The sequence below is a fragment of the Crinia signifera genome, chromosome 4, assembly GCF_055691185.1.
Source record: "Crinia signifera chromosome 4, ASM5569118v1, whole genome shotgun sequence".
Taxonomy (NCBI): Eukaryota; Metazoa; Chordata; class Amphibia; order Anura; family Myobatrachidae; genus Crinia; species Crinia signifera.
Window position 1 is genome coordinate 259,765,734 of NC_139220.1, and position 288,358 is coordinate 260,054,091.

Genomic DNA, 288,358 nt, shown 5'->3' on the forward strand with positions numbered 1-288,358 from the left:
GCAGTGTGAATGATTCACCCAACCATGCATTAGAACTTCTATGTTTCTGCAGAGAGCGTTCAGCATCAATCAAAATAGTGATACATTAAATAATGCTTTTCTCAGCAAAACAAGCATCTGTGTTTTATGCTTCCCAAAACTGGAATAAAACATACTAGCTCTCTGAGCACAATAAAGCTGGGTGGCCAGATTTACACGTATCGGAGTATAGAGCCGTGCAAATGATCTGCTTCCGCAACTGGCCAATTGGCAAGACACCGAACGAACCTTGAAGTTTTCTATTTTCATCATCTAGAGATGTGAGCACTGTTTGAATATGTGTGTACAGGTGGAGGTAGTATGGGAGAGTGTACACACCGGTAGATGCCCTGAGACTGTGAATAGCCAGGTTCTAGTGTGAAGGTTTATCATCAGAATCAGCTTTATTGGCCAGGTATACTTGGGTATACTAGGAATTTGTTTTGGGTTTGCTGTGCAGCAGCCAGGTGGGTAACAAGTAAACAGCATACAGTATCAACAATAAACAATATAAACAGGTGGGGGAACATGTACAGTCATACAGAAAGTTACTCAGAGGGGAAACCGTGTTAGATTATGTGCAAAGGGTTATGGCTTGACTAGACAGTGAGGTGTTCATGAGTTCTGGTGTCAACAGGTGAGCCGCTTGAGGGAAGAAACTTTTTAGGCTTCTGGTGGGAATAGACCTGTAGCGTCTGCCGGATGGCAGCAGGTTAAACAAGCCATGGCCAGGATGTAGTTGGTCCTTGACTATCTTCGTTGCCTGCTTTTTTGCTCTGGACAGGTACCGGTCTTTGGCAGAGGGAAGGTCTATCCCTATTATCCTCTCTGCACTTCTGACTACCTTTTGGAGTCTGCATTTGTCTTCCTTGCTGATGGAGCCCTACCAGACCAGTATTGAGGAGCACAGTACAGACTCCACAATCGCGGAGTAGAAGAGGAGCAGAAGCTTCTGTGGGATGTTGAATTTCCTCAGTTGCCTAAGGAAGAATAGCCTCTGCTGTGCTTTTCTAACAATAGTATCAGTGTTGGGCCCCAATTTAAGGTCCCGGGAGATTGTCGTTCCTAGAAACTTGAAGGAGTCCACAAGGGATACCACACTGTCAGCAATTGTTAGCGGAGGAACACCAACAGCCTTCTTCCTAATGTCCACTACCAACTCAACGGTTTTGAGTGGGTTGAGCTCTGGATGGTTGCTGCTGCACCACCTGGCCAATCGGTCCACTTCTTGGGCCTTATTCAGATTGCATCGGTACTGCGCGCATTCGCACGCAGTACCGATGTTGTGCGTCTGCGCAGGCGTGTTTCTGCCCATGTGCAGGCGCATGGTGCGTGCACCCACGGCGACCTTTCGGGTCGTCGGGTACACGCACCCATGGCAGCGAGGGGGGGGGGCGCGGAGATGGGCGGGGAGCGCCGGGATGCCCCATTACCATATGGGAACGCCCAGCGTTCCATGGGCGTTTCCATGAGAACACTGGGCGTTCTCATGCTAATGAGGCAGTGACGCGGGTGTGTGGGCCGGGTAGCTGACATCACCGGATGTCAGCTGCCCGCCCATATCACGCCAGCGTGCACGCATATATACGCAAGTCACTTATATATGCGTGCACGCTAAACATAATTCGATGGTCGGTGACCATCGAATGATGTGGGCGGACACCCCAGCAAAGCGAATGGATGTTTATGCAAAACATCCATTCGCTGCTGTGCGGGCGAAGCCGCACTTTGCTGGGGCGGCGGGGGGGCGTGCGTTTGCCGGGCGGGGTTTGGTGGACTCGCAAGGCTGAATAACCCCCCTTGTCTGTTGGCTGTTTGTCCCCGTCCTTGATAAGGCCAATGACGGTAGTGTCATTGGCGAATTTGATTATCTTTACTGATTGCGCCTCTGAGGTGCAGTCGTTGGTGTACAGGGAGAAGAGCAGGGGTGATAGTATACAGCCCTGAGGGGCTCCTGTGCTGATGGACCAGACTTGGGAGGTGAATTTTCCCGCTTTCACAACTTGTTTTCTATCAGTCAGAAAGTCCACAATCCAGGAACACGTAGCTTCAGGGACTCCTAGGTGGAGTAGTTTGGGGTGGAGGATGTTGGGGATGATTATGTTGAAAGCCGAGCTGAAGTCGACAAACAGGACCCTTGCATAGGTACCAGGCATATCCAGATGCTGCAGAATGTAGTGCAGGCCCAGGTTGACTGCGTCCTCAACGCATCGAATCGATCGGTAAGCGAACTGGAGGGGGTCTAGCTGGTGGCCAGTCACAGCTTTCAGGTGGTTCAGTACCAGGCGCTCGAATGTTTACATGATCACAGACGTCAGGGCTGTCGCCCGGTAGTCGTTCAGATTTGTAATAGTGGATTTCTTGGGGACCGGAACAATAGTGGAACTTTTGAGGCAGGAGGGAACCTTGCGTAGCTCCAGTGATTTGTTGAAGATCCTGGTGAGTATGGGGGCAAGTTGACCTGCGCATACTCTCAGTGCAGATGGTGACACTCCCTCAGGACCTGGTGCTTTCCTTGGTTTGGCCCTCTTGAACATCTCCTCCACCTCTACTTGGGTGACCTGGAGTTATTGAAGTAGCAATGTAGGTACAGCCTACAGCCGCCCTCACAGGTATGTGTACATAGACAGTTGTCTGTCTCATGTTGCTCTATAATAGCCACAATCCATGGTCAGTCTGCCTTCAGATGTTTGCGCCAGCGTGTGCGTATAGGTTTTTATGCGCATGTGCAGCCGCTGTGTGCCCACAGCGCAGAAGTCCGGACGGGGAGCATGATGGGGCAGCGGGTCAGTGAATTTGCCTATGGGAAAGCCCAGCATTCAGGGCCGGTGCAAAGCACCGGAGCGCCCCAGGCGAGTCGGGGTGGGGGCGCCCCGGTGCCGGGGGGAGGGAGGGGGGGGTGGTACCTGTGTAAAAAAAATTGCTGCCCCGGCGTCCCTGCAGTGCTGGGGCGGTCAGGGGTGTCCGTGCCGTAGGGGTACCTGCGGCGCCGTCATGTGTATAAAGCTAGCTGCGGCCGGCGGGGTCCCTGTAGTGAATAGCAAATAACTAGCGCTTCCCGCGCCGCTGCGCACATAGCGCTAGTTATTTGCTATTCACTACAGGGACCCCGCCGGCCGCAGCCAGCTTTATACACATGACGGCGCCGCAGGTACCCCTACGGCACGGACACCCCTGCCCGCCCCAGCACTGCAGGGATGCCGGGGCAGCAATTTTTTTACACAGTTCGATGGGGGTGAGGGGCGAACTGCCGCCCTCCAGGTGCCGGGGCCCTAGGCAAATGCCTAGAGCTGCCTAGTGGTGGTACCGGCCCTGCCAGCATTTCATGGGCGTTCTTAGGGTAATTTCCCGATGATCATACTGCAAATTACTATAACAATACAGACACTGGTGCTTAATGCTCCACGATGGACAGTATAAAAACTAAAAGCAGTAAAATGATGAAATATGGAACAGCCTTAAGCATCTTGTGTCTGAATGCTGGAAAAAGATGAGTTTTCTGGATGAACAGACCCTAATCAATACAAATATCCATGAGAATACAGATTTATATCCGCCTCTGTCTGGGTGTCTGCACAGTAAGATATTCCTCAGTCACAAGCAATGTCGTTTATTCTGTAATGGAAGCTCAACAACTTTCCAGTGATTAAACCCAAACTCCCATATCCCACATCTGTCTGCTTAGGAAGTCTGGTGATAGTCATTTCTTCTATGTGGTAAATGTTGAGGATTATGTATTTCTCACATATCGGCAGGGATTACCTGCTACTGGTATGTGAGCTTCCCTGCAGCAGATACACATGAGAGTCCTTGCGACAAGATCTTGCACATGCACAGTGGGGGTGGATGGAAGGTAAGAAACAGCCTGTTGCTGATGCACTGTGAGTCAAAACGAAGACATGGGGTTTTTCATGTTTTTTTTAGTCGGCACGTGCCGACAGGTGGAATTTTATGCCTTACCATCCACTACGGCATGGTGAAAGAATAAAATAGTGTAGCGAGGTACTGTGTCCAAAGCATGGTGAGGCGCACTGTCGACTGTGTTGACATTCGGGATTTAAAAACAGTGAAAAACCTTTGACCTTTCACTGTTGACCTAGTCCATGTCGGCCTAACGCATGTGTCGACCGAATGACCCTGTCGACCTTCAGGTATGTTGACCTTGATGCATGTCGACCTTCATTGGTTGACCCAGTAAATGTCTACATTCTCCTTGTCGACCCTATGACCCATACCCTCCTAATTCTCCTCCTAAATCTCAGCAGCTTGGTCATGTGACAAGAAGACGTATCTAATATATAGGTTATCTTATATTTAGAATTTTGACCAATAATAGTTATATTGTTCTTTTCAGTAATATAACCCCAGAATGCTTTAACATTCAAGCGCTGGAGGTGTCTCGTATCCACAGCCCTATCAGCAACACACCGCCCGCTTCTCCCAGCATCAGAACAATCCACTTCATTTACTGTTATTGTTTTAATAAACATGAGGCACTTTCGATCCGTGTTCCAATTTTCCCTGAAACTTTCAATGTTTCTGTTTCCTAGTCACATAATTAAAGGAAAAAACCGCTAATGACGTTAACTTTGTGCTGTGTTAATGACAGAGAGAACGGCGCCACAAATTGCTGCCATTAATAAGAAAAATAAAATATTTAAAAGGGAAGATCCATGAGAGTAATTTTAATAAACCAAAATGAGGAAAATGAATTCCTGGGCATTTGTGGCAATTTAACTCTCCGCTGAAATCTCACATATACATTGGCGCAATTATTTATTGTGTGTGTCTCATATTAAAAAACCACAACACACACAGTGGAAGCAACGCATTGAGCTGTATTTTAGTCTCACTTTGCGAGTATTTATACCACCGATTAGTCTGCTCTCCCTGCTGTCCTGGAGTATATTACACATTAATATGATATTATCCATCTCGCAGCACTGATGCTTCACTGTAGCCACACTATTTATACACACAACAGGTACCCGGTGTTCTGTTATTTACTTGCAGTCTCATGTTTATTAAGTAACCTCGCCATTTTCTCCTAGATCTCCACAAAGCCACTTCTGCACACACCACTGATGGCTCCCTCTTCTTGTTTACATACTTGTGGACTGTCCCCGATTAGAAGGTCAGTCCCTTTTTATAATTAGTTTAATACTGAGGAGCTGAACATAGTATTTTTATTTTCCTGTATGCCGTTCCCAGTAACTTTTTGTATTCTGCGTACTGTATACACTAGTTTTATCAAAGACAGATGCGGAAGTACCGTTCATGCAGCCGAGGCCCACTACTGCCACCCACTGCTGTGCGGCCAGGGGCGTAACTATAGCACCGCAGCCCCCGCCACCGCGGGGGGGGGGGCGCTGTGCATGTGGGGGCGCCAGGGGCTGCGGTGCTATAGTTAAACCCCCCCTCAATCCCCCGCAGACTTACCTATCGCGCTGGTCCCGGCGGCTCCGTTCTTCTGCTGAGGACCACCACAAAATGGCCGCCCCCATATAGCACACAGTTCTCTGAAACTGTCTGCTGTATGGGGGCGGCCATTTTCTGGTGGTCCTCAGCAGGTGAACGGAGCCGCCGGGACCAGCGCGATAGGTAAGGCTGTGGGGGATTGAGGGGGGGTTTGCATGGGCGGCGGGGTAGGGGTGCTCGGCGGGGCGGCGACGGGGGGGGCGCCCCCCCCTAACGGCGGGGGGGCGCCCAAAACGTAGCTACGCCACTGTGTGCGGCATATTATGAACTTGGGTTAAAGTGGAGAAGTGGGTCCTAAATTATGGGGGTTATTCTAGTTTACTCCATTCGCAGCCATGTGGGGAACTCAGTGGGGGGAGGGCGGCTGTACGAGTGGCGGGTGCCGTTAAAACCACACGCAGCGATGCAAAATTCACAGCGCTGAGTGTGAACTCGAATAAACTTGTATAAGTCTGCACCAGGCCAACCATTTGCAAGTTCCGCCATTGATCAAAGAAAAGTATGGAAAAGGAGGGGTTGGGACATAGGCAAAAGCAAGTGTGGGGGGGGAGGGTTGTCTGGTTGCCCGTAAACCCATGTCCTCTTGGCAAGTGCCTTAAATTTTGACAACTTTAGCACTGGTATATAATATGCTTCTTCTACCACATTTACTGTATGTGTGGATCTGAGCCCTCAAACATTGCAATGGGCCAGAGAGCAGCTGCCAGGAGGAAGAGACAGGAGCCTTACCATGAAGTGGGAGATTGTGAGCTTAGAAAGTGCAGTACTGTTTCTATTATGTTTTTGTATTTATTTATTATATGTTTAACCTTTTCCTGACCACTTATTTTATTTACATGTTTGAAAGAGCCTATACTATAGACCAGCTGTACTGTTAAATATTAATACTGCATTCTATACAGTATCCAGTGTATAAAAAGACCAATTTCCAGGACTGTTACCGTTCCCCAAGACTCACGCACTTACTCCAATGCCGTGCAGATTGGGAGATTTTGGATTAAATTTTTACGTTTACGTTTTAGGTGTGCCACTGGAACGGCCATGAAATGCTGGGTGTTCCCATATGCTAATCGGCCACTGCAGCGTCCTCCTCTCCCCCCCTCCCCCCTCCTGTGCTCTGCCTCAGCCATGGGTGCGTGCACCCAGTGAACAGTTTGCTTGCAAAGAGCAATCATCAGCCCCATGTGAACGCACGCGGGCCAACAAACGGACCTGAATAAGGTCCATAGGATAATATGCATAAACAAGCACTAATAAACCCACGCATACTTTGCTATTTTCCTGATTTAAGTGGGACTTGGGATGGATTATTGGGTCACAAAAAAGGTGGAATTTTGGTTCAAAAAGGTCATTTCTGTACAGAGATTTGTGAGATGTCATGAGAAGAGGGCGGAGCTCAGAGCAACCGTACATATGCATTCACCTTCCACATCTTTCGATGATGGAGAGATGTGGGATTCCATGTGACATGCAATAGGATATTTATGTACGCGCCTTATGTTCGAATGTACGCGCCTTGTGAACGGTGGGCCGGCGTACCACCATTTGCAAAGTCGGTATCTGGTTCACTTGCAAGGAAGCGATTTCGCATCTGAGCGAATGAACCAGAATAACCCCCCATGTGTACACAATTTTGCACAGACACAATACATAATTGAGGTGACAAGCAAAATACAATACATAGAATCGAGTTACTGCGATGACTAAAATGATCAGGGATCACAAATGTAGCTATATATGTCTTGCCGATCTAGAGAGTTTTTCATAGCTATCATATGATGTTGCCTCTCTCTCTCTCCAGGGACCTGTCTGTGGTGTGTGATGCTGCAGTCTCTGGCACTACAGGGGTTAGGCGGAGCAAGCGATGTACTTATAAAAATTACTGTATAAAGAGCGACTTTCATTGATGCAGTTGAGCGTCTGCTGTTTAATGGCCTTTGTTGAATAAAACTTTCCAAGATAACTAAAGATTTATGGGGATGTTTTCCTAACTGTATTTGTATCTTTTTTAATTAAATGCCATTTAACATAACATTAGATTAATTGGATAGAACAAAATGTTATTTCACTGTAGCTGAATTCATAAAAGGGGCTGCTTACAGAATGGTTTGGGGGCATGGAGGAAAGCGGCAGTAACTGTTTCAGTGCCAGCTCGCTCTGCATGCAACTACTCTCAGTGTGACAACAGTGAGAGCAGTTAGAGGGTGCTTGAATTGTAAGCTCCTTTGGTTAGTTGCTCGAAATCTGTTATGCCCCTTTCAGACCGCACTTTTAAAACGGTAAATTGCCGTTTTTTTACCGTTTTAAAACGGTAATGTGTGCGGTCTGAAAGGTCCAGTCCCACTTAACCGGTTAGAAAATGCAGTTTTTTCTAACCGGTTAAAATGCAGGGTCCTACCCGTTTCTGAACCGGTATTTTAGCCAAAAAATCGGCTCAGAAACGGTATTTAGGACCCAGCCAATGAGCTGGGTCCTAAATTCAGCACAGTGAATACTTAATGAGCGCTCATTAAGTATTCACAGCACTGGAGCCCCCCCCCGCGCGTGTCGACACCCCCTGCGCGCGTGTCGACGCCCCCCGCGCGTGTCGACGCCCCCCCGCGTGTCGAACCCCCCCCCCCCCCGCGCGTGTCGACGGCCCCCCCGTGTCGACTTACCCCGTGCCGGTATCTCCGTTGTGGTTCCCGGCACTGCAGCTCAGTATGCTCGGAAAGCACTTATGAAAAAAGTGTCTTTCAGAAAATGGCTGCCCCCATACGGAAGACAGTTTTTTTAAACTGGGTTTCCTATGGGGCAGCCATTTTCTGGAAGACACTTTTTTCATAAGTGCTTTCCGAGCATACTGAGCTGCAGTCCACAACGGAGGTACCGGCACGGGGTAAGTCGACACGGGGGGGGGGGGGGGGCGCCGACATGCGGGGGGGGGGGGGGGGGGGGTGGGGGGGCCGTCGACACGCGCGGGGGGCGTCGACACGCGCGGGGGGCGTCGACATGCGCGGGGGGGCGTCGACATGCGCTCGGTCGACACGCGAGGGGGGGGGGGGGAGCTGCACGGAGGGGAGTGCTGAAGGCTGCACTGGCTTTAACCCTGTATTTGGAAAGTTTCCAAAAACGGGTCTGCCAGTGTCAAAAAATCGGCACTTAAACGGTAATATACCGTTTAAGTGCTGCGGTCTGAAAGGGGTTTTATCTGGCAGACCCGTTTTTGGAAACGTTTCCAAATACAGGGTCAAAGCCAGTTATGCGGTCTGAAAGCAGCATTAAAGGCCTGGTTGCATACTTTTTAAGCATCAATTTTTTATGATGTGCATTTGTTATGACGTGCAATTTTTTTTATTACACACCTATCCACTCAGGCAGTGGCGTAAGTTCGTTCCAGTTGCCCGGAGGCAAGATATATATCGGTCCCCCCCCACACACACACATACGTACACACACAACCTTATAACCTTATATAAAATATATATATTCTAGATAGATTGATCGATCGATAGATAGATCATGTATATACAGTGGCGTAAGTTTGTCCCAGTTGCCCGGTGGCGTAAGTTTGTCCCAGAGAGAGAGAGAGAACACATATATATTTCAGAACTTAGCCACAGAAGCGATTTTAATGGCTTTCAATGAATGGTTTTAAACTGGCAGTGGAGGAGAGGTGCCCCCTTGATAGCAGGAGCCCGGCGGCAGATGACTCCATTGCCTCCCAGAGTTCTGCCTCTGTGTATATATATTTCAGAACTCAGCCACAGAAGCAATATCATTGGCTTTTAAATAACTGATTTAAACTTCTAGGGAGAGGTGCCCCTTTGGGAGCAGGAGCCCGGCGGCAGATGACTCCATTGCCTCCCAGAGTTCTGCCTCTGCACTCAGGGTTCATTAGATATGTGGGGGCAAGGGCGTAACTACCATAGGTGCAGCTGCTATGGGGCCCAGAGCTGAAGGGGGCCCATCTTACTGTATAAGTAATATGTTTTACATACATTTGTCATAATCAACTGCTAAATAGGGGGCCCTTAAAAACTTTTGCTATGGGGCCTACGAATATCTAGTTACGCCCCTGTGTGGGGGCTTAAAGTAGTGCACTATTGTTTCAGTCACTTGCGAGCAGGGCCCTCATACCTTTGACTGTCTGTAAATACCCAGTTTGTTTTATCACTGTCTCCTATTGTAAAGCGCGACGGAATCTGCTGCGCTATATAAGAAACTGTTATTAAATAAATAAATTCACTCATTTAGCCCTCAATGGTTAGTGTGTAATCTGGGGAAGAGTTTGGGTGAAATGGTCCAATTTCTCCACCGTCACATTTATTACCAGCATGAAAGATCTATGTAACATTGTCCGCTAACAGTAAATGAAGCATTTAATGCAACTGAATACAAATAAAGTACATTTTGGAGCAAGACGTTGGGTGACATGTTATAGAATGAGATTTTCTGACTTTTGTGATTTTTTTAGTAAAAAAACGTAAGGATTCGCACTTTTTCCGAAAATCGCACATGTAATACGATGCGAATTGCGGCAAAAATCTCGCTTTTTGCTATGAAATTCGCACATTTTGACCTGTTGATTTTTCTCAAACTTCAATTCGCATCCAGATGTTTTCCCATTATAAAGTACTAGTAAGCCCTCTCGAAGCAAAAGCTTTGAAAGCTCGTATGCTACCGTCTGTGTTTGTGGCATGTGTGAGTAAGAGATGTAGTTTCACTCTCTGCCAGCAGAAGGCAATGCTTCAGAGACTCACGGACACTAGACATATATACATATATATAGATGATACAACTCGCACATGTAATAGGGTGCAATTTTTGGTAAACGTTACCAAAAATCACAAAACAAATAGCGCAAGTTCAGTCTGGCAAGTTTGACAGAACCATGAACAGATCAGTGAGATCTGTGCATGGTTCTGTCTAAATAAACCTGAAAATGAATGAAAATAATTGGCGTGGGGTCCCCCCTGAGCATAACCAGTCCCGGGCTCATTAAACTGGTCCTGGTTTCAAAAATACAGGGGACAAAATGTGTTGGGGGGGGGGGGGGGTCCCCCATATTTAAGAAACCAGCACCAGGCTCTTTGATCGGCCCTGGTTCCAAAAATACGGGGGCCAAAAAACTGGACTCCCCCATATTTTAGAACCATGCGCACTGTGGCTGTTCAGTCATGGATGGGGTCAGTGGGGAAGTCAGAACCCCCCATTAAAGGGGTCCCCCATCCAGGATAGAAGCCTGGGGATTTCCCTAGTAACCCAGGGCGATGTAATGTAAAAAAACCATTGCATTTTACAGTAGAACTACAAGTCCCAGAAGGCCTCTCACGCTTCCTGGGACTTGGCGAACCGGGGCTGTTTATGCTCGAGGAGGGGGGGGGCACACCATTTTTGTTATATACAGAAAACCACACGTTACCATGTCTAAAAAATCGCATATATGCATTAATTCTCACTTTTTCATGATTAAAAATCACACAAAATCACATGTCATTGCATTTTTCTCACTGCAATTCACATTTCATTACATTTGAGATTAAAAAAAAAAACATTTGCTATTTCAAAAAACCTTACTAAAAATCTCATCCTATTACATGTCACCCGTTGTGTTTTCAATACTGTATATGCCACTGCTTGTTTTACTTAAGATCCATGCACACTGGGCGACTATACCCAGTGTGTATGGACAGCAATGATAGCGTTCATCGTTGCGGGGAAAGCCGCTCAGTGCATACACACTGAGCGGCTTTCCCCCTGCCCGGCCCCGCTGGAGGGGGGAGGACGGTGTTGCATAGCCGAGCGCTATGCAAAGCCGTCCTGAAAGCCACTCATCTGCTGGTAGGTTTTCCCGGCAATATTTTGGGAGCGCGCAGCAGCACTCACCGCTCATCGCCCGGCCATACACACTGGGCGGCTTTGAGCTGAAAGACACTCAAACCTGCTGTTTTGAGCGACTTTCAGCTCAAAGTCACCCAGTGTGTATGGGCCTTAAATGTGCTAATCTACACACAGAGAGAAGGCTGCAAATGTGTTGGTTGATCCAAAAGTTAGGGATAGGGTTTTGTTTGGATTCCGCACAAGGTTGCCCCCACTCGGGATGGGGGGGATCAAGAGAGATCCCTGCCCCCCGTGCTGGGGTTCGGCTTGAGTAGCCTGGAACCAACTAATAATGTGTGTCTAGGTACCTAATTGGGCGGACACTACATAGTTGGTGGTGCTCCCATGAGTCCGGATAAACAGTACAAAAAAAGGGGGAGAGAAAGGGGACTCTGTTTTTGGGGCACTCTTGTGATATGATGATTTGATAATAAAACTTCACTTTTATTTCTTTAGATTTAAAAAAAGAAGGCTATAATTCATGGATAAGGTAGCCGTAAGAATTCAATCTCCCTGCTGGCAGTGAGCTTTTTAAGATATATGCTATGCACTAGGGATTATGAACAAGGGTCCAAAAAATGGTCGGACCAATTAGAATTATTGATGTGTTACCTAGTAAGCCTTGCGGCAATGGTAACTAGGGCTCGTAAGAGGCAAATTATAAAGGTTTAGGAGGGGTTAATTCCCTTTATTTGTGGAGACTGCTCACACATTGAGCGTGGTTTCTATTTAGTACTAAGTTGAGTAGTACTTGTGTTGGCACCGCAGTGGTTTTTTAATGTGCAATTAAAGCGTTCCTAGTAAGGGTTTCGCACGATTCTGTTGGTGTGTAGTGTGCAGCTCTTAGATGGGTGCTATCCGGGAGTGCCTGGCTCCTTAGTGAGTTGAATTGTACGCTGCCCCTTGCTGGGCTAAAGTAGAGACCAGCATCATATTGGCCCCACCGTGAGAGTTTTAATTCCACTCACGCCACAGTGATAATTGACGCACCAAGGAACTTAACAGTTAATTAGTTAGTTAGTTAAGTTCCTTGGTGCGTCAATTATCACTGTGGCGTGAGTGGAATTAAAACTCTCACGGTGGGGCCAATATGATGCTGGTCTCTACTTTAGCCCAGCAAGGGGCAGCGTACAATTCAACTCACTAAGGAGCCAGGCACTCCCGGATAGCACCCATCTAAGAGCTGCACACTACACACCAACAGAATCGTGCGAAACCCTTACTAGGAACGCTTTAATTGCACATTAAAAAACCACTGCGGTGCCAACACAAGTACTACTCAACTTAGTACTAAATAGAAACCACGCTCAATGTGTGAGCAGTCTCCACAAATAAAGGGAATTAACCCCTCCTAAACCTTTATAATTTGCCTCTTACGAGCCCTAGTTACCATTGCCGCAAGGCTTACTAGGTAACACATCAATAATTCTAATTGGTCCGACCATTTTTTGGACCCTTGTTCATAATCCCTAGTGCATAGCATATATCTTAAAAAGCTCACTGCCAGCAGGGAGATTGAATTCTTACGGCTACCTTATCCATGAATTATAGCCTTCTTTTTTTAAATCTAAAGAAATAAAAGTGAAGTTTTATTATCAAATCACCATATCACAAGAGTGCCCCAAAAACAGAGTCCCCTTTCTCTCCCCCTTTTTTTGATCCAAAAGTTAGCCTATCAGTACAGCAAGAACTAGCGAGAGCACTGAGACATGAGGCACCAAGTACCTCAGACCACATGTCACATGCTGATATGGTCTACCCTACACTGACTAGTATTATTATCATAATAAAAAGACGCATATTTGCGTAATAAAGGAAATCAAACGAGTGATGCTAATTTGCATTCAAAGCATGCCGAGCGAGGTCCATAGGGTAATGTTGCATCAATAGAGAACAATCAGTTGCAATCACCTCGTGGCATAATAGCAATAAATTGTCCTGCACTGTGTTTATTTCTTTAACAAATCGTTATTTTAAAATTTTATTATATCAGCCGACTGATTTAGAGCATATTTACATACATTCAAAACCACAAAACAAGGTATATTTTGAAGAAATACACAGAAACTGGAGGATAATTATAATAATAATGATAATAATAATATAGTTTAATGAATAGAATGACTGTTAGTATTGTTTCCATAGACCACTTTGATCTTTACAAACATTGCGAATTAAACAATTTTCAATGATATATTTGCTCCAATGGCAAAATGGTTTTAAAATAAGATTTTTTTCTTAACTTCAAAGCATAAAAAGGGGGCGTACATATTAGGAAACAATGACACTTATTTACTGTGATGGAAATATTCTTGTTACTGTTATTTTACATTACATAAAAGAAGATATTGGCATGTATCTATAGATTGGAAGCTTGCGAGCAGGGCCCTCCTACCTCTTTGTCGGTTTGTTACTTCCCAGTTTGTTTATTCACTGTTTCCAATTGTAAAGTGCAACGGAATCTGCTGCGCTATATAAGATACTGTAAATAAATAATTAAATATTTCATAAAGTGTTCTTCATTTTATCATTAGAATATTCCTGTATATGCTAGACTAAACCTGATCAATTTCATATAGGCTTTTAATATCCACAGCCGTACTTGTCAGTATCAGCTACATTTAATTTAAATGAACCATACAAGTTTGTCCAAACATGGCCCATAAACACAAACAGCCTAAAAGTAATAGATCAAACATTGACTTCAATTCATTAAATGTTCTTATTAAAATGAAACGATGTTTATAATTTAAGCTAAACACGGCTATGAGTACTTGCTTTAGGTGCCCATACACGGTACAATTATTGTATACAATATCGCATCACATTGCATCGCATAGGTTTGGCAATGCAATGAGATGAGATCTAGAACAAAAAGTATGTGATCTAGAACATGAGATCATCGCACCCAACAATTGTACCGTGTATGGGCACCTTTACAGCTATCTGGATGTACGTTAGTTCTACCATCATATCATATTATATTTAGTGTATGCATGGAACCCCCAGCTTTTTTTGTGAACAAGTCACAGGCCAGGTGAAGTTTGATAGGGTAATTTCCAGGCTATGCAGTTTGGACAAAGTACAATTAGGGATAAATCCAATTAGGTGCCAGTCGGGTCCTGCAAGTGGTTCTATTGTGGAATTACATTTTCAATTTGATGACAGACTCATTTTGATTTTCTAGAAGGAGTTAACGTTAGTTGTGAGCACCCCCTGAGCGGATGAAGGATGGGGAAATATTTTTTTGCAAGGTAAAGATGTCGGGACACAATATAGAAACTCTGGTACACCCCTCCTATTCATGCACTTGGTGGGGGTTATATAACATAATTTGCCCTAAACAATTTATGGTGAATTTCTGAGATCCTTCAGAACGCTCAGCAAGATTGCTCAGCACACAGCGATGTGTCAGCGCTGTGTGCTGAGCGGTCTCTCAGGGCCAGTGTTCTCCGGTGAGAATACTGGGCCGACCAATTAATATGCAACATGCTGGATATTAATCGCTGGGCGATAGCGACGCACAGGGCCATGCATCCCTATCACTATGGCCGCTACACATGTAGAAGCATATACATGTGTAGGCTCCATTAGAAATGCCAAATCGACGCATCCAGGAAAAGATCTCTAGGGCCAAAAGTCAATATTTTACTTAGATTTTTAAACACACAATACAATGTGCAATTCTGAATGAACAATTCATCAGAAGCGAAGAACTTAAGCTTTACAATGATACCTCATTTATCAATTTTGCTGAGCAGCATGTGCTGGGCTGGGGAGAGAGGCTGCTGCAGCATCAGTTAGTTCTTCTCCCTCTCCCTGTGCCCAGACCTCTGCAACGGGAGACCCAGCCTGGGTAAAGAGCACACGCCCCCTCTCAGCACCACTGGTTCTGCTGGTTTAGTTGTCACTGTTTTGGGGGTTTAGGAATTTTCCCACCCATTTCATGCACTTCTCTCAGGTTGCATTTTGTAGATAAGTTGCGCAACCTTGCAATGACTACCACCAACTGGCATTTCTAATTGGATATTGCATTTCTCAGGTGCGCACTTGTTATGTATGTGAGTTTCATAGAACAAACTTGCTTTCAGCCAGCGTTAGCCCCTTAGGATACTCTGCTTTGAGTTGATCATTTTGCCCTTGTAAGGTCAGTTGAGAATATAATATACATTAATTCTAAATAAAGTCTTTAATGTGCCACCTATATGACAATTGAATACAACCAATAAGAAGAGGAAAGGAAATAAACCCGTCCTTGGGTTGATAAACATACAATACATACGTTATTATGTAACTAGATGTGGCTCTACAATGCCCATAAGATTAAATATATTACTGAAATTACTGAAACGAGCACAAGAAAAAAAGAAATCAGGACTAGTTAATCAGCCTACGGACCACAGCAGGTGTCAGCAATAGCAGCAAGCACATTGTAGGAAAGAAATGATCATCTCTAGTAGAACCCGCACATTTTCTCTTTTCTGAACTGCAAATGTTTATATGGGCCCGATTCAGCCTGAGTCGCAAACTGGCAATTTTCTGTAATTGTTCCTACATTTTGTATCAATGCACTGTGGATAATTAGGCTTAAACTGGCCCATAATAGTCTCCAGGCTATAGGGGAGAAGTACTAAGCGTTGGAGAGCAATGAAGTGGAGAGGGATAAAGTAACAGGCAATTGGCTACAAACATAGTGCAGTGTTTGAAAAATTACAGTTAGGATTTAATTGGAAGATATTTTATCTCTCTCCAAGTCTAAATTCATCTGCCCCTGAGTGTGAATTTTAGGGGCATTTGGCTATTTTTGGTTAATTCAGCCAGATCCTGTTTCCTATTATAACTATAGGAAATACAATCTGATTACTAAACGAAAGAAAAGAGAATTAAAGGCTTTCGAAGAGATTTTTCTGAAAATGACTCCAAAAGCCCTTTAATTCATTCAGGTACAAGATTCATAGCTCTGCCCCTCAGTTTGCTTCCCAAATAAGATCCAGTGATAATATTCATGCATCTAGGCATTACTGTTGCATTATTTCAATCATCCACTGGAGGGAGCTCTCATCTTTGCTATGGAATTGAAATATCCACAAAGTGTGACGTGGGATTAACAAAGTGACAGTTTTCCAAATCATATTGTGAAATGTATTGTGCAGTTCATCAAAGTAATAACCAGACTTAAAGCCACATTTATTTCATCTATTCCACAATGCAAAACTACACGGAAACAAAGACACAAATGTTCAAGTGGCAAGAGCTGTCAAGAACCGTTAACTTCAGTACTTATATGTTAGTTGGGCACCCACTAAGCTCTTTGCTTAGTTTCTTTCATTATCGTATGAAAAGTTACCATGTCTTTTAGGGGTCTATTTATTGAAATAAATTTTACTAAAATAATGTGGGAAAGGGTGTTTTGACTGCTCCAAACCCTTTAATCACCATTTTTATTTAATAATGGTAAATGCGATTTGACCAAATTACTTTAAAAAAAATCCCTATTTTATGTAATGAAGGCAAAAAACCTTCCTGATAAAGGTTAACAAAAAATACACGGTACTGTATACTGTATATATTATTCAACATGTTAGTACAAAATTTAAAACTGCATGGAATATAGTTTTTGGGGGGATATGTTTTGAATCTGATATAATAATAATAACTATTATTTTATTTATATAGCACTCTTTCTTCAATAGGCCTTAAGGCGCTTAACAGATGGAATTCATGTAATACAGTACAGAACAGTACAGTACAGTGATGTACAGAAAAGTTTTCCATAAAGAACACTTAAGGGAATGAAGGAAATGCTTGAGTAAACAGGAAAGTCTTGGGTCTGTTTTTTTAGAGGCCTTTCGAACTGTGCGGAGAACTGTGGCTAAAATCTCAACCCCCAAATTAATTACATGACATTGGCCTTGGTAATGTACAGCTTTGAAACTCAGTTAATCTTAAAATGATTGGTCATTTTATAGGCAGCCAGTGAAGGGAGTAGAGAATGAGGGGGACATTTACTAAGATGTGTATTCTACTCCACATGTGATGTTGCTATGGGCAACCAATCAGAACCTACTTCTTATTTATTTAGCACCCTAGAAGACTAGAAGATAGTAGACAGGATCTGATTGGTTGCACATACACATCTTAGTAAATTTCCTCCTGAGATTTATGTGGCTAGTTGGGATTTTTAGCAGTTGGGATTAAGTGTTTGATTCTGGCTATGTTCCTCGGAGGGAAGAATGAGGATTGATTTGATTGTGGCTGATATCTGATATTTAAGTGTCAAGGCACCATCCAGCACCACTCCAAGATTCCGCACATGATGAGAGTTTTGTAATTCTGTACCCCCAAGTGTCAGTCCAGTTGGGTGGCTATGCTGCAGTCTTGTCCTTTGATTTTGAGACCCTCTTATAAGGACCTCTGTTTTATCAGGATTCAGTCTCAGCCATCTGGCATTCATCCAATCCTGGAGCTCATCTAGACAGCTCAGCTAGACAGCCATTTAGGGATGCTATTGGGTTCTCAGTGCCCGGAGAAAAGGACAAGTACAGTTGTGTATCATCTGCATAGCAGTGGTAGATCAGGCCATGGTGCCTAATTATTTCACCCAGTGGCAGCATGTATACTACAAAAAGCATGATGGATAATATAGAACCTTGTAGGACACCATATCTCAGTGGCACGGATGAATATGAGTATATATTTCAGACTACACTCTCTATGACCTGCTAGTGGGGAATGATTTTAACCAGCTTAGTACTGTATCACCCAGCCCACATAATTTTTTCAGGCTCTCAATGATAAGCACATGGTCCACATTATCAAATGCTGCAGAGAGACCCACAAGGATTAAGATTGAACAGTCACCGCTGTCTCTTGCCATCAGAAGATCGTTAAGCACATATACAGGGCAGTTTTAGTGCTATGTCTTCTCCTGAATCCTGATTGGAATGGACAGTGGCGTAACAATAAATATTGCGCCCCCCCGCCGGGAAAAATTTAGCGCCCCCTTTACTCCCCCCCCCCAGTTAAAACACCCCCCTAGGGAGCGGGCAGGGGGACCCGTGCGGCGCAGATGTACCTGCAGCGCTGTCAAGAAGCTGCGGTGAAAAGATTCCCTTCGTCGCTGTGTACTCAGTTGGCGCCGCGTGACCGGGTCCCTGCAGTGTCTTGGAAATAAGAAGTCTGCCGGGCGGCGGCGCGGGAAGGGCTTCTGACTTTGAAACCAATGTCCGCACGCTGATTGGCTGAATCTCAGCCAATCAGCGTGCGGCCAGTGTTTTCGAAATCAGAAGCGCTTCCCGCGCCGCCGCCCGGCAGACTTCTTATTTCCAAGACACTGCAGGGACCCGGTCACGCGGCGCCAACTGAGTATACAGCGACGAAGGGAATCTTTTCACCGCAGCTTCTTGACACTTAGACAGCGCTGCAAGTACACCGGCACGGCCCCCCTTGCCTGCACCCCGCTGCACCCATAAGGAGGGGGGAGCTGGGGGCGTAACAATAGTGCTATAGTTACGCCACAGTCCCTCCCTCCAGTATTACAGATGCAGCAGGGAGGGAGTACACACTACACACCGGAATGTGATCCTGCCTCTCCGTGCGGGAGCCGGCGCCCACGCAGCCCCCGCTCCCCCAAGCAGTGGCGGGGGCTGCCTTACACAAGCTACGCCCCTGGGAATGGATCATACATATCATGATTTCCAGTTGATTTGCTACCACTTTTTCAATGACTTTTCCTAGAAAAGGATGGTTTGATAGCAGTCTGTAGTTGGTCATGCAGTCTGGATCTAAATTCGTTTTTTTTTTAAAGAAGATGTATATCCCTTTAGGGGTTGAGGAAAAATTCCTGTCTGCAAAGAGCATTGAACAATTTTTGCAAAGATGGGGACAATTTTATTCATGCACCCTATAAGGAGCTAGGGTCCAGATCTCAGGAAGTGGGACACAAAATATCCAGGCAATTTCAGCAATGTCCTTTACGTCCATTGGGTCAAAGCTGGTCCATGAGGATAGGTGGCTTACATTGTCAGGCTTGTTAGTTTGGCACTCATCTGACGGCACTGTGGAGATTCCAGCCCTGATGGCGGATATTTAATCTGAAAATAATTTTGCAAACTCATTACATCTTGCCTGGGAGAGTGTTTCATCAGGCTGCTGGCAAGCTGGCTTGCAAAGCATTTCCACTGTGTGGAAAAGTTGAGCAGGCCTATTGTTTTCTGCCATGATCTCAGTTGACAGGAACTCTGGTTTCTTACAGATAATTGTCCATTGATATTCCTCAATATGCTTTGTTAGTTTTATCTTGTCCTCCAAAAGGTTAGTCTTTTTTCATTGTCTTTCAATTCTACTCCCCCTTTTCTTGAGCTCTTTAAGACTGCTGTCAAACCAGGGAACTTGACGATGTGGTTTGAGACGTTGTAAACGCACTGGGGCTATAATATCAATTGCAGACGTCGTATTCCAATTATAGTTACAGACTAGGGAACAGGGATCTTCACAAACTCCCAATAATGCAGAGAGATCCAGATTTGTGGCAAGAGCCTGTAGAGTCATACCCCTCCTTGTACGATACCTGGTCAGCCCCATTGGCATAAATATATTTTGAGGGGTTGCAGTGGAGAACCAAAGGGAGTGGTGGTCTGACCACGTGAATGGGTTTATTTTTAGGTCAGTGACTTGTAATCCAATCTGAAAGACAAGATCTAGCGTGTGACCCCTTTTATGTGTGGCAGAAGTAATGATTTGTGTTAAGCCCATGCCATTCATTTTGCACAGGCATAAGAGCTCGTCATCAACACATGCATTGAAATCCCTGAGGATGAGCCATCTTTGAGGCTCCAGAACTAGACCAGCAACAGTGTCTGCAAGTTCTTGTAGAAATAACTTTCCATCTCCGGATGGTGGCCCTCAATCATGATCAGTGGCGCCGGAACGGGGGGGGGGCGAGGGGGCAGCTTGCCCCCCCCCCCCCCCCCAAAATTACTGAGGCGCTAAAGCAGGGCAGGCCTGTAAGTGTGGCGGTACGGGGTGGTACGGCGTACCGCTAAGATATATGTTGCCGGTACCCCGTACCGCCATAAAACACTAACCAGAAATGTGATCACTGCGCATGCGCAGGATCGCGTGATGACGTGCGTGTGCAGAGGACGGGTCACGGGGAGACGCCAAAGCCGCTGCAGCCCGCTCCTGACTGCGGCAGAGAGGACAGGAGACCACTGGTAATGGTAAGATGGCGGCCGCCATAGTGCAATTGTGTCTTGGGTATAAAGGGATCCTTGCGATCAGGAACCGGGTTGGGGGAGCGGGGGCGCTCGGTCTGGTGTCCCCACAGCTACGCACGTTTTTGGTGTGGAAGGAGCTGCTGGAGTTGGAGGAAATATCGCGACAAGATCCAGCAGCTGCGCCGGTGGGTGCATCCTCTTAAGCCCCCCCCCCCCCAGCAAATATTTGACTAGCTTTTATAGTTGACAGGCTGCAAAATAGTGTTGTTGTTGTTGTTGCTATGACCCCGCTCCCACTGTCTTGTTGTGACCTCCCCGCCCTGTCCCCACTCTCAATTAATGTGACCTCCCCCTCCCAAGTTCAACTGTCCTGCCCTATAATGTGACCTCTCTGCCCTCACTGACCTGTAATGTGACCTGCCCTGTCCCCCACTGTCTTCTGATGTGACGCGACTGTCCTGTAATGTGCCCCCCGCTGTCCTGTAATTTGACATGCCTTGTCTCTCACTCTCCTGTAATGTGCCCCTTGGAGTAAAATGATTCCTATTCGCAGCCTCTTAATATATTACTATTGATGAAAACATATTTCATTAACTATCAGGGGGTAACATATAGCAATTTAGGGGGCGCCAAAATGAGATTATATCTCCCCCCCCCCAACCTAAAAACGTTCCAGCGCCCCTGATCATGATGCATATTTGTAGTCTATATCTGATGTTTCGCATCTCTTTGGGTCCTTTAAAGCGTTATCGCTGCAATGTCTTGATGAAGCTCACTTTTATTTCTCTGGCTATGTTAACAAACTGGGTGGAAAACAATCCACAACAGCTTCATGAAAGGCTTCTACACAGCCAACAGGGCCATCCGAGAGCTACAAATATCGACCAAGAACCATTAATGAACTGAAGGCTAATATACGCCAAGAAATAATGATGTTCAAAACCAAATGAAAAAAAATTGTATTACACTTTTATTTACTAAAATTTTGAATAGTATTTACCATGCCTTTTATGTTAATCGTTAAAATCTGGGAGTTTTTTGCCCTATCCTGTAATTACCTTGACTCTCATTCATGTGTTTAAATTTCTGAACTAAATATTTTGAACACCAATGTAAGTAGTACCCACCCACGGTGACCCACCCACCCACCCCTCCTCCTCCCCAGTGCAACTACTAATGGGAGCTAATAATGATGATGAGTATTTGATAGAATGGGCACAACATAGTGGTGAACTGTCCCAATATTTTAACTTAACAGTTATTTAAATGTTTGCGGGGTAGTTCCTTTTTTGGGGGGACTGACCTGCTGTACCATCCACAGGCCACAGTGTCTCACAGTGGGTGGGTGGGGTCTTCATTCCAGGGCAGTGGGGAATAGACGCTGTGTACATGCACACAGTGACTATTCACGCAATTTGCAACATTTTTTTGGCCTCCTCCCCAAAGAGCTGTGAATTGCAGAATTTTCACACATGAAGGTAGTAGTAGTTGTGTGTGTCTGGGGGGGGGGGGGGGTTCTACAGATATGTGGGAGGCATGCTCACCATTCTGAGGGGCCAGGATGGGGACCCGATTTTTGGTAACCTCCTGCCCATTCCTGGTGGGTTGGCAAGTATGGGGCAGTACAGACGATGCAATGGTTAGCATTACTGCCTCACGGCACTGAGTTCTAACTGTGCAGAGTTTGTATATTCTCCCCGTACTTGCGTGGGTTTCCTCCGGGTACTCCGGTTTACTCCCACAATCCAAAAAATATACAGGTAGGTTAATTGGCTCCCAACAAAATTAACCCGTGTGTACATGTGGTAGGGAATATAGATTGTAAGCTCACTGGGCAGGGACTCATATGAATGTTCAAATATTCTCTGAAGCGCTGCAGAATATGTATGCACTATATAAGAAACTGGTAATAAATAATAAATAAAGTATGGCTGTATGGTACCGGCTTAGTGTGGATCGCAGGGATGACTGAGCCTCGGCGGGCGGGTCCCCTGTTACCTGTTTTCCATGCGTGGTATGTAGGGGGGACGCTGGCGATCTTCAGTCTGTATGGTGCATGTGGAGGTGAGGCCTGTCAGAATTCCTTTGTGGAGCAAGGTGATAAGGAGAGGCACATGTTTGCCGACCTGTCTTGTTTCCTCTCTGATCCTGTGGTGACCAGCGAATAAATCATTTGATGGTTAGCATCTTACGAATGGATTTGGACATATTTGCTCAACTGCGAAGTCTTCGCTAGCCATACACAGCCATTCACACAACCAGTGGCGTAACTATAGCACCGCGGCCCCCGCGGTCGCGGGGAGGGGGCGCTGTGCATATGGGGGCGCCGGGGGGGCTGCGGTGCTATAGTAATCCCCCCGCCCCCCATCCCCCGCATGCTTACCTGTCCGAACGTCCCGGCTCCCCTCCTGGCTTCAATCAATGCTATGGAGACGGACCACAATAACATGGCCGCCCCATAAAGCTGACTGTTCTCTGAAACTGTCTGCGGTATGGGGGCAGCCATTTTATCGTGGTCCGTCTGCATAGAATTTATTGAAGCCAGGAGGGGAGCCGGGACGCGCGGACAGGTAAGCATGCGGCAATGGGGGGAGGGGGCACAGGGGGCGGGGGGGCGGCCGGATGGGTGGGGAGGGGGGGGGCGCCCCCCATTAACGGCGGGGGGCGGCCCAAACAAAGCTACGCTGCTGCACACAACGTACACATTCATTTGCAAGTCTCGATTTCACTACAGTGGGAAGGCATCTACCTGATCGCTGGCAGCTGCACATTTTTGGCCATGCAATCAGGTCTAACTTACCCCCTTAGTTAATACATTTACAGCTTTTCACAGCTGCCAGCATTCAAGCTGTCTCCGATTAACCTTTTCACGCTTTTTGCCTGGCCTTTAATTTCCAGCAATTTACTGTAACAGGCCACCTTATACCGAAACATATACGAAATATCCAGCTGCAGCATTTATCTAGGCAATGGCAATATTGTACCACAGAGAGCCCATTAGTTTGCTGGTTTTCTCTATATTTACAATGATAACAAAGTATCCTTACAGGGGGTTCAGTTAAAATCCCGGCGGTCGGGATCCCGGCATTCAGAATCCCGACGCCGGAATCCCGACCGCCGAAATCCCGACACATTCTCCCTCCGGGGGTGTCTACGACACCCCCGGAGGGAGAAAAAATTATTGTGCCGAGCGTAGCGAGGCACCGGGCTCGCTGCGTGGCGAGCGCAGCGAGCCCGCAAGGGGGGGCGATCCACGTCCCCCCCTTGTCGGCATTTCGGCTGTCGGGATTCCGGCGTCGGGATTCTGAACGCCAGGATCCCGACCGCCGGGATTCAGTACTGAATCCCCTTACAGATATGCAACATTATAACTAGTCATGTATTCATGATATCATGTGACCTCCTCTCTAGCTCTCACTCCCTGAATCTCAATATCTCTCCAGAAGAGTGTGAGCCTCTTAAGGCACCCATATGCATGTCCGATTTGATCCGATTCTGATGGATTGGGATGATATATCAGATGAAATTTGGACAAAGTGGAGGTGTTTGACATCAGGTCCGATCCGATGCCCATTCCTGTGCGCATCGGATCCTGTATATCGGAATCAGATCACCAGCGGTACATCGCAGGTGCTTCTTAGCATCCGCAATGTTTCGCATCCGATTCCCCTTGTACTGACCAGCGAGTTTTTTTACATGCAATAAATCCGATTTATTGCATGTAAAAAAAACGGCACTATCAAATCACATGGAGCCCTCCCGGGGAGCAGGTGGGGAGCTCAAGAGAAAGCAGGTCGACTGTCCCTCAGACAAGTCGGACCTGCGTATGGGGGACATTATGCTCTCTTTAGCGATTTGATGCAATTGCAGATTGCTGACAGCGAAAGTCAGAGCATTTCCCACTACCTGGGTTAGTTGTCTTATTCTATGTAACTCTAACACTCACTCTCATTTGGCAATCTATGATGTCACTCCTGCAATGCCACAAGTAACAGGAAGGACATACGTGACCTCACCAAAAAGCAGAAGTGCATCTTAACCGCACTCAATAATTATCTAACCTGGCACTCTCATTTGTTATTAACCCCTCATATACCACCGTACATCACTGGAATGGCAAAATTTGTTCGATCTTGGAAGTCAAGAGGTGATAGGTCGGGTCAGTACTTGGGCAGGAGACTCTCAAGTAACACCCGGTGTGGTGGGCTCTGTTAGCATTCTGTATGTCATTTTATTAGAGACTAATAGGCCGTTCACACATTTGTCAAACCCAACTGTGGGCCTAATTCAGATTTAATTATTGAATGACCGCACATGAGCACGATATGCAGTGCGGGATCCCCCTGCAATTGAAGCCAGTGATGGCCGTTCACAAGATGATTGACAGCGGCAGCCATTTGTGATTTCTAGCAGTGCCCCGGAAAGCTCAGGTGGCGCCCAGCCGTTGGGAGGGAGGGCCACTGATGTCAGCAGCGACCTCCATCTCCCCTTGGCTATTGCTACGTATGCCCAGTAAGTCTAGACTTAGTGAGTGATTGTGAATGGATTTCCCCTGTGGGCAAGACATTGAATGCATTCGCAGCTGTACACGGGCATGGGGAATCTCTGGCAGGGTGGCATTTACCTAGCTCTTAAGATACTCTTCAGGTTTTATAATACACCTTCATAACCTATATTATGACTCATATTCCTTTTCGAACACCTAGAATGAATTTTTAAACCAATTCAAATGACATTCAGTAAATGTATATATTTTTTTTGCTACAACAAGCTCATCTGTATTTTAACAAAGGGATTCAAAGTTATGTTTTCATTATTATAAATAGATCATGAAACAAGAGTGCCTGTCAAAGCAATTTTGACTTGAAGTGCGTATTACTTTTTTAGCCAGAGATTTACTGCAATGAAATCAGCCCGATTGAAGCTGTAGTGAGTGCCAATAGATGATGGTAGACACGCCTGATTGGCAGTGTTAGACACACCCAATGGGTGGTGTTAGGCACACCCCTTTGATGGTGCACCCCCTAATAAAATGTGCTGTGCACGCCTCTGACTCCCATTAAACTGATAGTTACAACCCACAGGCACCTACCACCTGTCAATCACCTTGCGAATGGTTTGCAAATAGAAAAAGTAGTAGGACTTCATCTCTGGGCAGTGGCGTGCACACGTATTGCGGCCCATTTGCATGCGCAGTACATCAAATTGGCAGCTATGCGTTCAGGTCAGGTCAGGCCTGTGGTGCCTTTCACACTACCGGCGCATCCCTGGCCCACACTTATTGCCTGATTCAGACCTGATCGCACTGCATCGAAGTCGCACAGTGGACGTTATCGATACACTGCATATGCATATGGCAGATGGTAGGCATGCGCGAGGCCATCCTTCCATGAAGTCCTGCACCTTTTTCTATATGCACCCCACACGCAAGGTGATTGAGAGGAAGTAGGCATCTGGGGGCGGAAACGGCCGTTTAGTGGGAGTGCTAAGAAAAACCCCGGTGTTGGGAGTGTCAGGGAGAATGCTAGGCATGCCTGAGGGTTTTAGGGGAGAGTGTGTGATGTCAGACCCAGTCCGGATATGTATTTAACCATCACACTGCAGAGGAAATCCAGGGCTAGGATGCGTCTTGGACATATTTACACAGTTGTGAATAGATGTGTAGCTACACACACTCATTCGCAAAGCATGCACATTGATTCACAAGGTGGGATTTCACTCTAGCGGGGTGGTGGCTTATATGAGCGCTGCCCGCTGCAAATTCGCAGCCGTGTGATCTTAGTCTGCAGAGCTCTCCCTGCTCTGCATCCTGCAGGAGACTCAGTGGAGGCGGAGGTATGCGCTACTCATGGGGTGGAGCTTTGTGGGACTCTGTCTGGCAGAGGCAGAGCTATGGGGGACTAGATGGGCCAGAGCTATTGGAACTAGACTGGGTGGAGTTACGCAGGACTAGATGGTGCAAAGCTTATGGGAATTAGGCTGCTGCTGCCGCAGCTATGGTGAGAGGGAGAATACACACTGCTGCAGTACCAGGGCCGCCCAGCCAGTGTGTGTGGTTGTTAGGTAAGGTAAAAGTGTTTTGCTTGTGAACGTGTGTGTGTGTGTGTGTGTGTCAAGAGACCTTAGAGGAAGGTTAGGGTTCGGCTGCGGGGTGGGGGAAGGGGGATTAGGGTTAGGTGGCAGGGTACAGGGGTTAAGGATGGGCACTAGAGGAGATGGGCAGGATTAGTCTGTGGGGTAGGGTAAGGATGTGGGGAGCAAGGGTTAGGGAGTGCGCAAGTCTGATGGAGCGCAGGCTGCAAGGTGAGGAAGTGAGTCAGTGTGGTAAAGTGCAGGGTGAGTGATAGAGCACAGGCCACAGGGGGAGGGAGGGCATCAGTGTGATAGAGCACAGGCATAGGTGTGTTAGTGTGATACAGAGCAGGCCCCAGGGGATGGAGTGTATCAGTGTGATAGAGCACAGGGTGAGGAAGTGCATCAGTGTGATAGAGCGCAGGCCGCGGGTTGAATAACTGTGTGGTGTAATGTAAATTGGTACTATTGTGTGGCCATGCCCCTTCCACACTAAGCCACTCCCCTAAGTTTTTGCCACAGGCTTTCCGTGCGCATTGTCCATAGGGCATCAACTCCATTTCTGCCACAGAGCACCAAAATGTCTAGTTACAGCACTGTGTCTGCTTATTTCCATGGACAGGTTTCAATAATATTTCATTGAAAATGACTGTCTCTGACAATAAACCTGATCTTTTATTAGGTATTTTCAAATACTCATGACGGAGAACATTATTCTTTTCAATCAGTTTTGTAATGTGATAAACTGGTGTTAATACCATGCACCCTCCCTTGGGGCATGGTCAAGTAAATCCGTCAGCCTCCTGCTCTCTCAGGGACTCCAGGGACACCAGTGAGATCTATACACATGCAGGTTCCAATGTAAGTCCAGTTTGCTAAAACTTGTGTGATATTTTTGCAGATGTATTTGTAATCTGTTACTCTGAATTAGGCACATTGTTGCCTACTCAGTAAAGGGGAAGCCTGGTCGGCGAATGGGGTCATGGCCAGTGGGAAGATGAGCTGGGCGGGGGCGTGGTGACATGATAGTGTCATCATACAGTAGCTCCTCCTTCTGCTATGAAGTGTTGTAAAATCGGCATCATCACATCACCATTGTTCTGCCTACTTGTGCTCATAAGTGGGTGGCTGAGGTGGGGTTGCGGGGAGGAGGAGGGGGGGTCTAAGAAGATGCAGGAGACTTGCCTACATCTCCAGGGAGTGGGGAGGGCCATTCTATTTTCGGGACCCTCCTGGTCATTCTGGGTGGATAGGCAATGATGCTTTAAGGACATCTGGATGTTCTCCAGGCCAAAGCCTGCGACTTATGGATCGCATCGGGATCGAATCACACAGCAAGCCACCCGAGATGCATGCGATTTGGACGATATAGTCATTGCAGCCCTGTCTATCTGGGATTCAATTTGTGCTGCCATGGGAGCGTGCATCGGGATCACAAGGTAAAAAACCTGTGCAATATGCATGCAATTTGTACCCGTGTGTACACGACATTAGACCAGGGCCGGCGACAGGGGGGGGGGGGGGGGTCAAGGGGGACAAGTGTGACGGGCCCCAGTGATCTAAAGGGCCCCAGATCTTCCGTGCCCTGGCCCGGCCGCTGCCTGTACTAGCTGTCCTGTCAGTGACCCCCACAGCCCGGCTGTCTACTGTGTGCTGTCTGTGTGTGGCTCGCTGAGTCTGACTGACTCACTGTGCACCACTGCCGTCTACTGTGTGTGCGCCCCACCGCCTACAGACACTCGGTGCCGTCTACTCTGAGTTTGTGTGTGTGCACGGCCTGGGGCTACTCGTTGTCTGTACTGCGTGCAGGTGCACTGCCGTACCCGCCGCTAGTGCGGTGGCCTCAGTTTCCAGCTCCTGTACTATTACTGCGCATGCATGGCTCGTCTGTTCTGCGCTCTGCGAACGGCTTGTCCTGCCTGCTCGGCAAACAGGCCAGCAGCAGCCAGCAGGAAGCAGCAGCCAGGAGCCAGGCCAGCAGGATGGCGAATAAGAGAAATCCGTTCCTGAAAGCAGGATCTGGAGCCGCTTAAGGTAAGGTGAGGCGCTCAATGCAGTGACATCATTATTGTCATGTTATACAGTAGTATTAAATGAGTACCTTGTGCTTAATTGCTTTTAAGCAGCTCCAATGGGTTAAATACATTTATTGGTACATGCAGAAAAGGGTTGTGTGGGTTTGGGATTAGGTGAGGGGGGCTGCAGAAATATTAGTGTACAGGGCCCCAAGATTTCTGTTGCCGGCCCTGCATTAGACACACTAAACACACTAGACAAGAAAGTAAAATATATCTTTTACTTTTTCATGTAGTGAGTGTACACTCAACATGTTAATAAAGTGCGCTCCAGAACTGCGTGTTCAGTTCAGATGCAGGCGGACCACATTAACCAGGGCCATGCTGCAGCTGCCTGCAGCATGACCCCGATGCCCCCATCGTTGCTCTTTCCCCACTGGAACCCCGCCGAGTCCTCGCCACCACCAATATCACGGGGGACACACATCCCCTAAGAAATTTATTCTGGAGATTTCAACAATATATTCTATATTTCATATGTATATTTCAACGATATTTCGCCAAATAAAGTCTATAAATAATTATGATAATAATAATGTTACGAATGCTGGCAAACAAGGCAGCGTTCTTTGACTCGCAGTGTTCCGGGATAGAGAGTGTAATGCACAGTTTGTACTCAGGACTTGGCAGATTACTGATGTCAGTAAGGGGTAAGGCTTCTTATCTCATGTGAATATGAATCTTGTGGTAAAATCAGCCTCCCACATACAGAGAATGAACACTGCAGACTAGAGTTTGTTTCGTCAGGGAGATAAGGAAATAAACACAGAAATTTCAAACCTCCAGGAAAACCGACCTCCTCCTTGTCAGTTTCACAACCCAACGTTTAAACCTTTGCCCCTACCAGCAGCTCTCCCCCTAGCCCGCCACACACAGCTCAGCTTCAGCAACTATATATCAAATAGACCAATAAACAAATGTCATATCTGTTATAGCTATTATATGTATGGTACACATACATTTATTTTCCAGTTAACTTTATTACACCACTTTTACCTTATACGTCAGGACTGAACTGTATGTCAAGGATTAACCACTTGAGTGGTATCCCGGAAATTTTCTGGGCTCTACTGCGCTGCCACAGCAGGCTGTCCAAGAAAATTTCCAGGCATACCATTATTATTGGTGCCTGCAGCTGTGCACCACTGGTGCATCACCTGTCCAGGCACCCCCACCTCCCCCCCCAGTCGCTGCCCCTCACCACTCTGCTCCTGCGATCATATGCAGGAGCAGAGTGGGATGAGGTCTGCTGCTGTGCCGAGAAAAAGTGTGTGAGCGCTCGCCGCTTCCTGCTGGCGTCCCTGCCTGGACGCCAGCAGGCAGGGACGCCAGCAGGAAGCGGCGAGCGCTCACACACTTTTTCTCGGCACAGCAGCAGACCTCATCCCGGCTTCATTACCATACCGGCTGGGTCTTCCAGGTAACCACTGGTTTCGACCAGTGGACACTTTCTTACCTTACTGTACCTTATTGCAATTCAGCATAACGTTAATTTACATGCTCCCGCACTACTACACATAATGGGGCAGATGTATTAAGCCTGGAGAAGAGATAAACTGGAGATAAAGTGGAGATAACTTCGAAGAGTTAACGCAGCAGCCAATCAGCTGTGTTTGAAATATGACAGTTGGGATCTGATTGGCTGGTGCGTTATCTCCTTACACTTTATCTCCAGTTTATCTCTTCACCAGGCTTAATACATCTGCCCCAATATAACATTGCTGCACCTCATACTGCAGAAATCCCTGCCGCGCTGTGAGACATAACTGGTCCTGGAGAAAAAATCCTATGATTTAAAAATTAACCCCAAACACAACAGACCATAACCTGGTGCCAACTGGGGGATTAATGAGGATTTTCCAATAACCATAACCCATACTAAGACCAGTGACAGTCTCTACATCACCATCACATATTTTTGCTGCGCTTTTTTAGAAATCTATCCTGGTACAGGAACCTACTATTTATTTTAGAGCATACCTAATAAAGGGTAAATCTTAATTAATCTCACAAACCCTGATCTGTGATATAAGGGTGCCCCCACCCAGAGTTTTTCTTTTCTTCTCCTCCTCCCTTGGCATTGTTTCACGTCTATATATATATACAGTATATATATATAATATATATATGGTACTTGTTTCCTAGAACGGCCACAACGATTTAGATCGTTGTGGTCGTAAGATAAAAAATCGGATCGATCGCATCGCATGCGATTTGGTCGCATGCGATGCGACCGATCCGACCGACCGATTTTTCACCCGATTTTTTTTTTTTTTCACCTGATTATTTTCAATTGCCCCCCCAAATGTTACTAAGTGGGCTAGACCCCACGATAGACGTCAACCCGAAGCGTGGCGAGCGCAGCGAGCCCGCGAGGGGCGGCGGTGCGCGTCCTCCGACCTTTTCATTCCCCTACTATCCACTAGGGCGTGGAGTGAGAATAGAATAGTGTGGCGAGCGCAGCGAGCCACCGAGCCCGAAGCGTGGCGAGCGCAGCGAGCCCCGCGAGGGGACGCGTATAACTTCACAGGTATACGCGTCCCCTCGCGGGGCTCGCTGCGCTCGCCACGCTTCGGGCTCGGTGGCTCGCTGCGCTCGCCACACTATTCTATTCTCACTCCACGCCCTAGTGGATAGTAGGGGAATGAAAAGGTCGGAGGACGCGCACCGCCGCCCCTCGCGGGCTCGCTGCGCTCGCCACGCTTCGGGTTGACGTCTATCGTGGGGTCATGGCGGGCACATAAAAAATGTGAAATGGGTCATATTGGCCCATTTCACCTTTTTTAACATTTTTCCCTATGTGAGATGGACTTAATCAAGTCCATCTCATCTTGTGCCATTATAATGGCACAAGACCGACAAGATCCTCCCGATTTCAATGTTAAAAGATTTTTTAACATTGAAGTCTATGGAAAAATCGGGTCAATCGGTCGGTCGCATCGCGGCCGATTTTAATTGGTCGCGACCGACCGATTGACCCGATTTCTGTCAATCAAAGGGAAAAAAATGTAAAAAATCGGCCACATCGTGAGGATCGTGTCCCTTAATTAAGAGCCACGATCACTCACGATTGTGGCCGTTCTAGGAAACAAGTACCATATATATATATATATATACATACACACACACACATACATACATACATACATACATACATACATACAAACATACAGGGGCATCAACAGCAGTGTAGACCCCTGGGCATAGCAATGTATTGGGGCCCCTACCGATCCTCCAGCGGTAGGGGTGGGGGAAGCTTTGATGTCCCACGGGTCGTAGGGGGCATTATATCAACCGCTCAGCATGTAGGGCCTGGATCAGTAATTTCCACTAATTTCCCCATTACTGCACAGATGGTGGGAGATGGGGAGGGAGAAGGGGGCATTGGGCTGAATGAAGGGGCCCTGATATATAACTTCCTGGGTGGTAGAGGATGTTTAATATGCAGAGGAGGGGTTTATAGTGGAGTGGGCTTATTATTATTATTCATAATTTTCTGGTGGGAGGACAGCTTGCTTGACTGCAAATATCTCCAGTTTCCAGAAATAGATTTCTTAGATTTTAATGGAATAAAAACTAGAGAATCCCACCTACCAAACGGTATTGCGGACTAGGGAATCAGAGTTCAGTAGGCAGAGCAATCTGCCAACGAGTATATAATACTACATACCAGGTGTGTGGAGCTGGAGCAGTAACCAGCTGCTGGAAGGCTGATATCTCTGGTTCTGGGCACAGTAGAGACAAGCTCCTGGTGTCCATCAAAGGGGGAGAGGCCCAGCTTTTGGAAAATATCCTCAGAAAATCTCTAGGTCAGACAGAACCTGAAATATCTGACTGGGAATAGCAATTAACAGGCTTGGATGGGGACCACTGCTTTGAAGTCAGATATCTCCGGTTCCCAAGGGCCGATTTTAAAATTTCTTGTACCCATGGAAAGAGAGGACCAACAGCTTTCAGCCTAGGGCCCTTAGAATCCTGGAGGGTTTTCTGGGTACTCAGAAAACCCCCCTGCGTGCGCTACTGCCGAACATCCCCGACCCTGCCGCCTGTGGTCACTGCTATGACTGGCGGCAGGGGCAGCGGAAGAGGAGCTCCGGCGTTTGTACGGAGGTGAGGGGGGGGTGCCCGGTGGGTTGGAGGGAGGCTACGCACTGTTTTGTTTTTTTCTGGGGCAAGACATACCTGCCCTGGTAGCTTTGCCCTGACCCAGGAAAACCCACCACTCAAGGGATTAATAGTGGAAAGTTTGATTTGCTATTTACTCAAACTTCTGAAAATCAAAAGAGGGGACGTTGCCCATGGCAACCTATCAGATTCTGTTTATTAAGTAGAACAACTGCATCATTTTGTGAGGAAAAATCTAATTTTAAACACCTGATTTATGGCTGAATGTGTGGCCAACCATGTTATCATGATTATGGGCCTATTCTAATCTGGATGCCTGGGACTGTAGCCCCACCCACCACATATTTTTAACATGGCCCTGAGAAACCAATGGGCCTGAACCTGGAAGCAAAGTGATAGTTATAGCTTTAGCTATCATGGGATTAGCTGAAGCTATGCCCTGGCCACTGAAGGATGATCACTGCAAGTGAAAATACAAATTGTCCTATTGCGATTATAAGCATACTTGCCGAATACTTTGGGCATGATTCAGGCCTGTTCGCTAGGCTATCTTTGTTTGCAGCCTAGTGAACAGGTAAATGCCACCCGCCCGCCGCCCGACTGAACAGCCAACCCCACCGCCGCATGAATCCCCTCGGTAGCATGCAAGGGGATTGTGTTCCCTAACACCTCCCCTCAAGCACGGCCGAACAGCAGAGAAATTATATGCACACCATCTATCACCTTCTATACACTTCTGGCCACAGGTGGCCCCCCCCCCATTAGGCGTGTCAGCCCACTGGGCATCCTCCGTTGTGGGATCTATTGCCAATCCACCCCTATGCCCTCAGTTATGCCCCTTACAAACTACAAAAGACTACTAATTACTTTAAAATGACCTGCTCATTGCCAGTGGTCTCATGCTCATTGCCAGGGGTTTCATGCTCGTTGCCAGGGGTTTAATTCTCATACACTTTGTGTCCCCTTCTCCATGACATTTTAGTGCTTCTTAAACATAATGTCCCCACTAGTACCGCTTACATACATAATGCCCCAACTAGTGCATGTTACACATGTAATGCACCACCTAGTGCTGCTTACACACATAATGTCCCCACTAGTACCGCTTGCACAAATAATGCACACAGTACGACTCATGGCTCCTTGGCAGGCCTATTCCTCCTTCACCGTTGCTGCTACCGCTCCCACTGCCCATCTGTAGGGAGGAGATCGCGCTTCTTCTACCCTTTGCTAAGTCCGGGGGGCACTTCAAATATGGCGCTGGTTTGTGAGCCAATTGAAGTCGCAACCTCTTATTGGCCACCTTTGAAATGTAAAATATGCCGTCCTGGCATAGAAGCGCCCTGCGTAACATACATCACCGACTTTACTGTCCTCCCAGGAAGAAATCTGGATAGGAGTCACTTCAGTCCACTTCCAGAGTGGAACAGGGGAAAACTGACTTGTCCTAAGGCCAAGCCGCCCCCCCCCCCCCCCAGCACAAACCTGAGATTTGAAGGTCTTCCATAAGGGGTGGAGCCAAAAAATGTAAATTTGCCATTTAGTCCCGCCACACCCGCAAGGGCCAGTGCATTTCACACCATCATGCCCACTACACTAGTAGTGACAGGATGCAGTAGAGTCACCTATTCTACCAGAACTGTGGGGGAAATACCCCAAAAATCATGTGTCTCCCGCAGCTTCTAGGAGGGCAGGCAAGTATGCTTATGAGCAATACAGTCACTTCACAATTGCGTTAAAACTGAAGGATGTGATAAATTTGCCCCTAAATGATACACATCTGTAAAATGCATCCTGCAGTCACGTAATGTACCACAAGACTAGTGTGTTCTCTCATCTGACCCACTTACTGCCCATTCGTAAGTACATTCTGTACTTACATTCTGCAGCTGACCGGCTAACATAGACTTCTGCCCAGAAGTATTGCATGTGTAAAGAACAATAGATCTACATTATTAGTCTGATTTGGAATTTTAGATCCTTAATAGATCTTTAAAAATTCAAACCTATTATAATATTGTCGAGACAATGAAAAATTTTAAGAAACTACAAGAACCCAAACCTCAGGTTTATTAATAATTTCAATTAAAATAAAAAAAATTGAACAGGCAAACTCTGACTACTGATGGAAACCATATGTCATTATGGCAGGAGCTCAGCCTCTCCTGGGTACATTTTGCTCCTTCTGTGGAAACTTCTGGAAGATTACCAGAATCCTGCCTGAGGCCTGGTATCACATGACAGAAAAAGTACGGACAACTTAATTTCATACAAACCAGAGTCAATGAGGTTATGCTGAACCACCAAAAGTTCTAATGAATATTGTTATGGTAAAAATGCTCTGTGACTCCATAAACAACATTGTCTATGTAAGGATCAGGATATCTCATGCACTAATCTGAGACAAAATAGGCAATAAACAATAATAGCAAATAATAAAATAATTATGCAATTGAAATGTTGCATTATGAACAGTGCATACATTTGACAATGTAATGACTTTATTTCTTGCTATGAAAGAAACATGGGTCATAATAGAAACAATTTGTCTACTGTAAGATATGTAAATATATGTGAAAATTCTTTTTTTATATATAGTTTATTGCTATATAGGCATTTTTATTTATCAGCCAATTGCTCATTTATTTATATAGCCTATTGGGATGGTGGTCACAATAGGGGCACAGTGAAAGTGACTATTAAGCCATAGAGAGAGACTTAGGCGCTGACTCTGTGGGTTCTCCCACGACCCGAGCACCCACGGAAAACTACGAGTACCCACAGTCAGTCTCGGGAATTTGCAGATTTGTGTGTCATCTGTGTATCGCCCGCTGCCCGCTTGATCATCTAGGTTAGAAATTGCACCTCCTTGCAGACTTTTTGGTCCTAGTGCTGGGAATGTATGCAGCATTGGAGGCAGCAGAATACTACTCTCTCAATATTATTTTTATTTGTGTATATGTGTAAAACCTCTGATGTATAAGTGTGGTTGAACAAGGGGCCATAGTCAGGGCTGGATTAAGGAGGGGCTCAGGGGAGTCAGTACTCCTAGGCCCCCTGTGACTGGCATGTATTTAAAAAAGATATATTTAAAAAAAAATTGCTAAAGGTTTTGTGCATGGGAGTGGGGTAGTGCTGCAGCTTCACCTATCTGCCGATGTGACAATGATGAATGGTGCTGAGCATTGGGGGCTGAGGTGCAGTTCATTACTGGGAGTTGACTTTGCACAAGAGGTCAGAGGTTGAGAGGCTTGTGCTGAGCTTAGATTGGTGGAGCTCATCAAGTGCTTCTCAGGTTCGTGGAGGACAGCAGCAGTAGCCTCATTATGGGAGGTTTTTTTATATTTATGTTTTATTTGTAAATCACTTTGCAAAAAGGGACAGATAGTAATCTCGATACATTGATATGGTAATACAAGGTTACAAACAGAGATAGCATGGTAACATGGCATGTGTCGACATACAATATAACCTTTGTGTTGACCATAGTGTTGACATGGGTACAAAATAGTGTCAAGATCAACAGGTGGTTTATTATGTACTGTATACAAGAATTCAAAAATGGTCTAGTATCACATATTGCCACAAAAAAGGTTCTCTTTGGAACATTGCGGCCACTAGAGCCAAGTTGTCATGAAATCGGGGGATCACCCATCAACATTCTCAACAAACATTCTTCATTCAAAATATTCCGTACTTTGAAGAGATCTTTTGATCCTTTCCTGAATATCGGTAGGAAGGGTACAGATATAGCTTTCCCATGTTTCGAAGAAACCTTTGATTAATGGGTACTTATGTAGTATCTGGACGCCCGATTATCGCATCGCATCCGACCAAATCGCATGCGATGCGATGCGATGGACCCGATTTTCCATAGGAATCTATGGGAAAAAGGGTCCTTTTCATTTCCCCAATATCCAACTACACATGGAGTTGGATATAAACCGAGCCCGAAGCGTGGCGAGCGCAGCGAGCCCCGCGAGGTGACGCGGATTCGTTAAAAAGTATTCCACATCCCCTCGCGGGGCTCGCCACGCTTCGGGCTCGGTGGCTCGCTACGCTCGTCACAGGTTTATATCCTACTCCATGCGTAGTTGGATAGTGGGGAAATGAAAAGGACCCTTTTTCCCATAGAATCCTATGTTAAAATGGACTCAGTCCATTTTAACATTGTATCCTATGGAAAAATCGGGTCCATCGCATCTCTTTGCATGCGATTTGGTCGCATGCGATGTGATGCGATGGACCCGATTTTTTAATCGGGCGTCCAGATACTACATAAGTACCGATTAATGTATTATTATATAATGTGGTTTCCAACCAGTCCATAAAGAAGATATGTTCTAGTTTATTTTTAAACAACTCTATGGATGGGGGGTTTGGGCTTACCCAGGATTGTAGAATCGCCTTGCGAGCTGCCGCACTTATTGCTATTACTAATTTTTTACACTTCTTGGTTATTCTCTGGGATTCAGGTAGAATCCCAAATATTGTCCATTCCATCGTGTAAGGGAGGTAGTTCACCAGGTGTGTAGCAGTAAATAGTCTAATATGATTCCAGAATCTGTGGAGCATGGGGCATGTCCAAAAGCCGTGAATTAGATCTGCGTGCGGGGTAGAACATTTTGGGCTATGGGAGGGTTTTTAATCAGAGGCAGTGCTGAGCCTATGAGGCAGTGCTGAGCCTATGAGGCCTCCTACAGAGCAAGGTACAGAGAGACAAAAACAGGCTTTCCATGTGGTGTATATAATACCACCCCCCCCCCCTACACACACACACAGACTGCAGTTACCCATTGACTATTGATCCTTTAACCTGAGCCCCTTATGGGCACTTTTCCATTAGAGCTTTCAGATTATCAGACTGTTGTACAAGACATCTAATACCAGCAAGTTGGTACATGCTCTGCCACATAATTTTTCCCTATTCTTTCTTCATTGTTAACAACGACCACTCCCCCCACTTCCCCCCTGCCATCACTCACCTCGGAGCCAGCATTGACAAGTGTGTATGCACTGGACGATGCATCGGCAAGTGTGTATGGGGCTTAAGGAGGTGATAAACGAAGGAACGAGTAAAGAGAGATGCAAGGAAGAAGGATGGAAATAGAAACCTGGGGTTGAAAAAATTCCCCGGGAGTGGCATCCCTTGTGAAAAAGGAGGCTGAGAAGTGAGGAAAGAGGCTGCTAGGTGAGTAAAGATGCTGGGAAATAAGGGAGGAGGCTGGAAGGTGAGTGAGGAGGCTGGGAAATAAGGGAGAAGGCTGGAAGGTGAGGAAGGAGGTGAAGAAGGAGGCTGGGAGGTGAGGAAGAAAGACAAGATATGAAGAAGGAGACTGTGAGTTGAGGAAGGAGGTGAAGAAGGAGGCTGGGAGGTAAAGAAGGAGGCTTGGAGGTGAGGACGGAGGCTGGGAGGTGAGGAAGGAGGACGGGAGGTGAGGAAGGAGGACGAGATATGAGGAAGGAGTCTGTGAGGTGAGGGAGGAGGCTGGAAAGCAAGAAGGGAGTTTTGGAGGTGAGGAAGGTGGCTAGGAAGTAAGAAAGGAGTTTGAAAGATCGATACTGATGAGGAACAGAAATAGAGGAGAGGATTTGGGGTGAGGATGGCGCTAAGGCAGAAAGGGTTAGTGAGCGAAATCTTGCAGCAATTACAGTACATTTTTTTCCAATCAAAATATAAAAATTAAAAGGGCTTTAAATAGTCATATGGATCATTAAGTTAAAGAAAAAAACAGACAATTAAAAATGTGCTGCTGCTTATTGCTGAATAAACACACTTGGATATAGGCAGTGGGGGAGAGTTTCTGAAACCTTCAGCATCTCTTTTGTTGTCTGAATCCTGTAACCCTTTAATAAATGGAAATCTTTTGTCATTTGTTCTTTAGACAGCCTTGCAGATGTAGCAAATGAGGACTGTGGCAACTGATTGCATGGTGAATGTTTAAAGGCATACAATCCTAATAAAGCTACAAATACAATATTATTTATGTTGAACTTATTTATCAAAAGACAAATGTGCAATGTTCAGAAGACATATTGGTTGTCTGGCAGTGGATCCTCTCTCCGAGCGTCATGGCTGTGTAGGTGCATCTTTGCTGATTTTGTTTCACAAAGATCTCCATTATACCATCCTTCACTCATTTGTTGATCCTAATGGTCGTGATCTTTTACTTGGTGCTTGATGTAGAAATATGGGGTGCCTACTTCACACTGGTAAATATCTATGCACCTAACTGCTGATGAAGTGAAGAAGCGACACTAAGAGAAGCAGGCTCTGTGCTTGCTGAAGGCCATTAAGGTCATTGTGCCTGATTCAGACTTCTTCGCTAGGCTGTGTATATTTGCAGCCTAGCGAAGCGCCGGCCAGATAAACCCTCACCCTGCAGTCCACACCGCCCAAATACGCTCGTTAGCATGCGAGGGGATGTGTTCGAGACATCACGTGCTGACGTCATGTGATGTCAGCAACCCGAGCAGGCGTTGGCCCGCCTGTATACCCAGAGGAACGGCCAGTGTTTTCATGGGGATGCCCATAAAATGCTGGGCGTTCCCCCGCTCCAGACCCGTATCTGCCCTGCCCCCCCTCTGGAGAGAAATGCTCAGCATGTGTGAAACTCGCAGAAGTAGTTTGCTCTCTGGGTTTGCACAAGCACATAAACGTGCATACGCAAACCTCAAACTTTGGGGAAGGGGCCGAATCGGCCCCATTGTACCAACTTGGTATACGGATCAGTGATACCAGCTACAGAATATGAAGAACCCAGTTCCAACTGAAAACTATCCAGAGGAGTAGGAAATCTAACTAATCTATCAAAGGCTCGTCCTACTGCCACCGATTAATGACATGACCTATCTTTGAGGGGTACACCAAAAGTCCACCTCCTGCCACTATAGGGACCTGTGTAAATACCCCTTTACATTGAAAATTTAATATTTACTGTTCAATACTCAGTCATGGCCTGTCTGCAAGGGGTTTGCATCAGGGCTTGAAGTGGTCTTGGAGAGGTGGTGGAACTGCTTTCCCCTCAACAACCTCATTAAGAAGAGCCTAGACCAGTGCCAGGGAATTCATGCCCTACCTCCCATAAAGGGATAATGGTCCCACAAGGAAGGGATAATAGTAAATCCAATTAAAATTACAACACACTGTAGCACAATCATATACACATTACACCGCATGTAGGGCCCTTGCTTCATATAAAATCACACAGTATTGTGCCTTATACACGTACAGATGTAGCGGGATTCATCTTTGCAGGGGATGGCGATGGCGTCGCCATCCCCTGCCCCCGCCGCCATCTGTGTGTCGGAAGGGGACACGCGCGCACGAGGTGCGCGCGCGTCCCCTTCCGACGGTGCTGCCCTCGGTCGCCCGGTGCCCACACCGGGTGACCGCACCCCCCCGCAGCCTCCCCGGGTCCCCCCAGCCCCCCTCGAGCAGGAGGCGGACAGTATTGCGTCCGCCTCGCCGCTCGGCCGCCCGGATACTGAGACGCGCGTGCGTGGGGGACGCACGCGCGTCTCAGTCAGATGGAGCCGCCGTGTTGCTGGCGGATCGCCAGCAGCATGCTGCTGGCGATTCGCCAGCAAGAATAAGGCCCGCTCCATCTGTAATGTCCACATTTATGCTGCTTATACACTTCTGTCTCTGTCATCCAGCAGCTCTCTGTCCATGTCCCTCAGAAGCTTCATGCCCTTTGTCTCTTCAACAGCTTACCCACTTCTAAGTCCCTCCAGCCATCTCTCACCCTTCAGCAAGCACAGAGCCTGCTCCTCTTAGTGTCTCTTCTTCACTTTATCAGCAGTGATGGCATGAAATCACATACACCATGCCAGAAGAAGAAGCCGCTGGGGTAGGCTTTTCTGTTGGAGTAACTGTTCAGGGCTGTGGTAGAGGCAGAACTCAGTTTTCCCTACCATTAGAGATGGTGGAACTCCCGTTCCCCCTCACTTTAACCCCTGGTTCTCTCATGTTAGCATGGGTTACCACTAGGTACTACAGTTTTCCCCATGCTCCAAAATTATACTAGTAGGTTAATTGGCTTCTTAGTTTGCGTTTATATGATAGGGGAAATAGATTGTAAGGAGTGACATGGTTGTCCATTGTGGCTTTACCAGCACACCTTTGTATATCTAAGGAGGATTCAGCCTTTGCTCCTGGCTGGTACAATACATTGGGTGTCACGACTTTCATAATCCACAGTGTGTTAATTTGTGCTTTATATTTATAGTGACTGTCACTTCCTGCAACAACAGGAACTTTGGTGACAATCTCTTCTTGCCTCTTTGACACTTCCTGTCCAAGATGTGCCTACCACTCCCTATCTCTGAGAGAAGTAGCAGTAAATGGTATTTGAAGCTGGCTGGGCACAAGGGGAGCTGGGTACTCCAAGGGCAAACTATTTTAATAAGATGCCAGTTTTTGTTAGGGTCCTTTTTCAGTGTTTATTAAAAAATCTTATATTAAAATAAAGATTTAACTTTTAATTTAATTAACCCATGAGAAGGGTTTGAAAACTTTAGATCCATGTTATGATCCCTGAACTAAGAAACTTCCCTGTAATTTATCTTTGGCTGAACAGCTCCAGGCTGGGCTGCTTATACCAGACCTTCTCTAGAGGCCCATACACATTAGGATGATCCGACCGACGCAAATATTGTCGGTGGCGGGACCCGGCGGGGGGGACCAGCATCGGCAAGTGCAAATGCATACACACTTGCCAATGCCTCAAATGACAGTGGCAATGGCGGGGGGAGGGGAACAACGGTCATGCTGCAGCATGGCTATCGTTGACAATGTCCTCCCTTGTCCGACCATTGTTGGACAAGGGAGGGGGTAGTTAACGATGCACAGTGTACACACTGGACGCTATTGTTCACATTATCGTTCAGAAAGCCCTTTCTGAATGATATTGTGACCAATATCGTTTAGTGTGTATGGCCCTTCACTGTCGCCAATTAAATCCCCATTTTTGTTTCCACTAATTTAGGTTAGATATCTTTTCATCTCACAACCTACTTTTATGGTCCATACATGGTGCGATGTTCAACATTTTTAACTAGATATGATGCGATCTACTACAAAAATCCTGGCTGCACATACTTTTTTTGGCTTGCGATGTGAACTAGGCGTGTGTGGGTACCAGGACCAGATAACTCCGCTCTGCCTCAATAACAACTTATTGACAATTAAGACATAATGATAATGTATATTTTTGCTAGAAAGTGGGTGTAAAACATAGTTTTAAAATAACTTGCACCCTCTATACTTGTGCCCAAGATACAGTTCTGTGCCAGTAATAGCAGCAGACAAAGGCTTTAGTGTGGATGTAAATATTAATAGGCTACTCAGTTAGGGTTAATGAGCTGCAGCTTTATAAAATAGACACCTAATTACCAGTAATTGTAAAGGTAATATTTATATAATTGCATAAATGTAAGAAAAAAAAATATTTTGTTAAAAATTATGTTTTAATGACTCTCTCAGCATGTGGGAACTTCCATAATGCCGGATGCACCAGACAATGCGTTTATAACCCCTTATTGCCCAGGATGGAATGTTTTAATAAAGAGACAACAATATGTGATAATGCATCATCCAGTCTTGTAAAATGCAAAGAAGCTTTATTAGTGTTACATAATCTGTTTGTGTACAATGTTTGTAAAGTTTTAGTACAGTATGTATCTATTATACCTGTGACTGCTAACAGTACGACATCGCTATGTATCTGTAATGTACTTACTGTAAATGACAGTTACATTAGAAGGAAGAATGTATAAACTTACAGGCCTGAGGATATGCAGAATCTGTTGACATGTGTCTTTAGATAAACATGATTCCCAGTGATTCCCAAACTTTTTCCTGCAACGACGCCCTACAGTTTCAGAATTTCTTTAATGGCACACCGAGGTCAAAAAGTTTCATATTGAAAAATTCAGAATTAAGTAAATTGTGCTTATATGTCAGTCACCCATAGGCTTAGTTATGGGGTGAGGGATAGGATTTGCTTCTGTGTGTCCACATATTTAATGATTAAAAGATACCAGCACTGGTTTTGGCTGTTACATTGACTAATCAGAGGCACGCCAGCAAGTTTCCCAAGACACCCCAGCAAGTTTCTCAAGGCACCCCCGGGTGCCTAGGCACTCGGTTTAGGAACCACTGGTTAAGCCTATGAAGACGCAGACTGCTTCATGATAGGAAGACACTGATGACGAGTGTAGCTACAATAAAGCACATCATTATCACTCAGATGCAAATAATGAGATTTCATGCTGATGTTATTGTATTAGAATGCTTTATGTTTGCAGACTCCTTTACTTGTATGTGTAATCTTGAATCTTCAGTGACTGTCCCTAGGACCAGGGGAATGCTGGAGTACTGTGTGTTGAGAGTTAGCAATGTAATAAAGGAGTTCAGCAGTGATTCTCTGTCCTACTGATTGGAATTACAAACATATGAACGTAACAGGCTGGGGTCAGTTATTTTAATGAGCACCAACAATATTGGGTAATGTTGCAGCCAGACACATTAAAAAGGTTTTAAAAACAGGATTCACTGTATAACAGCGCACTAAAGATCTTCCGCTTAGTATCCACTAAGGAGCACCACTCCTATATCCAAATTTGCAAAGATATTCCAAAATGGTTACACTGTCCTGGGAACTGGTCCCTATATGCCTATAAAGGTATCTTTGCTCCAGCCTGCTTTCCATAATTCATTTATTTAGGACCCTACCAGGTTTTTATTTATGTCAATAATTTAGGATTCGATCCCCTAACAGGTAAACTGTATAAAACAATCAGCCAATCTGGAATCCTTTCTCCTCCATCCATTCCATTTTTACATTTGATGTGGAGCGCTGCATAAAGAAACCTTTATTGTGAACATAGGGGCCCACACTTGGGATATGCAGTTGCTGAGAGTGTGTCACGATCCGAGCTGTCAGACAGACTTTCTTACCGGCTAAGTGCCTCCGCAGGTTCAGCTTGCGGTCCAAGTGTCATCCCTGCCGGCGTCCTGTCTGCCGTGCGCCATCATTGCTGCCATCCTCCAGTCCTCTCAGCGCTGCTGAGTCCGCGGCTGCGCGGCGCACCGCTATCCTGACTCCCAGTGACAGTACCCAGTGCACGGCAATCCGTCTGTCCGCCGCCATTGCTCCCAGCCACAAGCATGGCGTGCACAAACACACTTTCCCGCCATAGCAGACATGGGGGCTGCCATGTTCTTCCCAGTCACATGTTTGCTCTGTCCAATCCTGAGGGTTCTGATCTCCCAGTCATACCTGCCCGGCCAATCCTGGCCACTCAGTGGGTATAAGTATGCTGGGAGCTCTTAGAACCTTTGCTAGTGCTTCAGTTGTCTCCAGTGTATGGTCAGCTGTCCTTGTCTCCGTGCAAGTGTATTTCCTGCTGGTGTTGTCTCTTCTATGCTGCAGTGTATTCCAGGCATTCCATCTCCTGTGAAGTCCAGGTTATTCCATCTCCTGTGATCCTGCTTCTACAGCCCAGCAATCAAGCCTAGCTCCGGGACTCTGGTCCTTCCGATGTTCCATCATCGCTCACCATCGATGTTCCGTCATCACCTGTAAAATCCGATACTCCGGATCTCCAGCTTCCAAGCTTCCGTCCGTCATTCCGGACCCACAGTTTCCATATCCGATACTCCAGATCCGATGTTCCACCATCGATACCATACCATCGTCATTCAGCTGTAAAGTATCGCTATCTGCATAGACTGTATCATATCTCCTGCATACTTTACTGCCTGTCTGTCTACAACCATCTGCTAAATAAAACCCGGTTGTATTTTATTACTGTTTATTGGCTTTGGGTGCACTGTCGCGCATTCCATGCGCAAGGGTCCTCTCCAACCTCCCCGGTTCAGGTACCGGTCCAGGTCCCCACCAGAGGTCTCAGTCTCGTCGACTCAGACCCCTGGTGTGACAGTAAGCACTAGCCAAATGGATCCAGCCGCAAACCAAGCATCACCATCCAGCCCTGTACAGCAACTGGCTGTTCGCTTGGATCAGCAAGAGGCTGCGCAGAGCCAAGTGATTCATTGTCTGCAAGATCTGTCTTCCCGGCTGGATAAACTACAGACCACTCTCAGTGCCCCTGAGCCTGTCAGTGAACTTCCAAGTCCAGTTCATCCTCCTGTAATGGCTGCTGCACCTCGCCTTCATCTGTCTGTCCCCACCAAGTATGATGGGAACCCCAAGACCTGCCGAGGTTTTCTCAATCAGTGTGAGATTCACTTTGAGCTGCAACCCAGCAACTTCCCTACTGAAAGGGTCAAGATCGCCTACATCATCTCCCTCCTGTGTGGAGCAGCGTTAGAATGGGCGTCCCCATTATGGGAAAGATCTGATGCCATCTTGTCTAACTACAAGGACTTTGTGTCAACATTCCGGCGCATCTTCGATGAGCCTAGGCGATCAGCATCTGCCTCCACTGCTCCGTCTCAGACAGGGATCCCGCTCCGTCGGGCAATATCTGGTCCAATTCCAGATTCTGGCGTCTGAACTCTCCTGGTGTGATGGGGCCTTATACGCAGCTTTCTGGCATAGTCTATCCGACCGTATTAAGGATGAACTCTCTACCAGAGACTTACCCTCAGGTCTAAGTGACCTTATATCGTTATGTATCAAAGTAGACCTACGCTTTCGAGAAAGGGCTGTAGAACGTCACAAGAGCGCTCCAGTTAAAGTGCCAACTCCTCCGCCTTCTTTACCTACTGCTCCAGCGGTCCATTCCAAAGAAGAACCAATGGAGATAAACCGCTTCCGTTTGTCTCCAGGAGAACGTCGACGTCGTCGGTTGGCACAGCTCTGTCTGTATTGTGCCGATCCTGCACATCAAATTTCTGCATGCCCAAAGCGTCAGGAAAACTCCTCTTCCTAGCCCGTCAAGGAGAGGGTAGGCTAGGAGTAATTAAGTCCTCTCCATCAGCAACCGATTGTGTACTTCCAGTTTCTCTACAAGTTGGTCAGCATTTAAAGACTGTCTCCGCACTTCTTGATTCCGGTGCCGCTGGCAACTTCGTCACTGCTGAACTGGTCCGCAAGTGGGGGTTGCCCACTGAAAGTCTTTCCAAGACTGTCTTCCTTACTGCTGTGGATGGCAGTAGGATTCCTGATGCGACAGTCTCCCGCAGAACTTTGCCACTTACAGTGAAAGTGGGAGTCCTGCACACTGAACTCTTGTCCTTCCTGGTTTTACCCCGAGCCACTCATGCTCTGGTTCTGGGTTTACCCTGGCTCCGTCTTCACAATCCTCGCCTTGATTGTAAGACATCCGAAATCCGTTCCTGGGATCCTTCCTGCTCCGGTACCTGTCTCCAAAATGTACTCCCAGCTCGTCATTCTTCAGCCGATGCAGCCGACCTTCCGCCTCTTCCCTACCAAGAGTACTCAGATGTATTCAGCAAGTCTGGCGCTGATATTCTACCTCCTCACAGACCGTGGGATTGCCCTATCGACCTTATCCCTGGCAAAGAACCACCAAGAGGTAGAACTTATCCCCTCTCTCTTCCAGAGACTCAGGCCATGACCGATTACATCAAGGAAAATCTGGCAAAGGGATTCATCCGTCCTTCGACTTCTCCTGCTGGCGCAGGATTCTTCTTCGTAAAGAAGAAGGATGGAGGCCTACGTCCCTGCATTGATTATCGCGGCCTCAATAACATCACAGTAAAGAACCGATATCCGTTGCCCCTCATCACCGAGCTGTTTGACCGTGTCAGCGGTGCAACCATCTTCACGAAACTCGACCTGAGGGGCGCATATAATCTTATCCGCATACGAGAGGGCGACGAGTGGAAGACGGCGTTTAATACCAGAGACGGCCACTATGAGTACCTCGTCATGCCCTTCGGGCTCAGCAATGCCCCAGCCGTGTTCCAGCACTATGTCAATGAGATTTTTCGGGACATTCTGTATCGACATGTAGTCGTATATCTCGATGACATTTTAATCTACGCCAATAACATCACAGAACATCGTTATTGGGTCAAAGAGGTTCTGTCCCGGCTGCGAGCTAATCATCTCTACTGCAAACTGGAGAAGTGTGTCTTCGAGGTGAAGTCTATACCCTTCCTAGGGTACATTGTCTCCGGTTCTGGTCTACAAATGGACTCAGGAAAACTGCAGGCCATCCAAGATTGGCCAATTCCCTCTTCGCTGAAAGGTATTCAACGTTTCCTGGGTTTTGCCAATTATTACAGAAAATTCATCCGTAACTTCTCTTCTATTGTGGCACCCATCACTGCCCTAACAAAAAAAGGGTCTAATCCAGCGAAGTGGCCGGCAGAAGCCATCGAAGCCTTCCATCTGTTGAAGCAGAGGTTCACTTCAGCTCCTGTCTTAAGACAGCCTGACACCACCTTGCCCTTTATTCTCGAGGTCGACGCCTCCTCCGTGGGTGTTGGGGCAGTCCTCTCGCAGAAAGCGCCCGATGGACGTCTTCATCCCTGTGGGTTTTACTCTCGTAAGTTCCTGCCTGCAGAGCGTAACTATGCCATCGGCGATCAAGAGCTTCTCGCCATCAAGTTGGCATTAGAAGAATGGAGATATCTTCTAGAGGGCGCTGTCCATGAGATCACAATTATCACAGACCATAAGAATCTTCTGTATCTCAAGTCTGCTCAATGTTTAAACCCCCGTCAAGCCAGATGGACACTTTTCTTTTCCAGGTTCCATTTCAAGCTGTCATTCTGTCCAGGGACACAAAACCGAAAAGCTGATGCCCTTTCCCGCTCATGGGAGCAAGATAGTGAGTCAAAGTCCACACATCAACATTTTATTATTGATCCAGTGGCCTTCTCCGCAACGGGAGTTTCAAATCTCACGCCCCCTACAGGGAAAAGATATGTAAAGCCAGCCCTAAGGAAGAAGTTGCTTTGTTGGGCGCATTCTTCAAAATTTGCTGGCCATGCAGGCATTCAGAAAACTTACGAGTTTATCACCAGGTCCTACTGGTGGCCGTCCCTCAAACAGGATGTACAGGACTTTGTCTCTTCTTGTGCCAAATGTGCTCAGCACAAGACCAGTCGTCAGTCTCCTCCTGGGCAATTGATGCCACTGTCAGTGCCACATCGTCCTTGGACGCATATATCTATGGACTTTGTAACTGATCTTCCAGAGTCTGACAAGTTCACCACCATCTGGGTGATTGTTGACCAGTTCACCAAGATGGCTCACTTCGTTCCCCTCACCGGTCTTCCGTCCGCTTCCAAGCTGTCCCAGCTCTCCATTAAAGAGATATTCAAGCTTCATGGGCTGCCTCTTGAAATTATCTCCGATAGAGGGGTCCAATTCGTAGCCAAATTCTGGCGAAGTCTGTGCTCCCTGCTTCAAATCAAGTTAAAGTTCTCCACAGCCTATCACCCTCAAACAAATGGCCAAACGGAGAGGGTGAATCAGGACCTTGAAGCATTTCTCCGCACATATGTCTCTTCTTCCCAAGATGACTGGGCTCAACTCCTTCCATGGGCAGAATTCTGCCATAATAACCAATATCATTCTTCATCAAATGTCACTCCATTTCTTGCCAACTATGGGTTTCATCCTCGAGTTCCTGACTTCACTCTGCAACCTGTGTCCTCTGTTCCAGCGGTCGACACGACCATCCGGCAATTCATCAAATCCTGGAAGCTCATTCGTTCTTCACTCCTGAAAGCTTCAAGCAGGTACAAAAAATTTGCCGACAGGAAACGCAGAGCTGTGCCAGCCCTCCATCCAGGAGATCGTGTCTGGTTGTCAACCAAGAATCTTCGATTGAGAGTGCCATCTATGAAGTTCGCTCCCCGATATATTGGTCCATTCCCAGTTGAGCGAGTCGTCAATCCTGTGGCTTACATGCTCAAGTTGCCGCCTTATTTGAAAGTGCCAGCTACATTCCACATTTCGCTGCTCAAGCCGCTGGTTCTGAATCGCTTTCATTCCAAGCTCCCCAAGGCTCCTAAGGTTTGCACCCAGCGTGGAACAGAATATGAGGTCAGTAAAATCTTGGACTCTCGCATCCGATATGGTCGTCTGCAATATCTGATCGATTGGAAGGGCTACGGCCCCGAAGAACGATCATGGACCAATGCCATCGATGTCCATGCTCCCAGACTCATCCGGGCTTTCCACTCCAAGTTTCCCCGCAAGCCTAAAAGGTGTCCTGGGGCCACCCTTAAAGGGGGGGGTGCTGTCACGATCCGAGCTGTCAGACAGACTTTCTTACCGGCTAAGTGCCTCCGCAGGTTCAGCTTGCGGTCCAAGTGTCATCCCTGCCGGCGTCCTGTCTGCCGTGCGCCATCATTGCTGCCATCCTCCAGTCCTCTCAGCGCTGCTGAGTCCGCAGCTGCGCGGCGCACCGCTATCCTGACTCCCAGTGACAGTACCCAGTGCACGGCAATCCGTCTGTCCGCCGCCATTGCTCCCAGCCACAAGCATAGCGTGCACAAACACACTTTCCCGCCATAGCAGACATGGGGGCTGCCATGTTCTTCCCAGTCACATGTTTGCTCTGTCCAATCCTGAGGGTTCTGATCTCCCAGTCATACCTGCCCGGCCAATCCTGGCCACTCAGTGGGTATAAGTATGCTGGGAGCTCTCAGAACCTTTGCTAGTGCTTCAGTTGTCTCCAGTGTATGGTCAGCTGTCCTTGTGTCCGTGCAAGTGTATTTCCTGCTGGTGTTGTCTCTTCTATGCTGCAGTGTATTCCAGGCATTCCATCTCCTGTGAAGTCCAGGTTATTCCATCTCCTGTGATCCTGCTTCTACAGCCCAGCAATCAAGCCTAGCTCCGGGACTCTGGTCCTTCCGATGTTCCATCATCGCTCACCATCGATGTTCCGTCATCACCTGTAAAATCCGATACTACGGATCTCCAGCTTCCAAGCTTCCGTCCGTCATTCCGGACCCACAGTTTCCATATCCGATACTCCGGATCCGATGTTCCACCATCGATACCATACCATCATCATTCAGCTGTAAAGTATCGCTATCTGCATAGACTGTATCATATCTCCTGCATACTTTACTGCCTGTCTGTCTACAACCATCTGCTAAATAAAACCCGGTTGTATTTTATTACTGACTGTTTATTGGCTTTGGGTGCACTGTCGCGCATTCCATGCGCAAGGGTCCTCTCCAACCTCCCCGGTTCAGGTACCGGTCCAGGTCCCCACCAGAGGTCTCAGTCTCGTCGACTCAGACCCCTGGTGTGACAGAGTGGATGTTACAATATCCATAGGATTTTTCTTTGTCTGGATCTTCACTGGGTTACCACTAACTATTTCCTGTGCACATTAAAAAGGTTAATGGGGCTGAAAGTAATAAAATGGAGGTTGTGGTGGTAGTTGTGGGGTAATAGGAAGGGGAGTTAAATGTGGGAAGAAAGGGAGTGTTTATGTTTTTAGGAAGAGCCAGATTGGTAATTGATCCACACTTTATGAAATTTATGATGACTTACAAATACGCAAAGTTATCAGAGGTTGGGTGTTGTAACAGGCTTAATCCAAATGTTATCACTATTATTATCCTTTATTTATATGTCGCCCAATTTCAGAGTACATAAACAAATAAGTAAAACAGTGATTTACATTTGAAGACAACAGAGGACAAGTACTGAACATGGTACATAACTATAGCTTCATCAGCAGAGAACACTGGAATACTTATTAGGGTGGCAGAAAACCACAGGATTTGGTGCCATTAAAGATGGTGTAAGTCAGGGACATGCAGTCATTAATGATTAACATAATAAAATAATACAAATAAAATATTTATGACACATATTCTGTCATAAGTATATGTATTATTTTAATAATTTATAAACCATTATTATAATGTTTTGACTTTTGGAGGCACCAAGAGTGGTGCCTCCCGCTGTCAATGTTAACAGGGGATGGGCAGGGGGCGGGGCAAAGCCTCAGTCTGTAAATTTCCATTAAAACAGCTGGAGAAGAAGCACCAATAGAAGTGCTTCAGTGACAGGGACTGCTTTCTGCATGAATATGAAGGCATTCCCCTGTTACTGAGACATATGTCATAGGGCATCATCTTGGAGAAGGACCCCTCTTCTGGGCTCATCACATATGCAGATTCATTTTTCACCAGACCTGCTGAAAGAGGCGCAACCACTTGCCACTAATAGTGCCAATTGCTCACCGGGGAGGGGTGGACGGTTTCCTCTGGCTCGGCTCAAGAGTCCTCCAATACTCTCTCTCTCTCTCTCTCTCTCTCTCTCTATAACAGGCAAGGCTGCAGAGAGGACAGGACAGATGCTTTTTAAGAATAGCATACTTTTCAGAGTGCCGGGCGCCTGTCACATTGTACCCTGACTACTAGCCCCTGCCAGAAGCCAAGATGCACGGCTGCATTGTGTATTTATGTGAGGCAAAGGTGAGATTCCTGGATGACATCTTCTCTTTGCCCTTTGGTGTCTGAAGACGTTCTCTCTAGAAAAAAGGGAGCAGCAGAGTGTCTGATGTAATAATACCCCATCATAGGGGTCCCTCACCCCCATACCATCAGAGGGATCCCTTATCCCCTTACTCCAGGCCATCATAGGAGTCCCCCACCCCCATACCATCAGAGTGGTCCCTCATTCACTTACCCCAGACCAACAGCGGGGTCCCTGTACCCCATACCCCAAAATACAACCTCCCTTCGACAAGGTGGGGCAGCTCCACCTAGCCAGTGCCTCACCAACCACTGACCTCACCGCACATCACTGGTGGGCCAATTCTCCAAGTGGACAAGAGGCATGTAGAAAAAGGCCTGATCGGGGGATCAGGATTTTTAGATATGTGTAATATCCACAACATCCCATAAGTGCTTGTGCCCACTAAAAGTACGGGCAGTACGGACGGTGTAATGGTTAGAATTACTGCCTCACAGCACTGAGGTCATTCCCACCATGGTTATATATGTGCGGAGTTTGTATATTCTCCCTGTGCTTGCGTGGGTTTCCTCCGGGTACTCCAGTTTCCTCCTACATACCAAAAATATACTGGTAGGCTAATTGGCTCCCCCAAAAAATTAACCCTAGAATGCCTGCGTGTGCGTGTAGTAGGCAATATAGATTGTAAGCTTCACTGTGGCAAGGACTGATGTGAATGTTCAACTATACTCTGTAAAGCGCTGTGGAATATGTGTGCGCTATATAAGAAACTGTTAATAAATAAATAATAAATTAAAAGAAGTAAAAGCATATTTTACTTTTGTCGTAGGGGTGCCGTGAAAAATACCAATGCTCCAGGGCGCTATGATTCAAAAAAGTTTGGGCAGAGAGCCCATTGGTGCAGAACTGTACCATAATTAAAATGTGAATATTAAATACAGTATAGCTGCCTTAGTTATATTGCGTTTATGGGTCTGTAAGTGTAACCTATATCTGTGTTGTATTATCGTTTGTTTTTTCCTTTCTTTTACATTTGTTTGTCTTCTTAATGTTATTTCCTCAATAATAGAAAATCATTGAAAAAAAAAGCCAACAGCACAGCTTTACTATAAATAAGTGACCAAGTACTTTATTCCTGCCCTGTTCCCCACTGAGTGACTCATATTCTTAGAGATAAAGTTTATTTAGGGTAGACTTGTAGCTATGTGCCTGGGCTTGTGAAATTACTACATCCCGAGGCTGGGAATATGAGAATTCATCATATAATTAATGTGTGCACTGAAGAGAGCGCTTGTACCCAATTCGCATACCGTTTCCGACAATACCACATGATTCTCATTATCAGACATATAGAACACAGAGGCATCCTCATTGGCTAGCAGCAGTGGTGTAAGTTCAGCCCAGTCACCCTGAGGCAAGTTGGAGTTTGGTGTCTGCTCACCCCCCTCCCCTAAAAAAATTGGAAAACAAATATGTGTGATTGTGTGTGTGACTTACAGAATTAAGTCACACATCATGTGGGAGAGTAGAACCTGCGGCGAGTGCAGCGTCGTGGCACAATGGGCTTCTTTGCACTCGCCCCCCTGTCGAAGTACCGGAGGTCGGGATTCCGATGGCGGTTTACTGGAATTCTGACGCGCGCCATCATACCACACCCGCCCGGTCCCTATAGAATGGGGACAAGTGATATCTAAGCTTGAAAAGTGGTAAAATGGAGGGTGATAAACCATCAATCAGCTCCTAACTGCCAGACTTTGTTTGAAAAATTACAGAAAGGAGCTGATTAGTTGGTTGTTTATAACCACCAACGTATCAGCTCTTTCCTGTCATTTTTCAAACACAGCCTGTGACATGGCAGTTAGGAGCTGATTGGCTGGTGTTGTATCACTCTCCATTTTATCACTTTTCAAGCTTAGTACATCTGGCCCTAAATCTCTTTATACTTATATGCCCTCTCTAATGATTTGGAAGCTGGCACCACTATCGTTCCTCAATGGGCCCTTCATACCCCAATCCAACACTGCATTCACCTGACACTTTCACATACATTGTAATCTTAGGAGCAAGACCCTCGGGAGCTGGATGACAGCCCGACATTTGGAATCCCAATGGTCATTATACTGACATCAGAAACCGGACAGTTCAAGTGTCCGACAGTCGGGATCCCGACTGGCAGGAGTTATTGTCCCTTGTGGGGGTCTTCAACCCCCCATAGAGGGAGAATATAACCTGTGGTGGGCCTGCAAGGGCTTCTTTTCGCTCGGCCCCCTGTTGGAGTCCCAGCAGTTGGGAGTCCGACGTCCATGGCTCTTAATTCCGTCCTGATAATTCTCTTACCTCTGTTAACATCTAGCCTCATTTTATTACTTTTTTTGTTAACAATTGTAAAGTGCAACACAATATACAGTAAAGGTTCTTATAAATAAATCTGGATAAATGAATAAATGTGTTGACTAGATGCATAGTTACCTACTTTTTGTGTCTCCCCATGAGAAGCCCGGAGAGGAGACTGTCAGTTGTACTTTGGGGGCGAGGACTTACCTGGATATCATCAAACCCATCACCAGTACAGCAAAAACCATGATTTGCGAGATTATTTTAGCCACCCACTAAGAGCCACAAATCACGATTATTGAACATAAGGGGAGATTCAGGGGGTCCGGCAGCATGCGGGAGGCTTGCCCAACTTGAAGGGGGTTGGAAGGGAGACTCAATTATCGGGAGCCTCCAGGCCATTCCGGGAGGGTCGGCAGGTATGCTAGATGATAAATGTCTGAGAAAGTGCTGTGCAAATGCAGGAGGAAGTGCTGCTGCCCCCTCACCTCCTCTGGTAGCAGACAACAGCTCATGCTGCGGGCACAGTCATGCCATCAGAGAAAACAATTCACCAATGCAATTTTATGTGGCACAAGATCAAGTAACAGTATCTTGCAGCAACAGGAAAAATGCGCCATGGTTGAATACTCATTACGTTTGTTGCACTTTGCCATTTCAGGTTGTTTGTGTCTAAACAAGAACGTGTGAAGGAGACACTCTCGGGTGAAATAAAGAGGTTAAAAGCACCTGTGAAATGAATCAATAAAACCTTTATTGCTCTGCCTCCCTGGTTCTGCCTCTGACCGGGAGCTGAGTTATTATATGCGTACGCTGTGTTTACAACTGAAAGGCCAACCGGGTGCAGAGTCGTAATGGCGAGAGGAGTGTTTGCCAATGTTATTTGTGAGGAGTGTGTGCAGGCAACGCTCTCAGCCTCAGATTACACAAACAGCTCCTTAGGTATCCCATTGAACCTCAGGAATCTCCAGATGGCACAGTACAGCATCAGGTCAATGAACTATGAGCAACACACTATTCCGTTTACTAAAATTAAAGCAATTTCTGGAAAACCGGAGAGAAACGTCTCTTTTTTTTATAACTCAGATGGTATGTGCAAGCTGTTCTGCCTCTCTGGGGAAGAAGCGCAGGAGCAAACAGCAAGTTTTATTAAGAATACATCTATCTGTAGGTTCTGCACACAGCCAATCCTTACGATTTCGTTTTTTTCTCTCGCCTCTTACTTGTTCGGGATTTTTTTTTTTTTGTCTTTATTTGCTGCTGTTCACAAAATGGAAATGGGAATGCATGGGTAAGCCACTTGTCAGCTAAGAAAAGGCCTGATGCACTTCCAGATTTCTGTTTAATAATCCTGCACGCTGCTTGCTTTGTGCATTTTTTTTTTTTTGCTAAAACAAAGAAAGTAACTTAGAGTTACAGATTTCTTTAAATTGGTTATTAAATACAAATAAAATGTCTGGTCAGCGGCGGAACCCTGGTGCAAAAATATAATCCCGCCCCCCCCCCCACCTTTCCTAAACCTCAACCCAAGTTCACAATACGTAACACAGAAGAGTGTGACAGGGGGAGGCAGAGGGTGACAGGGGGAGGCAGAGAATGACAGTGGGAGGCAAAGTGTAACAGTGGGTGTCAGGGTCAGCAGCCTTAGTCCTTAGAGGGCCCAGTGCCAGGGCTGGCAACAGAAATCTTGGGGCCCGATACACTGATATATCTGCTGGCCCCCCCCCCCCCCCCCTTGACCACATCCCCTTGAGCAGAACATTTTTAGTATACTGTATATTAAATGTGTTTTTCTATTGTTACAAAAAAAAAACTTAATTCATAATCACTAATACTGGAGGGGAGTCCAGGTAAGTACCCTTACAGGAATCCAGGTGGGTGCCTTTATAAACCATTGCTAGGCACTACAATGCTTACAGCCACTCAGAACTTTGGGGCATGTTGACATTGACTTTGGTGTTTGCAGAAAGCAGACATGTTCAAAATGTCAATATGTACAATGTTGACACTTGAAATGTCAACATTCTATACAGACTGGCCATGGATGACTAGATGTAGGCTATGAGGTATGGGTTAGGCGCTAGAACACAGAATAGGCTTATGTGTTAGAGTTAAGCTGGCCATACATCTACAGATCGATTGTCAGATTGGGCTGGTAATGGATGAGTGACAGTTTTTGGCAGTTTTCCAGCATTTCAAAGCAAATGGCCAACTGTCATTTACTCTCATCTGTTACCAGGTTTTTGTTCCAACTAGCCCAATCTTATAATCGATCTGTAGATGTATGGCAGCCTGTATGGCAGCCTTGTCCTAATTTGCGTTTGTACTGTAAATCACAATCTTCCCTGTATTGTTATTTGCTCATCTACAGTATGTATTGTCAGGCGCTGCGGAACCCTTGTTGCGCCATATAAATAAACAATAATAGTAATAATAGTCATACTTACACAAGCAAAGCAGGATCCATTGAAAGTCATCAGGACATCAACGCAAGACACGGAAGACCACTGGAGCCAGGAACCTGCCAAAACAGACAACACTAGTCACAATGAATGTCATTAAAATATACCACACCTCATTGTACCCTTTTATTTCAAAATATAAATAAATGTGTACAGGGGGCACTGACAAGTTGGTCCCTGTAAAAATATAGGGGGCGTGGCTATCAGGAGGGGTGAGGGTACCAGAAAGGGGCATGTCCACATCTGTGAGAAAGAAAATTACGTAACTTGTGCGGGTGGGTGCCGATGGGGGTGCAGGTGAGAGAGGGAGAGAGGACAGACTGCCACTGCCATCTCTCTCCCCACTACCCTGGAGAAGAGGGGAGAAGCACCTGGGCAGTTCCATCTGAAAAGTACTTCACCCCCCCCCCTCTCTCGGCGCCACTGAATAAATATTGAAAGTATTATTATCTATCTGTTTATATTATACGTAAATTACTTTTGTAGAAATGAAGTATAGGGCCATTTATGTCAAAGGTAACACTGGAGGCTTACAATAGTATGGGCAACCAAATTCTTTAGCTCTTTAAGCTCTTAATTTAAATACAGGTTAGAGTTCAGCTGCAGGAGGGGTGGGAGTTAGGTTATGATTAGGCACTAGGGGGAGGGATTAAGGATAAGGGCAGAATTAAGGGCAGCAACTCCCAGACCTGGGGCCACTACAGCCACTGGGAGAAGGTAAGGGCACATTAGACCATCAGTGACATTTCATCATGTTGATATACTGTATCATCCAGGTAGACATAATAAACAGTATACTGAAATGACCCCTGTCAACGTGCTGAGCATGCCGACATGTTGCATGCCAACAATTTGACTTTATTGACATTCTCATGTTGACCTAATGATTATATAAGTCATATATAATTAATACAAAAATATTAATGTACTCAAAATAATAATAAATTAATGGTACTTGTGTATTATCATGGCGCCCATCGCATATCAAAAGGCATGTGATGCGATGCGATATCGCGCGATGTTGTACAATGTCATACAATTTTAAAATTGTATGACATTGTATATGGCATACAATGCCATACAATGTGATGCAATGTGATTAAAAATTGTATAAGCACCCTAATGGGTGCTTACAATGTTAAATGCACCCCCACTATAAACGTGAACCCGAAGCGTGGCGAGCGCAGCGAGCCCGCGAGGGACGTCGGTACGCGTCCTCCGACCTTTTCATACCCCCACTATCCACGTCGGCATGGAGTCGACACCAGATGGCATGCGATGCAACGCGATCTTTGCCCCCTATACGATGAAAAATTGTATAATGCTTTTAAGCACCCAAATGGGAGCTTACAATGTTAAATGCACCCCCACGCCACCCACCCCACTATAAACGTGAACCCGAAGCGTGGAGAGCGATGACGGTACACGTCCTACGACCTTTTCATACCCCCACTATCCACGTCGGCGTGGCGTTGATTTTATTAAGTGTGGCGAGCGCAGCTCGCCAACGAGCCCGAAGCGTGGCGAGCGCAGCGCGCCCCGCGAGGGGACGCGGATGCCTGTGAAGCCGCGAGGGGGCGCGGATCGCCACGCTTCGGGCTCGGTGGCGAGCTGCGCTCGCCACACTTAATAAAATCAACGCCACGCCGACGTGGATAGTGGGGGTATGAAAAGGTCGTAGGACGTGTACCGTCATCGCTCTCCACGCTTCGGGTTCACGTTTATAGTGGGGGGGTGGCGTGGGGGTGCATTTAACATTGTAAGCTCCCATTTGGGTGCTTAAAAGCATTATACAATTTTTCATCGTATAGGGGCAAAAATCGCGTTGCATCGCATGCCATCTGGTGCATGGCATGCGATGCGATTAAAACATCGCGAGATCAACATCGGGGGCACCGTGATAATACACAAGTACCAAATTAATTACTGTACTGCAGTGGTCAATAAGCAATTAGAGGCAAATAGAAAGGTGACTAAATCACGCTGCTAATGGTCATCTTTCTGTATCATTGTACCAGTCATCTGGTTCACTCCTAAATGACATATACTGTATAGGAGTGTACCTGCTTCAACGAGAAGAATATACTCTTCCACCATGTCATACAGGGGCACCATTCCCCAATCTGTATCTACTGCTTAATGCACCATTGGTCCAGCAATGTCTTTGGAAAGATGTTGCAGGCACAGGAGACAGATGATACTGTGGCACTGAAGGCAGTGTGGCCTATTTAGTGTCTCACTGGTCTATGAAGTTGCTGGAAGGAACACGTCTGGTGAAAAAAGTTGCAGGAAACAGTATTATACACTAGCAATGAGGGTAGAATAATTTCCTGTTTCCAGAAAAGATATACAGTAGTTGGTGGTACCCAGTACCATTGAGAGCCTTCAGAAAAAATGCACATATATTTTTTTTTTTTATGTGGTGTAGTGGAATGCATTTTATTTAATAAAAATAAAGGTGAGTACAACTTAAAGTATTGTATCTGAATCTTCTGCAGCTACACCATGGGGGTTATTCTGGTTCGCTCGCAAAGGCACAATCACTCTCTAATGGACAAACCCATATGCACTGCAGGTGGGGCTGATGTAACATGTGCAGAGAGAGTTAGATTTGGGTGTTTTAATGTTTCTGTGCAGGGTAAATACTGGCTGCTTTATTTTTACACTGCAATATAGATATCAGTTTGAAGTACAATGTGCGCTCGCCACGCTTCGGGCTCGGTGTCTCGCTGCGCTCGCCACACTTTATAAAATCAACTCCATGCCAACGTGGATACTGGGAATATGACGTGGATAGTGGGGATATTAAGCATTGTGTATTTTTAGGGCTCCAGAGCCACTCACGTAGTTTATGTAGCCAGCATAGTGCTGTATTGGTATTCTCAATACACCACTACGTCAACTACGTAATGGGCGCCCTGATAATACACAAGTACCAATGTTTGTGTATGGTTATGGGTGTTCCAAACTTTGCACACTACCTTATCATCTTCAGGGATGATCTAAGGGGGTCATTCTAATCCATATGCTCCCCTGCACATTCACAATGGGGAGCGATGGTTTGGGACTGTGCATGCACATACACATGTATGTGTATGTGCAGCCGCTTGGTGCTGCAAATTGCTTTTTCGCTAGATTGTTCTCACCTAGAAGTGGGGGGGTGCATTTCATGGGCATCCCATGAAAACACTGGGCGTTCCCATGCAAACTCACCCATGATGTGGGTGCAGGGGGCCTGGCTACTGACATCAGTGGAAGTCAGCTGCCCGCCTGCTTCCCATACAGGGCGTCTGCAGATTTAAGACACCAGAGAGGTGTCTTAGATCTGCTAGTGCTTGCAAAATCATTCAATGGTCGATGACCATCGAATGATTTTGTCCTGGCACGCAAGGCTGCGAATGGATGTTTATGCCCTGGTAGGTTTGTCCTGCCCCAGCAAAACCCACCACTCAAGGGGTTAATCGGAAGAGCCCTTAAGGGTGCTATCATAAGGGTCCATGATATTTCTGTTGCTTTCATGCATTGTGATAGTGGACCCTTAAAAGGCCTATAAGGGTCCATTAATATAAAAAAATTGTCACTTTACAAAACTTTTGAAAAAATTAAATTAATAAGCGACTCATCAGCAGAGTGGTCTGTGAATCGAACAATGTAGATATCATTGTGACATCCATGTGAGATCGATCCCCAGTCAGTTGATTGCTTGCTTATTCATTGAGGGCTTTCGGGATCTTCTGTACCTGCTGTAACAGCTTCTGCCCTGATGTGATTGAGAAAGGAAGGTGGATAGTTAGAGACCTGATCTGGCTGCTGCAGCAGCTTCTGCCCTGCTATGGTTGGGAAGGGAAGGTGGATAGTTGGAGACTTGCTGTGCCTGCTGCAGCAGCATCTGCCCTGCTGTGGTTGGGTAGGGTAGGTGGATAGTTAGAGACCTGCTCTGGCTGCTGCAGCAGCTCCTGCCCTGCTGTGGTTGGGAAGGGAAGGTGGATAGTTGGAGACTTGCTGTGCCTGCTGCAGCAGCTTCTGCCCTGCTGTGGTTGGGTAGGGTAGGTGGATAGTTAGAGACCTGCTCTGGCTGCTGCATCTCCTGCCCTGCTGTGGTTGGGAAGGTGAATTAGTTGGAGACTTGCTCTGACTGCTGCAGCAGCTTTTGCTTTGCTGTGGTTAGGAAGGAAAGGTGAATAGTCAGAGACCTGCTCTGGCTGCTGCAGAAGCTTTTGCCCTGCTGTGGTTGGCAAGGGTAGATGGAACTAGTATTGCATAAGCATAAACTTTCCCCCGTCCGTCGGATGGGCCTTAAGACTGCATTCCCTAGGATCTTCAAATGCGCCGGGGAAGAACAAACATATTCACAATCTTTTTATAAAGCACAGGACCAGCTTTCCTCCAGTCTAGACTGATAAAATGTTCTTTGCAGATCTTGAGTAGATTGACTACAGAGCCTGGTTAGCCATTCATTACTATTCATAAGTGCAACTGCTGTCATTCTTTAGATGTCTCACCAGTTAGTCCTGTAACAGCAACAAGCAGAGGAAATAACTGGCTTCTGTGGTGTCTGTAGTCGCTAGTAGGCTTTATTTTTTTTGTGGGAAAAAATAAAAGGGAAAATATTTTAAACAAGAGATTTCAAGGTATTCATGGATCCAGCGTAAACAAGCTTCTTCAGTCAAACAAGACTGGAATAATCAGCAAAAGAAAACAGCTTTTTTACTAGAAACCTGAATGGGTGTGCTTGTAATAAATCTATCTCACAAACCAATGTGTTCAATAAACAATAAACTAGTATTAAACATGTTGACACTAGTTTTATGTTTATTGATTGAATTGGTTTGTGCAACATTTCCGGTGCGTAAAATATCTTTATGAGTGTTAAGGATATTACACAATGGAGCCAAAGGTGTGGAGACCAATTACAAATTAACAGGAAAAGTGAATGGGCCAGATGATAAAATGGAGAGTGATAAACAGACAGCCAATCAGCTCCTAACTGCCATGTCACAGGCTGTGTTTGAAAAATGACAGGATGGAGCTGATTAGTTGGTGGTTTATCACTGATAAACCACCAACATATCAGCTCTTTCCTGTCATTTTTTAATGAGACATGGCAGTTAGGAGCTGATTGGCTGGCTGTTTATCCCTCTCCATTTTATCACTTTTCAAGTCTTAGTACATCTCGCCCAATGTTATATAATGACAATGTATACAACCCCTTTTGTGCATGCGGAAAGGGGTCCTATGGCAAAGCTCGCATGTTTGCATTGATTGATACTAGTCTGATGCTGTTTTTTGGGTGGCGAGGGACGGTGATGAACTCTGTTTGTAAAGGGGCATGAAGAGGCCAGTGTTCTCCGTGGTAGTACAGAGATTTCCTGGACTCTCCGATGGGCACCTTGTGTGGCATCATAGGTGTCATAAGCCGCACAATGGTGACTGAGTGACCAAATGTTGCATCCTGGGATGTAAGTTGGATCACTACTGCAGCAGGAGGAGTTTACTTGGAATAGTCGCCTCCAGCTGCATTGTCATACAGCGCTATCACTCCCAAGGAAACAGAATTGATAGCAAATCCAACTGCCCCTGAATTACCTCCCTAGTTCCATCAGAACTATTTTAGTGTATATAAGCAGGTACCAACAGGTAGCCGAGGTTATAGGAGAGGATTTGTCCAATACGGGAGGTGTGGCCAGCCTCCATCCTTAGGAAATAAAGGTAAATGTGCATCCGCTTACGGGGCGCTTAAGCTATGTTACTGACACAGTATGTCATGCACCATTGGAAAAATGTATACACAATACAGCATAGACTGATCTTCCTAGCAAGGCGGTCATCGACTGCTGATCCGCTCTGCCAGTCCCTCCAATGGTTGTCCGTATTCTACTGTATTCATATAACATACTTCTACCTTCATATAAAGTTATTGGCAATACTACACCAGCATATATCTCTTTACTTATCTCAAAATATCTCCCAACTCGACCACTCCGCTCTGCACAAGATCTGCATCTCCCATTCACTATTACAGGACTTTCATTGGACTGCTTCCACCCTATGGGATGCCCTTTCACCCACAATAGGACTCTCTACTAGCCTCCAAACTTTCAAACTCACCTCTTCCAGCAAGCCTATCATATTTAAGTAGCACACACATAACCCTCTGAGGCACTTATGTATTATATAGCTCCCCTTCTGTCCTTGCAACTTGGTGGGACTGCTATGCTATTACTGGCACCTGTCCTTGTGTTTCCATCCCATTTCCCTTGCAGCATGGCCATATGTGAGACATGGCTCCCCAAAAGCCCTTCAGCAGCGGTATGATACCTCTAAAATGGCGAATTGCCATTTTGTTCTATGGACTGTGTAGTACCGGGGCCTACCATCAGTGGTTCTGTGGAGGGCAAGAATGATATTCTTGAAGTAAGCTAACATGTTGTTGGTACTGACATGCACAGTGCAGAGTGTGGATCACCCAGTGCTGTGTGTCTGGCTGGAAGCAACAAGCCAATCAGCTCCTACCTGTCATGTCACAGGCTGGGTTTGAGAAATGACAGGTAGCAGGTGATTGGCAGGTTCTATAATCTTAATTGTATGCAGCTATATTTAATTTGTATGTTGGTACTTATTTCTTGTCTATTACACTATTGCTTCACCTTAAGTTATTGCTTGGTCATATTATGCTCAGTCGCTACCTTCCTAGTGATAAGCGTGCCAGATTATTCTACCTATCAAGGTCATCATGTTAAGTCATTTTACTGTGTATTGGTCTAGCCTCCCTGCTACAGTCTGGGAAGAGAGAACCGGTGGAGTTTTTGCCAGGAAGAAGGAAGGTCCACTGGAGCTGCCGCATCTACTGTAAGGTACTGTCAACACCTAACTTATCTGTGCCCATTCTTTAACACATTTGGACAGGGCCTGATAAAGGTTCCAGGTGCCCTAGGCTAATAAACATGTAGCTCCCATTGTATGCTGCTAAACACACGTGTATGGGCTCTTAGGGTCTCACCATTTATACTGCCCATGTGCATGTAACAAATGTTATACAACTGGCATGTAGGACGTAATGCTTGTAGCGTGGGAAAGAGACTTTACCTTTAGGCTGCCAAGCTGGCGCTGTAGTACAATGTACATAATGGTAGCTTCAGATTGGCATGGCTGGAGCCACCCATGTACTTCCTCCCTCCATGCCCTAAGTATTGTAACAAGCATGCAACCTCTGGCAATGAGCATGTAACCCCTGTATTTTTATGTATCCGATAAGAGCGCATCCTGCAAATTGGTAAGAAGTAAAGTAATACATCTGTAAATACGTTGTATGTACCTAAGGACCCGATTGCAGCTTCTGTGCATGTGCTGCTTTCCAGCTGTGTGTGCACAATGCCACAAGAGCAGCATGTGATTAAGGACATCCTGAAGTCCTCTGGAGATTGATCACAAGATCTATGGCAGGACAGCCCCATAGCAGGAAATGGGTGAACACCACTCACATGGGCACTTGGAAACACCTGCTGCTGGAGCCAAAGTAGGAGATACCTACCTTCCTCTTTGGTATGTCTAAGGAATACTTCTGCCCTTAAACATAACTTAAAGGAAAAAACAATTCATATATATGAGCTCCCAGGCCTGCATATGGTGGTAGTCATACATAGGTCTATGGTGGCACTGGTCAGCATCCATGTGCTATACCAACCCATATGCAGCCACACTAGAACCGCTCACACGGTGCACTGGAGCCTTTGAAGCCGCTATTGGTCTGGTAGTGCAGTTGGAAGCCACCGTCCCTCATAGTCTGAGTGCTTCTAGTAGTAATGAACTTGCTATGAATGATCCTATGAAGCTTGTACTTGGTCTGAGCACTATCTGACTTATTTTACAACAAAACACTCTCCGTATTTAGCCAACTAGCCGGTTCTGCAGCATATCAGACCAGAATTACCACAATAGTAAGTAACTAAAGTGAATGTTTTGTGCTCTTGAGAATGTTTCCAGTTACATACACACACAACTTGTAAACTTCTGCACACACATTAAAATCTCAAACACAGTTTACTGTACACAGCTACAAAGAAGTAATAAAAACAATAACAGGCTTGAAATGGGGCCTACACACAGGGCGATTTCAGGGCATTCTGTAGATCTCTTAGAAAATGCCCCTACCTTGCTCCGTGTGTAGGGGACTATAGCGATGAGCAGCCCCGTGCATCGATATCGCCCGGCGATTACTATCTAGCATGCTGTATAAATCTACTTAATCGCAGATCAGGCCAGTTTACATACCGGAGAACACTGGCCCTGACAGGTCACTCAACACACAGCGCTGACACATCACTATGTTCTGAGTGATTTCGCTGAGTGTTCTGAGCGATCTAGCATAGCTTAGAACGCTCAGCATATTTCTCTTTATGTAGGCCCCTTTAGTTATGAGCAGTAGCATCTCCAGAGGTGGGGCTGCAGCACAGTCAAAAAGTTCAAATAAGGCAGTTGCACCCACCACCAGCCAGTCAGTTTAGAATGGAAGTTTGTGTGCCGCCACTATTTCAATTTTAAACTGTGCTGCAGCCGCCCTTACAATTTGACACCCAAACACCATGTTGACATTTTGCATTGTGTCAACCTTTTTAACACGCCAACATACCTCCCAACCTTCACGGTTTCCGCAGAAACATCACTGTTTTTGGGGACATTCCCGCTTCCCACCCGGATCCAGCAGTGTCCCACGGCAGGTGGGCAGTTGGGATTTATCCCCCCCCCCCCCGTGACCCAGTGAATAGGCAGAGGGGCTGGCCAGCAGCTTACAGAGCTGTTGGCCATGCTCTCACTGCAACGAAGATGGTGCTGATATTTCTCCCTGCCTGGATGCAAAGTTGGGAGGTATGCGCCAACCTTTTCACTGTCTACCTTTTTTAATCATTTTCATGTAATACATAAGACACATGAAAGAAGGATTAGAGGCTACGCAGTCTGGCATTAAGAGGGTTAATATCAATCTGGCAATGATGACATTCTTTGTAAGCAAATGTAAACTATGTTCTCTCTGGCTCAGTTTCCCCCAATTGAATAGTCAGTACTACTTCTTCGAAATCTTTTATGTAAGCAGCCAGTTTTAATTAATTTGTGAGGGCTCTGTGCCCAGCTACAGCGGTTTGAGGCCACTCTGCCATTGCAGTCTAACTCCGGCATGTTTTCTGTGTTTCATTTGTTATGACTCTGGCAAGCCTGAGCCTGATGGTATAGTGGCATGAGGGCGATGTCTGCTGAAAGGAAGAAGGCAGGGAGGAGGCTGGTTTTGCTGGATGCGCATAGTCTGGAATCTGGTGTATGAGATGTTGTACAGCACACTAATACACTCAAACGCCTGGCCTTATCTCTGTGCAGTGTATACACAATGACTCACTTATTAGTCACAACTGCTCACAATGCAGACACAATGAGCCGAGTCTGAGTCACTTCTTCACGGGCAAGTGCCTCAGACACCACATTAGGACCTCTTCTCCTGTGCTACACCACCAGGGAAAATCTCAGGATTTACATTTACACAGACAGTTTTCATTGTTGCCATGGAGCGACAGACAAGCAAACAAGTTGTATATTTTTGTGCAACATTTCCATCAGTTTCAGCCATCCTTATAAATACACAATAATTCAGACATAGGGTTCTGGAAAGAATCTTCTCTCTGTCAGTTCATAGTGGCTGTATAGCCATAAAATAGTCTTATTCCTTTCCCATGCAATTTAGCTTTCAACGAGCACAAATGTGTGGTGTAAAACAAATAAACAGATTAGAAAAATATATTTAAAAATTTGGAAAAATTGTTTTTAATTGATAACAAAGCATTTTTTCCTGTTGCCATCCCTAGATAACATTATCCAAATGGGTGGCATGTGGAAGAATGGCCTACTGTCTTGGGACTATGGTAGAGGCCTCCAGCCATTTCAGGTGAGAAGGCAACCGTGCCGAGGAGAGGTTCCAAATAAACACCTATTGTTTTTGGTACGCTTATATATTGCAATTAAAGACATATGGGTTGACACTGAAGACGCCGACTTCTACCATGATTGGATATTATATTAGTAATATATATATATACAGTGGTCGAAGTGGAAATTTTGAAGTGGGGGTATGGAAATTTTGAAGTGGGGGTATGGAAAAGTAAAGAGTGAATATAGTGCGCACCTTCGGACACCCCCCTGTCCATCAACATCCCCTGCCGGACTGCCCCGTTGTACAGGGGTATTACAATAGCACAATATGTGCTGCTGAGTGATCAGAGAGCATCCTGAGGGGGAAAAAAAACTTTTTTTTTTATCTTCAGATTAAAGTGGGGGTATGCCATACCCCCGTATACCGCCCCACTTTGACCACTGTATATATATATAACTATAATGAAACGCGTTGGAGTAGCTTCTCTAGCAGTGACGTGGTGACATCAAGAGCCTTCTTCTTTTGGAGACAGGTAACGGCAGTAAACCATCTTATTGTCTGCTTATTTGGTGCACTCTCTGTTTATTTTTTTACTAGCTCCTACTTTGATCCATTAACGGATTAATTAGATGAAGCTGCACACTAAAATCCATTAACCATTGAAAAGTCGGACATTACATGTTTAAAAGAGGGTTTGTACATTAAGTTGTTGGTGTTTTATATAGATGGGGAAACCTGTTGATGTGCTTCTGAACCAAATGATTGGTTCTACACTGCACTACCTAAATTGTCCCCTGTTAGTGTGACAGGAATGTAGAATTGGCACTAGAAATGGGTATTAGGAAGGCCCCGATCTGCCACTTATGGACAACAAGCGATAATGTACACTCATTGTTTTCTGATTCAAAATATAATATACCATTATAAAAATTTTGACCTACCTGATCATTGTAAAAGTACATTCAAACTATTTTTCATAAAATCAAGATATTGTATATTAGTGAAATAAAACACCCTTTCTGGGTTACTGTTCTTTATATCTTTGCGTAAACTGAAATTTAAAGACTCAATGCGTTTCGTCCTACATGGAACTTCATCAGAGGTACCTTGTTATCAGTGTCAAACTGGAATCACTTATATTTAGTGACCCTCAGTTTACTTAAAATGATTATATGTTGTCATATAGCGTTAACCATCATTGTCGTAGTATAGGAATGTGAATGTCCTTGCAATATGGGATTTGAGTTTTTAAACCTTTTTTAGTGATAACAATACCATGTGGATCAGAATAAATTTTCTACAGATGGTATAATATCCTATATAAGGTTTTTTTGATCAGGTAAGTATCTCAATAGTGTGTGACCACCTCTTGTATGGCTGTGTCCTGTACTTGCAGGATATATCATCAATTACTGGGGGTACACTGTGTATTACAATGACATGAATTCCTTTCTTTCAAATTAAGATGGTAATGTCGGCATATCTAAAAATATTTTAGCGTAAAAGGTAAAAAGTTCCCTGACCGCTGTGTTAGATTGTATTCTACAGAAACTTTCATTTTGATCAATTATTTTCGAATTCTCTCATTGACCATATATAAGGGCCTTAAAATACTAAAATCTGTTATCTGAATTATGTTTTACAATAAAATTATTATCAACTGAATTATTTCCATACTATTTCTTAATGTTTCTCCGAGTTTATTGTATTCATAAATTGTTTTGTCTTACACATTTAAGCCACAAGTACCATCTAATAAACATTTAAATGATGTCATGCAGTTCATAAGTTGTGTGTTTTTATATTACATTTTATAATAAATGTTATAATTTTTAATATTTGTGGAATATACAATTATATTTAGTGATAAAATAGACTAACATTCTAATTGTTTTATTTTATGTTTTAATTAATTATTTATAAGTATTTCCTTGGTTTTTTGACTATAGCATTCTGAGATAGTGTCCAGGTACCATCTATCTTTAAATCTCTGGCCATAAATAGTTTCTCTCTATGCAACAGAACTAAGAAACATATATATATTCACTGTACATATATATTCACTGTACATTTGTCTGTGCCGATTTATAATAAATAGGTAGATACAGTAATGGGGCCTACACACAGGGTGAGGATACGGAGCAATCTGAGCAATGTAGATTGCTCAGCAAGATCGCTCAGCACACAGCGCTGCACAGCGCTGTGTGCTGAGCGATCTGTCAGGGCCAGTGTTCTCTGGTGAGAACACTGGCCCTGACCGGCGATTAACTAGATGAATATCCAGCATGCTGGATAATAATCACTGGGTGATACTGACACGCGGGGCCCCGCAACACTATCGCTATGGCCCCTACACACGGAGCGCCGTAGGGGCATTTTCTAAGCAATCTAGTGAGATCACTTACAAGGTGCTCGGAAATCACCCCGTGTGTGGGCCCCTTAACTTCAGTAATAGCATTCATTGATAATTAGTTATTTGTAATCACCTTACAGAGGAGCAGCTCTCATCGAGCCTGCTCCCGGCGCACCGATCGCCATTGCGCTCTGGCTCGGGCGCACCAGCCGCCATGAATGCATAGCTGCTGCACTGGTGAGCTGAAGGCGAGTGGCTCCATCTGCATCTATATTTCCTTCTCAAAACAAATGTACAAAAATAAAACCATATTTTTGTTTATATTACAAGTGATTTCAATATAATTTCAATGAAGTTTCTAAAAATCCCTAAAATCTACTAGTGTATCATACGAAACCAGCATTATAATTAGATTTTATTTATATGGCACCACAAAGTTTCCCCAGCACCTAACAAAGTACATAAAGTACACAAAGTAAATACAAGGCAAGAAAACAGTGACTTACAGTACAAGACAATGTAAGCCATACTGTATACATAGTATATAAACATTGCTACCTTAGTGGACAGGATGCTGAAATAATCACCAGGGTTGCAGAAATCAAGGGGTAGGTGTTATTGTAGGGAGTACGGAGTATAAAATGTTTTAAAAAGAGGAAAAGCAAAAGAAAAAAGGGTAGTAATGGCCCAACTTCTGAGAGTTTACATTGGGAAGGGCATGAGCAGACAGATGGGGCAGAAGTGAGCATGTAACAGAAGGATAGAATAAGCGATGGCTGGGTTTGATGAAAAAATGGGTCTTTAGAGACAATTTAAAGTTTTGTAGAGAGGTGGGAAGTCTGATAGGGAGAGGAAGTAATCAGTTGGCATGAGAGGTGGCATGTATTTGTGGAGCATTGAGGGCTAGTGGGATTGTAAAGGGAGATATGGTCATATATGTAAATGTGAGAGGAATGGGTGAGGACTTTGTAAGTGTGTGTAAAAAGCTTGAATTGGATTCAGAAGGGGAGCGAGTGAAGGGCTTTTAATAGAGGGGAGGTGGACATAGTATGTTTTGAGATGAAGATTATCAAGGCAGAATGACTGATGATAGATTGAAGTGGAGAGAGGTATTTGTCAGGAAGGCCATATAGGAGAATATTACAGTAGTCCGTTCTGGAGATAACCAGTGAGTGAATGAGGGTCTTAGTATATTTTTTAGATGGAAATGGCAAAACGATAAGAGGTACTGAGGGGCAGATGTCACGGCTGAAGGGCTGGATGGAGTCGTGTGGTGCACAGAAGCCGAAGACGGACCAGGAGGAGTAGGATTGAAACGTGCAGGTTTAATGACAGATTTCATAAATGATAAACTTCACTTAAATACTTCTTTAAGTGACAGTTGGGATAAATTAAATAGAGTCCAGCACAATTCTAATAATGGGCAGGTAACTCTGGAAATGTATACTTGATGAGCCAGAGTACATAGAAGAAGATCCGGAAAGAGGTTGATTTGATGACAGAAGAAATGGATCCGGAAGACTGAAAGATGATGGAATGAATGAGTTGTATGAAGGAGGGCAGCGGAATGCTGTGCAGGGTAATTCTGGGACACAAGCAGGGACAAGCACTAGGTAGGACTTGCAGCATTGGTGTCAGGAGAAAACTTCCTTGTATAAAGATGCAGGCAGCAAGGCACCAGAGTCAGGAGAGAAAGAGCCAGGATCCGGGAATCAGCTAGGAGTTGTGAATGACTCCAAAGACTCATTGCACTGACACTGAACAGCCTAGGCAGATCCCCTATATCCCCAGGGGGCGGCTGCCATTGGCTGTCAGCGCAGGATGAGGAGGGAACCTCCCCTCTGGGCCAATCCGCCTCCTGCCCTCAACCAAGATGGCGACGCCGGCCTCCCGGCGCCGCTAACTGCAAGGACGCCGCTACCCGACGCTCCCCTGCTGCCATCCCTACCCAGAGCTGCCGCCATCTGCAAACCGCAGACTGGAGCCTGCACACGCTAGCCGACGGCGGGCGCGGACGGGTGAGTACTGAACCCGCCGCGCTCCGTCGCGGCTACGTGTGACAGTACCCCCTCTTTTCAGGGTGACCCCAGGGCGCCTATGGGCCTTGTGAGGATTTCTCTGGAGAAATTGCTTTATCAGTTTTGGAGCGTGCAAATCAATGGAATCCACCCAAGAGTTCTCTTCGGGACCAAACCCAACCCACTCCACCAGATACTGGATACGAGAATTGCGGCGACGAGAGTCTATAATGCGTCTTACCTCGAATTCAGCCCCACTCGGAGTTAATCTGGGGTGGTTTGGGAATCTTCTTTTGATAAGAGTTCAACCTTAAAGGCTTGAGAAGGGACACATGGAAGGAATTCGAAATCCTTAGGGAAGGAGGAAGTTGAAGTCTATAAGCGACCGGATTAATGACTTGGGTGATAGGGTATGGCCCAATGAACCGGGGAGCCAGCTTCATAGAAGGCAGACGGAGGCGTATATGGCGGGTAGACAGCCAAACCCGGTCCCCGACTTTCAATCTGGGCGCTGCCCTTCTTTTCCTGTCTGCCATCCTCTTGTATCGGGCGGAAGATTTAAGAAGAGCGGTGTGGACATCCGACCAGATTTTAGCAAAGCGTTGTAATGAAGTGGTTGCTGCAGGAACTTCGGAAGAGGATAATTCTGAGAAATCCGGAGATCGTGGATGTTTGCTGAATACCGTAAAGAAGGGGGTGGTTCCGGAGGAAGAGTGATAGGAGTTGTTATGCATATATTCTGCCCACGGGAGAAGATCCACCCAGTCATCTTGGGGAGACGAGACAAACAGTCGGATAAAGGCCTCCAAGTCTTGATTCACCCATTCTGTCTGGCCGTTGGTCTGGGGATGAAAGGCAGTGGAAAACTTGAGTTTGACCTGTACCGCAGCACAGAGAGCTCTCCAGAACTTTGCAACGAACTGTACTCCGCGGTCGGATACAATCTCTTTGGGCAGTCCGTGAAGTTTAAAAATGGTTGAGATAAATAGCTGAGCCAGTACTGGAGCAGAGGGGAGACCTTTTAGTGGGACAAAATGGACCATTTTTGAGAATCGGTCAACCACTACCCAGATTGCGGTATGACCTTTTGAGGGAGGTAGTTCGCAAATGAAGTCCATAGACAGATGGGTCCATGGTTCTGTGGGAATGGTTAGAGGCCGGAGAGGACCAGCGGGAGTTGTTCTTATGCTGAGCACACCTTACACAAGAGGCGACGAAGTTGGTTACGTTGTGGCGGATGGTTGGCCACCAATAAGAATGTGACAGGAACATCAAGGTCCTTTGTGCTCCTGCGTGCCCTGCGAAGCGGGAAGAATGTGCCCATGACAATATTTTCTTGCGGAGTTTGGGAGGAACGAACGTTTTACCTGGAGGAGGAGATGGCTGTATGGTTACTTGGGCGAAGACCACCGGATCGAGGATTGGACGAGGAGGTGTCTCTAGGTCAGAGGTCGTCTCAAAGGAGCGGGATAGAGCGTCCGCCTTCGTATTCGTAGTTCCAGGTCGGAATTTAATTTGAAAATCAAAGCGTTCAAAAAACATGGCCCAACGGGCATGGCGGGCAGTAAGGCACTGAGCCTGTTTAAGAAAGGACAGATTTTTGTGGTCTGAATACACGGTGATCTTATGCCGTGCCCCCTCCAGAAGGTATCGCCACTCCTCTAACGCAGTTTTGACTGCAAGCAACTCCTGTTCCCCGATGGGGTAATTCTTCTCTGCCGGAAGGAATTTTTTGGAGAGGAAAGCACAAGGGTGTAATTCTTGATCCTCACCTTTTTGTGACAAGATGGCCCTGATTCCTTCCGAGGATGCGTCCACCTCGAGGATGAAGGGCCTGTCGAGGTCTGGTTGGAGGAGGATTGGTGCCGTCACGAATGCTCTTTTTAACTGCTGGAAGGCAGAGGATGCTTCTGGCGACCATCGGCTTGGATCAGCTCCTTTGCAAGTGAGAGCAGTGAGGGGAACAGCGATAGTAGAAAAGTTCCGGATAAATCGCCGGTAGTAGTTTGAGAACCCTAGGAATCTCTGAATTCCCTTGAGTGTTGTGGGGGCTGCCCAGTCTTGGATGGCTCTCACCTTCTCTGGGTCCATCTCTATCCCAGTGGCGGAGAGAATGTGACCCAAGAATGGAATGGACGTGACTTCAAAAACGCACTTCTCCAACTTGCAGAACAGTTGATTTTGGCGAAGACGTCGTAGGACCTCGGACACTGTCTGTCTGTGAAGTTGAAGATTGGGAGAGAAGATGAGTATATCGTCTAGATAGACTACGATGGAGTGGTACAGCAAGTCCCGAAAGATATAATTTACAAACTGTTGGAAGACGGCGGGGCATTACAAAGGCCGAAGGGCATCACCAGGTATTCATAGTGACCGTCGCGCGTATTAAAAGCCGTCTTCCACTCGTCACCTGGACGGATCCGGATCAAATTGTAGGCCCCTCGCAGGTCCAATTTGGTAAAGATTGCCGCCCCTCTGATCTTGTCGAATAGTTCAGCGATGAGGGGTAAGGGATAGCGGTTTTTAATGGTAATGTCATTCAGGCCCCTATAGTCGATACATGGCCGAAGACCGCCATCCTTCTTTTTCACAAAAAAAAACCCGGCCCCGGCCGGAGAAGTAGATGGTCGAATGAAACCTTTATTTAAGTTTTCTTGAATGTACGAGGACATGGCCTCAGTCTCGGGTAGCGACAGGGGATAGATGCGGCCACGAGGAGGGAATTTCCCGGCCACCAGTTCTATCGGGCAGTCCCAAGGGCGGTGAGGAGGCAGGGTGTCGGCACCTCCTTTACTGAAGACATCTGTAAATGAACGATATGGTGCGGGTATAGACAAGGGTGGAGCTGAAGAGGATGAAGGACAGTTACCCTCACGTTGTGGATGGGTCTGGTAGACCGGAAGGATCTGAGGAATGCAAGTAGACTGGCAATCTGTTCCCCAGGCCTTGACCTCCATAGTGGTCCAATCGATGTGTGGGTTATGTTTGGAGAGCCAGGGAAGGCCCAGGACCATTTGGTGTGAGGACTGTGGAAGAATGAAGAATTCGAGGGTCTCTTGATGTAGAGCTCCTATGAGCAGTGTCACCGGGGTGGTCTGATGGGTGATTTGTCCACTACGAATTCGACTCCCATCCACTGCAGTGAGAACCAGCGAGTGATCCAGGGGTTGCACGGGCAGGGCATGTTGGGTGACAAAAGAAGAAGAAAGGAAGTTTCCCGCTGCTCCAGAGTCCAATAGGGCCCATAGGCGCTGATTCTGTGGGTGCTCAAGGGCTTGAGCACCCACGGAAATGCAAGAGCACCCACTGGCCACCCCAGAGTCCTGCTGGACGCTGCTGGGCCGCTGTAGTACTAGTGCTGTGCACCACCTATTATACCTATATATAACCTGCCGCCGCAGCTCTACTGTTCTTCTGCCCGGCTGTGCAGTCCACGCCCCGCGCACTCTCCGACGAGCGTCATGCGTCATGTTGACTGTCACAATCCCTGCCTGGTGCCATTTACCAACCTCCCCCTTCCGGCTCCCTCTTCTCCGTACGTGAACACCCAGCGCGCCCGGCCACTGTCCAGCAGTGCGAGGAGAAGGAAGAGGCAACAGCAGGCTGCTTACCCGTCCCGGACCCCGTCCCAGACCAGACCAGACAGTCCCCAACAAATGGAGGAGACTACTAGTCTCAGACTAGTAGCCTGGCAGGAGCGGGACCGCCCAGGCAGGCCAGCATCAAAGTGAGTCCACTCCTGTCAGTCGGTTACACCGCTCTGCCTCCAGCATGCCTCCTACATGTGGAGGCTGGAGCAGTCCAAAGGAGGGCATAGCAGGACAACATGTGGGGCAGACATGGGGAGAAGGGTGTATGTGAGGCACAGATTAGGGGGGAAAGTGGGATTTGGAAGGGGAATACTAAGAGAGGAGGGGGCCTGTGTGCAGGGTATGGGTAAAATCCGGAATCGGATAAGACACCGGAATGCCGGACTGGACATCAAACTCTGCATTCCGGAGCTTGTAGTATCCGGTGCGGGGGTGTCCTGTCCGGGGGTGCTCCATCTGATGAGGCTGCTCTCGCACCTGTCACCTGGGAGAGGAGAGGGGGAGAATACAGCCTCACTGCATGGTCCGGGGGTGTAATAAAAACTGGAACGTTCCAGACCACACGGGGAGGCTCTAATCACCCCTTCCCCATGTCCCTGGTGTGAGCAATCACAGGCATCCCCCCGGACAAGACACCCCCCGCATGGGACACCCCTCGGACCAGACACTATAAGCCCCGGAATGCAGAGTTTGATGTCTGGTCCGGCGTTCCGGTGTCTTATCCGGGTCCGGTTTTTACTTAGTCCCTGTGTGCAGCATCCATTCAGACCCCCTCCTATTTAGTCAGCTGCTCTGCAATGAACAGATTGTGCAATCTACTGCATACAGTATGTGCAGGTTTCTGGGGGTAATAATGGCTTGGTGGCTATTCTCCTGGAAATGTCCCTAAAGTGCAAATGCAAAACGCTGGGAAAATGTCTATTACCTGCTGATTTAGGAGGGCTGCTACTGCCGACATAGGGCTTGGGAGACGTACTGAAGTAATGGGTGCAGTGTGTGCACCCAGTGGCGGATTCAGGGGGGGGGGGCACCCGGGCACGTGCCCCCCCTGTCATTAATTTTGTAGCTGAGGACCAGGGCTTTCCAACGAGCCCAGCCCCGTGTCTCTAGCCTCCCGGGAACCGGAGATATCGCCCGGCAAAGCTGTAACGTTTTTTTCCCCATAGGATAATATGGGACCCGTCAATTCCGACCCCCCCACCCAGTTCCGGCGGCTACCAGTTCCCCCCTGGCATCGCAGAAGCTTGTGGTTGATCTCATTCCATTCCAAATCGCTGGGCCTTCAATATGATACCAGTCTGGCCCATATCGGCCTATCGGTTTCAGAGATATTGCATGTAAACCAATTTTTTTATTTTTGAAATGTAATTTCATGGCTGTTCATGTTCTTTAAGGGCAGATTACTCTGGAACCAAACGTTCCAGTTTCACTGGACCAAAATCATTCAAATCCCACTCAAAAGTTCTTCAATATGAGATTTGTCTCATGTAAATGGGTCAGTTGGTTCCGAAGATATAGCCGGTTAAATTAGATAACTGGTTAAAGGGGGGACGGGGTGGTTTTCTCTCCCCCTCACACCAGAAAATGCAGGGACTAGGCTGGTGTAAAAGGGGCCAACCTGGGAATGCATTTTCTGGTGTGAAAGGGGTATTTTTTCAAATAGCCGGGACCTGCAGTGCTCTGAATACAGCCAGGCTCTGCCACTGTCAGTGGCTATCACTTCTGCCTGGCGGCAGCTGTCCACGTTTACCGCGAGCATGTATTCCCCCTTGGCAATGAGCATGTAATCCCACATGGCAACAAGCATGGAACCTCTGGCAATGAGCATGGAACCCTTGGCAATGAGCATGTAGATAAGCAGTACTTATGTAGCATAATTTTTAATAGGCATTATGGTGTTTGGCATAATACATAATGGACATAATTGCGTGTAATGGACATTATGGTGTAAATGTTTAATGCGCGCCTTTGGTGGACAATGTCCCTGTTTATGAAGCGTATTGTGAATTTTGGCTTAATCTGTGTGGCATTATGTGAATTCTGGCTCAATCCATGTGGCATTATGTGAATTCTGGCTCAATCCATTTGGCATTATGTAAATTTTGGCTCAATCCGTGTGGCATTATGTGAATTCTGGCTCAATCCATGTGGCATTATGTCAATTTTGGCTCATTCCATTTGGCATCATGTGTAAGGGGCAAGTATAATGGGGTGTAGTATTTTGTTGCATAATGTGTAGAAGTTGTATATGGTGTTGTACACTACACTCAAGGACACGCCCCCTGTTGAGTGGCCACACCCCCTTTTCTGGAGCGCGCCTTCGCCGTGTGCACAATTACATCCTTCACATTTGTCGCCATGGTGGGCCTACGTACTTTAACTGCCAGGGCCTATTTTTAGTCCCATTCCCACCCTCTCTCTGCCGCTCTCTTAGCATGTACACTGGCACCACTAACACTGCCCCTCCCCCACCTAAACCCTCTTTTATCATGGTGCCCCCCTTGTCATTTTATCCTGGATCCGCCCCAGTGTGCACCAATTACAGCGACACTAGTGCATATGGGTCAGTTCAGTGAGAAGGGGGCATTTGAGGCATAGACTGGTGAAGAAAGTGGCATGTGATGTAAGACAGGTGAGGGCAGTAATTGGCTTCTGTGGAGTGGGTTAACTATTTGCGGGCTATCTGCGGGAAATAATTAAACAGCTCCAAATAGGAAAAGCCAGCAATTAATGAAATCTGCTCCTTTAACTTTACAGTTCATAAGAGAATGTGTAGGTAGGCACTGAAAAGTGTGCAGCATGGTGTACTACAGATGTGTCCTAAGTTGTAGCTGCGACAATGCTATATGTGCTCTCAACCAAGATTTTACCATTTTTACCAGCGTACCTAGTAGGTAGCCACGCCCCTTCCCCATGAAGCCACTCCCCTAAAGTTTTGGCTTGAGCACCCACCAGCAAAATGATAAATTGGCACCTATGATAGGGCCTGAACTCTTTTTCTCCCTTGGGGACACACAAGGGTAACCGGAATGGTGGAATCAGAAGAAGAGGGAGATGGAAGCAAGACTCCTAATCGGACCTCCCTCGGGGAAATTAGGAGCGGTCGTTTCCCGGCCGCAGCGGGCAGGAAGCCAATAAGTGAGCTGAGGAGCCACAGTGCATGCACAGATTCTCTCGCCGTCTTCGGGACTTCTCTTTGAGGGAAAGGCGGGAGCGGTTGATTTGCATGGGCTCATCTGTTGACACCGCAGGAGGCGGGGTTGGCCTGGAAGCTGGTGCGACATTGGAAGACAAGGTCTGGAGAAATTGAGCCACTTGACGCTGGGTAGCCTCTACTTGTTCCAAGCGAGCCATGATGCCTTGAAGAACATCCGCCATGGAGGCCTGTGCTTCACCCGATTCCATCGGGTCAGTGCAAACTGTCACGGCTGAAGGGCTGGATGGAGTCGTGTGGTGCACAGAAGCCGAAGACGGACCAGGAGGAGTAGGATTGAAACGTGCAGGTTTAATGACAGATTTCATAAATGATAAACTTCACTTAAATACTTCTTTAAGTGACAGTTGGGATAAATTAAATAGAGTCCAGCACAATTCTAATAACGGGCAGGTAACTCTGGAAACGTATACTTGGTGAGCCAGAGTACATAGAGGAAGATCCGGAAAGAGGTTGATTTGATGACAGAAGAAATGGATCCGGATGACTGAAAGATGATGGAATGAATGAGTTGTATGAAGGAGGGCAGCGGAATGCTGTGCAGGGTAATTCTGGGACACAAGCAGGGACAAGCACTAGGTAGGACTTGCAGCATTGGTGTCAGGAGAAAACTTCCTTGTATAAAGATGCAGGCAGCAAGGCACCAGAGTCAGGAGAGAAAGAGCCAGGATCCGGGAATCAGCTAGGAGTTGTGAATGACTCCAAAGACTCATTGCACTGACACTGAACAGCCTAGGCAGATCCCCTATATCCCCAGGGGGCGGCTGCCATTGGCTGTCAGCGCAGGATGAGGAGGGAACCTCCACTCTGGGCCAATCCGCCTCCTGCCCTCAACCAAGATGGCGACGCCGGCCTCCCGGCGACGCTAACTGCAAGGACGCCGCTACCCGACGCTCCCCTGCTGCCATCCCTACCCAGAGCTGCCGCCATCTGCAAACCGCAGACTGGAGCCTGCACACGCTAGCCGACGGCGGGCGCGGACGGGTGAGTACTGAACCCGCCGCGCTCCGTCGCGGCTACGTGTGACAGCAGATTTATTAAGCTTGGAGAAGAGATAAACTGGAGATAAAGTGGAGAAAAGGTAAAAGGAGATAAAGCACCAGCCAATCAACTCCCAACTGTCTTTTTCAAACACAGCTGATTGGCTGTGCTTTATCTCCTTTTACCTTTTCTCCGCTTTATCTCCTGTATATCTCTTCTCCAAGCTTAATAAATCTGCCCCTCTATGTGGGGTTTGAAGGAGAGGATGGAATGAAGAATAATGCCAAGACAGCATACTTGAGGGCTACACAAGAAGGTTGTGCTGTCAATACTGTAGATAGTGAAATTGTGGGAGGTGAGGTTATACAGGAGAGTGAGGAGATTTTCAGATCAGTCTTAAGCCCCGTACACACGGGGCGATTGCAGCCCGTGCTGAGAGACATGCTGAAGCATGGATCACTCAGCACAAATCACTGCACATGCTGCTCGGCATCCGCAATGTGTGTTGAGCGATCTGCTTTTAGAACGGTTTTGCCTATTAATTATAAATAATTAATTCCTTATTAATAATAGGCAAAACCCTGTGATCTAGCACGATAGACAGTGCAAGCACTGTCTATCTCTGTGGGCGATAGCGGCACGCGGGACCTCACATCGCTGTCGCCTGGGGCCATACAAGTGGGGAAATCCATGCTCCATTTCTAAGCGATCTAGTCAGATCACTTAGAAATAGCCAAAATATTATTTTAGGAATTTTAAGTTTAAGAAAGTACTGGGACATCTAAGAAGACATAGCAGAGTATAGCAGAGAATATGAGTGAGAAGAGAGGGCCAGGAAATGTATATTTGGGTATCCTCAGCATAGAGATGTTATTAGAAGTATGAGCTCACCTAAAGAGGATCTATAGAAATTAAAAAGGAGAGGTCCAAGAACAAAAAATTGAGGGAAGTGGGAGAGAGGAGGAGTCATGAGGTGACAAAGAAGGTGCAGTCGGGGAGGTAGAAGAACAGCCAGAAGAACAGGGCAATATCACACACACCAATGGAGTAAAGGATTTGTAAGAGGAGGCTGTGGTCTATAGTGTCAACAGCAGCAGAAATGTCAAGGGGAATAAGCAAGAGAATTGAATGAGGGACATATTCAGATAGAGTTGGAAAATAATTCAGAGTTGGTGATATGAATGTGGAGGGGTAGCTAGGGAAAGTAGGGGGCAGGTATTTGAGGGTCTGTTGGAATGTGTTGTCCTGACATACTGTATGGAGAACATTTTGGATGTGAAGTAGGTGGCAAATTCAAGGGCAGAGCGTAAAGAAAAGAGTCAAGAAAAAAGTAAAGAAAAGAGTCAAGGTGGTGGTAAGTAGAGGGAATTGACAGTGGCAGGAGAGGAGTTGAGGTTCTTGAAGTATGACTGTTTAAAGATGGAAAGGGCAGCACTGCAGAATGAGTACATACATTTAAAATGGAGGAAGTCCACTTTAGAGTTTGGTTTCCTCCACTGTTATTCGTTTTTACATTAACTTTTTTGAGGTATCTGTAAATTTGGAATGCAATGGTTGAAGCTTTGATATGAGAGGGTGAATAGTGGTTGCTAGAAAATGAAGGTCAAGGGTAGGAGAAAGGAAGGCATTGCATAGGGAAGTGGCTTGTTCAGGTCAGGAAAGAGAGTAAGTATAGGAGAGCAAAGTTAAGCAGGAGTGAGGTGGAGAAGCAGAGACGGATAAGATTAAAGAGAGGGCATGATAATAAGGGAGGGGAATGGGAAGTTGTAGATGTCAGAAATATCACAATGGTGAGAAAAAAAAGATGAAGTGAGTACCCATTAGGAGGGTGAGGAGGTATATCATCTATTTAAATGTTATTAAATATATTTATTTTTCCAGCTGCACATGAATAGATTATCACAACTCTGGGATACCTGGAATGGTTGTGGGATTTTTTTTATCTATCATAGCAGTGGTTCCCAAACTTTTTAAAATCACGCCACCCTAGAGCATCAGAATTTTTTTCACGGCACCCCTAGTCCAAAAGTTTCTTATTCTGTAAATTGATTTGTATGTCATACATGGGTTTATTTATGGGTGAGGGAGAGGATTAGCTTCTGTTTGTCCACATATTTTATTATTGGTAGCCCACCAGCAATGTTTTTGCCTTTTACAATGACCATAAATAATTTCAATTGCCTATAGACCACTAATCCAAGGCACCCCTGCAAGTGTCCCGAGGCACCCCAGGGAGCCTAGGCACACAGTTCGGGAACCACTGTATTATGGGGTTTGGCTATGAGTTTTTCCCTATAGCCATCCCTCATATCTGAATGCAAAATGGTCAAGTGTGGGGAGAAATTATATTAATTCACAAATAAAGTTATTGTGACCAATGCTGAGGTATTAGATATACTATATGATTAAAATATCTCAATAAGTTGAGTCTCTCATGATAAACTGAGGTACTCTATGTAATGATTACACAGGAGTTGTTAAAAATAAAAAATCCCCTTGTCACATAAAATCCTCTACTTTTCCTAAAAAGGTGGTAATAACTTAAGGTAAAATTGAAGTTCCACTACATATAGATCAACATATATGGATGCATATGAGATTAATGATTCAAATTGTTGGCCTGCTAAGCAAAATCATCAACCATTTTATGGTGTTGAGGTCCTTTTCCTGCTCACAATCCTAGTGACACTGTGCCTTTAAAGTGGTAGTATAACATTTTCTGAACCTAGTCCTGAGTCTAGTTAATTTGCTAACTAGTGGTAAATTACCACTCTGGTCACTCTTAAACAACCTAAGATTCCTTGATTTTGTGTTGTAGACACCATTGCTGGTAACTTTCAAGACTGGCAACCTGAATTAACAGGGCAGTGATTTCAATGTTAAAGCGTGTGTACACATTGGAAAACACACTGTTACACTGCACCAGCTCTGCACTCCCGCACACCCCTATTTAGGAGCCAGAAACCACATCATCATCTAGAGCAGCACCATTCACTGTCTGGCAATATGTGCCTATCTACCGTGGAGAACCAGCTCTGATCTCCTGAACCCAACAGAGCTTCACCGCCCATCAACCTAGTTCCACTATAATAATTATAGACTAAATAGGCTCTATTCAGTGGCGGAACTACCCAGGGTGCAGGGGGTGCAGCTGCTATGGGGCCCAGCGGCTGGGGGGGGCCCCATGGACAGCAAGCACTCCCCTGCCTTTTCCTGCGCTGGCTCTGAGCTGGTCGAGACCCAGCAGGGAACAGCACTTGCCGCCGGCACGGCACCTCCTGTCTCCCCCCCAGCATGTGTGACGGGGAGAAGCAGCTGCCTGCGCCTCCCGAGTCCTGTCTCCGGCTCTCCACCCACCCAGCGCATGTGAGCAGGGGAAAGACCTGGCGGTGGAACTGCAGCACTTCCCGGGACCCCCCCATCGTGTGTAAGGGTCTCCCCCGCCGCGCATGTGAGCAACGGGGAGAACCAGCAGAGAGCAGCACCTAACGGCACCTCCTGTCTGCCCCCCCCCCCAGTGCATGTGAGGGGGAGACCAAGCAGGGAGCAGTGGCTGCCTGTGTCTATTCTTCACCCACCCAGCGCATGTGAGCAAGAGAGACCCAGCGCAGGGAACAGCAGGGTCTCCCCCCCCCCCCCCCCCCTCCAGCGGGAGATCCAGGGAAATGGCACTTGCCTTGCCTACACCCTGGTGTATGAGTGGCAATCCCAGCGAGGCCTGGATCCATTGAATGAAGGTGAATACATGCTTGGTGAGTGGGGATGTCCTGTCCCTATTGTCCTGTGATTTTCCTAATGTCCCCTCCTATCTCTATTGTCCTGTCCTATTCCTATTGTCATCCTAATTGTCCTGTCTCTATTGTCCTGTCCCTATTGTCCTGAGCTTATGTCTAATGTCCTATCCTGTCTCTGTTGTCCTCTCCCTATTGTCCTGATCTTATGTCTAATGTCCTGTGCTTATACCTAATATACCTCCTACATACCTCCCAACTTGCAAATGAGGGCGCGGCTTATGCTAATTAGCCGCAACCTCATTTTCATACGAGAATAGATGCTGTGCGCGTGCGCACAGCGTCTATTCTATTAGATTTGGGGGTCTCCCAACTGCCACCCCCCGCAGCGGGACAATGCCTGCCGCGGGTGGGACAGCGGGACAGGACCCGAAAATTGGGACTGTCCCGCTGTAATCGTGACAGTTGGGAGGTATGCTTCTACCGAATCATACCCATCCTCGTTTGCTATTCTGACCTCCACCCCCCCCCCCCCCACCGCCCTCATTTTGGTGAAGTGCTGGGGGGCCCTTTCAAAATTTAGCTATGGGGCCCACAAAGGTGTAGTTACGCCCCTGGCTCTATTGATAATGTGCATCCATTGATAAACCTTTGAGTGCCAAGGGAATTTGCCAAAATAGGTGTGACAAGGATCACAAACACGGGGAGTGTTTATTTTTGATAAGCAGGTCACAGCATAGCAGGTTCAATGCATATGCAGTCAGTATTACAGGCGGTAGCACCCAGGCATTCTCATCATAGCAGACTCTTGAAAGGCTCCAATGGTTCCTATGATAAAACAACCACGGCTTATTACTTGGGTAGCTATACCACCATAAAGAGCAAGGTGACTCTGCCCTGGAAACCCTGGTCTGGATCCTCCCCATTACTTTCATGTGCATGAATGTTGACTCTGTCACACAAGCAAACTTTTTATTCATCATAATGACCTGTAATGTTTACCTTATATAGGAAATATATTTTTATATATAATTTTTTTATTTGAATTTATATAACTAATGTGAGCAGCATCTTTAGTAGATATTTTGCACATCTCTCATAAAGATGTTGGGACTCAAAGAGTTCAAGTAAATGCACATTGTCATGTTCACAACAAAAATGTTGATACAGTTTGTAAGTTTGCAGCAGGGCCCTCTAACCCCCAAGTCTGTTGTTACGCAGTTTGTTTTATCACTGTCTACTATTGTAAAGCGCAACGGAATCTGCTGCGCTATATAAGAAACTTTAAATAAATAAATACAGTTGTGTATTAGCCAACAGGATGCGCTTATCTGGTTGGGCTTACTGGTTTCCAGGGGGTATATTCTATGCGGCCGTCCTCTGCGCTAACCCCCACACCGGTCGCTCGCCCTATTCTATGTTCTGGGGAAATCCTCGCCAGTGAGAATTCCCCCAAACTGCGAGTTTCACAGCTAAGAGGGAAGCGGTACATTTGTCAGAATGAACTTAGGTCTACAGTCATTAGGTCGACCCCACTAGGTCGACTGGCAGGAAGGTAGACCTGACTTAAGGTCGACATGGGCCAAGGTCGACATGACTTAAGGTCGAATTTGCATAAAGGTCAACATGAGGAAGGTCGACTGGTCATAAGGTCGACATGGGTTTTTCACTGTTTTTTTTTATCCGAATGTCGACACAGTCGACATGGACACAGTTGGCAATGAGAATCGGACCCTCGCATCGCTCGCTTCGCTCGCAATGCTTCGGGCACGGTGCCTCGCTGCGCTCGGCACACTATTTTATTCTCCCACCACGCCCTAGTGGATGGTAGAGCATGAAATACCGCCTGTCCGCACATGTCGGCTCAAAAAACAGTGAAAAACCCATTTCGACCTTATGACCAGTCAACCTTCCTCATGTCGACCTTTATGCAAATTCGACCTTAAGTCATGTCGACCTTGGCCCATGTCGACCTTAAGTCAGGTCGACCTTCCTGCCAGTCGACCTAGTGGGGTCGACCTAATGACTGTAGACCTAAGTTCATTCTAATAGATGACCGCTTCCCGCTAAGAGACCACTGCATATAGCATATAGCTTCGCTGTTTTGATGGCCGCACTCAACGTTTCCACCTCACTTTTTAGAAGCAGCAAGGTGGAAATGACGAGTGCAGGGGTTTGGTTGAATACTGAGGACCGGCTATGATGGCAAGCAAGCATTGAAGCTAAGTGCATACCACACAGGGCCGTGGTGGTGAGCTCTCTCCTCCCCTCTTATATGGGACTAATACAGGAATTCTGTAAGGTGCACTAATGTGGGCAATGTTTAAGGGGCACTACTGGGGACATTATGTGTAAAGGACATTGTGGGGAGCATAATATGTAATGGACATTAGGTGTGTATAATGTGTAATGGGCATTACATGTGTGGCATAATGTTTAATGGGCTTTATGGTGTGTGTCAATGTGTAATGGGCAATACACATGTGTGACAATGTGGATGGGCATTACGGTGTGCTACAGTATGTAATGGGCATTACTGTATGCGGCATAATGTGTAATTGGCACTGCAGTGTGCAGCATAATATGTAATGTGTACTGCAGTGTGTGACAATTTGTAATTGCCATTACAGTGTATGACAATGTGTAATGGGCATTTTGGTGTGCCTAATCCTGGCACATTGTGTCTAATGGGCTCTTTCAGATTTCTATACCTGGTCGGACCCGGGATTTTGATGCTGGGTCCGACCCTGTCACATTAAACCCATGTCCCCCATTATACATAGGCCGACCTGGGTTTAACCCTTCTTATAACCCAGGTTGAAATGCTGGGTTGGTTGACCCTGGTTATTCAGTTTGATGCTTTCACATAGCACCTCCACCCGACAAAAAAACGGGTTATAAATGCGATCTGAAAGGGGTATGAGGGGCAGTGTGTACAAGTGGCACTAGTACTATGTGGTTTAATGTGAATACCGGACATTACTGTGTAACACTATTATCTGTCCACGCCACTTTCCACAAAGCTATGCCCTAAATTTTTGGCACCCGCCTTCAGCACACAATGTTCCTATTATTAGTATGGGGGGGGGGGGGGGGCCTGAAGCATATTTTTGCACCTGGGCCACAACTCACTAGTTCCGCCTCTGGAGCTGCTTACCTACACAAGTCTAGCATTAAATACAATATATAAATATATTTATAATGTTAGGACAGTTGTCACAAACAGTAAATACTATTAGATGGTAAATATTGTGAACAATGGTCAATTAGTCAGAAACAGTAAATTAGTATAGAAGTAACCTCAATTATAAACAAATAGAATGTAATCACATATGTCCACCTCTGTTGTGGTGCATACACACTAGACGACTTGCAAACAATGTAATATCATCAACAATGTCCCTTGAAGTCCCAGACAAACAATAAAGGATTCAGACCTGATTAATGATCTGCACAATTGCTACCAGAGTGAATCCCTGACCTGGGCAAGGTTGCAAATGGCTTGCGAAAATAACACGGCAAATCATCTAAGGATTTTACCAGTGTGTGCAGTCTGCGGTAACTAAGAATCTACTCTGTCTGTGCGATAGAAACAGGCTGGCCGAGGCCGGAACTGACGTCACACACCCTCCCTGAAAATGCATGGCTCCTGTCAATCAAGTTACTAACAGCTTGCGATCAGAAAAGACGCATGATTATTTTTTTTTGCAGAATCGCCTCTCACATGCATGCTACGATCCATACGCATGCGCAGTAGATTGATAAACAGCCATCTTGAAAAAGCACAGGACTGCGATCAGGTCTGAATAACCCCCATAGTGCATACACACTGTGCAATCTTGCTAAATATATTGTCAGCAGCCATATCGAGGAGCTGACCTTAACAATACATTCAAATCTTCCTGCATGTTCAAAGGGTCTGTAGAAGTAGAAGCAACAAATGACCAGCGACCAGCAGGAATGCACATTGGCATCCTGATAGAGCATACACACTGGACAATATAAACAAATTGCCATTCAGACATTCAGTTTACATTTGCTTTTATTGGGGGTAATGTCAAAACTACAGATGATAACAGCCACGGTATCGCTGGCACATCGCCGGCCGCCGGGATCTGTGCCAGCAATTGTGGACGCGCCAGCGTCTCAAATGCTCGCTCTTTCATTGCCATGAATGAGGTGTGCGAGCACCTCCAATGCGCGGCACCACATTCCCATGGTGTGGGTGGCACTTACCGCGCCAGGAGCGGCTCTGATGAGAGTGGCTCCACCTGTATGCACAATAAGTTGGTTATAAATATTTGTAACTTTGGACATTTGTCATAAACATTAAATATAATTAGGGTAGATGGGGGTTGTAACCTGCGCCCATCTACCCTAACTGTTTTGGACCGCAGCCACAACACAACGGTATGTACCCACAGCAGTGAGTGCAGCCCACTACCTTTCTATATTAAATATAATTAGATGGGCAAAATTGTGAACAATGGGCAATAAGCGCAGCTGTCAGAGCATTGGACAAAGGTCAACATGGATCTAGGTCAACATGGGTATATGTCAAATGTCATTAGGTCGACACAAGCATTAGGCCGACGGGCAAGGTTGACAGTCAAAAGGTCGACATGGTTTTTTTTACTGTTTTTCGAGCCGACATGTGCCGACAGGCGGTATTTCATGCCCTACCATCCACTAGGGTGTGGTAAGAGAATAAAATAGTGTGCCGAGCGCAGCGAGCCATGCTAGGGGACGCGGTGCAACGTTTCAGTGTCCATGTCGACTGTGTCAACATTGACTGTCGACCTTGCCCATGTTGACCTAATGATTGTGTCGACCTAACTGGTGAAGACCTAATGATTCTATACCCCTCAGTAAAATCAGCTGAAATCTAGGAAAAGTCACTTGAAATTGAATATCTCAGTAATCAGTACTTTGGTGGCTTCTTTGTTGACTCTGTTTCCTTCTTTCAACTTGATTGGCTGCTGTTCAAAATTGCTGTGACTAGGACCTGAGTGGATGTGCATGAATAATAACGTGTCTTGTTTGCATGTTTTTTGAATCCCGATTCTTCTAACAAGTGTGACAAAGCTCTAGATATGCCAAGTCTGATAAGCAGGTGCAGCAGACAGTGCCCATGTGTCACTGGCCTCACCACCGGGTTGTACTTGTTTATTTTGATTTCTTTCCCCATAGCTTGGATGTTTCCTTTAAGGAGTATCAGTGTGGAGGCCGCTTGTCCAAGAGGACACAAATGTTGACACAGCAAATAAGTTATGAAGCATTCTGTGTGACTCATCTACTCTACATGTGACTCATAGGCTCCCAGGCAGAGCTTGCAAAGACATTTATTACTGGTTTAATATTAGTTACTACTGAAAAATAACAGTAGAGTGTTTGTAACAGTTACAAATGAGTTGCTGAAACTGGTATGGGTAAAACAAGCTCTAGTATCATTGTAATAACACAACACACTATACAGTGATGTTTTATATTGCTTTCAAGGGACTAAGTAAAAACCAGACTCGGACAAGACCCCAGAACGCCATCAAACTCTGTATATCCGGAGCTTATAGTGTCCAGTCTGGGGAGTGTCCCATCCAGGGGGGGTGTTTCCCATCCGGGGGGGGGTGGGGGGGTGTCCCATACGGGTGGATGCCAGTGATAGCTTTCACTGGGGACATGGGGGAGATTACAGCCTCCCTATGTGGTCCGGTCCGGCATTCCGGGGTATTGTCCGAGTCCGTTTTTTACCCATATACCCTACTTTCAATAACTGATATATATATATACAACAAGGAATATCCTAAAAGCGCTGATCTTCTGTAGATCAAAATACCATCCAAGCGATATTTATTCAGGCTTGTGCTGCTCTCCTATATAGGGCTCTTCCAACTAGCCCAAACTGTAATGCATAGAAAAATAGAAAGAAAGGAGGCGCACCATAGTGTAGTATTTCAGATTTTAAAACAACAATCCTTTACTGGTAGAATAAAAACACTCACAAGAGTACACGTGTTATATTGCTATAACACAGTTTTCGCATAAAACAAAGTATATCACCACATTGGCAGCAAACACGCTTTTCTCCAGCCTGGCTCCCGGACCTCGCCGCGTCACAGCGTCACCGCGTCACAGCCAGCGTCCTCTCAGCTCCGCCCAAACGCGTTTCGTTCTATAGGGAGATCCAAAACACAGCACCCCGTGACGCTATGATTTTACACACTGCAGCCTGCACGGATCTGACTGATCCGTGCAGACTGCTAGAAATAATTTGTATTAGCGGCCGTATATACGGCCGCTAATACGAATTGTTACACCATCGGAGGGTTACAAAGCAGTCGTATCTGACTGCTTCGTAACTGACCCTCCGGAACACGACTTTGCATACGACTTAAACAGTCGTATGCAGCCGTAGGGGAAATACCAATACGAAAAACTAGGTTTTTCATATTGGTAAATTTCCCCCATAATACCAAACACAAGTAACATGGCTATGGGATAATTATTTCCCACACCAGCTGCATATCTGGAAGCGAAACAGGGCCTTATTCATATTTGTACTAAAACCAAATTGTGTGGAATCTGCACAGGCACAAAAAGCATTTTGCACAGGGCCGGCGCCACCACTAGGCAAATCTAGGCATTTGCCTAGGGCGCCAGCCACTGGAGGGCGGCACTTCGCCCCTCGCCTCTCGCATGGAGGCTGCAGGGGTGTCAGTGCCGGGTACCTGCGGCACTGTGTGATCTGGCGGCAGGGTCCCTGCAGTGATGCACGCTATCCGGCAGCCAGGCGGCGGCGCGGGAAGCGCTGCTGGGTTTGAAAACATTCCGCATGCTTTTCAAACCCATCAGTGCTTCCCGCGCCGCCGCCTGGCTGCCGGATTGCACGCATCACTGCAGGGACAACGCCGCCAGATCACACAGTGCCGTAGGCACCGGGGCGCCCCACCCCCCCTCGCCTGGGGCGCTCCGGTGCCTTGCACCGGCCCTGATTTTGCACATGTGCAGAACTTGTTTTGCAATATTGCTCGCAGACACAGTCAGCCGCAACGTGCTTGACAGACTTACTGGACACTAAAGCACTTGGGCCCTTATTCAGATCTGATCGCAGTACAAATGTGTTCTCAAAATGGGCAAAACCATGTGCACTGCTGGTGGGGCATGTGTGACAGGCATAGAGAGAGAATTAGATTTGTGTGAGTTATTTTGTTTCTGTGCAATGTAAATACTGGCTGCATTATTTTTACACTACTATTTATATTTCAGTGTCAACACACCCCACCCAAATCTAACTCTCTCTCTGCACATGTTACATCTGCCCCACCTGCAGTGCACATGGTTTTGTCCATTTTGAGAACAAATTTGTACTGCGATCAGATGTGAATAAGGGCCTTGATCCCAGGGTCTGGATCTGATGGAGATTCTGAGAAAGCTTCAGCTTATGCAATAATGAATGCTCCAAAAAACATTGTAATGCGCTAGTGATCTGTGGCTGCACTCAGGTCACTCAAATGCATGCAGAAGGCACCTATATCCTACATGCCTCTCCTGCTGTATTTGCATTTTAATTACATGGAATTACACAGCTGCTACCTTGTGCTTGCACAATTTCCGTACAAATATGGATTAAGCCCACAGTACAGCATACCTCCCAACATGGCTTAAGGGCCCCAAGTGACAGAGGAATGCATAGCCCTGAGAGGACAAGAGGGTAGGGATGGACATTGGAAACCCACCATCAAATGATGGATGGGCTTTCGCCATTGAATCTTTCAATGGATAGAGAACAGAGATTATGAAAGGTAAGTTTATTTAACAGTATACTGTATGTATATCATATATCTAAAGGTAAGCATACTTATATATTTTGGGGAAACCTAATGGTTTATCTCTTTTTAAGAAAAAATTAAAAAAAGGAAGGTGCCATATTTTTTCGGTCCTTATAGGAATCTCACTGGTTAAGATGGATAGACCCTCTTACAATATCTTACTATTTGTAGGAATTTCACTGATTTTCCATTAAACGTGGATATTTGAAAATTTAGAGGTAATCCTATTGTCAATAAAGGAATATATACCTATATCTACTTGTATCAGACCTATTTATTTAAACTGAACGTTACATTTTGTCATTATAGATTTTTGCCTGTAATCGATGATCTTTATAGTCACTATCAGTGTAATGACAGCTATATACTGGGCTGACTTGCTCATTTATATGGGTCAGTCTAGGATGAAGGCTGCATAAGCCGAAACGGGCTCGGTGACTGCTGTTTTTCTTATATATTTTGGATGGGTGAATATACAGATGGAGCCGCTGTCTTCCTTGCAGGGGCTGACGAAATTATCGCTAGCACCCGCCAGCACCCGCCAGCTCCCGCCAGGGGGGCGTGCACGCACGAGACGTTTGCGCGTCTCGTGGCAACGGAGCTGCCCGCTGCCATCCGCCGCCTCCCCCTGCCGGTCTCCATTCGCCCCCCCCCCCCAAACCATGCCCATCTCCCCAGCCGCCGTGACACTGAGACGCGCGTGAGCGTGAGACGCACGTGCGTCCCAGTCCCCCGGCGCTCGCCAGAGGCACCAGCAATGAATGACGGGTGCTACATCTGTATATGTGTCCCATAATCCTTCATTTTTTTGATACTCAGTAATCCAGTCCGCATATGACAACATGCTAGTCAATTAAACTGGATGATTACTTTTCAAAAATGTGTGCTGCCTGGTATGTCTACTTCTGGATATATGGTCTCTCTCTCTCTCTCTCTCTCTCTCTCTCCACACACACACACACACACACACATATACTAGGTGGCACGTGCAAATAAAATACCATTAATTTTATAGCGAGGTTGGTGGTTTGTAGTAGGATGAAAGAAGAACCGGTTCATTTGTAGCCATTTCGAGTATTCGAGTATTCAAGCAAAACGGATCATCTTAGCCATGCTCTGTCTACACATCCAGGGAAAGAAGTCTAGAGCCCACATTTTTTACTTCGATTTTTAAACAAACAATACAGTGTGCAATTCTAAATTAACAATTAGTCAGAAGGGGAGAATTTAATCTTCAAAATGGTACCACATTCATTGATTTTGGTTAAGTACGAAGGGAGAAAAAAAAAGGATCATCACCAAAAATCACCTTCTGGAAATAATATATTATTGAATCATGTATCCAGCATTAGCCTATACCCCCCCCCAAGTTTGCTCCTTTACAACTGGACCTTAATCTGCTCCACAGACTTCTGCTGTTCTGGCCACACTGTAAGAGAGACCTGCGGCGATCTCTACGGTGCTCTACACCTGGCCTGGTGAGTGTGACACCCATCCCCGTAATTGAGAGGACAGCTAGAGGTGCGGGTGAGAGAGTCTGCTCCCGACATAGGCTCTTATTCCAACAGGGCCACGCCGGTTGAAGCGGACCAAACGTCTACCATCTCCGCATTACATCTTACCTCGCTGACGTCATCTTACCCATACAAGCGGGAGCCGGTAAATATATTTTGGGGACCGTCCTTTCCAATTGGGATTTATAAATGCCTAAAAGCACAAGCACTCTCTTCACAAATACAGCTGCTAAGGAGTTCTGCTTGTGAGTCTAATTATAATACCTGGAGACACTTGAATAATTAAGTGCCAACTAAAAAGTTGATGGTTTGTATAGGATAACTATGCTCAATGCTTGACATTATCAATTGTTTTTTTTAATATTCATATGTATGGTTATATGTGTATAATTTTTTTAAATGTATTAAATATTTGTCGGATCAACCCAGTGCGCTCTCTTAATTATTTTAGGGATATGGAATGCCTGACGTTTCATATTTGTAGTGAGACTGGACATTAAGTTCAACCTGAGTAATTGGGGAGCTCCAATTTTGTGCAATCAGGAGTTTTGCAGTTATCAGAATATGGCCCATTATATACCTATCATTATCTGTTAGCTCTCCTGGGAACAGATGAAGCATAGCTAACAATGGAGTCGGAGGGATCGGGAAATTCAAAACCATCGATATTAGAGCAAATTTTGAAGACCACAGTTTAGCTATATCACGGCACTCCCAAAACAATATGTAAAATAGAGCCCACGTAACTGCAATTGCACCAGCAATGTTTTGAAACTGATGGCCACATCTTGTGTAAGATCGGAGTTAAATACAGCCGGTGCATTCATTTAAAAAAAGTGTTCCGAGTGGGAAATGCATCTGGATAATTGGAAACATGACAAATATTTTATGCCAATCATTTTCAGGTATGAAGATAGAGAGATCACATTCCCATTTCATTGAGGATGGGAATTTAGTAAATCCTGAGGGTTTTATCAACAGGGTGTATTCCACCTTGACTATCTGCACGTGATAATCTATCCGGAAGATATTTTTGGGAGTGTGGATATCTTATGTGGGGGTGTAGTGATACTGGCCAACCAGTGTCTAAGTTGAAGGTATTTAAAAAAAAAAACCTGTGGGAGAGAGAGTATTGGGATTGTATCTGGGTAAAGGAGAGCAAGGCACCAGATGAAGATGCCTCCGCTAAGAAGAAAATTCCCTGGGATGACTAGGATACAAAAGATAGGTTTGGTATCAGCAGCGCCACCTGTCAAGTGAGACATCCCTGCATGGAAGAGAAACATGATTTGTTATACTAACAAATTCCAACGAAGATCGATGAAACAGGTATAAGGGCGCGCAGGTCAATCGATGGGAGGAGCAATAAGCAATCAGTTATAAGGAAGGGGAGACCATACTACATTCCAAAATGACCCAGATTTTAGGGTAAACCAGGCATCAACCTGAGATAAAATACTTGCGAGCTGGTAACTGCATAAGTCTGGATATGCAACCCCTCCATCTATTTTTGAAAGAGAGAGGGTTTTTTCACTTTCAAAATATATCTTACAAAAGCTGTATGGAATTTATTTAGCATCACATTGGGTACTATTAGAGTTATAGTCCTGAATAGATATAGAAATTTGGGTAGTATTATCATCTTCAGGGCAGTGATCCGACCTAACCACGAAATGTTTAACATCATCCAGTCTGACATGACATTTTTGCAAGGAGAGGGGCATAATTAGCTGAAATTAAATTATCCAAGTTATGAGTTATGTGAATACCTAGATATTTGATGCTTTTATCCTGCCAGGCATATACAAATTTAGTACATAAGGATCGGAGAAGATCAGGTTTATGGTTAATGGGAAGAGCTTCGGGTTTTGATCCATTTAATTTATAATAGTAGACTTTGGAATAAGATTCAAGGATATTGTGTGAATGGGGCAAAGACATTGCTGGATCAACTAAAGTTAGGAAAACATCCTCTGCGAACAGACAAATTTTATATTCTCAGTAGTTTTAATTACCTCGGACAGTGGCTCAATAGAGAGTGCGAAAACCAAAGGGGACAAGGACATCCTTGGTGTGTGTGCCATTAGTGATTAGAAAGGAGGAGGAAAGCAGACCATACATAAATACCCTGGCCGATGGAGAGGAATACAAAGCAGCTATAGGTGTCCAAGCTATACCAACAAAACCAAATTTGTGGAGAACAGCATATAAATAGCCCCAGTGGAGTCTATCAAAAGCCTTCTCTGCATCAAGGGACAACAACAAAACCATAGAAAGGGCCTCTATGACATCAATAACTCTCCTCGTATTGTCAGGTGCTTGCCGTCCCTGAACAAAACCCACTTGATCCTGATGGATAAGAGTAGGGAGTAGGGGATTAAGTCTATTTGCCAGTAATTTAGCATAGATTTAAGCATCCGTGTTGAGTAATGCTATGGGGTGGTAGTTAATGGTATTTTCCCCCAGTTTAGGAAATGTGACAATTCTTGCTTCCAACATCTCCCCCGAAAAACTACCTTGGGTGGAGGCTTCATTAAACATCTGGACTAAAATAGGGGAAAGAAAGTCTCTAAAACAGGAGTAGAATTTGTTAATATAGCCATCAGGGCCCAGGGCCCTATCCAGTAGAAGAGAGTCAGTAACCTTGACCTCCTCCTGAGACCAGGGGCATTAAAGAGCAGAGAGAGCATCTGAATCAAGAGATAGCAAATCTATTGCCTCTAGAAATTTATCAATCTCAGAGGCGGTCGGTTGTGGAGTCATGGGATCATCTGCGAGATTATAAAGTTTGGAATAATATGGAGCAAATGCATTTGCTATTTCTGAGGGATCATACACTTTGATGCCCTGAATATTAGCAATTGTACGGATACGATCTCTCGCAATTTTTGCCCTTAACCTCCAAGCCAGTAATCTTCCCGCTCTGTCCCCCGAACATAATATCTCTGTTTTAATTTGAAAAGAGATTTATGGACCTCCTTTAAAGCTACCACATTCCAATCCTCGCGGACCTTAAGAAGATCCGGGACAATGCATGGTTAGATGGTGATAATTTATGCCTTGTTCTAAATCGGCCATATGGGACTCAACATCCACCTGATCGCTTTCCTACGTATGCGAGCTGCTGCCTAAATAGCAGATCCCTGTACAACTGCTTTCATAGAGCATCAAAAGTTGAATAAAGAGGTATTTTCTGGTTGGTTAGTTTCCAAATAGAGTTGAAGGGATTGAGAGATAGTCTGCTTCGCCTACACATCCTGAAGTAAATAATCACCAAGGCGCCATGGGCTGGAGGGGGATCCTAAGTGAATTTACAACCCAGTGTAAGCAGAGAGTTAAGTGGTCGGATCACGTGACTGGCAGGATAGAGGCCTTTGTACTGTGTTGCAATACCCATTTATCTGATATAGCCAGATCTATACATGAATATGTACCATGAACTGGGGAATAAAAGGTACAATCCCTCATTGTTGGGTTCTTAGCCCTCCACATGTCAAAGAGGTCAATTCACATAAAATCTGACTGAAAGCAGCCAAATGGTTTGTGGGAATATAGTTTACCTTCCCCTGAATGGGTGATGGGTCCAATGGGTCCAAAATCATATTAGGTAGTTTACCTTCCCATGAATGGGTGATGGGTCCAAAACAATATGAAAATCCCCCAAAACTAGGACCAAGCCTGGAGGGAGTTACAGAATTTTCGGTACTTGTGTAGTTTCAGGGCTCCGTGCTACTTCCGGGTTGTACGCTCGCCACAAACTATGTAAAATAAAGTAACTTAACTCCATGCCAACATGGATAGTTCATACCTCCACTATCCATGTTGGCATGGAGTTGATTTTACGTAGCGTGGCGAGCGCAGCGAGCCACCGAGCCTGCAGCGTGGGCGAGCGAAGCTGGCGCCGTGAAACTACACGAGTACTGAATTTTCTAACAAAAGAGGTTCGCCTAGAGTTAAATCACAGCAAAAGTTACTTCTTTATCTTCCAATTTCCCAGTTAGGATGAGAAAGAAGCCCTCCTGATCATTAACCTGTTGATCAAGTGTAAGTAAGAAATGCTACCCCTGCTTTTTTATGTGGGCCATTAGACTGATAGCAGTGGGGAAAACCAGTATTGGAGAACTTAGGGGGGGAGGAGTGCATGAAGTGGGTTTCCTGCAAGGCCAAAATGTGAGCTTTAAGTTTACCAAAGTAACGTAGCGCCAATCTTCTCTTATTGGGGGAATTTAAACCCTTAACATTTAAAGATAACAAATTAACCATAGGAAATACAAGACAAGAAGATCCACAACTAATAGGATAAATTACGTATCATGAGCATATTGATGTGCGATTCCAAAAACAAAATAGCAACATTGAAGTAAGGTGCAAAGTTTCCCCACTAGATAAGGAAAAAAACAAAAGGGGTACAAAAAATCAAAAAACAAAAAAAACAAAGGGGAAAAAATAGCTCCAAAAAGGGGCTACAGTGGGCCACCTCCGAAGGCGACACAATGGGGTGGTGGAGAGGAAACTGGCGTCTCCACCACTCTTTAGGGAACAGAAAGAGCTAAATATTACTGTATGTAGACTAGAGATCCCCCATAAAATTCTGGGGACGAAGCCAGTAAATTTAATTAACTGGGAAATATTTATGTCTCTGTAAACAACCTAATAATATAAATGTCAAATAGAGAGACTATATCCATGATTATAGGGACTGTATTCGGTCACCTGTGGGAACATAGGAAGTTCAGCATAAAAATCAACAAGATCAGGCGCACTAGTTATCTAAATAGATAGGACAGACATATAACATAGTAACTCAACAAGTAAAAGATTACTGTACGTTAAATAGAAAAAAACAGTAAAATAAAGGTGTGTAAAAATCGAAAAATACCAAAATACCAAATTCCATATAAAACAATGCGAGAAAAAACAAACAAAACAAAAACCAAGAATAGTGAATGTAAAAGTCAAGTAGACTTGCTTGCAGAAGATCATTCACGAGAAACACATAAGGACTCCAGGCGGTGAAGAATACTCCAAATTCCAGGAATCAAAAGTTGCATACCAAGTGGTAGAGATACCACTGGTGTAGATACCACAAGCAGAGAGCCATTTTTCCTAATTAGCAAGTTTGTAGGAAAGCCCCACCTGTAAGGAATATCAGCTTTCCAAAGAGCATTGGTGACAGGGTAAAAAGATCTTAACGTAGCTACAGAAAGATCACTGAAGATTTGCAGATCACCCAGAATAGGGGTAGTGAGGTCCAATGGTCAAGCAGGATGGACTTCTTAATATGGAAATTATAAAGACACATTAAAGTGTCTCTAGCTGCATCCTGTGGTGCATTCTGTGCTTTGGGTAGCTGATGAATCTAGTCCAGAAGAAAGTCAGTGATCTCATTTGTCGGTAGGAGTTTCATGAATAAAGCTGTGAGCCCAGGGGCAAAAATATACTTTGGGTCCACCTCCTCCACCCAAATATGCAACATGGCAGAGGATAACAGACCAAGGCAGAGTGTGACATGGAAAAACAGGAGGTGGCAGAAAAAGTGTGACAGGGGCAAGGGCAGTAGTGGGCCCCTTAGTTCTTAGGGGCCCAATGCACTGCACCTGCTGCACCAATGGCAGTTCAGCATCTGGTCCAGAAGACATCACATGATAGAGCAGCTTTAAGTGAATGCCGACTCCTGGGTTCAAAATGGTGGCCATGCTATGGTACACAACACTGCTACAGATTCAGATACACTGCCAGCACATATATTACATTCAGCTACACTGTAGATTGTAAGCTTGCGAGCAGGGCCCTCTTACCTTTGACTGTCTGTAAATAACCAGTTTGTTGTATCACTGTCTCCTATTGTAACGTGCAACGGAATATGCTGCACTATATATGAAACTGTTAATAAATAAATAAAACATTTATGTTTATCTGTGCTTTTTGGCTAACCCCACCCCACAATAGGCAGAAGCCGCTGCTGTCGATGTGCCTAGTGCCTGGGGATAGTACATTCATGTGATAGGATCGTATTTTACAATGCGATCCTGGACGGTAATATTACGAACAGATCGCATTGTAAATGCAATCCTTCATAAATGAGCCCCAATGAATGCTCCCGCAGTCAAGCTCCAAAAATATTGTATATTTGGAGCTTGATCATTTAGGTGGTGATTCTGGGCCAGGGTACGAGCATAATATTAATTATTACTTAACTTGTACAAAAGTAAGTGAAAATTAATATTTGAAACTCATTTTGTAGAAAAGTATTGGTGCCATTGTCACAAAGTACAGTCATCAAATATCTCCTATGTATGTAAGAATTACTGCGTTACCTTCTTGATAATGTCCCCAAAACTTTATTTTACAAATTAAAATGTTAATTTATTACTTATATTTAAACAAGTTAATGATTAAGATGCTACTCAAGAGATGATGTATAAGAGGGGCACTTCTTGAAACTAGAAAGAAGGGTCTTAACATGTCCAAGCAGGGACCCAAACTTAAAGGTACCAGTTAGGGACATTGCAATTATTTGCAAAATCTGTATTCTTGCAAAAATCCTATTGATATCATGTTACTCCCCAAGCCCCTCCTGTTCCGAAAACATATGTGTGCATAGGTCACTATGACAGTCAAGGGAGTCAGTGTATGCATTACTATATTCTGTGCATGGACTGTAAGAGCAGGAGCACACTAGCAATAAGCAGTCAGTGACAACATTACACACACTCACACTTCTCCCACGCAGCACGCACTGGAGAGTGACCGACCATGGAGCCCCGTCACAGGGCGGATTAATCTACCATACCCTGTCAATCAGCGACTGCCCCGCCCCGTTACTTTCAGTAGCCCCCGGCCTGCGATCCGCACAGAATAGGGGCGTCACCCCGAGGTAGGCGGGGCTACCGGGGTGTCTGCGGGACAATGTGGGAGTGATTGTGGCTGCTGCTGCCATGGGTGGAGGGATACCAGCGGAGGGAGGGAGGTGACGCGCGAGGAGGGGGCTGAAAAGTTAGACGTGAAGAAGAAGAGGGAGAGAGAATTAGGCGGAGAGTATCGAGCAGGACTCAGTGTGGGGAGTAGGGATCAGAGTGACACGACAGGGGACTAGTGACAGCCAGGTGTGAGTGTGTGTCTGTGTGGTGACAGTGACCCCATCCTACTGCCCACCACTCACCCTAACCCTGCATCTCTTCCTTCTGGGGGGCTGTCATGTCCTCCATCCTGCCCTTCACTCCCCCAATTGTCAAGAGGCTTCTGGGCTGGAAGAAAGGGGAGCAGAATGGCCAGGAGGAGAAGTGGTGCGAGAAGGCGGTGAAGAGCTTGGTGAAGAAGCTGAAGAAGACCGGGCAGCTGGACGAGCTGGAGAAAGCCCTGGCCACCCAGAGCATCAGCACCAAGTGCATCACCATCCCCAGGTGAGGGGGGCTGGGGACACCTCTCTCTGCCACATCAGCCTCCCCTGTCACAGTGCCAGTTGGGGGCACATCCTGCTGCAGCCTGAGCGCACACTGCATGGGGCATGCTAATGTGGGCAGGGTGACAGTCCCTTGCAATTAGCTACAATATCAAATACAGTCATGTGTACTGTTCTCTAAAGTATCATCATGAGATGAGTGGGTGTAACCATAGTGGCTGGGCCGTGGTAAAGTGGATGCTCATACCTAATTAAGTTTCAGCATTAAAGGAGAACACATTTACAAATGTGTTAATCCCCATACACACTACTAGAGGATATTGTAAAAGATATCGCTCAGAAAGGGGCTTCTGAGCGATATCTTTTAAAATATAGTCTAGACTAGTATGTACACTCAATATCGTTAACGATGCTCGCTCCAGCGCACCATTAACGGCCTCTCCCATTTGGTAAACATGCAGGTTAATTTGGCTCTATAGTCAATGACCCGCATTTTCAGCCGGTACTGGTGACATCACTGAACAATAACGTTTGCTCATACACGTTTGTGTACACCCATGGCCGATATTATTATCAATATCGGTCATAGCCAGGGTCCTCTTGTGTGTAAGGGGCTTTAGTAGTACATTAAGTTGAGTGCTGGTGCAAACACTGTGCAGTGTGATTTGAGATATATATATATATATATATGTACTATACACACACATTCTATAGCACTTTATCCCCAATGAGTTCTTAAAACAATTATTTAAAACTTTTGGGGTATATTTAGTTAAGTGCGGGTGTTTAGCAGTGGAGACGTTGAACATAACAAGCTAGCAGATTCTCGCTATTAGAAGGTACTAGATAAATTATAATTAGAATCTAGTCGCTATTGGCAAAAATATACCACCTAGTATCTGTAACTACATCAAATTCTATCAACATTGCTGTCATTAATAAAGATTATTGTTAATAATAATAATAATAATGACAAGAACAGTCCTGATTAATGTAATATGGTTCATTTGATTGTTTAGCATTCTACTTTCACTCATTTAAAGCCCTCTAACCTTTATGCGCTCCCTATCAGTTACAGTGTTCACAGTTGGTCCATATAATAGGGCCAAGAGCTCACATTTAACCACAAATTGAGGCCTCCAACTTCAATTCCTGTGATGATATGCGTCATACTGCTCCCAGTTTCGCTGCATAAATGCTACCAATAGTTCCTGTTATTGTTCCACATATAGCCCACTTCTATTGTGTATTGCATCCTCTCTATATACACTTTCTTCTAGTTATTTTCGTTTACATAATCTGCCCCTCCATACATATATAGTGCACTACAAAACTATTTTTAAATTGCTCCAGTTACCCCCTGGCATGTAATGTTTGTTCACATAAGATGTCATTCATATAAGTATTGTCATCTTTTAGAACCCACCAACAAATAATTTGGGTATACGGTGTCCCAGCTTCTACACTTACATTTAATGCAGTCAGTATCTGGGGTTTTGCAGGAACGTTTGTGTGATAGATCAATTACAGTCACACATCTTCCTAGAAAGTAATTTGTTTCTGATTTTTTAAAGGTGATTGTTGCTTTGATTTCACTGATTTTGTAAACTGAATGAAGCTACTGTACATGTATTTATTTACGTGAGCAAAAAATACACAACATATGAGGATGATACATAATCTTCATGTTATACAAGTGGCCCGGGGAAGAAGGGCATGTGAGTACATGTGTAGGGGGTTGGACGGTGCTGAAAATAGTACAGTTGTAAAGCTGGAATTTAGCCATTCTATACCTTAGGTATAATCCAGTAAAAGGAATTTCCATGGTTATCTAATTCAGATGCTTTCATAGACAAATCATTATCGCCCAAATCTGCTGACATGTACACACTTGGCATCTGTGAGGAGAAGTGTATTTACAGTAACCCTGGATAATTGTGGCCTGTTTATGATTTTACTGTAATGCAAATAAAGAAATTGACAGTAGCAATGCCCATTCTTGGTGACCAGTATTAGTTTCCATTTACCACACTTATGACGGTATCCAATTAGCTGCAGTGATTTACTGTGGCTAATGGTTTCGCCGGTGGCTATCCAATTAGCCCCGATAGCTGACATTTACATTTGAAGCATAATTCTTGATAAGGAGCCCTCAGAGCCAGGATATCACATGAGTCTGGATACTTATCCTGGATACCATGTGTTATCGGCGAAGAGGGGACATTTCATTTTTCTCCTGGAAAAAAAAAAGGGGTCCTTAATTGAATAGCCTGATAATGACCATCCATCAGAAATCATCCCAGGAAAATTGCTTAAAGAATCCCCCTTTTGGACTATATTTAATTAGCCACAGGGTTTACAGTCGGGGAAAAGCTCCGGGTTTCACATGCAGAGCTATTCACTTATTTAGCATTCTCCCTGTGTCACCTCACCAAACTGCCCATCAGAGTCCCAATCTCGGGGGGAAAATTAATTAGATGGGAGATCTATTTCACATGGGATGTTGCTATGGACAACCAATCAGATATTATCTATTATCTTTTAGAAGGTATAAAATAAGAAGCAGATTCTGATTGGTTGCCCATCGCACCATCCCATGTAAAATAGAAATCCCCTCTTAGCAAATTTACCCCTCTGTATATGCATAGTATAGTACAGTATATTAATTGAATAGCCTGATAATGCTATAAAAATGGCTATAATAAAAATTGGTGGAACAGGCACAGGTCATTTATAGGAGCTAGGAATGGTATGAAAAGTTGACACAAATGTCGAGTTGGGTAAAATGTTGGAATGTTATTAATGTCAACATGTCGTACTCAATTGCTGATGTACAGTTTTTTCATATTGTACCCTAAACTAAACCCTACAAATAGCACAAATATGTATTGACATTCTAGACATATAACCATTTGTTATATCACGTCAACAAGTTGTGAATGTCGACATTATTCTTGTTGACATTATGTCCATGTAGACATTCTGACACATGACATTGGGATCCTGTCAACATTCTGACTCCCAGCACTCCTGATAGTGTGAGGATGCAGATCTTGTGCTTCAGCCTAAAGGCAGCCTTATGTGCTGGCTGGGGGTGCTTGGGACCTTATGGATTTGGAATCACCTAAGCAAACAACTGGAAAGTACCCGCATATTTTACCTTTTGTAAATATAAATATGAACATACAAAGGATATGCATAACCAAAGCTAGAGGGTTCACCACACAAACGAACCCTAAAGGGGTTGTTGTCACTTATTGGGATCTGTCTTCAACACCAAGCCAGACCACTCCTGTTCTCCCAGTGTGGTAAGGTCCAAGTCTAGTGTTCTAATGTCAGTTGCCCAGGGCAACAGCACCAAAAGAGACTTGAAGATTTGATCAAATCATGATTATGAACTATCCAATAGGATCTGTAACCCCTTCCTAGTACTGGTCCGAAACAAAACAACCAGCTGATGAGTGATATTCCCATTTCACTTCATTGTACTTCAGAGCCCCCCCCCCCCCCCCCCCCAAAGAAAAAGCTGCAAACCAACCCTCATGGCCACACATCTAAGAGGGGTACCCCCAGACAAACAAGCCCTCTGCAGCCATATTGTCCTGCAGTTAGCCATTCGAGCAACCAACCCCCCAGTCACACAACCAAGGGGGTATCCCCAGGAAAATAATCACCCCAGCCCTGTGACCACATAATTGCCCCCTTCGAAGCCGCAATGCCCGGCCTGCATAGGCCCTCTTATTGGAGAGAGGGAAGGATGGAATAGACAAGAGTCAGTGCAGGCCAAGGTCTATACAAACGATAGTATAAAACCACACTTACCTCCCCACCTAGATGGAGAAATTAACAGACCAGCACACAATAGGAATGAAGCAAAAGGTTGTATTGGTGGTTTACATGTGAGCAACAAAAAAAAAACAGTCACATAATAAAGCAGTATTCTTATTAAGTGTTGTTTTGGTACTTATGTAGTATCTGGGCTGCCGATTTTTTGATTGTATGCCTTAAGTTAAGGCATACAATCAGATGCGATGCGATGCGATATCGCATCGCATCGCATACGATGCGATGCGATGCGATGACCCGATTTTTCCATAGGATTCAATGTTAAAATGGACTGAGTCCATTTTAACATAGAATTCAATGGGAAAAAGGGGTCCTTTTCATACCCCTACTATCCAAGTGGGCATGGAGTTGGATATAAACCTGTGGCGAGCGTAGCGAGCCACCGAGCCCGAAGCGTGGCGAGCGAAGCGAGCCCCGCGAGGGGACGGTATTCTGTGTCCCCTCGCGGGGCTCGCTACGCTCGCCACGCTTCGGGCGCGGTGGCTCGCTACGCTCGCCACAGGTTTATATCCAACTCCATGCCCACTTGGATAGTAGGGGTATGAAAAGGACCCCTTTTTCCCATTGAATTCCATGTTAAAATGGACTCAGTCCATTTTAACATTGAATCCTATGGAAAAATCGGGTCCATCGCATCGCATCGCATCGCATCGCATGCGATTTGGTCGGGTGCGATGCGATGCGATGGACCCGATTTCAAAATCGGCAGCCCAGTTACTACATAAGTACCGTTGTTTTATATATATATATATACAGAAGCAAAAGCGGGTGGCACTCCAGAAATGAATACAAAAGTCAAAGGTTGTGGTGACTTTTGTATTCATTTCTGGAGTGCCACCCGCTTGTGCATCTGTGTATTGGAGTGAGTCTAACCCCCCTCTCCTGGGAGGGCACCCGGTCTGTTTTGTGCAAGCTATATGGAGTGCCGGCCACCTTCTGGACCCACTGTATATATATATATATATATATATATATATATATATATATATCATCTATATCTTTCTCTCTCTCTCTCTCTCTCTCTCTCTCTCTCTCTCTCTCTCTCTCTATATGTTGTGTCCATTTGTCTCCTAAACACTGCCAACTGTTGGCAGCCAGTTAAACTACTTCTCTTTCTCAACATTTCAGTCTTATTATAAACTGTTTTCAAGTTATATATAACTTGAAATTTTTTATAATAAGGCTGAAATGTTATTTAACCTGACCCTGGTTTAAGAGTTTTGTTACCCGAGTGCCGCACCCCCATCACTATATATACATAACCCATTTACTTTGAAAACGGGGCTAACAGCTCCGAAACGTTAGTTTTTCACTTGCTTAAAAATATACCATTTTGAAAAGACCCGTTCGAGTGCCGCTGCCTTTCTTGCACGCTATATATATATATATATATATATATATATATATATATATATAGTCCAAAAAATAAAGTGGACTGACCCGTGAAAATGGTAGGGTTTAAGAGTATTTAGCAATATCTTTCGGGCAGCAGTTTGGTCTAGTTACACATAGGCTCAGATTCTGAGTTTGTTTTGGCCGAGTTATATATATATATATAAGGCCTGATTCTGGGCAGTAATAGGGCACGCATACTCACACATTGGCCCTTTTTCAGATCTGATTGTAGTACAAATTTGTTTGTAAAATGGGCAAAACCATGTGCACTGCAGGTGGGGCAGATGTAACATGTGCAGAGAGAGTTAAATTTGGGTGGGGTGTGTTGAAACTGAAATCTAAATTGCAGTGTAAAAATAATGCATCCAGTATTTACCTTGCACAGAGACAAAATAACTCACACAAATCTAACTCTCTCTGCACATGCTACATCTGCCCCACCTGCAGCGCACTTGGTTTTGCCCATTTTCCAAACACATTTGTACTGCGATCAGTTCTGAATAAAGGCCATTGCATGGAAGGGGTAAAAAAAAGTGTGTATTCTCCCCTAAGCAGTGCTGTATGCCGCTTTTTGCTGTTTGGGCTACTCAGAATGCCAGAACGAAAATATCATGTTAAACCAACAGGAATTTAATCCTGAAAACAAACTGGAGTTGTGTACACCTTTATTTTTATGAAGCTCTCTTACACCTCATATTTCCAGAGCTAACATCCATTTGGCCTTTCCTAATATAAGCGGCTTGCCTTGCCTATATTTGCTGGCAACTTAGTTATCAAGTGCCCACTGATAGTTAAATCCATTACTTTGCAATAAGTAGCTGGGTACCGAGACCTACAAACTACCGGTAGGTTTAATATCTCCCATTGGTTGCCTATCTTTGCACATTCATAAATGCTGACCTGCCGTAAAAATGGGACCTCAATCTGTAGAAGTCTTTTATTGCCAGTAACTTGACCTGAGACGTCATCTCTGGTTGAGAAATAAGGCTGGTATTCTATCTCTTAGTCCAGCTGCACACGCTCATACTGTACTGTTGGCATTGGCTATGCAATTATCTGTTTGCTCTCAGCTCATTCACAAGTAAATCGGATATAATCTGTCATACTGTCTAACATTGTCTCCTTCAGAGCACATTCCTATGATTGTTTACATACACCAGGCATGTGTTGTTTGCGGTGTGTAGTAAGGAGCGGCTGTGTTGATAGACACAGGTATGAGCTTTGGCCATGGAGCGTAATGTTGAGGAAAAAGGAAACTTTATTGGTTAGATCGTTCACTGATTATTGTACCATGAACATTTTGTGAACTGCACAAAGGGGGTTATTCTTGTTAATTCGCAAGGCTGCGAATTCGCAGCCTTGTGTGTCCACCAAACCCTGCTTTGTGAATGGTGGCCTGCCCTCCACCCATTCTCAAGGGCGATTTCCTCAGAGGGTTTTGTGTAGATGCAAAATATTGCACCCTATGTGCGGACGCACAGGAGAGCAAAGGAACCAGAATAACCCCCAAAGTCTTTAGTGCTGTGAAGCTTTCAGGGTGCCTATTTGTGCAGGTTTCCTCGGGACAACCAGAGCAATCACATTGTACCTGTATAATAAAGAAATCATATTTGATAGTTATCATAGACTAGGTGATTCATCACGCCCTACGGGCACTACCGTCGTAAGGGGCTCCGCCCTCTTAAACTTTTACAGCATTTATTTTGTGGAAGATGTTTTGTGCAGTAGGGGTGCATGGGGAAATACTGCTGGTGCGGTGTTTACCCAGGTGGGTGTGGGGTGCTGTGGTGGCGTGGGTGGGTAAGGGTTGGGTGCGAGGGTGGTTGAATGGGTGTGGTGTTGGCGGTGTGGGGTAGGCCCGTCTTAAGGGGGGTGGGTTGGTGGGTTGCAGTTGCAGTGGTGTTGTGTGGGACTGATGGTGGTGTTGTGGGGGAGGTATGGGTGCGTGGGTTGTGCGGGTGGGTGATGGGCGGGTGCAGTGTCAGTGGGCATGATGGGGTTTGTAGTGGTTGGCATTGGGCATGCTGAGGGTTGTAGTGGTTGGCATTGGCACATTAAGGCTTGTAGTGGTTGGCAGTGGGCATGCTGGTGCGTGTAGTGGTTGGCAGTGGGCATGCTGGGGCTTGTAGTGGATGGGTTATAAGTGTAGATGTAAAGACAGAAGGTTATGGGCATAGGTAGATAAACAGACAGTGCACAATATGGGGGCATGGACAGACAGGTGGACAGATGGGAGGGGGCATATCTGTGATAACAGGAGGGGGCATAGAGGCATGGATGGATGGGAGGGGACATAAATGGATGGACGGGAGGGGGCAAGGACACAGACGGTAGGGGGCACAGATGGTCAGAAGGGAGGGGCATGGACAGGGGCACAGACAGTTGAAAAGGGGCAGAGATTGATGGACAGCAAACAAAAGTGGAAGGACAGAAGGGGGCAAATAATTGGATGGAAAAGAGAGTGTATAGACAGATGGATAGACAGGAGAGGGCATAGGCATGGCTGGACCTCCTACCTACACAGGGTGCAGGGGATGCAGCTTGTATTGGGCTTGGAGGAGAGGGTGGCCGAATGCAATTCCACTACACCATGTAAAATATGTTATTATTTATTTAGTAAAATTGTTAATTCCAAAGGACTGCTGCATTAGTGTGGGGGTGGGTTTGAGCAACACAGGGGTGCTGTGAAGAAGGGCTGCGCAGGGTTGGCTGTGGAGCTTTATGTGGGATGAGGAAAGGGGGGGGGGGCAGTCGGATGGGGGGATGCAGCAAACCAGAAGGGGATACCACAGGGAGGACGGTTGTGCATTGTACACTGACCAGCGTGGGGGGAGGAGGGGTTGTGTCACGGGCGGGGAGTGGCAGCGGGGTCTCTGGGTGTAATTTACACCAGCTGGATGTGGGGCTGAGCAGGCGGACATGCGGCACTAGGTGGGAGAAGGGGGGAGGGGATGTCGCAGGAAGTGCTGCGAGTCGGGTACAACGTGGTAAATTTTTTTGTTACCACTGGACGGTTGAGCGCGCAGACTTGCGGCGCTGAGGCAGAGAGGGGGGTGCAGCTAAGGGCGGGGGGTGCTAGCGCAGCCTCCGCACAATACTTTTTCCGCCTGCATGATGTGCGTTGATGATTGTTCTCAGGCCACTGCGGTCTGGATTCTGGCAGATGTAGTCCTGTCAGCAGTATTTGCTCTCTGTCACTCTGTGACTGTGTGTGGGCGGAGTCAAAGGCGCTGATAGGTTATTAGCCTATAACTCCTCCCAGCGTTATACACACAGTCACAGAGTGACAGATCTGGCCAAATATATGAGATACCTGAGAAAACTGCACCACCTGTGCAACCTCGCATATGAAACCCTGCCAATTCACCCAGCAGCTCCTGGGCGGCAGGATCCCATATAATACACTGTATTCAGTACTTGTACATATGATGTATCATATGTGATCCCAGTCATGGCTACAGGATCCAGCAAATCCTTGTGGCAGCCATGACGATCTCGTATTCAATCCAATGTGCATGGGACAGTGGATTTGGAGGTAAAACACAATCGCGTGAAAAAGGCCCATATCACACTAGTGGTTGGGCACCTTACTGTAAGTGCTTTCATTGCCAAACATTGACATTAGAAACAGCTTAATAAATATATTGATGTTCATTGGTATTCAGCTATCTATCAAAACTTGTAGTCCAGTTTTGATAGAGATAATAATTTTTACAATTTCCAAAAATCTATGTGTTTGGCCATAGGACAGTGAAAAATGATTAGGTTACTGTAGTTGCATATTTATCTCTAAGGCCAAGCCTGATGTATCAAGCTTCAAAAAGTGAAAAAGTGGAGCGTGATAAAAAAAACCCCCACCCAGTCAGCCCCTAACTGCCATATCACAGACTAGGGGCCAGATTCTCTAAACTTCAAAAAGTGATACAATGAAGAGTGATAAACAGCCAGCCAATCAGCTCCTGTCTGACATTTTTCAAACACAGTCTGTGACATGGCAGATAGGAGCTGATTGTCTGGCTGTTTATCACTCTCCATTTTATCACTTTTGAAGCTTAGAGAATCTAGCCCTCCGAAAAATGTAATTTATGAGCTGATTGGCTGGTTATTTATCACTCTCCATTTAATCACTTTTTGAAGCTTGATACATTTGGCCCTAACTGTTGCAACCAACTGATGAATGACCGGGTCTATGATATATTTTCCATGATCTTCATCATCAGATGCACCATTCAGAAACCATGAGGACCTCCACTTGGCCAATACCCCTTTAGAGAAATGTTCACTACAACAAAAGTTTTTTAAAACTTATATAAAATAAAATAGGATTTGGCTTTGAAAAATGCATACTGTAAAAAAAATTTTTTGGGCCTTTATTTGTGATTTATTATTATTATGTGATCATGTGTCTTCATGGTTTTGTTGGGTTTAAGCCTAGAATGGTCCAGGTATATTTCTATACCTAATTAGGCTAATTGTTTTTTTGCTGACATTGTTCACTGTACAATCTGTGTGTTTTTGTGTCTGTTGCCCGGCATTTAAAACTAATGCAGGGTACACAGCAGAACGATTTGGCCTCAATTCACCCTATTTCGATACAATCGCGACCGTTTGGATGTAAATTGGGCATGTTTTGGGCCATTTCTGAGCCGATTCTGATCCGATGCGCGTCCCTGCTGGTACTTTTGTTGTTTTTCAGATTCTATCTGCAGCAGGTAGGATTTAAAAACGACCTCTTTAACTGGGTACGGATAGGAATTGGATCATGTACAGATTGTATGCAGATTGTATGCAGATCATGTGCTTCAACAGATCGTCAATCATATCACGATCTGCTCACGATCTGCATCAATCTGGTGTGTACCTAGTATAAGGGGTCAATTTAAGATTCTAGTAAAGGTAATGTTGCCCATAGCAACCAATCAGATTCTGTTGATAATTTCTCTTTTGCATCTCAGAAAATGATAGACTCAGTGGCGTATTTATAATGGGTGCAATGTGCATTGTGCACACGGGTCACTGGCTCCCAGGGGGGGCCCACACTGCATCCATTTTTTTAATACTTACCCCTACATAGTCCTGCAATGCTGGAATCTGCAAAAAATAATCCGTGGCGCCATTTTTTCTGAGGTCCGCGCATGCGCAATAGAGTCTAAGCCCTCTAGTGCTCCGATATTATTGCCTGGCGTGGCACTACAGCCAGGAGCAAGGAGGGGGCACGAACAGTGGAGGCTGCACAACGCCCTCCTCCTCTCTTAAAGCACCTCTGGATAGACTGAATCATATTCGTTGATATGGGCAACATCACCTCTATTCATTTTTAGAAGCTTAAGTAAATTTACCCAAGTCTTATATTATACATGCTCTTAATAACAACAGTGTGTTTGTGGTCATCCTGCAGTATTGGGCGTCCTTTGCTCCTACGTGGAGAAACTTTCTCCCCTGTTTTTTGTAATAAGCTTATGCCTAATTTCCCCCACATATTACCTAACACAATAGCAGCGTCTGGTTGCATGCCTTTTCTCCAGCAAGTACATATCGGCAGAATAGATTTCCATGCCTCATGAGGATTTCGCATAACAAGTAAGAGGGCTGTACTTCTGAATGTTTAAATTCAGTATAATTGCAGTCTTGTTAAACCCCCTATCCTGTTGTATCAGGTTGCAATATAAGAGCCCCGTTTCAATTAATGATAACCATCTGTACATGTGGATTTCTGTATATGCAGATGTTATTCTCACTATGGAACCCTGGCAGTGCAGAGGGGGTGAGGAGCAGTGTTGTAGATGTGTTCCCTTTTATTGCCTCCTGCAGCTGCACTTCTACGCTCAATGAGAAAATATTCAACTCTAATGTGGAATAGTAACAGAAAAAGCGCCGCTGATTTTTGCAAATGAAAACATTGTATTTTTATTGAATGATTATCGGTCCTCGTGTAAAAGGTTGAGTGTATAATGTATGTATGTAAATGTACGGATTACATCGGTTTCGTTCCAGAACTACAAATAGAAGCAGTACTTTCGTATTTTATTTCTGCGGAAAGGCAGTCATTCCTGTAGTAACTCCCATCTCTGCTGTGCTAAGTTTGAAGGTTGGAAATTTGGTCTGTTTCCAATCCCAGGGCTCCTGACCTTCGGCAAGTTAGTTTATCGCTTCAAAATTAGACTGTAAGCTTGGTGGGAAAGCGACTAAATGCAAATTTCCATTTCCTCTGGCTGGGAATTATGAAGACCAAAATGATGTGACCTATAGGAACAACGTAATTTGAGGGGCCTAGTGAAATTCTGGAAATCACCCTAAAAAGTTAGAGGCACACAGGACATTTTGGGGGGGTTTGAGGGTGACTAGCTGCTTGTACTTTATCACTGGTGACCAGGGGAGGTTCCAGAGGGGGGGCTGCAGAGCAGTTTAAAATTCAAACAGGGGAGGTACAGAAACTGGCACCAACTGCCATTGCAAAAAGACTCACTGGACGTTGGTGTTTCTCCCCTATTTGAATTGTGAACTGTGCTGCAGCCCCTCCCCTGGGGCTGCCACTGCTGGTGACCTTTAATGTTTGGCTAGCCCATACACCTATGAATTGCCATAAACCACAGCACCTGCATAGGTATGGCAGCACAGATCAATAATAATAATGTGCCGACAGCGGAATGAGGCACTTTGCCCAAAGCATGGCGAGCAAAGTGAACTACTATATGGGCCTGATTCAGACCTGCTCGCCAGGCTACGTATGTTTGCTGCCTAGAGAACAGGTAAATGTCGCCGGGATGAATGCCCTCCCCTGCCACTCTAATATGTGAGGGGGGGTATTTGCGAACACATCGCCTTGCATGCGGCCGGATGGGAGAGAAATTATTCGATGGTTGCACACCATCAAATGATTATTTTTCCCATCGGTAAGTAAAAAAGTGAAAACTGACTTTTATTCCGTCCGCTATCCACCAAATTTGGGGCGGCCACTGATGTCATGTGAGGTCAGCTGTCCACCCCAAGCAGGCATCGCCACGTCTGTGTTCTTAGGGAAACTCCCAGCGTTTATATGGGGATGCCCGTGTCCCCATAGGGATGCCCCCTATGGGGACACGGTATACTAAATGTGGGTTGATGTGCTGAAATCTACAAACTGACACCAAAAATTGTCTATATCAACTTTTGAGGTTGACCTAGACATGGTGGACTTAATAACTATCGACCCTATTATCCACACCCATTCCAAATACCTCAAAACACCCCCCCCCCCCTCCCCCACACCAAAAAAAGAAAGTAGCACATTACAATGAACTTTCACTACTGCCTTGGCCTGCGCACTATCTGGTATGTATGGTGAACACAGTAGCAGTGATACCCAATTCACAGGTACATCACTGCACGCTGCAAGTGACTTCGCTGAATTGGTGTAATGTTTGATGAAGAAGATAATACTTTGATGGGGTACAGACATGCTTGCTCCTGTGTAATACTAGTGAATGCACCCCAAATAGCCGAGCAGGCTTGTGGTTGGTTTGAGTTTCCCCAACAGAAGCTTATTTCCATTGCTCGGGCAATAAATAGTTTTCCTCTGTAACCACAAACCATGTGACCTTGGAATCTGTGCACAGGGAGTGGTGCACACACAGCTACTTCTATGTACACTGAGCCCATTCCTCTCCCATCTGAAGACCTATAGGAGACTGTCTGAACCTAGAGCAGATATATTTAGAGACAGTCAAGCCCTGCAGATTTGGGGTGCTGGGGTACAAGTCATATACTCAGTGCTAACCATAGATGTACTTCCTCACAAAGCTCTCTGTTGGCAACTTATGTCTCTTTCACAATGCTTGCTGAAAGCTGGAATTGGTTTGTACAGTCACTCCTGGTACTACTGTGTGTGGGGCAGATCTTACCTGAAAAGAGAAATGATAGCTTTCATATACACTAAGGAAGTATTTGCATAATAATGATGCATTACTGCATTATTGCATTATTTGCCTTACTGTTATTCTGCATAAATGACCTATGTTCCAAGGAAGAGTAAGGAGTATTGTGTACTAATGCGTGACAACTAATGCTGTATAATTGGTGTGTGTGTGTGTGTGTATATATATATATATATATATATATATATACATATGCACAGTGACAGTGTGGATTTCAGGGAGATAAGTTTGGTCAGTAGACAACAAGATCCACAAGGTGAGGCATCCCCTAGCAACCAGTCAGACCCCAGCTTTACAGTGATATGTTGTATATTGTAGCACTCACTCTGCCTCAGTCCTATTGTATCTGGTTGCTGGATTAGTCCTTTTAAACCTATGAAGTCTGCCTGATGCAGGGATGGATTTGAATTAGTGTAAATGCATGCTGCATACCTCCAGCTGTAACTGCCCAGGATCTTATGGCTTATGACATACGGCATATGTTTTTGGTTTTGAATGGCCAATTTCGCAGCCGTAGTCACAAAACCCCTCACTATTAGTTTTTCACTAAACTAGTCCCAATCCTTTTGGGTTCAGTAAGATTAGGAAGGGCGCAACGTGCAGACAGCACAGAGGTGAGAGCTCCAGGCATTAATGCAATTAGTCTGAGAGGGAGGCTGGTTACAGTAATAGGCGGCACTCGCAGGTATCACATTGCTGCAGACAGTTTATTCAATCTCCACTCAAGAACAGCGGGATCTTACTCTTTCCTTCTTAACCCTTAGCTTCCCGGCAAAGACGTCTACAGCACAAAAAAAGGGCTTCTCTTTCATTGGGTTTGTGGTAGATATTTCTGGCAGTTTTCCAGGTGTTGTATAATCAGCTTCTAAGAAATAGTAATGTAAAAGTAATGCATTTGGGGCCTCTCCACATCCATTCACAGGAAAAAAATAAATAAATAATACTCATGACACGCTCTTCCTGTGGTCCTGTGGTCCTGTGGCATCTCACTACTTGCTTATATACAGTGAATGTCTATCAGCACTCTGATTGGTGGATAGCTCCAACCATCCACCAATCAGCATGCTGACAGCCATTGACTGTCTAGCTGCAGGCTGGGAAGGAGGATGAGCATGCTGCCTAGTTTATACTACCAACCCAATCTGCCCCAGCCTTAAAGGCCCCTAAAATGGGGGGGGCCTTTAGCAGCTGCCCAATGAGCGCATACATTAAGATGGCTCAGTCTGTGGGTTATGTGTACCTGCTCATTGGACTTAGATTCATCAATAAAAAATTAAGTATTCCCTTTCTTTACAGGTAAACCATATACAGTAGGACGTTATATGCTTCAAAGAAGGACACAGTGGGCCAAATGTAATAGGGTGAGAGTTTCAGAAAGTGAAAGATTTTGGGAGAGTTTTCCCATGTTTTTTAAAGCAGCAATCAATTACATGGCAAAATCAGGTTGATTTTGCCATGTAATTGATTGCTGCTTTAAAAAACATGGGAAAACTCTCCCAAAATCTCTCACTTTCTGAAACTCTCACCCTATTACATTTGGCCCAGTGTGGGAGATGTGATTACATTTTTTGCCAATAGGCAGTTGTGATTTTCAATTGTGCACTTCACCGTGAATTAATGTAGCCCATCATTGTGGCGAGGTGGTGGAAGTCTTTTGTAATACTTGAATTTTTCAATCTAGAACTAAATGTCAGAGTTACAGGGCTGATATCCTGATTGTATTATATGTGCCTGCGTAGTCTGACTCAGCTACTACGTATGACACATGCTAGGCGTGATATATTGGTGAGTGGCAGGGTCTAGCCATTGCTACAGGAACCGTGAGAATACTGGTAAGCAAAACTGTTTTATGAGCCACAGGAAAAGTTCAAAGGTGTAAGAAAAGAAATAAACACAGGAAAGCACTTAGTAGATAATAATGTACAAAGAGGTGTCAAAGGGGCACAGAGGACAGATGTGCGCGTGGCTCTCTAGTTGTGCCATGTCTTGCCATATATAGTCCTTATACAAAGTGGCGGGCAGCTATTAGGTCTCTAGTCCAACATCCAGCCAACCAGATCTGATTCCCTAAAGCTGGGTACATACTAGGCGATATATTGGCCATTCCAGTAATTGGCTAATATATTGTGAGCCTGTTGGCCAGTGTGTTACCCAGTATGTCTGTGAATGAAAGACATTTCACATTGATGGTGCAGCATACTCGATGGCCAATATACCCAAAGATATATTTGCGCATCTGGCTGTTTGTACGGTGGACCGCCGATCACCACATAATGACATCACATCTGAATGGGCAAATACAAATGCTTGCCCCCTTGGTGACCTGACCAACACATTGGCATGTGAACATTAAGTGTGTATACGGAACTGGATTGGCATGACGGTGGGCTCACTGATATATAAATATATATATATATATATATATATGAGTACACACGTATGTATGAATGTATGTGTATATGTACACACATAGCGCTATTTTCTATGTACCTAATGTTTCAAGTTGATATAGGATGTATATACTTATAATAGCGTCCTTGCTCTAGGCAAGTTAGGAGTTTCAGATAGAAGTGTACATACACCACTGATGGTGCTAGATTACCATACAGCATGGGCAGTCATTAAATCCATCAAATCGGCCATCTAGGCCACTCCTTATTCAAAAAAGGTACCAAACCAGTGTGTATGTGTGTGTGTATATGTGTGTGTGTATGTATGCACACCTTTTCATGTGCCAAAAAACTGAGACCGCTGTTTCCATTCCCAGTAAATGCACCACCACACCCCCACATTAAGTGTTATTTCACAATTGGAGTACTATCGATAGACAATTCGTTGTCATATAATTTGCAGTGAATATGGTAGTGTATCACAATTTATGTGGCTTTGAACAAGGCTTCTTAGCAGGTGTCAGAAAGATGGTTCACTCTATCTCCGAAATCAACACTAAACTTGGATTTTCTGGTGCAGCAGTTTCAAGGGTGTACCACTACTACACAAGGAAGACTTGTGTGTCACAGCACTGTGCTCATTGTAACATCTGACTGCGACATTGCCAAAGATGACACATTTACTTTGGGGTACATCTTCCACTTTGGGGTACAGGAGCCCACCGCCCACTCCGTTCCCATTGCTGACACAATGGTCTGCATAGTGCCACTCTACACAAGAAGAGCGGAAATATGCAGAGTAATCCGAGGAAGTCCAGTATTTTGGGGCTGATGGGTGATTACACGTGTATACAAAACTCCACAAGTCAATAAAACCTACATGCTAAGAAGTGACTCTGTTATTGTATGGGTTGTTTTCAGCCATACATTAGGACCCCTGATATATCTGCAAACAAAAGTGACGGTTGGGTGCCATATATTTCTAGGCTTACCACACCATCCCTTTAAACCTAGATGTTCATGGATTACACTGATTCTGTGGCTGATTAAAATCAGGGGAAAGTCAGGCTTACAGTCAGTGGCAGCCGGCTACAGAACCTGTGTAATTCACGAGTGTCCCAGTTTAATATGGTAAGCCTATATATAACCATCCTTGCGGAGCATTTGCTCTTGCTCATGTTTTACATTCACTCAGATGGTAGTGAATGGAGGAGCTTTCATGTGTTGGGTTCCACCACTGATGAATGCTTTGGACCATTATTCATACCTCCCAACTGTCACGATTACAGCGGGACAGTCCCGATTTTCGGGTCCTGCCCGCTGTCCCACCCGCGGCAGGCATTGTCCCGCTGCGGGGGGTGGCAGTTGGGAGACCCCCAAATCTAATAGAATAGACGCCATGCGCACAGCGTCTATTCTCGTATGAAAATGAGGTCACGGCTAATTAGCATAAGCCGCACCCTCATTTGCATACGCCCCGCCCCCTTTCGGACGCTGTGTCCCGATTTCACCAGACCAGAAGTTGGGAGGTATGCATTATTCCTCAGGCATGGTGTATACTCAGTGAGGGCGGCATCCCTCTACCAGAAGGCAGCCATCTGTACGCGGCACAGTACACCTGTCCCTAGCGCTCAAATTTTCCCATAGGATTCTTATGGTGTATACTCCACTGCACTTCAGAGACTTGTGCAGTCCATAACCTATGTTGCAGCTGTACTCCAATTGAAAGGAGGATATACATGTTACTAGACAAGTGTCTCCATGTATTTGGCATGTGAGTATGTGTGTATACATACATACACACCTACATATCTATAATTGGCTTGATACAAGACGGACATGGTTAGGCATAAGTTGCTTTGCTTTTAGCTGCTGCATGAATTTTCTTGTGGTCATGGCTAGGCCATCTAGCGTTTGGTACAAACTGTGTACATCTTTCAATGATTCCTATTCTATATTATGTATGTATGTATGTATGTATGTATGCTGCGTACAGCTTAACATGGCATCATAATCACACAAAGTTCCATGGGTACTGATAGATGTAGTGTAGAGCGGTGGTTCCCAAACTGGGTGTTGTAGGACTCTTGCATGGGGTGCCTCCGGTTGGTGGTCCAGGACCAATTCAAATTAATTGTGGTGAATGTGATTGGCAAAACCAGTGCTTGTGGCTGCCGAACATAAATATGTGGACAAACAGAAGCAAACTTGTCCCTCGCTACATAATTAAACCTAAAGATGATGTATGAACACTATTTATTAAAAAAAAAATTCTTAAGTTCTCAATAAGAAACTTTTAAGCTAGGGGTGCTGTGGATACAATTCTGATACTATAGAGGCGCCTTGATTCCAAAAAGTTTGGGAACCACTGGTGTAGCATAAGGACTAGGCTACCTTGGGGGCAATCTCAACGCTTATGTTTTCTTAAGGGATTCATTGCACAAAAGGAAAGTATCTGTCTATACGGTTAGCTGCAGGAGTTAGCTGGGTATATGTCAAAATATCTGCCCGTATTTTCATTTTCTTCTTTTAATTATATGGTTCCATCTGGAAAGAGGAGAATATAAGCACCCACAGCGCTTCACTAGACTACTCTACCTGTACTTTGGCATCAGAGCTCTGGCAGTCAGAAGTGAGTCTGCAGTGAACCCTGTAGTTCTGCACCTAAGCTGTTCCTTGGCCGCTTCCAATTCTTCCATTTACCTCAGAGCTTAGCAAACGTTAGCATTAACTGTGTCAGTTTTTGATTGCTAGCAATTTAAGCCTGGGACATTATACTTAATAACACTAATGACTAATGTTTGTGGGAAAAAAAAAAATCAAGAAAAGAAATTAAGAAATCCATAACACGCGGGATTGTCACATCAGGGATCCAATTAAAATTATCATTTAAAAAAAATATATTGTTTTTTTATAATGTAAACTTGTGGGTTATAGGAGAAACAAAATTAACAAGATTTAATGGACTGAGCGACCATTAATTTTAATTTATTAATTTATTAGCAGCAGTTATTTCTATGTAACAGGAGAGAAATGTTATTATTCTGCTTGAACTGCTCACTGATATAAACAGCATCACGGAGCGCTTGATTTAAATTGAAATCAGATCCTATTCCCCTTGGTTTGTTCAGTAATATCAGGTTGTATTAAACACTCTGAGCTGTGTTGTAAATATATCGTCTCTCAGCTGCACACATTCTGTGAGGTGCATTAACCCTTCACCGACGGAGCAATACTCTGCAGTGGCTGGTATATCTCCACTGGCAACATGGAGGGAGATAACTGTAGATTTGTGTAGACTGTCTGCAGTGTAATTAAACATTTACATATACAAACATTTATTGTGGATGTATCGTAGCTGTATGTTTTGATAGAGTGTCACTGCCCAGCCAATAGGGAGTCACAGATGTTACGGGTAATTCAAATCTGTATTATATACTTTAGAAATGACTGTGGTTACATCTGACCTCCTGTAAAAGGGCTGGGGTAGAATTGGCTAATTCAGCGTTGTCCACAAATACTGTTTGCTGGTTAAAAATTGATTTGGATGACAACTGCTTTAATGCGTCTATTCGGTTGGGCACCAATAGGTGTCTAGATTTGCATTAGGGCAGAGGATCCTGAACTGGGTGCCACGGGAGACTTGGAGATGTGTCCTGGTTCGGTGATCCTGTAGCAACTCAAATTATGTGGCTGATAATCATAAAATATGTGGAAAAACAGAATCCATATCCACCAACACAAAACTAATTCTAAGAATGACACGTTTTCCTTTTTTTAACATATGTTTCTGAATTTCTCATTAAGAAACGTTTGGGATGTGGTGACATTATTCAAGAAAGTTTGTTAATCACTTCCTTTAGGATATATCTGTTTTAGAAGTGTTTTATTAAGCAACAAAGTGGTCCAATTCCACACGTGTCTGTTTAGGGTGGATACGGTCATTGGGTCACCACCAAGTAGGTCGATAAGCATTAGGTCGACAACACTAGGTCGACAGGCATTAATGTCGACATAAGTTTAGGTCGACGTGACTTTAGGTCGACATGCAGTAAGGTCAACAAGACTTTAGGTCGACACAGGTTAGGTCGACTGGGTCATTAGGTCGACATGGGTTAGGTCAACAGGGTCATTAGGTCGACATGGTCATACGGTCGACATGTTTTTTTTTTTTTACTATTTATTTTTGAGCCGACATGTGCCGACAGGTGGTATTTCATGCCCTACTATCCACTATGGCGTGGTGGGAGAATAAAATAGTGTGCCCGAAGGGAAAGCGGTGGTACGTTTTAGTGTTTATTTTGACTGTGTCGACATAAGGGTAAAAAAAACCATGTTGACTTTTTCACTGTTAACCTTACCTATGTCGACCTAATGACCCTGTTGACCTTACCCATGTTGACCTAATGACCCTGTCGACCTTATGACCCTGTCGACCTAACCCATGTCAACCTAGACACATGTTGACCTAATGGTGTCGGCCTAATGACTGTCTAACAACTTGCTGGTGACCAACTGATCCACACCAGTTTAGGGCTGGATCTAGCTTTTTCACAATGCACAGACTCTGTACTTGAACTTAAGGTGCCCATACACTGAGGCGATTTGGTCCGATTTCGGCCGATTGCGTCCAATCGGCCCGTTAAATAATCGGACCAAAGCGCCTCTCCCTGACATGCAGTCGGGCCCGATGCGCGGTCCCGTGGGCATCGGACCCGAATAGGGGCGGGCAGGAAGCAGGGACGCATGCGATCCATCACAACGGATCGCATGTGTCCCTGCCGCTTGTAAGGTCCCTTCGGCTTGCAGGGGTATCGGGTGTCCGAACACTGCTGCGAGACGTCGCTGCAGTGTATGGGCACCCTTATGGGTGCTCTTGCGCATCTCAGGCACATCTCTACTTGCGTGAATAAATGTCACTCTTCAGCCAACCAAGCATTCACTTGTAGACTAATACCCTTATCATAGTGAGCCAAGTTTGAATCCGGAGGGTAGTCTGCGGTGTGAAAGTGTGACCCGGGTTATGACCCGGGTAACACCGAAAGCAACAAAGAGGTGATGATCTGCGCTTGGAGATTATGATTTTAGTATGAAAGTGGTTTGAATGGTGTATAGTGGGCGATTTGTGAGCTATTCAAAAGTGAGTGTACACGGATATCCATCTGAATTCAGATGGATCCCTTGTATAGTATCAGTGATATGGATGGAGCATGTGTTCTGACATTGATGGTGGCTGCTCACACAAGTGGATGTATAGGTACATACCCTCCAACAGCTGGCGAACAGAAACTGGTACAAAATTGGAAAGGGGCATGGTCACGGGTGAAGGGGACGTGGCCCGTCCCCTTTAATATACTTTTAATGGAGAGTCAGAGACCCAGAAAACCGGTACAAAGTCCTTTTTTGGCCGGTACAGGCCTAGAAAAACAGTACTGTACCGGCCAAAAAGGTATGTAGATGCAGTGAATCGGCTTGGATGCCGCCACCTCTGAACAAAGACAGAGATCTGCGTGTATATTCCAGCACCCAAATGCGACCAGATGTGGCCAGTAATGAAGATACTGAAGAAGGTAGATATTCACCTTCTTTCGTTAGATTACTGCTATTGCTGGAGCAATATGATTGGGGTCTTGTTTGTTGCTATATGTATTTTTATCTCGCAGCTCTTAAAAGAAAATAATAAAAGTTATGTTTTATTTCTTTATTGGTGCACCGACATAGGACATTCTTTTCTTCTCTTGTTCTTGTCAAATCATCTTGTCCGAGGTAGCACCCCCCCACACATGTCATGATTATTCCAGTGTATTAAAATCCAGGGGGTCCACCCTATATACCCATGTGTCTTGTGCGACCTACCACATCCTTTTGTATGATTGGGGTCTATGCTGCAGAGCTTGCATGCTATGTAAAGCACAAGTCTTGCAAAGCAGTTTAAAGAAATATGGATTACGATGCTATATAGTGCAGCCACATTAAACTGATGTGATATCACTTCCCTGTTGTGCCATATTATTGCTCCCGCTGTCTATTAGTATAGGTAGAAAAGGCAGTCTTGTTGTTGTACTTTGTATTATATGGCACACTTATTACAGAGGCGATCGGTCGTCGAGATTGCTTCCACAAACTAATTTCCTTCATTGTTCTGCTCACGTAGCCGCTGTGATTGTGGGTGCTTGTTATGGCCCAGCTCCGTTATGGAAGTGCCGCATTATTTTAGATAACTTAATCAGCTAGATCTCTAGAGTAATTTTATGCTTGGATCCCGGCATACACATAAAGGTGTGACAAGTGCGCTATTGTTTCTAATCTTAAATACTGCAATTTTACTTTGAAATAAATATCTGCTCGCCGAGCCATGCTGCGGGATTATAGCTGAGGCATGTCAACAGGTCCAGCCGCAGAGAAGATCCATGTGGGACCAATAGAACGAAATTGTTTATGAAGGAAAGATTGGATTTCTCTAGTAATACTGCTGAGGCTTTCCATTTTGAAAAGGGAGGTGGGGAGGGGGTTATTTGCCTCTTGTTTTCTTATGCTATAATTTACAGCAGGAAGTTTACTTAAACTCATAACTTATAGCTTGAAATAGGGGTGAGGGCCTATACGAGATAAGAGTTACAAATTAAATATATCATATATATATATATATATATATATATAATTTTTTCGCGGGGTGAGTAAAGCTATCACCATCGCAGAAGAAAAAAACTAGAGGAACTATAGATTTTGGTGCCCTGTGACAGATAGAGAATCGTTGTCCCCAGCGCCATTTTTTAAATAGGGGCATAAAGTGCATGCCCTCGTGGGAAAGGGGCATGACAAAACTGTGACATCACCTAATATAATTCTTGTATCTAGGATAACAGCTAAACAAAGTTGTTTCCTGGATGGCAAAACACATATTGAGGATACTAATGAGTCCTGGCCGGGAGAAATCCTTGCATACTGAAATATATATAAAACTGTAGGATGGCTTGGATGGGCCAGAACTAGCTGTCCTGCTGGGACATTAATACATTTGTGCTTCATAGACATGCAGAGGAGATGCACATATGTCTCACTTGTGGCCCCTTGTGCATGGCCAGGCGGGTCAGTGTCATTAACAAGCAAGTGCTGTGGCGGGCATATAGATGCATATTAAGCATGTCTCTTTGACATATGGGGCCACATGCAATAGGGTGTAAGAAGCACATAATGAGAGATTCTGGGGTTTTACCCCCTTTTTTTAAAGCGGCAATCATTTATTCTGCAAAACCAGAAATTGCCATGTAATTGATTGCTGCTTTAAAAAAAAAAGGGAAAATCCCAGAATCTCTCACTATATGATTCTTACACCCTATTACATGTGGCCCAAGCTGTAATTTCAGTTGAAGAGACCTTGAATTACATTAGCTATAAACCATACATCTTGCATCTATCTAAATCAGGTGCACTGTTTGCAGTTGAGGGTAATTGTTGCTTCTATACTCCTAAGCTGGGTACGCACCCGATATTTTGGAGGACGTGCCGTAACACTGGCCAAGTAAGGTAACTAACTGTACATTCACTGACATTGGTATTTGCCCAATGACCCTTAAACTCTCTGTTACCACCTCCAAACAGCCACTTCATTTCAATCACTCTGCGACAAAGTTCTCACTGCAAGCAGAATCGCAGCACATGCGCAGTTTGACGATAATCGCCCCATCATGCTAACATTGACCATTGCGTGTGAACATGAATTGGCCCACAAGTGTTACAGACACATGGGACCTACACAAGGGGAGCTGCTGAGGCATTCTGAGCGATGCTAGGTCACCCAGAATGCTTCAGCAAGACGGCTCAGCACACAGCGATGCATCAGCGCAATGGGCTGATCGATCTGTCACCGGCCATTATAGATTTATCCAGCATGCTGGATATTAATCACCTGGGTGATAGCGGCATGCAGGGCTGCTCATAGCTATCGCTATGGCCCCTACACATGTATCTATTAAGATCACTTAGAAAATGCCCTTAAATCGCTACATGTGTAGGCAGGTGCACTATTTATGTTTTTGCCTGTGGGTGCTCAAGGGGGTGTGTCCTTCAGGGGAGGGGTCTGGCCCTGCAATGGACTCCCACAGGACCCCCCCCCCCCCCCCTCAGTCCTTGAAGGAGGCATGGGAGGATCCTGGCAGCGGCGCAGCGGGGTCCCAGCAGCGGATGGACCGTCAGCAGCAGGGTCCCTGCGGAAGATGGGAACTAGCAGCCGCATTAATACCGCTACTAGTTCCCATCCACCGCAGGGACCCCCGCTGCTGACTTCCCATCTGCTGCAGGGACCCGACGCTGACTGTTTCCAGACTCAGTGGCACAGGACTGGCGGCAAGCAGCGGGTGAGCTCCGGCCGTGGCCCGTGGGTGCTCATCACTTTCCATGGGTGCTCGGGCCCCAGAGCACCCACGTTTCGGCGCCTATGTGTGTAGGCCCCAAAATACTGAACTAGGCAAGACAGAAATGCACATTGCGTTACTCTACTTTCCATCACAAATCACCAGTGTATGCTGAATTAACCATGTGCCTACTGAAACCCTACATTTACTCTATTGGCAACATACAAAATGAAAAAGACCAGCCAAGAAAGCCTGTCTGTTTTGATTTGAATAGGAAAACTAAAGCCATCTGGTTTGTGAATCAGTCAGGTAGAATAAGTGCGATATCTGCTGAGAGCTGGTGGATACGGTTACAGACATGATCTGTATGTTTAGCTTTTGAAATTTACTTAGCTTAATATTTCTAGTTAACGTCTGTCTCCCGGAGGGTTCGCTGGGAGAGCCAGGAAATAGCATTCACAAGACCAGCATCCTACATCATTTACACTTTAAATGCAGCAACATCCCCCAAGAGGTTGATGCTTTAAATTATTATCTGTAAGTAGGATAGTTCTCTTCATTCGTATATATTTCCTGGAGTTATCGCTGTGACAGCTGTTTGTTTTTCCTGGTGGCGCTGTTTCTTATCGGTTATGGAGAAAGAGTTGTAGACAGTGGCTAAATGCTTGACTTAAATGTTGTTTGTGACTGTCTCCCCTCCCCCCCCCCCCCCCAGTGTTCATAATGAACTGGAACACTATAAATTCTTAGGTATATTTTACATTACTGCTATTTACTGCTGTATAATCACAATTAAGGCCCATACACACTGGGCGACTTTGAGCTGAAAATCACTCAAAACACCCAGTTTGAGCGGCTTTCAGCTCAAAGCCGCCCAGTGTGCGCGCTCCCGCATCATCGCTGGGAAAGCCGCTTATCTGCTGGTAATACTAGGAGATGAGCGGCTTTGAGGACTGCGCTGTGCTATGCAAAGCCTTCTTCTCCCTCTGACAGCACCAGGCACAGCAAAGCTGCTCAGTGTGTATGCACTGAGCAGCTTTCCCCTCAGCGATGAACGCGATCATCGCCGTCCATACACGCTGGGCTCGCCCATTGTGTATGGACCTTTAGCCTATCTGGCATCATGTTTGCAAAACAGGCCTCCCATACCATTCAGTGACATGCTGGATGCCATTACATACATGCATACAGTACATATTGAGTTGAAAATTTACTAAAGTTTCTAAAATTGAAAAGATGTGATGAATCAGATACTCTCTATTATTGTCTATTATTGTCTAGCAACAGGGAAATGATAGACAGAATCTGTTTGGTTGCTATGGGCAACATCACCTCTTCTCATTTTAATAGAGGGTAGCATGGAGATGTGTTTATGGAATCCAATCCCTGGATCCAGGACATTTTCTGGTTCCCAAATTCCTTAGCACCAAATCTTGTGCATCAGCAGATTCTTGTGATGACTGAGACACCCACTCATAGTGACTGCCTACAGTCTCAGTGACCGCATCCGCGAGTGGCACAGTTCCACACATTCTGCCATGCTGCAGCTGTCACTCATTAAAGGGGTTGGGGATGGACTTCAGCTAGCGAGAGAGGTGTGAGGTGCTTAGTAGTATGTAATACACCCCACCTCCTCCTGCTGATTTAGCTGGCTAGCTATAGAGTGTAGACATGAGAGGAGAGAAAATGAACCGCATAATAATTGGTATTTTCCTATATTTGACGTACCCACTTAGGATGAACTACACCCATATCCGAATCTAAAGGCCTCCATACACAGCGATTTACCTGCAATTTGGGTTCTTTTCCCAAATTGCAGGTGACTGACAGCACATTCGATTCAATGTGCAGTCCCCTTCACATTGCACTGGACCCTCCAAGTCGCCCCTGCTGCACAAGGACTGCATGCGATATGTCCCACGCGGCTCATGGGAGCACTGTGTGGAGCTGTTCCGAAGAGAGCATTCTCCACAGTGTATGGGGGCCTTTAAAACCAGACTCTATTTTTTTGGGGATAAGCTAGAGTGTCTTGCGCAGGTCACTAGTATATATAATTCAGCAATAACAATGGGGGTTATTCTAGTTCATTCTTTCTGACAAAATCCTTCTTAGATGGACAAAACCATGTGCACTGCGGGTGGGGCAGATGTAACTTGTGCAGAGAGAATTAGATTTGGGTGGGGTTTTTCTTCAAAGTGAGATCTATATTGCAGTGTAAAATAAAGCAGTCAGTATTTTCCCTGCACAGAAACAAAATAACTCACCCAAATCTAATTCTCTCTGCACATGTTACATCTGCCCCCCTGCAGTGCACATGGTTTTGTCCATCTAAGAAGGATTTTGTCAGAAAGAATGAACTAGAATAAACCCATGTCACTATCTGGAACAATGGCACAGAACTTTTTGTTCATTTATGGAAGAAAATAAAAATGTTTTCAGCGTGATTAGTTTGCATATGAAATACCTTAATTGCCAGCAGTGCTGGTTTCAACAAAATGATCCAGATAAAAGTGAGGTAGTTCCTGTAATCAACTCCTAAAAATATATAAACTTTACATTGCATAAATATTTACTTTTAATTAGCAATACAAATCAGAAACAGATTATCATTAATCGCTCCCTGAAATGTCCCATTCTTTCCTCCATCTGAGAAAGAGGAATAGTGTAGGTATAAGTGATTTAGCAGGAGGGCAGGCTGCATCAAACAGCTCGCAGGAATGTGGGAAATGACTATTCTGGGTGTAGGGATTGTACAAGGATATGATTACCAGTAGGAAGATCTTGCTCAGGCATGTAATCTGTATTTAGAGAGCAGCGATGAAAGTTGATCTTTATAAAGAGGTAGAATACATTACAGGTACTGATTAAACACACATGTATGGACACTCAGGGACTCGCCAATCATACTGCCCATGTGCATGTAAGGAAGGTTATACCACTGGCATGTAGCAGCTAATGCTTATGGAGGCTTTAGGCTGCCCAGTTGGCACTGTAGCACAATGTACATAAAGTAATGGCTTCATAAATTACATTGGCACAGCCATCTGGCACAGTATATAACCCAGTGGTTCCCAAAGTTTTTTGAATCACGGCACCCTATGCTTTTTATCGATAAATTCAGAAAAAAATATTAAATTAAGTGCATTGAGTTTATGTGTCACAGTTATCTGGTGAGGGGCAGGATTTGCTTCTGTTTGTCCACATATATTATGATTGGCAGCCACCAGCACTGATTTTGCCTGTTACATTGACCATTCATAATATGAATTGATCCTGGTCCACCAACCCAAGGCACCCCTGCAAGTGTCCCGAGGCACCCCAGGGTGCCTAGGCACACAGTTTGGGAAACACACCCCCTCCCCTTGGTGCCCTAGGCTGAAGCCTAATAATCAGCCTATTAGGTAATCAGGCACTGGAGGTGTTATTATTCGGTAAGTGCACTGCTGGGCTGGATAACTGTAATTAGTCAATATCATAACATTCCCAGAAAAGTGTGCTTACAGGGTATGCTTAAAGCTTTGAAGGTTTGGAGCAGTCTGATAGAACAAGGCATAGCATTGCCAGACTAAAGGTTTTAAATGATCGAAACAATCTTGGATTTTTGACTGACTGCACTTGGCAGTGGTGAACGGGGTTTTGGCTCTTTGTGACACAAACCTTATTATTGCAGTAGAGATAGACAAGATCCTTTATACATAATGAGTATGGTACGCCACATTATTTTTGTTGTTTCGGAAATTATCCCAATTAACAGTCAGAAAACGGCTGCCGTGAATTTTTTTTTTTTTAAGAGAGCTCTGTTCAATAAAAACTATCTGGGCAGACTTCAAGCGTCACCATTGAGCATTCTAACTGCAGTTGTGCAGGAAATCTCCTGTTTGAAAGAAACCTCTAACGGTAACTACATCTGTAAGGTAATGAGTTGGCCGATTTATCGTTAAGAAAATATTTTTTTTGTTTCCGCTCACGCTTTTAAGAATGTTCAGAGAAAGGTTATATGTACTGCACTGTATGTATAGAGGAAGAAAAGTAGCACAATATCCTGTCGCATTAAAAAAAAGTTAAACCCATTACTAATTGGATTAAAGTCATCGTTTTCCTCCACAGAGTATAGCTTGCGCCAGACAGACTTTTTTCTTTTTTTTTTTTTACTTTACTTGCAGCCTGAGCAAGCATTTTTTGGCGATGCAAACGCGAGTAAGATAACGGATGGCTTGGCCATAGAGACCAGTAAAAGTGGGTGTGGTTTATTATCCATGGGAAGCAACACAGCTGCAAAATGGGTATGATATTTTTCTATCCTCAGCAAGCTGTGTACAGTATTATACCCAGCATCCCTCTAAATGGCCCTGCTAGTGTGAGTGGACATTTTCTGTTTATATAAATATAAAAAAATTACCGTAAAAGCTGTTAATTCTGGAAATACTGGTTTTCTGCTTATTATGTTCAGTTTGCCACCACCCTTACCCTAATGTCAGTAAGTGATACGTACGAGCTATGTGATAGTACATCTGAATTAATAAAGATGAATCCTGTACTGTAGTATCTGAGAGATGAATGAACCAGTGAATTCAAAGGTTCTATCCAATTACATTTTTTAACACAATCTACTCCAAGTCATTATTTATTTCTTATCATAAAGGTACCAACCCCATAACCAGCATCAGACTGGGGAATGAAGGGCCCACCAGGGGAATGCAGTGATCAGGGCCACCAATAGGGGGGTGCCATGGGTACAGCTGTCCCGGGCACCGACCTCTGAAAGGGCCCGGGCAGCTCATTTTGTCCACCGCAACCCCCCCCCCTCCCGCCCCCCGGAAGGGTAGGCAACCCTGTGTATAAGGGTGTGGTCAGTCACAAGAGTGGGTGCTGCCATCCACCAAAGAGGTTTGGCTAATCATTAGAGAGTGCATTGTCTGGGTCCATTGATATATATATCGTACATTTTGCTAGTGCATACATGATCCCTAGAGGAGGAAACCCTCTAGGGAACACCCCCAGCAGTGTACAGTCCTCTGTACCCCTGTGGGCCAGTTCTATGGTAGCTACACCCTTGAACCAGCCTGTATGTTATTGAGCATGTTTATGCTTTTATCTACATTTAAATTTAAAGTTAATATTTTATCTAATTATACTTTGTTAAAACATTAAAGGTGGTATTCAATCCTGGGTCGCGACTGTCGGTCTGTCCCGACAGCTGTGACCCTGTACCGTTTTTGTTTTGCTCGACTGCAAATCGCCTTTCGGGATTCAATGTCCCACCTGCAATCAGTGAAAAGGGGGCGTGTCTGCGTAAATGGCTGCGGATTGTCGAGATCCGGCCGTGATTGTGACAATTCAGGACCATTCTCTGCAAAATGGGTCCGATAGCTTTCAAAGCCGGGCCCATTCTGTCAATTTGCCTCTTCAATGCTGTTGGGCAAGACAGCATCAGATGGGTGCCCACCGTTATTTCCCCCGTCGGAAATAGCGGCGGGGATTGAATACCCCCCTTTATCTCTGTGTTTAACTAGAATTAAGGATTCCCCCTGGAACAGTAAGTGGTCAGCGCCAGGGGTTAAACGGCGAGGGTGGCTTATTTTCGGCCACCCTCGCCGGCCACATTGAATACGGGCCTTAAACTCTCTATCTGGTGTTTAAATGGAGTGCATTTCATTATATTTCGGTTTTTTATCTTACAATTTTAATCTGGTCAGTAATTGTCATTGTCCTCTGTAATCTAGTGCAGATGTCTTGTATAACACTCGAGTAGAAGAGCCCTGCTGTAGTGGGTGAGGGAAAGCCACCTCTTCACATGTAGAATTGCACTGAGCTTCCTCATTCCAGGCAGCTGACTGGTAGTATTTCACAGAAAAGTAGCTGTAGTGATACTCCTCTGGCAGCCGGCATAGCGGTGATGAAGTGTCTGCTTTTTCTGGAATAGGTTTTGCATACGTAAATAGTCACATTTTTCCTCTTGACCATTGAATTCAGGGCTTTTGATTGGTTACTATAAGGAAACAAAAGTAAATATGTTATTTTTTCCCTTCCCTTCTAACGTGGTAGTTCCGCCACCATTTATATGAGCACTTCAATTGGGTCTTTCTGTCTGTGTTCCTACAACAGTGGGAATGACTGTAGCTGGATTTTAGCAGGTAGGAATCATTCATTTATTTCCAGCATATTATATAATAATGCAATGCTGTCATGTCCAAGGGCCTGATTCTAAGTTTAGGAATAAAGCAAGAAAAGCTCAAGTACCTGTGTACATGGACAATCCAGGTTGCAATGCAAGGGGTGCAAATTACATACTTTTTATTTTGCATGCAGGGTAAATACTTTGGCAGGTATTCAGTGCGGCCGGCGAGGGGGTTAAACAGCGAGGATTGCAGAAAACCAGCGATCCTCGCTGTTTAACCCCCACGCCGGCCGCTCGCTCTATTCAATGTTCTGGGGAAATCCTCGCCATCACAGGACAGCGAGAATTCCCCAAAACAGCGAGACCCGCGGCTACTGCAGAAAACTCGCTGTATTTAGCCGCGAGTCTCGCTGCTTCTGGAGCTGCATACACCAATTCCCCCTCGCTCAAAAAATGGAGCGAGGGGGAATTGGCGCATGAGGGGGCGGGGGGTTGCGTTGTATACTGACAGGGTGAGTGGTGACAGCGAGCAGGAAGTCCTGCTCGCTGTCGCCGCTCACCCACAGCATTGAATACCTGCCTTTAGGCTTGAGTTTGGACACGCCCCTCCCAAATTTACAGTGACCCATACACTAGTGCGATTTTGGCTGTTTTCATCCTATTTCGATGCGCTGGTCCGATAAAGCGAATGAAAAGTGGCAAATCGCATGTGTTTTACCTCTTATCCGATGCGCTGGCCCTGCACAAGTACTGCACTATAGATTTATCGGACTCGCTGCCCTTGCTGGGAATGCATGCGATATATCGCATGCAAAAGGACCACATACAATCTATCTCTTGTGGTCCAGCAGCTAAGGAGCTGCTGGGTTACTTTTCGGGATGTGATATCTCGCACCAATGTATGGGGCCCTTGAGGGGTGATTCAGGACCACTCGCTAAGCAGCAGTCATTCGCTACATAGGTCAACTTTGACAAAAGCTCAACATGCAATAGTTCGACACAAGCAAAAGGTCAACATGAAAAAGGTTGACACATGAAAATGTCAACATGAGTTTTTCACCATTTTTCTTTTCATTTTTTGGACTTTTTTCCTGGACTACAATTGGAAACATTAAAGTGATCAGAGCGAAGTAAGGCACCATGCTCAAGGCATGGTGAACGAGGAGGTCCACGTCGGCAGATATCAACAAAAATGTGAGAGAAACTCATTTGGACCTTTTCATTGGTCAACATTTTGTGTTGACATTTTATGTGTTGGCTTTTTGCTTGTGTCAGCCTATAGCATGTTGGCATTTTGACAATCTGGATCTAGTGCGTGTCGACCTTTTTCACGGTCAACCTTTTCACTGTCGACCATTAGTGGTCAACCTATCTGTTTAGGCACAGTTTATCAAATAATCGAGACCCGCTTCTGGTCAGGGCACGCCTCCAGCATGCGGTGGTCCAATGTACAGATTCCTGATGTTGGACCTGACATTAGCAGTACAGAAGCTATAGCATGTTTGCAGTTTGCCGTGCTCGGTTACCAAGGTAACTGCATGGAGACATGTTAGGGAAATCCCTTGACTGCTCAGTTTAGGGGGTGGGAAAGTCCCCAGCTAAGATAGACTAAGGGCCAGATTTACCAAAACTTCTAAAAAGGAAAAGTGACTATGTTTCCTAGAATCTAATAGATGAATTATATCTAAAATCTCATTGTTGCTTGGTTCACTTCTTAGATCTTTTAGTAAATCTACCCCCTTTAATGTTTTATGTATCATAGCTATACAGAGTGCATACCAAGGGTTCCTTGGGTATGGATCATAGGATAGACAAGCATTAGGTTGACAGTCATTAGACCACTGAAGGTTGATTAGACCACTGAAGGTTGACATGCATAAAGGTCAACAGGACTGAAGGTCGACATGGGGTTAGGTCAACGGGATCATTAGGTTGACAAAGGTAAAAGGTGAATGTGGGTTTTTTTCACTTTTTTTACTCGAATGGACACACAGTCAACATGGACACTAAAAAATGTGCACCACGCCCCCTTGCATGGCACGCTGCGCTAGGACTCACTATTTTATTCACCCACCACGCTCTAGTGGATGGTAGGGCATGAAAAACCCCATGTCGACCTTTTAACTGTCGACCTTACCCATGTCGACTTAATGCATATGTCAACCTAATGGCCCTGTCGACCTAAACCCATGTTGACCTTCATGTATGTCGACCTTCAGTGGTTACCGACCTTCCCCGTGTCGACATAGTGACCGTATCCCGTCTGCTCTCGGGTATATACGAAACAGTGTACATCGCTGTCATATGAATTGATACAGGTGAGCTGTATTCTTTGCAGATAAGAAGTATGTTCAAAACGTGTTCTGATATACAGGATATTACAATTAAGATATAAATAATTAACTTTTTTCTTTAATAAAACCTGTATTAAAAAGAAAGGTGGACACTTGATAAAGTGGCTGGTAAGGTTTATCATAAAGCTCAGATGAAATTGGAGTGCTACAAATTGTTTACCATCACTTTATTTTAAGGCTTCAGAGTCAGTTTTAAGAGTCAGACTCTTACAATGTCAATTTCACGCACACATCTCAATCACTGACTGCCCTGCCTCTCCTTGTTGCGTCTTTCTAGATCATAACTGGCGGAGATGAGACTGGACTGAGTCTGGAGCGCGGAGGCACTGTAAGTGCACTGTCGCCCGCTTCATTGCCCTCACTTCTGGCTTGCAGGTTGCATGAAATGGCACCCTGCAGCCAGTGGCGCGTCAGTAACACCTCTGAAACATCCCCCTACTGTCTCTTGTAGTATCCGGGTTCTGGCAACCTGCCCCCTGTCACATGCAATGCGGGGCCAGCACAGGGCGCTGGGGGCTCTTGTTTCGGCTCTGCACATTACAGTTAATTGACAGAAAGACCAGATAATAAGTACCCAAGTAAAATGTGATATGGGAAGATGCAAATAGTTCATCAGCCATTTTAGGGGTTTAGGATATATATGCGTGTATTTATCATTTGCACAAAGGCATCCTGATTGACTTTACACGTCCACCAGGGTCAGAGCACCTCCAACTCCCTTTAGGAGGCGGTGCTTGAGGCTTCACTGAGAATGCCCGCACTGAGGGCAGAATTTACAGAAGAGGCACAACAGTAATGGCTGCCCCCTATTTGTTACATTTTATTATTTTCATTGATTGGTTATAATCCCTCATTCGAGGATAGTCAATGTTATAAATAGAGTACATAAAGAATAATAAAGAAAACCACTAAATATATATATTTACAAGGTAGGAAAGCTTACAGGAGCAGTATGTGCATGTCCTACCCATTTAAACTCCATTCAAGGTGACATATAGTACAGTGGAAATATTTAGCAGTTACTGGTACCAATCAGACTGACCAATCAGACTGACAGTACCAACACCAGTATCCAAATGCAGCCCCCAATCCAGTGCCCTAGGCATGTAGCTATATATAGTGTATATCTGCGAAACAGTCCGAAAAATAACAAGATATACAGGCAGTAGTTAATGACATGAAGTCTACCTATCATAGGCCTTCTGTAGTGTTGTGAAAGGAGGCATATGCGCTGTCTGAATACATACTTTGTTTTCCCTGTCAGTGGAATGCCGGGGTATGCCTGCTTTCGGTGTAGGTGGATGTTTGGTTTGTGGTCGGTTCTTGGAGGTGGCAGTGCCCTCAGAATTTGCATTTCTTTGAACAACAGCAGCTTTCATAGGCTTCTGATAAATGTTAGCTGAGCCGGAAACTGCTTGCACTTTTCTAAGGCTGCAAATACTGTATGACTGCTTTGATGTTTACATACAGCCTGTGTACAACCAGTACTACAGTCCCACTGGTGAAGACTGTAGGGTAACATACAGGCATATTGGCAGAAGTGATCTTCATGCATAGTGTCTGCTCAACACTTAGATCCTTGCCAGGAATGTGACATGTTCTTTGTGATAGTAGAGACTTGGGAAGATTACAGTAGTTGTTAATGTGGCAATTTGATAGGTGTACGATTGCACACCACACGTAGAATGCACACAGGCAGATGCAGGGTTGCAGCTACAAAACAACCCAAAGGAGCAGCTACATCCATAGCCTTATCTTAATGAGACAGATGATGTCATTTCCCTCAGATTTTTTGGATTTAATTCCATTTTCTATGTAGACATTAAGGCTTTGTGGCAGCCAGTAAAAAAGTATGGGGGAAGAGGCTGCGGAAACTCTCATTTTGTCAATCAGTGCAGGTAGGGAGCTGTCAGGCCTCAGCCGGTAGTAAACTGAGACCTCTTCAATCAGTGCAGAGAGTAAGGTTACCGCTGGCTTTAATATTTTACTGGGAACGTTTCCATCAGGACAGAGTAAGTTTACTACTGGCCCCATTACAGGGCTGGATTAAGGGGGGCTCGTGGGGTTAGTACCCCTGGGCCCCCTTCTATCTAGGTGCCCCCTGTGGTTAGCATGTATTTAACAAAAATGTTTTAAGCTAAAGGTTTTGTGCATGGGAGTGGGGTAGTGCTGCAGCTTCACCTATCTGCCAATATGACAATGATTAATGGTGCTGACAAAGGCACACTGACTGCAGTGCATTACTGGGAGTTGACCAAGTCCCATGAGACTTTCCACAAGAGGTCAGAGGCTTAGAGACTTGTCCTGAGCTCTACTTGGTGGAGCTCATCATATGCTTCCCTGGCCCATGGAGGACAGCAGCAGCGGCCTCGTCATGGGAGGGTGTTTAATTAGAGGCAGCACTAAGCCTGTCAGGGCTTCTATATATATATATATATACATATATATATATATATATATATATATATATATATATGTGTATATAACAATTGTAAGATGGCGCCCTTTAAGGTGACCTTAAGGATTAGGTCAAACAAGCCTTCAAGTAATTCTTAAACTTTCTAAAGTAAATAAAGTCCATAAATTTCAAACGTTTATTAAAAGTCTCTTTTTCCACTCGGTATTGGTGGTTGGTTCAGACCATTAAAAGTTTCAGATATTTCAAGATAGCAAACATATTCTGTTTGCTATCTTGAAATACATGAACCTTTTAAACCCCCCCCCCCCCCTGCAGTTACCCATTGACCAAGTTTATACTGCCTTTACTCTGTGTATGACAGTATAATATTCTTCAGTTTGCGGCCAGTAATGACAAGTGGGAGGGGGCCCCCCTGTCTAAAGTGACCCGGGCCCTCCGAAGGCTTATTCTGGCCCTGGCCCATTAAGGTACTGAGGAGGACCATCATTATAACAAAGCAAATTGGGGCAGCTGTCTCAGGTGGGAAAATCAGGGGAGCAAACAGATTAATTAATTTTATGTAAAGCCAGTTTTCCTGATGCTGAAGAGTAAAGCACTCGTAGTTATAATGTTGGTAGCTTTGTGTTTAAAAAAGTTTCTTAAAATAAAGTGCAACTTTCATTCTAGCCTGTATAAGGGGTGAGAAGACCATTTAAACCGCAGCAGACTATGCACAGTCCTGGTAGTGAGATGTCTACATTTAAAGAGGAGACAGCATGAAGTAACTGGTTAGAAGACGTATACATTTGTAAAACAAATGAAAATACTTTTGTTATTTGTTTGTTAAAAACTTGTCTCCATTATTCTGGTATTAAAAGGTTTCTGTTGTCTTCATTTCTGTATAGAGCAGTGATGGCTAACCTTGACACTCCAGCTGTAGTTTTACTAATTGGCCATGCTAAAACTGATTCAGGGCATTCTGGGAAGTGTAGTTCAAAAACAGCTGGAGTGTCAAGGTTAGCCATCACTGGTATAGAGGATATCCTTAGTCAGGGCATAGGGGAGATTACTTTCTGATCACAGGAATGGACAGATCCGTGCAGTTTGACAGTATGGTGCCAGTTTATCATTGACTAGTTGAGGGATTCCAGCATATATTAAAGTTCCCCTTGAACTTATCTAGGACAGACAGCAGCAGTTTTCCAACAGTAGCTGCAGCCCATAGCTGTCAGATTTACCAAGTGTGGCCTCGGCAGCTTAACTTCTTGCCACTGTAGCCTGTGGACTACAGCCAGATTGCAGAATACACTGGGAGCCCTTTCAGAACCCTCCATGGTAATGACAATTGCACATGAGTAGTACGCAAACCATGTATGCGCTGATTGGCTGCAGGTACCGAAGTAAAAGAGAAATGATCATTTCCAGTCTTTACACATCGCATATCATTTTAATACATTTGAGGTAATGTTAATGTCTTATTGCCGCAAATAGCAGTGCTTAGAAATTCTATTAATCAAGTCTTAAACCCAGTAATTAGTAAATATGCCCCATAACTTGGATCAGTTGATTTGTATTAAAAGAGTGTGTCACTGCTTGCTTTGTGAATGGTCTTCCCGAGGGAAACTAACAGCACAACATACATTAAGAAGAGTATGTCCCGTAATTACTCATATGGTAGTTTAGTCATGTTCAGTAGGAATGAGAATTTTATTTTTTTCAAAATTCTTCCACAAAACATTCTGCTTGATTTGATGTGGACTGCAAACCGTTCTCACCTTTCATCAGCAGAATTCAGCTTTAAGGGTCCCTAGTTCTACCACAACCACATCAGAGTGAATGATTGTGGTTGCCCCAGTTTGTATTCTGCTGATTTACACACACACACACACATAGCCGATACAGAGCTGAATGCATTGCGTCATAATTGCTTTATTGGTATTGTGCGCACAGCAGGGCCGGATTAAGGTCTGCAGGGGCCCTGGACAACATAAATTGTGGGGCCCCTATTCTCGCTGCCAATTGGAGAAGGAACTGCTGCACGGACACGGCATCTTCATGGTGCCAGGGACACGGGGTGATCAGGCGGGGAGAGCGGGGTAGGTCCCCTGAAGACAGTGTGACAAGAGATCAGGGCAGCGAGAAGTGCGGGGCTGGCAAGTGAGTGGGAGAACGCGGCATCTTTCCCCCAGCACTGCTGCAATGCTTTAAATGCTGCAGCGGATGGGCAGTGGCGGGGTCCCTGCGGCGGATGGGAACTAGTTCCCATCCACTGCAGGGACACTGCTGCTGACTGTCCAGCTGCCGCAGGGACCCCCTGCCTGCTCTGTGCTGCCCGGATCCCAGGGATGCGCTGCCCGGACCCCGCTGCACACTACCCACCTGAATTGTGATGGTCCCTGATGTGTGGGGGCTCCGGGGCGACCACCCCTAGTCGCCCCTTGGTGGATCCGACACTGGCGCACAGGACTAAATGCAGATTATCATATACAGAATTCATATAGAGAGTTGTTATCCTTAAAGGTGGTCCGACCACCGCTATTTGTATGCTTAGTTTCATAGCTGTAAGCATTATCGGTATGCACTTGCAGCACCCCTATCCCTCGTCTAAAAGTTCTGTTTGAAAACAGGCTCAGTTAGGGATACACAAAACCAGAGCTGTCTTAACAGCATCATAGGCCCTGTGTGTACTGGGGCCCCTAATCACTCATACATGGGAAACAATAAAAACAAATCATAACGTACCCTTCCTGTGGTCCTGCACTGTCTTTCCACATGTTTCCATGCAGTGAATTGCTGCAGCACTCTGATTGGTGGATAGCTCCAGCCACCCACCAATCAGCTTGCTGACAGACTGTCTGTCTGGCTGCAGACTGATACCCCTTTTACACCAAAATCCCTGGTCAGACCCTGATCTTCAACACAAGAGTTTCCTTGGTTGGACCCAGCTTCATACCCCGTTTACACAGCACTGTGACCCAGGTCAGACCCAGGTCTGCACCGTTTCCACTGAACCTGAGTCAGCCCCGCTTTTCCCTATGGATGACATTAAAAATGTCCATTTTAGGACTGATAAACTGCCAGCAACCTTCCCTAAATGATTTAAAATGAAAAGGAAAAGATATGACAAGATAGAAAAATGTTGGTTTGTTTATTTTGTAAAATGTTTTTTCAACATTTTAGAAATTAAACAAACCAACATTTTTCTACCCGGATGTCCCAACCTGGGTTGGGACCATTTACACCGCCCACGACCCAGGTCCAACCAGTGTTCAACCCTGGTCAGGACCTGGGTAGGAGACCAGTGTTACTCGACCAGGGTTGGCCCCTTTTACACCAACCCTGACCTGGGTCCAACCTGGGTCTTTGCCTCGGTGTAAAAGGGGTATGAGAGACAGAGAGCGAATGCTGCCCATCTACTTTGATTGTGTGACCACCATGTGCTGAATTGCAAACAGCGTTTAACTTTGCATCAGGCCTAGAGTGCAGAATGTTTTCCAGTCAAATGTTGGAGCAAAAAGCAGAACTCAAATATTGTATCATCGGGAAGGACCTGTTTGTGCTACATGTAATCTGTATTATTCAGTAAGACGTAATGGTTTTTCTGCACAAATGATGTGTTCTGTGCATCATTTTACCCAGAGATGCAAAAATAACACAGCCAGCCTATCAGCAAATGGCCATTATATTTAAAGCCAAAATACCTGCCTGGTGTTACAGAGCAAAATTGCTTAAACCCCTAAAATGCAGTACCTTTTAATGTTTCATATACTTTGCAAAGGATGGCAGTGTGATTAGACGCACGCCATAGAGTGCAATCTAGATGGTTAGGAAATAGCTGGTGTCTATGACAATACGCAGCTTGCTTCTATGTTGTCTGGAAACACAGAGCTTGGACTGATTGAACCTCTCTATTTTCCCTTTTTAAAGCCACCGAAGCAGCTGATGTAATAACGTGTAAGTCTCGTGCTTTCGTGGCCTTGTGCGAGTGTTCTCTAGTGCAGTTTAGAGTACCCAGCTTGGTTCATTATCAGCTTATAAACCATCTTTCAGACAGAAGCCCTGGAAGTCTCCCACTGTGCAGAATGTGTCTGACACTTGTCCTGAGTTGGCAAGCACTGGAGACTTGTGATACACTGCTAAAGACCCACAAAGCAGCGAGACGATGGGACAGAGTGGCCAGTGAAATGATGACCTTCACCTCACTTTCAGGAGGATATGTTCTAAGATGAAGAGCAGCACAGCAAATTACTGTTGTTATGTCCTGAGATCTAAGTAACAGCTGTCATTGAGATACAACATTAAAAAGGTTGCAGAATGAAATAGTTCACTTTGCATTGCATTGTAAAAACTACACGTGTTTTGGTTATAGTTAATGCTTTGGGCTGTTGCTCCTCATTATGTTGTGGTCTGCACAGAGCTTAATCATTGGCTAGATTGCTTTATAGTAGTAATAATAGCCACAGTGACTTCCAGCAACTGACTGGTACAGCGGGGAATCAGGGAGACCCCGACCCTACCTATACCTACTGTATATGGGTGGGGCTACTGGTTCTGCTGGGGCTATGTGAATCCCAGATGGGCCCTGTACTTCTGAGCCCTGCCCACTACTGTAGGCTATGAAAGCTATATCCCTGCATCAGGGGAGTTACTCAGGGGTAGATTTATTAAGCTCGGTGAAGTGATAAAGTGTCTGGTTTTTACCACCGGCCAATCAGCTCCTACCTGTCATTTTTCAAACCAAGCCTGTTACTTCACAGGAGCTGATTGGCCGGTGATAAAAACCAGACACATTGGGTGAGATTTAATAGGATGAGAGATTCAGAAAATGAGAGATTTGGTAAGAAATCTCCAGGTTTTTTTAAAGCGGCAATCATTTACACTGCAAAACCAGTTTGATTTTGCAGTGTAAATGATTGCCGCTTTAAAAAAACTGGAGATTTCTCACCAAATCTCTCATTTTCTGAATCTCTCATCCTATTAAATCTCACCCTTTATCTCTTCACCGAGCTTAATAAATCTGTCCCTCAGTATATTTGACCACTGTGAGCAGTGTACTGAGTCCTGGCAGGCTGCCAGTTAGCACCAACACGTTGGGGTAATTATGAGGAGGAGGATAATGCAGTTATGGCAACTTTTAAATTAATGGGTTTCGCATGTTTAAATGTAGATCTTGCTTATTATACAATTAGTGCACAGGTAAAACGTAAGGGCTCCCTAATGGTTAAATATCATTCATAACTTGTAAGTTGAATTGTAAGTTGAATTTTTCCTATACTCAGATTATTTATTTTCTAATAAAGGGGAAATAGATTATTACTATTATACTAAGTGGGAGCACATGTTATTATTATTCTGCTAAGGGAGCTCTGATAATATTTATTACACTAAAGGTAGTACAGATTATTATTATTCTATTATAGCAATAACAGCTGATTCTTGTTAAACCAATGGTGATTCGGCTGCACTTTGTTAGACTAAAGGGGTCACGAGCTGTGTCTGCGAATCTGAGGCTGCACAATGTAATGCTGTGTACTCTGCGGGATGGCCACACCGCACCAATTGATGACCACACCTACTCAATGGCCAATCACACCCCTTAAGCGAACGCCTGCCATTGTGTTCCCTGGTGGACCCTTCTTGTCCCTCACTGTACGTTCCGTGACTTGCTTGTAGGGTGGTGTCCTTCTTCTATTTACTGACTCAATTTTGTTTTTCTTTTCTTTTTTATACGACAATATCTTCAATGACGTCAGCAAACAAATGCTTCCAACGAGTTCCTTGTGAATTAACTGGCTGCATTCCCATGAACATTGCTTCGCCTCTCTCTGAGTAGACAATGGGTGCACTTTAAATCTGCTGTGTTTACTCAGACTGCCATCAGACTGGCTTTTACTGTTACTTCCATTATCCACTCTGTGGAATTCCTCTGCCAGAAACTGTATATAACGGGAAGACAAATATATTCATTTAATCGTAATTTCTTCCAGGCATAGAAACTTGAAAGGACGTGGGCAGCGGCATGTCTGCGCTTCTACATCCCTAATTAATCCATTCTATCCCTTCCCCTCGCTCTTCACCTGCCAGGGTAATAAACCCGTGTAGGCCCACAGTTACACATTGGATGAAAGGGATTCTCTTGTCCCAGGGTGATTTGTCTAACCACTAGCACACTTCATTGCACAGCTTTCTCCTCTACACTCCGCTGGTGATTAGCCTTTTCCCAGCCTCTCCAGAGACCATTCAGCTTCATGCAGTTTCCCCGAGTCAATCTGTGAACAGTCCCAGGATTTGTCCACTCCACATTAAGGATAAGTACACACTGTAAAACTGAATGCAGCTCTCCTCACATGGTGTGCTCTGCTCTCCTCATGGTAAACACACATTGACCGGATTTAATAATACAGATTATTGATCTCTATGGGAAATACGTGGTGTGTACACACTGACGTCAGTTCCAAATACTAAATGATTACATGTGGTGTTCAAGTCTGGCCAGGGCTTGAGACAAATGTCTGTGTACGGGGCCACACATTTCCCAGACAGACCATTGATCCTTCTGATTAGGTTCCACAAAAGTGTTCACTGTGCACTGAGCAGTTCTATTTGGCATCCAGCGTGAGCCCCATTTATAGGTATAATATACTTATACCCTTCACAATGCAGGTAATATAATCGGCTACATTCAAGTTGAAGATCTTTGACAATAAATATTGACTTCAGATAAAGATGTGATAAAGACGTCCTAACTCTGGACAAATATCTTTCAAAATAATTGAGGCTGATTCAGTTGTGGGGTCTACATACGGGGCAACTGTGCTGAGCTATCTGTTGCAATTTAGATCGTTCAGCTCGCTCAGCAAGATCGCTCAGCACACAGCCCTGTGCAGCAATGTGTCAGCGCTGTGTGCTGACAGGCAGTCTGACAAGATTTATCCTGCGTGCAGGGTCTAAATCGCCTGGGGATAGTGACGCAGGGGGCCGTGCATCGGTATCGCTATGGCCCCTACACACACAGAGCGATGTGGGTAATTTTCTAAGCGATCAAGTCATATTGCTCAGAAAATGGGCTGAATTCGCCCCGTGTGTGCCCCATTAAAGTATGTAAAAGCAAGTAGATAGACTACCATTGTATGCTTTTGTGATCTGCTGCTGTGCCCGAAGTCAGCTGTGTCAACATTGATCATCAGAGTAACCGTCGGGTTATTCAGGATTACCGGAAAAATCTCGTGCCCAAGTTGCCAAATTGTCAGGAAAAATGGTAAAAAGTTTACATGGCTTTCCAATTAGTAGTTTTTGGTCAAAAACATTTCCCTTTGCACAATACTTTTACGTACACTTTGAAGGTTATTCAGTCCCGATCGCAGGGCCGCTAATCCTGCCCTGTGCAATCCTGCAAATTGCTGTGCAAGGTTTACGAAAATTGCAATATACGGCTTATAGCTGCAAAACCATTTACAACTCACTCAGGGAGGTAAATTTACTTAAATGGGAGTTAAATTGAAGATGGGATGTTGACCATAGTAACCAATCAGATTCTAATTTATTTAGCACCTTCTAAAACAGGACAGGCCAACCTGTGGCTCTCCAGATGTTGTGAAACTACAAATCCCAGCATGCCTTGCCACAGTTTTAACACTCCCTTATAGCAAAACTGTGGCAAGGCATGATGGGATTTGTAGTTTGACAACATCTGGAGAGCCACAGGTTGGCCAGGCCTGTTCTAGAAGATAATAGACAGAATCTTATTTGTTGCTATGGCAACATCCCATCTTCAATAGAACTCCCATCTTAGTGAATGCACCCCATCATCGTATGATTTTTCCAGTGTGTGCAGTTTGTGCGTAACACAGGACTTACTTGGCGGGTAGAAATAGGCTGAGCGGGGCCAGAGCTGACGTCACCTGACTTCCCTGCAAGTGCCTGGGCAATTGTTCTATCATTGCCCGGCCTGCGAATTCACAACCGTGCGATCAGGTCTGAATAACCCCCTTTGTCAGGATTTCTATTTTTTAAACAGAAGAGCAATGTTTCCGATGGTTTGCAGGTGAACTGGACTCGGCAGGCACTGTTTTACAGAGCGGTCATTTTTGCAACCACATTACAGGAAATTTTTTCTTTGGCGGTACAAGCAAATGTTATGGGTTTGGTAGAAAAGCTGTAATTACTGGAAAGACTCATTACCAGTACTGAGTAACCTCTTTCAATTGAAACTTTAGTGAGATGGAAAATCTTCAAGTCATACATTCCATAACTTTACAACTCAGCACACTGCTATTTAGCAGAGGAAATAAAGAGCATTCAGTTGTATTGTTTCATTTGGGAATTACGGTGACATTAACGCTTTCTATTGTGAAACAATGGTAAAAACACCACATACAAAAGTGTCGTAGCATAGAAAGGGTGTGTGCGGAACACACTAGCCAGGTATTTCAAGCACAACTTACAGTAATGGTTCCTGTTTTTTTCCTGGCTTTGAATATGTCAAGTTACCCAAGATCTGGAAAGTTATTTACTGTAGTCCTTAAACATAATAATTATCTGTTTATTAAAATTATTTATATGGCGCATACATATCACACAGCTGTTTACAGAGAATACAGTATGGTTGCCAACTATCTTGCAGCACCCTCTGGGAGAGGGCAGCCAGTTTGGCACAGCTGGGGTTCAGAGTGAATTGCGTCATTGGCCACTGGGATGGCCCACTTTACTTGATAAGTGGGCGGTTAACTAACGTCATCGGCTGGTTCCAAGAGAATTGCCCACTTTTATGCAAGGCTGGGCGCGGCTGGGGGTGCAGTCTCCTGATGTGGCTGGGAATGAAATTTAATAGGATGAGAGATTCAGAAAGTGAGAGATTTGGTAAGAAATCTCCCGTTTTTTTTTTTTTTAAAGCGGCAATCATTGACACAGCAAAACCAGTTTGATTTTGCAGTGTAAATGATTGCCGCTTTGAAAAACTGGAGATTTCTCACCAAATCTCTCACTTTCTGATTCTCTCATCCTTTTAAATTTCACCAATAATTTCCTACCCCAGTGGAGCTTACATTCTATATTCCCTACCACATGTATACAGCTACACACTAGGGCTACTTGTTGGTCAGATGCCAATTAGCATACCAGTATGACCGTATGTTTGTTTGGATTGTGCGAGAAAACTCAAGCAAGTGCAGGAAGAACATATGAACTCCGTAAATAAAGGGGTCCCGGGGTGGATGCGAACGCTTGAATCCAGGACTGTGGGGGAAGCAAAGTAAAGTCTTGCAGGCTGAACAATTTTATTTTTGTCAGCTGCCCTTAAACAGACTTGTGGTTGCTTGGACAGTGTGCAGCCACAGCTATCAAGCATTATTTAATCTGCAGATGCAATGACTGTAAACCGAAAAAATGTTTGTGGAGAGATTCCCCCGTCTGACTGGCAGCTTTCTTGGAAGATTTTTCCAAGCTTTAAAAGAGAAAGGGAGATTCTTCTGATAATGCATCCTCTCAGTAATTCTGTGTTTTCTAAAGTAATTGAAATGACTCTACGAAACCACAAAATGCCTTGGAGTCCGGAACTATAAGAAATACCAAAGTACAAAGTGATAACATGTCTAAGTGAATGGGTTTTCACAAAGCATAATAACATAATATAAACAGTGTACATAAATAAGATCATACATAATTGAAATTGTTCCAGAAAGTGGCTATTTTGCACATATTACAAGAGAACTGGTATTGTGCCGTTATCCATAGTGAAATAATACTTGTAATAAGGCCTCTGTATAAGAGAAGTTGTACTGTATATATATATATATATATATATATACAGAATAAGACGTCATATTGTCCGTAACATCAGGCACACTGGTCAAAAGAAGTGGTACTGTGCAGTAGCTAATGCAGAAATTAGAAGTATAGCTGGTACTGGGAATTTCATGCCTTGTACTGTGTGTGAAAGAAGAACATTGTAGTTTTACAATCAGACTCTGCTGTTAACCGCTACCCTTCTTCTTACTATCACACTGGCTGCCAGGATGCATTCGATTCGATCCAGATTCGATTTCAGTCTCCTGCCTGAAGGATCAGGAACACCGTGAGATCGAATAGCAAATCGAATAGTGCAAATCAAATGCACAATGAATAGCAAATCAAATGGAAAATAGTGAAAGTCGAAAAGGAGTAGAAAAAACTTCAGAACAGGTCGAATAGGCCAAGTCTAATCGAATCGAAATTGAATCAAAAGCGGAATTGAACCGTGTGTACCCACTATTAGTCTGTGTGCTGTGCACATGGAAAACACAAGGTGTGCCCTGGAAAATGCTCACACTGAGCACCAGGCCACGTGACACTAGCCCTGATTGAGCCTTAGGTTCTGTTACATCCATTTTCATTAAAAACCTAGTTTTCTGGCAAAAAATAACCTTCAGGTTAAACCATCCTGTCCAATTTCTGTTTATTAATATTTACTTGTCCATGTGTGTGTGTGTGGGGGGGGGGATGCAGATGATTTTTTTTTTTTAAACAATCATCAGTGTATAAGGTTCACCTGTCTCTGATTCCAAAATGGTCAGAATTTAGACAATCAGCTTGTCCCACATGTTGGACTTTGCAGACCATTGGGGACTGTACTGTAGACTGCCAGTGTATGGTAACGACTAGCCGCTTTGCAGGAAAAGCGCGTGTTTGGGATCCGTGTGTGGTCCTGTGCGCATTGGATCGAAGCCCCTAGATTGCAAGTGTTGCACATAGGATCTGTTGAATTGGAAGGCCTCTTGCAGCACTTGCTGGGATTGCATGCAATTTATTGCAGGCAAAAGGACTGCATGCGATATATCGAATGCGATCCTGCTGCCCGGTTCAAGGGGGGTCGGCTGCGACTAGTTCACTCGTAGAAGTCGCAATCATGTATTTACTGTATGAGTCCTTACCACAACTGCTAGGAAACTTGACCATGGATCTATCACGCAATCGCCTTTACATGAGAACTACATTTCCCTGACTATTATGTACAGCAGTCATCTCTTAAACCATACTTGCCTACTTTTGAAAACTAGTTTCAGGGAGATTATAGTTGGTAATATAATTTAGCAAAGCTCCCTATTTAGGGGGCTTGTCATGCTATACCCAAAGGGAGTGTCTAGTTCCATATATGGAGAGATTGTGAAAAGAGATTGTGAACGTGGCACCTAGAAGCGTGGTTGTGTAATTTAAAATGACTTATATCCAAATGTAGATGACCCCCAAAGCAGTTAGCAAGAGTTAAGGTCCATACACACTGGGCGACTATGCCCAGCGAGTATGGACAGCGATGATTGCATTCATTGCTGGGAGGAAAGCCGCTCAGTGCATACATACACACTGAGCGGCTTTCCCCCTGCCCGGCGCCGACGGAGGGGAGAGGACGGCTTTGCATAGCACAGAGCTATGCAAAGCCATCCTCAAAGACGCTCATCTGCTGGTATTACCAGCAGATAAGCGGCTTTCCCAGCGATGATGCGGGAGTGCGCAGCAGCGCTCACCGTTCATCACTGTGGCATACACACTGGGCGGCTTTGAGCTGAAAGCCGTTCAAACATGATGTTTTGAGCAGCTTTCAGCTCAAAGTCGCACAGTGTGTATGGGCCTTTACTATACTTGACAAAGTGCTGGGAAATGGTGCTGATGATTATCTATTTATTTATTAACAGTTTTTTATATAGCGCAGCATATTCCGTTGCACGGTAGTTATCGGAAACAAATTCCTGTGTATTATGCATCTTGTATTGAAACACGTGGCAATAAACTGATTCTGAAAAGGAGACAGTGATACAACAAACAGGATATTTACAGACAGTCAAAAGGTAGGAGGGCCCTGCTCTCCAGCTTACAATCTATAGGGAAATAGGCATTGCTGATTCAATGTAAATGTATCTATCTCTCATTCCTTTTTCCCAAAAAAAATGTAACAGTGTAATGTGGGCTAGGTGACATGAGGGAGATTGCTAGACTAATGAGGGAGATTGCTGCTATTTCGGGGAGTCTCCTGCAGAAGGGTAGGCAGGGCCGGGGGGGGGGGGTGGTGGTGGTGGTGGGTGGTGGTGGTACCTGTCGTTCGGCGCTGTCTATTTCAATCTGGCGACGGAGGCAGCGGGGGTCCCTGCAGTCCATTAAAAATCACGAGCGCTATCCGCCGGGCTATGCGGAAGCACTTCTAGTGTGAAAACACTGGCAGCACGCTGATTGGCTGAGATCAGCGTGCGCCGTGCTGCCAGAGTTTTCACACTAGAAGCGCTTCCGCATAGCCCGGCGGATAGCGCTCGTGATTTTTAATGGACTGCAAGGACCCCCGCTGCCTCCGCCGCCAGATTTAAATAGACAGCGCCGTAGGACAGGTACCCGGGCGGCACAAAATGCCGCCCTCCAGTGGCCGGCGCCCTAGGCAAATGCCTAGATTTGCCTAGTGGTGGCGCCGGCCCTGAGGGTAGGCAACTATGTCCTAAACCTATAATATTCTCTGTACAGCTCAGTGTAATAAAGTGGCCCTGCATAAACAAACAATCCTAATATATAACGCAGCTGTGCTTCAGATCAGCCACAGAACTGGGCACCACATTTGTGTTTCTATAACCATAAGCAGTGTCTGTGGGAGCAGACTGCTGCAGCTTGGGGCCTCATGTACGCGCTCTATCTCTTATGGTGAGAGGTGTGATTGCTCACTTCCTGTGTTTATATAGAATGATGCTGTTTTCTGTGGCTGTTACTTGAGGCTTGTGTGGGTGTTGAGAACCAAAGGCTTACTCAGGGGAACTCTTCATAACCTCCTCACCAACACAGGATGAACATCCAGAGTTTTTCATTCACACGTGGGCCGTGCAAGCTTTTGTTAGCGAGATTCTACTTACTCACTGGGTTGTGAAATCCTGTAAATGACTGACCATGCATGGCTGTGTGTAATCCACATAGACTTTCACTACGGTTTGACTTGTGATGCAAACTACGGCTACACCAGGGTATCCCGAGTCAGTTCAGCCTGTGCCTCACTCATTTTAGTCATGTTTTGCTGGAAAGCATGTATGCTTAATGGACAGGATCCACCAACTCATATGACAAAACCAGTCTGATATTGTGTTCCATGAGGAATGTGTGAGTAAAACAGTGAAGGATAATGACAATAATGCCTGGTACACACTTGCCAATGCCAGCGGTGAGGGAGCGACCGCAGGGAGAGGGGCCGTGCTGCTGCTGTTCGAACTTTTCAGATGAGGGAGGGGACGTAAACAATGTAGAGCAGTGTTTTTCAACCACTGTGCCGTGGCACACTAGTGCGCCTTGAGCTGTTCTCAAGTGTGCCCCCAGATCTACTATAGAGATGCCCAAACCAGTTTACAGCCACCACCAGTTCAGCTGTTATTTACTGGTCTCTTCTTTTCATGTAAAGGGCCAATGTATTTTATTTTTGTTACCTGGGGGGACCAGTGTTATTGTTTTTTTTTTATGTGGGAGCCAATAGATTTTTTTTTCCTGTGAAGGCCAATGTGGTTTGCCCTGTGGGGATCTGATGGTGTGCCTTGACAATTTTAAAATCTTATTTAGTGGGCCGCAAGGTAAAAGGTTGAAAATCACTGATGTACACACTGGTGTACACACTAGATAACAAAGTAAAAGTTATTGCTCAGAAGGGGCCGTCTAAGCGATATCTTTTTACTTTCTCATCTAGTGTGTATGGGGCTTTGCAGAAATGACCAGAGTAGCATTCTACCATAGGTTGAGTATACCTTATCCAAATATCCGTTATCCAAATTATTCCGAAAACCATAGTCTCTAAAATGTACTTTTATTTGATTGTATTTTTTTGCTAAAAATCTACTGGCTACATCTGTAACTGGCATTACTGGGGAAATAACATGTAACTGGCACTATATATGTGCAAGGACATGATTGCTTGGCATTCAAATTCAGTGTCTGAGATTGTACACAAACTTTGTTTCATGCACAAATAAAATATATTTTGTGTGTATTTCATGTGTTTGATGTGTTTGTGCAACATAAATGCAAGATACATCAAAATGCCTCATTCAAATATAAAAATATTCCAAAATACGGACTAATCCGTTATACATTGAAAATAAAGGCCCATTTTCTTATTATAGCTTTTGATTAATCCTCCTTGTCATCTTCTTCCATGATTTTGATCTTGCACTGTAATTCTGGGTGCAGCACACTACACAATGAGGTGTATTCAATGCGAGTGGCGGTGAAGGGGGTTTGTACGGAAAAGATGGCTTTTTTTGGCGAGGAAAAGCCATTCTCAACATCCAATACCCCTCTCCTTATTCAATGTTTTGCCAAAATCCTTGCCGTCAAGGACAACGAGGATTCCCTTAAATAAGGAGGTTCGCCGCAAATGCAGCGAGCACGCTGCATTTTGTGTTGAGCCCCTCGCCGTTTTGATGGCCACATTCACCGTTTCCACCTCGCTGAAAAGAACAAGCGAGCTAGGAATGGCGAGTGAAGGGGAGGCAGTTGAATACTCTGACGGTGAGCTATCGGCGCTGCTCGCCATCATAGCTCGCCGTCATTGAAGACACCCCAAAGTGTGAACCCAGCAAGATTGTTGGGATCCCGCAGTGAAGTCTGCATCAGCAAGTGCATACACTCTTGACGTTTCCGCAGTGACATGCGACAGTGGGGAGGGACTGCAGAGCGTAGCACTATCAAAATACCCGGATTGAGCTGCATATTCAGATGATGAGTGCTGCAGCTAGCCAACCACGGGAACGTGCATCGCTAACTATGTACTGGGTACACACTAGGTGATTTTAAGTATTTGGCATAACGACATGTCTTTATCGCTAAATATGTGTAAAATATTGTGCAGTGTGTTCCCAGCTTTAGGAGCATTGTAGGACCCCCCCAGAAAAAAAAACAGATGCCCAGGAGGAAGGATGTTAGTAGAATGTAATACCGCTTTCAGACCGCAAATGCCAGGTCGCACCCAGGATTAGGATTCAAGTCCATCCCAGGAGCGATGGTATTAAGCAGAGAATAAGGAACATTGTAACTTACCCCCTCTCTAATATTATTCAGTGTTCTTTTAAAATTTTTAGAAATTGGTTCAAAGCTTAAACCTGACTGTAAGTTTTGTGTACATTATGTAATCTATCTGAAGCACCGTGTTGTGCTCTTTTGTTGGTTTACAGCCTGGTTTGCATAGAAGAAAATTATTATTATTATTACAACATTATTCCAGCTCCTGTTTATGAGTATTCATAATGCGATTATGCAAAGTTTTGTGTAACTGTTTGGCATAAAGGGCCCCACACACAGCACGATACGCAGGCATTTTCTGAGCGATTTTAAGAAATCACTCAGAAAATGCCTGAAAATGCATTTAAATCGCTGTGTGTATAGCTGACACAGCGATTTACATGCGCGCTCCCGCCCTTCTGAATCTGTCCAAGATTCAGAACGGACCCGCCGGACATTTCAGAGCAGTCACTCAGAAAGCTCCTGCTCATCTCCCGCATGTGTGGCCATGAGGGCTGTTCTGAGCGACTGAAGATGCTGAACGCCGCCATCAAGCCCGCAGACGCCACCTCGTCGCTCCGCCGATGCCTACCTGCAGTCCCGCTGCCTCCCGGTCCGCCGCGATGCGCCCACTCTTTTCACTGACGCTGCGGGAGTGAGAGGACGCGACGCTGGACTCCGGACTGGGTAAGTATTTTTTTTTTAGTTTGCTCCCACTGCACCACCAGTGATTACATTGTTGGTTTTTTTGGGGTGGGACCACTGGCCACCAATGATTTAAAAGGATTTCTTTTTTTTGGGGGGGGCACTGCCCACCAATGGTTAAATTGTTTTATTTGCCACTAACCGTTATTTGCTGGGGGGGGGGGGGGAGCAACATTATGCCACCAACGTTTATTTATTAAGGGCATTTATTTTATTAAGTTTATTTAGGAAATTACCATATAACATTATTTTTGTGATGAAGTGCAGTTTTTTACGTCACTTTCTGTGACAGTTGTGACAGATTTGAAATCTCCCAAATCTCCCGTTATGAATTTCTGACACAAATCTCTCTGTATGTGGCTAATTATCTGAGAGAGTGAAATCTCCCATGCTGAATCACCTCTGCCTTGTGCTTCTGCTTTCCTGCTCCCCCTCTACCTGCTCACAGTCACCTCTGCCCTGTGCTTCTGCTTTCCTGCTCCCCTCTATCTGCTCACAGTAACCTCTGCCCTGTGATTCTTCTTTCCTGCTCCCCCTGTACCCGCTCACAATCACCTATACCCTGTGCTTCTGCTTTCCTGCTCTCCCTCTACCCGCTAACAATCACCTCTGCCCTGTGCTTCTCCTTTTCTGCTCCCCCTCTACCCGCTCACAGTCACCTCTGCCCTGTGCTGCTCCTTTCCTGCTCCTCTCTACCTGATCACAATCACTTCTGCCCTTTGCTTCTGCTTTCCTTCTCCCCTCTACCTGCTCACAATCACCTCTACCTTGTTCTCCTGCTTTCCTGCTATCCTCTACCTGCTCACAGTCACCTCTGTCCTGTGCTTCTGCTTTCCTGCTCCCCCCTCTACCTGCTCACAGTCACCTCTGTCCTGTGCTTCTGCTTTCCTGCTCCCCTCTACCTGCTCACAGTTGCCTCTGCCCTGTGCTTATGCTTTCCTGCTCTACCTCTACCCACACAGTCACCTCTGCCCTGTGCTTCTGCTTTCCTTCTCCCCCTCTACTTTTTCACAATCACCTCTACCTTGTTCTCCTACTTTCCTGCTACCCTCTACCAGCTCACAGTCACATCTGCCCTGTGCTTCTGCTTTCCTGCTCCCCTCTATCTGCTCACAGTCACCTCTGCCCTGTGCTTCTGCTTTCCTTCTCCCCCTCTACCTGCTCACAGTCACCTCTGCCCTGTGCTTCTGCTTTTCTGCTCCTCTCTACCTGCTCACAGTCACCTCTGCCCTGTGCTTCTGTTTTCCTGCTCCCCTCTTCCTGCTCACAGTCACCTCTGCCCTGTGCTTCTGCTTTACTGCAAACCCTGCTCCTGGTATGTATATTTGTGTAGTGTTTAGTGTTATCCAGCAATTAGTGTGTTGGGGGTGCGAGGGGGGGGGGGGGGGGGGGGGGGCGGTATTTGGTAAAGTAATGGGCTCATGAAACTGTATTAGTTCTTGACTATTTTGGTGTCTTTTCTCGGGGTGCGGTGTTTACACTGGTGCAGTACTTCCCCGAGAAAGTATAGTATGTACCTATTACTTGTATCGCAGTGAAACCTTTATAATCCATTAATACTAAGGAAAGTAATAATTCGTTAATGATAAGCCCAAAAATCTTGAAATGTTGCAGCAAGTGAGGCATTGTCTGTCGTGGAGCTGAGTTCCTACTCATAAAATAAAGATAATCTCTGGTGGCTAGGAAGAAAGAATGTTTACTATTTAAAATATTCCATAAATAAATAAGAATGGCGTTTTGTGATTTGTGTTGCACAGTGTTTGTCTGTTGCTGTCTAGTGTAGGACCACCTAGAGTGCTCCCACTTCCTTGAAGACGTTCATGTTACAGGAATTTGGGGTGAAATTGCCTGATCCAGTTCTTCACTGTCCATGGGAACACATGGAGCCCGTACAGCCTCCTGTCCTGCCCTGTATGACTCTATAGCTCTGTTTAGCTGTATGTCAGACACGTGGGCAGATAGACTGTGTATTCCTCACGGACACTGACGCAATAGCTTTATTGCACCAGTTGTAGCCTGAATAGTATATTGAGCCCACATACAGGAACTGGAACCATTGTACATCATTTCCTCCCTGACCCTGACAGAAGGTTTCAGACAGTGACAGGAAAGATAGTGTAAGGCATTGTTGATGGGGAAAGATACCTAATTTCCAGTATTGTTTAGTACAACATGTCATGCACATGCGATACTGTATCACCTGAGTGCGCCGTTACGCAAACTGTCAATAGGTCAACCCCGTATGATCGACAATGAAAAGGTAGACGTACAAAATGTCGACATGGAAATGGTCAACAGGGTCAAAAGATCATCAAAAGTTTCTTACGTTTTTTTTTTATGTAATTTTATGTTTCCTGTGACCACAATAAGAGGCCGATTCAGACATGTTCATACAGGTCCAAATTCGTCCCCGTCTCCAATGGTGGGGGTGTGCATAATCACTAATGCGCATGTTCAAACCACCGAAGGGAATGCAAGGTTTTCACTTGCCGGGACCCTGGAGGAGCGCCACCCCCTCCCCCCCCTCCAGGGTTCATACCCGGGGATGAATACTTTGGACAAGGGAACTTGCCTAGAAAGTTACCCCGGATGTGGCATTACCCTGTTGACTGTTTGGCCCCGGTACAGGTTGCCAAAATGCAGGGGGGGGGGACCCCTACTCATTTTGTCCACCTCTTTTTGGGAACCATCACTGACCCTTGAGCCTGGTGCTGGTTTTAGAAATCCTGGGGATCCCTTTATGTTTCTGTCCCCTTAATTTCTAAAACCAGGACCGGTTCTTTGAGCCTAGGGCTGGCTAAGCTCAGGATTGGGGACCCCACAACATTTTTGTTTTTTTACACATGTACATTAATTTGCACTTTATCACATCACATCGCATTTTGTATGCCTCAATTCGCATCCCATTAAATAGTTGATTTCTTTAAATATATCGCGATTTGAAAATATGCGATATGGTGCAATTTCAGAACCTTTCTAAAAATTGTATCCTATTAGGGTAAATGTCACCCTAAAAGCCTGTTTTTAATTGACTAATATATATAAATTAAGAGACGGCTGTATAATAATATTCTTGGTCTATGACCAAACTAGCCTTATAGTGCATGATCGTATGACCAGCCTTTTGGCACGGGGGAAGAGCTGTCTGCTTAATAGTTGGGATACTCTCTCAACTACACTATGGGGTCAAATCAATTACCTATGAATACATTGCAGGTGCAAGTTAGCACAGCAATAGCCACACTTTATGACACCCTAAACTTGCACAAAACTCAAAGCCCATAGGACTGCAGCAGTTTTGTGCGATATCGGGCTGAGATCAGGCCGCAAGCATTGTAAGATGCAGTACCACTACTGGCATTTTAACGGGTGCCGGAAGCGGTCCCGACAGTCGGGATCCCAACTCTTAAAACCGCGACAGCCGGGTGCCCAGCGGCCACCCGCTATTTTTCCTCGTGGGGGTCCACGACCCCCATATAGGGAGAATAGAATATGTGGCTCGCGTAGTGAGCCACCGTACCCGCAGCGTGGCAGTCGGGATCCTGATGTCGGGCTAATGACTGTCAGGATCCCGACTGTCGGAACCCTATACCACACCCATTTTAACTACACACCATCTTTCACACCGGTAATTGAAGTGACTTCCATGAACTTCGGTCTGGTGGATGGGACAGGTTTAAAAATCAATATAAGTGCTGGGTTAATCCCCCGGGGATCCGCCCGTGCTGGTTGCACTGCAACAAAAATCAGTGCAGTGGTAATATCTGCAGTGCGCATGAGCGAGCCGTCCTTGTGATCATTGTTGGCCTTTGCAAGTTGATTGACAGGCACCGGGCATCTCGGGGGAAGGAATGCCAGCGATTTCCCCCTGTGTGCACGGCTGCGAACATATTTGCATATAAAAAAACCTAGATGTATTTGCTCCCCTTGCATGGTAAATGGTTTGTTCCGGATACAAAGTTACTGGCTTTTATTTTTTTTCTTTACTGTAGTTCCATATCAGAATCAGGCCCATTGTACGTAATAGGATTGTGTCATGATCAGTGTGGAGCGTTATGTAATATGTCAGCTACAAACAGAAGATGATAATAGCAATGACTGCGCGCACACCTTCATCTGCATATGAGCTAGTTGCAATACAGACGGGTGTGTAGTTTTTAAATGGATAACTTGGCAGCAGTAGAGCAAAAGGCTCGGTTCCGCTGGATTAAGGCCAGGGCTGGCAGTCACTTGCAGGCTTTAAAAGTGTTTTCTGGCAGAAGGCAAGTCCCAGCCAGAGCTCTACCCCCTAAAATAACTTTCTCAAATATCTGAGTATTGTGACCTGGAGCACCAGCTCCACACATTCCCAGATGTGTTTGTAGGGATATAATGCCTACATATTGTGCTGCAGGGTATGGGTCATTGAGTCGACCAAATTAAGGTCGACATTTATCGGGTTGTTTACTGATGGTGGACAGGCCTTAGGTCGACACATGAAAAAGGGTCGACAGGGTCAAAAGATCGAAACATGCATTTATCTGTAGGTCGACAATGGGAAGGTTTTCACTTTTTTTGTCCCAAATGTAGACATAGTCAACATGGACACCGTATCATTGCAATGCGTCCCCTCGCATGGGACGCTACGCTTGCCATGCTTCGGGCACGTTGCCTCGTTACTTTCTGCACACTATTCTATTCTCCCTCCACACTTTAGTGGATGGTAGGGCATGAAATACCGCCTGTCGGCACATGTCGGCAAAAAAAAAAAAAAATGAAAAACGAATGCCGACATTTTCATTGTTGACATTATGCTTGTGTCAACCTTTTGACCCTGTCAACCTTAGCCGTGTCAACATTTTGCATGTGTCGACATAAGGCCTGTTGACCTTCAGTAGTCGACCCAAAGCATGTCGACCGTAATATTATTGACCTAACGACTGTATACCCTGCTGTACAAGGTTTGCATGAGAAGGCTCCAGTTTTCTGGTCCCAGCAATACTGCGGTTACATGTAAATCGGCAACTAGTTTTAAGGAAAAGCCACCTAGATTTGCCATAAAATGAATCGCAGTTTTACCTAAACAGTGCCGGCACCAACAAATTAGAGGCTGTTGTATTTGGACTATAGACCTATTATTGGTGGGAATGACCTATGATAACAGCCTATTATTGTAACATTTGATGTGGTTTTGTAGGATTATTTGAACCATGACGTTCTGTTCTGCTATACAATACCTACACGGCACAAGGTTTCGAATTCTCTAATTTTGCAAGTGTTTCTTTTTGCAGAATTGATGGACTTTTGCAATGTCTAAAACCATTTTCTAAGGCAACAGCGGTAATATTTCTATACAGTAACCTAAAAGAAAATTTCCATTGAGTTTGAAAATAAGTGTACATGCTAGGTTGGTCTTTGCTGTCCATTGCACAACATTTGCTGAGTAAATGGTGCTGAGTTACAGCGGTACCCACAGGTTGTTCCATCTTACAGTACCTTACAACGTTGCCATCCAGGCTCTCGGGCTGGGGGAAAGCAATCATATGTGACCCTTTTACTTCCAAAGGGCATTACAGTGTATTAGAATTATGTGCAGGATTTTTCTCACCCGAACAAAAAATCTATGAACCTTGCACCTCATTTTGAAAGAATGAATGCGTGTATGCACGTTCCCGATACCCGTGGTATAATAATATAAATAAAGTGGTTGGAAATTTTTATGTGTGTAAAATCCCATGGGAGTAGATTCATTTTCTTAATCAGCATACAGCCACCAGCAGGCTTCTGTACGGTAATGGGGTCCAGGGTTAGGGGTAGTGCAGTATAGTGCTAGTGTGTGGGGATGGGGTGCAGGATTAGGGGGTAGTGTAGTGCTAGTGTGTGTGTGGGGAGGGAGTGCAGGGTTAGGGGTATTGTAATGTGTGTGTGTGTGGGGGGGGGGTGTGCAGGGTTAGGGGTATTGTAGTGTAGTGCTAGTGTGTGTGGGGAAGGGGTGCAGGGTAAGGGGTAGTGTAGTGTAGTGCTAGTGTGTGTGTGTGTGTGTGTAGGGAGGGAGTGCAGGGTTAGGGGTATTGTAGTGCTAGTCTGTGTGTGGGGAGGAGGTGTGGGGTTAGGGTATTATATTGTAGTGCTAGTGTGTGTGAGGAAGGGGTGCATGCAGGGTTAGGGGGTAGTGTAGTGCTAGAATGTGTGGGGAGGGGGTGCAGGGTTAGAGGTAGAGTAGTGCTAGTGAGTGTTTGGAGGGGGATGAGAGTTAGTGTATTGTAGTGCTAGTGGGTGCAGGGTTAAGGGTATTGTAGTGTAGTACTAGTGTGCGTGTGTGTAGGGAGAGGGGGTGCAGGGTTAGGGGTAGTGGGAAGGGGGTGCAGGGTTATGGATAGTGTAGAGTTAATGTGTGTGGGGAGGGAGTGCAGGGTTAGGGGTAGAGTAGTGCTAGTGAGTGTTTGGAGGGGGTGCAGGGTTAGGGTTATTGTATTGTAGTGCTAGTGTGTGCAAGGTTAAGGGTATTGTAGTGTAGTACTAGTGTGTGTGTGTGTGTGTGTGTGTGTGGGGAGAGGGGGTGCAGGGTTACGGGTAGTGGGAATGGGGTGCAGGGTTATGGATAGTGTAGTGTAGAGCTAATGTGTGTGGGAAGGAGGTGAAGGGAGCACTGTAAGCATGCGAGACATTGGACACCAGTTGACCATATTGTTTGTGATTCGGTTTGAGACGATGTGTGACATTTGACTTATTTGATTGCTTTCCTTTGCAGTGTTTGCTTAGATATATCTACTTGCAGCATACGTATGAAGAACTAAAAGCATCAGAGATAAAAGCCACGTAGCTGCAGTATTTTCAATCCTGCTACATTAAAGTATGCAGGATGTTTTCCTGAGTGGGCTGAATCTTTTTCAAACCTTTTCACACCTTTTGAATTTAATAGTTATTTCTGCAAATGTGACTTGTGGAACGTTCCCCCGATTCCTGGAACTGAGTTACCTTTCACAGCTCTATGTAAGATGAGTTTGAGCCCTGAATCACGATGAGGGAAAAGTGGTAAAGCTTCAAACAGCAATCCCATTCACGTGCACATAATAAGAAATCAAGTGTACTGTATGTGTCCTGTTGAATCCCATTTTTACACAGCTTTGTTATGAAAAATTAGACTATGAAGCTAGCACTGATTTTCTGGCACAATAGGGGTTAAAATCTAAGCAAATTGCATTGCCAGGACTTTCTGGTACCCCCTCCCCCTTATCTACAGTTTATCTTATCCGGCCAGACCTCTTTCTAAGCTCTGTGGCCTGTGCCACATACTGTATCCTGTATGTGTGCTAAATCCTGCTTATGTATATATAGAATACCCACCGTGGAGCTCTTTGTGTAGGTTTATAAGTGAAGCACATTTCTGACCAACAAATCAGGGGGTGAAATGTACTAGGAGGAGAGATTCAGAAAGTGAGAGATTTGGTAACAACTATCCAGTTTTTTTTAAAGCTGCAATTATTTTACACTGCAAAGTCAAACTGGTTTTGCCGTGTAAATGATTGCCGCTTTAAAAAACTGGAGATTTCTTACCAAATCTCTCACTTTCTGAATCTCTTATCCTATTACATTTTCCCTCAAAGACTCTTCCTTTACAGAGAAATTTTAGATGACTTTTAAAACAATAAAATATGAAAAAAGTTGACTGCAAAGTGATAGCAGCTAAGGGATCAATCCATTTACCTGCAGATTTCAGGGCATTTTCTTAGCGATCTCCCTAGATCCCTTGGAAAATGTCCATACATCAGTCCATGGGTAGGGGCCTTAGCGATAGTGATGCGTGGCTCAGTGCGTCACTATCTCCCAGAGATTTAATATCCATCATGCTGGATAAATCTAGTTACATCACCGGTCAGAGGGAACACCGACCCTGACAGATCGCTCAGCACAAAGCGCTGACACATCGTGCTGAGCGATATACATTGCTCAGACCGCTCAGCAGTGTCGCCCCATGTGTACACCCCTTCAGTTAGGCTACATCTGCACTTATTGAGCCGCCTGATTTGCAGATTTGTTTTTGCTCACAGCCCGCTAGAGTTGTACACAAAAATCCACAAATGTGGGGTGAGATGCCTGTAGGGCTACATAGATGAGTCATTTGGATGGAGTCTTTGTATTTTATGCAGTATATAATATCCTGTCTCTATGTAACCCACCTTTCCCATGTAACAGACGCACATCAATACAAACACACAGATACACAAAAACCGAAGACTGGGAATAGCATCCATAGGCAGAAATCTGACTCCATCAGTTGAGATCCTGCTTGTGGCATATTAGAAATTCTGTACTTGTTTCCTAGCACGGCGCTCACGATATTCAGTCGTATGACATCATATGCATTGTATCGCATCGCATGCCATATACCCGCATGCGATTTTAAATTGTATAAGCCCTAATGGGTTTTTTCAATGTTAAATGGCCCCCCTATAAGATTTTTAATTGTATAAGCACCCTAATGGGTGCTTACAATGTTAAATGCACCCCCACGCCACCCCCACTATCAACGCCAACCCGAAGCACAGCGAGCCTGCGAGGGGCGGTGGTACGCGTCCTCCGACCTTTTCATACCCCCACATACCCCCACTATCCACGTCGGCGTGGAGTTGATTTTATATAGTGTGGTGAGCGCAGCGAGACACCGAGCCCGAAACGTGGCGAGTGCAGTGAGCCCAGCGATTGGATGCGTATTACTTTACATGTATTCCGCGTACCCTCGTGGGGCTCGCTGCGCTCGCCACGCTTCAGGCTCGGTGGCTCGCTGCGCTCACCACACTATCTAAAATCAACTCCACGCCGACGTGGATGGTGGGGGTATGAAAAGGTCGGAGGACGCGTACCGCCGCCCCTCTCGGGCTCGCTGCACTCACCATGCTTCGGGTTGGCGTTGATAGTGGGGGGTGGCGTGGGGGTGCATTTAACATTGTAAGCACCCATTACGCTGCTTATACAATTAATAATCTTATAGGGGGCCCATTTAACATTAAAAACACCCATTAGGGTGCTTTTACAATTTTTAATCGTATACAATGGCATACAATGCGATGGTATACGATTGAAAATTGTATAACATCGGCTGCCATCGCGTAACATCACATCGCATACCATTGTATGGCTTATGGTATGCGATGCGATGGGCGCCGTGCTAGGAAACAAGTACCAGAAATTCAAATTGTCTATTTTTGCTGAGGTTGTTTTGCTGTTTCTTTGAATTAACTTTAGTTTTATAGTGTGGGTGTCTGTATTACTGACTGATTCATACGAACAGTGGCCATTTTTTCAAGAGACCTATAGCCCTTATGGCTTTAGCATGGGAGACAAATGTAATTGTGATATTTGACTGGTGAGTTGGAAGACAGAGGAAAAGATCTGAAATAGTATATTGAATACCTAACCACCGATTAGAGCAGAGCAGATGTGAAGGAATATCGCACTATGAATGTTCCCATAACAACACCCTGGCCTTTTGTCTCTGCAGGTCTCTCGATGGTAGGCTACAAGTGTCCCATCGCAAAGGTCTGCCTCACGTCATATACTGCCGACTGTGGAGGTGGCCGGATCTGCATAGTCACCACGAGCTCCGCGCCATGGAAATGTGCGAATACGCTTTCAATATGAAGAAGGATGAAGTCTGTGTGAATCCGTATCATTACCAAAGGGTGGAAACTCCAGGTACCGGCATAGTCAGTAAAGCTGAAGGTCAATGTGTAAAATAACAAGGGTGGTTTTCCTAGGGCAAAGGAATAAAGGAAGGAATACGATAACACATACTTAGATGTTATGTACAGCATTGTTATCTTGAAACAAGCCGTGGGCTACACATTGCTTTTCTGTGATCCTGCCAGGGAGTAACTTGGATATTATTTACATGCAGTAAGTGGCAGAGATCTGGAGGGAGGTTATATGAAACTTCAGCACTTGCTCTCATACGTGTAGTCGTATCAATATCAGTGTTATACTGAGTTGTGGTTGATTTCCTGGCATTGTATAATCTTTATTCAGTTCAAGTGATATTGTATACACTGTTATACACAGGCGTATCTCTTACCTTCTGTCACATGCATGCATTTTAGAAACGCATCTTTCCAATGTAAAAAATGATTTCTGCTTCTCTGCTTCGTATTTCATTCCCCTGGATTAGTGGGTTTCAGAAAATGTTTGTTATGAATACCACTTTTGTTTTAATAAAAAACTTAGACTGTTGCAAAATAAGTTTTATTGCTTTCTGAAGAGTTCCATAAGAAACAAGACAGGATAGGCCTCTACTGACCTCTAGCTCTTTTCACAAATAGGGCCTCATTCAGAGTTCTAAGTAAACCCATCATTTATGCACAACACCAATGGTTACCTATTGGCTTATGTGCATACCTCCCAACTGTCACGATTACAGCGGGACAGTCCCGATTTTCGGGTCCTGTCCCGCTGTCCCACCCGCGGCAGGCATTGTCCCGCTGCGGGGGGTGGCAGTTGGGAGACCCCCCAATCTAATCGAATAGACGCTGTGCGCACGCGCACAGGGTCTATTCTCGTATGAAAATGAGGTTGCGGCTAATTAGCATAATCAGCGACCTCATTTGTATACGCCCCGCCCCCTTTTCGGGCTTCTTCATCACAAAAGTTGGGAGGTATGTATGTGCAAGATCTGTACCTGCTTGCTATTCCCCTTGCAGTTCCCCTGAAGACACAGCATGTCAATCAATGACTTGCTGTGGCCATTTGGAGGACAGCAAGTGAGGTCATTCGACAAAATGGGGGCATCATAAGGCACCCTTTTTGTATGCATGTCAAATTCTGATTGGCTAACAGTAATCAAGCTTTGATTGGCTCAAAAGCTGGTGCAGCATTTTAATTGGCCACCGATGTCCTGCACTGAAGAAGCCTGTGCTTCATTCAGTGCACAGAGCGCAGTAGTCGGGGGGGGGGGGGGGATGCGGTGGGCAAAATTAGCTGCCCAGGCCCTTCCAGGGGCCGGGGCCCAGGACTGGTGTACTCACAGCACCCCCCTGTCGGCAGCCCTGAATGCTATGGTCCTTGTCTTCTGACACATATTACCTGGTCCCTGCTACTGAGGTGCATCTGATTGACCTGAGGCTTACTCAAATGGCCGATGTCCTTACATGTAATGATGCATCGAGGGGTCACACAAGCGTACAGGAGGATGCTATGCATTTATCTATGAATCACTGCCATAGCATACACATGGACAGACATTATTTCCTAATGGTAATCACTATGTTGCATTCATGATTGCTGTCCCTGTAGATACAGTACAAAATACAGCTCCAGCTGGCCCTATTTATTTCATTGGGTTTTTGTACTGCTTTACTTATCGAATGCAAAAAGATTGAACTTCGCTTTGGGCGAGCCGTTACGGTAAAACATGGTATGGCTTCAGCAGTGGTGTATTCTACCAGTTGTCAAAAATGCAGAGGCACATAAATGATATTGATGCTTATAGCTATGTATTTAAATAAAGAACTAAAGGAGATGAAATAAGTGTCCAAATAATATATATATTTTTTTTTTCTTTGCCAGTGCTGCCTCCTGTACTTGTCCCAAGAAACACAGAGATTCCTGCAGAGTTCCCGCCACTCGATGACTACAGCCATTCCATCCCAGAGAACACTAATTTCCCAGCGGGCATTGAGCCACAAATCAACTACATTCCAGGTCTGGATACATGTTAAGGCCTAGATTATCTAACAGTGTCCTTCTGTATGTGTTCTTAGTTCAGTACAGTTCTTCCAACAACACCTTATGTACTGCTGTTTCATTTGTTTTTGTTCAATTATTTTGTGTTATTTACTTGAACGAATTACAGTTATAATTTTCCACTACAATTTCCAGTTTTACACCTACAGAACACAAATCTGACCCGGAGGTACAGAATAGGTCAAACTGTGTATTGCTAATTCTCATGCTTCAAGCACCCAAATTAAGACGGCATATATTGAAGTATTGCTAACTAAAAAAACTTTATATATACATTTTTTAAAAAATCATTAACTATTATTTCAATTGTATCTGTTTCCCTGAGTTTGTATATAACAAGTTTATAAGTTGTGGGTTGTGGCTCAGTAGAACAGGGGCCCTGAAAACTAAGAAGAACTGGGAAGAACCCTGGTAAGGGTGCAGTGTAAATGAGTGACCCAGGTCATCTAACTCAGGTCCCTTTAAAATATTATGGAGAGCCGGCTCATTTGCGGCTGGAGATGATGTAATATCCAAGCACTGGCAAAGGAAAGACCCGTCACTAATGTGGACCCAGTTAACAGGGTCATACCTGAGGTTTTAGGTGGAAATGGGTACCTAGGTCTTCATCAAGCATGTCTTGCTATTGCTATTATCCCTAATTGAAGCGTAGAAGAGGAGACACTGATCCCTTATCAGGGATGTACGGTATTTTCTCCCCAAGAAAAGCTTGGTGAAGGGTCCCTCTATACCTCCTAACTGTCCCGCTTTCCATGGGAACGTCCTGGTTTTTGAGGATGTTCCCATATCCCGCCCGGGACCGCCAGTGTCCTGCGCGTGGGGGTGGGGTGTGTCATTTGGATGTCCCCCCAGCCTGAACGCACAGCGTCTATTCAGAGATGCAGAGGGATGAAAAACGGGAAAGTGGCCTGAGGACACGACATATTGTCGGCCACGCCCTCTTTTCATAGGTCACGCCCCTTTTCAGTAAGTGTCCCGATTAGCGAGACACAGAAGTATGCTCTATACATTTGCTGTTGTTCTTAATTGAAGCGGAGAAGAGGAGGCTCTTAGCCCCACTAAGGGTTGTACACCTACTGTCTACTTTGAGCACTGGTGGAGGGGACACCGTTTTTTGTGTATTTATACACAGTGCAAGTCTGCCATGAATTTCAGAATAGGAAATGATTATTTTTGTTAATGTTACATTGTTACAAGGACGATTTTATAAGATCCCATTGTGCAGTCAACACAGAGTACATGCAGATTATTCAATCCCACATGTGAATAGTGATCAATACATCACTCTGTGGACCTCACTTTCAGTATGCGTGCTAACGGCCTCATCTACAGGATGCTGCCATAACATTCATACGGGATCTCTAGTGTATAATAAACAACAGTCCAGCATGTGTAGTCACCAGTGGCTTGCCTTATTTATTAACGTGTATTTAGCACCAGCATGTTCTGTTCTAGTTTACAATTTTTAGAAAAAGAGTAATAAAAATGAGACTGGGGAATAAACAGACAACGGGACAGATTCGGATTTGGAAGTAAAGCAAAAAAGCAAGTAACTTTGGGGTACATTTACTAAGATGGGAGTTATATTGAAAATGGGATGTTGCCCATAGCAACCAATCAAATCCTATCTATTGTCTTCTAAAAGGCACTAAATTAATAATAATAAGAATCTGATTGGTTGTTATGGGCTACATCCCATCTTCAATCGAACTCCCAACATAGTAAATTTACCCATTTGTGTCTGGAACAAACCATGTTCCCATGGAAGAGTTAGGAAGCCCTGCTCCAATCGTACAGTCCATGCGGCATGTTCCCATGGAAGAGTTAGGAAGCCCTGCTCCAATCTTACAGTCCATGCGGCATGTTCCCATGGAAGAATTAGGAAGCCCTGCTCCAATCTTACAGTCCATGCGGCATGAACTCAAGGGGGGGGGGGGGGGGTTGCAGCGCTGGGGAAAAGCTATGGGCTTTAATTTGAGCTATTCAGTAAAGCTGCCTTTTTACCACGTGGTAAATAATGGATAATGCTTGCATCTCTGGGTCTTAGCGTAATGGGTAAACCTCTCTGATTTAAATGACTGGTGTGCATAATAGACCACAGGGCTAATTGCATCCCCCCTTAATAGTCTATGCGCAGAGTTGGACACTGTGTGGGACTCGTTAGATGCGGAGAAGGCATTCGATCTCCTCTCCTGGAACTTTGGGTTCCAGACTTTGTAGTCCTATGGCTTTTGTGGTACAGTAGCTTTCTGTCAGCATTACGATCTATGTACTGTAACTCCACTGCTGCTGTGTAGATCAGTGGGCTCTCCTCATCAGTGTTCCGTTTGTGCAACGGTACCAGACAAGGATGCCCCCTTTCAACCCTTCTTTACGGGGTGAAAGGGGTATTGTATGCAGCCCATACAATACAAACTTTCAGTGTTTGCTGGTGACGTTTTACTTTCTCTTCTGTTGACCTCACTCCCAAATAAAAAAGAGTTTAGCCGAATCGGCGGTTAATGGGAGTCTTGGGCTCCCAATCTTTGATCAGTATTTTCATGCTACATAGTTATCCTAATCATGGCTTGGCATACACCCAAAAGCTGTAAGAAATGGGTGTCTCTTGAAAAATGACTTGGGGGACCATCAGCCTGTTGGTTTCCTGCCATGGCTTGTGATAGACCAGGCTCGGTTTATGACGTTCCCTGTGTCCTATCTGTGTTAAAGGTGTGGGATAGTCTAAACAAAAACATGGATTTGGCTCCCTATCCTTCCCCTTTAACTCCTCTTTAGCGACATCCCCACAAGGATGTATCGCTTCCTACATGCACCCCTGGGCTGAAATGAGGATAACTAGATTATTACATCTTTCTGGAGATTTTGTCCCTCAAAATGATTTAGCACTTCATGTTCATATGCACAGTTACACAAATCAGCCCCTGTAACTTAAATAAAGTATTTTGTTGTCATTTTTAGAGTAAAACTATACAGCAATTGTCATGAGTCTTATGCATGTATCTTCTGTCTCTGTAGAAACACCACCTCCTGGTTATCTCAGTGAAGATGGGGAAACGAGTGACCAGATGAACCATAGCATAGACTCAGGTAAGATGAGACACATACAAAGGGTAGATTTTTCTTCAATTAAGTTTGTATTATATTTATTATTATTGTTTTAGGGTCACCGAGCCTGTCTCCAAATTCCATGTCCCCAGCACACAGTAACATGGGTAAGTGAATGGTTTTGGTGCATATATATAAAGTTTGTGTGTGGCGATAGTTATGCAAAGAAAACAACCTATCTACCTATGGGCCCACCCGGTTGTAACGCCAAGAACTGGGTACCATGCCTATAAACGGTACAGTGGGCGTACAGATGGAGCCCTTCCCAGCCAGCCTTCTCTGGATAGCCATGGTGAGCCAAGGCCTATTGTTCTCAGCTGCAATACAATACGTGGCACAATACAGTAGGGGATTGGCAGAGTAATCCTATTACTCACTTAATCCTATTAAAGGGCTAGATGAGGAGGGCTCTATCTGTGTGGCTGGATTCTTTGACATATATAAATTACATGTCTATATTTATATTTCCTATATAAACTGCTACAGGTAATTGTGTCATGCATAGTATTGTATAATACATTTATCTTGATTTTCTAAACTGCACAAAAAAAATCCCCTTATAGTCTCTGGTTTCTGTGGACAAAGCCCTCCTTTTTACACTCATGTGGAATAGTTTCATATACTGTTTGTCGCTCATGATGTCTGTGGTTTTTCCATTAGCTTATTTGTAATCCTATCTTAATCTGTCCGCACAGGACATTGGCAAGAACAAGGCAGAGATTGGTGCATGATGCCAGCTCAACATTTCAATAAATTATTCTTATTCTATAAGTGTATAGTCTGCTGATGCTACGGGTGCCGGACAGGGTCCTGACAGTCGTGATCCCGACAGTCATTTACCCGTCGTCGTGATCCCGACTGTTAAAACACAGACAGACGGGTTCCCGACGGCCATCGGCTATTCTCCCTCATGGAGGTCTACGACCCCCGCGCCCGCAGCGTGGTGAGCGCAGTGAGCCCGCAAGGGGCTTTGTTGTGCTCGCCATGCTGTCTGAGTCCGGCCAGCCGGGATCCTGACGTCGGGCTAATGAATGTTGGGATCCCGACTGTCAGAACCCTATACCACACCCGATGCTACAGAACATTTAGCCAATGGTTTAGCCACTGCACTGTAATTGTTTGTGCAGTAGATGTAGAGGACACAGTGAAACGTATTCTCTTCATATACTGCATTAATAACATATACCTAGTTTTGGCCAGCTGCATATACAGTATAACCCAACACCTGGTTATTTATGAACTCTATTGTGTCTCCAATCTGCCCCATACCCAAATCATACTGACTTTCTGACATAGGCTACAGTAAGATCAATTTATTTGTCCCAGGGTGAGAGTGATAACTATATCAGCTGCTGCTCTGTACTCTCAGGTGTACTCTCAGTTAAATCCTACTTTTATACTATTCCACCCAATGGGGCAGATGTATTAAGCCTGAAGAAGAGTGAAAGATAAAGTGAAAGGAGATAAAGCACCAGCCAATGAACTGTGTTTGAAAATGACAGTTGGGAGCTGATTGGCTGGTGCTTTATTTCTTTATTTTTATCTCCACTTTATCTCTTCTTCAGGCTTAATACATCTGCCCCATTGTAACCTAGGTAGTGTGCCCAAGATGTCTGTCTCATCTTCATGGTAGGATATGTAATCCTTTTGAATTTGTTACCCAAAATCACTTCATCAACCCTGTTTTATATTTATTAGTTTCTGTATTTCTCATAAATCGAAACCACTGTATTATGTTCATGATGTCTGTAAAGCACATCGAGTCCTGGGGAAAAGCGCTTTATACAGTTATCATTATTAGTCAGCGCTGTCTTGTCCAAGTAATCTGCACCTTGCTGATAAACAACCTGACATTAACATGCTGACTGCAGCATTATCACACTGCACTCACCTCAGAGAGGCCTTTGTGCTGATAAGCCGCGCCAGGCAGCCCAGGGCCTCTTTCTTAGCAGAAGGTTTGCAGCTAAAAGTGATGTTTGGGATTGTTATTTAAATGTGACTAAACAGAGACACGTGCAGATTGCATATAAAGGTTTGGATCTAGTATAGAAATGTAGAATGTGACGGCAGATAAGAACCACTTGGTCCATTTAGTCTTCCCCTTTTTTATCCTTTAGGCAGGGCAACTGAGGGGTTCCTAAGGGTGCATGAGCCCCGGGTGCTGGATTTGAAGGTGTGCTGAAAAGCTATATGTGAAAGGACTCTGTCTGCCAGATACACCCAGCAGACAATGCCCATCTCTTTCACGCCCAGACCATGCACGCTCCCCTGACCCCAGTTGTGTAGGCCATGGTTTACTCCCCTATTTCCCCTTCACCCCTTTACTTCACCTTGGGCTGCACATAAGGGGGAAGATGGCAGTGTCCTGTATTCACTCCCTCAGTGTCCTTCTTCACTGCGTGCCAGGGTATGTCCTAGACACTGGTGGAGACCAACGCACTCCTCACTGTGCAGGAGAACAATTGGCACCATCTTCAGGCCGGGCCTGCCTTATACAACCAGGTCTCCCAGGCCCTGTCCAAGCTGAATTACAAGGGACCAACTGATAACAATATTGTCGGAGCTCCCAAATGATATAGGGCATACACACTGATTGATATTGTTAATGATATCATTCAGTGATGTCACCCGAGGCAGATTTGACTGCATGTTCAGACAACGAGGGGTCTTTAGTGACCCACAGAAGCACACATTGTTAATTATGTCGTTATCGTTCATATTGTTTAAAGAAATCTTATAGTATGTGTATGTTCACCTTTAGTTTAGGCATAGATGAGGGATATAGACTGTCATTATTGAAATGCACTTCAAGCCAGTGGTAAAGTCCCATTCCTATTTTTGACTTTAAAAGGGTGAGTGTAGTAATTAGGAACCATATATTCCAAATAGGCACAGTCTCAACACTCATGATAATGGGGTCCTGTTGATGTTTAACTCACTCGTTGTGAACTAGGAGTCCCTGGAGTGGAGAAGGGCAGATGGTAAACACCTTGATGGTCCCAAAAGGTCTGGTCCGGGTAGCTTGAATCCACTGCTACGGGTAGTTCTTTTATTTTACTATCCAATTGAGGAAGGAAGTGCAAATGATCTTATCCAATGAGAGTCTTCTGTAGGGGTCCACTGACACGGTTCACTGGAGGGCCAGCTGTTTCAAAGGTTTTGAAACTATTGATTTTGCCACAGTGTGAAGACTACTAAGGGTTGCTGATTTCTTATGTTAAGTTATATGAAACAATGAATTAAAAACGTATTTGAAAAACTTTGAGCACAGCATTTACCATCCTGATTTCTGTAACCAGTACTCTCAGTTACTTTTTTTGGGTCAAAGCAGCTTTATAAGTTTCATAGTGAAAAATCAAAGACATAAATTACCTCCAATATAAATCAAACGTCAGGAGAAATGTAATAGAATGAATGCAGATCGCAACTGTAGCCAATTGTTTGGGAAGTCAGTGCAGTCACACACAATGTAAAGCCCTAGCATGAAGTTATTGTGACTTATAAATTGGTCCCCTGAGGAACTACCCCTCTGCAGCTTAAGTGACATTGGGCCCAATTCAGACATGATCGCATGGCGGATGATTAATGATATACTGCTTATGGGCTGTCCTGCGAAGAAAATCTGCTACTCTTTCTATTCACTGGTAGTTCGCAAGGGGCGCTAATCGCCATTTAGAAAACGCAGGCGTGGCGGAAAAAACACTAGGTGCGCCTATGAAAACACAGGAGTGCCCAAGTGTTTAATGGGATGGTGCGTGACGTTACCTCCAGGCCGGACATGCCTGTTTTTTTTTGCAGCGGCCAAGTACGTCTCTGGCTTCGATGGTAAGCCTGTTACGATGAGTTTTGGACATATTCGCTCAGCTGCGACGTATCTGCTCGGCGGGCACATCATACGCACGTCTACCTGATCCTGTGTGTGTGTGTGTGATGATATTGTGTTCTCCTTTTTTCTTAGACCATTGTTTTAGTTGTTTAATGGGTAATTATTTAAATCTGCACAGCAAAATGTTGTTTAACACCTATGCTCGTGCAGTGTATAGAGTCCTGTCTGTTAGCTGTGAAAGATGTCCTCAGTCTCACAGTTTACAACACCACACAGTCGAGGACTCTGAGCTGGCAGGCTAATCCCAGATAGTGCCCTGGATTGTCCTGATTACCCAGAGTACTAGAACACATGCTACTAAATAGCTAGTAAAGACAGACATGTGAATGGGTGAGAGAAATCAGTGCTAGCGTGCGTGTACAAGCAGAGGATGTGGGATGCAACCACTGTAGAATTTCCTTATCTGTATTGGCCACAGAACCTCATCTTTCCATCTGTGTGACTCAGTCCTTTCCATCTGTTGCTCGCTGTTGCTAAACTTAAATTGATCTGTTCAGAGCATCATGTTAGTGTTATAAATGCAAGGGTTCCTTTGGGTAAATTAAATCACAATAATAAAAAACAAGACATCCTTTTAGATACTTCAATGTCTTATGAACCTTAGCCTCGCTTATCAGTGTCACCCCATGTGTAGGCCCCCTTACTGTATCAATGCGCATTACAGGGCTTTTCCTACAGGTTGTGGGAAATACCGTTTGAGCCAAACCTACAAGAAATGGTGCTGTACAATTATATGACCTCTAACTATAATGCCATTGCATTAAAACCACTGCTCACGAAGCATTGACTAAAAGTGCCATTGTTTAAGATTTAAAGAAGGCTACAGTGTATATATGGAGAAAAAATATACGCAGCTCATGGCTAGACAGATTGGGGTGATTATATCATACCCAGGAGACATGCTTTTTGTGGTCCTCTGTCATGGTCATGGTGTGAGCCAGACCAAGCTTGACCTGTTTATTACATTGTATGAACGTTGCAGGAGATAGTCAGGTTGCATAGTATACGGAGATGTCTTATTGCTGTATATGGACTGTAGCATGTCCTGTTTTATAGTAAATTAATATGTTACTGTATTGCTGTATCAGCACAACAAAACTAAATAAAAAAGAAAACACTTAACAAATGATAAAGTTAAAAATAGTAGTTGTAGAGGGGTGGTAGATTACACAGTGAGAGCCCAAACTACAGATGGATGGTGTGCGGGTTTGGGGTTCTCCACATTTATATGACTCCCTCTAGCAATGTTGTAGGGTAATATCAAACTTTAGGACAAAACTGCAGCATCGCCTACCAACAGGATCTACTCTTGGTGGATTAGAATTAACAACGGAATATTGGTGTCATGGATGGTGGCTTAACAATGCGACATAAGGTATCACCCACAATCAAATCCTCATTCTTCCAATTGAGGAACTTAACCAAAGTCAAACACCTAATTCCCTCAGAAGATCTGCCTAAAGTCATATTTGCATTTGTATCATCTCGCAGCCCCCCATCCACTACGCAGACATATCTGAAGCTTCAAATCTCTTCCGATTTCTCTCCCAGGAATTTGATCTGACCCTAGGCTAATTTTTTCGCTCTACTCACTTCAGATACATCTGATCAGATCTATGAAGGACCTTCAGGGGGCTTCAGGTCAGACAAATCTTTGGTTCAGCACCAAAGATTTTTTTGTCAAATGGATCTGCACATCTGATCTGAGGGAGCTCCAATGTACCCATTTTTCTTCAGATCGGTCTGTCCAATCTATCTGTATCGGATGAAAACAGGCCAAATCTGACTAGTGGATGGGGGCCTGACTTTGCAGTGATCTTTACCTGGATCTTCCAGCAAAAAGAATAGCACCTTTTGCAGCTTGTAAAAAATGCAGCTGCTAGACTGCTAACTAACCAGCCCTGTTCCAAATACATAACACGCATTGTTTACAGCCATCACTGGCACCTGTCAGATGGTGAATCTATTTCAACATTGGCTTATTGACTTTCAAATCCTTACTTGACCAAGACCCAAGATAATTGAAGCAGCTTCCGATCTATCATTGCGAACTGTACATTTCACTAATATCCCTTTAGTTCAGGAAAAAAGAACAACCCAAATGGTTAGACCCAGGGCAAAATTAAATGTTAAAATAAGAAGACTCTAACTTAAGCAAAACATAGTGGTTCCCAATGTTTGGTCACCATGACACAATTCAATCAATTGCAGTCAAATGAATACTATATGTAGTATTCACTGTAGGAATGGGAAGGTTGTTTACAATCGATTGGCAGATGTATTAACCAGCGTTAAGTGCAAAAATGCACTTAACGCTGGTTAACTGGGGGGGGGGGGATTACGATTTTGCTAATGTATTACTAGCGCACCTAACGTGCGCTAGTGACAGCCCGCCGAGTTACGCTCGGCGGGGCTGTCCCTGCAATCCCCCCCAGGGATTAACGGCCGGGGCGATGTATTAACAGCCTTCAAGGCGTTAATTCGCCCCGGCCGCTTCGCCAGCTCAGGGCTAGCGTTGTCCTATCCCCCACTATGGGGACAACGCTAGCCCTGCGTCTGGCTTGGGCTGCGCTGGAGATCTCGCGGTTTTTGCGAGATCTCGCGCATGCCCAGTGTGGCCGGCTGGGGGACAGGAGATAGCGCATCAGTATTAACTGATGCGCTATCTCAGAAAGGGACATCGCCGAAGGGGGGAGTTAACGCTCCCCCGCTTCGGCAGACAAGATGTTAATACATCTTGTCGATGTCCCTTCCTGCTTCGCCTCGCTATTGAGGCGAAGCAGGAAGTATCATAGCGGCGCGATAAGCGCTGCTATGATACATCTGCCCCAATATGCATTGTTCATCTTTAGTTTCCCTGTGCTGGCTCTTTTAATGTTGAGTTATTTATGTGAAACTTTTTGGTCGGTTTTTTTTGTGATTTAGTTTTTGTAATTTTCCCATCTTATTATTATATGTATTATTATTATTATTATTATTATTATTATTATTATTATTAATAACGTATTTTATGTATACACCATTTCCTGTCGGAAGCATCATTTTTGTGGGGATGCAGTTAATTTGCCGGCGGTCGGGATCCCGGCGGTCGGAATCCCGACACTGGAATCCCGACCGCCGAAATCCCGAAACTTTCTCCCTCTGTGGGTGTCCACGACACCCATAGAGGGAGAATAAAATAGCGTGCCGAGCGTAGCGAGGCACCGGGCCCGCTGCGTGGCGAGCGCAGCGAGCCCGCAAGGGGGGGCGATCCATGTCCCCCCCTTGTCGGGATTTCGGCGGTCGGGATTCCAGTGTCGGGATTCCGACCGCCGGGATCCCGACCGCCGGCAAATCGTATCGGATCCATTTTTGTGGTTACAATCATGTGATATCTCTTCTATTTAAGTAATGATCTGATCAAATATAAAATGTATCTCTACCATTCTCAACTATATCTAGTAAGTAAAAGTTTCATAACCAACTGAGCAGAGTTAGGACGTTTGACCTTATTATGTACTTCTCCACAAGCGATTGCTCTCTGCTATCACTCATTTGTGGATTGGAAAGGTGCCCTGCAGGAACTTCATTAGTCTTTCTGACTACAACTCTAAACACATTGAGAAAAATAGCTACCGATTGATCAAGCCCTTGTCCAAGTATCTTTAATTGTGATAAGAGTCTGAAACTTATACATATATTAGTCATAGTTAAAAAAGTTTCCCATGGGTTGTAAGAATCGCTACATCATACTACAGTGTGGGGAGCACTATGGTGCAGATTTTTATCATCCTGCTGGCCTGTGCCCACTGATGCTCAGTGTGTCCCAGCATTAGACAGGGGTCCAGAAGTTTTACCATTGTTTAGAAAGTCCTCAGACATTCTTATTTTTTTCTAGGTTAGCAACTTATACCCCTTTCACACCAGCCAAAGTTGATACCTGGAACAACCCTGGTCTAGTGGTGGTGTGAAAGGGTCCAGGGCCAAAATCCAGGGACTGATTCCCTGGGATTTCAACCCTGGTAGCTACCAGGGTTGGTCCAGGGGCATTCCAGGGTTACTGGCTGGTATGGAAGGTGCAGGGACATGTCCCTCCTTTCCGTGTTGCCTCTGCTGATGCTGATTGGCTATGCAGGGCAGCTTCCTGTTGTTGTGGATTTACAGAGACACTTAGAGGCATCACACAGTGTGCAGGAGGACACTGTGCAAGCTCTGAGGCACAACAGACCTCATCAGTGCTATTTAACCCCTGAAAGCCTGCAAAGCCCCTCTCTCCCTTTACCCCTCTCCCCTCCCTCTCTCTAATGACCTCATCTTTGTGGGCCTAAAAAAGTCAATTTCTAATGACATTCTCATAGAAATGGTCATCGCAGGTTCAGTATAAGTATAAATGTGCATGCATATATTATTAATTGAAGAAACTGTACATTTTAAGCTGTGAGACGTGATATTAAAATACATTGATTTTAATGATCTGCTTTTGTTATATGTAATACATTGATTAGACTGTAATATGCTCTTTATGTTAAATATATGTACCCAAAAAGGTCTAACGTGTGATAGTTTGGTCCTTTTTATAAGGTTCATTTTGCTATTATAATGAAGGAAGCATTATCGGTGGATATGTTAAATATCTCGGTACAAGCTATGGCACTTGTATAGAGAAACACTCAGGGCCTATTTCAGCACGGATCTCAATCTATTCGCAAATCCATACTCAACTCCAAAACCATGGAAGAGTTTTGTGTGCAATTGTGAGTAGCTCTGAGGCTTCCTCTAATCTGCGATGGAGACAGGATGGAAGTGTCCATCGCCGATGTCACAGACCCACCCCCAAAAATGCCTGGGCACCCAGAAAACAGCAGGTTTCCACCCCGAAACTCCGGCTTCCGGTCAATCAAGCTTCGGCCGCATGGTGTTTATGACCCATATGCATTTTCAGTTGGTAATTCCCCTTGTGCATGTGCAATATATATGGTACGTATGTGCAGTCATTCCATAATCACTTGATTTCAAATTCTCTGATCAGCGATCCATGCTGAATTAGCCCCATAGTAACATATTTATTCCCAAACTGCAATAAGGTATTGCACAGACTTGGGTTTGGGGATACCTTCTTGAGTTGGGTCCAGATATTGTGTTACTCTCCAGTTGCCTGAGTTACAGTTAACGGGTCCACCTCCCAGGAGCCCTTGGGTCGTGGCACCAGGAAGTGCTGTCCCTTGTTACCTGTGTTATTTGCTCTTGTTATCAAACTACTGGCCTTTTATATAAATGCATTTGTGGCCTTTCATTACGGCCACGGTGGATAAAATAGCTTTATAGGCAGACAATATGCTTCTGCTGTTGGCTAATGCTGATGATTCCCTATGCAACCTGTTGGACACAGTGAATACACTTGGACTGTACTGTGGTCTTCTAATAATTGGAACAAATCCACTATTCTGTCTCTTAAAAGCTCCTCAGTTACAGTGCAGGCCCCGGCTCATTCTCTACAGTGAGCTGATTGCTTCAGATTCGTAGGTGTTTGGATAGTGCGCATGCCTCAAGACTTTGTTAGTCTGAATATTTCACCCATAACTGAGTTGTTAAAAAAAAAAAACATACATGGAAGAAACTACCCCTCAGTTTGATTGTCAGGCTAAATGTATTTGAAAAGTTAATGCAACTTAAATATCTATAGTTTTTCAGGGAATTATTGCCCTATTTCCCTCCTTTGTTAGAGTCATATGAAGGCTAGAATTAACATTCTACATTAACTAAAGGAGAGGGAGGTCTGGCGTTATCTGAACTCCATCTATACTGTCTGGCTGCTCAGCTCGCCCATTCGATGGGTTACACGTGCTGGTGGGGGCCTATACTGGGCCTTCTGAATGAGCAAACTGGCAATGTACTCACCCCATTCCAATTTCTTCTTGTAGGCAAATGTAAAAAGACATGCCCCCTCCCCCAATGGGATTCAGGCGGTTGAGGTCTGGTGAGCTGTCCATCCTTTGTTTGATTCAAAGGGTTTCGACTCTGTTTTGCCATTGTGGGATAATAGTGAACTGGGCAACATTGATCGCAAGTTATTTTGATTTTCATATGGAGTGGCTTCCTTGAGTCCCGTGTATCAGAATGGTCTCCTTAAAATCTTTGATCAGATTAAAATTGAATTTAGGACCCCCAACTCCATACTGACAGTTACACCATGCTTGGAATGCCCTGTTCAGGGAGTCATTCCCCCCATTTTATATTCTCTAGTCAAAAAATTGTAGCGCTCTCCTGGCTAAAAGAAGGGCTCCTCGCTTGGTCTGATGCTGTCTTTGAGGCATAAAAGGGAGGGTGACTCTCTGATAGGAAGTGGAAGTTTATGCTTGGTTGCATTAGAGAAGCATTAGAGATGCTACTTCCTGTATCTGCTACCAACACATGCATTTTTTTATTTTTCACAGAATATTTTATAGTCCACTCAGCCTCTTCAGCATGGAGCTTCAGGCTGACTGTTGGGTTTCCTGCGGAAATTTTCTAGTATCATCTTTGGGACTGGAGGGTTGTAGGTTTTCTGAATCAAAGTTTTGGATTGTGCATACACTACAGTACCAGCCTTGCCTACCACTTGTCCCACTTATATGCCTTTGGATGTTTTTTCTGCGCTAGTCCTGGTATAACATCTTTTTGTCATGTCAAAAGTGAGCCCAAAGCCTGTTTAATTCTAACCACTATTCTAACTCAGACCTAATGCCATCAGAATTTCAAATTGTATTCACAGGAGACAACCTTTAATTTTCAACCTCTTTAAAACATATAAATAAGTAAAAGATTAGAACAGTAATTCCAAATCACAAATAATCACAGTATAATTGTCAAGAGGGTAAAATTTCGCCCCCTTTCGTTTCACTGCCCCCTGGAAATCAAGAACACCCACCAGGGGGGCACTACCGCCCAGGTTGAGAACCACTGATTTAGGGCACTGTACACTTTATATTATCAATGTTGTTACGTTGTATTGATAATATCTTTTTTTATTAAGAATTTGCACATTTGTATTTGCTGCTTGTTTACCACTGTATTTGTATTTTTCCTTATGTGATTTTTTTTTTACCCTTTACATTATGTGTGAGTTTGAACTGTATTCTAGGGTAAGGCCTATTAGGTGTTGTTTTTGTTTCCATTGTTTTGTTTTGTGTAATTTCTCTTTCCCATGAAATTCACTTGGTGTACTCAATTTAAATTAAAAAAAAAAGCTTTGCAGTGGTGTAGTAAGATTTACATAGACATGTCACCGAGCTACTAACATTGCAGGCAGCACTAAGATCCCACAGTCAGGCCTCCCGTGGTATTGTCTGTTCCCAATAATATACACAACATGTATTTACTATGAGGACCTTACTTTCTATGTAACATTACCTGTTACTGTATATCTAAGAGAAAGTGAAAGGTCCATTGAGTTCAAACCTTTATAAATATTATTAATTGCATTGATACAGGGGTAGACAGAACACAAGCTCATGACATTGTCAACTTAGCCTCCCAGGATAACGGGTGGGACCTCAAAAAAGTCAGTCACCTAAAGTGAAAAAGGATGGTCCATGGTTATTATCACTGTTTTATAACTTTCTTGCGATAGTCCCTTTGTGATGTGCACAGCTTATATTACTATGCAGTGATTTAGAAGGATGTGTAATAATACTGTGAAGTGTTTCCCATGAGAAAATACAGGCGAATGACCTAGTGTAGCTTGATGGCCTGACAGATACCTCTGTGGCACAGGGAGGCAAAGTGATCGTGTATTAGTCACCCAACCACATCTGTTCCCTATGAGTATTGCATATATGTGTATATTTTTATAGTAAAGTGGATTGTCAGCAATTCTGTAAGAATAATATATTACGATAGCACTGTATATTAATATTAATATAAACATGCCCCCGAGTGCTCTCCTCCCGGTCCCGGATGCAGAGTTTAGGTCAGGCGGTTTGGTTTGGCATGGGGCCAGTGCTGAGTATACCAGAGGCCTATCCTTATCAGAGAGGTTGCAGCTTTGTGGGAGTGAGATCAGCTCCGCTGAGCTCACACAGCTCTCCCCCCCTTGTGAAGAAAGCTGTGGTTTCTGAGGAGAAAACTCTGTTTGATGTTTGAACTTCAAGCCTCTGCATTATCTCATTGCTTTAACCTAAAAATAAAGAAAAAAGTTCTCGTTTTCGCGGCACATACAGTTTTTTTTCCATTGTTGTGATAACCAATGTTCATTTGCAGGCTCCTCCCACTAATGTTAACAAAGTTCCAGTGTGTTAATTGTCCATTTGTACAGTATAATGGTCTTACCTGTAACATTGGCTGTACAATGTAAACAGGGAACAATAGACATAACAAGTTCATCAATAACAGTTAAATTACATTAATTATAGGCCGGGACTGAGGCTAGGTCTAGTTGCTGTCACTTGATGATGTCATGTATACCACCAACCAGCACCCTATAACAACTATATATTATTTTCTGTCCTGTCTGTACAGATCTCCAGCCCGTCACATATTGCGAACCTGCCTTCTGGTGCTCTATCTCCTACTATGAGCTGAACCAGCGAGTGGGAGAGACTTTTCATGCTTCCCAGCCTTCCATGACGGTTGATGGATTCACAGACCCATCAAACTCAGAACGTTTCTGCCTAGGCCTGCTCTCCAATGTTAATCGCAATGCTGCTGTGGAACTGACCCGGCGACACATTGGTAAATATGGTTCTCTTCAGAGTGGGTAGTTGCAGTTGTGTGATGAACAAAGGGCATACAGCACTTGCACTACCACTGGGAAAAATGTCCTCTTGCAATAGTGGCTGACCGAAGTGTAGAACCCATATATACTGTAGATGTTTCTGCCCTCTTAGTTGTCCATTTACGCTTCTCAGATTTCTCCTGCTATGAATATTGTTCTGAACTTTTTTTTTTTTTTTTTTACTGAATATGAAAATCTGCTTTAGACTAAATAACTGGAACAATTCAGCCCTCTCGTTAAGTCAGTGGTTACAAAAAATTTTCCATCCTGGACCTTTGAATGTGAAAACAGAAGACCTCCCATAATATGAATCCCATCCAGCAGGCACTGTAAGATCCCAGTGTGTAACCTCAACACACAGTGTTCCCCGTTTCCCGCACACTCCCACAGGACAGGCCAGTTCCATTATTATGCAATACCCCAAGGAGCTTCTAGTCATGCATCATTACTATGTGTTGACATGTTATACATGATCCTATTCCTGTAATTCAGAGCTAGGTTATATGAATCCTGCTTAATAAAAGTTCAAGTTGCCTTACATAAAAAAGGAAAATAATTCTGTTAACTAATATGTCAGTATAAGTTGTCGGAGGCTGATCGGGCTGACATTGCATTTCTCTTTGTTCTGTATTTCAGTGCAAGCTGCTGTTATCATTTACTAGATATTGAAATAAGCTCATTGTATGTTCTTTTAACACACAAAGTTTTTTACAAGTGCATAGGAAAGTTTCTTTATCATTTTACATATGTTTGGGAATGTTTTTAGCAATTCTTTAATGTAAGGCAATGTGAAGTTTAGAATATAGTAAATGGGCTTTTTACATTGCAATATCTGTGTCCCTTAGTCTATTTACTGAGCTCTTGGAACTGGTTTAAGTACTGACACAATGCTGTAATTGCTTCTCAGGCAGAGGAGTTCGCCTATACTACATTGGAGGAGAGGTGTTTGCCGAATGTCTCAGTGACAGCGCAATATTTGTACAGTCCCCGAATTGTAACCAGCGCTATGGCTGGCATCCTGCTACCGTCTGCAAGATACCCCCAGGTAAAGAGAAAAGCAGCACACAGGAGGAAATGTGCTCTATGTTAGATAAATGCTGGTTAGCTCCCTAGATCGACGATTAATGTTCGACAGAGACTATGTCGACACAAGCTTAAGGTCGACATGGCCAACATGAATAAGGTTGACATGAGTTTTTCAAATTTTTTTAAAAAAAGGTAATTTTTTTTCATACATTATTATCCCAGTGGGCATAGAGTGAGAATATAATAGTGTGCCAAGTGCAGCGAGTCACAGAGCCCAAAGCATGGAAAGCGCAGCAAGGCACTATAACCGAAGCATGGCAAGCGCAGCAAGGCACTATAACCGAAGCATGGCAAGCGCAGCAAGGCACTATAAACGAAGCATGGCGAGCGTAGCGAGGCACTATAACCGAAGCATGGCAAGTGCAGCAAGGCACAATATACCCGAAGCATGGCAAGCGCAGCGAGGCACTGTACCCAAAGCATGGCGAGCGTAGCGAGGCACTGTACCCAAAGCATGGCAAGTGCAGCGAGGCACTGTACCCAAAGCATGGCAAGTGCAGCGAGGCACAGAGCCTGAAGCATGGCAAGCGCAGCGAGGCACTGTACCCAAAGCATGGCAAGTGCAGCGAGGCACAGAGCCTGAAGCATGGCAAGCGCAGCGAGGCACTGTACCCAAAGCATGGCAAGTGCAGCGAGGCACAGAGCCTGAAGCATGGCAAGCGCAGCGAGGCACTGTACCCAAAGCATGGCAAGTGCAGCGAGGCACAGAGCCTGAAGCATGGCAAGCGCAGCGAGGCACTGTACCCAAAGCATGGCAAGTGCAGCGAGGCACTGTACCAAAGCATGACAAGGGCAGCGAGGCAGAGAGCCTGAAGCATGGCAAGCGCAGCGAGGCGCTGCACCCAAAGCATGGCAAGTGCAGCGAGGCACTGTACCCAAAGCATGGCGAGCGTATCGAGGCACAGAGCCCAAAGCATGGAAAGCGCAGCGAGGCACTGTACCCGAAGCATGCTGAGTGCAGTGAGGAACCATGCCCAAAGCATGGCAAGCACAGCGAGCCATGTGAGGGGACGCAGTATACATATACAGTGTCTATGTTGACATAGGTGGACATTGACACTAAAAACGTGAAATACTCATGTTGATCTTACACATGTCGACCATGTCCATGTCGACTGCCTGTCAATGATGACATAGGGTATGTCGACCATTCTTAGGTGTTGACCTAGCCACTGTCGACCATTAGTGGTTGACCTGGTGAGCGTTGACCTAGACATTGTCTACCATGTATACTGTCACCCTGGTTAGAAGGTGGCTATCTGCTAGGGACAGCACACATATCTGTCTCTGCACTCATTTGGTTCAATGTCCCCTCAGTATATTACATTTAGGGTTTGGCTATAAAACATCACTTTGCTGATCACATGAAGGGCTGTAATGCATTACTAGTCCTCATTATGCCCCTTCACTACTGTATATTAACAATGTACAATCGCTGTTGCATTCATTAGATGCTGTACATGCTGCCTTCTACCTAAACATGGTACCAACCAATATGTGGCATCAGGAGTCACACGACATGCAGTGGGTGTAGAGTTGACTGCTGTATTTGCAGAATTGCCATTGAGTGAATTGATTGTGAATTCTCCACAGATCATGCTTGAATCTTTCTCTCTCAGGGTGTAATCTGAAGATCTTTAACAACCAGGAGTTTGCTGCTCTCTTGGCCCAGTCAGTAAACCAGGGATTCGAGGCTGTTTACCAGCTGACCAGGATGTGTACTATACGGATGAGCTTTGTCAAGGGCTGGGGAGCTGAATACAGGTTGGTGACACAGGATATGAAGTGCTGCTGTTCCATCCAAGCTTAGAGATCTTGCCGTGCAAGAGTTTTACAACAGAGTTCTACCAAAACTCCATCACTCAGGGTTACATTGACAAGTAAATTATTAGCAGGAACAGTGGCTTGCCTCCAGGTTGCCAGTTATATATGAGGAGGTGATGAGTGAAGCAGGTTTGAAGTGTTTAGTTATAACCCGGTGACTGCGTTCCTTCCCTTTCCACCCTGTAGTTCATTGATTATAGGGAGTGACATTTATTTCTGGGATCTCCCATATGAATTTGGTTGCGGCTACCCAGAGTCCAGCCGCAGTGTCCAGGGAGGTGACGACGCTGTGGCAGATGTCATTATTTGGAGGGTGTAACACACACTGGCTGCCAGAGAGTAACATTCTGCTATTGTGGGAGCAGCAGACACCCAGAGCAGATCCCAGCTTTGTCTGCTGGGTTCCAGATGTTCAGTGACCATTTATGTTGTTAACTATTTTGCTCTAGTGGCAGCTTGTAGCGTGCTGTGGCAAAATCAACCCAATGATTTTGGGTGCGCTTGGTATCGAATGGGTTAAATCTCATCTTCCACACTTGACAGCCAGTTTCAGCCCTGGCCTCCAGCCAGGGGAGTTAATGGAACCCAGATGTGCCTCTGTTTGGCAGCCTCATTACTGAGCCTGAGATTTCTCGCTCACATTTCACTAACTTCTGCCTTTCTTAACCCACTCATGACCAAAGCTTCAAAAGTCTCTATAGTTTGCTGTTCTGAACAAGGCATACAATGCTAGCAACTATTGTCTCTGCACTTCTACTGTATGTTATTTTATTTCATTTTATCAGACTTTTTTGTTTTGTGATGTACACGTGTTAAAACTTGGAAATGCAGTCACCACACTAAAGTCTGACCTTTGAACTACTGTAGAATGGATATTATTACTAGTGATCTATTCAGATTAGTATTGCTATTATTAGGTATACCATTTATATATTATATAGGTGACCAATAGCATATTATTAGGATATTATTAGGTGACCAATAGCAAGTCTACCTGACATCTCAACAGGAAGTACCTGACCAATAGGCTTCTTGTATAAAAACTGCAGTTAGTGTTACCTCACGAGTGTTTCTTTGTCCACAGGCGCCAGACTGTTACCAGCACACCATGCTGGATTGAGCTACATCTGAATGGCCCCCTGCAGTGGTTGGATAAAGTTCTTACTCAGATGGGTTCTCCAAATATTCATTGCTCTAGTGTCTCATAGAGCAACGTGGCCACATCACAGGACCTCAGACTTGGAAAATGGCCACATAAAGCAATATCCCATGGCAAGTGGTTACTGACAATCACTTGAGAGAGGGTGATGCCTTACCACAGGTCTACTGTGCGTTACTATGTATTGACTTCTCACTGATCTGGAACCCTTACCCACATACTTGGTGCATTAATTGCCTCTGTGGCCAGCATTATTGGAGTAAAAAAGCTGCTTCCGTTTTCCTGATGCAGGGAACCCGACATTAAGGACACTGAGAAGGCAACAATGCGAAACTTTCATACACTCTAGACTTTGCAGATACTGATGATAATAAAGTCACTGAAACTCAGTGTAAAGATAAAGCACAGGTTTTGTGATACAGGGTACACTTTTTTTACTACAGATATCAAACAGAATGTCTCAAGTATGATGTCCTTTCCCTGGTCTCCTGAAGTAGATGCGTGACTATGCCTTTAATGCCTTCATTAATGGGGATCGTTGCTGCAATAGTGACATGTCCGATTCATAACTTTGCCTAATTTGTTGGAACAGATGTGTCTCTTACATATGGGGAAGGTCTACAAATGGGAGCATTAAATCACACAGCAGCGTGCAGCTTGTAGTAGGTCCTCAGCTGGAAAGCAGGTTACCCTGCTATGACGTTTCTCAAGAACTTCTAAGAAATAGCAACTGGAGGAAAGCATTTCATTGTGAAGTGTTCACGTTTATTGTGTCACCGCCTGAGTGTGAAGCCTGCTGTTCTACAGGTACATCTCACTACACCCAGAGCTTTAATCCCACTACAAGTGGGTGAGAATCATTCCAGCTCTTCTGGATAGCACATTGTGAAATCTTTAACCCCCTCCTTGCCTGCACAGTTTAGGATATGCTTACTTCCTAAGGCTTGATGTATGTAACTAAACAGCATCAAAACCACAGGCCATCAACCTGTGGCTCCCCAGCCGCCATGGATCTACAAATGGTAGGCTATCCTAAAACGCGTAGCCCTTAGCATAGACAAAGAGCGCAATGTTGTTTTTTGCCTGTCGAATAATGAGCACAAAGTCTTATAGGTCCCATTTACATAGATTTTAAAAAGAGGCTTCTGGGCCTGGTTCTGTGTTCCGGTCCTGTGCGACTACACTCCATGAGTTGTATGCATACTTGCGATCGCACTGCCCCTCTGGACTTACACCTGCCTGACACTGGGTGCGGAAGATGTAACTGGCATTGGTGTGCTCTGAGGACAGGCATCACTAGGCATAGATGGCATCAGTCAGTATAGGCGGCATCCTACCGACGCCTCATTGCCACCCAGTTGTCAACTAGCTACACGCATTCAACCGTCACACAGGAAAGACTGAAATGCGTACAAGCCAAAATCGCTCCTGTAGGATTATGGGGCCTGATTCAGATCTGCTCGCCGAGCTGTAAATGAACACATAGAGCAATTATCAAATGATTGCACATGCGCATGGTACACAGTGTGCATACGCTGGGTCCCCCTGCGAACAAATTATCTCTTGCCATTCGCAAGGTGATAGACAGCCGGCGGCTGTATGTAGGCAGCACACTGGCATTTTCTGGGAGTGCCCCGGAAAACGTAGGCATTGCCCAGCTGTTGGGAGGACCACCGACGTCAACAGCGGCTTCCTTCTCCCCGCGACCTTAGCAGCACTGGGAACATGCTGGAAAAACCATTCGGCGGTGAGTGATTACGAATGGATTTTCCCATGTGCACGGCTGCAAACGCATTCGCAGCTGTGCACAGGGGCGGGGGAAACCTTGGCGGGATGGCGTTTACCTGATCACTGGGCTCCAAAGATTAGCAGCGCAACAATCAGGTCTGAATCAGGCCCATGCGACACGGAATCAGGACATCTGTCTTTTTTTGTATTTTTATTCTTGAAATGAGCTAAGATTAAGTTTCCCTGTCCTTCATATTTATTTAGAGAGGAGATCAGTGCCACTCACAGGTCCCTGATAACACTGCAGGGGTAAAGCTGGCTGCTCCCGAAAGTGTTTGCAGCTGCTGTTAGCTAACGCAGTGTTACACACACTCTTAATGCTGTGTATAGTTGAAGCTGACTATAATCCAATGTATTTGTAGCATGTGCCGGAGGGTTTAAACCCCACCTATTTGTAGCATGAAAGAACTGGTTTGCTCACAACCGTAACAAATTATTTGTTTTTCTGCTTTTTTTTTCTTTTTTTTTGTAATGAATTCAAATGCAATTTGCGCTTTTTATGTGGTCTTGTGTGTGAATGGATATTGCCTTTTTTTCCTTTGTATTTTTTGGGGGAAATTCTGAGTTTTGGTTATTTTGCTATATTACCTGTTTGTGTGGTTTATGTACTTTTGAGTTATTGTTTAGCTATATCTACAATATATGTCCCTAAAATACCCTCCTGGCTCTGATGAACTGAGATTTAGCTGCATCAAGCAATCCCAGTCACAAAGAGGATTAAAAAAAAAAAAAAAAAAACAATATTCAATATATCAGTGATATAATTTAAAAGGAGTAAAAGGCATTATTGTCACCGCCTTACCCTTCCCTTATCTTGGTTTTTATTTCTTGTGTAAAGTACTGATGGTGAATGTAAATAAAACCTTTCCACGATTATCTTGTTTACCTGAAGCTAAAGTGAGTAATGTTCATAAACTCTTTATACAAAGTGTATTTTGTCCACAGGCTCAGGAACAAGCTTGAGTGCTCAATTGTGGAAACTCTGGGCATTCTCTCTGTTGGGGGACTTATAGGTCTATGGAAAAGAAAGACATCCTACAGAAATGATCAAATTTATGTTAAACAGCTTCAAAACGGTCTGGAAAAAATGAGTATGTGGAATTGCAGTTTTAAATGTCTAAAAAAAAACCCAGAATTCCGTTTCTGTATCGCTACAGTTTAATCTTCAGTCTAAACCCTCCGTAAAACAAATGCAAGTCATTAGCTGATATTTTCTAGGCTGAGAGCCCCATTTGTATTACTAGGGGCATGTACTTGTATATACAGTGGCAACATTGTCAGGTTAAAAAGCAGTCTGTCAATAATCAAGCTGGAAAATTACAGTCCTAGAATGACATATGGGGTCTGAATCAGACGAAATACACATCCGTTCGCAGCCCTGCACATTTGCTCAGGGGGGCGCATATGCGTTCGGCGGATCGGTGTTATCCAGCTCGCAGGGCTCCAAAAACACACACCCCAGCGAGCAGGATAACACCGCCCTGCCGAATGCATATGCGCCCCCCTATCCCATGTGCAGGGCTCTGAACAGATGTGTATTTTGGCAAAATCAGGTTGCAGGCAGGGGAATGCCCACCATCGACAGAGGAGCCAAATTCGGTCTGAAACTACCCCATAAATCAGGCATGTCCAGCTGTTGTGAAACTACACATCCCAGCATGCCTTGCCATAGTTTTAGCATTACCTAATCTCACCTAATACCTAAACTGTGGCAAGGCATGATGGGACTTATAGTTTCACAACAGCTGGAGGGCCATAGTTTGGACATGCCATCCATTGGGACAGCTTTCTAAGATGAGCAAATAGCTTCAGGGGCAAACGCAGGATTTTCAGAGGGGGGTTTCCAGAGGGGCGGAGCAAAGCACGGAGATGGACACTTAGGTGACCCAGTATATGCCGGGTCAGATAAAGTATTATAGATAGACCAAATACATACATACATATATATATATATATATATATATATATATACATACAGGGGCGTCAACAGCAGTGTAGACTCCTGGGCATAGGAATGTATTGGGGCCCCTACCGATCCTCCAGCGGTAGGGGTGGGGGGTGCTTTGAGCGGAAGCTTTGCTGTCCCGCGGGTGGTAGGGGGTATTATATCAACCACTCAGCATGTAGGGCCTGGATCAGTAATTTCCACTAATTACCCCTTTACTGCACAGATGGTGGGAGATGGGGTGGGAGAAGGGGGCATTGGGCTGAATAAAGGGGCCCTGATACATAACTTCCAGGGTGGTAGAGGATGTTTAATATGCAGAGGAGGGGTGTATAGTGGAGTGGGCTTATTATTCATAAATTTCTGGTGGGAGGACAGCTTGCTTGACTGCAGATATCTCCAGTTTACGAAACTAGATTTCTTATTCTTATTATTTTAATGGAATTAAAAACTAGAGAATCCCACCTAAAAAAACGGTACTGGGGACTAGGGGATCAGAGTTCAGGAGGCAGAGCAATCTGCCAACGAGTATATAAAACTACATACCAGGTGTGTGGAGCTGGAGCAGTAACCAGCTGCTGGAAGGCTGATATCTCTGGTTCTGAGAATAGTAGAGACAAGCTACGGTACTTATGTAGTATCTGGGCGTCCGATTTAGAAATCGGATCGCATCGCATGCGACCAAATCGTATGCGATGCGATGGTCAAGATTTTTCCATAGGATTCAATGTTAAAATGGTCTGAGTCCATTTTAACATAGAATTCAATGGGAAAAAGGGGTCCTTTTCCTTTCCCCACTATCCAAGTGGGCATGGAGTTGGATATAAACCTGTGGCGAGCGTAGCGAGCCACCGAGCCCGAAGCGTGGCGAGCGTAGCGAGCCACCGAGCCCGAAGCGTGGCGAGCGTAGCGAGCCCCGCGAGGGGACACAGAATACTTTTTAAGAAATATGCGTTCGCTCGCCACGCTTCGGGCTCGGTGGCTCGCTGCGCTCGCCACGCTATATAATATCAACTCTATGCCCACTTGGATAGTGGGGAAATGAACAGGACCTTCTTAACATTGAATCCTATGCAAAATCACATCGAATCGCATCGCATCTGATTGTATGCCTTAAGGTAAGGCATACAATCACAAAATCGGACGCCCAGATACTACATAAGTACCCAAGCTACTATAGTCCCTCAAAGGGGGAGAGTCCCAGCTTTTGGAATATACCCTCAGAAAAACTCTAAGTCAGAGAGAACCTGAAGGGTGAGATTTAATAGGATGAGAGATTCAGAAAGATTTGGTGAGAAATCTCCAGTTTTTTTAAAGCGGCAATCATTTACACTGCAAAACCAGTTTGATTTTTCAGTGTAAATGATTGCCGCTTTAAAAAAACTGAAGATTTCTCACCAAATCTCTCACTTTCTGAATCTCTCATCCTATTAAATCTCACCCACTATATCTGACTGGGAAGAGCAATTAACAGGCTTGGATGGGGACCACTGCTTTGAAGTCAGATATCTCCAGTTCCCAAGGGCCGATTTTTAAAATTCTTGTACCCATGGAAAGAGGGGACCCTCAGCTTTCAGCCCAGTGCCCTTAGACTCCTGGGGGGGGGTTCTGGGTACTCAGAAACCCCCCCCCCCCCCCCCCCTGCGTGCGCTACTGAGCTTACAGCTGTATATTGTTAATGGTATAAATGTGCCACAACCTAGTGCCTGAGGAACGTATTGCAGGATGCTGAAACCTATAAATAATTTTAGTGGAGCATATGAAATTGCAGCCAAACACCTATTATAGGTTTCTTAAGGGACAGGGAAACTAATGTACAATCTGGAAAGGTGTAAATGTGGGGGAAGTGTGAAACAACCCAAAACTAAAATAGCACAGAGGAAAAATGAAATGTACAATTTGAAACTGACCGCAATGGAAAATTTTGGTAACAGTTTGCTCGGGCGTGCTGTGCTCTAAACAACCCTTTCTTTTCTTGACATCTGTACAGTAAACTAAAATGTCACCTTCACATACTGGCCTTTCCATTCTATACAGTGGCTGTGGGGAACAATACATCCCCCCCCCCTCCTTGTGACGTTTTAACACTGACCTACACAAATATCTTTCTCTGCGTCCATATGGGGGACTCTTCAGTCCCTCCCTTTTTGGTTCTGCATCTGAGGATGCAATTCTTTCCTTAGTTCTTCATCCTTTCCTTTCGGGCATATTAAGTTCAAATGGAGGAAGGGGTTGTAGGGGAGGAGTGTCTGTACCATACTGGCCTATTTGTGAAAACTAGCTTCAGGAAGATTATAGTGGAAAGGAGAATTTCACACGGTGCCCTGCTGAGGGGGCGTGTCATGCTCCAACCAAGGGGCGTGCCTAGTTCCATATATGGGCATACATATGCTTGTTAAATGCTTCTTGCAAGGTATTTCGAGGTAACATTACTCACTATATATATTTTAGGAAATATAGCAAGTATTGATAATAACATTGCTGCCTGCAGTACAGTCAAAAGGTCGACATGACTTTTTTTCAAATCCCCCCCCCCCCCAGAAATTCATGACGACCTTTTGACTGTCGACCTTCCCATTGTCGACCTAATGCTTGTGTCAACTTTCCGACCCTGTCAACCTTAGCCATGTTGACCTATTTCATGTGTCGACCATTAATGCATGTCGACCCTATGGCCCACACCCGATACTATGTACAACACACTTAATTAGTCATCTTAATGATGGAAAACTTCCTGGAGCCATAGAGGCTGATAACAGAGAGAGGCTGCTCAGCTACTTCCAAGAGGACATACTATGTACAGGAGTTCTCCTTCTCAGTGACAGTGTGCCAGCTTTATACTCTTCTATCATATTGTATCAAGGTTTTATTTTACAATTGGTGACGCTCTCATCCCAGTTGTGACATATATACTCCTTCAGATCACTATGCCGGGTTCACACTCATGTTTCTCTACCGTCCAATGGGATACTGGGCTTCACTACTATGGGGATTGAGACCTCCGCAGGAGAGACAGGCACATAAAAGAACTTTCAGTGTGGGTGCACTGGCTCCTCCCCTCAATCTCCCTCCACTAGTCAGTTTTGAAAAATGTGCCTCAGGAGAGGCAGTGCTTCTGGATGCTCCAGAGTTTTTTCCACATTTATTTTCAAGTTTGTTATTTTGGGGCGCTGTGGTGACCACACAGCTGTCCTGCTTCGTGGGTGTCAGGGGAAGGGTCAGTCCCCGACCTCTTCAGGTGCAGAGCTGACCCTGCTACAGGACAATCCAGTCCTGCGTGGGACTTGTCACCGCACAGCATTGCGCTGTAGCGAGCAAGTCCCCTAGCCGCCGCACACCCCTGACAGGTCTGAAGACATCGGTGGTGAGTACAGGCTGGGGGTCCCACAAGGGGTCCCCGCAGCCATTTCTGGTGCGGCAAGACGACGGCTAGTAATGGCGGCTCTCCAGCAGGGACCGCGTGAACACCGCGTCTGATAACTGGCATAGGGGTGCTGCCGCTGGACCACCAGGGACACCCCTCAGGGTATAATGTATGATATATATTTTACACCTTTAATAATGTCAGTATAATTATATGTAAGCGCCAGCTCCGTGTAAGGGGGCGGGGCTTCACTCAGAGCGGGACCAAGCTCTGCTGGGCGCGCGCTGTCACTTCCTGCTTCTTCACACGCTGCCAGACTCCATTACAGGGCTCCTCACTGGCGTGGTGGATCCGGGTACTTGCAGCACGGCACAGACAGCAGGTTTTTTATAGCGATTTAGCGCTGCTGCGCTATCTAGCTTAGTCAGACACTGTGTTGTTTATATCACTGTGTTTAGCGTTACCAGCTCACCCAGATCTGTGAGTTCAGGTTAAGGGTGCACTTGGCTCCCCAATTGCTCTGTTTTTTCCCCACTGTTTAGTTACAGACACAGCATAAGGCAAGCACATAGTCTGTTTTCACTCAGAGGAAACACATCCAGCAGTGTGTGCACGTGTGTGACTGCGTGGGGGTTGTGTTTGTTACTACAGACATTGTAGTACTATCTCATCATGGTGAAAAAGTTCACTTGTATGGTGTGTAGCACCAAGTTTGTGCCCAAGTCACAGTCCCAGGTTACTTGTGAGGCTTGTATGTCACCACAGCCCAGTAGTGCTGACACCCAGATCAGTGGGGTTCCCCCACAGCTTGCGGGGCAATCGCAGGCAGACGAGCAGGAGCCTGCGTGGGCCTCCAACATAAAGACCTTGTTGGATTCTGTGGCTTCACAGCTTTCCACTAACACTCAGCAAACGCAGAGGGTTCAGAGGAAATTGTCCATGTTGGCTGCCAGGGTGGATATTCTTCAGACCCAAAATGTACCTCCTCCGCCCGCACAGCCTCAAAAGAGGCAGGCTACTGCTATGGATCCTGACACAGATGAGGACGATGAGGACATATTGGAGGAGGGTGAGGAGCAGGGTCTGCAGGAACCAGCTCCTGAGACGGCAGTACATGGTCCCGAGCCCCTTATCAGGGCCATTAGGGATGTTTTAGATCTCCCAGTAGAGGCATCTACAGAAGGAGATCCTTTCTTCATGACTCAGAAGAAACAGCCAGTGTACTTCCCTGAGCAGGCAGAGTTAGAAACTGCTTTCAGGGCTGCATGGCAAAACCCTGATAAGAGGTTTACTCTTTCAAAAAGGTTCACAAATGCATATCCTTTTGAACCTTTGGGCAGAAAGAAATGGGAGGAGCCACCGGTAGTGGACTCCTCTGTTTCCCGCCTCTCTAAGAAGGTGTTGTTACCAGTCCCAGGGGTATCCACCCTTAAGGACGGGGCGGACAGAAGGCTGGAAGCTACCCTCAAGTCCATATATACGGCTAGTGGGGCATCCCAGCGTCCAGTTTTAGCCAGCTGCTGGATGGCCAAGGCTATTCATACCTGGTCAACCCAGATTCAGGAAGGGTTGTTGGGTGACATGACTGTGGCCCAGATAGGGGACAGCCTGCGTCACATTCAGGATACCGCAAAAATCCTGTGCGAGGCACAAAAGGAATTGGGCGCAATTAACGCGCGCAATTCAGCCATGGCGGTTTCAGCCAGACGGGCCTTGTGGCTGCGGCAGTGGTCTGCAGATGTAGACTCAAAGAAGAGTGTGGAGGGTATTCCCTTTACAGGAGAATGGCTGTTTGGCAGTGAATTAGACGGTTGGATTTCCAAAGCCACGGCAGGAAAATCTACCTTCCTTCCATCAGCCCCCACGGTTGCAAAGCGTACCTTCACAGGTGCTTCCCAGCAGTCCTTTCGTGGGAACAGGTTTCGCCCCAAGGCTAGGGGCGCCTCCAATGCCAGCAGGGGCACGAGAGGCAAGTTTAGGAAGCCTAACACCTCCAACACCCAGGACCGTCCAAATGCCGCGACTTCCTCTAAGCCTGCAGCATGACGGGGTTTTCCCGCCACGAGACTCTCTCGCGGTGGGAGCGCGATTGTTGCATTTCAGCCATGTGTGGGACGCCTCGGGTCTGGATACCTGGGCCAGAGGTCTCATTTCTCTAGGTTACAAGCTGGAATTCGACAAACCCCCTCCCAGACGATACTTCAGGTCGGCACTTCCAGCATCCCAGGAAGATCAGGTGCTCCTTCAGGGGGCCATTACCAGGCTGCTTCAGTCTCAGGTAATTGTACCGGTGCCAGACACGGAGCAGGGCCAGGGATATTATTCCAACTTATTCCTGGTACCGAAGCCAGACGGCTCAGTAAGACCCATCCTGAATCTAAAGTCACTGAACCCCTTCCTGCGCGTGTTCAAGTTCAGGATGGAGTCCTTGCGCTCTGTGATCGCCAGCCTAGAAAGAGGGGAGTTCCTGGCCTCTATAGACGTCAAAGACGCCTATCTACACATTCCTATCTGGCCCCCACACCAAATCTATCTCAGGTTTGCCTTGGGGAACGACCATTACCAATTCCGGGCGTTACCTTTCGGCCTGTCTACAGCCCCGCGGGTTTTCACAAAGGTAATGGCGGAAATGATGTCACTACTCAGGCTCCGAAGGGTGAATGTAGTGCCATACCTGGACGACCTGCTAATAAAAGCAGGGTCGGCGGAGGCTTTAAGCAGTGCTCTCAATCTGTCCATACAGGTTCTAAGAGACCACGGGTGGATCCTAAACATGCCCAAATCATCGCTGGTTCCAACCCAGAGGATGGTTTTCTTGGGCATGATCCTGGATACATCAGAACAAAAAGTTTTTCTGCCGATGGAAAAGGTCACTGCAATACAACAGCTGGTCAGGGAGGTCCTACAGTCACCTCTGGTACAGATCCATCTTTGCCTCCGGCTTCTAGGCAAGATGGTGGCTTCATTCGAAGCAATACAATTTGGCCGCTTCCATTCCAGGACTTTTCAATTGGATATTCTGACAAAATGGTCCGGCTCCCCCCTGCAGATGCGCAGAAGGATTGGCCTTGCAACAAGAACCAGGATCTCGCTACAGTGGTGGCTAGATTCATCCAATTTGTTGGCAGGCAGACGGTTCCAGATCCAGGACTGGATTCTGGTAACCACGGACGCCAGCCTGAGGGGCTGGGGAGCTGTGACACAGGGAGTCCGCCTACAGGGTCGATGGTCTCCACTGGAGTCAGGACTTCATATCAACAAGCTGGAGTTGAGGGCGGTCTACTATGCCCTGTTACAGGCAGCTCCATTGTTACAGGGAAAGGCGATCCAGGTCCAGTCGGACAATGCCACCACTGTGGCCTATATAAATCGGCAGGGTGGTACCAAGAGCATGCCTTGCATGAGAGAAGCGTCAAAAATTCTGTCCTGGGCGGAACAGAATGTCCAGGCCCTGTCTGCCATTTTTATCCCGGGGGTCGACAATTGGGAGGCGGACTTCCTGAGTCGTCACGATCTTCACCCGGGAGAGTGGGGCCTTCACACTCAAGTGTTCAATGCCATAGTGGATCTGTGGGGGCTCCCTCAGATCGACCTGATGGCCTCACGATCGAATCACAAGGTAGCAATGTACTGTGCACGGACCAGAGACCCAGGGGCGATAGCGGTGGACGCTCTCACCTGGACCTGGGATTTCCAATTGGTGTATCTCTTCCCACCTCTCCCATTGTTGGCTCGGGTGCTAAAGCGGCTCCGGCATCAGGGGACGGAGGCCATACTGGTGGCACCAGACTGGCCAAGAAGGGCCTGGTACGGGGACATTCAGGCCATGCTAGTGGAAGACCCGTGGCGTCTGCCCCTAAGAGAAGACCTGCTCCTCCAGGGCCCGTTCGTCTTCCAGGACTTACAGCGGCTACGTTTAACGGCCTGGAGGTTGAGCGGCAGATCTTAGTCCACAAGGGTCTCCATCCCTCTGTCGTCACTACGATGATAAAAGCCAGGAAGCCGGTGACGGCTGCTCATTATCATGTAATATGGCGCAGATATATTGCCTGGTGTGAGAAGAATGACTTGCCTCCGGCCAGTTTTCGATTAAACAGTCTGCTACGTTTCCTTCAGGCTGGCCTGGATAAGGGACTCAGATTGGGTTCCTTAAAGGTTTAAATCTCCGCACTATCTGTGTTTTTTCAGAAAAAGATTGCGGCCTTGCCGGAAGTGCAAACCTTCTTACAGGGGGTGCTGAGGATTCAGCCCCCCTTTGTGCCTCCCACTGCACCATGGGATTTGGAAGTAGTTCTTACTTTCTTAAAATCAGCCCGGTTTGTTCCATTGGAGGAGTCTGAGCTGCGACACCTCACTTGGAAGACTGTTGTTTTGCTGGCTCTAGCTTCGGCCAGGAGGGTGTCCGAGCTCGGGGCCTTATCTTGTCGGAGCCCTTACCTTGTGTTCCACAACGATAGGGCGGAACTCAGGACTAGACCACAATTCCTTCCAAAGGTGGTGTCAGGGTTCCACCTAAACCAACCAATTGTGGTTCCTTCTAGCGCGACACACCCAGATATACCAGATACCTTGGATGTGGTCCTCACCCTTAAGGGGTATGTCAAGCGCACAGCTAGGATCCGTAAGACGGACAGCCTGTTTGTGCTTTATGATGCGCAGAAGAAGGGTTTACCTGCTTCAACGCGTACCATTGCCAGGTGGATAAGATGTACTATCCAGCAGGCTTATGCATCAGCTGGTTTGTCGCTTCCTTTTTCAGTAAAGGCTCATTCAACCAGGTCTGTAGGTACCTCTTGGGCGGCTGCTCGAGGGGTGTCGGCAATGCAGCTATGCAGGGCCGCAACTTGGTCAGGGCAACACACATTTGTGAAGTTCTACAAGTTTGACACCCTGGCCAGGGAGGATTCCCAGTTCGGGAATGCGGTTCTACAGCAGAATCCGCACGTTCCCACCCGTTCTGGTAGCTTTGGGACCTCCCCATAGTAGTGAAGCCCAGTATCCCATTGGACGGTAGAGAAAATAGGATTTTGGGTACCTACCGGTAAATCCTTTTCTCGTAGTCCATATGGGATACTGGGAGCCCGCCTCAGTGCGGCTTTTTCTGCTGTCAGACCTACTTTATTGTTAGGCTTTTTGGCCTTGTTTTCTATAGGATAAATATGACTATAGATTTGTTCTAGTTACAGGTGTCCTCTTAAGTTGTTAGGATTCACCTCTTTTATATGTTTTTTGTTCGTTTGGGTGTGCTGGATGAATCTCACCACAATACATTATCACATACTCCTCACATGCTCTCCTTCGGCACAGTTTTTGCATTAACTGACTAGTGGAGGGAGATTGAGGGGAGGAGCCAGTGCACCCACACTGAAAGTTCTTTTATGTGCCTGTCTCTCCTGCGGAGGTCTCAATCCCCATAGTAGTGAAGCCCAGTATCCCATATGGACTACGAGAAAAGGATTTACCGGTAGGTACCCAAAATCCTATTTTTGTATCCCAAGTGTGCCCAGGCTGAGGCAGACTGGCAGTCCGATCTATTGCCAGGTTGGTGACATCACCACCAATGGGTACCAAGCCGGTATTTGGAGAGGAGGTCGTCTCTAGGCACCAACTCTTCCTATGCTGTGAACGGGTGCTAGTTGCATATACCCACCTTACCCGTTCACACTGCACCGCAATCCGGATTGAATCCATGTTCAACCTTGCTTGATATCCTGGTGGAAATGCTGGCTTGCTCGACCTGGCTTATTTCAATTGGGTGCTTTCACAGTGCACAATATCCTGGGTTGCTGTGTGCTTACGTGCAATGACTTGGGATATTGCCATCTGTGTACCCGGTTATTTTGAACTCCCCAAGAAAACAGATCTGGTGGGTGATACTAGTTGACTCAGTAAACTGTGAAAGGCCACAGCTTAGAATCCTAGAGCCACACACACACACACACGATTTCTCCTACATTCGCAAATACAAGTCAGTGTAGATTGACTTATATTTGCGGGCAGCAGGACGAAGACACATCTCGTCCTGACCACAATCCCATGGGAATGCCCATGAAACACTGGCCGTTACCAGTCAACCACCACACACACCCGGGCCGCATCCCTCTGTGCAAAGGGCTCGGCAACTATGCAAGTTGCCGTAACCGATCGCCAAAAAACCCTGCACATGTACAAAAACCATCATGCGCACTAGAAAGACATCGGTGCGCACGCACGGGGACCGAAGCAATTAGAATCACCTTCCTAATCCATTCAAGTACCTTCCAAAGGAAGCCATTAACAGTAAGATGAGAAGGTGTGGTTATATGTGCACTTTTCCCCCATTTTACCCAGTAAAGTTAGCCTTTCCGCACCGATTTCCATATAAGCCAGGATGTACAATTAAACCATTTGCTCCATTTAAAAATAAAGCAGCATGGTGTGACTGAGACATCTACTTTTCTAATTGTTTTTGTGCCATGATTTCCATGGGACAGGCTTGGTCTCTAGCTAGACTGAATAGATGGTTACTCATTCATTGAAGGGAAAAGTGCATGATTGCAATTCTTATGGTGTCCAACAAACCTCGCTCGCAATTTACCCTTTAATGCTGGAGATTTCATTTTTTCCATGTTCCACTTCCAAGCCCATAGTAATAAAAGTGTAGAATTCAGACCTGGGGAGTGCACGTGCCAGGAGAAGACGGAGGCACATCGAACTGAAAACCGTCTTCACCATCAGCAAACGTTCCTATTTCCAATGACCTCATACTATGAGTAACACTTTAAAATAAAACAACCCCAAAATGGCATTCCAGTTGCGGAAACATTTTGGGATCCTTCTCCAAAAAGGATTATCAGACATTGATGGCTCCAAGGTGGTGGGGGTGTGAGGACCGTGGGGGAGACAAACGCTCATAAATAAAGTGCTGATCTCTGTGGATTTACTAATGAAATTCACAGTGGTGATATCATTCTTTCCAATAGCTCATTTTTGTAGTAATAGATAACAGATTCAATTTATGGAGTTATAATTGCCAAGTGTTTCCCTTTATTATATGCTATTTTATTTGACATTATAGCCGTACACACTCCTAAGAATATTATTTAAAAGTACAGTCTCCCCCCCCAAAAAAAATTACATACACACACTTGTAGATATACAGACATCCAAGTATTAACTTACAAATGGCCAGCTCAGTTGCATACCGTATACAATTTGATAACCCACTTATATATATATTAGAATGACGCAATTTCATGACATAAATGGCATGAGACTTAGCAATGGTATTCAAGTGCATTGTCAGTTATGAGATCAGCTTCAATGTGAAAAAGCATCAGTCCGCTGCACAGATAACGGGTAGTATTTCCATGTAACTGTATCCGCAACCTTTACGTGTCTGGCTGGAAATCTAGACTATAGAAAGAATTACTTCACAGAAAGGGTAGTGGAAAAATAGAATAGTCTCCCGTCAGAGATGGTAGAGGCTCAATGTGTATGCTCAGAGCAGCCGGAGTGCCAGACACTATCCCCCAATCTGGCTGGATGCTAAGCCTGTGGGCACGATTCAGACCACATTGCACAGCTGTGACTTCGCAGGCATGCATGCATATGGCCCATAGTACGCATTTGGGTGGTTTTTGGTAGTGTCAGAGAAAATATAGGCGTGCCATGGCATTTTAGGGGAAGGCGTATGATGTCAGCTCCGCCCCCGAACAGCCTTTTTGTATCGCAGCCGCCAAGTAAGTCCTGGGCTACGCACAGACGGCACACACTGGAAAAATGATTTGATGGTGAGCAGCTTGCAGCCGTTTGCAGGCCTGCGATATTTTCACAAGCCGCGCTTAGCATTCACAGGCTTGCACAGGGCAGGATTTCTACCTGGTGGGGTATAAATGATCGCAGCTTTGCAAAAAAGTAGCTGTGCAATCAGGTCTGAATCAGGCCCTAATGTTTTTGCTAAATAACTAAGGGAAGAGGCACGGGGGCCATCTTTGTGACATGTACCACTTTGGTTGAAATCCACTTTTACCTGGGCTCTCCTGTATAACGTGGGGTTGGAAGGTGCCGTGTGTATCACTGAGCTTGTTTTCCTGCACAACACAACTCCTTTCACAGCAGGCAAACAAGTGAATGCACAAAGTAAATCAGTGTTCCGTTTCCAGTCAGAGCCCTAGTTTGTATATTCATCCATTGTTTGCATGTTGTGTGTGTATATTTAGACTGTAAGCTCCAATGGCGCAGGAATACAGTGAATGAGAAATATTCTCTGTACGGTGTAAATTGGTGAAGCTATAAAAACATAAAAAATAATACAAAAGCTTAACAATTAGTGAAAAATAAAATTGGATACTTCCTCTTCTTTGCTGGCACCGCTTATGCTACAGAACTTACGTAGCACCATTAGGGGACTTGCCCCCCACCCCATAGGGAGGACTGCATGGTTGTGGGTGTAATATCACTGTCTGTCAGATGAGGGGGGGGGGGGGGGGCTAATATTAGCCAGACCAGAGGCCTCTGAGAGCATTCTTGTGGTCCCCTGCAGCCTTGTTACCTTTCAGACTCCTTATTACATCATTCTTTTCTTATTAGAATCATGAAAAACTGACTGTACCCTCACTTACATAGCCATTCCAATACAGAACACTTTCCGAATGAATCATGCGAAGCAAAGGGCTTATTTTGTCCCCATATGGCTATAATATTCACCCACCCTGATTATTAGAACATGGATGTGCCCTGCAACAATTATCTTTGGCCTTTACAGTAAATAATGAATGGTCTGGACAACTCTCCAGCTGTTGTAAAACTACAAGTTCCAGCATGCCAAGCTGGAACTTGTAGTTTCACAACAGCTGGAGAGCCATAGATTGGCCAGGCCTGCTCCAGTGGTTCCTGCTGACCCAATCTACAGAACAGTTTGATATCACCATGAGATTCCCTCTCTAACATGAGGCCACATGAGAAGCATGGGAACTGGATCCTCCCTCCCCGGCATGTCAGCAACAATAGATCATGGGGTTAACCATATATTTCTTTGTAGGACCTATTAACCATTTCAGTTTACACTAACTGTTGAGGAAACATCCATTGCGAGGCTGGATTGATAAGTTTATTTGTGAACACATTTGAACACTTTTTTGTACGTGATAACTCAGTTAATGCACTTTTCAATGTAGTCCCCATCAATTTCCACGCACGTGTGCCAACGCTTGATGAGTTGGGCATTATCTGGCAGCCTGTAATGGGCCTACACACGGGGAAATGCAGCGATCATTCTGAGTGAGGCTAGATCGCTCAGCAAGGTCAATCAGCACACAGCGATATGACAGCGCTGTGTGCTGAGCAAGGTCAGGGCCAGTGATCTCCAGTGAGAACGATGACCCTGACCGGCGATTAAGAGATAAACATCCACATTCTGGATATTTATCGCCGGGCAATAGCGACGAGCAGGGCCGTGCATCGCTGTCGCTATGACCCCTACACACGGAGCGATGTAGGGGCATTTTCTAAGTGATCTAGTGAAATAGCTTAGAAAATGCCCCGACATCGCCCCATGTGTAGGCCCCATAACCCAGCAGTTATGTCATTGTATGGCTGCATGACATCTGGGTTCCTCCCCTGGGGAGGAGACACTTCCCCATTACTATTCTGTAGCGGAACAGGGGAAAGCTCTGTCAAGTCAGCTGCGGCAGTGCGTACACTGCTCAATGTGGTCCACTTCACACTTTAAAAGTATTGCACCAGGCAGGCATGCTGGGCTATTTGGTATGTACGCCTAATCGAAGATTTGCTACCAGGTGGATTGCCCAGATAAGTGTATAATGTATAACGAACACTAAGGATTAAAAAAAAAAAAAAAAACATGAAAAATATTCGAAGTGAAAACTAAAAGCTGCATATTAGTGCCCTAAAGCTGAAATAGACGCAGCGTAAAGCAGGGATAATTACCACACATGTGCATACACCAGCACTTACCAGATACATTTTCTAATTATTCCCCAATTAACTAGAACAATTCTGAGAGGTTAGGAGAGACATAGGCCATAACATAGAATAGAATGACCATCACTTTCCACCACACCCTGTATACTTACTCAGGTTCCCAGGAATGATTATCTCAGTGATGTTCACATGCAAACACACAAGAGGCCTGATTCTGGTTACTTGCAAAAGCAAATGGACAAAACCATGCTGCACTGCAGGGGGGTAGATGTAACATGTGCAGGGAGAGTTAGATTTGGGCGAGTTATTTTGTTTGTGTGCAGTATAAATACTGGCTGCTTTATTCTTACATTGCAATTTAGATTTCAGTTTAAGAACACCCCAAACAAATCTAATGGTCCCCATAAACAGTGCGATGTGCACAATGCGTTTTAAACTAGATTGCATCGCAGCTAGACCAAACTGCATGCGATGGGCTAAAGCACTGTATGTTTTGAACTACATGCAGAGCAATTTAGTTCAAAAAGTACCTGCAGTACCGACTTTATGTGCTGTGCGATGTGATATGCAAGGGAGCGCGCATCTCCTTGCACCTGTACATCGGACCGTGTATGGACGGCATAACTCTCTCTGCACGTTACATCTGCCCCACCTGCAGTGCACATGGTTTTGCCCATGAGAGTGAATTTGCTTTTGCAAGTGAACCAGAATCAGGCCCAAGATCCCCGCAAGCAATATAACCAAGACAAGTGGTGTGGATGATGAAATTAATATAAAATATTTTATTTAGATTTGTTACTTTCTAATAAATACACAAGTAATATCACTGACAAACATAGAGAGAGCTCTAGATGCAGCTGCACTATCAGGTTCCCTATGAAGAAGTTGTAGGCAGAAGAAATGGGGAAGCAGCACTGTAATACAAGAGGAGGAGGTATTGGGTGTCCTGTCCCCCTGCACTGCACACCAATCAGTTCTCCTCATCAGAAGAAACACCTTCAATTTCATCACGATCTCCTCCAATGGCCATCCAGAAAGCTTTGGCAACCTGAAACAATGAGAGATGTGAGACAAACCCAGTAACACTGGCTGTGTGACCTGCTTCTCCTCCTCCTTATAATTATAGTGCAATACACTTGGCCAATCCGGGATAACACCTACTTGTGTATAAGCCAATCATTTACCTTTTCGGCATGCAACTTTCTTTGCTCATGTGGCAATGTGGCAGCTTTATCTAAAAAAAAAAAAAAAGAAAAAAAAAAACATGGAAAGTACTCATGGAAGGATTAAACAAAGTGGGGTATTTATAAGAACAACTGCTACAGTTACACACGTACAAAAAGTGGTGATCTCCATAGGGGTATTCAATCTTGTCAGATATTTCCGATCCTCGGAAATATCTGATGTTTTTGCGATTCAATGTTCTTTTTGTCTGATTTTTGAAAACATCCCGAAAGATGAAAAAAAGTGGATCGGTGTGAAATTGCTCACATATGGGCTAAAATTTTTAATGGGGGAAAAAAAAAAAAGCCAACAAAGCCATTTTCCCTATGTAGAAGCATCTTGTCTATGTAGTAATCTAAAACTGGCCATACACCAAAAGAGTTATTGTCCGATCTGGCTGATGGGAACAAAAATCTGGTAATTTATGACAGTTGGCCATTTGCTTCGAAATGCTGAAAAACTGACAAAAACGGTCATTCAGATATTACCGGATGTTTGTTCCAGCCAGCCAGATCAGACGATAAATCTTTAGGTGTATGGCCAGCTTAACACAAAGAATTGAATCTCTGCCAAACTGGTATTTATGTATTGTCATGTATGTCTGACCTATTAGACGTGTCCACAGTCTAATGTAGATACTGACCATGTCGACATTCATCATGTAGACCGTGAGGAAAAACATTGACATGTGAGATTGTCGACCTTTCTCTTCTCGAACACCTGGTGAGACCTGTGTCTGCAGCACTGGCCGCACTACTCAACCTCAACATTGCTGCAAGGAAATGTGAATTTGTTTATGACAAATTATACCTAATAATTCCAATTCTGGGCCCCCTTTCTGTATGGGCCCGGAACTGGAGTCTTCGTAGTTACCCCCTAATGGCTGCCCTGATTCTGATATGTGGACACTTCAGGTATATCAATACAAGAATGGTCTAAATTTTGGCTACGTCCTGCACAAAACACACATTTTACAGCCTATCCCTGAGCTTAAATTCAATAGGTCTGACCTGCAGGCCCGACAAAGGTCAATCAGGGCCCGAGAAGAGCAAGCCTCACGTTGTGTTAAAGGTTTTTTTCCTACTACATGCAAAAATGTTTATTTAATGCTGCTGAGAAGGGATTATTTCCATGACACCTCACAGCCTGAAAGGTACCGCATAGGAAATGGTTCAGTCTCTCACCTTTCATTTCCTGAAGTTTGGAGAAAAGTCGACCATAATTCTCCATGTCTCCTTCTCCTGAAGTTAGGCTGGCCAGCTCCCGGATATCCAGGTCTAGCATCGGGTCTGAAGATGACAACAGGGAGTGTGAGTCTGTAGAACTGTTTATTTTAGGCCGTCTATCATTACAACAGTTACCCTGAAGAAAACCATTTAATATATGAACATGACCTAAGAAACAAAGCTCAGCATCTTTATATGGGGACATGTCTTTATGTGCCGGACTCAGAGGTATATTAAATGTTGAAGTAGCACTAAACCGAATATATAAAACTGTTCCAATCAATGGAAATCTGGCATGTGTGAGGCCTGTGCAGGAAACACACACCTATCAGGTTAGTAGTGAAGTCAAACTTATGCTGCTTTCCCACTGCAGACCAGTTTAAAGAACTGGTAATCTTAAATGGTATTTAAAACGGTATTAGCATTCCCACTGCAGCAGATTACAGTTTTAAATACCATTTAAGTACCATTCCCATTGCAGTGAACCGTGTAAAATGTAGAGTGCCTAAACCCCCCCAGTGTAAAGAGTGCCTAATCCCCCCCCCCCAAGTGTAAAGAGTGCCTAACCCCCCCCCCCCTACATGCCCTGTGCCCCCACCTCCCCTCCCCTTGTACTTACCTGCACGGGATGCAGGGCAGTGGGGAGGCAGCGGGGGTCCAGGCAGTCCCAGTGCCTGATGACAACTAGTAGTTCTCACTTTGCGCATATGTAATGAGTGAACGCGCATACTAATGAGCCGCTCATTACATATGCGCATGTGTAATGAGCGGCTCTTTATTATGCACGTGCACTCATTACACATGCACAAAGTGAGAACTTCTAGGCCTCATCAGGCACTGGGACTGCCTGGAGGCTAAATAACGTTTAAGAGGCATTCCCACTGCCTCTTAAACGTTATTTTAACGTGTAGGACTCTGCTTTAAAAACGGGTTGAAATACCATTTAACTTTAAACGGTATTTCAACTCTGGCACTTTCCCACTGCAGCCTTAAAACGGTAAATTGCGCTGAAAATCGGCAATTTACCGTTTTTTAGCTGCAGTGGGAAAGGGGCATTGCATTCACAGACACAAATAATAGCCACAACAAACATGCAATAGCAAAGCTAGGCTCTTACATCCCTTCACAACATTGTGTAATACTTTTGTAACAAATATAAGAGTTTCATTGTTTGTAGTGGGATATTAGAGGGAAAGTCTCTGGTTCTCCAATAGTGGAAGGAGATATTATTATTTACAGTTTTTTCTATAGCGCACGCATATTCTGCAGCGCTTTACAGAGAATATTTGAACATTCGGATCAGTGCCTGCTCCAGTGGAGCTTACAATCTATATTCCCTACCACATGTACACGCACACACAGACATTCTAGGGTTAATTTTATTGGGAGCCAATTAACCTACTAGTATATTTTGGGGTTGTGGGAGGAACTGGAGAACACCCACGCAAGTACGGGAGAATATACGAACTCCGCACAGTTAGAGCCATTGTGGGAATGGAACCCATGACCTCAACGCTGGGAGGCAGTAATGCTAACCATTACACCACCCGTGCTGCCCAAATAGATAGAAGTGTTCTGCAGATTCTAGAGGCCGATGATCTTTATATCTGCATCATGTCATGGTGATTACCATCAATACGCACTTGAATCCATTTAGCAGATATTTTAATTTTGGAATAAAGGAGGAAAATGATAATAGACCCTTTCACCTCTGACTGTGTCACCAAAGAGAGTAAGAACAGATTACCCAATACATCCAAAATGATTTTTAGCAGTGGAGACTTTATAGCCCATGACAGGGCAGTTGGTGCAAGTTGTCCTGTACGTAACTTGCAGAGACTCATTACCGTCTAGCATTTAGGAAGGGGTGATAATGCGGAAACACCTCTACTGCCCATTACCCAATTTTTCAAGCAGCTAACATGTATTTTGAACCACTGGCTATGTGCCACTGTGGCAACTGAGAGATTTGACACAACTTGAATTGCATAAAAATGAATAGTCTTTTTTGCACACCGGCAGTATGGTACAGATTCTCTGTAACCTCTAAAGGCCCATACACACTCGAAGATTTTAATTTCAAAAGACTTTGGCAAAATCTGTGAAAGATATATCTGTCACCAAAGTAGTGCGTACACACTGAGCTACTTTCCCCAAAGAGCAAGAGATTTTCATGAGGCGAAAGACTTTGCTGAAAATCTTTCATATAAAAGGCTATTTACATAATGGGCGGGGTTTGAATTCCAAGGGTGGAAGCAGGGGCCATTTTATTCAGTGCATTACTGTTCTAGGGGCCTGATTCAGAACTGATCGCTGGGCTTATATTCGGAGGCCAGCAAACAGGTAAACGCTACCTGACTCTGCTCCGACTGGGCAAAATCCCACCCATGTGCACAACTACGATTTAATTTGCCACTGTGCACGTAGGGAGAAATCCGTTCACCTGCCCCAGCAATGTATACATTACCGCCACAACAAAATATACATTGGGGGGCAGTGGTGGTGGCAACATATACATTGCTGACCTGCGTCGGCAGTGTATACATTAATGCCATAAAAATATACATTGATGGCCAGTGGCAGCGGTATCATATACATTGCAGGTCTGCTCTAGCAGTGTTTACATTAATAACTATAATCACTATACATTGGTGCGCAGCAGTGCTTAAAGTGGTCCTGGTGAGGTGGGGAAATTCGCTTCCCTGACTCTCCCCCCCCCCCCCCCCCCCCATTATGTCACAGCCACACAGTCAGGAAAAGAATAATGTGGGCCACATAATACCACCCCTGATTCAAATGATGCCCCACAGTGCAAAACGACCCAACACCTAATAAAAACGGAACATTTTGTGCCAAAAAAATAAGGGCATGGCTTTATGGGACAGGGACACAGAAATGCACACAGTAATGCCAATTACACATTATGCCACACACCGTAATGCCCATTATACTATATGCCAAACACGGTAATGCCCATTTCACAATATGCCAAAAATGGTAATGCCCATTTTTTATTATGCCACATAAGTGCCGCTTACATACATGCTCATTGCCAGGTATTACATTCTCAGTGCCAGGGGTAACATGCCCAGTGCCAGAGGTGTGCACTGTGTGGGAAAGGAGACAGCAGGGCAGAGCGGTGGGAAACCCGCATGTCACAGAGCAGGTCCATCTGTCCGTGGTGTGGCTATTTCAAATGACTCGCGAGCCAATCGGTGCTCGCGGCCCGGCAGCTGCTCATTTGTTGCCGTCCCACAAGCTCTGATTGGCTCACAAGCCATTTTAAAATAGCTGCGCCACGGACGGATGGACCTGCTCTGAGACATCCGGATTTCCCACCGCTCTGCCTGGCTGTCAGCTGTTTAGCGATGCGGACGGAGGCGGAACATTCCCCCTCCAAAATGGAACTGATGGAACGCAGTTCCGCCCCGTTCCTGCTCACTTTAAACCTGGTGGGCAGTGGTGCCCATAATATGTACATTGCTGGCCTGTGTCAACAATGTATATATTACTGGCCTGTAAGTAACATTGGTGGGCAGTGATGCCAGTAAAATATACATTGCTGGCATGTGCCAGCAATGTATATATTACTGGCTAATTCATAATTATTTGTGGGCAGTAAGCAAATTAATAATCATTGGTGCCCAGTGTGCCAGCAATGTATATATTACTGGCTAATTCATAATTATTTGTGGGCAGTAAGCAAATTAATAATCATTGGTGCCCAGTGTGCCAGCAATGTATATATTACTGGCTTATAAGTAACATTACATTGGTGGCAAGTGGTGCCAGCAATATATACATTGCTGGCATATACCAGCAATGTATATATTACTGCCTTAAAAATGTAACATTGGTGCCCAGTGGTTCCAGCAATATATACATTGCTGGCATATGCCAGCAATGTATATATTACTGCCTTAAACATTAAACATTGGTGGCCAGCAGTGCCCCCTGCTCTCGGTGCTCTGTGTTAAGCATAGCAGGGGGCGGGGCCAGCAGAGTGTGTTGCCGGGTGAGGGAGAAGTGCTCCGTGGTGAGCACTGAGCAGGAGGGTGGGACAAGCAGCCCGGGACTCGGAGCAGGATACGTGGAGCCGGCGCAGCAGCACTTGGACAGGGTGAGTATTATGACAGGCGGGGTTGGGGGGGGGGGGGGGGCGGCGGCGCGGGGCGGAGGGGCGGTCCGCCGGGCTGAAAGTGGTTAATCTTTCAGCCCGGCAGCGTACACACACAGCGATGATGGATGGGCGGAGGGGCGGTCCGCCGGGCTGAAAGTGGTTAATCTTTCAGCCCGGCAGCGTACACACACAGCGATGATGGATGGTAACCCATCCATCATCGCTACATCTGCTGGTAAAACCAGCAGATGAACCACCTTGCTAGCGATGATGCGGGAGCGCGCATCATCGCTAGTCGGCAATCTGGGGGGCATACACACTGGGCGATTTTCAGCTGAAAATCGCTCAAAACTGCTGTTTTGAGCGATTTTCAGCTCAAAGTCTGCAAGTGTGTATGGGCCTTAAGTATTATCTCACCACAAACATGATGGTATTCCTATAACATACAGCAAAAAGCACCTTTTTTCTCAAATGGACAAAACCATGTGCACTGCAGGTGGGGCAGATGTAACATGTGCAGAGAGAGTTATACCGTCCGTACACGGTCCGATGTACAGGTGCAAGGAGATGCGCGCTCCCTTGAATATCACATCGCACAGCACATAAAGTACTACAGGTACTTTTTGAACCAAATTGCTCTGCATCTAGTTCAAAACATACAGTGCTTTAGCCCATCGCATGCAGTTTGATCTAGCTCGATGCAATCTAGTTTAAAATGCACTGTGCACATCGCACTGTGTATGGGGACCATTAAATTTGGGTGGGTTGTTCACAAACTGAAATCTATATTGCAGTGTAAAAATAAAGCAGCCAGTATTTACTCTGCACAGAAACAACATAACTCACCCAAATCTAACTCTCTGCACATGTTACATTTGCCCCACCTGAAGTGCAACAGGGTGTTGTCCATTAAAAAGAAAAAGGGGCTTTGCAATCAGGTCTGAATTAGGCCCTCAGACTGTTCCTAAAATCTTTACTACAAATTTAACATATTTCTTGAGTATTTTCATTCTATGTTTCAATAATTGATGTTGCAAAGGTTCAAAAGTGTGTACATGTGTTACGTTTGTCTCTGTACTGCAATACATTCAATATATGCCATAATGCTAGATCACTGGACACTGTATATTGCAAGAAAAGAGATCACGTGGTTCAGAATATTTTGATATGAAAATTAAGTTTTATAAACTAAAAAAGTAAAACAAAACCACTACCGTCTATTATTGCTTAGAGGTTTGTGCCGCTAACACTGAAAGCGTGCTTACTGCACAATGAATAACTGAATAGTATCCCTGCATATAGACTCACCTACAATAGTATCAACCTGGGAACCACAGTGGCTACCAGATCCCCCCACTCGTCCCTGTTCTACGTCATGTCCTGCAGATTCCCCACTGGACACGGAGACCTGAGAGGGAAATTTATGGTTTAGTTGAAGACTTCACCAAGGACAGAAAGGTAGAAAGAATATCATGTGTGACAGGGAATAAACGTAGTCATTCATTGACACACCCACTGTGTTTCTGCACTTAGGGCAAGATATTAATAACCAAGTAAAATGGAAAATCTACTACTTGTAGTCTCTGCTGATCTGCACATAGAAATCTGGTATTATGATGGGGATATGATAAAAAGGGGATCAACCTATCAGCACATACATGTGGGTGTTCTACAAATAGCAGAACAATACTAGCGGTTCAGCCTCACACATCCATCTTCCTTCACGATTGCTAGCCCCCTAAGCAAAGGTTATTTGTACAGAGGTCCTTATAAGTACAAAGTAGGCGCACAGCCTATGGCACCGTAAACCTTTACCACAATGTACCAGTTTCCGCCTTGCCTATTTCCACCCACATTCCAGTCTGAGGTCAATAATATAAAACTAATTGTATATTTAAAAAAAAAAGGCTAAATATTGTTTTAACAACAATGACTTACGATCTGACTGCAGTACCCACTATAAAGAATACCAGCTCCGTCATACGTCAGACCGGAAGTTAGAACATGGTCTCTAAGAGACCGATGAGCTTGCGTTCCGGACACTACAGGAATCCGGATACTATCAAGACCGGATATGACGGGGCCGCATGATGACCCGCAAATGCGTTTCAAAGAACGGAAGTGACGCCCGCTCCCGGAAACGGAAGCACGGGGACGGACGTCTTCATTACAAAAAATGGACTGGATCGATGCGATTTGAATATATAACGTAAAGGCTCATCAAATATATGTTATTTGTAAGCGGTTGTTTGCCTGAAATATATGGATGTGTATACATAATGTTATTTATGAATTGTCATTAGGTTTTATATGGATATGGTTTTGTTTGTATAGGTTTTTACAGAGTAGGATTTAGCCGGGTTTTATATGTGACCTGGAGGTTTTAGGGTATATAAACCCCCCCAGGATCATTTTAAAAATTGTACCACACCCTGAGGAAGGACTTTAAAAGTTCGAAACGCGTTGGTGTTTGGAATATTTTTTATCCAGGACTCTAACTACCCCTCCTTGACAACACTCTTTGGACTTTCTGCCCCTGATTTCCCTTATTCCGGGTGAGGGATCCAGGACGCAGCTTTAGCGGTTTGTTGGAGTACCTGTTTTATCAATAAATGGTGACGTTTTTTATTGTGAATGAAATACAAGTGTCCCGGTGTCTACTTCGATTAAAGAAACCTTTGGATGCATATAGGGTGTATGCCCTAGGTGAGTTTATTTTCATATGAGTGCCTTGTTGATGCCCTGTAAAAGAAACCTTGAGGTGTACTTCTCCTAGCTAGTCTAGGTGAGTTGCTGTGGTGTTTTACCATTTAATAAATCCAGTGATTTTATACGTGATGGTAACCAAGAGACTCTCTCTTCTTTTTCCTGTGGCCTGAATACTCCGGAATTTAATGGTCGAATATTAAAGACAATAAGGAAAATCCTGTGAATAGCGCTGTGGGGATCCACTCCTCGTTTTGTATAACACAAGTATATCTTCTTCTAGGGGAAGGCAACCAAGGTCTATATTAGTAGTGGAATTACAGTGGCTGGAAATTGTAGTTCCACATGAGCTGGAGAATCAGTGACGAGAGAATTAGGTTTCTCTTTTGTCCCATACACATCTGGTCTCCATAATCCCTGACAGATACAGGACACCCACTCACGTTATCCTGTGGATCTCCGCTGCTTTGTGGGCTGTGGCTCAGGGCTTTCAATGAGCTGAAGATCCCAAAGGATGGTTCTGGAACAACATGGACACGCAGTTAACACTAACAGAGTTGAATGCACATCTGGTATGCAAACACATGGAGAATCTGGGGTTCCGGAAAACATCATTTAAAAGATATTAGAATGCCACGAAACTATGCTAAATAGGTACTGAATATTTATTGGCCTTATAACAAAATGTATTCTTGACAGTACCACATGCTCCATGGAAAGATCTGTTACATGGCAGCGTTGGTTTCATCACTGGTGCTACTGGGTAAAGTCTCGGATGATAGTTAATAAGCATTTTGCAGAAGGTTGTTCCTGGCGTACTTATGAAGCAGTTCAGTGGCAGAACTTGTGGGTGGTGGACCCCGATGCAAAAATACAATTTGGGCCAAGTTCACAATATGCAACATGGCAGTGGGTGACAGGGGCAGCAGTGGGTCCCTTAGTACTCAGGGGCCCCAGTGAACAGAATCTGCTCCACCAATGGTAGTCCCGCCTCTGGAGCAGTTATTTTGTAGGCACTTACCACTCTTCATTTCTACATTTGACCATACGTTGGCATTTAGAGCTTGAATTATACGGGTGACACCAGTGGATTCTGGGAAATCATCTGCAACAAAGAAAGAGCATTTTAGGAGACATTTCTGTGGTTGGCAGCATATTGCATATTCCAATCCTCAACTTACCGTCTTCATCTGGAAGCTCCTCAGGGTTTAACTCCACCAACTCAAAACCATGTTGGATACACCACTCCTGTGCAGTTTGTCGGCTCACACCTACAAAGAGGGCATTACTTTAATGCAGGGTTCCTCAATCTATTTTGCTCTGGGACCCCATCAGACAATAAAAATAATGACAGGACCCCAGCAAGTTACTGCAGAAGGCCCTCACATCACATGTGTAGTCAGCAGACCGCACATACATGGCAGCATTGTGGAGGCATAAAATGATGGGAGGAGTCTAAAATTACAGACAATGCAACAGAGTTTTCAGACTCCTTGAATCACTGACTGAGATTAGAAAAGTCATCAGCCTGATGGTCAGCAACATGGAGTCACGACCCCATGCTGAGAAGGTCAGGATCCACTTTGGGGTCAGGACCCACAGTTTGAGAACCGCTGTTTTAATGAATCAGAGACCTGGGCACTTACACCATTGCAGTGTCCCTCCTAACCCTGTTTTGCAGCTATATAAAATGTTCGATAAAACCTTAGCAGAAATATTTTGAGCATTTTAAAAAAGCATAAATATTCCACCAGAATGGCGGTGATTAAATTATTGCACAGGTTCTCAAACTCGGCCCACAGAAACCCACACAGGTCATGTTTTCAAGGTCATCTGTACATTTTTTAAATGACAGTTGGTGATGCACAGTGCTCCTGCCAGGTGACAATGAATACCTGACCTGTGTGGAGTCCTGAGGACAGAGTTTGAGAACCACAGTGGATTATGGAGATCATGTAGGATTACCTTGCCTCTCAAATCCGAAACCCTTCCAACAATAAACACCTTAAATTAAGAATGTAAAACATACAGAGACTAGAACAAGTCAGGGTCTTTTTAGCCACTCCAAAGGTGAAACCACAGGACAAAAGCCACCTCTGTCCTATCCTAAATATTGGCTAGTGACCCTCTAGTGGCTATTAATGAAATATCAGGAAAGGCTAAAGATAGTAATGCACTTTCCCAATAATATATATGAACGGGGATGTGGTCAAGATCCTGGCAGTCAGGGTCCGGACGTCAACATCCCGATGGATCCAGAAGATAAGTACAATGGTTAGGGTGTGGCATTATGGAGAGGCTAGAGATAGGTTGTGGGAAGGTACAGTTAGGTTTAAAGTAGTTATTGTGATCAATCAGGAATCTGACCAATGGGATGCTACTGTCAGCATCCCGCCCCACATGAACTTGTAGGAATTAAGAATTCTAATGTGTAAAAGAAAGTATTACATAAAACCAAACAACTAAGAACAGGTTACAGTCTCATTCCTGTGACAAGATAGGATGGGCTTCTCACCATTATCAGATGCCCGCTCACACACCAGGATCATGACGTCCAGCAGCCAGTCTTCCAGCAGCGCAAGCCAGGGAGACACTTTCTCTAGGCCAGACTTCTGCCATGTTACATAAAAACGCAATTGTTAGTGAAGGCAATATTCAAGGATGCTGACACAGAATGCAAAGTGTTAGTTTTAAGTCAATTAATTGCAGTTTAGGTAAATATTGCACCCCAAAAAAACACAACAGTCGCTGTGAGCGACACTGGCATTTTTAGACATTGGCACTCAAAGGGGTAATAGACCCAAAGATTCAATTCTGCCAACCGAAATATCTGCTTGGTTTGTTTAGTTGGATAAACATTTTCATGCAGAGTTTATCCAAAAGTACCATAACAAGAAGACTGTAAATCGGTAGAAGAGGGACGTAACACTAGTAGCTTTTGCTGCAATTTGCTGATGAAAATGTAATTCATGTAAAGCTTCTCCCCCCCCCCCACCCTCCCCCCCATCTAGCTACTTTTCAGCTGCCCTGTAAAGTGACTTCAATAGGATATTACCAGATATTCTATTTATTACATATATTCCTTTTATTCTTTCCAATAGGTTTTGCCTTTTTGAGTGGATTGTCTCTGTTCTGCGTACATAAGAGAAAAGGGAATTCCAGCTACTATTAGATCAGTTCTGTATAACTAGTGACTGGTGGTCTGGCTTATGTGTGGCTACTAAAGGGTTACATGTCCATAAACAAAACACTTTATTAACAACCTCTCCAACTTGTGTACACTATAACTATGGCAGCCTATATACCTCCACCGAGGGCCGATTACAAAGTGCTGCTTCTGCTTACAGCCTGCATGGACAATGCTGCCGATAGGAAAAATGTGGGCAAACAGCTGCATAGACAACTACTCGGTACAGACTGTATGGTCCATTTTAGCAAGGGTCTCCTGCAATACTTTAATCAGTGAGTCCCCACTGCAACAAGTCTTGCAATAAGAACCTGCCAGTAACCGGATGTAACCATTAGCACTACACATGTATAACTGCTTCAGCACCAATATAGAAAAAAAGGGTTACAGAAGTAGGACACCAATTTGAAAAAGGTGCCTCAAGTCACTGAAAGCAGCGTTAAGCCGAATAAGATGGGCTTGCGTCATTGTTGTTTACTCTCAGCATTTTCAAGACTTGCTGCTAGACCTTTATGCCTGTCAATGTAAACGGACGAAGATCTAAATGGAAACGAAAAATGTTGCATTTTTCATTTGCCTGGATTTTGGCACAGAGCCAGAGGGTCACTCCATAATGTGCAAAAGCGCAGCGCACAGATGACGGTTTGTGGGTACAGTCCTTATCCAACAGGGTGATAATGACCTTAATACAGGAGGTGTTTCAAAAGGACCAAGAAGGGACATCTACATGCACTAGCATACTAAAATTAAGGGGTGCAACAAGCTAATTGTGCAGATCGTAAATGATTACAAAAAAAAAAAAGCATAACTCGACTGTGGAAAACAATTTTCATACACATATTATGTTACCATCTCATGAAGACAGCACTGAAATAGGTTCCAATTTGCATTACTGCGAGCACACTTGTGTTGTATCTGCCATCAGTGCCACTTACCACTGTGCTGTCAAAGTAGACGATGAAGGCCTGGACAGACTCGGACATCGGAGCAGTAACATGGCTGGTGCTGGGTACAACACAAACATTCACATTGGCTGAGTAATACTTGTTGTCTATCCTCCATGGGTACTGTCTCACTCCCTCTGTTTCCTGTACAGGTGCTGGAAGCTGCTCTGTCCCAATGATCTCTGCAAGGAACAGAGGGAACATGTGTCTACTTACATGGGATGATAATAATAATAATAATAATAATAATAGGTTCAAGCTCAGAATATGAGGACCACTGAGCTTAACTGAACTGCATCAGAACATCGTTAAACTTGTTCACAACATTAAGATGTGGGTTTGCTTCGCTCACCACACTTCAGGCAGATCACTATTCCCAGTAGACGTCCATGTGGATAGTGTTCTGAGGCAGTTTTGCTATGCTAGCCCAGGAGTTCCTATGTTCTGAACTTGAGCCATAATAATCTGTTTACATAAACAAACTGAATTAGCATGATCAGGGCACACTGCTCTAACTATTGCTAAGATGAAAATAGGTACTTGTGTATTATCACGACGCCCCTGATTTCCATCGCAGGGCATTGTACGATGAAAAATCGTGTATGCGATATGATCGCATGCGATGCGATTTCACCCGATTTTTAATTGTACAGGCACCCAGATGCCTTCTTACCATGTTAAATGCCCCCCCAGACCCACCCTGATGGGTAATTAGTATGTTAAATGGCCGCACATTGTTAACTGCCCCCCACTATGAACGCCAACCCGAAGCGTGGCGAGCGCAGCGAGCCAGCGACGGTACGCGTCCTCCGACCTTTTCATCCCCCCACTATCCACGTCAGCGTGGAGTTGATTTTATTAAGTGTGGCGAGCGCAGCGTGCCACCGAGCCCGAAGTGTGACGAGCGCAGCGAGCCCCGTGTATACCTGTGAAGTTATGCGCGTGTGCTTGCCACGCTTCGGGCTTGCCACACTTTATAAAATCAACTCCACGCCGACGTGGATAGTGGGGGTATGAAAAGGTCGGAGGACGCGTACCACCACCCCTCGCAGGCTCGCCACGCTTTGGGTTGGCGTTCATAGTGGGGGCCGTTAACAATGTGGGGGCATTTAACATACTAATTACCCATTAGGGTGGGTATACAATAAAAAATCGGGTCTGGGGGGGCCATTTAACATGGGAATCAATGTGAAATCGCGTTGCGTCGCATGCCATTATAATGGCATGCGATGCAACGCAACTTTAAAATTGTATACTCAGCCCGGGAGAAGGCTGAAATCGCATACCTTAATTAGTTAATAATACACAAGTACCTGAAAATACATTGCAATCATTTAATTAATGCTATTGGTGATCACCAATATGTATATATGTATACAGACAGAGAATGTGGCACTAAAACCAATACGAAGGGCCTCCTGGGGTATTAGGCAGCCTCCTGACACTGTGCCGGATCCCGGGTTGTACACAGAAAAACTGCACATATCTGTATTTCTCTGATACAGAAGAGTGAAATCATCATTAGACAGACCAGGTGGTTCGCTGCGAAGGCAAGCTGGTTGGCCCTGCCCTGTGCTGGGTGGCCAAAATGACAACTCCTCCTGAATCAGGCCTTATGTGTTCACAAATATTGCTTTACTGCACTGTTATGAGTTGGTTCAGATACCCGTCACACAGCCTGTATTGCTGCTGCTCGAAACACTATGGAAAAGGGAGAGCTAAACTGGTGTCAAACGCTAAGATTGCTCATGAGATACCGGTATTCTAAACGCTACCATTTTAGACAGCGCTCTACAAATGATGGAGTCATCCTTATTTCTAGGAGATGCGGTACCTACACACTAGGGGTTAGACACACACAAGCACTGTGTACACCAGGATGAAGTAGAGTACTTTCTATTAGGACATCCATACTAAAGAGCCATGCACTCCTCTCAGACAGTCGTAAAACACAGAGCGCCCTTCTCAGACAGGCTGCTCCTCCAAAACAAATGTTATCCCAGGAATGTGCTTTGAACATGTGCCTTCCAAGCCTGGCTCCAGAGTGGAACCCAATGAGAACAAGAAATAAGCAGACAAAATAGTGTTTGTGTCCGTTCCTTCTCTACAACATGCTGGCTGCCATCCCTTTTGTTGACTAATGCCCCCCATACACGGTCCATTTTGTACTTTAAAGGATCAGATCACATCCCTAGTGCATGCAGTGTGCATGCACTGCGATTCGTTCCGATGTGTACCTAGTACAAAAAGTATGTGCAGCACATACTTTTTGTACCGTACTATGTGATGCGTGGGAGCGCGCATCGCGTAGTACAGAACGGAGCCCTACACAACGGACCGTGTATGGGCTCCTTAAGAATTACTGTCCCCTCTTTCACATACCAAATGTCTATCCTTAGCTAGAAGAGGAGAAGCTTGATGCTTATTTCATGTGTCAACCTCAGTCCTGTCAACCTTTAGTGGTCGACCTTCATAGTGTCAACTCTATGACCCATACCCTTTCCTTTTTCCTGCCTGGGATGTCACCTTCTGCTGTGATCTCTATCACATTGTGGCCTATATCTCAATACAGACCTGACTGTACTAGAAGCACCAAAGCAGACAGCGCCCTCCCATGTAGGAAAGAGGAACTGCAGGATGCTAGAATGAACTGCAATATCCTTGCCTCAAGCGACCTATAGAACGACTCCTCTTCCTACCTCAACTTCCCACATGGGTTTTCTAGTTGGTTGGTCTTCAGCTTGTTAAATCTATATTAAGAGTCACTTTATAGAAACAGGGCCGCAAACGGCAACCACAAGTATCCTGGAAAATGTACCTGGAAAATTACAGAACTCAAGAACTCTATAACTTTATATACAAAGAAAGATTCTAACTTGCAATAGAACCCGGAATTTGCAGGAAACATGACAGCACATATCAATTCACAATCCGCACAATAGTGTTACTCAGACACACAGATTTCCTTAAATATATATATGAATAATTTAAGTGTAACCCTGAAAATATGCTTTTTTGGGGTGATGAGGAGAATTAATTCTCCAGAACTGGGTAGGCCACTACACTACCAGTGGTATCTGTTTGAACAGTCAACCGTCACCTTGTCGTCACCCATAGGGTTGACGCCACAATGTCGACATGCACCAGGTCAACATCCTAGCAGTTCCGGAATGGGAGGTTATGGTTAGGCTCTAGGTTTAGGATTAGGGATAGGGGGGAGAAATACTGCCTGGAACAAGTAGTATCACAGGCTTGTGCTGGAAGTTACAGTCACAGCACCACTGGGACCAGAGAGAAGGCGCTGGAGCTACCACTGCCAGCGGGAAAGGGTAAGAATATACTGTTTGTCGACGTATTATCCAGGAATGACAAATGTCAACATGCTGAGCATGCCAACACATTGCATGTAGACAGTTCAACCCTGTGGATTTTCTCATGTCGACAAGTTATAGCACATCACTTCAGCCACATTTCCTCAGAATTATGAGCATGGTGCATGATCTTATTACAGTAGTTTCTGTGCTGCCGTTATACTGAGCATGCCACCTACACACAGCAGCCGTAGCATTGGGTGTGCTGGACCCATATACAAGAAAATATAGGCTTTCCATTCACTAGCAATGACAGACTCATTCCCACAAATAAATTGCTTCTGCTGCGTGTCAGTGACTGGCAAACTAAATTCCTTTTTTATATTTACTTTAATACAGAAACTCCAAATATAAACAGGGATCTGTCAAACCCCAAATACACAGAACTGGAGAAAGTGTTGCCACTGAACAAGTGAATAATCATAATAATAATAATAATATAAGTAAGCCTAAACAGAAACATGTGTCATTCATAAGACAATAGAAAATAACTGTTTTGTTTTATGAGCCTTGTTGGGTAAATGTGACACACAGGTCAGTTACTCAATTCCAGCGGGGGTGTTTGTGTGTTCTCCCTGTGTCGTGTGTGTGTGTGTTTCCTGGGAGTACATCGGTGTCCTCACACAATACAAAACATCCTGTTAGGTTAACGGTCTTTAGACATAAAAATATATAACCCTAATGTGCATATGTATCCAAGATATTGGTGGGTATAGAGTAAGATTGAATGGGGCAGGGACTGTGTGAACGGCTAAATACTCTCTGCGTAGTGCTGTAGAATGTGGTCACTATATAAATAAGTGCTTAAAAAGCAAATATCTAAATACAAACACTATACAAGGATCAATCCATTTAGAGCCATAACCCCCTCAGCATCAGCAATGACGTGCCCAGCAATGCAAGCTTTGACAGCCACCTGGTGGAATAAACTTACAACCGTAGAGAAAACAAAGTCATGTATTTAATAGCACTCAAACATTACATAAAAGATCTAAAAGCACAGATGCAATGTCTAGACTTGCAACTCAGTCAGAATACACTTCCTACAATATATGCAGATAGAACAGATAGAAACCAATAACAGAAAATTGAGATGTCCTTGATGATTATGCAAATGCTCTTGCAAACACACTGTGAAATAATTAATATGGATTAGTAAGGTGTGTGTATGTATAGGCAGAGCCACTAATGCACATACGGAATCGGTACATCTGTCAGACCACACTTAGGTCTACAGTCATTAGGTCGACCCCATTGGGTCGACTGGCAGGAAGGTCGACCTGACTTAAGGTCAACATGGGCCAAGGTCGACATGACTTTAGGTCGAATTTGCATAAAGGTCGACATGAGGAAGGTCGACTAGTCATATGGTCGAAATGGGTTTTTCACTGTTTTTTGTCCCGAATGTCGACACGGACACAGTTGGCAATGAGAATCGGACCCTTACATCGCTCGCTTCGCTCGCAATGCTTCGGGCAAGGTGGCTCGCTTCGCTCGCCACAGCTTTAATAACCTCCTCCACGCCCTAGTGGATGGTAGGGCATAAAATACCGCCTGTCGGCACAGGTCGGCTCAAAAAACAGTGAAAAACCCATGTTGACCTTATGACCAGTCTACCTTCCTCATGTCGACCTTTATGCAAATTCGACCTTAAGTCAAGTCGACCTTAAGTCAGGTCGACCTTCCTGCCAGTCGACCTAGTGGGGTCGACCTAATGACTGTAGACCTAAGTTTATTCTAATAGATGACCGCTTCCCGCACATACAATGACCATATAGAACTATGAGAGTTCAAAAGGTATGTATCAGATGTATGACGCATACCACAGATGTAGCATAGAAAGAGACATTTTACGGCAGATAAGAACCATTTGGCCCATCTAGTCTGCCCCTTCCATCTTGTCTGCCCCTTATAGCATGCTGAAGCTTAGTGGTCTTACGTCATTTCCAAATAACTAACAAATGGGTAAATATTGTGGCAAACTATCATTTGTATCAAACATGTAATTATATTTATCACAATTAAATACCATTGTTATATCTGACACACAACCACCATAAATTATCACTTGATTTTTTTTCTAATAAGTATATATTTTGGTACTTGTTTCCTAGCACGGCGCCCGTCAGTTCCCATCGCATATCATTAGTTAAGGTATGCGATGGGACCCGATATTAGGGTTTTAAGAGCTTCCTATACAATTTTAACATCGCTTCGCATGCCATTACAATGGCATGCGATGCAACGCGATGACACCCGATTTTACATTGTACAGGCACCCTGATGGGTGATTACTATGTTAAAAGCACCCCCAGACCCCCCCCCCCCCACTATCAACACCAACCCGAAGCGTGGCGAGTGCAGCGGTACGCGTCCTCCGACCTGCAGCAAGTGTACTGGCGGTTGACAGACCTTCCCGAGGTGCGAACAGAAACCCGAATAAACTATTGTCACACTAGTTGCGCGCCTACCATGGGTGCTAACATCATTATGCCCAAAACTTAATTCTGAAAAACACTGTTCACCCCAACTAAACATCGGGGATCGGCCATGGCAAACTGCATTTCCCAACTTAAGTGCCGGGTGCGATGCGGTCAACTGAATAGCTCCAGGAACTCATTGCCAGCGCTAGTCAACATGGCATTCAATTTAATTCACCTATAGGGTAGATCAGTGGTTATTAAACTTAAGCCAAATAAAAAAAGATTAAATATATTGTACTTCTATGTCATCCATACAACAAGTTATGTGATGGTGAATGAAGTAAAACAATTCGCTATCTATCCTCACATATTCTATGTTTGGCAGCCTGCAGCTCACATCATTTAATTTTGCACTAGGCCACCATCCCTTAGAGCCCCTGCAAGTGCTCTATGGCACCCAGTGAGGGAGCCACCGGGGTAGATGTTAAATTCAGTGATGATTCTATGTAAAATGCTGGGTAATAGTGTTTGCTTTTAACTAACTGTCCCTTGTGTATATTATTTTATCATTTATTTATTATTTATTAACAGTTTCTTATACAGCACACACATATTCCGCAGCGCTTTTACAGAGAATATTTGAACTTTCACATCAGTCCCTGCCCCAGTGGAGCTTACAATCTATATTCCCTACCACATGTACATGCACACACAGACATTCTAGGGTTACTTTTTGTTTGGAGCCAATTAGCCTACCAGTATATTTTTGGATTGTGGGAGGAAACCCACGCAAGTACGGGGAGAATATACAAACTCCGCACAGATAGAGTCATGGTGGGAATTGAACCCATGACCTCAGTGTTGTGAGGCAGTGCTAACCATTACACCATCCGTACTACTACTAATATCCTTTTTATACACTTGCACTTCCTATGAATTAGAATATGCTTGTAAATTAGCAATAAGTTATCTTTGGCTCTGTACTGTACTTTCTTTGACACTACAAGTCCTAGCATGCTCTGACACTCCAATCCCCCTCTTACTCCCAGGCTTGGTACATTTATACAGGAATTATTAGCTAAGCTTACCTAGCACATAGTTAATGTATTATATCGGGGTGCCAATCATGCATGTCACTCTATGCCCCCCGCCCACATGTTCGAGCACGCAGAGAACCGGCACTTACGTTTAACCAGCTCTTCTTCTATGAATCCATCCGCGCAGCTAGTAAGCAGCGCACAGGGTACAGAGGCCATGACTAGACCGCTGCCTCTTCCGCCCTCTTTCCCTGACCGACTTCCGCATGGCAACCACCCAACCCAACTTCCTCATGGCAACTGCTACGCTTCCGCTCGGCTCCCTGCTCTGTGGTGATGCATGGTACATTCCACACCCCTCTGATCTTAGTGGCGCAGTCCGGTTCGCGTCCCGTTGCCATGGCGGCGGCGGTGACTAGACTGGTCCCACTAGCCACTCGCTAGAGTCTGGCGTATGAGATGGACGGAGTCACTGGCGGTCCTGACCCTGTGGGACACCTCTTAGTGCAGGTACTGCGCTGTTCCGGGTGTGTGCATGTCATTTATAATGTCACCATTTACTTACTTACCATTAGTGTGTGCCTATTATACACAAACACCGGCATACATTTAATATAAAAAGAAAATCTATGTAGATAGCCAGGTCGTTACATTGTTAGATCTCACTTGCCTACCTGACCCTCTCCATGAGGAAGAAAATGTTCTGTTCCTGGGCTTCCCTGGTAATGTATGATTGCCATCACCTGTGGGGACCTAGGTAATTATAAGAAAGGTGTTTCACCACAGGTGATGACAATCATACATTACCAGGGAAGTCCAGGAACAGAGCATTTTCTTGGGGAGGGTCAGGTAGGCAAGTGTGTGAAAAGGTGCGTACACACAGGGGCGATTTTGTGCAAAATCGCAGGAAATATGGTCGCTGAGCAACCATATTGCCCGCAATGGGAGTGTGCACCGGCGATATATCGCCGGGTGCGCGCTCCCGTTTTTGCCCCTGTGGTGATCGCTGGTCGCAGGAACATGCTCCTGCGACCAGCTGATTACCACTGCCGGGCTCCCCCCGGCAGTTTCTTTTTCATCAGCGACCATCTCTGGTCGCTGATGTAAAGTAGAAACTGAGCAATATATTGCTCAGCCATATATTGCTCAGCAATATATCTCCCCCGTGTGTACACAGCATTAGATTCTCCTCTGGGTGCTGAGTACTGCAGCCAATAATCATTAACAACATTTTTATTTGTTTTATCTCTTTATCTACTGTATATATCTATTTATTTGTGCATATGTATCTGCTTTAGGGAGAGATAAAGTAGAGGTTGATTAATACTTTATCCCTTCCAGCTTTTCCTCTATACAAGGCTAAACCTGGGTACACACATAAAGTGCGTACACACGGGGGGAGATATATTGCTCAGTGTCTCCTTTTCATCAGCGACCAGAGATGGTCGCTGATGAAAAAGAACCTCTGCTGGTGTAGCCACAGAGGTAATTAGCTGGTCTCAGGAGCAAACTCCTGCGACCAGCGATTACAATGGGGCTTAAAACGGGAGCACGCACCCGGCGATTTATTGCCGGGGCACACTTCCATCACTAAAAAAGAGGGGGTTGGAGTAAATTGCGCTGCTGTTTAAATAGTTTCAATATCTGTAACACATTGGCTGTCTAAAAAGAAACGACTTGTGGACACACTGTTGCTTTTAGAAAAATGTTTTATCACAAATAAGTAAATAAAATACAATACATATAAATATACAGCATCTAAAAAACAAGACAATTATTAAAAAGAAGAGAATGGGATCCCAATCAATTAATTATAATCTCATTGGTGTATTTATCAATGATAATTCTTTGCTGATGGAATTAATGAACATCAATCTCCTGCCAAATAGAAAATATATTTGAAAGAAATCGGGCAAAGTTCCGGTTTTAGATGAAATAGTATCTCATTATTAGCTGGCTGGTGGCTTACAATTGGAAACAGTCACAAAGTATATATTATGCTCACCCGTATAGCAGACCTCAATCCCCTAGATGTAGTGTGGGGAGAGGCAGAGAGTATCCAGCAGCTGGTGGCCGGCAGCTCAGATGGAGGGAGAGCTGCTCTTCAGCTGGGGTGTATAGTAATTCAGCAGATGAAATTTAACGGTGGGCATACACTTGTCTTGATAAAGTTCCCAGCTTCATTACGGAACGAAACGCGTTGACGTAATCAACCTACCTGAGACGGAGATCCCATCTACAGAACTTTCATCTGCCTCCTGCCTCCCCGCAAAAATTTGGGATTTCGCTAAATACCGACAACCAGCCGCTTTACACTACCAGGCTGAATAGAAACACCTTCTCGCTCCCCGACAGGTGTACGCTCACCCGCTTGCTGAAGCGCGGCTCTCCCATCTCCCGAGCCGCCGGACATCAGCCGCGTCACCTGGCACCTCTCCCCATACTACACCGAGGGGATTGAGACCTCTGCGGCACCTTGCTGCAAGTTACCCAACAGATATATATTTACCGCCCCGCTGAAGCGCGGCTCTCCAATTCTGCGTGCCGCCGGACATCAGCGGGTTTGCATCGTCTCTCCCCCCACACTGTGCTAAAGGGATCGAGACCTTGTGGCATATTATTACCAGCGACTGGACAGGTACATTTACATTACTCTGCTGAAGTGCGGCTTTCTATCACCTTGAGCCGCCGGACATCAGCAACTATACCCTGCTTCTCTCCCCATCCACCTTAAAGGGATCGAGAATCGCATGATAGATTGCCACAAGTGTATGCCCACCGTTAAATTTCATCTGCTGAATTACTATACACCCCAGCTGAAGAGCAGCTCTCCCTCCATCTGAGCTGCCGGCCACCAGCTGCTGGATACTCTCTGCCTCTCCCCACACTACATCTAGGGGATTGAGGTCTGCTATACGGGTGAGCATAATATATACTTTGTGACTGTTTCCAATTGTAAGCCACCAGCCAGCTAATAATGAGATACTATTTCATCTAAAACCGGAACTTTGCCCGATTTCTTTCAAATATATTTTCTATTTGGCAGGAGATTGATGTTCATTAATTCCATCAGCAAAGAATTATCATTGATAAATACACCAATGAGATTATAATTAATTGATTGGGATCCCATTCTCTTCTTTTTAATAATTGTCTTGTTTTTTAGATGCTGTATATTTATATGTATTGTATTTTATTTACTTATTTGTGATAAAACATTTTTCTAAAAGCAACAGTGTGTCCACAAGTCGTTTCTTTTTAGACAGCCAATGTGTTACAGATATTGAAACTATTTAAACAGCAGCGCAATTTACTCCAACCCCCTCTTTTTTAGTCTTCTTTTATTTGTGGGTCTGACGGGCCCACAGGAGTTACTGCAGCAGCTGTAGCAAAATTTGCCAGTTAATTATACATACCTTAGAAATATTAATTCTTAACTGCAGAGCGCCAGGAATTGTGTCCCAGAGAGCACCACCCTTGGTGCTACTCTGTCACGCAATAAACCCCATTGCACACTTCCATCACTGGCAATATGGTCGCCTGCGACCATATTCCCAGCTATTATAGCCCCTATCGCCCCCATGTGTACACAGCATGAGCGATCTCCGGCATATCGTTAACTAAATCGGCGGTGCCGAGGCAGAACAAAATAGTGCAAACACACTGACGGATATCATTTACAATATCGGTCAGTGATGTCACTTCTGTAAATGTAGTCGCTGATGATATTGTCAGATCTAGCGGCATGTAAAGACATCAACGGGAGTTATTAACATTGCATGGGAGACGATTTGCACTTGATATTGTTAGTGAAATTGTTATCATCCATATCTTTAACTATATCTCGCCCAGTGTGTACCCAGCTTTAGTAAATATGAGTCCCATAGAGACTCGCTGACGGCCGTGCGCAAGTTCACCAAGAAAGATGTTTTCTTAGAGAGGGTGAGTAACCAGGAGTCCTTCTGTAGATGGACACAGGGCCTGATTCAGACAAAACTTCAAGCCATGCTGCGCTCGCCACGGAATACATGTAAAGTAATCTGCGTCCCCTCGCGGGGCTCGCCACGCTTCGGGCTCGCCACACTATATAAAATCAACTCCATGTCGTAGTGGATAGTGGGGTTATGAACAGGTACAAAATCGCATCGCACATCAAATCGCATGCGATATCTGCCACCATGAAACTAAACAAGTACCCTGGTAGGTTATTTGTCTCACAACAAAATCAACCGTAGAATGTCTGTGTGTGTGCATATACATGTGTTATGAATATAGATTGTAAGCTCCCCTGGGGCAGGGACTGATGTGATTGTTCAAATATTCTCTGGAAAGCTCTACAGAATATGTCTGTGCTATATAAGAAATTGTTAATAAATAAATAAATGACAAATGATTCTTATCCAGTATGTTGTGTCCTGTGGACCTGCAGGTGCAGAATGATCTGGAACACTTAAAGAAAAAGCTGGTGGCCACAACTGAGAACGGGGCATCTGTGGATATCCATGAACTGGAGACTGCTATACAAAGGACAGAACTTGGACTGAGGGTGAGAAATACACGTGCAACTAAGTTAGGAAGTTTAGGCGTCCATAATGCATTCAATACCAGAATTTAAATCTAAAGGTCCATACACACTGGGCGACTATGCCCAGCGTGTATGGACAGCAATGATGCGCGGGGAAAGCCGCTCAGTGCTTACACACTGAGCGACTTTCCCCCTGCCTGGCGCCAACGGAGGGGGGGGGGGGAGGACGGCGTTGCATAGCGCAGCGCTATGCAAAGCCGTCTTGAAAGCCGATCATCTACTGGTATAACCAGCAGATGAACGGCTTTCCCGGCGATGTTATGGGAGCCTGCAGCAGCGCTCATCGCCCGTGCATACACACTGGGCGGCTTTGAGCTGAAAGCCGCTCAAACCTGCTGTTTTGAGCAACTTTCAGCTCAAAGTCGCCCAGTGTGTATGGGCCTTTACCCATGGTTTTCCTTTTGAAGGGTCTGAAAGGCTTTAGGGCAGAATTGGGCAGCTGATTGTCTGGTTGAACTACAAATCCCAGCAGCCATGATACGACGGTGTATACTTGCACTACACCTTGAGTTATACTTATAGAACCTGTAACTGGAGCAGCAGTTTTCTGTTTAGAGCCCCTTAGTTAAACAATGAAATGGAAGTTATGTCTACCCTTCTACTATCAGAGATTAGAATAACCTTGGCAAAATCTTATTTCTAAGGAGGCAAGGCCTAGAGTAGGCTTTCTCTAATCACTGAGAGCACTTTTAATATAAAAAGAATGTTGGGTATTTCATATCGTATGAAAAAAATCAAACTTTGTATTCTATTAGTCCTACAGCAAGTTACATAGGGTTAGGATAATTTGGTCTACAGTATGTTGGTCGACATGGGTCTAGGTTGACATGGGTGTAGGTCGACAGGACATTAGGTTGACACAAGCATTAGGTCAACAGTGTCTAGGTCGACAGTCAAAAGGTCAACATGGGGTTTGTCACTGTTTTTTGACCCGAATGTCGACACAGTCGACATGGACACAGTTTGAATTGCACCACAACCCCTCGCATCACTTGCTTTACTCGCGATGCTTTGTGCACGGGGCCTTGCTGTGCTCGGCACACTATTTTATTCTCCCACCACGCCCTAGTGAATGGTAGGGCATGAAATACTGCCTGTCGGCACATGTCGGCTAGAAAAAACCCATGTTGACCTTCACCCATATCGACCTAACCCCATGTCGACCTAATGGTGTTGACCCAATGCCAACATACTAAATGACCGTATCCCGTTACATATACTCTATATTCTGTAAGTTTTTCTGTAGTAGTAGAATCCACCCTTTTGTTAGAGTAAAGCTGGCCACACACCTAATGATTTATTGTCCAATATAGGCAGATGGGACAAAATCTGGTAACATATGGGAGCAAATGCTAATTGACTATTTGCACAAAAACACTAAAAAACAGACAAAAATGGTCAATCAGACAAATTGAATATATTAACTTAAATTAACCAATTTGGCTAAATGACCATTTTTGTACCATTTCCCGAATTTCAGAAAAAAATGGTCAATAGTCATCTGCTCCCATACGTTACCAGATTCCGCTGCCAATTTTGACTATCGTCGGCCGTTTTCACCAATTCACATTTTCCGACTGTCGGAATCTATTCCATCAGTCAGTAAAACGGACCCGACGGGGAGTAGGCCGAATGTTAATTTGACCTAATCTTGTCGTAAGCAGATATTTATGCCTGGCAAAAATAACGTTCCGGGAAAATGTACTCCCTCTGTTGTTATTTCTATATTCTATATATATTCTCTGAGTCAAGCTGAGCAAAAGAGCACAATAAGTCGATTTTTTATTATAAATTTATGAATGTTTGCTTACCATACTCTTTCCTTGGTTTTCTAAGCTTGATCCAAGGTTTACTTGTAATAATAAACATTGGTTTTAGAAGTGCGCTGTAACGTGCTTTCTTCTTCTTTTTCTTCTTGTTATTATTCTTGAAATGATTATAGAAGAACTTGGGAAACATATCTAGCGTTTATCTAGTAGAAAAGTTGCCCAATATTAAAACCAGACTTGAATGGAGCACAAATATTTAATTGTATGTAGACCATTTATATCATGACCTATCAAGCTGGGAATTCTGGGGCAAGGGACCTGACAGTTGGGGCAAAGAGCAAACTGTACTTTTCTATAAATGGTAAAGTTATGAAGGGATACCTTAGTCACTAAGGGGGGTATTCAATCTTGGCTGTTATTTCCGATAGGGGAAATAGTTTCCGCGCCTATTTAATGCTGCCATTCCCGACAGCATTGAAGGCAGATTCTGACAAAACAGATACGACTTTTAAACAAGTCGGATATGTTTTGACGGGAACTGTCACGGATTGTCAAAATCACTGCCGTTTTTCAGCAATCCGCTGCCATTTACGCTGACACACCCACTTTTCTACACACTATTGGAAGAACATTGAATTCCGCCTGTGGAGCGGTGTGAAAACAGACCGGGATTGCGACAGTCGGAATCCCGGATTGAATACCGCCCTAAAGCTTTTTGAGATAGTGTTTGTATTAATATGAATTCCTAATATTTTGCCAAAGAGCCCAATTTATGTGAAATACTTGGGGCGTAATTTAATAGGATGAGAGATTCAGAAAGTGAGAGATTTGGTAAGAAATGTCCAGTTTTTTTTTAAAGCGGCAATCATTTACACTGCAAAAGCAGTTGATTTTGCAGAGTAAATGATTGCTGCTTTAAAAAAACCTGGAGATTTCTCACCAAATCTCTCACTTTTTGAATCTCACATCCTATTACATTTCACCCTTGGTGTTTATGTTGTCTAGTGCAGCGCATGCTAATGTTCATTTTTAGATATACAATTGATGATAATGTAAGTTTTATGTGTTTTGCAGAAGCACACACAGGATTACTTGAATTATATCAGCTGCAGCCCAATGACTATTCTCCAGGACCATAGGGATAGGTATACACCGCAAGTATTGAAATGGTAAGCACTTAGCATTGCAGTTATTGCTGATATATATATATATATATATATATATATATATATACACATTATATTCAGTGTATATATAATAATAACATATAGCAAATCTTCTAGTTTTAATTAAAGTTATGTTGTAATATTTCCCCTAAATGTTGCCCACTAATACCTCATAACTTGTGTCAAGAAATAAGAACTGATAACAATATTTCCTGTGACTTGATAATACACATCTTACTACAGAATTGTGTGGCTTATATAGGGGCCGTCAACTGGAAGCTTCAAAAAAGAACCAGAAACAATTTCCCTCGGATTGGAAAGATTCCAGATCTCTGCATCCAGCCAGTCACATGTCTCCTGGCCAGCAGGTCAGTCCGCGGCGATTTTTAGAATAGCGGTACTATTGCATTTGACTTGGGCCTCAGCACCTTAATGCATTCAAGCTTCATCTTGTGCTCCAACTGAATGGCCTCAAACATAAAAATACTGGCCTTTCTATAATGGGTGCAGTGTATGCGGTGCACAAGAGACCCCTGGAGTCCAGGGGGGACCCACACACACAGCCTGCACCATTTTTTCAATACTTACCCTACAGTCCTGTGTCAGCAAAGCAGCACTGCAGATACCACTGGGGAAATGGTGTGGCAGCCAAGTTCCTGACATTGAATATCTCAAAACCAGCAATTTACAGGATCCAAAACAGCATGGGTTTACTGGGGGAAGATCATGTCAAACAAATCTTATTGACTTTTTTGACTGGGTGACTAAAGTAATAGATCAAGGTGGGGCTGTAGATGTAGCTTATCTAGACTTTAGTAAAGCTTTTGACACTGTCCCACATCGCAGACTGTTAAATAAACTTGAAAGCTTGGGATTGGATTCTAAGATAGTTGAATGGATAAGAGCGTGGTTGCAGGACAGAAAACAGAGAGTTGTAGTAAACGGAGTACAGTCAAAGGAGGGAAAGGTTACAAGTGGAGTACCCCAGGGATCTGTACTTGGACCGGTGCTTTTTAATATCTTTATTGGTGATATTGCAAATGGAATTGAGGGTAAAATGTGCCTTTTTGCAGATGACACAAAGGTATGCAACAGGGTAGACACACCAGGAGGGGTAAAACAAATGATTGATGATCTAGGTAGATTAGAGAAATGGTCAAGAGAATGGCAACTACAGTTTAATGCCAAAAAATGCAAAATCATGCACTTGGGTCTCAGAAATCCAAAGACTAAATATAGTATAAATGGCACTATAATGGAAACTACTGAGGAAGAGAGGGATCTAGGTGTCACTATCTCAGGGGACTTAAAAGCAGGTAGGCAATGTAACAAAGCAATGAAGAAGGCAAGTCAGATGCTTGGTTGCATAGGGAGAGGTATCAGCAGTAGAAAGAAAGAAGTAATAATGCCACTGTATAGGTCATTGGTACGACCTCACCTAGAGTATTGTGTTCAGTTCTGGAGGCCATATCTCCAGAAGGATATAAATACATTAGAGACTGTACAAAGAAGAGCAACTAAAATGGTGCATGGCCTACATCACAAAACGTACCAGGAAAGACTAAAATATCTTAATATGTATACTTTAGAGCAGAGAAGGGAAAGGGGGGACATGATAGAAACTTTCAAATATATCAAGGGTTTTAACAAGGTACAGGTGGGAGACATTCTTCACAGGAAGAGGAGCAACAGAACACGAGGACATGAACTGAAACTAGAGGGAGGAAGATTCAGGGGAAATGTGAGGAAGAATTACTTCACAGAAAGAGTAGTAGATAAGTGGAATAGCCTACCATCAGAGGTGGTAGACGCAAATACAGTAGTACAATTTAAACATGCTTGGGATAAGCATATTGATATCCTTACAAAAAAATAAGGATCAAATATGGTTTGAGGTAACATGTTTAAAAAAAGGGGCAGACTAGATGGGCCAAGTGGTTCTTATCTGCCGTCAAATTCTATGTTTCTTCTACGATCCCCATGGCAGCCTTAACACTGGGATATTCCCCATCCCCCATAGATTCAGACAGGACATTTTTCTCTAGGACCGCCCACCTTGGGTATAATAGCCCCCTCCTCTCTCTCCTCTGTGTCTTTTTTCCTGTCTCCGTTAAGTGTAGGACAGAGTAGGTTGTTAATTTTTTTTTAAGCAGGGTTACCTCTAGCAGCATGGAGCTGAATGGGGTGGCTCCCCGGGGAGAGGAAGATGCCAGAAACAGTTCACTGATTTCTGGACATTATGCCTGCCTTGGACACTTACAGTACAGGGCGTCTAAATGGAAGAAAAGGTACCTGTGTATATCCCTGGATGGCGTGGACAATGGGGAAGCGGGAGGCGCTGTGTGAAGTGCCCGGAGAAGGTAGTGTGCAGACCGAGCTGCAAGCCGCGTCTGCACGCTCAAACAGTAAGGCAGAAGGGGCGGAAGTTCGCACTAAGCATCACTTCCGCCAAGAAACGCCGGAGGTGCGGCTGCAAATGCTTCCCCGCGGAAACAAGGGGAAGCATTATTAATTCCACTCGGTCATCCTGAATGGTTATACCAGAGAGGAAAGGGTTATGGCGCCCTATTTAAACGCCAAAACAGCATGATGCAGGTGTATTGCTGTAAGCTGAAGCCATTATGGATACACCTTCTCCCCACAAGCCGGTTGATGCCCCAGTGAGCTAAGCCCTTTGATTTTGGGCATTAGTTATTTTTATTTCAAGTGTAGTTTATTTCTTATAGTGTGCCTGCTGATGACACTGTTCCTAAGAAGAGGACAGCTAAAAAGAAATTCATAGAAGTTAATTGCATGTCCTGTGATAAACCTTTTGCCTCAGCGAAGAAAAAATCACTATGTGACGGATTTGAGGCTGCACAGATAAAATTGGATAAAAAAGTAGAGCAGTCTGAAATTCTTAAAGATCTTATGACATGGATAAGCAGTCCTTTGTGACAAAGGATGAGTTTCTACAGTCACAGACGCCCAAAAGAACCAGAACCCAGGCAGAATTTAGCAATGAGGAAGGTTCAGCGGAAGAAATAGAGTGCCTACAAAAATACTCCACGGATGAGTCAGGAGAGCTGGAGGATGTAAGATCCTTTAATCTGGAGTTGGTAGAAGGGATGTTAAAAAAACATCTACATGAATTATAAGGTGGAAGCTGGAACTTCAGAGGTTAAAGACCCTTTATATGAAGATAGAGCAAAAAAAGGGAAGAACATTTCCAGTCCATAAGATGGTGAGGGAAATGATCGTAAAAGAGTGGACAAGTGTAGACAAAAAGCTGACGCTTGGCAATCGTATTGATAAAATGTACCCCTACAAGGACGATGAGTTCTTGGGCTGGTGTTCTATGCCGAAGGTGGATGCTGCAGTTGTGGAACTGACTTCTAGATCCACTATTCCAGTTGAAGATGCAGCAGCCTTCAAGGACTCGATGGATAGAAGGATAGAAAATTAATTGCGCAAAGTCCACTCTGTTTCCACTGGTTCACTCAAAGCCACGGTAGCAGTAGCATTGGTCTCAAGGGCCTTAAGATTGTGGGCATCTAATCTGCATATGGACATAGAGGACAGAATTTCGAAACAATACCTGTTGAAGAGTCTTGAGTTTATGCAAAAGTCAGTTGACTATCTGTGTGAGGCGTCGTTGGACTCAGTGTTGTTCGCGGCAAAGGCGATGGCGGCAGGTGTAACGGCAAGAAGAGCGCTGTGGCTCAAGTCATGGAGCGCAGACACTAATTCCAAAAATAAACTGGCGACATTACCGTTTGAAGGAAAATTTCTGTTTGGGTCCAAGCTGGACACAATGATCCAAAGGCTATCAGGTGGAAAATCGATTCGCCTACCACAGGATAGAAGAAACTGTTTTCCTTATCCAGGTTCAAATAAGCAGTCATACAAGGAAGCCAAGACCTAGAATTTGCTCAAGTTCCTATTCACAACAGATTCAGGAAATCCAGGGTACCGGAAGATTGGGAAGCAAAAGAGGCTCTCTTTGTGAAGATAAAACAATTGTTGGAGCTGAAGGCGATAGAAATGGTACCAGAGGATCAGCACAGACTGGGATTCTATTCAAATCTTTTCTTGGTGGAAAAAACCACCAGGACCAGGACCATCCTAGATTTGAGAGAACTGAATTGCTTCATAAAGAAAATAAAATTTTGAATGGAGTGTCTGACTTCCATTTGATCAGGAATAAAAAGAGTCGAGTTTCTGGCTTCAGTGGATCTGAGGGACGCATACTACCACATTCCCATATGCGTGAAACACAGAAAGTTCCTGAGATTCTATGTGGCAGGCCAGCACTTTCATTTCACATGCCTTCCGTTCGGGCTGAAGACCTCTCCAAGGGTATTCAGGAAGGTCTTGATCACGTTGATGGCAGAATTGAGGAAGAGGAAAGTCCAGATATGGCCATATTTAGACGATTTACTGATTGCTGGGGACTCAGCAGAAGAAGTAAAATGGAGTGTAACTCTGACGCTAAAGATGTTACAGAGGCATGGATGGATCATAAACGACGAGAAGAGCCAACTCTGTCCGACCAAGAAGATCCAATTTCTGGGGGTCAGAATAGACACCAGAGAGTATTCAGTGGCCTTGTCGGTAGAAAGGTGCCTGAAGATAAGGAAGCTGACAGAGTGGATTCTACAAAGAGAGAAAATTCCACTAATAAAGGCAGTCCAATTATTAGGAATGATAGTGTCGTGCATAAGAATTATACCCTGGGCGCAGTGGAACTCAAGACAACTACAGTGGTATCTGCTCCCACTGTTGAAGAGAGGGTACAAAGACCAGCATCGCATAGAGTTACCTCAACCAGTGATAAATTCTCTGGAGTGGTGGATAGAAGATTTAGAGAACAGAAGCACAACTTTGGAGAATCCTCACTTTCTAGTGCTAACGACGGATGCCAGTCTGTCAGGATGGGGTGCAAATCTCGAAAACTCGTCTCAAGGGACATGGTCCCGAGAAGAATCAAGAAATTCGTCAAATGCAAGAGAACTGCAGGCAGTCTGGGAGGCGATGAGTTTGCTAAAATCAGAAATTCAGAAGTCCCATCTCAGAATCATGTCCGACAACGTAACAGTGGTATCCCACATAAACCATCAGGGGGGAACCAGAAGCCAGAAGATGATGAAGCTATCAGAGAAGATCATGGTCTGGGCAGAGTTGAATCTCCGATCGATCTCAGCGGTGTATATACCAAGCAAGAGGAACATTGTAGCAGACTTCCTGAGTCGCAAGACGGTATTGCCTGGAGAGTGGGAGCTGAACAAGGAAGTGTTTCAAGAGATTGTGAAGCGCTTTTGTGTACCAGAAGTGGACCTGATGGCCACATTTACCAACAAGAAGGTGAGCAAATTCTGCTCAAAATCCTGGCATCCGCAGGCAGTGGCATTAGACACATTTGCAATCAAATGGAGGTTCAACCTGGGATACGTTTTTTTTCCCCCCTTTCCAGTAATAGCAAAAGTACTGAAGAAGATAAGGGAAGACCAGGTACAAGTTATAATAGTATTACCACATTGGCCAAGAAGGGCCTGGTATACGAATGTGATCAGAATGTCAATACAGGAGCCTTGGAAGCTGCCAGACAGATCAGATCTGTTGAGTCAGGGACCCATGCTGTATCAAAATCCGTCGACATTGTGCTTTGTTCTTAATGGGCCTTATTTTGGTTCATTCTTTCTGACAAAATCCTTCTTAGATGGGCAAAACCATGTGCACTGCAGGTGGGGCAGATGTAACATGTGCAGAGAGAATTAGATTTGGGTGGGGTTTTACTTCAAAGTGAGATCTATATTGCAGTGTCAAAATAAAGCAGTCAGTATTTTCCCTGCACAGAAACAAAATTACTCACCCAAATCTAATTCTCTCTGCACAAGCAACATCTGCCCCCCTGCAGTGCACATGGTTTTGTCCATCTAAGAAGGATTTTGTCAGAAAGAGTGAACTAAAATAAGGCCCAATGTGCTTTGTTCTTAATGTACTTCACATAGATGATTAACTCTTCAACATGATTATTATCAGTTAATCCATCAAGTAGTATAGTAACATATTTAGCTTCTTTTAGTTCAGAAATCGATTGATCCTTAATAACATTTGCAATGGAGGAGATACATTAATTACATATTTTATCATTGGCATATTCATTTGTTGTTTCAACCCCCAATTTTTTTGTCAACTTCAGTAACCGTCAAAGTTAGAAAAGGGCTTGTTATTATTTGCAAATATAGTAGGCCACATTAAAAAGACGTTTTAAATGTTTAAACATCTTTTCATCCATTGTCTTTATGCATGCAGACCGAAGGGGTAGCTTCTGGAGCAAGTTGCACATCTCAAGCTTTTACACACTTTTGATGCTGGTATGATTTTTGATGCTTTCGAAAGCTGTCCGTCTTGAATGGCCCTGTATAAACTTGAACTATATTTGAATTTCCATCTGCCATTTCGGGCAATGAGGAACATATATTGCATTTTGAAATACTAGTGGTCAGCGATGGAAGTTCCTTGCACCGTTCTTGTTTGCATTTCCTTCTTGTCATGAGTTGAAGGAGAACTACAGTAGATGTTGTGCTAGAGCCATTTTCACTTGTTGATGTTGATGCATCAATCTCTTCATCACAGCTAGTGGAACATATGGGCTTTCTTTTCTCAGTAGACTCTGCATTTACTTCAGAACAATTTCTAAAAAAAATTGTCTTTTTTCTTGAACACCAGTGTTTGTTTCATGTGATGTACGAGAATGAAGTAAACAATTAAAATAATAACTCCTCTATACAGAAAAATGTTGCAAAAAATACATAAGCGTACAGAAGTTGTTAAAGGAAGTATCTGTGAAAATAAATTACTCACCCAATATAATAGGCCGGATCACTCCTCAAGATGCAGCAGCAGAAGTTCAAAGTTGCTTGGTACCTGATTGGGCTAATTATCAGAGGAGTGGCTTTGTGGAGGAGGGGCGGGGAGGACAGGCACCATTGCCTGTGCCGACTTTAATCTCCATTAGAAGGGGGAGAGGGGGGGTCGGCACCACTGCCCATACTGCCATTGATCTCTGTCAGGAGGGGGAGAGCAGGGGTTGGGCACCGCTGCCTGTGCTGAATATAAGCTCTGGCCTCCACATGGTACCCCTGCCCTGGGGCCACACAGCTATGGGGGTAAACCAAAGCTAACAACCTCCTCAACCACAGATGGCACACAATGCAACCCACCAGCAATACTTGACCATGCATACCAGGCAGAGTTGGGACAGAGACCAGGTTGGCTGGCTGGCAGTCAGCACACGCACTCGTGTTCATAAAATGGCCGCTGGCGAGGATATAGGCACGCCCTCGAGCATGATCCGCTTCCTCCCTCCCTGCAAAAAAACTTGGTCACCAGGAAGCAGAATTTGGTTGCCATGGCAACCTGGCCCCTGGGATTTGTCGAGCCCTGCCATAAGTGTTTTTTTTTTATTAATTACTACACATCTGTTCAATTATGACGTCTTCTGCACTAAATTCTTTCCGTTGATATGGGATTAACATGGCCATGCATTTTATAACCATTGCTATTACATAATTATAATTCTAGATGTTTCTATGCATTCAATGCGTTATAAGAATACTATTTAGTTGATCTGCTCCCACCACCAGTACCTACCTCTGACACAATGCTGTTAACCTCGGCCCTCCAGCTGAAAGCTTTAAACACCTGCTTAAAAATCCATATCCTACAACTGAGCCCTTATTTCTTACCCAAATGAAAGTGCTGCTTTACCAGCTGTTCCACATGCATGGCACGCTGGCAGGAGCAGCCTTATTATTAACTAGTTGTGGGTTCCAGCTGGGAAATTGCTACCTATAATTTGCCACCTTCTATCCTTCAAACAAGGTAAACCTCAGTGAGCACAATAAAGCCTCAATCAGGATAGTCATCTGAAGTTACCCAGTAGGTGTGAGAGGAGCTGTGCATGATGACTCTCTCATTTCACCGTTCTTTTATTTCTTTCTACGTTTTTTTCTATATCTCTATAAACCCGTTTGAAAGCTTGTTTCTTATGTTTTTCCATGAAAGCTGCATTTTTATACCACAAAAGCAATATTTTATGATGTTTATTTAACCTTTGTGACAAAATTGTTAAAATTCTCTGTTTAGACCAAAATTGTTAACTGAATCCAAAAAGAATCGTAATGAGTGGGTCAAGATGTGGCCAGCTTTACATAGGTAGCATACGTGCATTTGTAGATACAGTGATCGATAGTCATCTTCATAATTTCTTTCACCAAAAGTTAAGTACCCGCATGTCTCCCATCTATGAACAGACACATCTCTGTCCCTCTATTTATAGATTACATTAATAATAGCTATCGGGGGGGGGGGGTTAACCATCAATGGTGCCAAAGTCATTAATTTCGATGACTTGAAAACACATAGTTAAACCATTGATGGTTGGCATCCATCAGAGGTGAATGGCAGATGGTCCAATCAATGAAATGGGCGGGGATTATCAACACAGACAGGGGGTGGGGCTAATGTTTGTGCCCCTGGTTCAGAGTAGGGATATATAACCATCTCTCACACAAAATATAGCTATATAGCCATACCTACAGTAGATTATGTTTGCACAAAATGAAGGCATGGCACCTCCATTTAGGGGAGGGTAGAGGCCAGGGATCTTGATCTAGATCTCCTGGCCTATGCCATGGGCAAGTGTAAATAGGCAGCAGTGATAGCAACTCCAACCACATCTAAATAGCCCCCTGTGTGCCCTTAACGCCAAAGGCGTAACCACCATAGGTGCAAGGGGTGCAGCTGCTATGGGGCCCAGAGCTGAAGAGGGCCCATCTTTACTGTCTAAGTAAGCCCCTGCTTACCGCCAGTAAAGTATTTAATTTATGTTAAAAAAAGCATGTTGAGCCGTTGGTTAGGAGTAACCAATAAAAATGGTAAACTCGTGTTGCATTGCAGATGGAGCAGAATATGGGTCCAGAGGCGTAACTAGAACTTCATGGGCCCCATAGCAGGGACAATGTCAGGGAGAGAAAGAAGGAGGGATATTGAAGGGGAGAACGACAGGGAGGTCCAGCATTGAGGAGAGAGGGTGAGAGCGATGGGGAGAGAGAGAGGAACAGCGATGGGGTAAGAAGGTGACCGAGATGGGGAGAGAGACAAGGGCCAGCAATGGGGGGGGGGGGATAGAGAGAGAGACAGTGATGGTAAGAGAGCGGTACAAGGAGGGAACGCGTCAGGGAGAAAGCAAGAGAAGGAGGGATGGAGAGAGAGAAAGAGGGACAGCAACAGGGAGAGACAGAAGGAGGGACAGCGAAGGGGAGCGAGACACAGACAGACATAAAATACATAATTGCACGATACTGCAATTATCACTGCACGCTGGTGTGACAGGGTGCGGGATATGCATCGAGCCCCTGGGACAGTCTGGGCCTCATAGCAGCTGCACTCTCAGTAGTTATGCCACTGTATGGGGATGATTCAGGAAACAACAAAGAATACAAAAACAAATAAAATCGACTTCCGATGATTCTACAATACTTCCGATGAAGTCCTTGAGACCTACATTTGAAGTTTTTCGTCCATTAACACATAGGTATTACCATGATGCTCTTTTCAATCCCTGATCTGTCTTACCACAGAAGGACCGACCAGACTTTAGTTATACCAGTGTTACTGCTGCTCGCCCTTTATATTCCACAGCCATTTTTAAAGGGCTTCTGAGAACCCCAGACGAGTTGTAAACTAATTTGTTGCTGATATATTGGGGGAAATTTACTCAAGGAAATTTGTAAAAAAAATAGGTGTATTTGTATCCAGAAATACACTTATTTTTGACATTTACTATCCCGAAAATACGGCAATTTGTATCCATATTGATGTGCTATCAATATGAATACGAATTGCCGTATTTTCGGGATAGTTAATGTACAAAAATAAGTGTATTTCTGGATAGAAATACACCTATTTTTTACAAATTTCCTTTAGTAAATTTTCCCCATTGTGTTGATTTAACAATATGATATTTATGTAAATTTGGAAAACCCAATAAATACAATTATAAAAGAATACAAAAACAATGGCGAGATGGCACCCTGAGGGCAGGTCTTATTAATATTAATTGGCACTCAACAATAATATTAAAAAGTCCCAAATTCCTTGAGTGTATTTATTTTCATAAAACGTTTATAAAACTTGATAAAATTTCACTTAATGGCAGATGTTCTGTATTTTCACCACTTTTTGAGCGTAGATGGAATATTTTCACAGTAGACATAGAACCGAACGCATTTTGTCAAAGTGTTGTTCAGTTTTGACTGTGGAATAGGTTTCACATAGTGGTTGTTTCACAGGCAATAAGAAGGGGTTTTCAACACTAAGTTTCAACAGTTCCAGGATTTTCCTCCAAAAATGGTGTAAACAATTAGTCCCTTAATCTTAACCGTTAAAGGTCTGAAAATAGGAGAAGACATTTTTGGACTGGTAGTTTACAGCTTTGATGGGTCATATAATGCTCCAGTAATCATCCAAATATATAAATCATCCAGTAATCATCCAAATACGGGCTATTCAAACTCCAATACAATAGACCACCAAAGGTGTGCTCAGTAGTGTGGTTGTATTACTTTATTTGTATTCACTTTTATTTACTTATTATTTTATTTTCATTTTAAATCTATCCAATCATTTTAGATTCATATAGTTATTTTACTATTTTTCCACATTCATATTTGTACATCCACATTTTGTATCGGGTCCACCCACACCGCTTGCACTCTATACCGCAGGTTGCATTGCAGCATATAGCATAGTGTTTATGCCCTGACAGAATTTGCGTTAATGGTCTGTCTTAGCAATGATCTGCCTGAACTATAAAGGACATGACTTTTATAGGTCTTATCCGTATATGAATATTTTATTTCCTAGTTTGGTACTCTTTACCTAGAACGGCGCCCATCGCGGTGATCGCGACATCGCGGGCAGCACATAAACGGCCGCGACGCGATGCCCGCGATCACCGCGATTTTCCCATAGGGAACAATGTTAAAAAGCCTAATTGACCGCGATTTTGCATTCAATGCCTCAATGCCCGCGATTTTCCCATAGGAATCAATGTTAAATGGGCTACAGAGCCCAAATAGCCCCAATTAACCCTTAAATGTCCCCCCAATTTTTGTACGCCACCCCACGATCCACGCCAACCCGAAGCGTGGCGAGCGCAGCGGTACGTGTCCTCCGACCTTTTCATGCCCTACTATCCACGTCGGCGTGGAGTTGAGAATAGAATAGTGTGGCGAGCGCAGCGAGCCACCGAGCCCGAAGCGTGGCGAGCGCAGCGAGCCCCGCGAGGGGACGCGGATACCTTCACAGTTATACGCGTCCACTAAATAAAATATTCATTTTGATTTACCCGCAATTTACCCGCGATGACCGCGATTTTTTACCCCCGACGCCCGCGATTCTGATCGCGGGCGCCGTTCTAGGTAAAGAGTACCCCTAGTTTATATAGTAGTTGTTAGCATTTATTTTTATTTTTAATTTGTTTTATGGCAGTAGTTCTCTTTACTGATGATTTTCCTTCAGCCCAGAACTAGCCATATTGTGCTTATACACCCTGCAGCCTTGCTAAAGACCTGATGATGTATTGCAGTTTTTGGTCGCATGCTAGAACAACCTTCATGCCAGTCTGATCTAAAGAGTAGCATGAAGGTGATGCCAAATCAATCTGACATATCATTGATTGTCCAGTTTGCCATACACCTGCACCATAGGCATCAAATCACTAGCTAAAACGCATCACATCAAACCAGATTATATGGAATGCAACCGCGTTAGGGTGTATAATGAGCGTACACGCTGAGCAATGTAGGTGATAGGTCGATCCGATTGGATGAGACGGAAGACTGAAATCATCACAGAGACGTCGTATCTGTAGCAGCTTATTGCAGAAAGATTTTCTTCTGGTACCAAGCATTATAAAACCACCCAAAATGATTTGCCCAGGAAAATGCTGGCCATCCCAATTCGAACGCAGGCGGGCACCTGCCTTCTTGGGGAGTGCTGCTGACGTCACAGGATGTCAGCTGCCTGCCCAGTTCTCGGACCAGGATGCCGCAAATCTAAGTCAGACTAGACACTTAGATTTGCAAGCACTGTAGAAATCATCTGCGACCATCAAAACATCCATTCGTAGTGGGGCAGGGAAATTCGGTGGGTGGGGGGGGGCGCAATTGCATGCCTGGCGGGTGCCGCTACATGGCGTACTAAGCAGTGAAATACGGCTGTTTAGCGAGTCAACCAGACTCTTCCCCTAAATGTGAACCAGTCTACACCTGCGCTGTATGGCATTGTACTGCACTGTATGGCATATTTACATTTCTGGAGCCATGTAGCCAGGTGTCCCAACACGTACTGTTGCATTAATTTCTCCACATGCATTAAATTGGGCCAGACCAAAATCTGTGATCTTTACATGTCCGTCCGTGGTCAGCAAAACATTCTCTGAATGCATAAACTGCAAGCCACAGACCAGAACAGATTTTGTAGTAGTTGGGATCAGCGATGAGATCTCTTTCGTAAAATTGAACAGGTCCCCTCCACCAGCCAGTTCCATTACATAGTATAGATAGTTGTTTGTGTGGAAGGCTGTATATACATGGTCAGAAAATGACTCTCCTGTGCAGACTAATGTACCCGACACTTGGCAAAAATGTCCTCATGTTTTAGTAATGCTATCTGTTTTGAGGCTTCAATTAGTGTCCTCTTTTTTTATGATTTTAACTGACACTCTTTGCCATAACCTCTGCTTCCAAATAGGGAGTGAAAAGTATATGATTCCATTGTTATGTAGGGTACCCACCACGACGACATCGTGAGCGGGTCGTCAGTGTCTCGTCCGATCCGCTAACGGTGACGTGGGGGGGCACGACCCGCTCACGATGTGCACCGTGAGCGAGTCCGATCCGATGGCGACCCGCACCCGGCTGTATGGTCGTTCTTCAGATCCTACCTGCAGCAGGTAGGATCTGAATAACGACCGACCGACCCGCGGGGCCGCGCATCGGATCGGGATCGGACCAGAACAGGGAAAAAAAGGGCCCAATCTACCTACAATCTACATCCAATTGGTCGGAATTGGATCTAGATTGAGGGGATCGGGCCCTAGTCGTCCTGGTGTGTACCAGGCATTACACAGTTGCAATATTAACTATTAGTCTTCTTTAATCTTGCCAGTGTTTTCCACCAGTCATAAGAATGTGGTAGTGTTGCTTTGGTAATTGGGAAGCCCTAACATAAGGAGGGCAGTGACGTGATAGGGGAGACTGATTATGTCATGCCTAGGGGCGACTTGACCCCTAAATTCGGCCTTGGGCTATCCCCATTATTCCCAGTAATACCTCAAACACCTGACAATGATCATGTAAATCCTCCCCACTCTACAGTACACACTTATTTTCTCTTAGTCTTTGGCTCCATCTCATCTGCTGCTTCACACCCACTTCTCCATCACCTGGGGCACAAGCCCTGCTTGCGAAGCTTGGCCTAGTTGCTCGGGAGTCTATGTATGTGTATGTTACAAATGTCATTAGTTTGCAATTAAAACAAGGGACCTAATTCAGACTTGATCGCTGGACAAATTTATTCTCAAAATTGGCAAAACCATGTGCACTGCAGGTGGGGCAGATGTAACATGTGCAGAGAGAGTTACATTTGGGTGGGATGTGTTTAAAATTAATTCTAAATAGCAGTGGAAAAATAAAGCAGCCATTATTTACCCTGCACAGAAATGGTATAACTCACCCCAATCTTAAGCGGCCTACACACAGGGACATTAGGGGAGATGAGTGTTCTGAGCGATGCTAGATCACTCAGCTCTCCCAGTACACAGCGCTGCACAGCGATGTGCCGCTGAGCGATATGTCCGGGTCAGTGTTCTCAATGACACGGAGAGATGAAGGGGCATTTTATAAGCAATCTCGTGAGATCGCATAGAAAATGCCAGGGGATCAATATGTGTGCAGGCCCCGTTACTCTCCCTGCGCATGTTACATCTGCCCCACTGGCAGTGCACATGGTTTTGTACATTTTGGGAACAAATCTGGCCTGCGATCAGGTCTGAATTAGGCCCTAGGGCATTTTGGTTGAAATCTAGGTGCACTAGCAAATAGCATCCTGCCTCCAGCTGTTCAGAACTAATAGTATACAGTACACTATGACATCAATCTCTTACATGACACACAGTTGTGAAACGCAGCTGCTCACAATGAAATTTAGTGTAGAAGTATCTGGTAAAGTGTCAGTGATCATAGATAGATGCACATTTCACCTTGTCAACTCCTCAGCAAAGAACACATCTTACATTTCCGGTCTGGCACAAAGATGTGTCTCGCTGGAGGGTCTGTCATTCAGCAGGATGGTAACATGTGGCTGTGTGGTGTGCATGCTGTGTGTTGTATTTATATGTGCGAGCCATTTCTGTGCATGGCTACACTGGTTGCTTTTAACAGGGGTTAGAACAGACTGTAATAATCGTATGACTCTATCTCTGTTACAGCACAAGCGGAACCTGAGCACGCGTGTCATGTGTAATCCCGAGAGCGTGGCCCACCGTGACCTCCTCAACCAGAGTTATGGGATCAGTCTGCCGCTGATCAGCTGTAAACCCAGAACATCTGTAAGTCTGCCAGCTCCAATAGTCTGCAACTCTTTTCCTTATAATTATAGTTTTTGTTCTAATAAGCCGAATGGCATCAAGTTACCTCCTGTAACACTAGCACATAGGTCTGCTTGCTCATCAGTGGGATTTTCAATTGATAGCAGGCAAATCATCATTACTATTCATAGTGCACAAGGGCTGGATTGTTTTCTAAGCTGCTATAGGGCACGTGTTGTTACGTGCAGACAAAGCAGAGAAAGAGTAAACCTTATGGGCCTACTGTAATCATTTGCAGGATTTTGAAATCCCACCCATTTTTTGCCAAGTTAGCCGATTTAAATTTAAAGCAGCAATGTTTACCAAGGAAAACTCCAATTGGTTTAACCTTTCTAAGCATTTCTGCTTTAAATTTATCAGCTAACTCACTGATATCTGTAGACTTTCGGAATCCAGCACCCTATTACAGATGGAGCCTTCTTCAACTAAACCATGACTCACCAAGGCCTATTGTTCTCAGCTGCAATACAATACATAGAACAATACAGTAGGGGATTAGCAGAGGATTAAGTCAGACAGCTCTGGCTCACTTAATCCTATTAAAGGGCTAGATGAGGATGGCTCTAGCTGTATATTTAGCCCCATGGGTGCGGGCTAGATGAGGATGGCTCTAGCTGTATATTTAGCCCCATGGGTGCTTATTCCAATTAAGTTTTAAGTCTTTTTTTTTTTAGATACTGTTGGGCATACATTTGTTTGTTGGACATAGAATGGGGGTCATTCTACTTCACACGCTGTGAGGTCTTCTGTCTGCACATAATGTTTTATGGGCATGTGCATGGTCCCTGGGCGAACGGACTCAGCGATTTACATACTCGCCGGCCTGTTCCCAAGGGGCAGTGCAGGCAGGGGCGACTGGCCCGGGTGTTGCCCATGGGAACGCCTAGCGTTTCATGGGCGTCCCCATGAAAAAGCGGGGGTTCCCATGGGAATTCGGACGGGAGGAGGTATGCCGGGGACAAGCAACTGACTTATATTTGAGTGGCATGAAGAAATCATTTGATGGTCGGCGACCATCGAATGATTTCTCTGCCAGCGGGACATGCGAGGGGATATGACCGCGGCGGGGTGGCGGGATGTGCCCTCTGGGACTCAGAAATCAGGGCCAAATATGCAATGTCCATGCCCTCAAAAAAATAGCATCCATATGTACATCTGATATTTAGGCCTACTTACACTGGGAAAGATGGAATGGAGGAAGGAAGGAGTGGTGGAACACAGACCGAGTACTAGAAGGGTGTGTTGGTATAATTACGACCAAAGCAGACGTATAAGTAGGCACAAATACGCCTATCAGTAGTTGTAGTCATTGCGGGTGTTTGTAGATTGATGCAAATACATGCTGATGATGTGGTCATTATTAATAACTGATTATGATTGGCTCATTGTGGGTTAACCACTGAAGCCGATTGGTGCATTCTCCATTGATCATTCATCTGTTAAAATTTTGTAGGCATAGTCTGTGTATTTTTTTTCAATTTAGATCCATGCTTTTAACATTATCAAAACAAATTGATCTACATATGAATCCTGAGATGCATTGATGTCTTCAGATGAGCGTAAATAAGCTGCTTCTTCTTTTATTTTATTTTTTACTCTTTGGAAATTCTCCTATTGGACATATACGTGACCAGCTCAGCATCAGTAAAGGGGACTCTAGCTCTGATCCAGACCTGCTCGCACGGCCACAAATGCGCACAACCAGGGATTAGTTTAGCCTCTGCCGCACTCCCGGGAAATCCCGCCTTGCAAATGAATGTGCTCGCTGTGCGAATGAATGTGTACAGCTGCAAATCTATTTGCACCCGGAGGGAATATGTCCAAATCCAATCGAATGATTTTTACACAGGGCACCAGTCATCTCAGCCACCACGTAGCCCAGGTGATAAATACAGACACACACCCTCCTTTGGCACACCTGCGTTGTCCCTGAATTTTTCGGCACTCCCATAAAAAAAAAACGGACGGTTCCCATCCCCATACACCCACTCCCTGTCAATCACCATGGGTATGGCCAGTGAACAGAGACATTTGCAGCCGGGCATCATATTGCAGCATGTACGATACATCGATAATCGGCCGCTATGCAAATTCTCAGGAATCCGGTCAGGTTTGAATCAGGCCGTCTGAGAGAACCAAAGAGAAATAATGTTACTTACACATAGCTTAATGATGTTCTACAGGTTTATATAGAAATAGCATAAATGGTAATCTAGCTGAACTGTAACTGTTCTACAAAGTTCTCCTCTGAACTAATTACATACAGTATGCATTATTAAGAATGTGCACGTAACATTGCAGTGTGAAGCTATGCACTAATGTCAATGCAATGCAAAGCCTGAAGAGCAACAATAAGAGTCTGCATTTCAGGCTCTTGTTTGAGGTTGCCATGGAGATTTGCTTTCATTGTAATCAAATTGATGTTTTCATTGGAATGTACTTACTAAATCAGTAATGGAAAGCGTGACCATCTCCCTGATCGGATGGTGAGGTAATTGTCTGTGTAGGGGGGATATTATACAAGAGAGAAAAAAACAAGCCCGGAACTAATTGCCGGAGAGTTAGAGCTGATTGGAGTCAGCGTTCCTTACACCTAGAATCTGGGGACGCTCTGATATGCTCCATCTGGGATGACAAGGAGGGGAGGATTCTGCTGGTAAACAAATTAATCTTTGGAAAGGTCACCATTTGTTGTAAGTTTTTATCCAGTGCTTGTCATGTGGAATGGAGATTGGCTGTCATTTCGCTATGCAGGGGCGCACGGTGAGCCTCCGACATTGCTTCTCCAACACACACAAATCCCTGGAAACAGCTCAATGCCTGCTTGCAATGCCATGGACGGCTGCGTTACATCTGTCTCTGGACAGGAAGCGAGGGCCACCACTGAATTCCAATAAGATGGGCCCGCGCTTTTCTGCCTGGCCTTCTGCCCACGTGCAAAGCACCAGGCAGATTGAGCCAGCTCATATCTTTCCGTCTCAACCCCCCATCCTACCATCCTCCTCTCGCTCCTTTCTGCACCATTGATGACACCCGCTCTGTGAAACAGATGTGGCGTTTGCAAAAGTTCTGCCTGCATTCCCTCAGCCACACCTGCCGATTACTTCTCCGATAGGGTCCAGAGATAAAAAATAAATAAAAAAATCAATTGGAACTGCAAACCGAAGGGACACTTTTTGCATTTTGTCTGATAAGGACACCAAAACTTTAAGAAAGTCTACCAAAGGTTTAGTATCTGGATATTTTCCAGGAAGCTTGCTCGCCTCTCAGTGACAGGCTGGATGCTCCCTTGGGTGTGCAGTAGTATAACACAATGATGCAGAAATAATGTATTTACAACATCAGAACATTCACTGGGGTTAAATGCTTCTCCATACAGATACCTATTGAGAAGATTACCAGAGGCCCCACTGTCAGTCATCTGTCGGTGTTACCAGCCCCCCATCGGATGGATGCCTCTCTGCCCCCACCACCGGTGCATGAAAAAGACATGCAGAAAGGTTAGAGGTGCAGACGCAGACACCATAGACACTACACGGAGGGATAATTAGTTGTGACGAACACCTGTTTTCCCCTATGGTCTATGACAGCATTATATATATGTTAGACATTCTCTACATAATCATTGTGAGATTACGACCTCATTTACTGCCTTAAGTGGTGTCATCATTATTTCTATATGACCTAGGTATAACTTACGTGGAGATAAACAGCTGCTTTGGCCTGCACATTAGTGTAAGCTGGCATGAATACAATTGTATCGAGGTAGCTTTAGTGCTGGGGGTATTAGGATGGTTGTGTTATTGTTACAGGATGGTTTTATGGTATTGCATTTCCTGAGTGGTAAAAAGGAACACAGATGTCCCAAAAATGTTATATTTCATGTATTGTTTAGGTTAATTACTGTTTTATAACCTTTCCATTAATGTAGATGAATCCTCTATAGATAGCATCTAGTGCATTATAGGAATGCAAGAGGAGAATGATCAGTATAGACAGTAGAGTATACACGCATCATAAGTGTCATATACTAAATATATGTAGAATACTAGCCTCTTCTCTATATGATATATATGTATGTATGTATGTATGTATGTATGTATTTTGTAACATTTCCAGATGCATATTTGCAAATACTTTACCAATGCATTAACTCTGATCCTTAGGAATCCTGAGTCTACTACAGAGAGGCCTTATTCCTCCAGCTGCTCGTCTCACGCTGGTTCCTCCTGCAATTCAACCCCAGGCTTTACCCCTGCATAACACCTCCTCTCGGAGAACAGCCCCTATTACACAAGGTAGAGAGAACCCTTTCATTGTCCAGGATATAACCACTAAAGTGTTATCACACGGGGCGATTTTGCTTGCATTTCGATCCCCATTCGATTGGGATTGAATCAGGATTAAATCGAACGGCAAGCAAAACGCATTCAATGTGGACTATATAGAACACATATGTACAATATAGTCTTGCCTGCACAGTCTATATTACTGTTCAATTTACACTAAACGGGCACGGCCATCGAGATTGAATCGGCATTGAATGAGGCTGAGAACTGGTCAATATTCATTCAGTTTTGATTTCAATTCGATTTTGGCTATATAGTCAATATCGAACAGAAAATATCACAGCATTAATCTTTATTACACACATGTAGGGTATCTTCCTGTCTGTTAAACTCCCCATCCTCCTGTGTTACAGACAGAAGGCCTGATTCAGACCTGATGTGCAGCAGCCAGCGAACCGGTAGAACGCCGCCCCCCTATAGTAAAATCCCACCTTGCAAATTAATGTGCTCGCTGTGCGAATGGATTTGTAAGGCTAGCAAAGAATTTGCACCTGAGCAAAAATGTTCAAATCCCGTCACTCGCAATTGAATCATTTTTTTACACTGATCACTAGTCATCGCAAGCGCCGCGTAGTCCTGGACTTAATCGGTGGCTGCAATGAATACAGGCATATCCGGCTGGGAGCTGATGTCACACACCATCCCCTAAAACGCTTGGGCACGCCTGCATTTTCCCTGACACTCCCGGTTTCTTTTTGCAGGTCTAGCGTTATCCTTCACATTATCATTAAACAGCTGGCTACCGCCCCCATATGAGAGCCATTGGCTAGTGATCTAACCATTTAACCTACATTTACAAATGCAGCTGATAAACAGCTATTGGCTGATCTTACTGCAGTCATATGCCCATATGTGAATGTGATCCAACTAGAAAATGTCACGTTAAACAATGATTTAATATTTTGCTTCTTGTGTGCATTTGTATAACTGCTATTAAATGCCTCATGTAATCTCATAGCAACCTTTCCCAGGAGCCGCCATGTACAGTTTCTCAATTCTGACCCACATTTCTTCATGCATTACATGACCGAAAATAATTGTTGTAATGTGCTATATTAAACACTGCACATACAGGCAGAGATTGTTTCAAGATGGCTGACCATTCCCCAGAGGCGGGCCGTGTCCAGGAAACGGCAGGAAGTTACATGGAGCAGTCTGACATCCAGACACCTGAATATGGACTGGAGACACCATTTCCATCCATGCATTATACTGTGTCAGAAGGAACAACAAGGACATCTGCAGATATAACAGGGAGGGAGCAGCACAGCTGTGTATCTCCTACAGCACAGGTACACTGCATCTTTTGCTTGGGTCACTTCACTAGTCGTCCTGTCCCAGAGGGCTGCAGCAGATGGGCATGTGATGATGAAGGACAATCTGTAAACTGGAGTACATAACGTTCCAGAGACATAGGACCTTATTCTTGTTGACTCACAAGACTGCGAGTCCCCCAGAAGCCCCCCTCGTACACTGCGATCCCCCGCAGGCATGCTAATGGATGATTTGTATAATCATCCATTCGCAGCCTTGGGTGCGGGGGAGAAATCAGTCGGCCACCATCTAATGATTTCTGCAGCGCTCGCACATCTGATTTGCCCGCTCACACCAAGCGTCTACACATGCGCATACATGCGCAGACGCTAAAAATTGGTCCCCCCATGCGAATGCGCGGGAGACAAATTAAAACAGAATATCCCCCATAGAGTGTAAGAAAATCTGCACAAATAGTAGAAGTGGCAAGGTTGGCCCTTGAGTGAATCACTGCAGCTATGATGGCGTTCACCACTGCAGTGAGCATGATAATATGTTACATTGTATTATGCAGAAAAACTGATTTCATGACTTTACATTTGTCACAGCATATTAATCGCACTGCATAATTTACTCTTACATGGTACATATAAGATGCCTCACTTACAGACAGATTTTCCACCACACTTTGGGAAGTATCTAATTACCCGTGACAGGGCTGTAACTAGGGTGGTGCGGTGTGCCACTGCACACAGTGCTGCAGAGTATGGGGTGCTGTTGACAGCCCTTGTTCATTTTGTGTTTTAATTACTTTTACTTGTAGCGTCCCTCCTCTCTGAAGACCAGCGTCACCTGACTGCCTCGGTCTCCTCAATCCTTCCATCGCTAATACCTATGAAACATTCATGAACTTAACTTGAGAGTTCTTTTTTATTCGGTCATACTGTCCTTTAATACATTTCAAGCTGTAACTAAGATTCAAACTCATCAACTGTGGCACTGCAGTCACTCTATTCATGAGCTATCTGACTCTAGAAAACAAGAGAATTCTTACTATTTGAAGCTCATCTCTGGTGGTTCATGAAAAAATAATCAACAGTGCAGCTGAGCAGATATATGTAGTGAGTGGCTGCATGGGATTAGATGTGTTGCTGCTTACTACATTGATCAGCTCAGTTGCAATGCTGACTGTTTTTAACAAAATACAAGTTGCTTCTCCTAGTTTTTAGGCAGGATAAAATAGCTTAATGAATAGCTTGTTTAGCTAGAATGCAACAGCTTATGGGTCTGAATCCTGGGTATGGCAATACAATGAAATGTGTTATTTAATAAAGGTAATAAAGGTCTAACTGAATAAAAAAGAGCTCTTTTAGTTAAGTGCATGAATGCGGTAAAAAAAAATAAGCGAAAAGATATCAAAAACCCACATATACGTTTACGGTAGAATATCTTCCACAGAGGCGGAGAAAAGGAGACGGCTGTCCCCTTAAAGGGGTCTGCGATATTATGTGTCGGAGGAGGGAACACCCTACATGTATTTTTTACTCACCTTTGCAGTGGTCAAAAAAAGAGGATTTGTGTTGAAGTCCATTTTCTTACAGTGTGCTATAAATGTGACATTTTTCCATGCCCCGCACACAGCACATTGTCCCGAGTGGAAACATGGGGATGGGTGTGGCGATTATTTTTCTGCCACAGAGCACCAAAATGTATAGTTACGGCTCTGATATGCGATCCACGGGCGATTGGTTCACCCAGGACTATCCCAGGGAACACACCAGCTTATCAGGGATTTTGTTTCACCTGCCACAGACAGGCTAAACCAATCGCTGGAAAAGGAGGTTGCAATCGGCGAAAACACACAGGTATCCCTGCACCTGTGTGTTTTCAGGATACATTTTTTTGGGGTGAACAAATTGCCCAAAAAAACAATATCGAAGAAAAATCTGTAAAAGTCACGAAAACAGCCCTTTTCAATTGTAATTGATAGAATCATGTTGCAGTATTTTATTTTTGTTGGTCACCATATGATTTTTTGTGATACTGATATCATCCAACAGGATCCTTGGGCATTGGACACTGTTACTGCTCCCACAGGTCACAGTTTCATCATCTACAATGGATTCCTCGATCCACAGGCTCTAGACTTCTTGGCCTTTAAACAGCATTACTGTCTCTGCTGGGGCAGGTTTATGACTTTTCTGGAGAGCTTGCAGAAATTTCTTCAGGAATATGCAGTGCCTGTTGCAGTGGTACGAGGAGACCGGCTGAGAGAAGCTACACTGGATCAGGAGCTGGGTAGGACGCCATCAGTATCCCAACTTCTGTCAGTATTAGAAAACAGGCCGTGGGTTCAGAAATTCTTGAGCCAGGCTGGACAGCGTTATAAGGGAAGAGGTGGGAAGGAGGCCGCTGCACTGAAGATCCAGACTACATGGCGAGGCTACAGGGATAGGGTGACATACCTTTCCTACCGGCAGCAGAAATGGGCTGCCGGCGTCATTGCAATTGCCTGGCTCCTGCATGTGCAAAGATCACGTGTACGAAAAATATTACAAGAGTCCAGAAACCGGCATTTACAGAACTACCGATCCAGAGCAAAGGTGAGCTACAGTTGAGTGTACACAGTTGGCTGCTTGACAATGTCATTGTGTAATCAATACATTTTCAATTGCATATAAATACATAAAGTTTGAATTTATTTTAAGCAAGGTTCATATAATTGCACTGAAGTATTCGTGTATTCTTTTATAGCACTGGATCATCTACAATGAACTCTGACACTGGCAGAAATTTTCTAAGATCGAGAGGGTACGAATGCACCCATTAGTACCCATTCGATCCTATTTGCAGCTGAGACCAGCACACTGGCAAATTTACAAAGTGCTGAATGCGGCCGAGTTGCCGTTTTTACAAACAGCAACCTCTGACGAATTCGGCAATATGAATGGACTATCGATAGAACTTGGCCGCAAGTCATTCGTACAAACGAATTTGGCCGTAAATTTAGCTCAAAATACAAATGGAAAATACGAATACTTTTTCCATGCGTATTTGATAAAGCATGCATGGGATCTCTTCTCTATGTAAAAAATAGGAATAAATTGTAAAAAATGTTTACAAAAAAAGGCGTGGGTCCCGACCCCCATGAGCTTAACCAGCCTCGGGATCTCTAAGTCAGTCCAGGTTCCAGAAATATGGGGAAAAGTTAAATAGGGGTTGCCCATATTTTAAAAACTCTTGAACCAGTCCTGGTTCCAAAATACAGGAGACAAAAGAAGTAGGGGTCCCCCCTAGCACCGGGGGTCCAATAGCCATCAGGGTAATGCTACAGCCGAGGGGACACTTTTTATACTACCAAAGCATTATCCCTCTGACTGGTCAGCCCTGGGTGGAGGGTGCTGGGCTGATAGATTTTGTGTTAAAATAAGAATTAAAAAAATAATATTGGGTTCTGCTGTGGAACAATAAGTCCCCACAAGCCTCCTCTCCATGCAGGTGCTTGGAGAACCACAAGTACCTGCATGCAGATGTTAATGGGCCCACTGAGACTTGTAGTTCTACAGCAAGACATATACCAAAATAAATACACAGACACTGTACACAGTATAACTTTAATAACATACATACATACATACTTACCTATCTTGACACATCCATGTGGTACCTGTGGTAAAAGATCCAGTACTCACCTTCCAGTGTAGATCATGTCCTCTTGGGTCCAGGTACAGTAGTCATCAAAAAGGTTAAAAAAACAAACTGATAACCCAGCTAGCCTGAGGAGCCACATATGTGTTTTTACAATTCTTCCATCGCATCCCATAGATGCACATGTTATAAAAATAACATGGGCTCTTATGGCGGTTCTCATCATAGATGCCCATGTTAAGAGTTTAACATGGGCTTCTATGATGGGAATGGGCAAAACAGCCTAACTGCAAGTTAATTGAAGGGATCCCAAAAACAAAAAACATGGGAGATCTCTACTCCTTTTGTCAGCTCGCCTCTTCCCGGCCGCAACTCGCGGCCAGGCCGCCTTCTCGCTCCCCAGGAGGCGGGACATTGAATCCCGCCTGCATATTCTCGGTCGAGCTGACCGAGAACGGGACTGGGTCATGGCGGTTGAGCCAGCTCAACTGCCGTGACCCTCAGATTGAATACCCCCCATAGTGTCACTATGTCACCTGAATATGGGAGGGACTGACTTGTAGTGTTGCTATGTCACCTGGATGTGGAGAGGACTGACTCGTAATGTCACTATGTCACCTGGATGTGGGACTGACTCTTAGTGTCACTATGTCTCCTGAATATGGGAGGGACTCACCTGTGTTGTCACTATGTAACCTGAATGTTGAAGGACTGACTTGTAGTGTCACTATGTCACTTGGATGTGGAAGGGGCTGTCTTATAGGGATACATTTATGAAGATCGAAGTTCTGTTGAAGATCAGATCCTATTATCTTATAGAAGGTGCTAAATTAATAGGAAGTCGAATCTGATTTGTTGCTATGGGCAACATCCAATCTTCAGTAGAACTCCCATCTTAGTAAATTGACCCCATAGCATCACTATGTCACCTGGATGTGGGGACTCACTCTAGTAATGTCACTATGTCACCTGGATGTGGCAGCAACCTTTTCCATAGAGTCTGTATTCTCTGTAATGGTGTAGAGAGTGTGTACTATCACTACTGTGACAGGAGGAACAGATTGTATAACAATTCAGAATCAAACCTCTCCTCACTTATAGGGGGATTAAACACCTCTCTCCTGTCATTGCTCTGTCAGGAAGTATTTAACACGGCCTTTTAATTATTGTGCACCATTTCATTTATATTTGCTTTACCTCCCACCTACCCCCACCCCACACTTTCCGTGTTAATTCATATTCTTTTAATTAAAGCGAGTACGGCCTTAATCTCCCCTCACCAGCCGCATCATGCAGCCTCCTAATTAAATTAATTGGGGAGGGAGGGGTGGAGATGTTTTTAAAGCATATAATTAAATCAATTAATATAATTTAAGCTTGGATTAACCGTACGGCAGGATGAAGGAAGGAGGCTTAAGACCCCCCTCACCCTCTCCGATAAGTGTGTTCCAGACTGCCTCTCTCACTCATTGCTCTTCCCTTGATTTTTTAGCATCTGGCATCCAACTGGAATCACATCAGGACGTGCAGGAGGAGCATTATCCATATCCCATCATTAGGTAAAGAGCTCTTAGCCTCCAGATCTATCAACCACCTCTATTACCCAGCACATTACGCTTCCCTGATTGAGTTCAGCGCGGGGACCTTCTCTTATTCAGATGGGTCTCTGCAGGAAAATGTTCTCGACATGATGAGAGTGATATTACCAGGCCCGCACTAGAAGCGGCGTTTAATTCGGGGAGTTAAACAAATAAACTCATTATGGGATGTGGGGGATAAGGAGGGAGATGAGCTGCCAAGGGGCCATTTCCTATAATTCGGTTTTCATCTGTGTGAAATGAGTTAAGAAACTTCTGTGTGAGTGCGACTGAACAGAGATGTGTGACTGCATGTGCTTTGTCTGTCTGTCGTAAGTCCATATGTATATATAGAACAGAAATAATTAGTTTACATTTATTTGTATTAGGCTTCTCTTGTTATTTAACATGAGTTTCATTGCGGTGTTGTTTTTTGGGTACCTTTTTTTTTGCTATTGCTTTTCATTTGTGGCATTATATGTCAATGCAGCTTGCATCTGTGTTACGGTCTGTGTGTCAGATATTCCAAGACTACATCTAGTGTAGCCCCTCGGGTTATGCATGTACCCCCTCTTTCCATTCTTATGCTCCCGCCGTCGCTCTGGGATACCGCTTGTACACTGTTTTTAATCAAATGTGCAGTCAAAATGATAAGCTACATTGTCGGAAATTATTTAGTTCTAATTACCAGCAGATGGGCTGCTTTATCTGCACCTAGGGCGCGCGAGCAAAAGGAAATGCTGTGTGAACAAGAATAATTAAGAAGTTGAATAGTGTTTTTTTTGCGCTTAAATAATCTGCAGTTTCATGTTAATTAGCACTAATGTAATTATTTAATTACATTTATGAATTAGAGGAACTTAAAAAGAGGTTTCCTTGCAAAGTGCAGGCAAATAGGTGTGGAGGGGTCCCCTAAGGAAAGCTCCCACACTGCTTAGTGGCTCTGAGAGGGAGGGCTGCGTTGTATGTATTGGAATGCGGGATACGCACTGCTTTGCGGTATATATGGGTACACAACTGGGTGGTATCATTTCTGGATAGTAATAAAACCCTGCATAGCAATATAACAATACTTTACATGGGTAGTCTGACTTTAAAAGGAAATAGAAGTCCTTTATTAATAGGTATATATTGTTTATATATGTACTTGTTTAGGTATTGTTGGTATTCATGTGACACAGAGTACCATCTGTGCTGTCTACATAACCATAGGTTTGTGAGTTTGGTTCTGTTACTAAGCCTGCCTCCATACACGGCACATTTGCACAATTACCCCAATTTCAACCATCTTAGTTGTAATTTTTAGATCAAATGCTGACTAGAAAAATATCATACAGTATACACATAGTTATGGTTCTTTAAATAAACCTTTAACATGATGTTTTATATTTCCTTGCCTTCAGCATTCATTGACAAGATGGATATAATTATCCACGAATCGTGTTTTAGGCAGAGTTACAGTGCGGCTAAGATTAAATCAGTAAGGTTACTAATACAATAAGGCGAGTTATGTAACAAGCAGGTGCTGGCCCCTGTTATTTCGGTGTCTTTATAACCTGTCAGGTTTACCTAGAGGAAAGCTTAAAGTGTTACATAAGTATAGCTGACCCCGTTATCCTGTGCAATTCACATACGGATGGTGTAGTGGTTAGCATTACCACCTCACTGCACTGAGGTCATGGGTTCAATTCCCACCGTGGCCCTAAATGTGTGAAGTTTGTGTATTCTCCCCGTGCTTGAGTGGGTTTCCTCCGGGTACTCCGGCTTCCTTCCGCAATCCAAAAATATACTGGTAGGTTAATTGGTTACCCAACAATTAACCCTAGAATGTCTGTGTGTGCGTGTACATGTGGTAGGGAATATAGATGGTAAGCTCCACTGGGGCAGGGACTGATGTGAATGTTCAAGTATTCTCTGTAAAGCACTGCGGAATATGCGTGCGCTATATAAGAAACTGTTAATAAATAATAAATAAATATATCAGGCATCAGCTGTGTTGTACATCCAACACGATATATCTGAATGCCATTCAGATATTGATGGTACACACTGGCCAATGGTGCATTGATCTATCGGCCTGAGTGTATGCACCTTAACACTAAGGGGTGTATTCAATGCAGCTGGAAAGGGGGTTAAACGGCGGGAATCGTGGCTAATGCAGGGAGCCTGCTGCGTTTAGCCGCAAGCCTCGCTGTTTTAGGGGCCGCACACGCAGTGTCCCCCTCGCTCCAACAAATTAACCCTAGAATGTCTGTGTGTGCATGTACATGTGGTAGGGAATATAGATTGTAAGCTCCACTGGGGCAGAGACTGATGTGACTGTCCAAATATTCTCTGTAAAACGCTGGGAATATGCATGTGCTATATAAATAGCTGGTAGTAATAATACTATAGTGTCTGACGCATATCTGTTGCAGGCTATACTGACAAACAAAGAGCAGAAACCACAGACCTGCACATCCAGCAGAACCTGCAGATAGGACGACTATGCGACATAGCAGGTGACTTACAATTGTTACAGACAAGATCGAAGGGAGGTTCCCAAGTACGGAGAAGAACGTCTGTTATTTATTTTACTTTAAAATGAGAAATGATCTGTGAAATAGTTTGCTGTGGGCAATTATATGGAGCAATAGGAGTAATTACAGGGCGCAGTTACAGAAAGCAGCGAGTAGACAGAGATATGGATTGTGTATATAGCATCAGAAGGAGTTAGAGCGAGAAGCTATTGTAATTGAGCAAGAGGAAGTGTTATAGACAGTTCTATGCCTATGCAAGTATAGGAGGCATGGTGACAATATGGAATAATAAGCAAAATGAAAGGGACACAGAAGACTTACAGCCTATATTTCCCACACAACACGCAATGAAGTGATACATAACACATAAGGGGCTATGGGCCAGATTTACTTAGCTTGAAAAGTGTTAAAGTGGAGAGTGATAAACCACCAGCCAATCAGCTTGTAACTTCCATGTCACAGTCTGGGTTTGAAAAATGACAGATAGCAGCTGATTGGTTGGTGGTTTATCACTCTCCATTTTATTACTTTTCAAGGTTTAGTACATCTCGCCCTATGTATCGGAAAAAATAACAAAATAACATTTAAAATATGTACTGCAATATATTTGATCATTCTCAGTAACATGGTAAATAATCAGATGTAAATAAAATAAAAGTACTGCGCTACGATGCCGGTAATAAATGCAGGCTATTAAGTCCGTTGACCTGGGTCACTTCTTACTGATTTCTGCATAAGGCAAAATGAGCGTTCACCCCCATCTGTGCATAATAGAAGGCGATAATTGTAGGTAATAGTTCTAGATAAATCAAAGCACACGGAATGTAGACTAATTGCAAGCTCCTCTCCCACAGACCCCAACGTGGATGTCATCTATGTGTCCCCTGTGAAGCTGGACGAGGAGACGGAGCAGTATTACCGCAAGCTCTTAGGTCTGCGAGCAGCGGTGTTATCTGGGAACCCCCAGGATGCCACCGAGCTGCATGAGCGATTTACCATTCTCACCCCCGAGGCTGTGGACAGATTCCCTGTAAGGTTCAGCTAGCGAGGAACCTCATATAAAAGACAAATCACAGGCTTGGGATTGTCACTTTGCTTATTTGTATTTTTTTTATAGAGCCACCAGGTAGCCAACAACTACAATGTCTGGGTTATATGGGGGAATAATCAAGTAGCAGATTATAGGAACATGGTCTGTGTATACACAAGAGTAAATCCCGCCCTGCCAACACATGGCCTCTCATACGGGGATATCACATGCAGTCTGGCCCCTCGCAGAAGCCTTTTCTGTCTCTTTATATCACCAATTGATTTTCTCTCAGCATAACTGCCTCAATATGAGCCAGGAGGGTGGCACGGGATGAGTTAGCGTTATACAAAAGGCTGGCAGCTTCCTCTCCGAGTGACAGAAGGATAATTCTGCGTGGATCAAATAAATACAGATGTGTAGTAATTAGTTCTATTCCCAGTGAGGCCATTGCTGAGGCACTAAAGATGTGAGCGATTATGGTATCACCTCAACAGCTTTTATCAATTTAAACAGCTCAACTCCGGCAGAGGTCATAACCCAGCCACATATTAATCACGCTATTTTTTTTGTTGGCTTTGCACAATGATGAACTCACTTGTGATGATAGAGCAATTTATATCGGGAATGATAGTTTGTTTTTTTCGTCGTGTTTTTTTACTATGTCGTGTTTTTTTTACTATGTTGTTTTTGTGCTGCTAGCAACATATATTTACTTTGAGCAACTTAAATACATACATTGAAAAAAAATTTTTTTAACCTTTTTCAATTTTTATACAATTTGTTTTATTTTTTTATTAGCTGTGTTTACTCAAAGAAAACCAACTCCTATCAAGTAGTGTTTTGTAAATGTAAAGGTTCATGCTGGGTACTTCAGCTAGTGTAATGTAAACTTGTGTTCTGATTTGTTGTTTTTATGCAGTTATGGAGTTGTTTAGCCGTACCAAGTAATTTTTGTTTTATTCAAAAGATCATTTATAAAAAATCTGTATATATTTTTATAAATGATCACACTGTGCGCCCCCCCCCCCCCCCCCCCAAACATTATTTATTTGGTATTTGAGTACAGAAGCCTGCATTTAGAAATATCACAATACGAAATTTACAAGTCTGCTGGAGAACTGGTTGTGGCTAGCACCCACTAGTGGTGAACATGTGTGCAGCAGCTTCAACCTGATGTGATGGCACAAATAGGACTTGACAGGAAATTGGAGATGTGTTGTCCTGTTACATAGATACATTAATGCTCACCCAGGTGGCTGCTTTTCACATTTTCTGCAGTCTGAATGGAGCTCCAAAGGAAGGAGTGAGACCATGGAGATCTTTGAACCACATGCAACATGTTCTGCAGCATGGACAAAAGTAATGCAAATAATGCAAGCACCATTTTTTAGATATTTTTGTCACTGTCACAGTTAAAATAGCTGCCAGTATAATCAACACATTAATGTCATTATTGGAATCGGTGATTCCGTACATTCTATTTCCTTCCTGTAAGAGTGCAAAATCCCTTTTAAGGCAGGTGGAATATTCCATATCCAAAATGCTCAGGACCAGAAAACGTTTGGATAACGGATTATTCCGTATTTCAGAATATTTTTATATTTCAATTATGTATCTTGAGGTATCTTGTATTTATGTTGTACAAACTCATCAAATACATACAGATATATTTTATTTGTGCATAAAACAAGGTTTCAAAACATGAAACAAAGTTTATATACTGTCTCAGGCACTGAATTTAAATGCCAAGCAATAATTTTCTTGCACATATTTAGTGCCAGTTACATATGTCCTCAGTAGTGCTGGTACAGATGTCCCCAGTAGTGCAAGTTGCATATCATGTCCCCAGTAGTGCTGGTACAGATGTCCCAGTAGTGCCAGTTGCATATCATGTCCAGTAGTGCTGGTACAGATGTCCCAGTAGTGCCAGTTGCATATCATGTCCTCAGTAGTGCTGGTACAGATGTCCCAGTAGTGCCAGTTGCATATCATGTCCAGTAGTGCTGGTACAGATGTCCCAGTAGTGCCAGTTACATATCATGTCCTCAGTAGTGCTGGTACAGATGTCCCAGTAGTGCCAGTTACATATCATGCCCCCAGTAGTGCTGGCACAAATGTCCCTAGCAGTGCTTTTAGCAAAACAAAAAAAAATTCAGTTTCTGGAATGTATGGTTTTCAGAATAATTTGGATAAGGGATACTCAACCTGTACAATAATGAGCCTGACTCAGAGATGGACACAGATGCGGCTGCTTCTTTACTGTAGTTGTACCTGCTTCTTTATGCAAATGCTACTACAAATCCCTTCCCTGCTGTATCTCCATGCATCTCAATGTGAAAGGACAGATATGCCCAATGTCAGGGTCACTAGTATGTCTTTAGGTGCACCACGGGTTATTCCAGCACCAGTCCTATAGCAGGAACCATTTGTACATCTACATGTGGCCTCCTATGTCAGCATTTTAACGTTTCTATACTGTGACTGTACAAACAAAAGCAGGATCTATGCACGTTCAATTATTCAAATATCTTAGGGGGGTATCCAGTTTGGCAAAAATGAACAGGACCACAAAACAAAATTTTTTCATGATTTTTACCCAATTTTTCACAGGTATTTTTTGGGAACTTCCCAAAAAAAAATTCTCTTAAAAACATACAGGGCCAAATGTAATAGGGTGTAAGAATCACATTATGAAAGATTTGGGGAGAGTTTTCCCATTTCATTAAAGCGGCAATCCTTTACACTGCAAAACCCAGGTTGATTGTGTCATGTAATTGATTGCTGCTTTAAAAAAAAAAAAAAAGCAAGAAAACTCTCAGAAAATCTCTCACTTTCTGATTCTCACACCCTATTACATTTGACCCACAGGATCAGTGTGTTTTCGCCATGGAGCCCTGTTTCCATATGGGGCAGTTTTTAGGACATACTTGCCTACTTTTGAAAACTAGTTTCAGGGAGATTATAGTTGGTAGCAGAATTTTGCACAGCGCCCCATTGAGGGGGCATGTCATGCTCCACTTAAAGGGCATGTCTAGTTCCATATATGGAGAGATTGTGAAAAGAGATTGTGAACAAGGCACCTAGAAGCGTGGGTGTGTACTGCTACATCTGAGAGGAATCTTTTACAATGACATTTCCAAATGTAGACGAGCCCCAAAGCAGTTAGTAAGAGCTACTATACTTGGTATAGTGCTGGGAAATGGTGCTGATGATTCAATGTAAATGTATCTATCTCTCATTTCTTTTTTCCCAAAAAACTTTAAGAGTGTAGTGTGGGCTAGGTGAAATGAAGGAGATTTCTAGACTAATGAGGGAGAGAGGGAGATTGCTGCTATTTCAGGGAGTCTCCTGCAGAATGCAGGAGGGTAGGCAACTATGTTTCAGGATTTGGTTTTATTTGTCTGAGGTATGAGGACTGATACAAGTGACTTGTGGCATGCATCATTATTAATCTGTTACTTTATACAAATTGCTTTGCAGCAAAGATGCTTAGGGGAAATGGGGCTAATTCAGACTCAGATGCAGTTTTGTGTAACTATGCAAAACTGCAACTGCCGTAGCTAGGCTGTGGGGGGGATGCCCAGCACAGGGCAAGGCCACCACTCTCCCTGGGTTCCTCCCCGCAATGTGCCTGCAAAGCCATGTTTTGGGTCCCAGCAGCTGTGCGTGATGTCACGCAGCCATTGCGACCCTGCCCCTGATTGGCCCGGGCATAACAGCGCTGTCCAGACCGATCCCACAAAACACAGAAAATTGTAGGCTACCAAGCCTAATGCAATGACAATAATGACTGAAAAGCAAAGCTTTCCGATACTTGCCAATTGTCTCCTCTCAGTCCCCATGGAACACTTTGGGGGCTTCTTATGCAAATGAAAATAGAGGGGCCATCACTCCAAATATGTTAAACAGCCCTGCTACTAAATTATGCGTCAATCCTATGAATACGTCAGCATTCAGAGGTTTAGTCCCAATTACTACAGTATGAAATAGGCCCCAAGTTCTATATTTACATCTCTGAAGCATGCACCTAGTATGTGTAAAACAGTGCCCATGCCATAGTGACAAGTTCTTACAGAGGGTAGTGGGATCCTTAGCATTCTGATTGAGAGTTTCTCATTGCTACAAGGTATGCCAGAATTTTGCCAGCCGTGTTATGATTTTGCCCAAACACCAATATAATACTTTAAGATGTTTATCGATAGTCTAAGCTCCTATGTTCTCTGTTATAGAGTCACCACATGTGCCTGTCCACCCTGCTGAAATACAGCCCGAAGGCCTTAAAGCGTATAAAGAACTTGACACAAGGACGTGAGAGCTATATCGTTGGACGAGTCTCCCACGTGGATGATCTAGCCGTGGCTGATGTGCTTGGGGTCCCTGTTCTTGGCACCGAGCCGGAGGTGGCACATCTCTACAGCACCAAGTCTGGGAGTAAGCGTATCTTTGCCAGTGCTGACATCCCCACTCCTCCTGGAGAATATGATATCTATAACCAGGAACAGGTCAGAAGCCTTACCAGTATTTAGCTGTACAAATAGATGCTAAAGTGTTAATTTGGATCAAATGAAAGAATACTTGTCTCCCATACACAAGACCGCACCATAAGCCGTGATTCTGGTTTGCTCCCAAAAGTAAAATCTCTCTTTAATGGACAAAACCATGTACACTGCAGGTGGGGCAGATGTAACATGTGCAGAGAGCATTAGATTTGGGTGGGGTTTGTACTTTAAACTGATATCTATATTGCAGTGTAAAATAAAGCAGCCAGTATTTACCCTGCACAGAAACAAAATAGCACCCAAATATAACTCTCTGCAAAGGTTACATCTGCCCCACCTGCAGTGCACATGGTTTTGTCCATTAGAGAGAGAATTTGCTTTTGCAAGTGAACCAGAATCAGGCCCATAGTGTGCCCCTAGAAACATATGTGTATGGGGGATGCAGTAAAAATCCTGACGGTCAAAATCTCGACGGTCAAAATACCGACAACCATTGACTGACAGTCAAAATGCCGACATTTAAAATCCTGACATGGTCAAAATACCGACATGGTCAAAATACCGACATTTAAAATCCCGACAAGGTCAATATACCGACATATAGAATGTAGACAAGTGAAAAAGTCAACATGACTTTCGGTCAACAGGTTGTGACCCGACATGTGCCGATAGGCGGTATTTCATGCCCTACCATCCACTAGGGCGTGGTGGGAAAATAAAATAGTGTGCCCGAAGCATAGCGAGCGAAGTGAGGGGCTGCGGTTGACTTCCAACTGTGTCCATGTTGACTGTGTCGACATTCGGGTCAGAAAACAGTGAAAAAACCCATGTCGACCTCCCGACCTATCAACAGAAAGCCATGTTGACTTTTTCACCTGTCTACATTCTATATGTCGGTATTTTGACCTTGTCGGGATTTTAAATGTCGGGATTTTAAATGTCGGGATTTTGACCATGTCGGGATTTTGACCATGTCGTGATTTTGACCGTCGGGATTTCATACCAAATCCGTGTATGGATATCATAAATAATGGTTAAGCCCATAGTGGGGGTACGATTATAGAGGTGATTAGTACACTTTACTGGGAATATACAACTAGAATACAAGATACAGGTAAAAGTTACAAGCCTTGCCCTCACGTTATTTGTAATGACGGTACTTATGTATTATCTGGGCTCCCATGTTAAATGCACCCCATTTTTTCATACCCCTACTATCCAATTACGCATGGAGTTGATTTTATATAGTGTGGCGAGCGCAGCGAGCCACCGTGCCCGAAGCGTGGCGAGCGCAGCGAGCCCCGCAAGGGGACGCGGTCTCATAAGAAAAACGGGAGCCCAGATATTACATAAGTACCGTAATGACATTACATAAAACATTTATGTGCTGCCCTTAAAGTCATTTTGATTATTGTCTACATTTAAAATGTACATATGGTTAAAAGTAACATAGTGATCGCATCTCCTTTACCCTTTGAGTGCCAACATCTCTGAGAGATGTTCAAAATATCTGCTAAAAATGCCAGCGTCGCTCACATTTGTTATATTAATTCAAATAAAATATGTTTTGTAAAAAAAATATTATATTTCCTATATAAGGTAAACATTACAGGTCATTATGATGAAAAGAAATGTATTTTTTTGACAATTTTAACACCTATTTTGACAAATTCACCGGGCACTCACAGGGTTAAAGTTACCAAAATAAATCTAGTGCTAGGGGTGAGAACACAACTCCATATCTCATATTGACAAGTTCTTAATCTCTTTATTAATAATTGCCGATAAAAATTGACTTTCAGTGGTCTTTTCACCATTTTATTAAACAATTCCAGTTTATTAACCATTTATGACCCAATTAAATTTGTACTTGCTCTACTCTTTAAAAAAGAATAAATATATTTAAAAAAAAACCCCACTGAAACAGAAAGACCAGATGAAATAGTTTTTATTGTCATTAATTTCCATGATTGTAAAAAGACAAAGTAATACACTTGTACATAAATCATTATTGTGCATGTCTAAATTCATACAGATTATGGGCCTAATTCAGTCATTTTAGCAAGGCTGAAATTTTTACAGATGGCAAAACCATGCTGCACTGCAGGTAGGGCAGATGTTACATGTGCAAAGAGAGTTATACCTCTTTCACACAGAAAAGCAAATTACTGTGTTAAACATTTCTATTTTGCCATTCAACACGGATCCCTTTTTTGTATGAAAGAGTCCATCTGGGTCGTAAATCCTGGGTCTCTAAGGGGGGGATGGGAACAGGGTCGAAGACATAGGAATTATGACCTGGGTTGAACTTTTCACACAGAAGAAATACCCGTGTTAATCAGTAAATGGGGAGAAATTTATAACCCGGTAATTTGCTTTTCTGTGTGAAGGTGGGGGGTCAGGCTAGGACCTGCAAAATTACCTGTCAATGACAGTGCAGAGTATAAACCGGAAGTGTGGGGCTATTCTGTTTGGAAAGGGTATTGGATTTTGGTGAGGTGTGTTCAAGCTGAAATCTTAATTGCAGTGTAAGAATAAAGCAGCCAGTATTTACCCTGCATAGAAACAAAATAACTCACCCAAATGTAATTCTCTCTGCACATGTTACATCTGCCCCACCTGCAGTGCACATGGTTTTGTCCATGTACAAAAATTGCAGCCTTGCTAACAGGCCTGAATCAGGTCATACATTCTTACAAATGGTAAAACGCTGCTGTGCTCAAAGAGAACCTATAATATAGTGTACATTTATGGTTTATAAGAAGAAATAACTTTTATTTTTGCCATTTCTGCCGGTTTACTCTGGAGATGCATTTTATCGACATTTAATTTAGATATTTACTATTTAATTCAGTTACTTATTGGCATGTTTTTGTGCAGGGAGAGACCCAGCGGAGGAAGGTGTTGTTCTCCTAATCTTTCTTGTCAATTCTGAATTCAATGAATGATAATAAAGTGCACATAACTACCTGGTTCTGCATGTACTTTAGTCATTGCTTGGAAGTGGTATCAAAGTGGGGACCAAATGGGATAAACTGGATATGTTGCTCTCTGTGCCATGCTTATTCATTGCTGTGTCATAGCACATGTTGCAGTGTAATATTATTGTGAGGCTCACAATTTAACTTTGAGGGCAGGAATAATAAGGACTTTGAGTTGCTTGCAACAGTAATCCATCCGCTTCATACTTTTCAAGACAACTACCTATTAGGGGTGATTCTAGTTGACTCTGTAAGCTGTGAAGGTCGCAGCTTACCGAATCCTTGTGACGCCGCCCTGCCACCGAAGCAATTGGAATCGGGTCCATTGGGCCTAGCCCATGCCATCATCCCAGCCATGATTTTATCTGCATTCTACATCTTTATATTATGTTCTTATTGGGGGAGTGGCCTTAGCACTTTATATTATGTTCTTATTGGGGAGTGATATGTAATATCTGGGCTCCCATTTTTCTCATGAGACCGCATCCCCTCGCCACGCTTCGGGCACGGTGGCTCGCTGCACTCGCCACACTATATAAAATCAACTCCATGCGTAGTTGGATAGTAGGGGTATGAAAAAATGGGGTGCATTTAACATGGGAGCCCAGATAATACATAAGTACCGCACTTTATATTATGTTCTTTATGGGGGAGTGGCCTTAGCACTTTATATTATGTTCTTATTGGGGAAGTGGCCTTAGCACTTTATATTATGTTCTTTATGGGGGAGTGGCCTTAGCACTTTATATTATGTTCTTATTGGGGGAGTGGCCTTAGCACTTTATATTATGTTCTTATTGGGGGTGGCCTTAGCACTTTATATTATGTTCTTATTGGGGGAGTGGCCTTAGCACTTTATATTATGTTCTTATTGGGGGAGTGGCCTTAGCACTTTATATTATGTTCTTATTGGGGGTGGCCTTAGCACTTTATATTCATATAGAGCAAAGGCACAAACTATTGATGATGCTCTGCCCAAGGGCGGAACTATCTTAGGTGCAAGGGGTGCAGCTGCTATGGGGCCCAGAGCTGAAGGGCTTCTCCAGTACGCATGCAAATTGTGAGGGTCTTGAAAAAAGACAATAAAATGAATATGAGTGCGTTCCATCATTATACAGTCAGGCGGGTAAATGTAATTAACCCTTTGGTTGCCAACATACCTGTGAGAGATGTGCAAAATATCCGTAAAAAATGGGAGCATCACTCACATTTGTTATAAAAAAGCAGATAAAAAATAGTGTGTATAAAAAGATAAAATTTCCTATATAAAGGTAAACATTACAGGTCATTATGATAAATAAAAAGATTTACTTGTCAATATTCACACCTATTTTGACAAATTCAGTTGCCACTCAAAGGGTTAAAACTACGTCCATTCTCAGACAAAATCCCAGACCTCTGGCTTCTCATCCCCTTTTACATTTACCCCCCTGGGTCTTTATTGGGAGTGTGTATGTATTACCATGTTCCTAATAATGTAACCTGTGTTCTCATGAAGGCAGCTGTGTATATGTCATAACTGCATGGTTAGGACAAATATTATTTACAGATGCTGATTATACTAAGGGGGGTATTCCGCCCTGGATTCCGCATGTTGAAAGGTTCCAACAGTTGGAATCCTGTCCCGTTTTCGGTCCGCTCGCCAGTTTATCGGCAGGCGGAATTCCCCTGGCGGGGATTGAATGTCCCCCTAAGACTCTATGGAAGTAATAAGAAAGTTCCATGGGCCCGGAAAAGCCTTGTAAGTCTGAATCGACCCTGCACAAATTACAGATGGAGCGCCTCTCATACATCCCCATCCCTCGCCAGATCCCCTTCCGCTGGTGGAGAGACGCTCCATCTGAAGGGGATGCGCGAGTGTCGCTCGGCGGTGGGCGGCGGAATCTCTGCCAATCTCAGCTTCAGTGAGATGGCCAGGGTTAGGGGGGGTTGCGGGGTGTGGCGGGGACCGACGGAGAGCTCCGGCGGAAAGGGGCGCGCAAGCGTCTCGTGGGCACGCGCCTTCTTAAGGCGAATAGCGGGGCTGGCGATTCTATCGCCAACACCCTGGCTGAATGAGACAGGCTGCATCTGTAAGCAAAGTTTTATTTAGAATGAATGAAGTGTCTGTATGATGTTTTCATCCGTGTACCACGTATGTTGCTGTGTATCACATTTACATGTCTGTATCTTTATCACGTTCACAGTTCTACAGCTCTCTGTCCCAACTTATAGCAGATAACGTGCTGGTGACCCGCTGGTTATTTAAAGTGGACAATGAATTTGGCAGCAACGGGACAGCGTTCTGTGACATTGCAGCAAATCTTCCATGCTATGATTGGGTCCTGAGAGAGCGACAGAGGTACAGCCCGGACACATGGCGGCAGAAATGGGCACAGGTAAGGGTCATAATACAGGTACCATTACACAGGCTCATCACAGATGGGGTTAACAGACCTGCTTTGTCAGAAACAGCAGCTTCAAAGCCTCAGGACCCCGCACACCGGCAATGCGTTAATGTCCTGTTATTCCCCGACCTGTTCCTTAATGAGGACAATGTAAGAGTGTCGTCGGCAGCGGCACAGCCGGTGAACACTGGCAGGTTATTAAAACATTACAGCATCTTGATGAAAGACTTTCCTGCAGGCTAAGAACGACAGAACAAGACTCCATTCCACTGCGATGATTAGAAATGAGTGTATGTCTCTGAGCGCTAAATTATGTTAATAGTTACAAATTGAGGTATTTGCATAACAGTTTATGATACATAATGACAAGTCCCCCTTTCTCTGTGTGTGTCACATCACTGAGACCTGTGTCTACCTTAGAAGGATGAAGTAGATTGATGTTTGAAATACTGCTATTGTTATCTCAGTCTGGCTGTGCTACTAATCCCTCTTACTGACCCGCGCTCCTCAGCGCTGCCCAGTGCTCCTATATGCCTAGATATTTCATTTTTATTTTAAATTGGTTTCATTTCCCAGCGTGTATTTAGACCTTTAGGTCTCCTAGTTTTGAATTTGTGATTATTACTTTGCTCGCACCGTGTTTATATATTTTGAAATCATATGTCTTGGATTATTCGTAACAGTCTCTTGAATACTTATCTTGAGAAGAGTAAATTGCTAACTAAGGGACTGATTCACACATGGACACAAATTCTGTTGCAGCTGTGATTTAGTACGCAATGGATGTGCACATTAGGCCAGGGTTGACTACCCTCCCATATCGGATTCAAACAGGCCCACCCACTCACTGCCTCATCCCGTCATTTAAATATCCCGACCCGGTGTTTAAATGCCGTAATCCGTAGCTTTTCGGCAGGGGCAGGGCTAAAATGACATCATTTTAGCCCCGCCCCCTCCCCGGAGACCAGCAAATCCTGGTATTTGCAGGACTAGGGGCGGGGCTTGATGACAACAATATCAGGCCCCATCCCCCGCAGTTCTGCTGACAGTCTCCTCTCCGGGCTTCTCCCGGAGAGGAGACTGTCAATGTAGACAACCCTGCAGCCAATTCAGACCTGATCGCACGGCTGTGATTTCGCACAGCGGGCAATTATCAATACACTGCACAGGTGTACAGTTCACAGTATGCACGCACGAGGCTGTCCTGTGATGAACTCCTGCAGCTAGTTCTGTTCGCTGGCCAGTCGCAAATTGATGGACAGGGAGTGGGCGTGTAGGACCGCTTTTTTGGGACCGCTTAAAAAATAGTAGGCTTGGCTAGGAAATCACTGGGAGTGTTGGGGAAAATGTAGGCGTGCCACGCCAGCTAAGGGCAGGTTTTGTGACGTTTGCTTCAGCCCAGATATGCCTGTTTTTGCATCGCATCGCTGAGTAAGTCTCAGGCTATGCGGCGCCTGTGATGACTTGTGCCCTATATAAAAATAATTTGATAGTAAGCCTGTTACAAAGGACTTTGGACATATTCACACTGGTGCAAACCGATGTGCACCCGTACACAGCCATTTTAATGGAGTAGGGCGGCGGGTTAACTGATCTCTGGCTGCTGTGTATTCAGGTCTGAATTACCCCCAATGTACAGAAATGCCCACTGGAGGCTTTTCATAGTCACCACTTCTGTAAGAATGTGCAAACATTGGCCGCACAGTGGATCTATACTCAACCTTTTGAGTAACTCTGTTTTCACGCATCATTGTAACTGCGTATGAGATTGCAGTTGCACACTGTGACATGCCCCGAAACAGTCCCAACACACTCCTGTGTTTGAGCAACTCCCCATTTCCTCCCACAAACTCTCCCTGCCTGTACTTTGCGAAAAAAATCATTGATGTGATTGCCGCTGCAAGACCATGGCAGCGGTATGACTTATATGGCTGTGCAGTTCAACTTATATCCCCGTGCAAAAATTTCTCCACAACATTCACATTGCATCCATCTCTGAATCACGCCCTAAGTTCAATGGGCAGTAGCTGTTGGCAACCAATTGCGGCAATGCGGCGGTTTGTGGGAGTGGTCCAGACAACGCAGGTCTGTCCAGACTGCTTGGGGGAGGGGGTCCTTCTTTTGCCTAGGGCCCCAAAAACCCAATTGCGGCCTCTACAAAAGTTGGCCTTTTAGACATTTGGGGGACACATTTACTAAAGGCACACTTGACGATTTTTAACTGAAAATTGGACAAAACAGGCCTTTTGACCGATTTTCAGCTGAAAAGCGATTAGTGGGTATGGGCCAGCGATCCCCGATTAGCGATGATGCGTGCTCCCGCATCATCGCCAGCGAGGTGGTCCATCTGCTGGTTTTACCAGCACACTAGCGATGATGGCTCATATTTGAACCATCATCGCCTAGTGAGTACAGCAGCTGGGCTGAAAGATGCGTGGCTTGTAAAGACTGTCAAGTGCCGCCTTCATCCTTCTTTACTATATTGAATCTTTTGATTTATAGAGGGCACCACATCACTACACCAGCTTTTCTCCTCCTTGAGTGCCGGGTTACCTGTTCCTGTAGAGAGATATATATATCAAGATGTAATAGAGTGCGATTTTGTAGACACACCCTATTACATTTGCGATTTTGATGTTTTCAAAGCAAAAACATCTGGATGAGATTATTGAAGTGTGATTTTTTTTTTTTTTTTTGGTTACGGCAAAACATGCAATTTTACCCACCAATCGCACTGTATTGCATATGCAATTTCCCAGAAACGTACGATTTTGGTCATTTTATGACCCAAAAAAATTGCACGTTCTTAAAAATCACACACCATTACATTTCGCCCACTGTGTTTTAAAGTTTGGTACTCTGGACAATAGTTACAACTCCCGCATTACTGTTTTCACACTCATTTCTTGAAGGGATGATGAGTCTGGCATATTGATGTACAACTGAAAAATAGCCTCCGAGTCCTAAGGACTATGGAAATAGTGACAAGAACACTGGAATAGTGTTTGAGGGCAGGTATATTTGCCCCGGGTTCTTGTCTTACGCCTTTTAGAAACAGGAAAACTTCCATGAGAATGTTTCTTTCTTTTATGTTAAAGCTGAGTAAAGGCCCAGCTCAGGTGTTTGGCCTCACAGGGGGCTAATCAGCACTTGCAGCTGTGTAATGCTGGCCACACATCAGAACAACTTCAGACCAACTTTTTTTAAACTCTTCAAACCTCCAACCATCCAACTTCACAGTCCAACTAAAACAGTTCCCCACACATCTAACCAACTTTTCTTCCAACCAGCAAACTTTTTTTTTTTTTTTTTAGTCCAGCCAACTTCTGTCCAACTTCTGATGTCACAGAAGTGGGCGGGCAGGTTCTGCCTATTTTTTTTTTTTTCATTTACTTTAATAAAATGGTTTAATTCCATCTTTATGTAGTAGACAGCAATTAAAAAGTGAAATGAAATGAAACTCTGCTTCACACACCAGGCAATCTCCTCAAAGTTACATGTATCTATTCAAATTGTTAATTGCAAATACTTTATAACAATATTCCTCAGTGTTGCAACATAAGCCCCATACACACTAGATTACCTTTTAAAAGATATTGGTAATTTTAGCCCTTATAAGCGATATCTTTTAAAAAATATTGTTCCGTGCGTATGCTCAATATCACAAACATGTGCCCGACATTTTGAGGATGCATCACACCATGAAAAAGAGGAGTCCAGCCTCATAACATTAGGCACATGTTTGTGATTGTCACTGCTGTGGAGAGGATGGGGATGGGGTGCTGCTCTCAGTGCTGGGGGGAGGTCGGGGTGGTCCTATTGTAACTGCTGGGCGAAGGATAAGGATGGGGGTGCTGTGCTGCTGTCACTGCTGAGGGAATGATGGGGACAGGAGATGCTGCTGTCAGTGCTGGGGGGGGGGGGGGGGGGGAGGATGGAGACAGGGGTTCGGTGCTGCTGTCACTGCTCCAGGGAGGATGGGGATGGGGGTGCTGCTGTCACTGCTGGGGGGAGGAGGATGGGCCTTTCTACTAAATTAACTGAATGTTAAATGTGCAGGTGTTCAGAATGGGATGGCACTAGAGACAGATGTTATAAATAAATACACTTACCGCCCAAACGCTGTGCTGTGTTGATGATTAAAGGCGCAAACCCTTTAATCAAGAAAAATAAACACAGCTATGGGCGGTACTGTATGTGTATTTATTTATTATATCAATCTCTAATGCCATCCCATTCTGAAATATATATATATATATATATATATATATATATATATTGTGGGTGTGTGGTCTGGCACTCCAACTCTTCTGCAACTACCTTGGTGCCATCCAAAAATACACAGACAGGTAAGTATCATAAGACACTATGTGGCGGCCAGAGGCGTAACTAATATTGTGGCGCCCCCCCCCCCCGACAAAAAGTTACCTTACCCCTCCGCATGCCGCCGCCGGCCCAGTATTCAGTCCGGCACCGCAGATAGCCTCCGGGCTCCGTCTCCTGCAGTAATGAAAAATGACACGACAAAATGGCTGCCCCCGTACAGCAGACAGTTTTTTTAGGGATGTTAGAGGAGGCGGCGGCCTCCTCTAGCATCCTTAAAAACTGTCTGCTATTAGGGGGCAGCCATTTTGTCGTGTCATTTTTCATTACTGCAGGAGACGGAGCCCGGAGGCTATCTGCGGTGCCGGACTGAATGCGGTGGCAGCGGCATGCGGAGGGGTAAGGGGGGGTCTGACCAGTGTGCCCGGGCACCGGGGGCGCCCCGCTGGCGCTTGCTCCCCCAAGCAGCCGCGGTGGCTGCCTTACGGTAGCTACGCCTCTGGTGGCGGCACTCAAACGGGTTTTCTCCTAAAAAATATAATGCAGACCAACAACTGCAGCTAGGTCTAATGCAGATCTAGCTGCAGTTGTTGGTCTGCATTATTTTTTTAGGAGAAAACCCGTTTGAGTGCCACCTCATTGGGGGAAATTTACTAAGGCTAATATGTGCAAAAAAATCGTATTTGGATAGTAAAATACGATTTTTTTAGGCGTATACGTATTTTCAGGATTTACTATCCTGAAAATATGTAAAATCGTATTCGTATTTATGGCAAATTCATATTTGTATTTACAAATACGAATGTATATGCCATCGGAAAATACGAATAGGAATCGCCATTAAAAAGAATGGTGATTCATAATTTACTAAGCGGCCGTATTACAATATGGGCGCTAATAAGCGGTAAACGGCCACTAATTGCCGCCCAAATATGCCAGGAAAATACTCTTAATTTTCCTGGCATATTTGGCAGAAGCATGTATGGATCTGACTGATCCGTGCAGGGTTCAGTGTGTAAAAAAATAATAATATGAAGCCCCAGGCTCACAGAACAGGCCCTGGGCGGTGGGCATCGAGCTGATTATTTGTGTAAAAATAGAAAAAACCATTGGGTTTTGCTGTGGAACCATTAGTCCCTGCAAGGCTGGAACACATACTGGGACTTGGAGAACCACAAGTCCCAGCATGCGGCCCATTAATGGGCTTGCTGAGACTCTTCGTTCCACAGCAGAACCAATAGTTAAATAAATACACACACACACACACACACAGCAGAAAAATAAATCTTTATTACACTCAGAGCCCATTGAAAAAAATCCATATGGGTACCTGTGGAAGGAATCCATACTCTTGGGGGTCCTCCAGCGAAGATCAAGTCCTCTTCTTTCCATGTAGCATCCACGGTCTTGGTAAAAAAACAAAGGATGGTGAGGTGACTGGGAGCGAGAGTGAGTGTGAGTGTGGTGAAGGGGGTAGTGTGGTGACGGAGGGTGAGGTGACAAGTCCAGAGGTGAGAGAACGTGAGGTGGTGATAGGTGAGGTAATATGGGGTGAGGTGGGTGATGAGGTGAGAGTGGTGGTGGTGACGAGGGTGAAAACTGGTGTGGCGAAGGTGGGGCAAGAGCTGGTGTGGTGATGGGGGGCAAGAGCGAGTGTTGTGATGGCGGGTGATGTGACAGCATGCGCGAGGGGGTGAGGTGACGGAAGTCGAGAGGGGGTGAGGTGACGACGGGGGAGGCGGCGTAAGGTGACGGTGGACGAGAGGGTAAGACAGCAGAGGATGCCGGACAGTGACAACGGGGGATACACGGACAGACAGCGGGGACAGTGACAGAGGGGGACACGAGGACAGTGACAGTGGACACAGTGACAGCGGGGGGCAGTAACAGCAAGGGACGCGGGGGCAGTGACAAGGATGGACGTGGGGGGCAGAGACAGCAGGGGGGACGCAAGGGGTAGAAACAGCGGGGGATGCGAGATAGTGACATAACAGCAACAAAAGGGGACTCAGGGGCATTGGCCTAATGAACATTCAAACATCCATTATCCATGGCCATATACAGTACCTACTCACCTACTGTTCCTGTCACAATTGCCCCCATGTATGTGGCAAACCTTTGACCTGTTGGGCACAATTATCTTCTCCCTACCCAAATATATGAGAGAGAGTGAGACAGAGATAGAAATAGAGAGAGAGAGAGAGAAAGAGAGATAGAAATAGAGAGAGAGAAAGAGAGATAGAGATAGAGATAGAGAGAGAGCGATAGAGAAATAGAGAGAGCGATAGAGAGAGAGAGATAAAGGCTGGAGGTGAGGAGTGGAGGGGTAGGCTGGAGGTGAGAGATGGAGAGGCAACGGCAGATGGATGAGGAGGGGAGGGTTTACCGCTGCCAGGGGACGGGTAAATGTCGGGGACCGGTGGAAGTTGCCGGAGGAGGATACCTACCCCCAGCACCCCGCTGTAACTACACCCGAGCAGCAGAACCTGGTCCCTTGAGCAGAAGTAGCTGGTTACTCTGCCTGGGCTGGAGATGGAGGACGCGGCGGCAGATGGATGAGGAGGGGATGGTGATGATGACCCAGCGCTGCCTGCAGGACACCCCGGGACCCGGCGCTGATGACAGGGGACCCCGGGACCCGGCGCTGATGACAGGGGACCCGGCGCTGATGACAGGGGACACCGGGACCCGGCGCTGATGACAGGGGACACCGGGACCCGGCGCTGATGACAGGGGACCCCGCGACCCAGCGCTGATGACATGGGACCAGGCGCTGATGACAGGGAACACGGTGCTGCGTTCAGGACACCCGCGGCACTGATGACAGGTGACCCCGGGATCGGCACTGATGACAGGTGACCCCGGGACACTGGGGATGCTGCGGGGATCACAGGGGGACGGGACAATGGGGATTCTGCTGGGGCTGTTCTCACATGTCCTGCGCTGGCTCGGCCTCTCACCTCCCACCGCTGTTACTGTTGCTGCTGCCGCCTGCATGTCCAGGGCTGGGTGATCGCGGGGGCCGGTAAGTACACTGGGCTGGGATTCTGTGGGGGATCGTGGGGACGGGACAATGGGGCTTTCAGCGGCAGAAGTAGGTGGACACTGCTTGTCAGTGTCCGCCTACATATCGTTTGGTTGGGGGAACTTTCCCCCTACACCAGAACGATTAGCTGGGGAAAATCAAACAGGTTTGATTTTTCCCAGCAAGTTGGAACGACCGTTTTGGGCCGTTTATCTGCGTTTTAGCCCGTGTGGGAGCAAACGGCTGATAATCTTTTGCTCCCACACACTAGAAAGATTATCATTCCAACCAGCCAAAAGTTGGCTGGTTGGAACGATATCTTTCTGATGTGTGGCCAGCATAAGGCCCACGTAGAGCTGCTAGACTGATCAGTGTGTACAGACTGCCTGGGGAGGCTGCAGATTCTCTGTGTGAGGAACAAGCTTTTTGATGCAAGTAAGCTGTCCAGTAGTGACTGGAAAACTTTGGCATTTTGTTTAGAGATAGTTAGGAATATCCTGTGTTTAGTTAGTGCTGGACAGAATTACAAAAAAGGAGGACGTGGCTTGCACTGACAGTTAATTTAACATGAATAAATGAACCAACTTGTATATTAATATGGGTATAAATACCTCACATAAATTTGTTGGTGGTGCTCCCTAGAGTTATGGGTAACCATATATTGTAGAAAGAAAAAAGATAACTCTTTTTTTGTGCCGGATGGTGCATGGGATCATTTAACAATACATATTAAGATACTAAATTTACTTTAACAAGTTAGTGCCCCAAAAAAAGAGTTATCTTTTTTCTTTCTACAATATATTAGTGCTGGACAGGCAAGATATTTTCTTTTGTTTATTTTTATTTTCTGCTGAATAAAACTGGTTGCGGCCAGTTGCAACCCAAAGACTGGACTTGTATGATTTCTCAGCTGCTGCTTGCTGCCTTCTACCCCAGGAAAAGGCATCCAGTTCCCCTACAGTGTTACAAAATATATATATATATATATATATATATATATATATATATATATATTATATTATATACAGTATTACAAAATTAAGTATGTATATAGACATAAATCATATATAAAAACAGCACAATATCTTGATCCCAATAAAAGATCTCATTTTGAGAATAAATTGTCCAACTATGACAATAGGGGGTACAATTCATATAGACCAGTGGTTCTCAAACTGTAGGTCCTGACCACAAAGTAGGTCCCACCCTTCTCAGCATGGGGTCGCAACTCCATGTTGCTGACCATCAGGCAGGCTGATGACTTTTCTAATCTCAGTCAGTGATTCAAGGAGTCTGAAAGAATCTGTTGTATTGTCTGTTATTTTAGACTCCTCCCATAATTTTGTGCCCTTCAATGCTGCCATGTATGTGCTGTCTGCTGACTACATATATGATGTGATGACCTTCTGCAGTAACTTGCTGGGGTCCTGTTATTATTTTTATTGTTTAATGGGGTCCCAGAGCAAAATAGTTTGAGTAAACCCTGACCTAGACCTTCTACATGATAATCTAATAGAAATAACCAGCAGCAATTTAGATTGCAAAAGGGGCATACAGGATTCAAAAAAGCAGTGGAATAAACCAAGATGGGTCCAGTGGATTGTGGCAGTCGTCCGCAAGAGACCCCTCAGAGAACCCCCATAAGCTTAAAAAGAAGGCATGGGGAAGTAGGAGAAAAGAAGGTTCCAAGAAGGGAACCAAAACAGAGGTACATACAATAAATACATCTGATGATCCCAATAATTTGGTTGATTGTATTTCATGCATATCCACTGTTATATCCATATCCATCATCTGTTAACCCTTTGAGTGCCAAGGGAATTTGTCAAAATAGGTGTGAAAATTGGCAAGCAAACCTTTTTATTAGCTCTTTGAGTGCCTTAGTGGCTGTGAGAGAGCCTCAAAATATCCGTTAAAAATGCCAGCGTCTCTCACAGCGACTATTTTTTTTTTTTTGGGTGCAGTATTTAACTAAACTTCAATTCATTGACATGGCTGTATTTGTATTTATGTATACTAAAAGAACAGTGGCTGTGAGCATTTTTAGCAGATATTTTGAGGATCGCTCGCAGCAACGTTGGCACTCAAAGGGTTAGGAATATTCAATTTATCAAAAAGAACTTTATCAGATATAGAGATCTTGGTTTTACAGAAGGATCTTTCGTTTTCCCGGGCTCGGGTTCCCAATAAGGTTGTGCCTACAAATAGACCTTAATCCAGTGATTTTCAACCTTTTTACCTTGCGGCACACTAAATAAGATTTTGAAATTGCCAAGGCACACCATGCGATCCCCACAGGGCAAAACCGCGAGGGGCGGCGGTACGCGTCCTCCGACCTTTTCATGCCCTACTATACACTAGGGCGTGGAGTGAGAATAGAATAGTGTGGCGAGCGCAGCGAGCCACCGAGCCTGAAGCGTGGCGAGCGGACGCGGATACCTGTGAAGCCCGCGAAGGGACGCGTTTACCTGTGAAGGTATCCGCGTCCCCTCGCCACGCTTCGGGCTCGGTGGCTCGCTGCGCTCGCCACACTATTCTATTCTCACTCCACGCCCTAGTGGATAGTAGGGCATGAAAAGGTCGGAGGACGCGTACCGCCGCCCCTCGCGGGCTCGCTGCGCTCGCCACGCTTCGGGTTGACGTTGATCGTGGGGTGGCGTTAACAATTGTGGGGGCCATTTCACACTTGAGGGTGCCTATTTGGCCTCTGTGGGCCATTTAACATTGTTTCCTATGGAAAAATCGTGTCAATTGAGGCATTGAACAGAAAATCGTGTCCATTGAGAAATTTAACATTGGTCCCTATGGGAAATCGCGGGCATCGCATCGCACCCGATTTTTTTAGTGCATTCAATGCCCGCGATGACCGCGATTTCTAGTGGCGCCGTGAAAGTAAAGAAGTACCGGGATCAGTTATTGAAATCTAAAAGTGAGGTTGCGCCATCATCAGACCATACACCAACATTTAACAGTGTTATGTTCATAACACAATATAATACTAAGAAAAGGAACTGAACCACATATTTAGAAAACATTGGAATGTTCTTAAATTGGATCCCATCTTAGTTGACCACATTCCTAATGCCTACGTATAGTTTATAGGAGGGTTAAAACGGTCAAATCCATGATTTCGAGAAGCCAGTTGGAAGTCATCAGTGGCAAACCTCAGAGTAACCTCTTTTTATCAATCAAAGGCCGCTACCCGTGTAATGGATGTAAAGCGTGTCCTCATATGAAGAAAGGTGCAATAATTGATGGTACATTTTTTAAGTGAACGATTTAATCAATTGCAACTATATGTATGTAGTGTACCTACACACATATTGTTGTGGTCTAAACCACATTGGAAAGGCTAAGAGATGTTTAAAAATCAGGATCTTAGAGCATCTCTGCAATATGAGTTGCTAACCACAGCGTCTCAGGACACTTCAGAGATCATCATAAGTGTGACCCTTGGAGTCTTACTTTTAAGGGTGTTGAGGTGGTCTCCAAAAGTAAAAGAGGGGGTGATCTCAATAAGGGGTAGATTTTTTAAGCTCGGTGAAGTGATAAACTGTCTGTTTTTTATCACCGGCCAATCAGCTCCTACCTGTGAAGTTACAGGCTTGGTTTGAAACATGACAGGTAGGAGCTGATTGGATGGTGGTAAAAACCAGACACTTTATCACTTCACCGAGCTTAATAAATCTACCCCTCAGTGTCTTTTAAAACGTGAAACGTTTTGGATTTTAAAAATGAATTCTCTGGTACCAACAGAAGTTAATGAGATAACTCTGTTTATTATTATATTTATCAATATAGGCCGGCCTGTTTTATGAATATGTTTTATGAAAGTGTTACCTATTATTATTATTATTATTATTATTATTATTATTATTATACATTTTTACTGTTTATAAACTATCTGCAGCCTGTCTGTTCTTAAGGATACATATAGACTGCACACTTAGTACTCCGATTGTAAAAGAAACCCCACCGGGAGGCTGTCTTGCCAATATATTGTCTTTGTGAGCGTACATAGAAGCCATGCCCTCTGACTGATGAAGTCTTATGACGAAACGCGTCAGGGCGTGGCCTACGATGCTCAACTGTCGGCATCCTCTCCTGGTGGTGATTCATTTTTGCACTGTGTGGTATCCAGTCCACAGAGCATTTTAACTTTCACACTCTCTATGCTTGTGTGTGTGTGTGTGTGTGTGTGTATGTATGTATGTATGTATGTATGTATGTATGTATGTATATATATATATATATATATTTATTTATTTGACAGGGCCGCATTTGAAGTAGGGCAACTGGGGGACCAGCCCAGCGGCTATGACAACATGGCTTCCCAGAATCAAATTGAATTCCCCGCCACAAAAGGAAAATGGTTATTTTGTTGCAAAACAGGATTGGGAGTAGGGGGGGGGGGGGGGGGGTGTATTAGATACTGGACCAAATAAAGAACTTGTGGCTTCTTATTGGTCAACATGATCATCATGCATCCGAGAGTGTACATGCTGCACTTGCATTTTATGTAATGGGTCAATTTACTGAAGCATCTAAAAGTGAAAAGTGGGGATGTTGCCCATAGAAACCAATCAGATACTAGCTATGATTTCCCTACTGCACCCTAGAAAATAATAGGCAAAATCTGATTGGTTGCTATGGGTCACATCCCCACATTTCACCTTTAGGAGCTTTGGTAAATTGACTTCATTGCGTTTACAGTGTGTATTATTCTATTTTTGCATTTACACTGTTAAATGATAGATTTGCTTGTGTGATACTTAAGCATATGCTCCCTGATTTGTTATGCCAGTTTATGCTGGTTTGTCTTTGCCTGTAGTGTTGTTTTTTTAACAGATAAATCCCATGATCCTGTGCAACCTACCTCTGGCTTCGGCACCTCGCATTGCGTCCCCCCTCTTCTGTTGTGGGCAGGCATGAAAAGGTTAAGTAATCTCTATCACTGTGGGGTTTTGGCTGCATTCCCCATATCTAGGGCAGTCATCAGACTCCTGCTGTTCACAGTGTTCTGCTGACAAATGACGAGTGTGAATTCCTTATGGCATCCCCTGTTTGCAGTAAAATTAGATCAGACTCAGACAGACCCTCATATTCCACATACACCGAAGTGGCAGAGCAAGGAAGTTGGGGTGACAACATGACCCGCTTTAACCTCTATGCGTGCAAATAGGACCACACTCTGCAGTGCTCCGTAGTCTCTCAATAACATGAATGAGAGTGGAACATAATGGGGAATGAAATGGATGGCATCTGTATTCTCTAATTCATTAATTGTATTCTTTGCTTGAGGTTATAACCTTTTACTGAAATGGGTAGCCACGTTATACACAATATTGGTGCATTTATAACGTTGTCAGGCAATTAAGCTGGAATAACCCCTGAATGTTCCTCCTATTACTATTTGTAAATATAAAAGGGTCAGTAACTTAATGCACAGTGGTGATTTCCTAGTACAGTCCAATTTTTAACACTTTATTTTCCAAACTATCCAACTTGGAAGAACGTTGACTAACTAACTCAGATTAACTAACACCACTGCACAGGCGTGTGAAATGACTAGATAGTCATTTATAATAATAACAACAATAAATATTGTACGCAATAAAAAATAGGCTGTATATTAATAAGAATAATGCTATAAATGTGAGTCTGCCAGAGTTATTTGAATTTACTGAAATGTCCCATTGGCAAAGACCTCTAAATACATCTTCTGATCTGCAGTGCGTTAAGTATACCGTACAAAACAGCGGTGTAATATATAAAAAACAAGCATGACTATATAGTCAAAGACAAAAGATGTATACTTGCTCTACGTGGTCTGCTGGGATGTGGAGACTGTTAATAATATCATGAAAAATGATATAGCCATAAACAAAGTGATATAATAACACACAGGGCAATTTAATAAACAGCAATATAATATCATGTAGAGCAATGTGTCTGTCGGCCCCCCCAGGTATCAATCTCACGTTCCGCGCGCTATTGATTTAATTCGCTTGTATCCCTCCGTGTTAATTTTTCATATGCTTACAAAACAACCCTTTGATTTTCTGTCACTCGTTAATTACACCGTTTCGCCATTAAATAGAAGTCTTTGTGTAAACTAATTACTAGGTAATCACCGTCGACCGAGGACGCGCCGCTTGTACCTTTTTATTCCATTCTACAAAACCGCTTCACCGTCTGCGCTCGAGCCCCCTCTCCACTCGCAGTCATTAGCTCCTACTAATTCACAGCGTTACTGCCGAAGAGAGGGGGACTTGTAATTGTGGCCATATCACTACTGTTAATTACCGAAGTAGAACATTGAAATGATGCCAAGGACCATTGTTAGAAGCAAATAAAAAAAAAAAAATCACACACACACCAACTAAAAAAAAAGTGTTTGAATGTTATTTTCACCATCTGGGGAGTGGAATAGAGGAAAACAGCAAGAAAACAGCAGTGACAAAATATCATAGCTGCAGCTCCAGGCCTCATAGGCCAGATGGAGGAAAGAGATTCTACATCAATTGGATGCGGAGGGCCAGGCTCCAGCAGCCGAGCTGTGACAAGTGAAGGAGCGGAGTAGAGACATGCAATGTGTTCTTATAGGACCGCCGTTAACTCATTGTGTTTCAGATGAGCTTCTGCAATAGGGAACTGGGATTCAGCATTCTTGGAATCAAGTCTGTTTGTTTATTTTGTATCGATCCATACATTATCAGGTACCAACGCAGGGAAGTATAAGTAAAGACCTCTATTAAGATGGAGTAGTAAACATTTTGGGCCAGATTCAAAGTCACTAGCATAGAGACCACATCTGCGTTCTCTCACATTGCGCATGCTAATGTGTTAGAATGAGATGTATTACACATCTCTGCAGCTCTGTAGGCTATGGAGAGTAGCAAGGAAGTCATCAAGGTCTCCACTTGCAGATCAATGGGTACAAATAGGAGATACTGCGGCATCTGGCACTTAGCACAAGTTAGATGGGGAGGAGGGATGGGGGTAGTAGGAATTGCAGCCTATTCATAGGTAAACGTAAGCAAAGATAAAGAGATTTTCAGATTGAGCTTTGGCGCCCAGGATAGGCTGGTGAGGGTGATGATGGCTGCTCTTAGTAGTGCCATATGTAAAGTAGTGGATGTATATGGGTAAGATAGCTACATAGGTCTGGCCAACTTTAAGTACAGGCAGAAATCCACAGCTATTTCCTGAAGGCAATGCAGCCACTTTGTGTTTGGCCGCATATGGCGGTCTATAGCATATGGAGGTTATGTGGGTGGTTATGGAAGATAAGCTGTCTGCAGAGGTGAGTTTTCAGGGAACAATTGTACCTTTGGAGACTAGAAGAAAGTCTTATAGTGCATGGGAGGGAATTCCACAGAGTGGGTGTATCCTGATAAAAGTCTGTGTTTGAAAAAGACAGGAGCTGATTGGCTGGTACTTTATCTCCTCAATTGTTACCTCAGTTAATTTGAGTAAATTAGATGCGCGGAAGCAATGCTGGGATATTCTTATAGTATGTACTTTCATTGGGCCATAAGGATAGGTTTTGTGAAACTTACAGTATGACATCACTAATTGTGAACAATAATAATTCTTGTGGTGTTAATTCATGTCTTATGTAATGATACACAAGGTTAAGTGCTCCATATTACATATTGGTCCAGCTTGATTGCAGAGGTTCTTGGTGTGCTGTATGCATACCTCCCAACTTATTTATTTATTTATTAACAGTTTCTTATATAGCGCAGCATATTCCGTTGCGCTTTACAATAGCAGACAGTGATACAACAAAACAGGGTATTTACAGACATTCAAAATGTAGGAGGGCCCTGCTCGCAAGCTTACAATCCAACTTGTTAGAAACGTGGTTCAGGACCCTGCGTGCCCAAAATTTGGGTGTGTGGCCTAGTACCAGAGGCATGGCCTATATTTGTAGCTCTCCCATTAGGTCATGCCCCATTGTCACAGCTATGGGGTCATGGCCAGCAGCTCTGTGAGCTGCTGGCCATGCTCCCAGCCCATCTGTCTCTCCGTGAAAAGATGCTTCCCGCATGGGCACAGTGTCTATAGCTTATGGAGGTTATGTGAGTGGTACTGGAAGCTGTCTGCAGAGTTGAGTTTTCAGGGAACACTTGTACCTTTGGAGACTAGAAGAAAGTCTTCTAGTGCATAGGAGGACATTCCACAGAGCGGGTGCATCCTGATAAAAGTCTTATAACCGTGAATGGGAATGAATCATGAGAGTGGCTCAGACACGTAGATCTTGTGTAGAGTGGAGAGATTGGGTTAAAGCATCTTTTAGCATCATTTCTTGTAAACGCCCTGCATTTTTTTATAATTGTTTTAATGGATTAAGTCGACTATAGTTTTTCCCATTTAATAAGGACCGTAGCGGAGCCCAATTTAGTCCATACCTCCCCAAATACTGAACAGTGTTGTATGAGTTACATTTCTTACTCCCTCCTCAGGAAAAGGCCATACTGAAGATCACACAGGAACTTCCACAGGTCCTGGAGCACTATGCACAACCAATTAACAGGAGATATTACCCCACATGGGACAGTTTTCTGCAGGCTCTGGTAAGCTGTGGTAAGTACCAGAACCTTCCTTCTACACTCACCCTGACACGGACAGACCATTAGCTGCTTCTGTTATTGAGCAGTGTCCACATAAACACTGTCCACAACTCTGAGCTGGCGGACCTTGGGGTTCTCTTATACTTTTGACTTGCTATAGTGGAAAAGACCGTTTCTATTTGCACTTTGAGAAATGTAAAACAAAAAGAAAAAAAATATTTGAACACACAAGTGTGTAAAGTGTCAGAAAGTTGGGCTTTGATGTGATGTTTATCTTTGGTACATCCTCACATTCTACCGGTGCAGAGATGTAGGAGCACTTCTAGTGTATAAAGGCATGGAGAGTGGAGAATAGCATGCATCCTAATATGTGCTGGGTGAACCATCAGACTTCCACAGTGCAGTACATTGTTGCCATGTATGGGCCATCCACTGTACTTTGTAGATGAGTGTCCACTGTGTATAAGTGATGGGTGAATACACGTTATCAGGTATTGTTATTAAAAGCTTTGCAAATAAAACGTTGTCCCTTTATTTCATTCTCCATAGAGATGTTGGTCATTCATTTGTGCTTAGGGAATGTCTCTTATTATTAATGTCACTGTCATTTTCAAAGAGCTAAAGCTGTTCTAAATTGTGTGTAATGATAAGTTACCTATTTACCAACATAACCCTACATAGTGGTGGGTCCACTTGAGTTTTAATATTTTATGTCTCCCCGGACAGTTATGTCTATGTGCATATTGTGTATTAGTTTAGTTAGATTATATTTCTTAGTGTGTTTATCCTGTTTTATTCTAGGTGGGGTAATCGAGGCGTTCCCTCCGGCACAGAGCATTACCTGCCTTACTATAGATATGCTGATTAGCCCGGAGGGAGAAATACAGATGGTGTCCTGTGGGGATCAGATTCATGGCACTAGCCCCCTACAGTGTGTAGGCAGCACTGTTCCCCAGTGCTCGGTGTCCCCCAGTGTACTTACATCAATCTGCAATCGCATTGGAGAGACCTGCAAAGTCCGAGGGGTGCTGGGATATCTGTCTATAGAACTGCTAACATTCATAGACCCTGAAAGCCTTGAACAGCAGGTAAGATTTTCTATACAGCATAAACAATCGTTCTTACTACTCCTGCACTGTGCAACAAACACTAGCAGCATGCATTCACATTCTGTCTATGCATGCAGTCACACTCCAACTGGTCACAGATGGCATTAGTATCCACTTCACAGGTACATATTATTCCAATGTTATACTTCCACTCTGGCTGACCACACATTCTTGCACTCAGACTGACTAAGCTTTCTTGCACTCATGCCCCCAGGTGTCCTTGTACTCATGCTACCACACGTTCTTGTACTTGGGCTATTCCCATGTGATCTTGACAATGTATTCTTGTACTCATGCACTGATGCGTTCTTCCTCTCGGGATGCAGTCAAAATCCCGACGGTAAAAATACCGACAATCATTGACGGACGGTCAAAATCCCAACAAGGTCAAAATACCGATATTTAAAATCCCGACAAGGTCAAAATACCGATATTTAAAATCCCGACAAGGTCAAAATACCGACATTTAAAATCCCAACAAGGTCAAAATACCAACATATAGAATGTAGACAGGTGAAAAAGTCAACATGACTTTCGGTCGACAGATCATGAGGTCGACATGTTTTTTTTCACAGTTTTTTGACCCGACATGTGCCGACAGGCTGTATTTCATGCCCTACCATCCACTAGGGCGTGGAGGAAGAATAAAATAGTGTGTCGACATTCGGGTCAAAAAACAGTGAAAAACCCCATGTCGACCTGTCCACCGAAAGTCATTTTGACTTTTTAACCTATCTACATTCCATATGTCGGTATTTTGACCTTGTCGGGATTTTAAATGTCGGTATTTTGACTGTCGGTATTTTGACCGTCGGTGTTTCATACCGAATCCTTCCTCTCATGCGCCCAAATGTTCTTGCACTCAGATTGATCATGGATTCTTGCAGTTACAGTAACTAAACAATCTTGAACACACTTTGACTGTGAATTGTTATGCTCAGGCTGACTGCGCCTTCTTGCGCTCAGGCTGACTACGCCTTCTTGCGGGCGGCTGGGGAGGAAGCAGTGGGGCAGCAGCGCGTTACCAGATCAGTGCTGGGGCGGGCGGTGGTGACCATCAGTCTCACTCTCCACTGTCCGTGTCCAGCGCTGTAGCGGGCGGGCAGCCGCGGCTATTACATCTTTAAAATAACATGTCAAATGACTGCCCGGCTAATGATTGGCTGAGATAGAGCACTCTCAGCCAATCAGTGGCCTCCCTCCGTGGCCGCTGATTGGCTGAGAGTGCTCTATCTCAGCCAATCAAAAGCCGGAGAGTCATTTGACATGTTATTTTAAAGATGTAATAGCCGCGGCTGCCCGCCCGCTACAGCGCTGGACACGGACAGTGGAGAGTGAGACTGATCTGGTCACCGCCGCCCGCCCCAGCACTGATCTGGTAATGCGCTGCTGCTTCCTCCCCAGCCGCCCGCCCCCACTGCTCCTCACCGCCCCAACTGATCTGACGTCGCATGTGCCGCTGGTCCGACCCCTGGGGCCGGGTCTAATACGCACGAGACCACGCATCGGACCCGACCCCATGTCACGAAGAACCGATTTGGTCCGATTTATCGGGCCGATTGATCGCAATCGGCCGAAATCGGTCCAAATCAGCTCGATGTATGCCCACCTTTAGAATTAGTCAATTTCAGTTAGTGAAAATTACTAACTTTCTATGTATGAAGCAAACTCAGAAGTAAATGAAAATACTTTTTTCTGAATGAACATATCCATTTATAGGCATACAAATGCATTGATTTGTGGAGAACAAATACATTGAGCAACATGATGAGAACAATTTGGAATCATACCAAATATTTATTTTTTTCATTTTACTTACAAAGATGCATGTTGTCCACTCAGGTGGACCCGTGTATAATACCCCTTTCACACCGCACTTGTTAAACGGTATATTGACGTTTTTTTTCCATTTTAAAACATTTAAGGCTGCAGTGGGAAAGCACCAGAGTCATTTACCAGTTAAAAATAACCGGTATTTCAAAACGTTTAAAAAGCAGAGTCCTACACGTTTTCAGAGGCGTTTTTTATGCAATGAGAATAGCTCTGAAACGGTATTTAGTAAAAAACAACAGGTTACAGACCTGTGATAGGCTGTCCCCTGCATTCTGCCTTGAAACCTGTTCGGGGGATTAAAAGGGTTAACTGATGTGAATGGTATTTAAACTGTATTTAAAGCGGTAATCTACTGCAATGTGAAGGCTCAGTCCAGTTTTAAATACCGTTTCATAATACCGGTTTTTAAAACGTTTAGGCAGTGTGAAAGTGGTATAACTTTGTTAGATTTATAGTTTAAAAAAAAAAACTTTTGTGTTTTTATAAGCCCTGAAGACTAATAAAAAAACTTTGTTTTAAAAGGTTATCATAATTCATGCATGAAGGGTTAAAGTAAATTAATAAAATTTCACTCATTGTAAAGTGCTTTGTGATATGTTTATACTTGAAAAAGGAATAATAAAGGTGTAAGACTCATTTAATAACCGTTATGCACTAACATGAATAACTCTGTCACAATGCTCACTTATATCAGTGTGCAATGCACAACCTTAAAGTTATGCAAAGCAAGAATCGTGTAGTTAGACATTGCTCCCCTTTACTGACAATATTTTCTTCCTGTAAGATGCAATGGAATAATTAAGCAGAGCTTTTTCTTTTCATCGCTTAGAAGCACAGCTTAGTGAAAATGCCCAATAATGTGACTATCAGTTCGGAATGCTGGCAGCAGAAAGGATTTGAATTGCTCTGGTCATGTTTGTCCATCTCTAAGTAACAGAAGTGGACAACCCCCTTGCGGGCAGCTCGTTACCAGCTGCTGATTAGCACTTCCCATACCCCCCTGGAGCAGATCCTTACGATGATGCATTGGATCTTTAATAGCCCAGCAGATTCCTGCCAGTGTGTTATTAAGGCGTATCGTGGCAGTGATTCATTTAGAGGGCATTTGCTTGTGAATATGATTTAGAAATTAGCAGGAGTTTAGTAAGAGGCTGGGACTTGCTGACCCCTTAATAATGTTATAATGATGCCATTTAACATCCGCCGCTTACACCACTGACTCAGCTCAGTGTGCTAGAGTGGTTCTCTGCTAGCAGGTTATACTGAGAACCAGACCCTAAATCTGACCTCACAACAAGTACTGGTCAGGACAGATGTCGCTGTGCTGGATGCTGCAGACACCTTAAGTAGATGATAGGAAGTCATTTCAGTGCATCTGTGAAAAAACAAATCTTTTACAGCATTCCCTGAGCATTTCATATATAGGTCAGAATGTAATACTACCGGAGTTAGGTAGCGTAGTAGGTTACCGGCCAAACTCTGACTTTTTTTTAAAGGGCCAATGGTACTTATGTAGTACCCGGGCACCTACTAAGCGTGGGTGACGTTTATTCCTCCATTTGCAGGCCCCCACAGCCGCTCAATGTTTTGGGCGTGGACCCTGACTCAGGGTTCTACAAAATTGTACCTATGATTTACCCTGGCATGTTCATACCCTGCCTGCTGAAGTTGGTCGGTATTATATGCCCTCCAGCAATCCGAGTATATCACAGATCCGGGAGCGACATGGGTGTTTATAGCAGCCATCAGGGTAGTGCCGTCTCTCCTTTCCACAGCGGGTACTACAGAAGTACCGGGGCAATCGCTTACAAGGCGAAAGCATGCCTTGTAAGTGATTGCCCCTTTAAAAAACATCAGAGTTCAGCCAGCAACCTACTATGCCACCTAACTCTGGTAGCATTGCATTCCACCCTTATAGTCCATGCCCCCAAATAGTTATTTTCCACTGTAAAATTACATCTTCCCCAGTAATAGGGATGGCCATGGAACATTGATAATTCAAGATCATGAATGCTATATGGATGATGGTGGATATTTTTACCATCAATGGTAGCTGCGGTCCTGATTTTTTTTTTGCTGTTTACAATGCTCCTATTGCTGCTTAAGGCCAATATTCAGTTAGCTGCAGTGATTTACCACAGCTAATGTATTCACCAGGGGCTATCCAGTTACCCCTGGTACACAGCACTTATCGGGGATTATGCTTCAGGTCCCTCAATAAGCAGCAATTAAAGTGCAATGATATATGGGATCGTGAACTTATCCCACATCCTGCGTGTATCTTACAATCTCGATAAAATTATATTGTAATTGAATAGCGTGAAAATAACCATTTATATCAGCTGAAAAAGGATTGCATTGGATAGGATACCAAAATAACTCTTACACCGTGCCAGGAAAGCAATGGCCTGTCTCCATGAATGCCTGAGCTGGTAACAACACTCCAGCCCTATGCCTGGCTTTTGCACAGAGATGGCAGTGCCCGTGGATGTGCGAAATCACAATGTTAAAACCACTGATGGTACTACACAGACTAGTGTGTTACCATAACCTTCCATGGTAACGATCCATGTCGATCAATGACTATCCCTACCCAGTAGAGGTTCAGTTGTTGTCTCTCTAATGGGGCTGTACAAAAAAGTAGAAGCTGACAACAGCTGGCACACAAAGTTATGAAGAGGGAGAGCTACTGTAATGCATAGGTAACATACATTAGAGAAGAGTACACTTACTAAACTGCCCCTTATACACAAATATACCATAATACAAACAAAAATAGAAAATAAATATAGCAGATGTTGTGTTCTTCAAAGTTATCTGGGAAACTTTTCTATCTGCATATTGAAATAATTAGCATTAACGTGTCAAGTTCCCAAAGCAATAATGATTAATCGCGCATAATGCCTACAGTTGAAGGTTACATCATCTTTTTTTATGTCTCTTATATTATTTTCTGTTAACTGATTTAGGTTTGGGCTACGGATTTAGACTTGAACTATAGCGACCAGCTAGCAATGACACAACTCCTGCTGTACCTGACCAATGGAACACTGGACTGTATTAGCAGCCGATTGAATGTGTCACTTGTTCCCAAGAAAGTTGAACGCTCCAGACATCGAACTCAACCAGTACAGGTAAAATGCTTGTGTACTAACACACTTACCGTTGTTGAACTTTTTACAGGCTCGTAAGGTGCTCACTGGCAGCCATACACTGGTATGGGACTCACTGGCTACCCTTATACTTGCGTAAGACTCATTGGCTGCCCTTACACTTATATAGGACTCATTGGCTCCCCTTACTCTCGTACAGAACTCACTGGCTGCCATACGCTTGCACGGGACTCACTGGCTGCCCTAACACCCGCACAGTGTTGCTAGCTGCCCTTACACTCATACTGGACTCACTGGCTGCCATATACTGGTATGGGACTCACTGGCTGTCCTTTCACTTGTGCAGTACTCACCAGCTGCCTTTACACTTGTACAGAATTCAATCTTACCCTTGCATGAGACTCACTGGCTGCCCTTACACTCATATAGGACTCTAAAGCTGCCCTTACACTCGTACAGGACTCACTAGCTGCCCTTACACTTGTATGTGACCCAATGGCTGCCATTACACTTGTAGAGAGCTTACTGGCTGCTATTACACTGGTATGGAAATCACTACTGCCATACACTGATATGGGTCTCCCTGGATGCCATGCAATGGAATAGAACTCACTGGCTGCCATACACTGGTTTGGAACTCACTGCTGCCATACATTGGTAGAAGATGCATCTTTTGTAAAACTAGTATCACATGTGAATACTTATGTCCCACCATAGCTTAGAAGTGTGACTGGACAGTGTTATCAGTAAATGCTAATACCACGTTTCTCTATCTGTACATAATATAAATATGTAATGAAAGGTCTTATATCAAGAGAATTTAAGGGAAAATTCTCTAAAGCTTCTAAAAAGGAAAACTCTTCAGCTGGTACTACACTACTGCAATCTCTCCCAGCAGTGTATGGCCAGCCAATCCCCTGGGAGCCACCGAGGACCTGCAACCCCTATTCCCTGCCGCCAGGAGGAGGGTCTGAGGTCAGAGGTTGAACCTGCATGCTGGTCCGAACTCGGACTCGTGTCGGATGTGCATGAGATTGCGTATCAGACCTAAGGGGACATCACACTAATCTGATTTGGGATGATTTCTCGGCCTGTTCCCTCGGGAATGGGTGAAATCGGCTCAAAACACAGTAGTGTATGGGGGCCCTTAGGGGTAAATTTACTAAGATGGGATTTCTATTTCAGATGGAATGTTGCTATGGGCAATCAATCAGTTACTACAGTGGTTCCCAAACTGTGTGCCTAGGCTCCCTGGGGTGCCTCGGGACACTTGCAGGGGTGCCTCGGGTTTGTCGTCCAGGACCAATTCAAATTATTTATGATCAATTATTTCTGGACAAAACCAGTGCTGGTGGCTGCCAATCATAAAATGTGTACAATCAAAACCAAATCCTGCCATTTACCACTGAACCTAAGAAGCACATATAAACACAATCTACTTCATTTGATATATATTTTTTGGGGCCTATGGGTGCCTTGGAAAAATTCTGATACTCTAGGGTGCCGGGATTAGAAAAAGATTGGGAACTATGTATTATCTTCTAGAAGGTACTAGATCAGTTGATTATTATCTACATGGTTTGGGTTGTTGAAATCCATTCATGATTAAGTGAGCATTTAGAGGGCTGACCTTTAAACTTCCACTAAGACTAGGGAGTCCAGGTGGCATTTTTCCTGGTAGTAACACAATTAATTAGAAACAAATTGTATAAATGTAGGAAAAGTCTAATTGTGTTTCAGACTATGGGGGGGTATGCAATTCAGGATCACGGCTGTCGATCCCTCCCGACAGCCGTGATCCTGGCCCGTTTGTGGTCTGATCGACTGCAGAATGACAGACGGGATTCAATGTTCCACCTGCCGTTTGGCGCAAAGGGGCCGTGGCCATGAAAACGGACGTGGATTGGCGATCTGTGGCCCTGATCGCGACAATCCACAGGCGTTAATCGGCAGAATGGGCCCGTTATTGGCAGAACGGGCCCATTCTGCCGTGATCCTGCATCAATGCTGTCACCAAAGACAGCATTAATTAGGGAGCCGCTGCTATTTTGAAGTAAAAGTGACAAAAGTGTTTGAAGTAAAAGTGACAAGTCTCATAGTTCATATTTCA

The 288,358-nt window shown here is 44.6% G+C and overlaps 3 protein-coding genes and 1 long non-coding RNA gene across 6 annotated transcripts in view; 2 read left to right on the forward strand and 2 right to left on the reverse strand.

Moving 5' to 3' along the window:
- Positions 1 to 56,062: 56,062 nt before the first annotated feature.
- LOC146075298 (uncharacterized) lies at positions 56,063 to 97,950 on the reverse strand. Its single transcript, XR_014473549.1, has 3 exons — positions 97,898 to 97,950; positions 96,978 to 97,062; positions 56,063 to 56,095 (listed from the first exon to the last, which is right to left on the reverse strand). It is a non-coding gene; the product is annotated as an uncharacterized LOC146075298 (long non-coding RNA).
- A 26-nt stretch (positions 97,951 to 97,976) lies between these two features.
- On the forward strand, positions 97,977 to 181,683 carry SMAD3 (SMAD family member 3). Its single transcript, XM_083184366.1, has 9 exons — positions 97,977 to 98,582; positions 158,521 to 158,714; positions 160,578 to 160,712; positions 163,770 to 163,841; positions 163,916 to 163,966; positions 176,221 to 176,433; positions 177,384 to 177,521; positions 179,182 to 179,326; positions 180,471 to 181,683. The coding sequence occupies exons 1-9, from the start codon at positions 98,377 to 98,379 to the stop codon at positions 180,592 to 180,594; spliced, it is 1,278 nt and encodes a 425-aa protein (XP_083040492.1). The 5' UTR covers positions 97,977 to 98,376; the 3' UTR covers positions 180,595 to 181,683.
- Positions 181,684 to 198,321: 16,638 nt separating this feature from the next.
- Positions 198,322 to 218,110, reverse strand: AAGAB (alpha and gamma adaptin binding protein). Its single transcript, XM_083184371.1, has 10 exons — positions 217,954 to 218,110; positions 210,965 to 211,155; positions 209,358 to 209,454; positions 208,024 to 208,113; positions 207,864 to 207,947; positions 207,286 to 207,362; positions 205,445 to 205,544; positions 199,975 to 200,079; positions 198,751 to 198,800; positions 198,322 to 198,614 (listed from the first exon to the last, which is right to left on the reverse strand). The coding sequence occupies exons 1-10, from the start codon at positions 218,021 to 218,023 to the stop codon at positions 198,537 to 198,539; spliced, it is 942 nt and encodes a 313-aa protein (XP_083040497.1). The 5' UTR covers positions 218,024 to 218,110; the 3' UTR covers positions 198,322 to 198,536.
- Positions 218,027 to 288,358, forward strand: part of IQCH (IQ motif containing H) — an 83,875-nt gene continuing 13,543 nt past the window's right edge. Inside the window, exons 1-18 of one of the 3 annotated variants that reach the window (XM_083184370.1) lie at positions 218,027 to 218,331; positions 222,234 to 222,350; positions 225,233 to 225,327; positions 225,587 to 225,692; positions 239,864 to 239,983; positions 243,402 to 243,522; positions 244,189 to 244,320; positions 245,446 to 245,663; positions 247,686 to 248,228; positions 250,766 to 250,832; positions 253,268 to 253,351; positions 254,224 to 254,399; positions 255,678 to 255,758; positions 258,629 to 258,901; positions 264,066 to 264,257; positions 280,086 to 280,206; positions 280,995 to 281,281; positions 286,105 to 286,269. In XM_083184370.1, the coding sequence (XP_083040496.1) occupies positions 225,275 to 225,327; positions 225,587 to 225,692; positions 239,864 to 239,983; positions 243,402 to 243,522; positions 244,189 to 244,320; positions 245,446 to 245,663; positions 247,686 to 248,228; positions 250,766 to 250,832; positions 253,268 to 253,351; positions 254,224 to 254,399; positions 255,678 to 255,758; positions 258,629 to 258,901; positions 264,066 to 264,257; positions 280,086 to 280,206; positions 280,995 to 281,281; positions 286,105 to 286,269 (2,739 nt within the window). In that variant the 5' untranslated portion in view covers positions 218,027 to 218,331; positions 222,234 to 222,350; positions 225,233 to 225,274. The remainder of the gene's footprint in view (positions 218,332 to 222,233; positions 222,351 to 225,232; positions 225,328 to 225,586; positions 225,693 to 239,863; positions 239,984 to 243,401; positions 243,523 to 244,188; positions 244,321 to 245,445; positions 245,664 to 247,685; positions 248,229 to 250,765; positions 250,833 to 253,267; positions 253,352 to 254,223; positions 254,400 to 255,677; positions 255,759 to 258,628; positions 258,902 to 264,065; positions 264,258 to 280,085; positions 280,207 to 280,994; positions 281,282 to 286,104; positions 286,270 to 288,358) is intronic. The other 2 variants (XM_083184368.1, XM_083184369.1) reach the window with 2 other exon arrangements.

Bases quoted from the DNA above. Each gene is read 5' to 3' on its own strand.
- SMAD3 (XM_083184366.1), top strand. From the start codon at position 98,377: ATGTCCTCCATCCTGCCCTTCACTCCCCCAATTGTCAAGAGGCTTCTG. The intron at 98,583-158,520 runs GTGAGGGGGGCT...TTGTCTCTGCAG, and splicing joins AAGTGCATCACCATCCCCAG to GTCTCTCGATGGTAGGCTAC. The intron at 160,713-163,769 runs GTCTGGATACAT...CTGTCTCTGTAG, and splicing joins ACAAATCAACTACATTCCAG to AAACACCACCTCCTGGTTAT.
- AAGAB (XM_083184371.1), bottom strand. From the start codon at position 218,023: ATGGCCTCTGTACCCTGTGCGCTGCTTACTAGCTGCGCGGATGGATTC. The intron at 211,156-217,953 runs GTAAGTGCCGGT...TGTTCCTTGCAG, and splicing joins AGAAGAAGAGCTGGTTAAAC to AGATCATTGGGACAGAGCAG. The intron at 205,545-207,285 runs GTGAGTGGGTGT...TTTCCCTCTCAG, and splicing joins GCGGAGATCCACAGGATAAC to GTCTCCGTGTCCAGTGGGGA.